Genomic DNA, 286,611 nt, shown 5'->3' on the forward strand with positions numbered 1-286,611 from the left:
GACTGAGGCAGAAATGAACAACAGTATTTTACTGAAATGGGGATCAAATTACAGTGAAATGTAGAATATAATAAGCTCAAAATCCCCTTAAAAACATTACCATTAATAATTTCACATACTAAGCGCTAGCCGAAAATCAATGCACCGATCTCAGAGATCCCAGTATATGTAAATCACATTTGGGACCCGGAACAAATTTACCTACACGTTAAACTTATCAAACTGGAAAGACGATGTAAATTAGGTGAGGGTGGTCTGATGAAACCTCCGAGATGGCGCACTGAGTATAACTTATCACAGATAATAATACAATACACTAAACTAATGATGACTATACACTTATCACAGGGATACCCGGGTATCTCACAACCTATGGTACCATTAAACTCCAATGTAACTTTACACCGGTGTGTTTCCGCGTGGGCTGCAGCAAGTCCAGAAAAATAAAAATAAAAATAAAACTTTGGCGCCAAAAATAAGTACTTATTGCAAAAGAAAAAAAAGAAAACAAAGTTTGGCAGCTATCAGCCAATGCCAGAGTCACCTGTCAAGCACTTTAATTCTGTAGCCTCAGGATGCAGTCTGGGGATCACTCCTTTCCAGGGCTTGTCAGAATCCTTCCAATGGGGATGACACCGGACGCCGTCTCTCTTATCGCAGTCACTCACGGCCTTACTGGACATCAATCACTTGCTCTGTCAGGGAGGGAAACATCTCCTCAGCTTCTCCTCAGATGCTCTTCAGTTGGACCCAGGTCCGCACAACTGGATCGCTTATCACACAGTGATGTGGTATTGTCTTCGCAATTTCTGTTTCCCTTCACTCTCCTCAGATGCTGTCACTGGCTCTGTTCACCAACAAGTCTCTTGGTCACCAACCGGGGCTTACAACCAACTTATTTTAAGGCCCATATTGCTTCACCTACTACGTTTTTAAAACCCGTTGCCATGGACACCAAACTCCCTCCCCGCATTTCCTGGATCTCCACAACTACTTCCTGTTTATTGCTCAGACAGACAGGCAGACTCTGCAGGGTCCTAATGCTCGCCCTGTATTGTCATAGTTCACTCTCTTACATGCCACCCCACTAGAGGTTGGCGTCCTCGACATACCTCCCCACTCAAAATCATCCTGTGCGTAGCGCTGAGGGGGTATTCCTGCCGTAGGTCGAGTGGTTCTCCGAAGGTCCTTCCCAACGGATTCTGTCCCCGAAGGGGCAGGAGTCCCTTCAGAAGTGTCATCAGAGGAAAGGCGTGACGCTGCCCACTCTTGAAGTGCGACACCCCGTGACCCATTATTCATGTCAGGTGGCTGACTCAAACCCTCACCCTCGGAAGGACATACCACCGGCTCAACACTCTTTCCACACAGGTGCAGATCATTCACAGGGGGCAGATAAACAGGCGCAGAGGAGGGCTCATCATCAAACTCAAAAACATCAGGAGTACCTGACCCTTGGGACACAGCCTCTGGTTCCGTAGAAACGGGAGCCACGTCCTCAAACCAGCACCGTTGTAGCATGTTTCGGTCGGTGAAGATTACGAGTGAGCCCTCCTGCCCCCACGGGCTCGACCTCATAAACTGGAATCTCAGGGTTCACTCGTCTCTTTATCAGGTATGGGGTCGCCTCCCATCGATTGGCCAGTTTCCCTGTCGGTCGTTTGACCCTCACCAACACTCTATCCCCTGGGGAGAAAGGTTCCGTCTGCACAGGCCTCGTGTCCCTATGAGACACCTGATTGAGTCTATTACCCACCACCTGATGCACCACTCTCAGTCGCCGCTGGTGTTCCCGAACCCATTCAGATGCAGTCCGAGGGGAATCAGAGGAGGGATCTGGCACGTTCAAATCTTCAATATCCCTCCCGGGTCTCCCAAACATCAACATGTGTGGCGAATAGCCCGTAGTGCTGTGCAATCGATTGTTGTAGGCCCACATTAGTTCAGGGAGGTACTCAGGCCAATGGCCCTGCTGCCCTTCCTCTAATGTTCTCATCATCTGTATCAAGGTACGATTGAAACGCTCACAGGCCCCATTTCCTTGGGGATGGTAAGGTGTCGTTCTTGAATGTGCTATGCCATACAGCCGGCGCAGCTCTTCCATTAGTGTCCCCTGAAAACATGCCCCCTGGTCTGAGTGTATCCTTTGCGGACACCCAAACACTTGGAGAAAATGACGACACACAGCCTTAGCCGCCGACTCCGCTGTCTGATCTCTTGTCGGCACTGCCACAGCATATTTAGTGAAGTGGTCTGTCATTACCAAGCAATAGGAGCACCCAGACGTCGAGTATCCTATCAGGACATAATCAATCATGAGCAATTCCAAGGGGGCAGACGTTTTAATGGTTTGAGTAGGGGCCCGCTGCTCAGGACTCTTACTGAGCCCACAGACCCGACATTGCCGACATGCCTCCGCTACCATCCCTCCCAAGTCAGGGCAATAGAGGATTCGCTGTAACCACTGGAGTGTCTTTTCACTACCAAAGTGGGCTCCTTTCTCATGTGCCTTGCGGGCAACCATCGGACCCATCCCTACAGGGATTACCAGTTGGTACCGGTGTTGCAGCTCAGATGGCAGATACACCTTACGATACAAAAGATCCTGTTCCACACACAACTTATCCCACTGTCGCAATAGTTTAATTCCTTCTGCGGATAGTTGGGCCTTGTCCTCTGCACTCGGCCAAATCCCATTTTGTACCCAGGTGCGCACTCGTGAGATGTCTGGACACTCGTTCTGATCTGTTGCCCAATCTGATGGGGTTTTTCCCAGGACACACGGCATCCCTGATGCCACCCCACTTGAATGTACCACACTGCGGAAGATAGGTACCTGCCCCAAGTCAGGGGTCTCTGTGTCCTCGAGCTGGTCATCAATGCTTTCTCCCCTAAATCCAAGGGGTACCCTCGACAATGCGTCCGCATTACCGTTTTCTCGCCCCGAGCGAAACTTAATCTGATAATTAAAATTAGCAAGGCGAGCGACCCATCGCTGCTCCAACGCTCCCAGTTTCGCATTCTCTAAGTGAGCAAGAGGGTTATTATCGGTCATGACCAACACCTCAGCTCCCGTTAGATACTCAGCAAAGCGCTCCGTCATTGCCCACACCAGGGCTAACAGCTCTAGGCGAAACGAACTATAATTAGCCGGATTGCGCTCAGTGTCCCTTAAAGACCTGCTGCCATAGGCAATGACCCGCTCCCGGCCATCCTGAATTTGGGCCAGTACCGCCCCCAACCCGTGAAGACTACCGTCAGTGTACAACAGGAAAGGGGTATCAAACCTGGCATATGCCAACAAAGGGGCACTCGTTAGGGCGGCTTTCACCTCGTCAAATGCCTTTTGATGCTGAGGCCCCCATTGGATAGGGCGGTTGCGAGGACCCAGCGCCGTCCCTCTTAAAAGTTCATTCAGGGGACCCACTACTTGTGAAAACCTGGGCACAAATCGTCGATAGTACCCTGCCAATCCCAAGAAAGCCCGCACCTCCCGTAGAGTCTGAGGAGGTGCCCACCCCTGTACTGCTAAGATCTTACTGACTGAGGGTAACACCCCGTCGGGAGTCACCACATGGCCTAGATACTCTATGCGACTCTTGAACAGTTGACATTTCTTTGGTTTTATCTTTAAGCCATGGTGACTGATACGTTGGAGCACTTGGCGCAACTTCTCAAGATGGTCTTCAAATGACGTTCCGAACACCACGATGTCATCTAGATATATCAATACCGATTCAAAATTCAGGTCGCCTAAACAGTGTTCCATAAGGTGTTGAAAGGTTCCCGGGGCATTACTGAGTCCGAACGGCATCCGGTTGAATTCATAGAGCCCCATTGGCATAACAAATGCTGTCTTTGCCCGATCTTTCTCAGCCATTGGTACCTGCCAATATCCACTCGCCAAGTCCAACGTTGAAAAGTATTTGGCCCGTCCTAATGTAGACAGGGACTCCTCAATCCGAGGCAACGGGTATGCGTCTCGCACAGTGTGCGCGTTTAATTTCCGATAATCCACACAAAATCGAAGGGTCCCATCCTGCTTTCGGACAAGGACAACGGGGGCAGCCCAGGGACTTTGGCTCTCTCGTATTACTTGATTGTCGAGCATACTGGCGACCATGCCCTTCACCTCTTGATAAAGTGTCGGGAGAATCTGACGATAACGTTCTCTAATGGGAGGGGTGTCCCCCGTGGGAATCTCATGCTCAATCGTCGGTGAGCACCCGAAGTCTTCTGCATGTCGCGAGAAGGTCTCTTCATGTTCCCACACGACCCTCTCCAACTGTTCTAGTTGCACGGAAGTCAGTTTCTCCCGATCTACTCCCATCTGATCCATGATCACACGACCATTCCATTCTTTGGTAGGAGATTCAGGCCCTGCTACTTCGACCGCATATGTCCAGGATGACTGTGGGTCTGGCCGCAATTCAAACACCGCTTTGTCAGGCATCTTCCCCTCTGGCACGAACAGTTCAGCTAGGATGGTCCCAGCAGGAATGGTAATAGCCGCCTCCAACACGTTAATGCATCTGACTGGCACCCGTCCATTCTTCACAATCGTCAGAGACCGGGCCACATGCACCTTGGCACAAGAGGACTTCTCTGGGGCTGGCTCAAGTAATACCTCAAGTCCATTCAGCCTCTGCGCCGCCCCCACTGGCAACATCAAGAGTTCCTCCTGTCGGGGCGCCAGTGAAATCGTGGTCCGTGATGGCACTCGGACAAGGCCCACCCGGCCCCCAGGGATTGCACTTTTCAGCAGATCACAGTTCAGCACTAGGCGGTGTAACATTCTCTGTGTCGGTCGGTGACCTGTAGCACGAGTCCAGTAACGGGGTCCCTCACGGGCATACATCTGATGATTTAGATCTCGCAGAATGTTCATTCCCAGTGTCACTTCCATCCCTCTTCTAGGGGGGTGGTCCACCAGCACTACCCCTTTCTGACCCAGCTCTTGACCAAACATTTTCAGTCTCATCCACACGATCCCTTTCACCGTCAGCTGGCCATTGTTAGCGGCAGTAAGTCTTATCATTCGACCATCTTCGGGAACCACTAGTTGACTGAAGTATTTCTCGAAAACTTCTAGAGGCATAATGGTACATTCAGATCCCGTATCAACCAAGCAATTCATCTTCCGTCCTTCAAATTCTGCTTCTAAGACTGGACTCCATGCAAACAAATCTTGCTCATTCCGTTGGGGGCTTTGTGAGGGGGGGGCCGCTGTGAATTGCCCCCTCAAGGCAGCGGCTGGGAGTTTAACATCGGCGGAGGAGTCTCGGGGACTGTGGACATCCGGCAGTATCGTGAGATGTGTCCCCGGCGCCCACACCTCCAGCAGGTGACTGCTCCCCGGGGACGGGGGCTTGAGTCATTCAAAGAGGGCGGTCCGGCTGTCAGTGGAATCACCATCCCAGAGGGTGTAGCTGGTGACCTCTCCAGGGGAGTAGGGGACGACCCAGCTCTGATTTTAGACACTTCCAGCTTTAGCTCCTTCAACTCAGCACGCAGAGCTTGTACAACATCTACCAGTCCCTCCGCTCCTGACAATTGCATTCCGCCTCCCTCCAGCCGTGTACTGTCCACAGCCCCTTGAACTACCAGAGTGGACTCTGCCTCCCTTTCCACCGCAGCCTGGTAAATCTGCCAGAAAGATATTTCTGGGGTAGCCCGGGCCACCTCATACAGTTTATCCCGAAGGAGCCTGTTAGCTAACCCTGTGATGAATTGGTCCCGGAGCAAGTGGTCTACCTCCCGGAACGCTCCCAGGGCCCCTGGGTCTAGTCGCTGCACTTCATTCAATGTTTCCTGTAGCGTATTAGAGTACTGCATCAGAGACTCACTTTCCTTTTGAGGGCGGTTAAAGAAAAATGATCGAAGCTGGGTCACACGGGCCCGGCCTCCAGAACTCCCCTCTAACAGTACCAAAATTTTCTCTAACGTACTTCTCTCAGCCTCAGGTCTTACCATCACCGTCCGCCTAGCGTCGCCTTCTAGTGCGTTCAATGCCAGTTCTGCTCGTAATGCGGGAGTCAGATTACACATCCGCAGAATACTCTGGACCCTCTCTGCCCAATCCTGCAACGCCATATTACGCCCGTCGTATTTTGGCATGTGCTGGAGTAAAGCTCCTACCGGTACATGCCCTCCCACATTCGCCGCGGCTGCCAAAAGACCCGCACCCAGCGGCGGGGCTGCTGATGCGGTGGGATCATTTCTTCCCTCGCCGCCTCCGTCCATGACAAATACTGGATCCTGCCGACTACGCCAAAATGTAATGACCAGAGGTCCTATTAAGATCCAGTGAGTCACAGACCGAGACTGAGGCAGAAATGAACAACAGTATTTTACTGAAATGGGGATCAAATTACGGTGAAATGTAGAATATAATAAGCTCAAAATCCCCTTAAAAACATTACCATTAATTTCACACACTAAGCGCTAGCCGAAAATCAATGCACCGATCTCAGAGATCCCAGTATATGTAAATCACATTTGGGACCCGGAACAAATTTACCTACACGTTAAACTTATCAAACTGGAAAGACGATGTAAATTAGGTGAGGGTGGTCTGATGGAACCTCTGAGATGGCGCACTGAGTATAACTTATCACAGATAATAATACAATACACTAAATTAATGATGACTATACACTTATCACAGGGATACCCGGGTATCTCACAACCTATGGTACCATTAAACTCCAATGTAACTTTACACCGGTGTGTTTCCGCGTGGGCTGCAGCAAGTCCAGAAAAATAAAAAAATAAAATAAAAATAAAACTTTGGCGCCAAAAATAAGTACTTATTGCAAAAGAAAAAAAAGAAAACAAAGTTTGGCAGCTATCAGCCAATGCCAGAGTCACCTGTCAAGCACTTTAATTCTGTAGCCTCAGGATGCAGTCTGGGGATCACTCCTTTCCAGGGCTTGTCAGAATCCTTCCAATGGGGATGACACCGGACGCCGTCTCTCTTATCGCAGTCACTCACGGCCTTACTGGACATCAATCACTTGCTCTGTCAGGGAGGGAAACATCTCCTCAGCTTCTCCTCAGATGCTCTTTCAGTTGGACCCAGGTCCGCACAACTGGATCGCTTATCACACAGTGATGTGGTATTGTCTTCACAATTTCTGTTTCCCTTCACTCTCCATAGATTCTGTCACTGGCTCTGTTCACCAACAAGTCTCTTGGTCACCAACCGGGGCTCACAACCAACTTATTTTAAGGCCCATATTGCTTCACCTACTACGTTTTTAAAACCCATTGCCATGGACACCAAACTCCCTCCCCGCATTTCCTGGATCTCCACAACTACTTCCTGTTTATTGCTCAGACAGACAGGCAGATTCTGCAGGGTCCTAATGCTCGCCCTGTATTGTCATAGTTCACTCTCTTACAGCCGGGCCTGGTGATGTCGGGTCTGGGGATGTCACGGGTGGCCCTTCTGCCTGGTTTTGTGGCCCTCGAGGTGTACAATAAAGAAGGGAGGTATGATAATGGAGGTTTGTTTCGTGACGCCACCTGTGGTATGTGGCCAGGGATTAGCCGCCGCTGCGGTCACTGTCCTCCGGGGCAGATGGTAGTAGCAGCTAAGATGTTTCTGCTCCCCAAAGGTAGAGCGGGCCCCAGGGAGGATGATGAGGGGAGTGGTAATGACGGGCGCCGAAGCGCGGAGCACCGGCGCCGACAAGGACAGACAGACAGACAGACAGAGTGTCTGCGGGTTGAAAGGTCTCTTTACTCACAGTCCTGGTTTTACCCGGGAGATGTAAGTCACCGCCGTGATGGGCCCCAGTCGATCCTGGATCCGTTGGAGTTCAGAACCGGTACAGTGGACTGTGGGCCCTTCCTCCTTGCGCCTTTTTAGGTGGATCCCCGTGGCCTGAAGCATTTGGGGACTCCGGATTTTGAAAATTGTTTACTCCCATCCCGTATGCAGGTGCCACAGGTCCGTTGAGGGACCTGCCAGGAACACGACCCCGTACCCTATGTAGCACTGTGCTCCGGGAACTGTGGGGGCCTGAGGGACATGCAATATCCTGGCCTGCATATTTTGGTGGACAACCTGAAGTATGATCCACCCTAGGATTCTGCACCCTGCCCTGAGCCGATTCCGAGAGAGCAATGAAGCTCACCCCTCGGCGACCGTATTAACTCCTGCCTCCTACCAGAGCCACTGGTAACACCCGACTGCTCTCTTCTTCTCCTGCTGAAGAACTAACTGTTGTGTTGCTCCTAACTCCCCCTGGTGGCTATTCCTCCCCCGGTTCCCTGTCGCTAGTGGATGTCAGCCTCCATGTTTGGTGACTGTCTTAAGACCCAACCCAACCTGGTTGTGTATATTAGTTGGTGTGTGGTGGAACCGGTACCGACCTCCTCTGGATCAAGGATGAGTACCGCACCTTAAGTGAGGTGCAGTACCCTGAGGCAACTGAAGCCTCAGGGGCGCCACATTCCCCCACAGCAAATGGTAGCACTCCTGGTCTGCAACTAAACAAAGTTAGTACACCACAATTTTTTTTTTAGTATGCAATAAACAGGTAAACATTCCTCCCTTTATGGGAAACACCAGACATTAACGTTGCCAACATGTTAACTCTGCGCAGTTCACCGGTTCAACATGGTAATCAAAGCATTTTTCAATTACTGGTCATTAGCAGCAAAAAGATCACCGACATTATAAAACTTGTTCAAATATCAAAAGCATAAAACATTCTTGTCAGCATTATAAAATGTTCACATATTAAACAGGTAAAACATTCTTATTATGACACGATATAAGGATGTGGAATGACGGAGTCCTTTTGAGCCACCAGTCTGTGCATCGCTCCTGGTTAGCAGACATCCTTTACAGAATCACAGGTCACCCTAATTCTGGTAGGGTGCACAACAGGTGCAACTGTGGCGCCCTGGACTAGCCAGGTCGTCACAGGTACTGCAACATGCACCCCCACCCCGAGATAGGCACATCAGCCAGACACAAAATCCTTGTTGCCTCCCTCCAGGGGCTGATGTCCACACCAGGTGGGGTGGAGCCAGGCGGTTGGCCCCACCCACTGAGGAGTTCACAGTCCTGGAGGCGGGAGAAGGAAGTCAGTGCAGTTAGGGAAGTGAAAGTGAGAGGAGTGAAGTAGAAGTGGAGGAGCAAACTGACAGTGTCCGGGTACGTGGCCCAGGCACCCAGAGCAAGGTTGGCAGACGGTGGTGGCCGTCTGCAGGAGAGGCAGATCAATGCGGAACCGTAGGACCGGGGATGGGCGGTGGCCCGCCGGTACCGAACCGGGGAGTGAAGTGAAGCCAGCACAAACAGGCAGGGTCTGCGGACCCCGACCAGGCTTGGAGTCGCCATTAAATAGGTCAAATCCGTCAGTGACCGGAACCCCAGGGGTTTCCTAACAGCCAAGACCCGATTCAAGGCAATCGTCCAACCAGCAAAAGGAAATACAGCTACTGCCACAGCTAGAGTTCCAAGGGCCAGAGCCTGCGGGCAAAAGGGCTCCTCCGGCACTTATACACGCTGGGGAGCGGGTTACCGGTGGGAATCCATCGGGACCAAACATACACACAGGTGCAGGGAAAGGCAGCCACCACCAACAGTCTGGGAGAAACCACAGCAGCCGGCTGCGGCACCCGTCCATCCAGCCGTTTGGTTTACCAGAGACTTTGCATCCATCTGTGGCTGAGTGAGTACTACCGTGCCATCCGGCACCGCGCTGCGCAGTCCAAGCGACCCTGCACCTTGCCAACCCTGCCTCCCCGTCATCTCACCGGGCCCCGGGACCACCAACCCCTACCCACGGAGGGGAAAACAACATCTCAGCTGCTCCCTGCCATCGCTCCCGGGATCCCCGTCACCAGCAGCGGTGGTGCCCAACCTCACCGCAACCCGTGGGTGGCGTCACGGACCAAATCCCCAAACCAAACTACCCCTTTCACTCACGGGCGAGGAGCTCCGCTCGAGTCCCCGGATCCGGCCCACCGCTCGAGCCACCGAGCAGCAGCAGCGCCGGACCCGAGCGTGGTGAGCGCAGCGCCCTGCCGCCCGCGACACAACTATTTACAGATCAGTTCCGACCACTCACAGTCTTGTTGCTCAGTTGTCCATTAAATGCAAAAAATGAACCGATGAAAAGAAAAAACATTTTACTGGGGGTATGGGAATTCCTGACCAGCCGTTCTCAGGAAGTTCTCTCCCCCGTCTGGGTACATTTGTTCCTCTTTTCTGGTAGAGTAGATGCTTGGCGGGAAGCGAGGACTGGCTCAAGATGTACCTCTGGAGTGGCTTCTGGTGCTCCAGCACTCGCCTCTGGGCGACACCGTTCCACGTCCAGGGCATACCAGCCCCGCTGTCCCTTGTGCCGGATGTAGGTCACCCGTCTCCGGGATGCAGATTCAGTCCAGGGTGACCCTTACGGATGCGGGACTCCACATCTTGGCAGGACACAAAGACCTCCTTGGCCAGTTCTCCTCCGAGATAAAGCACCATCCCCACTCCAAATCAAACCCGGTGACAGTGCCCACCTGTAGCGGTCTCCAGTCCAATGGGTTGGCCTTCCGGAGCCGCTGTTTAGCTGTCAGGTTGCGGATCTCCATCTCCGCCATCCGGGTCTGGCGCAGCCGGTCCTTGGCAGCCAGCTGGGCAATAGTTGCCTGGTCCATTGGTGGTCCACCCCACCACTCAGCATGGCGGAGGAGGACTCAACTCATTGATGTCATGGCACTCCCCCCCAAGGTAAACCCCAGGAGGGCGCCTTCCAGCTCACCCGTCGGTGTCACAGTCCCTGGCTCCAGGTCAAAAGCCGCCTGGTTCAGGGCCGCTGGAGCCTCCACTTTCAGTCCACTGTTGGCTGGTCCTTCAGCTGCCTGGGGGTCGGTAGCCAGGTCTTCGGCTGCCTGGGAGTTGGTAGCCGGGTCTTCGCCTCTGGCTTGGTCTAAGGCCGGGTCAGATGGATCTGCAACCGGGGTTTGCTGACGGTTTGGTAGGGCTTGGAGGGTGTCACCGATGGCGGGGGTGACCAGGATCCCTGCTTCATCTGTCACAGGTTCTTCCTCCTCCCGGATTGGTGGCTCCCGTTGCCATAACAATTAGTCATCATGCAGTGGTCAAAACTCAAGAGCTGAACAAGAAATAACCCATCTGCTCTGATTGGTTGCTATTGGCAAGAGGGTGTGTGGCCACCTGTAAAAAAAAAATAGCTCAAGGAATATGTTTTATGCACATAACCCCTCTGTATAGAATAGGAGGGGCATGTCTAGGGGGATGGGTGTAATGTAGTGGGGAGCGGTAGTCATGGTTAAGGTACTTGTCTCCTATGCCCTGCTACGTGAAAGTAGAGGTCCTGGCTAGGTGTTTGTGCTTACGTTGTTTCCTGGATGATACTCCTCCGCAGACTGCGTGGTGCCATTGAGCTGGGCAGGCCAGGACCAGATGATATGAAGATGAACAAGGGAGACCAAAGTCCAACAATAAACTTCTTTTTCCTACACAGTTCTTTGGTATAAACTATGTACATCAGATATAGGAATAATACTTCACATGGGTTTCACTTGCATTAAAGCATGGGCACTTCTCAGTTACGAAGAACGACACTTCATTTTCCTTGCACTTCATACTCTTTCATCTCATGACAATCCAGCCAACAATTATGGGGAAACATACTCTTCCCCTGTGAGGGCCGCATGGGTCAACGTGTAACACTACGGATGCTCACAGCTACTCTCAGCTTCCAACTGACTAATGAAGATACCGCTCCTTGGGGTACATCGATGTGACTCCTCACTGAAATCTTGAAAGTCCACTGCTCTCCAATATGGTGACCTTAGCTTTCTTTCAATAAGGACTACTGAGCTTCCATCCACCATAGATAACTGGTACTAGCGTCTTGCTGCTACAATTCCTCCTCGGTCAATCCCACTTTACATGGGCATTCTACTTCCCCTGGGTTTAGTTTTGTACAATCTAATTGGCCTCTATAGCTTAGGTTCTAATCTATCAAATGTTCCCTTGGTCCTTAGGATGTATTATCTGTGGTCTTCCCTCCTCACATATAACACCCTGTAAAATGTTAGTCTGTCAATTATCAGACACTAGGTCTTACACCACTTAAAGGGAAGCTGTGACCAGGTTTTTGCCACCACCTTATCTGTGAGCATTATACGGTAGGGTCAGAGATCCTGATTCGAGCAATGTGTTACTTACTGAGCTGCTTAGTGTAGTTTTGATAAAATCCCTATTAATCAGCAGTAGATTATCGTTAGAGGACTACTTGTCCTGCTGCCAGGTAGTCCAGCATGTTCATGGGCTCTGTACATTGCTAGATTTGCAGCAGAGAAAACATTGTTTTTATCAGAATGACAGCAAACAGCTCAGTAAGTGACACACCACTGGAATCAGGGTCTCTGTCTCTACATTATGCTGCTCTCAGATGGGGGAGCAAAAACCTGGTGGCAGATTACCTTTAATTCCGGATCCTGTCATCTTCCAGGAAATAGCCCCCCTATCTGGCCATATAACTCCTCCCATCTTTGGCTAGTCTCAACCATTAACCCTACATTTGCCTAGTCATATATATGACCACATACATGTTAGTCATCAACATATAAAATCACATTTAAAACAGCATATTGCACTCTAACGTCATATTTTCTTCAAGGGTATAAGTGTCGCGGGCGGAGTAGGGGACGCTGCGCTCTCCCACTGCTCGGGTCCGGCCGCTGCTGCTGCCGCTGCTCGGTGGTGGCTCGAGCGGTGGGCCGGATCCCGGGGACTCGAGCGGCGTTCCTCGCCCGTGAGTGAAAAAGGGGGTGGGGTTTGATTGTGGGGATTTGGTTATTGTCCAGGACGCCACCCACGGTTGTGGTGATATTAATGACACCACCGCTGCTCTAGACGGGGATCCCGGGAGCGGTGACAGGGAGCAGCTTTGATGTTAGTTCTCCCCTCCATGGGTAGGGGGTTGGTTGTCCCGGGGCCCGGTGATGGAGCAGGGATGGATGGCAGGCGGGTTACGGGGCCTGGTGAGGTGCAGGGTCGCGGGGGCAGCGCTGTGCCGCACTGCACGATGGTACTCACTCAGCCAATGATGAGGACACAGTTCTCGGTAAAATACACGGCTGGATGGACGGGTCCCACAGACGGCTGCGGTGTTGTTTCTCAGGCAGGTTGATGGTGACTGCCTTTCCCTGCACCTATGTACAGTAAACGGTTCCAATGGGTTCCCACCGGTAACCCGCTCCCCGGCTTGGATATGGGCCGGAGGAGCCCCTTTTGCCCGCAGGCTCTGGCCCTGGGAACGGTAGCCTTGGCGGTGGCTGTATTTCCCTCTCACGATTGGACTGTTGCCTTCTGTCGGGACTTGGCTGCTGGGAAACCCAGGAGGTTCCCTTCGCTGACAGATTTGGCAAATTCACGGCGACTCCTAGCCTTGCCGGGGTCCGTAAGCCCCTGCCAGATGGTGCTGACTTCTCTTTGTGTACCAGTCCGGTACCGCCGGGCCACCGCCCGTCCACGGTCCTTACGGTAGACTCCGATAGGCCACTCCAGAAACAGTCACCACCATCTGCCAACCTTGCTGTCCCGCCCGGGCCACACACCCGGACGCTGTCAGATAGTTGCTCCACTACCACTTTCCTTCCTTCCACTTTCACCTCCAAAACTGATCTGCTTGGTTTTCCCGCCTCCAGGACTGTGAACTTCTCGGTGGGCGGGGCCAACCGCCTGGCCCACCCCCCTGGTGTGGACATCAGCCCCTGGAGGAAGGCAACAAGGGTTTGTGTCTGACTTTGATGTGCCTGACCGGGAGTGTGGGGTGTGGTGGTGTTGTTCTCTGTGGCCCCTGGCTTGTCCAGGGCGCCACAAGCAACATTTCCACTTCCTTACATCAGGGACAGGGACTGATAAGCATTTTTGTTTTTCTTAGGTTGATAGTAGTAGATTACCCTTGCTTGCATTTATTATTTCTCCTTTGTCCTCTTCTGCACATGTTTTAGGTTTCCTCACTTTGGGTACTCCCCATCTATCTCTGCAAGCCTTCCTTGTCTTGGTTTGTAGTGCGTACCAACCTCCCTCTGGAGGTACATGAAACTATTCAATGGACTTTTAGACAGACAGGTCAGAGTTGTGGATTTCTAGTTGTGTGGCTAGGGATTTTCTAGACTGTGTACAAACCATTAGTGTGTTGTGCATAGGGATTTTAGTTTGTACAGGGACCAGTATGATGTTGTGACGCCCTGGCAAAACCAGGTAGTCACAGTTCGGCCCCTGCACAACACCGTCCCTCATTAGGAAACACACAGCCAACCAGAAGACCCTAGTCACCCCACCTTAGGGAAAGATAGACATACCAGTGGGCGTGACCAGGCGGTTGGGACACGCCCACCCAGGGGTCCAGACTGCCCAGGGTGGGAAAACAAGTCAGTTAGGTTTGTAGTTCAGTTTGTCGAGGAATGTGGGCTGGAGCTAGGGGTAGCTCCAGCAGTGAAGTCCAAGTTGAACGGTACCAGGGTAGGAGCCCTGGTGCCACTGGCTAGGAGGCAGACAGTGGTCTCCATCAGCAGGAGACGGGAAGACGGCTCGATGGAACAGAGGTGGACCGGTACAGGGTTGCAGCCCGCCGGTACAGACACGGGGAACAGACTCGGAAACCGTAGCACAAAGGGGGGTACTTGGACCCTGAAGCCAGGACCAGAACCAACTGGAGCTGGTTAATTAATCGATTGAGGCCAGGACTAGAGGTCCTGTCCCACCCAAAGTCCCTCATAGAAGACAACAGCTCACCAATTAGGGATAAGAGGTCACCGCCAGGGCCCATAGATCCCACGGGCCAGCGTCTGCGGGCACAGCTCCTTAGGCCACATCCAGCCGGGAGCGGACTCCTGAGTTTCACACTATTAAAGTGACTCTTACATACAGTAGTGCAGGAAAAGGATACAAACCACCAGCCGGGTGGGGGACCAGAACGCAACCAGCCACGGCACCGGCCACCATCACCTTGGTTTACCAGAGACTTGTGTGTTTTACTAACTGTGAGTACACCAGCACCCCCTGCGGTCGCCATCCCCTGCATGCACCAACCGGGTCCCGGGGCCACCCTCCCTGCCCATGGAGGGGTTAACAACTTGCTGCACAGAATCTCCCCTGGGTGCCCTGTAACAGCAGCGGTGGTGTCCCACCTCACCACACACCGTGGGAGGCGTCACGAACTTAATACGGCCCAGCCTGTACATATATGTCCCCCATTTATTCGGCGTGTCCGCGAGACCCCCGGGTCCGGAGACCCTCGAGCCACCACCCCTGAAGGCCCGGATCTGAGCAGCACCGGCTGCTGGCACGGGGGCGGCACAATGTGGCTCCAGGTGCAGTTTAATAGGCTTTGTTACCCCTTAATCCATGTTTGAATACATACCTGCTTAACAATGATAGTATGGCAACATTGGGAGTGAGGGGGAGCTGTGAGAAGACAGTATTTGGAGCAGTGGGGATCTGTGAAGAGATCATATGGGAAGTGTGGAATAGATGAGGAAACAATATGAAGAGTGAAGCAGGGGAGAATGGGTGCAGAAACAGTATGGGGAGTGGGAATTTATGCGAAGACAGTATGGAAAGGAAGGGTGAGGGGGGAGACTATTGAGGAAAACCGTGTGAGGAGTATGGGGGAAGAAAAATATGAAAGGGCACAGAATAGAGACTGGACAGTATAGAGAGGGGGCAGAATGGCGGACAGTGTGAGGCTACAGCAAGTAGATAACAGCATGCAGAGGAAGGAGAGAATGATGATTGGACCACAGTATAGAGACTGGGCACAATAGTGGGGACATGGTGTGAGAAGTCTGTGTGAGGAGGGGGCCCAGTATTGGAAAAGTGCTGGCACAAGAAAATCCTGAAAGGTGCAGCGTGATCATTCAGAAGTCTGCAGTCACAAAGTGTGACTGCAGACTTCCATCACAAACCTGGACAACCTAATTATAACATTAACACTGTAACTGTATTGTCATGTGACAACTCGTTTCTCTTCCTACTTCTTTCAGTGAAGCAGAAGCTAAAGTTTATCATGGAACATAGAAAGAAACAGGAAAAACAGCTAGTTGTCATGTGACTATGTATACAAATTGCATATAAGCGGTCAAATGACAATAACGCAAAGGTTTGAGCAGGGGCGGGCAAATTGAATTCTTGCCCAGAGTGCCAGAAACCCTAGATCTGCCTCCTAGTATAGCATAGTCCATTATGCAGTTCTTACACACAAAAAATGCATACTGTTTTAAGTAGGGCTAATTTGCATAGAAATACATTTGTTCGTTCTTTTGAGCGTTTTCAATACAAAATAGGCGGATAAGGCTGCTTTCACACATCCGGTTTGAGCTCTGTGGCTCAATCCGGCTGTGAAGCCTATGCAACGGATGCGGTGAAAACACCGCATCCTTTGCATAAGTTTTTTACATGCGGCCGGTCCGGTTTTTGCCGCTTGCGGCATGCTACTGAGCATGCGCAGTGGCAAAAACCGCATGCGGCGGCCGGATGCGGTTTTTGCCGCATCGCGCCGCATCCGGCATCCATAGGGATGCATTGGGAAAAGCGCCGCATCGGCCGGATGCGGCGCGATGCGTTTTTTTTTTGCCGGAGCAAAAAACGTGCCAGGGAACGTTCCATCCGGCCGCCGCATCGGCTAAATCTGCCGCATGCGGCAAAAACCGGACCGAACGCAAGCCCATGCGGCACAATGCGGCACTAATTAAAGTCTATGCAGGAAAAACGCAACCGGCAGCAAAAGAAACCGGTTGCGGTTTTCCTGCAAAGTGCCGGATTGTGCCGCATTGCAAAAGCCGGATGTGTGAAAGCAGCCTAAGTAACACACATTAGCCGCAGCTCCACCTCGAGGAAACTGGTGCTGGTGATCCATAATTTGAGGTTAGGAAACAAATCTCCATGAGATATGGGTGCCACATGGAAAGGTAAGAAATTCAGATGTATCTGGTCTCTTGCCAGGAGCTTGAACATTACTTTATACTGAATTCAGTTGATTTTAGAAGGGTTATTCTACCAGAGGAGGACATGGCTTCTTGTAAAGGGTTGATCCATTGAACACTGAATAGTCCCTGTGATGGTGTCCGCACTAATGCACATTTTGGCTCCTCCGTCTTCCAGTGCCTGGCATGTAATGGTGTGCAGATCCTTTCACTTTCTAGTTATGACGCAGATGTCATGCCCCAGGGCAATGGGATACTCTGTCCCGGGCCTGGTTTAACTGGGGAAGTGTCACAGGTGTAGTGGCCGGTGCCCGGTTCAGTGACCCTGGGGGGGGGGGATGGGGGTCGCTTTTAAAAAGGGATATTTAGAAGGATTATAATAGTTTTTGTCGTGACGCCACTTGCGGGTTGTGGCTATAGAGATGGAGCCGCCGCTACAGTCTCTCTCTAATGGGGTTGATGTTAATGGCAGCCAGGATGTTGCAGCCCTCTGCAAGTAAAGCCTGGTCCCAGGGGATAGATGATGGTGAATATTTATTTAAGTCCGTCAGTAATGCCGGGGCGCGGAAAGAAGGTAGACCACACACAGAGGGGTTGTAGTGTAACTGGTGATCTACTCACAAGGTGTTGCTGGCAACCCGATGGCGGCTGGTCCTCACCACTGGACCCCTTAGTTCCGGTGCCGGTGTGGTGACCTGGTGACTTTCTTCCCCTGCACCTGTCTCTGCTTGGTGGGTCCCGGTGGCTTGGAGCATCTGGGAGTCCCCTCCTGGTCGTCTTTCAGTCTTAGGGCGGCTTTGCACACTAAGACATCGCAGGTGCGATGTCGGTGGGGTCAAATTGAAAGTGACGCACATCCGGCATCGCATGCGATATCGTAGTGTGTAAAGCCTTGATGATACGATTAACAAGCGCAAAATCGTCATAATCGTATCATCGTTGCAGCGTCGGCGTAATTCATAATTACGCTGACGCGACGGTCCGATGTTGTTCCTCGTTCCTGCGGCAGCACACATCGCTGTGTGTGAAGCCGCAGGAGCGAGGAACATCTCCTACCGGCGTCACTGCGGCTTCCGTAGGATATGCAGAAGGAAGGAGCTGGGCAGGATGTTTACATCCTGCTCATCTCCGCTCCTCCGCTCCTATTGGCCGCCTGCCGTGTAACATCGCTATGACGCCGCACGACCCGCCCCCTTAGGAAGGAGGCGGGTCACTGGCCAGAGCGACGGTCGCAGGGCAGGTGAGTGCATGTGAAGCTGGCGTAGCGAGTTTTTCGCTACGCCAGCTATCACGATATCGTACCTGCAACGGGGGCGGGCACTATCGCGTGCGACATCGCAGCATCGGCCTGCGATGTCGCAACGTGCAAAGCCCACCTTAGTCCATGTGACAGCTTGAACCCTGTGGGGTCAGTTCCTCTGTTCCTGTTCCCCGGTTCTCCTGTTGCTACTGTGTCCCGAACTTTACGGTCGGTGAAGTCTTGGATGGTCCCCTCACCATGCAGATTTTATCAGGTCTGCCTGGAGCGTTTTCCTGACCTAGGGCTCTGTACCCCATTCGTGCTATGGTTCCAGGAGTACTCCGCCGTACACCATCGGCAACCACATGCCTGGGCCCACAGGTTACCGCTACACTCCCAGTCAGTACAGTTACATCAGACTCCTTTCACTTCCACTTACTGACTGTCTGGACCCTCTTCTCTGGTCGTCGTCTAGTGGACTGGATCGGTCCACCTCTAAGTGGCCATCCATTGAGTCCAACCCTAGCCCGTCACCAGTTCTGGGGGGTAAACCAGGGATTAACATGAATGTTTTGGTGTTACCAGCACTGGTCTTATGAGTCCCTGGGGGTAGGACCTGCATCTCTGACAGGATACAGTTCCCTGTAGCTCCTGATGGCTTCAGGGGCCCTACACATGCATTTCTCTCTACAGTACCGATGCTTCTCCTCTCTGCCCGTTAGCAGCTGTCAGTATCATTACCAGCATTCTGGCCTCCATTGATGACATGTGATCAATGACATTGGCTACAGCCGTGACCCAGTGAGCCCAGTGGGTGACCCAAGCAGTGGCCGCAAGGGACTTGATATTTATGAGTAAGGTAAGAAATTTGCTATTCGAAAAAATAAATCTACAATTTAAAGAGTAAACAAAATTATTTTTGCTGTTAAAAATTGTCTTTTGCAGCTGATTGTTCTGTGGCAAGATTGAAAAATATTTGTTGATTATGTAAAAAATGTATTTCCCACAGTCACATGTAAAACATCGACATTTTTCGCATACTTGTGAAAGTTCTATAGATATCTCGTAAAAAGGAAATCTGGTTTAGATTACATAGAAAAATGCTGACATGCAGCAAGTTCAGACGTCGCCAGGAAACAGAACTTTTTTCCGGAATTAAGTTACTTGTATAGATTGGGCTTCACCGATATATGGTTTCTTGGATCATACTGGAGAGTTTTTAAGTGATTTCTGTCTGTAAAATAAGTACTCAAGCCAAAAAGTTGAATATACACAAATAAATCACTATTTTCCCCATAAGAAAGCTTCACATGCCTATTGATTGAAGCCATATCTGCATCATTACTTACAGATGAAATTCTTCTAGGGGTGTAACATGAAAATCCAGGGCCTCACCCGGTGCGACTTCTACCTCTGCACCCCTTTAGTTCTCCCAGGCCTCTTAAAAGTTAAATCCAACACCTTTGTGCAATACATACCTACTATTTATACTCTACACAGTGGTGTATCTTGAAGCTCATGGGCCCCAATGCCAAACCTAAAATGGACCCCCCTAATTATTGCAAATTTTTATTAGCATTGGTCTTTTCATGTAGACTAAAAGGATCCTTTTGGACCCCCCAGGCTCCAAGGCCAGGGTGAATTTACTCCCCTGACTGTACCGGGTCTTGTTCTTTCGGGTATACTATTTGACTCAGATGGCCTCTTTGTTACATTGTAGCTCCACTTAGGTGAATGTGTGGAGGCCAGGGGGGCAGGTGGTTCGGTACCTGTTACTTGTCACCAGGCCGGTGTGGAGATCTGGGATGTTACGGGTGGCCTGCCCAGTTTCATGCCCCGAGATGTCCACAATAAAAGTGGGATAGGAGGTTGGGAGTGATATTTGTCGTGACGCCACCTGCAGTACACGACCAGGGACTAGCCGCCACTGCGGTCACTGTCCTCTGGGGCTGATGGTATCGCTCCCCACAGATGGAGCGGGCCCCAGGGAGGATGATGAGGTGAGTAGTAGTGGCTGTGGCCATGGGCGCCGAGCGACGGTAATAAGAGTCCAAGTCTGCTGCCGCTGAATTCTGGCCACCGCTGTGATGGGCCCCGTTGACCTCAGATAAGTTGGAAGAAGCCACCGGTGTTTGGAAAGTGTCCTTTGTAAGAGTTGCCCCTCCAGTAGTGAGGAACCCGGGCTGCGCTTTCTGCTCCAAGCCTAGGCCCCTTGAAGAAGAAAAAGGAAGAAGGTAGTGGTGTCGTGTCACCAGAACTGATGTCCCGGGAAGACTGACTGAAGACTGTGTGAAGTTGCTCCTACTCCTACCCCAAATGGAACCCACCCCCCAGGTGGTTGTCCTAGTAACCGGGAAGTCCCATGCTTCTTGATGGCCAACCCCCATGCCTACCCTAGTCCAGCTCCCCGTGAGAAGGCTCCTAAGCTATATGCAAAGTGTGAATGTAGAACACTGGTGATTAACCCCCTCCTTACCCGAGGTGAATACCACACCTCAATTAAGGTGCAATACTCTGTGGCGACTGGAGCCGCAGGGGCACCACAAATGCGGGAGGTGCAGACACATCTGTCACATCTGAATCTATCCTAACTTGGGCTTTAGGTTTGCATGAAAATTTATGGATTTGCTGCAAATATCATTTCAATATATATGTATGTGGATAAGGCTGTAAGTCCTCTCCAGTGACCCATGGTCAGTCCTCATCTCTACTTAAGGCTGGACCAAAGGAAGGTTTGCAAGGCATTCTTCACACATCCGCGTCTCCAGTACGCGTGACATCCGTTTTCACATGTACCGGAGACACAGACTCACATAGACCCATTAAAATCAATGGGTTTTATCACACATCTGTGTTTTCACATAGACCGTGTGTCTCTGTTGAGCACACATGTGTCCGTTTGTTCCACACGGTGACGTGTACGTTTTCTAACAGCAGCACAGGGGTCACACTCACACTGATGTCACACGAATCACATAACACATACTGGAGAAAACAAAGGTCACATAAAAATAAAAGCATTTTACACTTGCCTGTCTCCAGCCCTGCTGTCTGCCGTTGCTTCCGGGTCCCGCTCATTATTCTCATGCATATTCATTGCACTCACCGCAGACCTGGAAGTAACAGCCGTGCCGGGGACAGGGAAGTATACCAGCTCATACTGTCCGTGTGCTATCTGGATGTCACATGGATAGCACAGGGACAGCACACAGAACACAGACACACGCACCTTCACCACACAGCATGCAAAACATTTGCATTTTGCACAGACGTGTGAAGGAGGCCCAAGGCAGAGTTTTGGGTTTTTTTTTAACAAACTTCAGGTGTGGACAAGAAAACCGCTTTAAAAAGGGAACCAACCACCAGGATTTTGCTGTATAAAGTAAAGGCAGTGCCATACTGGCACTAGGATGCTGAATCCAGGCATACCTGTTGTAGAAAGATCGGATGCTTGATTGCTGAAATATCTGTAATCAAAGTTGCAGAAATGCACTGCACTTTGATTGGCGTGTGCAGCGGTGCTGGCCTTTGTGGGTCACTTTCTCGTCGTTCATTCCTCCTCCTGCATCCTTTATGGCGTAGCCCCTTTTCTTTATTTAAATATCGCGCCGCCATTGCTGCTCTTGACTGTGCGTGCGCATTGCCACGTTAATTAGGTCATTAAAATGGCACCGGAGTCCGCGCATGTGATCTCCAGCACCATTTTATTGAAGACACCGTGGAGAAGACTATGAGCAGCATCGGCGTGTGAGCCTATTTTTTTTTTTTACATGTGCGCACGGTCCCCTGCCGCTCACAGTCTTCTCCTTAGTGTCTTCAATAAAATGGTCCAATGGATAATGCACAGACTCTTGCGCCATTTTAATGAAGACCATTACTGTGCAATGCGTGAACGCTGCCAACAGCAGCAATGACTGTGTGGCACCATATTTAAATAAAGAAAGGGGGCACACCACAGAGGAAGTAAGAGAAGGAATTTACAGAGAGGGCCTGACCCACAAAGGCCCGCACCGGTGCACACGCCAATCAAAGGTGCAGGGCATTTCTGGAACTTTGATTAAAGATATTTCAGCAATCAGGGCGAATACAACTGAAATAACGTTCTGCGTTTCCTATTGAATCACATTTAAGCAATTTCCTATATCATTGGCAATTTTTATGCACAGATTATGCCGTATATATACACAATTATGAAGATAGAGGGGCAGCATAAATAATAAAATGGATCATTTATTAAACACGTGAACAAATTGATATAAACAATGTACTTCCCCAAAAAAAGAGACTACAAAAATACTATATAAGACAAACACATGGAAAAGGACAGAAGGCAAGCGTGGTACATATATACAAACCATGCATGAAAAGTTATAGGAAAACAAGTATTATGGGGTATAAACATGTGTGTGTATACATATACACCATCCATACAATATATACAAGGGCAATATCTATTAAAACGATGTGTTATATGGTTTTCAAAAGGTGCGTAGCTCAGGTCAGCACAAAAAATGACTGTTCGAACAAAGCACAGGTGATTGACATGTTGAGTGCATCTTCCCATCTATCTTTGTCGCTTTCTTCCTAGATTGACAGCTCTAGCCCTACAGGAGCCAAAAAAAGGGCAGAGAAAAATGGAAAACAGGTAAGAAGGAGCACTGAACCAAAGATGCACCAAGCCCCTGTGCTTGGTTTGAACAGTCATTTTCTTCTGACAGTCTTCTTTTAGCTAGGTTGTAGAGGTTTTTGAAGTCAAGTGTCTGTTTTTGTTTGGTAAATGTAGTCACTCCTGTTTTGTGTCTATTATTGCACCATTCATTTAAAGGGGCTGTCTGGGACTTTTGCATTGATGATCTATCCTTGGGATAGGCCATGAGTGTCTGATTGGTGGGGGTGCGACACCCGTCAACCCCGCCGCCTTGTGCCGCTGCCAACTGCAACTCTTCAGCTGTGAAGCAGCACAGCACCATCGACTGTATAGTGGTTGCAGTTGGGTACTACATATCAGCTCCCTATTGATTCGAATAGGGGGAGGATGTGCATTACCCAGCCGCGGCCACTAAACAGTAGACAGAACTATGCTGTGCAACTCCGCAACTGAGTAGTTCCAGCCGGCGGCGGCACCAGGGACAGTTGATCAACAGGAGTGCTGGTTGTTGCACCATCACCAGACATTGATAACCTTTCTTAAGGATAGGTCATAATGTTAAAGTCCCAGAAAACACCTTTAGGCTATGTGCGCACTAGAACTGTGAAGTTTCTCAAGAACATTTCTTGAGAAACTTCTGGGAGTGGAAGATTTCCGGACCTCCGGAAAAAAATCCACACCAAATCTGCGGCAAATCCGCATGCGGATTTGCCGCGATTTTCCCGCAGGTTGTTCCCTGCGGATTTTGCAGGCTGTACTGCCGAAATCTGCAGGGTACCTGCGGAAAAGAATTGACATGCTCATTTTCTCAAGAAATTTTCTCAAGAAATTTTTCTCAAGGAAATTTCTTGAGAAAAATCCGCAGCGTGCGCACAGCTATTTTTTTTTCACATAGGATTTGCTAGGAAATGTCTGCACAAAGATTGCAGACATTTCTCAAGAAATTTCTGCGGCAAATCCGCGGGTAAAACGCACTAGTGCGCACATAGCCTTAAAGCCTATGGACAAAAGAAGCTCTGTTTCTGAGAAAACGACCACAAGCATTTTTCATATCTCGTACCACTTCTTTATAAGCCAGCATCTATAGAGGGTGCTCTTAGAAGTCCAATGGTACGGTATGCGCACTCAATATACTGGCAATGGATTTTCCATCCAGATTTTCCTATCAGAAAAGCGGGTGTATATTACAGTAGCAACATTGTAAATGAGATTATCCGCAGGATAATCCACGTGCCACAGAGAAAATCCACACCATAAACCTACATGCGGATAATGAAATCAAACTGAGTTTAGCGTTTGCATTGCAAATTTACAGCAGTTCCTGCAGGTACTATATCCCATGTGGATGTGCTGTTCACAGTCCGATTGTCAATAGTGAACTTCTTGTAAGGTAGGATGAAGACGACTGTTTTCTCTTAATATAACGGTGCAACTATTCCAATATTTCGCACATAATTAAAATGTGGCGATTTGTACATTGCAGGTAGTACATGTACAATTTTTCAGTTATCAGATTTCTCTGTTATTACTTTTAGAATTGCAGCATTTTATGAATAATATTTAGAACCTGAACAATAATTTCATCTGATGCACCAAGCTCGTTCTACAATTCATCCAACTGCGTGAAAGTTTATGATAAGTGTAATATAACCAGAAAACACGCTCCTTGCCTGTTTAATTCACAATTTGCAACTTAACCAAGTTAGAGAAACTTCATTTTATAATGGTTTTTATTTACTGTTAAGACTCACAAAATTAAAACCATTAATTCAAAAAGATTGAACCATTAAAAAAAAATTATATCATTTTGTAAACTATAGAGGAACATATTGGTTAAAAAAATCAAGTCAAACAGCATAGATAGGTTTCCCTTACACAAAAGGTAAGGAAAGGCATGTCTAAGGTCCTTTTCACACACTCCGTGTTCTCTCCATTTTTTTTTATTTAACAGGAAAAAAAAAAAGTTTCCTGTTTTTTTTGTTAGTTATAACCGTTGTAAGGCATATTTTCGCCGTTCCTCATGTTATTCCTTATAGAAACTGGGAAATAAGTTGATATCTAGGTATCACCACTTCTGATCAGATGGATATGTTCCTACATAATCTGGCAATGATAGGACTGTGTAAGTCTGTAATGGGGTTCACCTCCAACCTGGTTACACGCAGTTATCAATTCATTAAAGGAGTTGTCCATTTCTTTAACACTCCCATCTCATTCACCATATTTGCCCTATGATAAAATAAAAAAAAAAAAAAAAAAAGCTTCTACACACCTCTGATGCTGGCGCTGTTCAAGTGATGTTGGTGCTCGCTCTCCCTTGAGCTCACGTGAGTGTGTTATGTTGCACAAATCCTGGGCCAATTTGGTGCCTTCTTCCCTCTTCCTGCCTTCAGACGAATAAGTTGGAGTCGGAGCTGCAGTTGCTCTTTCACATCCTATTGATGTTTGATACGTCCATAAGGCAAGGACAGTGAAGTTGGCACCAAATGGGGCCAGGGCTCACATGATGTAACAACCTCAAGTGAGCCCCGGAAGAGCAAGCGCCGATATCGCTGGAACAGCGTCAGCACCAGAGGCGAGGATAAGTTTTTTTATGTTAAAGGGAACTTGTCACATGGAAAAATGCTATTAACCTGCAGATATGGGGTTAATCTGCCAGTTAGTAGCCTTAAACCCCATTGGAGTTAGGAAATTAACCTTAATTGCCCCAGCAGCATTCTGGTTTTGGTCATGGGGCAGCGCCGGCGCAAGTTCAGTCACTGCTCTATGTATCAAGAGTGAAGGCTATAAAACCTCCCCATCCACCCTGACTGTCATTCGCACCGTATTAGAGGAAACAGTCAGTCAGATCAGGGGGCGAGGTTACAGCCGTCAATCTCCATACACACAGCAGTGACTGAACTCGCGCCAGCGCCGCCCCCGTGACTGAAACCGGAATGCTGCTGGGAGGATTAAAGTTAATTTCCTCCCAGCAGTGGGGTTCAATGTGCAGGTGCCGGGCAGGTTCAGAATGCCATTAGCTGAAGATTAACTCCCTACCTTCAGATTAATATCCTTTTTCCACGTAAGGAGTTCCTTTTAACGGGGCAAACTTTGGGAATGAAAGGGGGTTGTCCAAGTGTTGAACAACCCCTTTAATACATTTTTAGGAGCAATAACAGGAACTGTTTGATGGAATACAATCATTTATTACTGCAGAAATGTCCGGAGAGGCCGCAGGATCTCCATCAATGGAATTTCCTGGTCAATAGCCGGCATCAGTTACAATCTATTCCATAGACGAAAAAATGATCCTATGTATCAAGATTATTGAGGACCCTCTAAGATTAGTAGACCCTGGTAATTGCCTTTTGGAGAGGACATCTTAATGGTGCTTTAGTTAGAACATTGTTAGGTTTTTTTACAGAAAAAAAATTAAAGCAGCCCTAAAAAGGTTTTGTAGATTGTCAAAGCACAACTTGTCAGTATGACCTATCAACAGATGATTTTAGGTGTGGATCCACTTTAGAAAAAAAATATACCAAAAATGTCCAATGACTACTTAATGCCGTTTACTATCCAAGTAGGGTCTCTGAGGACCCAACTCACATCTTCAGCTACTTCTAAATTGCCAACATCAAATTTAGTCATACTACTAATTAGCCATGAAGTTCCTTCTAGAAGATATTTCCGACCACCAACTTTAATCTCTACATTCCATACAGCGATGACTATTTAGATCTTGCACTTTGCGCAAATCTTTCTTCATATGAAGTGACTTACAATATTGCCCCCATCTGTTTTCATTTACAAGCTGAAAGCAAAGAAAAGTAATCCTACATTATAGATCATCTCCACTGGTCATTTTCATAGAATGAAAATATATTTTCCTCTAAGGCCTTTGGAAGTAAAAAACAAACAAACAATATCAGATACGTTTAAAATAAGAAATACTGTTTTCCTTAAGTCAAGGCCGAGGACATGGATACATACAGAGCAATGATCATTGGCCGAGATTTACTCACAGTCAATAAAAAAAAAAAAAAGACAGAAAATAGACGTATTTATTACTGCTGCACATTCTGGGGCATCTCGCTCCATGCTTTTGCCTTCTTCTTGGCAAGTGAAAACCATGGAGGCTCCTCTGGGTGTTGTGGTTGTGTAGGACGAGTGATCTTCTCAGAATTTGGAGGTGCCTCCTCTGGTGCAGCTATGAGCAAAGAAAAAAAAAATTGTCTGAACTTACATATTTAGTAAGGCAACATAACTACCCCTACAAAAAAACCTATATTGATTATTTTTATATTACTATTCCTCAAAGTGCATCTAGAAGAGACTTCCAGGATTCCACATTAATGGCCACGTTCAGTGGAGACCCCCACCGGAGCACTGCAGGGTCTGACACTGAGGTGTGTGTATGGTACTGTAGCTTGTTCCCTTCACATATATTAGCTGCAGTACCACATATAGCCACATCAGTATTGAGGTCACAGTTTCGAGCACGGCGCTGCGAAGGCGGCGCTGCTGATCTACAGATTGTGAGGTTCTAGACAATAACTAAGCAAAGGTTACAAAGATATATCCAAAACTAAAGTTTTGTTTTTTTTTTGATAGATTTTTTCATAGAAATTACATAAATTTAGAGTAAAAGAATATGTAATTCTGTGTAATTATATTATGACTAGTGATGAGCAAACCCAAACTGTAAAAGGTCGTGGTTTGTACCAAAGGCTATGTGTCCACGTTGCTTTTTACCTGCTTTTTTGCTGCTTTTTCAACTGCAGCGTTTAATGCCAAAATGGATATGTTCTGCTTTTCCCTATTCAAATGATTTTTATTAGGTTTTGTAGTTAACAAATCTTGAAATCATGCGTTACAAAATTTAAGGACATATAGATAGTTATAACAAGGTTAAGAAAATGCACATATTTTGACCCTTCAGATTGTTAGTTTTGATACATCAAGCAGTATATTTTGTTGGTCAAATCAATTGCTTATAAATTAACTTTTTGCAAAACATAACTAAACAAGAAAGCATAGTCTATGGGAATTTGGGTTTCTTGACTGCACTATGCTGTTCAAAATGCTGCCTTTTTGTGGCAGAAATTTGGGCAAAAACTCTGCTTTTCAAAGAAGCAACATGTCAATTGTTTTTGCCATTTGTGTTTTTAACTGCAAAGCAGAGTTTTTGCCCAAATTTCTGCCACAAAAAGGCTGCAGTTTGAACAGCATAGTGCGGTCAAGAAACCCAAATTCCCATAGACTATGCTTGAAAAGCAGAACACATCCATTTTGGCATTAAACGCTGCAGATGAAAAAGCACCAAAGAAGCAGGTAAAAAGCAACGTGGGCACAAAGCCAAACGCTTGGCGTCCAGGGCTCGAACCCGAAAATATATATATAAAAAAAAAACAAAACGCCTGATTTTGGGTGCTATTCGGTGCTCGGCCCAATGAGAGCCGCTTGCAGTCTCTGAATGGCTAACACTGGGGGTTAAAACAATTTTTAGGGAGGTAGTGAGTCCAAAAAAACAAAAAAAAACAAACCACCTTCACTTCCTTGGAAATGTTCTGCTTATGGCTGGCTGTATGTGGGCAGATATCCGAACTACCCAATTATTGACTTCCATTATACTGGTTACTCAAATCGACCCAGTTAGTTCGGGACCCCATTGACTTACAGTGCCTTGCAAAAGTATTCAGCGCCCTTGAATTTTGAAACCTTTTCCCACATTTCATGCTTCAAACATAAATATAAAAATTTTAATGTTCTGGTGAAGAATCAATAGCAAGTGGGACACAATTGAAGTTGAACAAAATTTATTGCTTATTTTAAATTTTTTAAAAAAATAAATAACTGAAAATTGGGGTGTGCAATATTATTCGTCCCCTTTAAGTTAATACTTTGTAGCGCCACCTTTTGCTGCGATTACAGCTGCAGTCGCTTGGGGTATGTGTCTATCAGTTTTGCACATCGAGAGACTGAAATTCTTGCCCATTCTTCCTTTGCAAACAGCTGGAGCTGAGTGAGGTTGGATGGAGGGCGTTTGTGAACAGCAGTTTTCAGCTCTTGCCACAGATTCTCAATTGGATTCAGGTCTGGACTGTGACTTGGCCATTCTAACACCTGGATACGTTTATTTGTGAACCATTTCATTGTAGATTTTGCTTTATGTTTGGGATCATTGTCTTGTTGGAAGACAAATCTCTGTCCCAGTCTCAGGTCTTTTGCAGACTCCAACAGGTTTTCTTCAAGAATGGTCCTGTATTTGGCTCCATCCATCTTCCCATTAATTTTAACCATCTTTTCTGTCCCTGCTAAAGAAAAGCAGGCCCAAACCATATGCTGCCACCACCATGTTTGACAGTGGGGATGGTGTGTTCAGGGTGATGAGCTGTGTTGCTTTTACGCCAAACATATCGTTTGGCATTGTGCCCAAATAGTTCGATTTTGGTTTCGTCTGACCAGAACACCTTCTTCCACATGTTTGGTGTGTCTCCCAGGTGGCTTGTGGCAAACTTTAAATGATACTTTTTCTGGATATCTTTGAGAAATGGCTTTCTTCTTGCCACTCTTCCATAAAGGCCAGATTTGTGCAGTGTATGACTGATTGTTGTCCTATGGACAGACTCTCCCACCTCAGCTGTAGATCTCTGCAGTTCATCCAGAGTTATCATGGGCCTCTTCGCTGCATCTCTGATCAGTTTTCTCCTTGTTTGAGATGAAAGTTTGGATGGATGGTCGGCTCTTGGTAGATTTACAGTGGTATGATACTCCTTCCATTTCAATATAATCGCTGGCACAGTGCATCTTGGGATGTTTAAGGTTTTGGAAATCTTTTTGTAACCAAATCCAGCTTTAAACTTCTCCACAACAGTATCACGGACCTGCCTGTTGTGTTCCTTGGTCTTCATGATGCTATCTGTGCTTTAAACAAAACACAGACTATCACAGAGCAGGTGCATTTATACAGAGACTTGATTACACACAGGTGGATTATATTTATCATCATCAGTCATTTAGGACAACATTGGATCACTCAGATTCTCAATGAACTTCTGGAGTGAGATTGCTGCACTGAAAGTAAAGGGGCTGGATAATATTGCACCCCCCACTTTTCAGTTTTTATTTTTTTAAAAAAAGTTTAAAATAAGCAAAAAATTTCATTCATTCAGCTTCACAATTGTGTCCCACTTGTTGATTTTTCACTAGAACATTAAAATTTTTATCTTTATGTTTGAAGCTTGAAATGTGGGAAATGGTTGAAAAATTCAAGAGAGCTGAATGGGGCTCAGTGGTTAGCACTGCAGTCTTGCAGCGCTGGGGTCCTGGGTTCAAATCCCACCAAGGACACTATCTGCAAGGAGTTTGTATGTTCTCCGCGTGTTTGCGTGGGTTTCCTTTGGGTATTCCAGTTTCCTCCCACACTCTAAAAACATACTCATAGGAAACCTAGATTGTGAGCCCCAATGGGGTCAGTGTTACCATTGTATGTAAAGCACTGTGGAATTAACAGCGCTATATAAATGAATAAATATTATATATTATTATACTTTCGCAAGACACTGTATATGGGGTTTGGGAACAAAACTTTAAAATCTGGCAAACCCAAACATCCACGGGTCCACTCATCTCTAATTATAACTGGTAAATGGGCTTCTCCAAATAATTCTAAAGGTACAGAAATGGAAAAAATGAATGAAGTTGGGTTAGACTTTTACTAAAAATAAATAAATAAATTGCAAAATGTAGCCAACATATTTATATTGTTATTTTAAACATTACAATATTGTATTAATTAGTGCCACTTCCTATTGAGGTATAGAACAAAAACAGAATATGATAGATTAATACCTGGACTATCAGTAGCGGTTTGCTCAGACCTCTCTGCTTCTACTTCCTCCAAGCTTGGGATTGGATTTTTTTGCTGGATACATTCTGTTCCCTATAAAGGACCATAAAGTTGTAGTAACAATTCTTTGTAGCCTTGAAATGGACAGGGTACACTTGGCACCTTCTTGCATGAGACCGGTAAAGACATCGGTGCAGAATTAACAACGTATTTTTGCCAATTTTGCCAAATTTGTTTTCCCTATTTTGAAAAACTACTGTCTCCTGGTTGCAGTTTGCTTTTCTAAAGAAAAAAAAAAAAAAAAAAAAAAAAAACCAAAACCCTGTTCTTTACTCACCCTCCCCGCATTTAGCGCCAAGTCTCCTCTCCACTGCTCCCAGTGTCAGTTTTTGTCTGCAGCGCTAAATGGGTTCAGCATTGTCGAAATGACGACTGAGTTTAGTGGCTCATGTCAGCAACTCAGGCTGAGGCATTATCTCAGTTATTGGCCACGGCACCATCAACGTAACATCTGCACTGGAGACAACAAAGGACATGGAGCAGTGCTGGAGATTCAGATTTGGAACCAGAGAGTGTGAAAAAAGTGCACTTTGTTTTTGCTTTGCTTTTTAAACAAGCTACAGCCAGGGGAAAGGGGTTTTACAACATCGGTAATCCATTTGTGTATATATATTATTAGTATATATATATATATATATATATCATTAGTATATATATATATATATATATATATATATATATATATATATATATATATATATATATATATATATAATTTATTTATTTATTTTAGGCCTCTCAATCTTATTTCCTCATAAATACAAAATGTGAAAAAAAATTCAGAAATTCAGCATTGCACTGAATGGAACACAATTATTAACATTTATTTAGCATGTGAGTGAAGTCACCCTGGGGTGTTGGCACAAAAAGTGTTGAGTCACATGTAAACCATAAGTGGATATAATTTGTAGTAAAAACATAAGCACTAGCAATGACATTGCTTAGCAGATCCATTTTAATGCTCTTAAAGGGATGGTGGCATCACTGGTTATGATTACATAGATTAGGGTTTGCGGTGTAAGGCCATCACAAGAGTCATCCTTATGTTCTGACTCATGGGACCTACTGGAACAAGGGTGGAGCATGGGTGACCAATACCAAAGGCGTAGTTTGTCCCTTCAAAGAAGTCTTAAAGGGTGGAATTGATGGCATCAGGAGGTATGACCACTGGTGTAATTATCAGGGAAGTTATTGGGGACATGTACTGGTTCATTCTATGTAGGGTATCTGTGCAGGAACTGACCCCATATATATACTGTATATCTTATAAGGACCCAGAGTAAGTGGCATCATCACATGCGATTGCCCACTGGGCAGTGACATCACTGACTTGTTCATTCCCTATGAATTGATCTTGATGAAGTCACCTCCGACGTCATAAATAGGAATGGTCATGGATGTGGCGGAACTTATTTAGTTCACCAATACATGTGATGACATCATACAAGCAAAAGATGCCACAAGGATGACTATATATTTTATGCAATTTTACATCTACACCTAAATATATGTAACGGAAATAGTATAGGTGATTTACAATTAAAAAAATAAAATAAAATTGTAAATCAATAATGATCACTAACCTTAGAGGAAACATGCAAAATACAATGCATTCTGCAAACTATCACAACAAAACCTCTTGACTTGCGTACCTCAGCTTTCTCAATCTCAACCGTCATACTCTGCTCTTTTGCAAGTGGATGTTCCTGAAACCCTTTTTGTTTCAATTTTGCCATCGTAATCCATACGGGTTCTAAAAAGATAATTTTGATCATATATATTTATTTTTATTCTATATTTTTATTCTATATTTATTTTTATTCTATACATGACATATGTAGAGGGATGTTATAGTAATGTTGATAAATTATATATTCCCCCAATAGCTGAACCCGTGGTATAAACTACAAAAAATGCTAAACTACCATCCTACTAATGATCGAGCATCATTCCCATGCCATCACTAACCGAACCAGACTTGTGGCTTCAAGGTGACCATATTTATAGACACATCACATTGTGTTTAGCTTTTTGTGCTATGGCAACACACTATTTTATACCCATTTTAATAAACCCCTTATAGTCAAATAGAATGGTTAAAAAAGTACCAGAATGTTCTTGTGGTGAATGATCTTCTGCTCTTGGTTTTGCCTGAATTTTAATTTCTTGAGGGACTTTTTCCTCATTAGCAGAAGGAATTTTTGTCACTTTCACACAGTTAATTTGTGTCTTTTTGGGACTTTGTAGGCTTCTTTCTGGAAGCAGAGATGAATTATCCACAGAAGATAAGTCTTGTTTGGAGGACACTTCTTGATTGTCTTCACTGTACTTTGTAGAAGATGAAGTCCGCCTAAGCCTGACACCAAAATGTCCAGAAGATTCCTCTTTGTTTTTTTTAACATAATTTTTCTTACTATTACTTTGTACTAAAGACTCATCTGCACCATCAAAAGATTCAGACCTGTCAATATTACCTACCATATTCTTGATGAAGGGGCTCTCTTTAACACTAGATCCACTTGAAATTGCTCTTTGCCAAGCTGGGGCTACAGTAAACCTTACTGGTTTGGTAGATCCTTTAACATCACCCTCGGGATTTGGCTCTGCTGCTTTAATTCCTTTGACCATTTCTGTGGACGCTTCACTTTTTGAAAGAAGACCAACATCAGGGACAGTGGTGGAGACATTTGTGTAGCTAGAGTCATTGGCATTCATTATTATAGCAGGAGCCTTGATATTATTTACACTATCAACTTCCGAATGTTCATTATTCCCCTCAGTAATACTTTGATCAAAGGTTTTTGGTTCTTGTTCGGAAGGCTCAATTTTTCCCACATCGGTTTCAACCAGTCGTTCGGACACTTCTACGGCAATTTCTGCATTTTCAGTTATTGTACATTGAGGTTCTTCGTCATTACTTTCATACAATCCAACACATCCAGGAACAAACTGTACCTCCTGGAATTCATCATCACTTATGGACGTAACTGGTTCTAGTGACAAAACACAGTTTTGTAAGGACTCATCTTCATCCAAGTCACTTTCTATCACATTTAATACATTTTTCTCTAAACCTGGTAAGACTTTGCCATGTTCATTGCATTCTTTATCTATAATGTCACTCCCATCAGTGGCTTCTATCTTTTCCAGATTTGGCTGGTAGTCTCCTAATGCATCACAATCCAAAGCTTGGCTGGTGTTTACACTAGGACTTTCTATTTGAACAGTATTGCCTTCACGAGAATCAACATGATTGATTTCAGAAGGGTTAACCATATCTAGAATATCATCAATATTTTCATGGCTAGGTTGGGAATCACAAGTTTGTAATGATGTAATAAATTCCTCCCTTTCTGAATCCTCTGTAGATTCATCTATCTGATTTTCTGTAGACAACCGACTTCCATCCACATCTGTTTCACTACATACTGCTTCATTCTGAAATGACAATATTTGGTTTTCAAACAGAGAGGCCTCCAAAAGCAAAGCCGTACTGGAATTTTTGGAATTCATATACGATATGTCCATTTGTGATTCGGAAACAGACACAATTAGATCTTCCTTTGGTCTTTGCAAGACCGCATCTAAAACAATAAAAAAACAAAAAAAAACAGTTAGTCTTGTCATACCTCATGAAAGAAAACCCAACTAGTGGTCTTTCTGCCTCCCAACCTGCTTCTCTTCTAGTTGATCTTTACTTACTCAATTACCAATCCCCGTAAGTAGTGATGACGGAATACTAAATATTTGGGTTCATATTATTCATACTGAATCCAAAAGTACTATTCCAGTATTAATCCAAATAACAACCCCTAACGCAAGTTAATAGGAAACCTTGAGGAAAAATGCTCTGGTTCTCCATTGACTTGCATTAAGTTGATTATTCATGAGAAATACTGGAATAGTACTGGGTACAAATAATCCGAACCCAAATATTTATTATTTGCTCATCACTATCCGTAAGCCAATGAAGCGGCTCTACCACTCCCTTGGTTATTAAAGATGTACCAAGAGTATCCTACCATAAACCGGTGGCCATACTGTCAAGATCTGTACTTTATTTTCCCTCCAATAAACAGGCAGACAAGACACATTTACATAAATACACAGAATTGTGTGTTTGAAAATTTGTATTTTAACCTCATGTAGTTATGTTTTGGGTTTTTTTTTAGGTACAAATTTTCTTAAACAACTATAAAAAAGTTTTCTAATAATGACTGTTAACATGAGGAACGTAGCAATCTTCTTGAAAAAGTATGTGCATGATACATTTCCATCTGCCGTCCGTCCATTTCCATACATCATCTCAAGTGGGTGCATAATTATACTACTTTGGCTCTTTGAAAGTTGGGCTTAAATCATCCAATCCTTGAAAAATTGAAGAATAATGGTGTTCCGTTCCTCAAAACCTTTGCCTACAGAATCCTACATTTGTACACTATCCATATCCATATAATTTCTAAAATCAGACTTCTCAGACTTATTATTATGGATGATTGACTACCATAAACAGAAATTTTATGTATAGTAACAGAAAATCACAAGACGTTTCTAAGCCAATAGCCAAATACCTTCTATGTTATTGACTTCACTTGATGCATCTAGCTCTACAAAACATTTTTCAGAGTCCAAGATCTTGACTGGTTGCTGCACTTCAATCTTTAAAAGTAAAGAAAACAATTTACAGTTTAATCACATAAAATGTATGGTTTATGGAAGACAATGTATTGGTCTTCCACAGTTAGAGAATACAGTATTGTGTTTAATTGTCATCAAAAACTATTTTAGACCTAGTCTATTTAGACTCAACTTTTCGTGCATCATTTGTAAAAGGTGTATGTATTCTTTACCATGTTACAGCTCTCGTCTTCCTTTTTCATTTTTGCTGGCTTGTTGGTTCCTTCAATATCCTGAAAAAAGTGCCACATTTTAGCACGTACATTACATTTATTGGTGACATTAAGTAGCTAGAATTTTATAAATGTTAATGAATTTATCTAAAACCTTCATGGACCACTACCAATCTTGGGTCCTGGGTCTGTCAATGGAGCTCTGGTGAATTAAAGGGAGCCTGTCAGGTCCGATATTCCCTCCAACCCAGCAGCACTAATACCTGTATGCACAAATTCCCTCCCTAAACAGCCCTCCAGCCCTGTATCATAATATTCAATAATATGAATGTTAAAATAAAAAAAAAACAAAACAAAAAACAACTCACTGTCCCTATGCTCATTAGGACCTTGACAAGTCGATGGGGCATTGTTTCCTCAGGATAGTCGGCTCTCTTTCTATGTTTTCATGCTCTTGTGGGCGTCATAACATGATTTTCATAAGCAGGTGTCAACATCAGCTCCTGGAAATCTTGCGTATGTGTGCAGCTCATTTCGGTCACGTCAGTGTGCCTCAGAAGCTGAGGGTACGCTTCCCAGCTTCATTAGGTGCACTTTGCATCACCAGAAGTCCAGAAGACGGCTCATGTATACACCTCATGAACTTCCGGTCATGCACATCATGCCTAACGAAGCCAGGAAGAGTACACCAGGCTTCAAAGGTGCACTGATGTGGCCAAAATAATTGTGCATGCGTGAGATTTCCAGAAGCTGGCAGTGATGCATAAGGATGTGATAACCTGGAAGGAGGGCCGATGAGTCTGGTGAAACAAAGCCCTGTTCGACTAGTCAAAGTCCTAATTAGCATAGGGACAACGAGGTTTAGAAGTGTTTTTTTCAACATTCATATTAGTGAATAAGGTTATACAGGGCTGGTTGGGGAAGAAATTTGGGTATACAGGTAGGTTTGGAGGACATAGGGAACCTTACAGGTTCCCTTTAAAACAACTGCAATACCCAACAAGGCTCATTGATAAAAGTTCATAGAATTAAGCAATTCTTTGGGTTTTTCCCCACCTTCATTGAACCTCTTCATCTTTGTGTAGTGGGAAACAGGGCATTTGGATCTCTGAGTCAGAAAAAAAATAGAGCTCTAACCTATAAAAGAATGTCTAGATGTACCTGTGTTTTCACATTCATGGTTGGTGCTCTCCGTTTCTTTGGCTTAACTAAGATCTTGTGCTTTGCTGCCGAATTGTCCAGACAGGACACAGAACTCAATGGTAATGAGAAATCTGCTAGAGGGAAATGGCTGACTGGAGACGCAGGACACAAACGGACATTGGACTGCAATGGACTGGTGGGACGTGAAGACAATTCAGAGGATTCCTATATACAAAAGTATAAAAAAAAAAAAAAAAAAAAAAAGCTATTTAATGGGTATACATACTACAAGTAAACATTTTAACATATGGGGGAGTATACAGGAAAAAATAAATTGTACAAAATTTAAAGTATATTAAACCTACAAATGAATAAAAGATGAAATGCAATATAATTGTGGTCTAAAGTAGTACATAAATTGCATGATCCGCTATGCAGAAACAGCAGTGGAGAAGCTTTCTGTTGCAGCAAGCTGCTTCTCAGCCGCCTTGTAATCTGTGTGTACACTTCTCACAATTGTGCTGATTGACGAGATTTAAAAGTGTTATCCAGTCAGTCTTAAGGTGGTGTCACACACCGCGACGTAGCTGCTACGTCACCATTTTCTGCGACGTCCCGTCGCTGTCGCTGTGTGTGACATTCAGCAACGAGCTGGCCCCTGCTGTGAGGTCGCCACTCGTTGCTGAATGTCCTGCTTCATTTTTTGCTCGTCGCTCTCCCGCTGTGAAGCACACATCGCTGTGTGTGACAGAGAGAGAGCGACGAACTGAAGCGAGCAGGGAGCCGGCATCTGGCAGCCTGCGGTAAGCTGTAACCATCGGGTAACCAAGAAGCCCTTTCCTTGGTTACCCGATATTTACATTAGTTACTAGCACCGCCGCTCTCATGCTGCCAGTGCCAGCTCCCTGCACTCCTAGGCAGGGTACATATCGGGTTAATTACCCAATGTGTACTCCAGCTACGTGAGCAGGGAGCCGGCACTGGCAGCGTGAGAGCGCACCGCTTAGCGCTGGCTCACTGCACACGTAGCCGGAGCCGGAGTACACATCAGGTAATTAACCCGATGTGTACCCTGGCTAGGAGAGCAGGGAGCCAGCGCTAAGCGTGTGCGCTGGTAACCAAGGTAAATATCGGGTAATGGTTACCCGATATTTACCTTAGTTACCAAGTGCAGCATGGCTTCCACAGCGACGCGTGTCGTTATGATCGCTACTGCGTCTGCTGTGTTTGAAAGCTAAGCAGCGATCATAACAGCGACTTACAAGGTCGCTGTTGCATCACATAAAATGGTGACGTAACAGCGACGTCGTTGTCGCTATGTGTGAACCCAGCTTTATGCCCCAGTCACATTTAACGACTTACCAGCGATCCCAAAACGATGTGACCTGATAAGGATCGCTGGTAAGTCGCTGGTGAGATGTCACACAGTCAGATCTTACCAACGACGCAGTAACGAACAGCGACCTGTATAACGATCTCAGCGGGCGTTAGGACTGTGTTAGGAGGTTGTTGGTAGGTGTCAAACACAGTGATGAGTCCTGCCCAGCAGAACATAGTCTTTGAAGAAAATGGTCCCAACCATTCAGCAACGACTAGTTATCTCACAGCAGGGGCCTGATCGCTAGTAGGTGTCACACATAAGATCGCTGCTGCGTCATGAAAATAGTGACGTAGCAACGATCTCATTAGCGATCTCGTTGTGTGTGACGGGGACTTTACTGTAGATGAGCTCTGGAGATGAGAGGGGCTACTGATGTGGCATCTGTCAGCTTCAAGCAAGGTAACAGTAGGCATCATGCATCCATCCTGTTCTAATTAATAGGACAACTCTGATGGTCACGCACAAGACCAAGAAGCAGCCGACAGATATCACATCTGAAGTGTCTCCAACCTCTTGTTGAGAAAATAATAAGACCCTTTAATAAATAGCATGAATAAAGGTGGGAGACAAAATATACCTTGGTAATTTTTGGAATAAATTAAGATGTAAAAAGGACAACATTGTGTTGTTTTTTGTTTTTTTTTTATTTTAAAGCGTTGCCCACTTTAGGGTCTTGTCCTCTATTGGCCACCATTGTTTTGAAAATAATAAAATGATATGATACTTGCTGTGCCTTGGTCCAGAGCCACCACTCAACCTAATGAGGGTGAATGCCATCCAATTTTATTTTATTTGGGTTTTGTTTGTTTAACTCATTGTTGCCCTATAGAGACCAAAAATGTAAAACGGGAATAATCCCTTTAAAGAAAAAAGAAAAACTGTCAAATTATTAGGTATCTTACATAATCTCGTGTTCGAGATGGAGCTCTCCTTTTTAGAATATATGGTATTACTTGGATTGTAGAGAACACCACAAGTTTCATAACAAAAAAAATGTGATACATTCTGAACTAAAAAAAAAATAAAATTATACGCTTTCATAAGGTTTATGTAGACTGGACTAGTTCTTCGAAAACTAAATACCAGGTGTTGACCACCATTAGTCTAGCTTCCCCAATGAATGAAGCTTTGCTGCAAGGAAAGTTGCATCCAGGCATATATTTCCCTGTAGACGGGAAATTAGAAATGATAATGATAATATAAAGACGTAAAACAGATTATATTATAATATATATATTATATATATATATATATATATTTGAATTTTATTAGAAACTGTCCAATTAAACTGTGGTTGAAAAGAAAAACAAAAAAAAACACAACCTACTCTAAAAATAAGCCCTAACAGGATTTTTTGGGCTTTTTGGAGTATATATAAAAGTTAGAGTATTATAAAATATAAGCTCTACTCAAAAAATAAGCGCTAGTTGTGGTTCAATAATGAAGTGTCCAAGCAGCTAAAAAAGTTACAGAATACAGCTGAAAGCAAGTGCCAATAGTGGATGGGCTCTCACACAGAGATCGGCGTCGCTGTCAGGTCCCTTGTCATTCCAGCTGCATTGCACTGCAGCTCTCACAAACAGATCGGGTACCAGTATCACTCCATATGAGCGATACTGCTTCAAGTCACCAGGGGGGCCAATTGCTGTAGAATGCAAGGGAGACCAGACAGCTAAGCAGACTTGTATGTGAAAGCCCATTCACTAGCCAAGTCTAATTGTCTGGGGTCTGATAAGTGCGATTCTTTTAGGGGTAAACGTACACCACACGCACACCAGGCTCTCTATAGAGCTTATACATTGACAGTGAGGTGTCAATCACAGCGGGGGTTGCCTGACCGCCCTGCACATGACTTCATAGTCCTGCAATGATAAGGGTCCTGCTGCTTAAACAAGTGTGACACCCTGGCCTATCAGGTCGTCACAGGGTATGGTGCAATCTGCCCTTCTGTACAATATCCACCTCCTCCTTGGTTACGGGTCCCTGACCTTTGGTGTTGCCAAGAACAAGCTAATCAAAATCCTAGGAACACTCTGCACCACACCCACCAGACACACCAGTCGCTAACCTGAAGGGAATAGGGTCACCCACTGGGGGGGTTGGTTAAGGAGTGTCAGGAGTGTCAGGAGACAGACAGTTGAGCAGTGACTCTCGAGAGGAGAGGTCAGGAGCTGGGCTCCTTGAGACTATTAGGTGGCAGACGTTGGTCTTGGCCTGGTAGGAGCTGGACACTGGTCCCAGGGGGATCGTGACAAGGGGCATGGACTGTCGAGGACGACAGCCGGTGGCCTTGTGCAGGGGGGCCAGGGCACGACAGGGTACGTGGACCCTGGGTCAGGAAGGAGCTTCAGGCGTCCTGACAATTTACCCGACGAGGACGGAATCTTCAAGATCCGTTCTCCACCCGCTCCAAAATCGGGGTACTAACGCAACAAGGGGGATAGGACTTTCCCACTACACAGTCCAGAAAATCCCAAGCGTGAACCCTGAGAGCAAGTTCACCCAGTTAGCCATACTGGTGAGCGGGACCCAATTAATTTCAGGCTAAAGGGACCAACTAGAAGATGAGGTGCCAAGGCAAAGGTCACAGACTAACAGGCAACACCAACGGGCACGGGATCCAGGTGTGCTCCCTCTAAGCGGCAGCGGTGTCCAGAACTTTGGTTTACCGCAGTTGTCAGTGTCAGCATTATTGGACTGAGTACACAAGTGACCCTTACCGTCCCAACGGCACCTCCCAGTCACCATTACTGAGTCCCGGGGCATTACTCCTACCCGTGGAGGGGTTAAACACCTAGCTGCCCACACCATCGCCACCGGGTACTTCCAATCGCAGCGGTGGTACTACATCTTACCACGCACCACGGGTGGTGTCACGAACTTCAATCACACCATCCCGTGTAAATATTCCCCCTTTTAATCAGAGTGGCTGCGCGACCCCGACCCCTGGGTCCGGAGACCCCTCGAGCCACTGCGGATCCGGATCAGAGCAGACTGGCTGCTGACACGGGGGTGGCACACAAACATATCAAATAAAGAGGAGCTCAGACTGTTACAAGACAGGCAGCCCTGATTTTTTTTGTTTTAACCCTTGCAGCATGCTGGCTTCAGCTTAAATAGCAAAAACCTACTGACACACAGATTTCCTTTAATGCCGGTTTTGTCAGGATTTTTTGAGACCTGCTTAGAATTGGTTTGGACATTGCTGTAATGACTCATTGTGGATGGAAAGCATGACGCTAATGTGAACAAAGACCTACATATAGTTAGCTTACTAAAACCTGACCACAACGTGGCACATGCAGCATATAATTTATCCAATATTGTATAACCATGCAAGCTCTTCCTACCAAGACAAGACGACTATTTTAGGTGCAAAGTCATATGACAATCCAACCAGAACAAGGGCACTTAATTACTTGTCAAGAAGTGAACAGAACAGAAAAGTGATTATTAGTGTTTTACATTTTGTAAGAATCGACAATCTGCAAAGAACATCTGGCCGATGTGTAACATTTGTGCTGAGTTACTACGTGCTATTAATCTTTCCAGAATTATCCATAAGACAAACTCCGCATGAACCATCTGCCTGATAATTGTGACTAAATGGTGCTTAATCACAAGCTGGGCATCCACTTATGTTTAACTTCATATAACTGGATTCCAGAGCCGAGCCAAAAGGACGTATATAAAACCCATCATAACCCACAATTACGGAGTGGAGTTGCATTACTCACAATGCTATATATTTTTCTTCTCGTATTATAATTATGTTTTGTAGCAGAACAGAACTGTAAATGGTGACTTTGGATATACTCTTCTAAACCATATGACTAAAATAGATCTGTAATTAACACTGTGACCCAACCATGGCTGGCGTGTATTTCACATATCCATCTATGAGCTCTCAGATTTCTGAGCTGAAGACGTCCAGGATTCAACCCAACAATTCGAGTGTTACCATACAGAAAAGATGCTTTATGCTTACCGTAAAATTCTGAAGAAGCAATAAGGCTGTTTAGCGTCAGATAATGTCTGCTGGGTATGGAGGGGGTTCCGCAGCTGTCTGTCTGTCTTTAGAAAGACTTCACAAACCAGGGCTCATCCCATTAAATGCCCAAACTCCTTCTCCGTGCGCATAACACAGGGGGATGGTACCACACTCCGGTAAGAATTTATTTCGTTCCCAACAGTTAATAGCATATATTACATTCCCAGCACAAACACAAAATGGTACAAGTGACAGAATCTCAGCCTTTCACTGGCCCATCAGGGATTAGAATCTTTGTGACTTCAGGGCATCCAGTGCCAACTATCCCAGCCAGCAGCACCCTGCTTTCGTGGGCACCCATTGAGAGGCGTTAGCGGCACGCTTGGAAAGCTGACTGAGCTCAGCAAATTATGTACACAGGTGACTAAACTGTCCCAACTTGGGTTCTCCAATAAAATTTGTGGGCTCAGTGTTAGGCAGTGGAACAGTTCTGTAATCTTCCAGCTGGATCCTTGGACTCTAGGCTGAAGTCCTGTATAATGACACTTCTGACAGGAGCAAGGCCCTTTTTATATCCATTAATACCCATTTCAGGGTATTGTGTCTTACAGGATTGGTGACAGATGGTTCTTCCCTCCTTTGTCGCTAGTTCAATCTGACTGTATAAATACCCTCTGAATGTAGTAGTCTAAAAAGGTACCGTCACACTAAGCAACATCGCTAGCAACATCGCTGCTGAGGCACAACTTGCTAGCGATGTTGCTGTGTGTGACATCCAGCAACAACCCGGCCCCTGCTGTAAGGTCGTTGGTTGTTGCTGAATGTCCTGGACCATTTTTTAGTTGTTGCTCTCCCGCTGTGAAGCACAGATCGCTGTGTGTGACAGCGAGACAGCAACAACTAAATGTGCAGGCAGCAGGAGCCGGCTTCTGCGGACGCTGGTAACCACAATAAACAGCGGGTAACCAAGAAGCCCTTACCTTGGTTACCTGATATTTACCTTCGTTACCAGCGTCCGTAGTTACCCCTCTCCACCCATAGCAGTTTTTAATTGCAATGAGATGACACACAGTTAGGGTCACAGAGCTAGGGACCCCAATATAGAGATATGCCTTGACGAGGCCTTGGGGCTCAGTTACATTGATCAATGCGATTGCTAAATATCTCCTTTTTCCTAATATTCATGGCAGGTATGAAATTCATTATTCACATGTTCAAATTAGCAAGTAGCATTTTTCATTGTATATTCCAATATTTTTCCATATGCTTGAGGCATTATACCATTATCTAAGTTTGATGTACAGCCTTATTCTTATATATGGTATGTATTTTTGGCTTGCACTCATATATATATATATATATATATATATTAGTGCTCACTTCAGTTATCCTATTCAGTTATATGTAGTTTTTTTCTGAATGTGAACACAGCTCCGCCCCTTTCGGCCATGTTTTTTCCATCTCCTATATAAGAAAGTCCTTAGTTACCCCTCTCCACCCATAGCAGTTTTTAATTGCAATGAGATGACACACAGTTAGGGTCACAGAGCTAGGGACCCCAATATAGAGATATGCCTTGACGAGGCCTTGGGGCTCAGTTACATTGATCAATGCGATTGCTAAATATCTCCTTTTTCCTAATATTCATGGCAGGTATGCAATTCATTATTCACATGTTCAAATTAGCAAGTAGCATTTTTCATTGTATATTCCAATATTTTTCCATATGCTTGAGGCATTATACCATTATCTAAGTTTGATGTGCAGCCTTATTCTTATATATGGTATGTATTTTTGGCTTGCACTCATATATATATATATATATTAGTGCTCACTTCAGTTATCCTATTCAGTTATATGTAGTTTTTTTCTGAATGTGAACACAGCTCCGCCCCTTTCGGCCATGTTTTTTCCATCTCCTATATAAGAAAGTCCTTAGTTACCCCTCTCCACCCATAGCAGTTTTTAATTGCAATGAGATGACACACAGTTAGGGTCACAGAGCTAGGGACCCCAATATAGAGATATGCCTTGACGAGGCCTTGGGGCTCAGTTACATTGATCAATGCGATTGCTAAATATCTCCTTTTTCCTAATATTCATGGCAGGTATGCAATTCATTATTCACATGTTCAAATTAGCAAGTAGCATTTTTCATTGTATATTCCAATATTTTTCCATATGCTTGAGGCATTATACCATTATCTAAGTTTGATGTGCAGCCTTATTCTTATATATGGTATGTATTTTTGGCTTGCACTCATATATATATATATATATATATATATATTAGTGCTCACTTCAGTTATCCTATTCAGTTATATGTAGTTTTTTTCTGAATGTGAACACAGCTCCGCCCCTTTCGGCCATGTTTTTTCCATCTCCTATATAAGAAAGTCCTTAGTTACCCCTCTCCACCCATAGCAGTTTTTAATTGCAATGAGATGACACACAGTTAGGGTCACAGAGCTAGGGACCCCAATATAGAGATATGCCTTGACGAGGCCTTGGGGCTCAGTTACATTGATCAATGCGATTGCTAAATATCTCCTTTTTCCTAATATTCATGGCAGGTATGCAATTCATTATTCACATGTTCAAATTAGCAAGTAGCATTTTTCATTGTATATTCCAATATTTTTCCATATGCTTGAGGCATTATACCATTATCTAAGTTTGATGTGCAGCCTTATTCTTATATATGGTATGTATTTTTGGCTTGCACTCATATATATATATATATATATATATATATATATATATATATTAGTGCTCACTTCAGTTATCCTATTCAGTTATATGTAGTTTTTTTCTGAATGTGAACACAGCTCCGCCCCTTTCGGCCATGTTTTTTCCATCTCCTATATAAGAAAGTCCTTAGTTACCCCTCTCCACCCATAGCAGTTTTTAATTGCAATGAGATGACACACAGTTAGGGTCACAGAGCTAGGGACCCCAATATAGAGATATGCCTTGACGAGGCCTTGGGGCTCAGTTACATTGATCAATGCGATTGCTAAATATCTCCTTTTTCCTAATATTCATGGCAGGTATGCAATTCATTATTCACATGTTCAAATTAGCAAGTAGCATTTTTCATTGTATATTCCAATATTTTTCCATATGCTTGAGGCATTATACCATTATCTAAGTTTGATGTGCAGCCTTATTCTTATATATGGTATGTATTTTTGGCTTGCACTCATATATATATATATATATATATATATTAGTGCTCACTTCAGTTATCCTACTCAGTTATATGATGCAGAGTAGTGACATACATCAAAAGAGGTTTAAATATGAGGGGCTGCTAATAAGTCTTTGGCTTTACCCAGAAAGAAACGAGATAAGATGATGAAACGTTATATTTATTCCACATACTCTCCACTGATGTCAACACACTCCTTACATCGGTATTCCAAGTTCTCTAAGCCTACCACAAAGAAGGATTTCAGTTGTGCCTCAAACCAGGCATCCGTAGCAGCCATGGCATCAGAAATGGTGTAAAATTTGGTACCCTTGAGGTGTTTCTTCAGGTTTCGAAACAGATGATAGTTGGAGGGACCTAGATCTGGTGAATAAGGTGGGTGATCAACCAGCTGAAAGCCCAGCTCTGCCAGTTTTGCCATGGTTGCTTGTGCAGTGTAAGCAGAGGCAGGAACAAAATTCTTGCAGGAACAAAATTCCTTTGGACAGCTTGCCGCGCTTTTTGGCCTTCAGAGCTGCCGTCAATTGGTCCAAAAGTTCAATGCCATACCTTGCATTGATGGTGGAACCCTTTTGAAGGTAGTCCACTAGCAGCACGCCCTCCTTATCCCAGAACAGAGACGCCATCACCTTAGTGGCTGATTTTTGCACCCTGAACTTCTTTTGATGAGGAGAACCACTATGCCTCCACTCTTTTTGACTGCTTCTTGTTTCAGGGTCATAAAATCAAATCCATGTCTCATCCATAGTGACAAGTCGATCCAGGAAGTTCTTATCAGTCCGGAAACACCGACAATTGGACTGGGAAGTTTTCACTCGCATATTTCTCTGATTGGTTGTCAAACATTTGGGGACCCACTTTGCAGATAGCTTCCTCATGTCCAAATGTTCATGGATAATGACACAAACACAATCACGGGAAATCACTATGATGTCTGCTATTGCTTTAGTTGAAGCAGGTTGTACACAGCAGCGACGATCTCTGGAACAACAACCACTCTCGGGCGTCCGGGACGTTCCTCATCATTGGTGCTGAAGTGGTCAGTTTTAAATTTGGCAACTCAGTTCTTAACTGTGGAATATTGATTCCCCGATGTCTGCGACATATCACCATGAATATACTTCGCAGACTTTCCTTGCAGAAACAAGAATTTTATCACTCCTCTGCTCTCATTTGCTGTCAATATCGCATTAGACTCCGGCATTTTGTTTTCTCGCGAGCGTAGAACACTGTTGCCATAAACAACAAACACAATTTTGAAAACATATTAGACACCTAGGGCTTTCATGTGATATAATATTCGTTACCACAGAAACAAAAAAAGATCACAAAACCAAAGACTTAGCAGCCCATCGTATAAAATTGTGGTGCAGTTTACGATTAGCATGTGGTGTAAGTGAAAAATTAAAATCTCCACAATTCAAATAACTTTTTTTTTCTAACAGAATGATAAAAGTCTATATAGCTTGCTGATCTTTTCGGAACTTAGGTGAGTTGGTTCTTAGAACGTGGATAAATTCTTATGCCAAATTGCTTCAATAAAAAGCTGAACACGAAAGCGCTCATTGATTATTTACCATTTTAACCGCAAGTCATCAGGACTGGTGATTTGTTAGTCTTGATAAACAATGAACTGTAGTAAGCCTAAGTTCACATGTCCAGTAATCGTCCATTAGAACGTATCCAGAAGCAATCTGTTGCCAAAAAAGTGGTGAAGACACTTTTCTTGTCCATTTTTAAATAACTTATTTCAGCTTTCTCTTGTTAATCATTTTTTTCTTGCACTTGTTAAGGATCCGTTTTTTTTTTGCTTACTTGATCAGTTTCAAATGGTAGATAGCAATCAGTTAACGGATCCATTTGCCATATTCCTCAATGTTAAAGGGAACCTGTCACCACTTTTTTCGACTATAAGCTGCAACCACCACCATCGGGCTCTTATATACAGCATGTTAGAATGTTGTATATAAGAGCTCAGGCCAGGGGTATACCATAAAAAACACTTCATAATACTTACCTAACGGTCGCGCGGTGGGCCTTATGGGCGTCTCTGTTGTCCGGTGCCGCCTCTTTTGGCTATCTTTGTTTTCCTTCTTCTCTAGCCGCAGTGTATGATGGGTCCGACATCATACACACTCGCCGGCATTCAGGTCCTGCGCAGGCGCACTTTGATCTGCCCTGAGCACGGCAGATCAAAGTATTGTTGTGCGCTTGCGCTGGACCGGCGAGTGTGTATGACGTAGCCGCGTCATGCACCCAGGCTTCAGAAAGAGGACGAAGATGGCAGAAAGAGGAGGCGCTGGCACCGGAGAACTGACACGCCCATAAGGCCCACCATGCGACCATTAGGTAAGTAATATAAAGTGTTTTTTATGTTATACCCCCGGCCTGGGTTCTTGTATACAGCATGTTAGAATGTTGTATATAAGAGCCCCGTGGTGGTGGCCGCAGTTTATAGGCCAAAAAAGTAGTGGCGGGTTACCTTTAAGTAAAAAAAAAAAAAAAAATGGATCCAGCTGAACAAGTAAATTAAAAACAGACAAAAAAAGTTGGACTTCTCTGAAGAATCTCCACCCATTTTCTTAAAAAAAAAAAAAAAAAAAAATGGTGCAAACCAGCGTAAAAATGCCAAAGAATTTTAAAGCAAGTACAAAAAGACTTGCAAAATTTTACTCCAGAATTCTACAAAAAACTGTTGAATAGAGGGCGTAAAACTAAAATAGCACACCACAATCAGCAGATGCTCCCCAGGCTCAATACTTTCAGACCTGAAAAATTCTCCCTTAGCTTTCTGATGTTTATTTGACCCCCACCATGGGAAAAATGTAACATTAGCATTGCGGTCATTCCTCTTTCAGATATCAAAATAAACTGAGTCATTTGAGCATTTACTGCAGCAACAAAAGCACTTTCATTTGAACATCATACAATACTCACGTTCTCCCTCACTATTACTATGAGCAAAAAATCCTTAGCATCTTTATATAATTAGTCTGATGTCCCATTATGAATTTTCTTACATCAGAAAAAGAGACCTGTCTGAGAGCTGCACTCGGAGAAGCCGGCGAGGAGGGGGGCAAGAATTGTTTTGTCGCTCCTTATGACATACATACACACATTATATATACATACACACATACATATATGCACACATATACACACATATATACACACACACACACATTTTTTATTATAGATATATTTATATATATATATATATATATATATATATATATAATTGCCTTATTCTGTCTGTCTGTCTGTCTGTCTTGCTCCAAAATTGTGTCCTTACGGTGACACAAAGCTGATTGGCCGCTGGGCTCGCCATGGCCTCGCCCCCCCGCACAGATTAGCCGCTCGCCCAGGCTGCTCCCCCACATGGATTGGCCGGCCGCTCGCACAGGCTCCGCCCCACCACAGATTGGCCTCTCGCCCCGGCACCCTGCAGGCATTGGCAACTCGGCCACGCCCCGCCCCCTCACGCAATGCACGCTAGCTCTGGCCCCGCCCCCCCACACATTCCCCGAACCGACACGGTCACAGAGCCACGACTACCAGATGAGTACTGTACCCCTGGGAGCCCACATCAGCGTACGCCGCCAAACCAGCCGACACATACCCTCGCATTGCTGGGGCTGGCCGGCGTATGCTGGTGTGGGCTCCCGTGCGAGTGGGGGGACGAGATACGCTGGTAACCATGGTAGCATAGTTACCAGCGCATCAAGGTCCTGTAGCGGCGGAACATACACACACGCACACACATAACAGCACACACACACACATACACACATCAGATCACACTCCCTCTCACACACACCTCACACACACATCGCATCGCATCCACACATCAAGGTCCTGCAGCGGCGGAACATACACACACGCACACACATAACAGCACACACACACACATACACACACACACACACACATCAGATCACACTCACTCTCACACACACCTCACACACACATCACATCGCATCCACATACTCACAACATCCTGGGATATCGCTTGCTTCTCGGCCGCGATACTGTGCTGTGAGCTTCCAGGACCTGCCGGAGGATCACATGGCCAGAAGCATGTGATATCTCCGGATGTTGTGAGTATGAGCGCGTATGTGCAATATCGTCAATGTGTGTGTGCGTGAGTGTATGTGATCGGGTGTGTGTGAGTGTATGCGATCGGGGGTGTGTGTGTGTGTGTGTGTGAGTGTATGCGATCGGATCTGTGAGTGTCAGCAGAGGAGCACGGCGTGCTGGAGGAGGCTGGGAGGAGAGAGGCTGATCCTGGGGAAGGCTGGGATGGGGAGGCTGAGAGAAGAGAGGCTGATGCTGGGGGAGGCTGAGGCTGGGGTAGGCTGGGAGGAGAGAGGCTGATGCTGGGAAGAGAGAGGCTGATGCTGGGAAGAGAGAGGCTGATGCTGGGAGGAGAGAGGCTGATGCTGGGAGGAGAGAGGCTGATGCTGGGAGGAGAGAGGCTGATGCTGGGAGGAGAGAGGCTGATGCTGGGAGGAGAGAGGCTGATGCTGGGAAGAGAGAGGCTGATGCTGGGAAGAGAGAGGCTGATGCTGGGGACAGAAAAGGCTGATGCTGGGAGGAGAGAGGCTGATGCTGCGGGTAGAGAGGCTGATGCTGCGGGCAGAGAGGCTGATGCTGCGGGCAGAGAGGCTGATGCTGCGGGCAGAGAGGCTGATGCTGCGGGCAGAGAGGCTGATGCTGCGGGCAGAGAGGCTGATGCTGCGGGCAGAGAGGCTGATGCTGCGGGCAGAGAGGCTGATGCTGCGGGCAGAGAGGCTGATGCTGCGGGCAGAGAGGCTGATGCTGCGGGCAGAGAGGCTGATGCTGCGGGCAGAGAGGCTGATGCTGCGGGCAGAGAGGCTGATGCTGCGGGCAGAGAGGCTGATGCTGCGGGCAGAGAGGCTGATGCTGCGGGCAGAGAGGCTGATGCTGCGGGCAGAGAGGCTGATGCTGCGGGCAGAGAGGCTGATGCTGGTGCAGCATGGGGGATGGAGCACGTTTGGGAGTGCGCAGCATGGCGGATGGAGCACGTTTGGGAGTGCGCAGCATGGCGGATGGAGCACGTTTGGGAGTGCGCAGCATGGCGGATGGAGCAAGTTTGGGAGTGCGCAGCATGGCGGATGGAGCACGTTTGGGAGTGCGCAGCATGGCGGATGGACCACGTTTGGGAGTGCGCAGCATGGCGGATGGATCACGTTTGGGAGTGCGCAGCATGGCGGATGGACCACGTTTGGGAGTGCGCAGCATGGCGGATGGACCACGTTTGGGAGTGCGCAGCATGGCGAATGGAGCACGTTTGGGAGTGCGCAGCATGGCGGATGGAGCACGTTTGGGAGTGCGCAGCATGGCGGATGGAGCACGTTTGGGAGTGCGCAGCATGGCGGATGGAGCACGATGGGGAGTGCGGAGTATGGCGGATGGAGCACGATGGGGAGTGCGCTGCATGGGGGATGGAGCACGATGGGGAGTGCGGAGTATGGCGGATGGAGCACGTTTGGGAGTGCGCAGCATGGCGGATGGAGCATGTTTGGGAGTGCGCAGCATGGCGGATGGAGCACGTTTGGGAGTGCGCAGCATGGGAGATGGAGTACGATGGGGGGTGCGCAGCATAGGGGATGGAGCACGATGGGGAGTGCGCTGCATGGGGGATGGAGCACGATGGGGAGTGCGCTGCATGGGGGATGGAGCATGATGGGAAGTGCACACCTCCCCCCAACACACACACACACACACACGCGCACTGCACAACACACCACACACACACACACACACACTGGGAACCACAAATAACTGCCCTACACAGACACCCACACACACAGACAACGCTGCACACACAAATATACGCACATACCGCACAACACACACATTGCACAAAACATACCTCCCCCCAAAACACACCACACACACACACAAACCGCGCAACACACACACAACGCTACAGACCCACAGCGCTCCACAAACAACACCACTCTCACCCCCCCGCCACACCCAGACAACACCCAGAACATGTACAGCGCCCTACACAAACACTTGGTAACTACACACAACAACATCTATATATCTATCTATATATATATATCTATATATATATATATCTATATCTCTATATCTCTATATCTCTATATCTCTATATCTCTATATCTCTATATCTCTATATCTCTATATCTCTATATCTCTATATCTCTATATCTCTATATCTCTATATCTCTATATCTCTATATCTCTATATCTCTATATCTCTATATCTCTATAACAAAAATCATACATGAACTACACAATACGTAAATTCTAGAATGCCCGATGCGTAGAATCGGGCCACCTTCTAGTATATATATATATCTATATAAATTGCATCTGTCTGTCTGTCTGTCTGTCTCCAAAATTGTGTCACAGTGACAGTGTCGTTACAGTGACAACTGTCGGATTGGCCGCTGGGCTCGGCTTGGCCCCGCCCCCCCACAGATTGGCCGCTCGCCTCGGCCTGGCCCCGCCCGCATCGCCCGCTCCAGCGTACACCGGATCCCGATACACATGTGCAGGGAGCCGGCATACGCTGACACCTAGCTCGGCCCCGCCCCTGGCGGACATAACTTTGCGATGCTGGGATCGTGACGGAGCCGGTGTACGCTGGTAACCATGATACACATCGGGTAACTATAGGAAGCGCTTCCCTTAGTTACCCGATGTGTATCATGGTTACCAGCGTACACCGGCTCCCGATACACATGTGCAGGGAGCCGGCATACGTTGACGCCTCGCCCGCTCAGCCCCGCCCCCGGCACACATTGGCACGCTCGGCCCCGCCCCCGGCGGCCCCAGCATGGAGGATGGAGCACGATGGGGGGTGCGCAGCATGGGGGATGGAGCACGATGGGGGGTGCGCAGCATGGGGGATGGAGCACGATGGGGGGTGCGCAGCATGGGGGATGGAGCACGATGGGGGTGCGCAGCATGGGGGATGGAGTACAAAAGGGGGTGCGCAGCATGGGGGATGGAGCACGATGGGGGTGCGCAGCATGGGGGATGGAGCACGATGGGGGGTGCGCAGCATGGGGGATGGAGTACAAAAGGGGGTGCGCAGCATGGGGGATGGAGCACGATGGGGGGTGCGCAGCATGGGGGATGGAGTACAAAAGGGGGTGCGCAGCATGGGGGATGGAGCACGATGGGGGGTGCGCAGCATGGGGGGATGAAGCACGATGGGGGGTGCGCAGCATGGGGGATGGAACACGATGGGAGGTGCGCAGCATGGGGGATGGAACACGATGGGAGGTGCGCAGCATGGGGGATGGAGCACGATGGGGGGGTGCGCAGCATGGGGGATGGAACACGATGGGGGGGTGCGCAGCATGGGGGATGGAGCACGATGGGGGTGCACACCTCCCCCCAAAACACACACACACGCACCGCACATCACACCACACTGGGAGCCACAAACACCGCCCTACACAGACACCCACACACACACAGACACACAAATATACGTGTGGCCTAGCCAGGTCGTCACAGATAACACTCAAACACCCCCACCCCCATCAGACAGGGACAACAGCCAAACAAAAACCCTTGTTGCCTCCCTCCAGTGTCTGATGTCCACACCAGGTGGGGAGGAGCTAAGCGGTTGGCTCCACCCACCGAGGAGTTCACAGGCCTGGAGGCGGGAAAAGTGACAGTTTAGTTTGGGAGGTTGAAGTGAGCACTTGGGTGTCTGGGTTTGTGGCCCAGTCACTGACAGCAAGGTTGGCAGACGGTGGTGGCCGTCTGCAGGAGTGGTGGAGCAACGCAGAACCGTAGGACCGGGGACAGGCGACGGTCCGCCGGTACCAACCGGGGAGCGAAGTGAAGCCAGCACAACATTATCGGGCCCCGGGACCACCGACCCCTACCTACGGAGGGGGGAAACAACATCCCAGCTGCTCCCTACCATCGCTCCCGGGATCCCCGTCACCAGCAGCAGTGGTGCCCATCTTCACCACGACCCGTGGGTGGCGTCAAGGACTAAATCCCCCAAACCAACCACCCCTTTCACTCACGGGCGAGGAGCGCCGCTCGAGTCCCCGGATCCGGCCCACCGCTCGAGCCACCGAGCAGCAGCCGCAGCAGCGCCGGACCCGAGCGTTAGCGAGCGCAGCACAGTGGCGTCCTCCCCGCCCGCGACATACGCACATACCGCGCAACACACACACTGCACAAAACATACCTCCCCCCAAAACACACACATGCACTCCACACCCACACAAACCGCGCAACACACACAGCACCACACACACACACACACAAACGCTGCAGACACACAGCGCTCCACAAACAACGCAACACACACAACGCAACACACATACAACACCGCTCACACACCCCCACACCCAGACAACACCCAGAACATTTACAGCGCCTTACACAAACACTGGCAACTACACACAACAACATCTATATATAACAAAAATCATACATTAACTACACAATAAATTCTAGAATACCCGATGCGTTAGAATCGGGCCACCTTCTAGTATAAATATAAAATTATATATATATATATCATACTATGAAGAAAAAGACATGGATCGCACATCCCAAAAATACAATGATCTAAAGCCGCTAGGCAAAAAATTAAATAGAACATGAGGTTCTTTTGTTACCATTCTGATCAGATTGTATTAAGCCCACTGCCACGTCACGGCAAACCTCTTGAGTGGGTCCCTAACCTGACCTTTTGTGTGGCACCGTGCACCGACCACCGCCGCAGCGACAAAGCGCCAGCAAGGCGGGCGACCTGGTGCCTCACAGCACCCATGCTGCAAGGCAAAGCCCCCAAGGCTCCAGGCCACGCCGCCCCACCGACACCACACCACAACACAGCACCAGCACACAGTGAGAGGAGCTGTGCACTCACCTCCCACTGGCTCCCATATGTGAACTGGGAGCAAAAAGAAGGCTGACCCCTCTTGCAGTCTCCTGCTGATTAAAATCACCTGTGCCAAATGGGGAGAGTGCAGATCCAAGCAAAAAAAAGAGGGGGATAGACTGATATAAGTACCATACTATGAAGAAAAAGACATGGATCGCACATCCCAAAAATACAATGATCTAAAGCCGCTAGGCAAAAAATTAAAAAAATTTTTTTTGCTTGGATCTGCACTCTCCCCATTTGGCACAGGTGATTTTAATCAGCAGGAGACTGCAAGAGGGGTCAGCCTTCTTTTTGCTCCCAGTTCACATATGGGAGCCAGTGGGAGGTGAGTGCACAGCTCCTCTCACTGTGTGCTGGTGCTGTGTGGTGGCTGCTGTTGTGGTGGTGTGGTGTCAGTGGGGTGGCGCGGCCTGGAGCCTTGGGGGCTTTGCCTTGCAGCATGGGTGCTGTGAGGCACCAGGTCGCCCGCCCTGCTGGCGCTTTGTCGCTGCGGCGGTGGTCAGTGCACAGTGCTGCACAAAAAGGTCAGGTTAAGGACCCACTCAAGAGGTTTGCCGTGACGTGGCAGTGGGCTTAATACAATCTGATCAGAATGGAAACAAAAGAACCTCATGTTCTATTTAATTTTTTGCCTAGCGGCATTAGATCATTGTATTTTTGGGATGTGCGATCCATGTCATTTTCTTCATAGTATGGTATATATATATATATATATATATATATATATATATATATATATATATATATATATATATATATATTTATATTTATTATAATATATCTGGCTGCAATAATGTTACAAGGTTCTGATCATGCTGACCGTGGGTTTGGGCGGCATGATTCAGATGACAGATTCCCTTTATCGAGGTTAGAAACAATCTCTGGCAATAGAATTCTTGACATTGCAATCAAGATCAGAACCATATCGCTAAGGTATCATGCACACGACAGATTTTCTCGTCCGTGGTTTTCACGCATAGCACTCATACACAATCCCATGGAATATCATAGGTCTATGTCTGTTTCGTGTCCGATTTAGATTCCAGTGCAGGATCAAAATGAGCAATGCCAGTCTGTGGGTCCGTGGAAATAATTCGGACCGCACTCTGATAACATCTGAGCACAGTCCAGTTCTCATGCACTAGCATAATTAAGAAGGTGGATAAACTTTTTTTTTCTCACTACAACTTCAATAAAAACTCACCCCACCCTGATCAGAGTCTTAGCAGAATGATGGATTGTTTTTCTCAGATGGAGTGTTGACACTGGACTTTCGTTGACGATTTGTGCAGTTTCCCATCTGAGATATAGGTCTGGAGTATATACCATCTATAAAAGGCTCAGAATATATAGGGTCCCTCGGTAAATAAAGTACAACATAGGATATGCATTTTAAATTGTTATAGCCTACTGTATGGCAACCTATTAATCCATCTGAATCAAAAGAACACTCCATTAGCTTGCATCATGTAAATGTACGGTAAGTGTATGAATATATACAGTCAGACTCCACCAAACCAACAGGCTACCCCCTATCCTATGCTCCGATAAGTTATTTTCACCAGACAACTCCTTTAAGCAACGTGGTGACGAAGAGTGGGTCAATGTTCCTCCTGAACGGTGTGAGACTCGTAGTCATAAAGAAAATTACTCCTTCAAGATATTGCTTTTAAAAGGAGATTCTACTCCACGCGTGTGGCTACCAAGGAGGCTACCGGCCGGAGTGCCCTGGTTTTCCATTATCGGAGGACTTTTTCCAGCTTTACACAAACAGGATTGGAGAATTGTAACCTCTTCATAACGGTACGTGCACAGTGGTGGCAACTAGAGATGAGCCAACCTCTAGAGGCTCGAGTTCGGTTCGGTTCGTGGAACGACGCCCGCGTTCGAGTTCGGTGAACCTCTCTAACCCCATAGAAAACAATGGGAGGCAATCACAAACACATAAAAACACCTTCAAAAGCAGAGTCTCCCTTTTTTCCAAAAATTGGGCCCCACAGACCCCACTTCAGTGGCAGAACTTGTGCCCCAGTTGTACACTTCACAGGTACATTTGCATCAAGCACATTCAAAAATACGCCAGCCTTAACTGTCCCCGGGATGACACCGGGGTAGGTAGCAAAGTCTTTCCTGATCCATGATTTGTTCATCTTGGATCATTTTTAAAAACACAGCACGGGGACTCCAAGCGGAGTCTCCCTTTTTTCCAAAAATTGGGCCACACACACCACTTCAGTGGCATCACTTGGGCCCCAGTTGCAAACTGGACAGGTCGATTTGCATCAAGCACATTCAAAAATACGCCAGCCTTTACTCTCCCCAGGATGACACAGGGGTAGTAAAGTCCTTACGGATCCATGACTTGTTCATCTTTATGAACGTTAGTCTGTCCACATTGTCACTGGCTGGACAGACGCGTGCGCTTATCTGTCAGCACACACCCAGCAGCACTGAAGACACGTTCAGAGACAACGCTGGCTGCGGGACACGACAAGATCTCCAAGGTGCAAGTGGCGAGCTCAGGCCATTTTTCAAGACATCTCCCCCCAACCTCGTTCAACCAAAATTTGACCAAGGTCTCCCTCATCTGCTGAGTCTTCCATGTCCATCGAGAGTTCGTCCTCCATTTCTTCATGGTCTCCTGCACCTTCCTCAACATTTTGGCTGCTACCATGCTCTCTTGTTAATACCCCTCCCCCACCGTCCCATGCGTGCCGCCTTGGTGATGCTGAACGTCTGGACCTTCTAGATGTTGGTATCCCTTGCGCATATGAATCCCCCTGTACTTCCTCCCCGTCCTCTTGCTCCAGCATGTAAATGACTGGAATGGTCATGCTGATAATGGCATTGTCAGAACTAAACATATTCATCGCCATGTCGAAACTGTGCAGAAGGGTTCCTTGATCTGAGACCACTCCAGCAGTGTGATCTTCCCCACCTCTGCATCTCGTTGGCCCAGGCTATACATCATAACGTATTGCACCAGGGCTCGGCGGCGCTGTCACAGTCGCTGTAACATGTGGAGAGTCGAATTCCAGCGTGTCGATACATCGCATTTCAAGCGATGAACCGGCAGGCCGAAAGACTTCTGGAGCGATGCAAGTAGCTCAGCTGCGACAGTTGAACGGCGGAAGTGAGCAGAGAGTGACCGTGCCTTGTGCAGAAGCCCATTCTAGGCCGGGATAGTGGGTTAAAAATTGCTGGATAACAAGGTTCAACACGTGAGCCATACAAGGCACGTGTGTCATCTTGCCCAGGCGAAGGGCCGCACCCAGGTTTGCAGCATTGTCGCACACGGCCTTACCTGGCTGCAGGTTGAGTGGAGACAACCATTTAGTAAACTCGCTCACAAGAGCTGACCAAAACTCCTCCGCTGTGTGACTCTTATTTCCAAGACATTTCAAGGTAAAGACCGCCTGATGCTGTTGAGCTCTGCTGCCAGCATAGTAAGGAGGTGTGCGGGATTCCTTGTGCGCAGTTACAACGCGGGTGGCCTGACCAGGCAGGCTTAGGGCGGAGGACCCAGATGAAGTTGAGGAGGCAGAAGCAGTGGAGGAACTTCTACATAAAGAGGATTGACGCACAAGTCGTGGGGACGGCAAGACTTGTTCAGCAGACCCTTCTCCATCTCTCACCATAGTTACCCAGTGCCCAGTCAGCAACATGTAATGCCCCTGTCCATGCTTACTGGTCCAAATATCGGTGGTGAAATGCACCCGGTCACACACAGAGTTTCTCAAGGAAGCGGTGATGTTGTGTGCAACATGCTGGTGTAGCGCAGGCACACCTTTCTTGGAGAAGTAGTGGCGACTGGGCATCTGGTACTGGGGCACTGCGACTGGCATAAGGTCTCGAAAATCCTGTGTCCACCAGGCAGAAAGGCAGCATTTCGGTAGCCAAAAGCTTACAGAGGGATAAAGTCAACCTCTTAGCTTTGTCATGGCTCGGAGGAAATAGCCTTTTATTTGTCCACATCTGAGGGACAGAGATCTGGCTGCTGTGTGGAGACAGTGGTGAGTAGGGTGTCCCTGGAAAAATGCAGGTCTGTGAGGAAAGTGCAGGCGGAGACATGATGTTGCCTTCATCCAAAGTTTGTGCTCTCGATGTCTGAGAGAGCTGTACACACGCACTTGTTTCCCCTTCCAAACCAACCGACGACCTACCAAGCAAACTGCCTGTTGCGGTTAAAGTAGTGGAAGGTCTGCGTGGAAAACCAGTAGTGACAGCTGTCCCCACAGTCATAAAAGATAAATAGGACGCAGAGGAACTTGAAGGGGCAGACTGTGTTTGACCCGCTCCGCTAGGCTGCATTGCAGCACGGTGAGCTTCCCACTGGGACTTATGCTTGTTATTCATGTGACGATTCATGGAAGAAGTTGTCAAACTGGTGAATTTTTGGCCTCTACTTATAGATTGCCGACAAATTTTACAGATCACATGATTTGGGAGATCCTTTTCAAGGTCAAAAAAGGACCAGGCTAGGCAAGGCTTAGAGCCCATGCGACCTGCAGAGCCACTCCGACTTGTGCCCAGAGGCAGAGTTATGGCTGAGGATGCAGTTGTAGATGTGCTTCCAGTACTCTGACTCTGTCCAGGAAGGCGCAAGGTAACTTCGTCGTCAATTGCAGCCTCCTCCACCGTCTCTGGTGACCTCTTCGAGTGCCTGACTGTGGGTTGACAGTAAGTGGGGTCTAGAACTTCATCATCAAGGGTTGTGTTTGCACTCCCCTCGCCCTCAGACCTAACCTCGTCCTGCCCTGACTGAATAGTTAAGTTGTCATCCCAATCAGGTATCTGCGTCTCATCATCATTAGTATGTTCCTCATTGTCTACACCAACAGGTGTTACAGTTTGGGAATGAGGGTCTACATTATGCTCAGAAACTTGGTCATCAGGGCCAGAATCTGAGTCACAAAGCTTCTGGGCATCACTGCAGACCATTTCCTGGTCTGTACTCACTGCAGCTTGGGAGCAGACCTCTAATTCCCAGGCTATAGTGTAACTGAACAGCTCTGCAGACTCAGCCATCTCTGTTACACCATACTGTGCAGGGCGGGTGGAGACTTGAGAGCTGGGAGAAAGCAAGTGTGATTGGGATGACAACTCAGAGGACTGTTTTTTGGATGTTTAAGTTGAGGTGGAGGAGAGGGCACTTGTTGGAGCAGTTGAGATCCATTCAAGCATGTTCTTTTTTTGTGCATCATTACCTTTGTTACAGTTGTTCGGGTCCATAAAAAAGGGAGCACATTGGATTGTCCACGGAAAGTAGTAGAAATCTTACTTTTGCTGGAAGATGGCCTATCTTCAGCAGATGTTAACGTAGCTTTCCCACCTTCCTCACGGACACAAACTTTTTTTCCTTTTCCAACACGCCTGTTCCCCTTTCCACCAGCATCTGTCCTTTTGCCACTCATTTTGTTAGCGACAAGATTGGCCACTTAAAATGTGGATGCAAAAATTGAGAGGTGGTGTAGATTGCAGAGGTGGTCTAGCTTTATAGACAGCTGAAGAACCAACACTGACCATCACAGACAATTTTTGTATGCCCCTAACAGTGGCAGCATAGTTTGCAAATAAAATAGCATGGCAAAAGTGTGCAGGTGGGTACAGTGCCTGGGTTCTGTGGGTCAGTTGTAAGGAAAGGAACACTAACGTAGTATTCCAGACACTTTTAGGATGGCAGAAAAAGTGTCAGCTCTTTGGGCAAATAAAATAGCATGGCAAAACTGGGCAGGTGGGTACAGTGCCCGGGTTCTGTGGGTATCAGGACAGGAAATGAAGCCTCACTTTCTATTCCTCCTAATGATAAAATGCAGCAAGGAATTCCCTGAGCTGAGGTACACAGTCTCTGTTATCTAAAGCTGTACACAGAGTTTGCACAGACCTGCCTAGCAGCTATGGCTATGAACCCCTGGAAATCAGCCCTGAAAAGGGCTGAAATAACAAGCAGTCCCTAATCTCTACAGCGCTGTGTAGCTTGCACTATGTCTATAGCGCACTCAGCAGGATCGGCGGCAGCAGCGTTAGCGGTGACTGTCACCCACACGCTGAAGGCAGATAATGGCGGCGACAGTATTTATAAGGCAAGGACATGTGACATTCACAGCCTATGACACATGCCCTTGCTTGTCTGGCAAAAATCCACTTAGCAGTGTGTGTGTCTGTGATTGGCTGACATCCTTGCACGCCACTTAGGGGGGGGGGGGGGAAATGGCGATCGGCATTCTATCAGCACCACAGATCTAAACCGCATCCCCCCCACACACTATACGCTGAAATTTGATAATAGCGTGAATTACAGTGACTCACACTATTACAGTGAAAAGCCAGCTAGTAAATAGCTAGGCTTTTGGCTGATTGAACCGTTATCGAACGTAACTCGAGCTATCGAGCTTTTAGCAAAAAGCTTGCGTTCGAGTTCGATCTCGAGAACCCCCCAAAATCACTCGAACATGAAATTGGCGAACCTCGAACCTCGCTCAACTCTAGTGGCAACGTCTTGTATTTATTATTCAGGTCTTTGGTTGAAGTGTTCCATTCTATTCCATTGTACAGTACTTCATCAAATGGGCTGAGTAGCTCACTCTGCTGTGTGACCTTCATCTATTGTCTAGGCAGAAATACGTGGCAGCAGATTGCAGTATTGATAGGTATTTATTGGGTCCCTTAGGCTATGTGCGCACGTGTGCGCTCTGCACTGCACCTAAAAGGTGCGCTTCAGAGCGCAGCTGAAAAGCTCCGTTCTGAAGCGCATGGTGCCGGCAGAGAACGTGCACTCTGCATGCAGCTCCTGCCATAGACAGAGCAGGGTCTGCCGGCAAAGCGCACGGAAGAAGTGACATGTCACTTCTTAGAACGTGCACTTCGGGCAGCAGCCGAAGCGCTGCTCTCTAAGACGCCACGTGCGCACGGCCCCTGCACAATCTCCATAGATTATGCAGGGGACGCAGGACGCATGCAGTTACGCTGCACTACAAAGCGCAGCGTAACTGCATGTAATTACGCAATGTGCGCACATAGCCTTACAGCCTTTTAAATAGTGGTTTCTCGCCAATTTGTGCAGTTGGATCCATCATTTATGGTACAGGTTCTTTACTGGGTATTCACAAACATACGTATCTTCAATTGTGTTGATTACTTTATCCTGTAGTGCGGCAGCACTTTATGCTTTACACATATCTTTATTTTTTACGGGCCAACACAAAGCCCATTTTGCCAGCAGCTTCCAAATTCACTCATTATATATATAACTATATATATATATATATCTATATATATATATATATCTATATATATATATATATCTATATATATATATATCTATATATATATATATATATATATATATATATCTATATATATATATATATATATATATATATATATATATATATATAGATATATATATATATATATATATCTCTATCTATATATATATCTCTATCTATCTATCTATCTATCTATCTATCTATCTATCTATCTATCTATCTATCTATATATATATATATATATATATATATATATATATATATATAATCTCTTGTGAGCACTAATGTTATTTTAGTAGTTTGAGATTGTACAAGATACTGATTCATGGGGTGTACTTTCTTTTCCATGCACTAATTCTGCATTTTAGTTAAATAATGAATGTTGTTCATATGAGATTGTATTTACCCAAGTTTAAGACCTTCTAAGGAACAGATGATTTTTAGTTGTTTTGCCATATATAAAAACAGTTCACCAGGACTGTATTTCATCCAAGTCATCTTAAAAGTGTTATTTCCAACATTGAGAGTTTTCAGTACTCTACAGGATACTTGGACCCTAACCAATATCTAGAATAGGACACAAATGCAGAACAAAAGGGAGCAGTGGTCACGCAGCACCTACTCCATTACCAGACCCCCATCGGTCACAGAGTTATCATCTGTTCTATGGAATAACCCTTTAAAATAAAAATATAACTATATTCTTCATGGCTCTTAAAGGGGTTCTCCACTACTAGGATAACCCCTTCTGATTCCACTTTTCCCCCAGTTAAAATAAAAGACTGTACTTACCTCCCATTCTGATGCTGTCAGTAATTGCGGTTTGGGGCTCACGTGAGTCAGCTTCTCTCTCCCTTGCCTTCGGACCAAATGAGCAATCAACAGGAAGTGACCTTGCGCCTGCCACTCACTTCCTGTTGATTGCTCATTTGGTCGGAAGGTGGGAACAGAAAAGCCGGCGGTAATTGGAAGCGGAGCTTGTTAAACGTCACAATGTCATGTGAACCCTGAACTAACAGCGCTGGAATGGCACCAAAATGGGAGGGAAGTATGAGGTCTTTCATTTTAACTGGGGGAAAAAAGTTGAATCAGAAGGGGTTGTCCTAGTAGCGTACAACCCCTTTAAATTAGTTTCAATCTGAAACTATTTAAAAAGGTAAACCGGCAACGAATCAGTTCATATACAAACAAGTAAAGGTTTGGACAGTAAACGGCCTTGAAGAATCAAGTTGCACAATCCAGTTTTAATATTCTGTTCTAATCAAACGATTAAGTTTAAAGACCTCGTCATAAAATGTTGCCATTAAAAAACAATTATAATTTCTGATCACTCAACGAATTTTACATAAATTGTTTATTTTTATAACATTAATGAACATGATAGAAATTCCAAATAAAGTTTTACCCTAAAGTAACCTCAATTACACAAGTTAAGAAAATAAATAACACGTAACAGGAAGTTCTTAGTTAACTCCAAGTTCAAAGACAAAGGAATACACAAAGACAAAGGAATACACAAAGACAAAGGAATACACTCATGCTAAATTAATAGCAAATTTAGCGTAAAACTAAAAGTATGGGAAACCAAGATATATTCTGTTAGCAGTGAGTACAGGATATACTGTCAGCAGGCAATGTGCAGCCAAAGGTTGCCCCATAATAAGCTTTAGGTGGGCAGGGGACAAAATAATTAGCAATTTACCTCGTAACTCTACAGAAGTTAAAAACAGGAAGGCACCAGCTGAAATTGCTTATTTTTAATAGATACCAGAGGTTACAACAGCCATAAGTCATTCTCCCTAGAGCAGTCATTCCCAACCTTTGTTATGCTGAGAGCCACATTTGACTCAGAAGACAAAACAATCACTGATCTCGGGGAGACCAGCCAGAGAAAACACTGTCGGCAGCCAGCAAAAGTGCTTAACACAGTGAAATCCTAGGTGCATTGCCCCCTGGGATGTATGTCCAGGGGGCAATGCACCTAGGATTTCACTGTGATGAGCGCCTTTACTGGCTGCCGGCAGTGTTTTCTCTGGCTGGTCTCCCCGAGATCAGTGATTGTTTTGTCTTGTTGGTCTACTAGGCATTGCTCCCTCCTGGCCAGAATCCTACTCCACACTGATGAGGGGCAATACCCCAAAACAGCTGTCTGTGGATGGATACCTGGCCTTGGTATTTCCCTTGTCATAGGTTTAAACTCGTCAAGAGTTGGATATTGACTAAAAGGGTTACTTAATATGGTGGTTATGGTGGTCTCCTAAAAAGACCCACTCCTTGGCTAGGTCCTTCTCAAAGGGATATGTGGCTATTTCCCGTGTTGAAACTCCTAAAGGCCCAGTCACACTAAACACCTTACCAGCGATCCCAACAACGATACAACCTGATAGGGATCGCTGGTAAGTTGCTAGGAGGTCGCTGGTGAGATGTCACACTAAGCGACGCTCCAGCGATCCCACCAGCAACCTGACCTGGCAGGGATCGCTGGAGCGTCGCTACACGTGGAAGCATGCTGCGCTTGGTAACTAAGGTAAATATCGGGTAACCAACCCGATATTTACCTCGGTTACCAGCGCACACCACTTAGCGCTGGCTCCCTGCACACCTAGCGACAGTACACATCGGGTTAATTACCCGATTTGTACTCTGCTACGTGTGCAGGCAGCAGGAGCCCGCTTCTGCGGACGCTGGTAACCACAGTATTTACCTTCGCTACCAGCGTCCACCGCTCTCAGCTGTCAGTGCCGGCTCCTGCTCCCTGCATTCCTAGCCACAGTACACATCGGGTTAATTACCCGATGTGTAGTCTGGCTATGTGTGCAAGGAGCAGGAGCCGGCACGGACAGCTGAGAGCGGCGGACGCTGGTAACGAAGGTAAATATCGGGTAACCAAGGTAAGGGCTTCTTGGTTACCCGATATTTACATTGGTTACCAGCGTCCGCAAAAGCCGGCTCCCTGCTCACTGCACATTTAGTTGTTGCTCTGTCGCTGTCACACACAGCGATGTGTGCTTCACAGCGGGAGAGAAACAACTAAAAAATGGCCCAGGACATTTAGTAACAACCAGCGACCTCACAGCAGGGGCCAGGTTGTTGCTGGATGTCACACTAAGCAACATCGCTAGCAAGTTGTGCCTCAGCAGCGATGTTGCTAGCGATGTTGCTTAATGTGACGGTACCTTAACAGAGGCTCCATAGACTATTGATTTCTGATTTACATTTGACTCAGATGGTCGCAAGCCCCATCCAGGCCTCCTCCCCACAGTAGTGACACTCGGAGCCCACCATATAACAATGCTTGTGTAAGAGGGTGTCCAGTGCCCTGCCGCCTCTGAAGTGTGTTATGATCAAGCATATATATTTTAGAGTGATTTATTTATGTGTGTACATTTTCTAGGTAATTTGGCCGGCCGCCACTAGGTGTTACTGGGTCTCTTGTCCAACAGTGTAAGCGAATGTGAGGGAATGACAGGCTGGCATGGGTTAAAAAGGGAGAGGACAGTCCCCAGCACAGAGAAGATATAGGAAAAAGGAGCATCCTGTTTTGGGGAGATAGGGAGTAGTGGCAAGAGTGAGAGGACGAACAGGGTCAGATAAAGCAGAGTGCAGCAGTATGGTGTGGAGGGTCCAGGCAGAGAAAGGAGACAAGAGGACTGAAGGAAAGTGATAACCTCTCAGTTACAAAGGTAAAGCCAGAGGAAAAAAGAGATGTGTACCCACCCTCTTCTTAGGCCGGCTGCCGTTCATAGTATGTACAGGAGACTGGGCCAGTGTTGACTGGCGGGGTCCCAGACACGGCAAGAACAAGAATTCTAGGAGTCCTCTTGTTTGAATTAAGGTGGAATGCTAGTACAGAGGAAGATTGAGTGCCCATCCCTCCCCTCCTTGGTGGTTGTAGCGAAAGAGCCGGGTTCTGTAAAGAAAGCAATGCCTGTGAAAGATCTCTGTGTAAAAACTGCCTTAAAGTAGTGGAAGCTGTGTGTTAAATGATGTTACAGTAAAGTTGTTATGGTTTTAACCGGTGGTGGACTCATTACTGATAGTATGGCATGCGATGCCGGCAAGAGAGAATAGGATCCAAAGGAGCCGGATGGAGACCCAGTTGAGCAGCTCCAAGCAAGTACCACCTCCACACCCACTACCATACACCACTCTGCCCCCCATGTCTGTACTATACCGGGGTGGGTTGTGGGCGAGGGTTACGGTCCTCGACTGCCCCTCCCTGGCACATTTGAAAAACTCTTCAAGACTAGTTCAGGAAATTTAAAACTCCTTAAAAAAAACCAAACCCTCCCTAAAGAGGGTGCATTTGCAAAAGACATTTCCCCTAGAAAATGCAACATTTTTGATATTTGGTAGCTATACTGATGCTTCTTCTACACCCAGATAGGTTCAACCCCACTTGTTTGTATTTTAATCACAGAGGTGAGTTCTGTACCAGAAGTAGAAGCCCCATAGCATGTTCATAAGCAGTGACACCCAGACTCTGGTGCCTGAAGGGTCCAAATGCTCTTCTGCCACCACTCCGGTTCTCTAAATACCACACGGCAAGTAGGGGTCTTTACTTAGGGGCCCAGTAGTCTAAAGTTACTCCACTGCTAAGAAGGTGCGGTGACAAAATGTCTATTGGGGATGTCAGAAAAGAAAGCAGTCAGCTAAAGGAATAATTGTTCGATACCCATCTCATGTGTACAGCCAGCTTAACCCTCTAATATAACAAGCTCCTTTCACGCAATTTTAATTATATACAGATATAGCAAAGATTGTCATGACTCAACACCATATTAACATGTCACTGAAGGTTCTCTCACCTACGACATCCAAGAACTTTCACAAGCCACTACCCAACGTTACGTTTGATGTCAAATTACACGTTTTTGTGCGGTTATCTGAATGAAGGTAACCTTTGCTACATTTCCACAAAGTGCTCAATTAATGTATTTAATAGATCATATCTTTTGCAGATCTATAAACCATTACATGGAAGCATACGTACCGGATCGTCTTCACTGTCTGTCCCTCCTAAACTTATAGAGCTGCGTCTCTGTACACTGATAGAAGACTGAAAAGAGGAAAAAAAAATAAAACAAAAATTAGGACTGCACCTAATTTCAGTTTTCTGCTACACTACATACATAAATACTGTCAGATCAGAGTGTATAGAAGCATAGGTTCAGGATACAGTGCCTACAAGTAGTATTAAACCCCCTGCAGATTTAGCAGGTTTACACATTCGGAATTAACTTGGCATTGTGACATTTGGACTGTAGATCAGCCTGGAAGTGTGAAATGCACTGCAGCAAAAAAGAATGTTATTTCATTTTTTATTTTTTTTTTTAAATTGTGAAAAGTTTATTCAGAGGGTCATTTATTATTCAACCCCTCAAACCACCAGAATTCTGTTTGGTTCCCCTAAAGTATTAAGAAGTATTTCAGCCACAAAGAACAATGAGCTTCACATGTTTGGATTAATTATCTCTTTTTCCAGCCTTTTCTGACTAATTAAGACCCTCCACAAACTTGTGAACAGCCCTCATACTTGGTCAACATGGGAAAGACAAAAGGTGCATTCCAAGGCCATCAGAGACAAGATCGTGGAGGGTCACAAGGCTGGCAAGGGGTACAAAACCCTTTCCAAGGAGTTGGGCCTACTTGTCTCCACTGTTGGGAGCATCATCCGGAAGTGGAAGGCTTATGGAACTACTCTTAGCCTTCCACGGCCTGGACAGCCTTTGAAAGTTTCCACCCGTGCCGAGGCCAGGCTTGTCCGAAGAGTCAAGGCTAACCCAAGGACAACAAGGAAGGAGCTCCGGGAAGATCTCATGGCAGTGGGGACATTGGTTTCAGTCAATACCATAAGTAACGTACTCCACCGCAATGGTCTCCGTTCCAGACGAGCCCGTAAGGTACCTTTACTTTCAAAGCGTCATGTCAAGGCTCGTCTACAGTTTGCTCATGATCACTTGGAGGACTCTGAGACAGACTGGTTCAAGGTTCTCTGGTCTGATGAGACCAAGATCGAGATCTTTGGTGCCAACCACACACGTGACGTTTGGAGACTGGATGACACTGCATACGACCCCAAGAATACCATCCCTACAGTCAAGCATGGTGGTGGCAGCATCATGCTGTGGGGCTGTTTCTTAGCCAAGGGGCCTGGCCATCTGGTCCGCATCCATGGGAAGATGGATAGCACGGCCTACCTGGAGATTTTGGCCAAGAACCTCCGCTCCTCCATCAAGGATCTTAAGATGGGTCATCATTTCATCTTCCAACAAGACAACGACCAAAAGCACACAGCCAAGAAAACCAAGGCCTGGTTCAAGAGGGAAAAAAATCAAGGTGTTGCAGTGGCCTAGTCAGTCTCCTGACCTTAACCCAATTGAAAACTTGTGGAAGGAGCTCAAGATTAAAGTCCACATGAGACACCCAAAGAACCTAGATAACTTGGAGAAGATCTGCATGGAGGAGTGAGCCAAGATAACTCCAGAGACCTGTGCCGGCCTGATCAGGTCTTATAAAAGACGATTATTAGCTGTAATTGCAAACAAGGGTTATTCCACATAATATTAAACCTAGGGGTTGAATAATAATTGACCCACACTTTTATGTTGAAAATTTATTAAAATTTAACTGAGCAACATAACTTGTTGGTTTGTAAGATTTATGCATCTGTTAATAAATCCTGCTCTTGTTTGAAGTTTGCAGGCTCTAACTTATTTGCATCTTATCAAACCTGCTAAATCTGCAGGGGGTTGAATACTACTTGTAGGCACTGTATATGACGGATATGATCTGTGGATATCAATACCTTCTTTCTGCAATGTTATATAAGATACTATTACCTAAGAAAAGTCAATCCATACAGAAATCAGAATGCCACTTTAGTTATATATCATGAATGCTGGGAGAGCCCTGAAAATTCAACCTTTAAAATGGGAATTCTCATCGCCAAGATCCCATCCTAATATGTCGTAGGTGTAATAATAATAGTAAATATCTCAAATTAGAAATGTAGTATAGTTCTCCTGATTAGAAATGTCACTTACCTCATGTGCAGGGCATTGCAGCTTAAGTATCCATGATTACGACCTCATATATAGTGACAATTAGTTGCTAGTAGTTGTAGCTAGAGATGATCAAACCCAATCTGTAGAGCTCGGGGTTTGTACATGAACACAATTTTTTTTTAAAAAAAAAGTCTGTATTCGGGTGCTGTTTGTATACAAACCTCTCAATCGAGCATTTTGGTGCCTGGGTAAGCTAGATCTACTCTCATTTTCTGAATGGCTCTCACTGTGGTGTAAAAACAGTTTCCTGATGCTGTGTGTCCACTCCCTACCCTGGAAGTGCTCTGCTTATGGCTGGCTGTATGTAGGCAGAGAGACAAACTGCCCAATCATTGACTTACATTATACTCATTACTCGAGTTGAGCCCGTTAGTTCGGGCTCCATTGACCAATATGGGGTTCATGGTTTAGGAACAAAGTCAGGTCAAGTTTGGGTCGTGAAATTAATTTTTAACTAAAGTCTGGCCAAATCCGGAGAATCCGAACATACACGGGTCCATTCATCTCTAGTCATAACCATAGATACCTAAGCTCCAATGCCATGCACATGAGGAAAGTGGCATAGCTAATCAGGAGAACTATACTACATTTCTAATTGGAGGTATTTGCTGATATTATTACACCTACTACATATTGGGATAGGATCTTGGAGATGGGAATACCCCTTTAACTGTTGCCAGACTAATTTTGTAATGAAGGTTAGTGCTCAAAGAGGTCCCCAAATTAATTCTGCTTTGGACCCCATGTTATACCCTGGCATTAACCCTACTTTATCTACTATCAAACTAATCCTCAACACTACTACCACTCAGTCACCCACCGGCTTCACTCCTAGTTTACAAAGTAAGCACGTTTTATTACACCAAGTGATTGTATAACCAGGACTATTGTAATAGCTACTGGACAATATTCACTTCAATAGATAGCTATTTGTCTATGTGAACATGAAAAAAAAAAAAAAAAAAAAAAAAAAACACACCTTAAAAATACCTTTTAATGATAATCCACTAAAAAAGGTCCAGAAAAACCTTAAGATTAAAACGGACAAGGACAATAACATATATCAAGAAGTGACCTCAAGTACAGTTTGTCACTATATAGATTAAATGACCTTATAAAAGGGTCACCTGCTGTTCCATTATAATTCCAGTAGAAGGTAAAAAGAAGGGAACGGTCTTACCCCATCTGCCGTAAAAGTCCCTCTTTAATAAATGTGTACCAAATGCTGAGTGATGTGGTCCAGTCAAAATCGGATAGCCTGGTCCTCTTTCCTCATGACTCAGGATCCACCATGTCACATCACAAAAAACGCACCATCTCCCAACGCGTTTCCAAATTCATGAGGGGTAAATATAGTTAATGTTTATGGTCAAACATGACCCCTATGCATGGCACATACTGCAAACAGAGCATATAAACATCATGTCAGAAGCCCGTTCTAACGGGAAATCAGTAATCATCTGGTGAAGGGCACACCAACTTACCCTTCAGGACCGCAGGTATATCCTGGGCAAAGCGCGCCCACCGTATCGCGGAGTGTAGTTTTAAATGTGCCGGTCACCCTGTGTGGCGTCTGACGTCACGTCCGCCCGCCGCGAGGGATCCACCCCTGGGTCACATGATCGCGGTCAGGGCGAGTACGTCATGAGGTAAGGATCTCAGCGTGCGCAGGACAGTGCCAGCGCTAACACTGAAATAACCACCACCAGAACCCTGAATTAAGAATTGCCCTAACGGATTGACACTGACCCCTACCTAGTTGTGGGGGTCGGCACCCTAGAACAGGATGGTGGAAGGTGCCCCCACTCGGGCGGCGACTTTCCCTCCTACATTTTCCTATCCTAAGCTTCCAAAAAGGGTGCAAAGGAAAGGATGTCATTAAGACCCTGAGGTTTAACAGTCTTGAGCCAAAAGATCCACTTGGTCTCTTGTTTCAGGATCCTGTTGTCCCAGTTACCACCTCTAGAGGAGGGTGCGACAATATTCAGGGTTCTGGTGGTGGTCCCCTCTCTATTCTGGACTAATTGCCATATTGTTTAAACATATGGGGATAGGGGTCTTCTCTACTTCTATATGGATACCCTTTCTCCACTTCTCCAGATCCGTCTGTGTTTATGGTACTTTAACGTGATGGTTGATTACCACCATATTTTACCTCTGGGTGTTATTTTACTCTTCTATCCCCTTTCTTTTGGATTGTACTTTTCTGTTTTTTTTAGAACCCATTTCGTTCTGTTGTTGTAGGAAATCATTACCTGTCTAACCCATCTGGACTGCTCACACCTTGTGTGTAGCCCTGATATGGCTTATTATTCTTAATAGGCCGATACAACGGCGCTTTTTGTGCCCAGATTGGCACTGTATGCAGCCTTCTATCCATGGATATTATTTCAGTGTTTGCGCAGGCGCTGTCCTGCGCACGCTGAGATCCTTACCTCATGACGTACTCACCCTGACCGCGATCATGTGACCCAGGGGTGGGTCCCTCGCGGCAAGCAGACGTGACGTCAGACGCCGCATAGGGTGACCGGCACATTTAAAACTACACTCCGCGATACGGTGGGCGCGCTTTGCCCAGGATATACCTGCGGTCCTGAAGGGTAAGTTGGTGTGCCCTTCACCAGATGATTACTGATTTCCCGTTAGAACGGGCTTCTGACATGATGTTTATATGCTTTCTGTTTGCAGAATGTGCCATGCATAGGGGTCATGTTTGACCATAAACATTAACTATATTTCTCCCCTGATGAATTTGGAAACGCGTTGGGAGATGGTGCGTTTTTGGTGATGTGGTTTGGTGGATCCTGAGTCATGAGGAAACAGGACCAGGCTATCCGATTTTGACTGGACCACATCACTCAGCATTTGGTACACATTTATTAAAGAGGGACTTTTACGGCAGATGGGGTAAGACCGTTCCCTTCTTTTTACCTTCTACTGGAACTATAATGGAACAGCAGGTGACCCTTTTATAAGGTCATTTAATCTATATAGTGACAAACTGTACTTGAGGTCACTTCTTGATATATGTTATTGTCCTTGTCCGTTTTAATCTTAAGGTTTTTCTGGACCTTTTTTAGTGGATTATCATTAAAAGGTATTTTTAAGGCGTGTTTTTTTTTTTCATGTTCACATAGCTATTTGCCTATAACCAGGACTAACCCAATCCTTAGAAATCTTAGATGTATAGATTGTGATTGGGCTTCAGTATATGGGTAATGTGCGATTTTCAATAATATACCGTAGTTGTGCATTTTTTAAAGGGGAAAAAAATGGTCAAAGAAATACAACTAGATCACCACGAGACGTAAAAAAAACAGCAACAGACATGATAACCATGGGGTAAATTATTCTATAACGGAATGCATTGCTACTGTAACTATAGACCCCAACACTGGCGGACACTGACATAAGAGGACTCTGTGCAAGAACAGTATATGGGCCCTTTGGCGTCGAAGAGCTGATCACAATACACGATCGTACCTGTTGCGGAGGTGGCAGTGGGTCCCTTACCTCTTGGGTACAGGTTTCACCAATGATCTATCCTCCCCTAGTCCCCAACACACCATATCTAGTGAATGAGGTGCTACCTTCTGTTTGGAGAGTGTTGGGGATATGAAGTAATCTCACTCCTTAAAAAAAGGTCAGTAATCCTTACTAAGGGTTTTCACAAAGCTGAAGGACAATCATATTGGACTAATCAACACAAAATATAATACAGAATAGATAACTATCCCGCACTTACCTTTCCTGAGGACTGGGCAAGGATCTCATGCAATGAGGTTATCTCTGGAGGACTCCTCGGCAAGCCGTCATCTTCTGAAAGCGTCCCCGGATCCTCGAGCTTCTTGGGGACAATTCCCCGCGGTGGAGACCCTATCCGTATGTTCTGCTGAAGCTGCAGCTAACGAATAACACGGCTCATTGTTAGGTCTAGCTCAGATATAAAAGGCAGATCATTAGCTTCTGCTGTCAGGATGAAAGAGAGATATAGACGAGCAGCTTAGTGTCACAAGAGACAAGATAATTTGTAAATAATTGACCTGCACATTTGATGAAAGTCGTAATTATTTATTTAGCAACTACCATTATTTCCCAAAAGTATCAATAGACATGACTATGCTTTAGGAAGACTAGGAGTACACTACATGTAAAGAGATTGAGAAACATGTACAGCCAGGCTGCAAATGTGAAGGCTGCCCTTTATATAAAAAAAATGGGGTTTCAATAGATATTTTAATTCTTTATGCTTGTACCTGTAGTGCCTTTACTTTCCCTGGAGTGCACTCCTGAGAGACATCTTCCTTCACAGAGCTCTCCATCTCCGAAATAAACACACTGTCGTGAGATACGGCCTTGTTCCCCATATTAGCTTTGGCCCTTTAAATATGAACATGTAAAAGGAGATGTGAAAAAACAATTACAAAAACACCCATCAGTTGTGTTGGCTGCCAACATCTTCTAGATCTAGAAGCTAGTTTGATTGCTTTTTGGAAGAAAACATGCCATTTTTGTATTTATGGACATTGGTTGCCATTTTAAAAGGGCATCTGTCTCTACATTTAACTTATTTAAAAATATCAATATGGGCAGACAGGTTGTTGAATGCTGAAAAAAGCCATAGATGTATGCCTCATATCTGGTGCCTTGTGAAGAAATTCACGGCACAAGACAATTGGTTCTGTAAGGCTGGAGTCATACGTATATGGTTCATGATAGCATCACATCGCCCAGACTGGTCGGCGGTTCTACTGACAGGAGGGTGTTGGCTGCACAAAAATACAAAAAGCTGCCCAGCTCCTGTCAGGAGAGCCACTGGTTGGTCAAGGCAGGAGCGGAACAATAGCGGTCGCAGGGATCGCAACTGCAACCGGGCCAGGGAGTGCAAGTGGCCCGCTGGTCCCAGCCCCTGCTTCATCTGGAGGTGCGTACAAGGCTGCACATCCAGCTGAAATGCATCATGGTGCAGAGACCCGTTGGGTCCCTGCACTGCGATACATGCTGCCAGCCAAACCGTGCCCGTGACAGTGTCCCAGTGACTGAGACGGCGCATGACAATGACGTTATGCGTGGCCATAGCACGGATGCCAAAGAACGCTGCCAGCCACTGTGGGCTGGCTATAGAAGATGACACTGTGTGACATGGGAGCTGGGGAGAGCAAGTATAGTCTGTACCAGGAGGGGGACAGTAAGTACCAGGAGAGGAACATATATACCAGGAGGGGCCCAGGAAAGGAACATATATACCAGAAGGGGGACAGTATATACCAGGAGCGGCCCAGGAAGTGGACGGTATATATTAGGAGGGGGGGGACATACCAGGATGGGGGCATATATACCAGGACGGGGGACATTTACCAGGAAAGAGCCCTAGATGGGGGACATTACTACATAATGGGAGGGTGGGGGACAAATCGTATGTCTTTATAGGATTTAGAATGCTAAATGTATACATATATGCAAAAAAAATTGTTTAAAAGAACTTAGAGTTCTCAGTGGTTGATACCTTTTAATGGCTAACTGAAAAGATGGTAATAATTGCAAGCTTTTGAGACTACGCAGGTCTCTTCATCAGGCTCAATATAACACAATCTGAAGAGTCACATTTATACACAACAGGACATAGAATAGTGCAGTAAATAAGACAGTTATGTGAAGCAGAACGATCAGTATGCGAAGAGGACAAACTGTTGTGGCCATAAATATTACACACTGCTATCTATGAACTGCTGTAAGTTTTATTGTCCTCGGATTGGGGTCTGGTCCAGAGCTGGGATTCCCCCAGATGCTCTGAGAAGCACATTTCTTAAGTGATGTAAAAATACATAGATCTGACCAACAAAAGGGGATGGGGGGCCCCATGTCCAAATTTTGCACTGTGACCCATTGAACTCTAGTTACACCACTGGGTCCAGGTGATGCGATCCGATCCTTGAGCGAATGACACGCAAGTGTGACTCCAGCCTAATGTGTGAGTTCCAAAACTCTAGTTCTCAGGAGCCATAAACAGTGCATGTTTTCAGGATTTCCTTTGTATTGTACAGATGATAATTTAATCACCCGCACAGGTGACTATTCTAACAACTGTGCAATACTAAGGTCTGAAGTTGGGGGAACACTGACCTAATGATAATATCCTCCTGATAAAACACTGATCTTTTTGATACTATAAGAAGCCCATGAAGTGACATCACTAGAATCAAGGGCTCTGCGTCTGCATCATGCTGCTCTCATATCAAATAGCAAAAACCTGCTGACAGATTCCCTTTTATTTATAGTGAATATTTTCCACATTTACACAAGACTGTGGAAAAATATGTCCATAAACCATACAATTATTTTCTTACACTTGTTCATGGTCGACATGAAAGGCAGTTGTGTTGGCTCCAGATGCACTGACATCGGTACTGGACTGGCTGGGTTTGAGGTTGCTTTCTCTACTAGTAGTTGCAGGTTCTTTCCTTTTCTTTTTCACAAATAATTTCTTGAAGGCCTGGAATTTTGATTTCTTTTTTCCTGATGAGCAAAAATATTTGTATATAATCTATTCAAATTAGAATTTATAGTTAACAAACATCTCTAGAATAAAGAAGACGAGGAAAAAAATATTCAGGATCTCTCACACATTTGATCTGTTTGACTATGCGCACACAGTTTTTATCTGCCTCAAAAAAACTCTGAATTGTCAAGTGCACTTCAGGAAACGCTCCTTCTTGGACACTTTTGGAAGAGTATTTTGTTTTCTGAACCATTTCCTGGAGTGCTTTGTAAAAAAAAAAAAAAATCCTAAGAGTTTTCTTAAGAACCTCAATGTGCACCTTGAGAGCTCCGGAGTTCAGTGGCATCGTTTCTCCGGTAGCCAGTCCGACACAGAGTACAGTCATGGCCAAAAGTCTTAGCACCCTTGAAATTGTTCCAGAAAATGAAGTATTTGTCCCTGAAAATTATTGCAATAAACATATGTTTTGTTATACACATTTTATTTAATCTGTGTTGTTTAGCACACAAAAAAGCAAACAAAGGAAAAGAAAGGCATATTGGACAGAATTTCAAACAAAACTCAAAAAATTGGCAAAACAAAATTGTTGCCACTCCACTTAATATTTGGTTGCACATCCTTTGGAATAAAATAACTAATCACTTCTTATGACCATCAACAAACGTCTTACACCTCTCACCCGGAATTTCAAATGCCTCTTGTTTTGCAAAGTTCTTCTGGTGTCTCATATGAAGGCGCCTTTTCCCAACAGCAATTTTAAGATCTCTCCACAGGTGTTAAAAGGGATTTTGATGCAGACTCATTTCTGGCCATTTCAGAACTCTTCAGCGCTTTGTTTCCATCCATTTCTGGGGTCTTCTTGAAGTATATTTGGGGTCATCGTCCTGCTGGAAGACCCATGACTAAAGACGTAAATCGAGTTTTCTGGTACTGGGCACTACATTTGCGACTCAAATTCCTTTGGTGATCTTAAGATTTCATGATGCCTTGCACACAGTCAAGGAACCCAGTTTCAGAGGTAGCAAAACAACCCCTACATATCTTAGTACCTATTGTCAAATATGTTGAAGGTTCAATGTCCATTTCCATTGTAGGCCTCATTCAGTTTTCGATAAATAGTAGAATGATGTGCTTTACCAAGAAGCTCTATCTTGGTCTCATCTATCTATAAGACGCATTCCCAGAAAGATTTTGGCTTACTCAAGCACATTTTGACAAACTGAAGTCTGGCTTTTTTAATATTTCTGTGTCAGCAGTGAAGTCCTCCTGGGTCTCCTGCAATAGCATTTGATTTAATTTCATTCAAATGTCACAACACGCACATTGAGCCTGCAGGACAGCTTGATTTTCCTTGGAACTTGATTGGGACTTCTTAAGGCCCCGTCACACTAAGCAACATCGCTAGCAACATCGCTGCTAACGAACAACGTTTGTGACGTTGCTAGCGATGTTGCTGTGTGTGACATCCAGCAACAACCTGGCCCCTGCTGTGAGGTCGTTGGTTGTTGCTGAATGTCCTGGGCCATTTTTTAGTTGTTGCTGTCCCGCTGTGAAGCACAGATCGCTGTGTGTGACAGCGAGACAGCAACAACTAAAATGTGCAGGCAGCAGGAGCCGGCTTCTGCAGAGGCTGGTAACCAATGTAAACATCGGGTAACCAAGAAGCCCTGTCCTTGGTTACCTGATATTTACCTTTGTTACCAGCCTCCGCCGCTCACTGTCAGTGCCGGCTCCTGCTCTGTGCACATGTAGCTGCAGGACACATCGGGTTAATTAACCCGATGTGTGCTGTAGCTAGGAGAGCAAGGAGCCAGCGCTAAGCGGTGTGCGCTGCTCCCTGCTCTGTGCACATGTAGCTGCAGCACACATCGGGTAATTAACCCGATGTGTGCTGTAACTAGAAGAGCAGGGAGCCAGCGCTAAGCAGTGTGCGCTGCTCCCTGCTCTGTGCACATGTAGCTGCAGCACACATCGGGTAATTAACCCGATGTGTGCTGTAACTAGGAGAGCAGGGAGCCAGCGCTCAGTGTGCGCTGCTCCCTGCTCTCTGCACGTGTAGCTCCGTGCGCTGGTAACCAAGGTAAATATCGGGTTGGTTACCCGATATTTACCTTAGTTACCAAGCGCAGCATCTTCCACGCGGCGCTGGGGGCTGGTCACTGGCTGCTAGTGAGCTCACCAGCAACTCGTGTAGTGACGCTCCAGCGATCCCTGCCTGGTCAGGTTGCTGGTGGGATCGCTGGAGCGTCGCAGTGTGACATCTCACCAGCAACCTCCTAGCAACTTACCAGCGATCCCTATCGTTGTTGGGATCGCTGGTAAGTTGCTTAGTGTGACTGGACCTTTATCCACCATCTGCACTATCTTATGTTACAATCTTTCAGAAATTTTTCTCTGCCTTCCACATCCAGGGAGCTTAGCTGCAGTGCCATGGGTTGTAAACTCCTTGATTTTGTTGCGCACCTTAAAAACAAAAGAACATCAAAGATCTCTGGAGATGGTCTTGAAACCTTGAGATTCTTGATATTTTTCAATAATTTTGTTTCTCAAGTTGCCAAGACAGTTCTCTTCTCTTTGTTCGCCATGCTTAGAGTGGAGCACACAAACACAATACAAAGATTGAGACAACTTCTCCCCTTTTTTCTGGTTTCAGGTGTGATTTTCATATTGCCCACACCTGTTACTTGCCACAGGCGAGTTTGAATGAGTATCACATGCCTGACACAAAGTTGCTTAGCCAAAATTTTAGAAAGGTGCCAACAATTTTGTCCTGTCCATTTTTGGGATTGTGTGTGAAATTATGTCCCATTTGCCTTTTTTCCCCTATGTTTTTTTGTGTTATTCCAATACACAAAAAGAAAACAAAATGTTTATGACGATCAAACGTGTAATTGCAATAGTTTTCTGGTAGACATACTTCATTTTCTGAAACAAATTTCAAGGGTGCCAACACATTGAGCCATGACTAATGTTCATGTGAAAGTAACATTACTTCAAAAGACTTTGATGGCGATAACTGGCATTATTTTTGGGGTACTGTGTACAACTATTAGTATTTCTAAGTGTTTCTGACTTTCAAATAAACGGGCCACCACAGAACTGTGCTAATATTTGATACCATGGACCAAAAAGCTAATATATAGTTTCTGCATTACTTATTCACTTTGTACACTCAATAATACTTCCCCCTTTCTCACTTTTTACACAGCTGAATAAATGATGTTCACAATAGGGAAAAGGAAGAGTAAATGCTTCTCATGAGCGAGATTTCCCAAGTTGATCATGTGTCACTGGCGGAGAATCTACAGATTCCAGCTGCAGAGGAGGAATTATTTATTTTTACATCAATCTAACATCTGTATAGATACATAGAATATATTTGTAAGGAACCTGCCAGTCCTGACATGCTGTGTAGCCTATTGGCGTCATGTTTTAGAGCATGAGAAGCTAAAACAATATACTGTATAGGTTAATGGGAAAAGATTCAATGTGCGATTTTAATTAAACCTTGACCATGCCCTTTAAATTTGTAGGCATTCAGCCTGGGAAGGACATATTTGGTTAGGTTCCAATCAAAAAGGTACGCTTTGTCGCGGTTGATGGGCTCTCATGAATTGGCCAATTTGTGCACCTTGTCGTGGCTTATGGGCTCTCATGAATTGGCCAATTTGTGTACCTTGTCGTGGCTGATGGGCTCTCATGAATTGACCGATTTGTACACCAAGTACCTTCATTTTTAAACATTTTCTCTAGCAGTAATGCAGTTCAAAATTCATATATTCTATGTTTGCATATTATAGTATTTACAGAGAGCATCTCTCTTTGCTTGTCTGCAGTCATAAGAACTTATTCATCAAGGCTAGTGTTTTGCATGCCAGTCATAATGATCAGAGAACATTAATAAGATGTGCCAAGTTCATTAACGGGCGCATGAGACTTAAAATGATCCAAACTCATTAGTGGTGTGCACCTCTTCACACCAGAAATGTTCCTCCAAAGAGGGGGAAGAGCATTTCTGGTGTAAGAAATGGCGACTCTTTGGCTGAATCTAACGGGCTGGTTAGCCAAGCACTATCCTGCCTTAGGTCCTCCCCAGCTACATCCATTTTTGGACAGTGCTAACTCAAATCAGTGGGTCAATGACAAAAGTTGCTACATTTTTGTCCAACTCCAAGATGAGCAAAAAATTGTATGACTTTTCAAAAGTATTTTATGCAAGTTTTCTAGAAAAAAAACACTAAATTAATCCCCCGCTGGTCCTCCAAATGTGAATTTATATGTGGTAGGTAAGCAAGAACAGATAAACAAAACTGAATGATCTGACTTTGCAGTGTTTGTTCACAGCTTGATGCGATGGATGCACACAGTTCTGTATAAGAACTGTATATACAGGCAGCATTAGAGCAACAAGAAGAAATGTACAAAAGTGAACCCAAGCGGTTTAGTTATTCAGGAGGTGACCTCCAATCTTAAAAGAGGTTGTCCACTACTTTTACCTTGATGGCTTATCCTTACGATAGGTCATCAATGTCTGATTGGGCAGGATCACGCATCTCGCCGATCAATTGTTTTCGGTCCTGCCGTCAGCAGCCGGAAGTCCTCACTTACAAAGCTGCCCCATCTTCTGATAGAGGTGGTGGCAGGACTGGTTCCTATTGATTTGAACAAGGCAAATGTGCAGTACCGGCTATCAATTGACAAGGCAGCTTCAGAACTGAGCATTTCTAGCCACCTGCTGTCGCCACTGGGATCGAGAACAGCTGATCGGCAGGGATGCCAGGTGTCAGACCCCGGCCGATCAGACATTGATGACCTACTAAGCATAAGCCATCAATGTCAAAGTAGTGGATATCCTCTGAAAAAACAAGATTTCCTTATCAGAACATCCCATTTCAAAAGAACCCCATTATATTAGCCACATGTCAAGGTAGTGAAGTTGAGTTCCCCATCCAAGACCTTAATTAGCTAAAGCAGAAAACAAAATACAATGAGCACATTCCAGTTTCGATGAGCGCTATGTAATGCATTGTTTTTAATGAATCAGCAATGCAGCTAGGATTACACAGCACTCCAATACGAGATAACAGTCACACTGAATGCCTCTTATCTAAAATTAGTTTTGGTTTCTTCCGGGATAAGTGAAATACTTTATATATCCATACCTATTAAAAGGCTATGTATGCATACTCAACACAAAGTAAAATGGACGATCCGGCGAGTTGTCACCTCCTTTGCTTTTGGGTGTTTTTACTAAACAATTCTGACCCTGTAATGAAAACAAAACAATAGTTTTGCTATATTTGTTTGTACCTGATCCTACGGCTGGGTAAGCAGAGCTGTAACAGTGACAGTCACACGGAGGTCGGTAAGTTTTCCTTCCCTAAACAAGTGCAAAGTTAAATTTATTTTTTATTGTGCTTTTTATCTTAACTGTTATCTATTACAGTATATTAATCCAATATTTATCCTTTTTACATCTGCATTGGGTTTTGACACCCCCAAGTGTCAGGGGGCAGTATGTAGTGACACATACAATGCCTTGATGCTTGTGTAGTTGTGCTCAGACGTGAAGAGGAGCGGGGTGGTTATGTATATAAGTTTGCGCTAGGTTTGCAGTCTTAAAGGAGTCAGCTCATCTTCGGCAGGAGTACACTGCTCCCCTACCTCCCATAAGCAAAGTTATTTTTTTTAGAAATTTGATTGGATTCTATGTATCTAATTGTACTTGTGTACTGTATAGTACTTGTGTGAAAATCTGATGTGGCTTTAGCTGAAATTTATGCATAATTATGGACATGTTCACAATCTTCTAAGCATCATTGTAAGTTTGCACTGTATAAGAAGTACACAGTTGTGATAATTATGTCCCATTGTTTAGGTATAACTTGGAAAGCAGGGCTAAAATTTGCCCTTGAGCCCATCGATTTCTAGTTTATACTCGTGTAATTGGATCAACAATTCAGACTGCATCATTAATGTAGAAATGGATTTGAATACTGCTTCAGCAATTGCCCACAAGGGGGCAGTGTCAGACTGTGCAATCACAAATACAGAGGTGGGAAATCCCCTACTGCAGCTTGTGTGTGTAAACCAGGAAGAAAAAGTGCGGGAAGGTGGTTCAGCTCCAGAGCTCAGCCAGAGGAGAGCTGCGTGTGGTCTCCCTGAACAGAGGGCTCTTTTGCCACCGGAGTCTTGGAGAAATCACCCTGTGGAAGTGGTTTCTGCCATTCCCGGTCTGCAGGACTTTGTTTTCACCAAGGATCTAACCGGACTGCAGAGCATCGCACCCAGAGTGCAAGTGCAGGGGCTGTGACCTCCCTTCTTCTGCTCGGCGTGCCCCGGGACTAAAAGACTGATTAGAATCTGTTACCAGCGGGGGAAGAGCAAAGGAAAAGACCGAGGAGCTGCATCCCTTCAGCGTTGCACCGGGACCCATCATCGTGAGACTCCAGGCCTGCGACGTGGGAGAGGCATCTTCTTCCGGGATAGACTGGTACGTGATTGTAGGGAAAGTTAGGGAAAGTTGCCGCCATTTCTTTGTTGTTTTTTTTTCCCTTTCTTCTTGCTGCGCACCCGGAAGGAGTGAAAATCCAGGGACTCCACTATACTCATGTGCGCAGATAGTTCGGTTGATTGTATTATAAATATGTTTCCTAGTAAAGAAATGTTACTACCGGTAAAATCTGAGTATGGGGATTTTGTTGGAATAGAGCATACACACACACCCGCGGCCCTACCACCGGTCGCTTCATGTAGCGTAGTCGGCAGGATGTGTGACCAACAAAATCATCCCCCGGTAGTAACTTATAACCGGACAGCTCCCCCGCCGTCTATTGTCAATCAGGTGAGAAAGTTTGACGGACGGAACTATCCTGTAACTGAATGGACTGAACAACTTAAGATAGTGGGGGAAATGTATAACACTGATCCTAAGACCTTAGCAGAAATGGCCATGCTAACATTAGAAGGGGAAGCGTGGATGACAGTCAGGCTGGAGACGGTTTGGGGCCAGCGTACGTTGGATGACTTGGTGCGGGTGCTGGAGAACACCTATGGGTCGACCACATATGCGGGAACATTGCGCTATATGTTCTTCCGGCGTACTCAACTCGAGTCGGAGGACATTCCTCAATATGCCAATGCCCTTCAAGTGCTACTAGAACACGTCGGTAGAAACGAAGAACAGATAACTAGTACGGGTACCTGTGACCTGGTGTTGAGAGATCAGTTCGTGACCGGATTGAGAGACCCGTACCTTAACCGCTCATTGCAAGATCTACTCCGGATAAATCCGGCCTTTACGTTCGCTGAGGCCAAACAAGAAGCTATAGAACGTTCAAGGGGACCTGTCGTGGAGACACAGACATATACCGCGGCTTGCAGGTCCATATCTGGTATCGGGACTCCGAACAGCAACACGGAAGAACTGAAACAGATGGTGGCAGAGTTGCAGAAACAGGTGTTACAGCTCACCTTAGACCAACAGGCGGGCCGGCAAGCGAGACAACAACCCAGCCGGCCGATGGGAAGATGCTGGACATGCGGCGATCCCCGCCATAGAGCCAACCGTTGCCCCCAGAACTTTCAAGCTCATCCACAGTCCGATCTACCAGAACCAGCAAGTCATGTCCCACAACAGTGGCCGCCTTTAAACTAGACGCCCCTGCCAAAGAGGCTCACTCGGCAGGGGATGCCAAAGAGAGGGGTGTAGGAAAACAGAGCCAGCCACGGAACAAACTTGCATCAAATAGCCCCACCCTGGAAGTATTACTGGAAGGGATCGCCGTACAAGGGTTAATGGATACTGGGTTTCAGGTATCCACCATCTTCGAGCAGTTCTACGAAGAATGTCTAAAGCCGCGGCTTGCCTATGACCCTGATACCGCCATCAAGATCAAAGCAGCCAATAATCTACCCATTCCGGTGACGGGAGTTGCCTGGATGAACACCGAAATCTGTGGCCAAGATCTCGGGAAGAGAGGGATAATCGTGGTCAGGGAAGGCTTTGGATCAGAAACGCCCATGATTATTGGGATAAACATCTTGAAAGACCTGAATCTGGTGTTTACCAAGAAGGGGCCCAAGTACTGGCAAGAAGTGACCACACATAGGGCCACCCGCCGTGCCTTTCAGCAAGTGGTCCGGACCTGCAACCTCCAGCGAATGACAGAAGAACAACTGCCGCTGGCCACGGTCACCGTACCCCGCCATACTAGGATCACCTTACCGGCTGGGAAAGAGACAGTTATCTCACTACCCCTTCGCACCACGAGACAGCTTGAAGGCGTGGAGGTGCTGATTGAGCCGCGCACCCCGAAGGAAGGGAAGCTGAATCCACTAATCGCTCGAACTCTAGCAGTAGTGAGAAAGGGAAGAATTCCTGTCAGGCTGGGCAACACGGCTAACGTGAGCGTTGACCTAGAAGCCGGGACACAGCTCGCCCGAGTCTACGCTCTAACCGAAGAGGTGAACCCTATGAGCCCCCTCCAGTTTGTACCGTCTACAGAGGGAGATTGGACAGTGACGGTCTCTGCCATGGCCGCTGTCGCGGGTGACACCAACGCGGGGCGAGAACTACGAGAGAAGTGTCAGTTGGACGTATCCCAATACTCCAAACGGGAGGTGTCCCAGGTGGAAGAGCTACTTCAAGAGCATCAGGTGTCCTTTGCCCGGCATGACACCGACTTTGGGTGCACCACCAGTATCAAGCACGAAATCCCCACCGGTGACACTGCTCCTATCCGTGAAAGATACCGCCAAATTCCTCCCCAGCAATACCAAGAAGTGAAAAATCTCCTGAATTCCATGTTACACGCGGGAGTGGTACGAGAAAGCCAGAGCCCCTGGGCGGCACCGGTAGTGTTAGTCAAGAAGAAGGACGGATCCCTGAGATTCTGTGTGGACTACCGCCGTTTGAATGCTTGCACCATCCGGGACTCATACCCTTTGCCAAGGATCGAAGAATCCCTGACAGCCCTGAAGAAAGCCAAATACTTCTCTTCGTTGGATCTGGCCAGCGGATATTGGCAGGTACCTATGCATGAGAAAGATAGAGAGAAGACTGCTTTCATCTTACCCATGGGCCTGTACGAGTTCGACCGGATGCCCTTTGGTCTGAACAACGCGCCGGGGACTTTCCAGCGGCTGATGGAGCGCTGCTTGGGAGACTTCAACTTCGACTTCACCCTCATCTACCTGGACGACATTGTAGTCTATTCGGCCACATTTGAAGAACACCTGCAGCAGCTGGGCCGTGTGTTCAGTAGGTTGAGAGAACATGGCCTGAAGTTGAAACCCAGCAAGTGCCGTCTTCTGCAGCCAGAGATCAATTACCTGGGCCACCGGATCTCAGCCGAAGGTGTCCAGCCATCTTCAGAGAAGATGGCCGCCGTACGGGATTGGCCGCAGCCCACAAACGTCAAGGAGGTCAGGGCTTTCCTGGGGTTGGCCGGCTACTACCGCCGGTTCGTCAAAAACTTCGCCGGACTTGCTGCACCCTTGCATGACCTGCTTCGAGGGACCACCAACAGCCCCAGAGGACGACCCATCAGCTGGGGGCCCAGCCAGGAAGAGTCCTTCCAAGCCCTAAAGGGTGTCTTAATATCTCCCCCCATCCTGGCATATGCGGACTACAACCTGCCCTTTCAACTACACACCGATGCCAGTCTACAGGGTCTAGGGGCAGTACTTTCACAGGTACAAGAAGGCAAGGAACGGGTCATAACCTATGCCAGTCGGTCCCTACATGAGGGCGAGAAGAACCCCACCAATTATAGCTAGTTACGGCTGGAGCTGTTGGCCCTAACGTGGGCTATGGCGGAGAAATTTGCAGGGTACCTCACGGGGACCGAAGTACTAGTCCTGACCGATAACAACCCGTTGGCCCACTTAGAAAATGCGAAGCTCGGAGTTATGGAGCAGCGTTGGATGGCTCGGCTCTCCAAGTTCAATTACAAGATCAAATATAGGGCTGGAGCTGAGAATCAAAATGCGGACAGCCTGTCTAGAGTGTCATACCCCTTACTCAACCGAGACCGGGATGAAGAATTAGAAGGGGATGAGACGCCTTACTTTGCAAAGCTCGCCCAACAGATGGTGGATTACCGCTAGTTCGTTGTGGGCGAAGCTGGAACTCCAGTGGGAGTCGCCTTGCCACCCCAGGAGTGGTGCAGGATCCAGGACCAGAACCCTGAATGGGCTCTACTCAAACAATGGGTGAAGCGGCAGCAGAAGCCTCCCGCCGATATACGGGCACGACTGTCTACCGAGACCTTGACCCTGCTCAGTCAGTGGGACCGGCTGATTCTGAGAGAAGGAGTGCTATACCGGAAGGTTCTCTTCTCGCACATGCTGGAGGAATGCACACAAGTTGTGGTGCCTGATCAATTGGCCCGTGTGATGGTGGCCCAAGCCCACAAAAGGAATGGACACTTTGGAATAGACAAGACCTTTCGGTGGATTCAACAGTCCATCTATTGTCCGGGGCTCCGCAAGCTGGCTGAAGACGTCTGCCAGACCTGTCGCACCTGCGAACTACACAAGTCCCCTGAGCAGCGTGCACCTGTTCAGACAATTAAAACATCCAGGCCCCTTGAGCTGTTGATGGTGGACTATCTGCTGATTGGGACGGCGAGCAGTGGCTATCAGTACTGTCTAGTCATGGTGGATCACTTCACAAAATTCGCTGTCGCTACCAAAGACCAGACGGCTGAATCGGCTGCTCGGGCCATCTGTCGACAGTTCATCCACGTCTACGGGTGCCCGGAGAGGTCGCACTCCGACCAGGGGGCCTGTTTCGAAGGCCGAGTCATCGAAGAGCTGCATCGGATGTATGGGATCCAGAAGTCGAGGACCACTCCTTACCACGCACAAGGGAACGGTGCATGTGAACGCTTCAACCGGACCCTACTCCAGCTGATCCGCACCTTGGCCGATGATAAGAAAGACCAATGGCCCCAATTCCTTCCCGATCTAGTATGGGCCTACAACAACCAGGTCCACTCCGTGACTGGCTACACCCCACACACCCTTCTCTTTGGCCGCCCCGGAAAAGGGGTCCATGACCTGAACCTATTCCACCCTGGAGATGATGTCTGCCATAACTACCCCTCCTGGCTAAATGCTCACCAACAGAAGATGGAGACTGTACACCGGCTGGTGAGCCAACAAATCCGGGGCCAGATACATGCTGACCCACTCCCCGTGCAAGAGCAGCCCCTGAAGTTGGGACAGCTAGTCCTGCTCCGTATCAAGAAGCCCCAAGGGAAACTTCGAGCCAAGTGGGAGACTGAGGTCTACCGGGTAATCGAACGCCCCTACCCCAACGGGCATGTATACCGAGTGCGGGGTGAAGACAGTTGCAGCATCCGCACTGTGCACCGAAATATGTTGCGTCCGTGCAAATCCCAGCCTGACTCCCCTACCACAGTACCCGGAGGGGGTGACGCTACCAACACGACTGACGTCACAGACGTTTCCCAGCATAGTGATCACGTTGACTCTGAGATCGGTGACCCACCTACACAACCCAGTTCTTCCCCCGGAGTGCTGACTGAAGTGGAGCGTAAAGACAGTGACAGGGAGGGGAACAACCGACCCTTGAGACGCACTGACCGCACCACTGCTGGGATCCCGCCCGGGCGGTCTTACCGGGACCAGTATGTATGGCCCACTTCTCAACCAACCCCTGTGACATCTGCAGTCATCGCTGCCTGGGAACCGACGGTGGTTGACAGGGACTGCCAACCTTTAAGTGGGGGGGGTATGTAATGGGATCAACAATTCAGACTGCATCATTAATGTAGAAATGGATTTGAATACTGCTTCAGCAATTGCCCACAAGGGGGCAGTGTGCAATCACAAACACAGAGGTGGGAAATCCCCTACTGCAGCTTGTGTGTGTAAACCAGGAAGAAAAAGTGCGGGAAGGTGGTTCAGCTCCAGAGCTCAGCCAGAGGAGAGCTGCGTGTGGTCTCCCTGAACAGAGGGCTCTTTTGCCACCGGAGTCTTGGAGAAATCACCCTGTGGAAGTGGTTTCTGCCATTCCCGGTCTGCAGGACTTTGTTTTCACCAAGGATCTAACCGGACTGCAGAGCATCGCACCCAGAGTGCAAGTGCAGGGGCTGTGACCTCCCTTCTTCTGCTCGGCGTGCCCTGGGACTAAAAGACTGATTAGAATCTGTTACCAGCGGGGGAAGGGCAAAGGAAAAGACCGAGGAGCTGCATCCCTTCAGCGTTGCACCGGGACCCATCATCGTGAGACTCCAGGCCTGCGACGTGGGAGCGGCATCTTCTTCCGGGATAGACTGGTACGTGATTGTAGGGAAAGTTAGGGAAAGTTGCCGCCATTTCTTTGTTGTTGTTTTTTTCCTTTCTTCTTGCTGCGTACCCGGAAGGAGTGAAAATCCAGGGACTCCACTATACTCATGTGCGCAGATAGTTCGGTTGATTGTATTATAAATATGTTTCCTAGTAAAGAAATGTTACTACCGGTAAAATCTGAGTATGGGGATTTTGTTGGAATAGAGCATACACACACACCCGCGGCCCTACCACCGGTCGCTTCTCTCGTACCACTGACTTTCAAAAATTTTCCAATAGTTGGCACCCTATGATGTAGTAACTTATATCAAAAAAGGAAACACATAAGCATATAACAGACGAAGGCATGGCTGGACTGGTCATCTGGCATTTCTGGCAAATATCAGAATGGCTGCTCCCAGTAGTGGGCCACAAGATCTATTGTCACTTCCACTCTTTCTTCTGCAGCATGTGAAGTGATGGCCAAGAGACCACCACTGTGCAGAGTTCAATTACAATAGGCAAGAAGAATTGGCAGAAACAAGAGTGCAGCATTATTTACAGGCAGGTACTGAACGGGGCTGAGTAATCTGGTAACAGTTCAAGTTTACACACTGCAGATTCTAGCTGGAGCGCCCCAATAATACATCACCCCAGCTATTACAAATATCAAGTCAACAGTAAAACTAGGCAAGCTCAAAGTATTCACAACTGCACCGCACCAACAACCTAGCTGTCCTCAGCTTCTCGGGTCGCACAGTTACCGCGCTCTAGCTATTGAGGCCTGCACAATGCCCTATTAAGTGTGCATGTAACATCCACGGGGCAAGGGGTTAACTGTTTACTCGTTGCCGGGCCGGTGATGTTGGGTCAGAGGGATGTCACGGGTGGCCCTGCCCGGCTTTGTGGCCCCAAGGTGTACAATAAAAAGGGGGAGGGATGATGGAATGGAAGTTTGTGTTGTGATGCCACCAGGCAACGTATTAGCCGCCGCTGGGGGTGATGTCCTCCGGGGCTGATTGTGTCGCAACAAGGATGGTTCTGTTGAGGAGAGCCATAAAATGAAATACTTAATTAACCTCTGGACACCGACTGTGTCTGGTGTGGATTCTTTTATGCATGCACTTGGCCCATATCAATTCGGCCAGGCAGTAGGCAACTAGTGATCTCTGGTTATGAGTTCACCTTAACATTATTGGCTCCCAACGTGGCGCCAATAGACGGAGACACCTGAAATCCTGATGAACCGGCAACTGGAATGGCATGACGTGCTGGACACCCCAGGAAACTGATCACTTCCGAACGAGAGTACGGTAGGTCTGCTGATTTTTCATAATCTGTAGTCTTCCCGTGGTCTCGGTGGGGTGTGTGGCACTGATTGCCTGACTGTGTCCGGTTTGTTGGGGTATCTGTTGACGGGCAGACGGGTCTCACGGCTATTGGCCATATTAATCTCGGAAGAACCGTCACATATTCAGTTGCCTGCTGCCTGTTGTGTATTTGTGAAGAGAGCATGTGGGTTTGTGAGTTCTGTTAGTTGTCGCCTGTGATATGGTTTGTGGTTCTAGTGGAAACTTAAGTAGTTAATACGGTTTGGTACAAGACCTAGAGATATAGGGCAGGTTTTAATTGGTCAGGTTAGGCACGTGTTTTTCACGGGCTCTCAAATTTGTTGATATGGTAAAGGATATTGTCTGTGGTATAGTATACGGTTGTCGCCTGTGGTACAGTTTATGGCTCTGTAAGGAAATACGTGGGACTGCTGGTACGTGGTAATCTTGGGGCCTAGCGCAGTGTAGCGTGGAATGGCTGGTACGGATACCATTGGGGCATAGCGTTTAAGTTGCGCATTGTGGCTGGTACGTGGTAGTCTTGGGGCCTAACGCTGGACGTGAAATGGCTGGTACGGATACCATTGGGGCTTAGCGCAAGCTTGGGTGATATAATTGGTATGAGGTGTCTTGGGGTCTAGAAAAAGCGCTGGACGTGAATCGGCTGGTACGGGCACCTTGTAGCCAGGGGTGACACCATTGGTGTCTTTATGAATTATGGACCATGTAGAAACTGGGCAGGGACACCGTGACGAGGCGCCTGCTGCAGACTTAACAAAAACTTTACTTAGTGTTCAAGTTGTGTGTCAGTTGTGAGTCATCTCCTCCTGTGTTTGTTTGTTGGTTTTGTTGGTGTTGTTTATCTTGAGAGAAAGATGGAAAAATTGGTGAAGCGGTGTCTAGTTGTGCCGGAAAGATCCGGATGAGTGGACTGTGTTGAGATGTGGGGACTCTAGGCCGCAATCCTGTGATAAACCATGTGCTAGTCATGGAGGCAGACATTTTAGGTAAGATTTTAAAATGGTGGATGAAGCACATGGCTGAATGGAGTAGTACATACTTAGACAGAAAAATTAGTGTTTTTAACTGTAGTTGGACCAGGACTGTGGATATGTAAATCTGTGTGTATATGTATAGAGTATGGAATATAGGCAGGAAGGATAATTGGTTAAACTTGTAAGTTTAGCAGAAGTAAAATCAGTTTCTCCCTTCCCCCTCTCATGTGGTTCAACCGCCCTTATACAAAGAAGCCATGTGCTATTCTGGCAGTGGCCATTTTGTTAGTAAATCTGTATGGAGCCCTCCAGTGCAGCTGACAAAACTGCTCTCACTGAATAACATGAAGTGTTAGTAAATGTTTATAGCACTAAAAGATGGAATATTGTATGATTGGGTGGTTGTGGAAGACACTTAATATAGATCCAGGGTGCAGGTTGGATTGAGTCAGGACAGTCACAAGGAGCAATATCTTATTAAATTAATAAGCAATAAAAGAATAAGAGAAAAACCTTAAAATAAACGTACCTTTGCGGCAGATGTCATGATAAATAATACATATTCCAATTACGAATATGGCGAATAATCCTGAGAGTTGAATGTTTAAAAAAAAAAAAAAAAATCCAACAGAAGGAGAGAGATATCACTCGTGTCCAGGCAAAATGAACTGTGCTTTTGGGGGAAGTAGCAATTTTTAGAAAAAAAAAAAAAAAAAAAACCTGTGGGGCAGGTTTTTCATCTCACCTTCGATCTATTGTGAGTCAGCTGTGAAGAAAAAAAAAAAAAAACCCAACAGGCCAAACATGGGGGGTTTATCCTGCATTTAATTCATTGCAAATTATATTGGAAAAAGGTTATTGACAGTAGTTTTTTATTTTACTAATTTTATCCCAAAGAAATAAAAGTTAACTGTGGACATGTTTAGATTCATTGATAGCTTTTCAAGCATAGAGGTCTGTTGGATAATCTCCTCAATGATTCAAAAATGAACGCCCCTACATCCAATATCCAGAGGTTGTGCTACGTTATTATAGTTAATAATAATAATAATATAATAATAATTTATTAATATATTTATTAATAATTACAATAATTTGTTTTAAGGAATGTGGATTATTTATGGAATTCTGTGTTTTATATTTAATGTATTGAATAATCTGCTTTCTTTGCAGTGCAGATTTCTGTGGTTTAAGCAAAGGTTATAAAAACCATTGAAAGGGTTTTCCATTATTAAGTTACAGATAAAAACAATATTTCTGCTGTTCCCGATTAGGTACAATCTATACAATGTGACTTTTATACCTAAATGTAGAGCTCCGGGGCCACACACTTTTTGAATCTAATTATGTTTTGGATAATAGATTCAAAAAGGGGGGGAAAGATGATGTGGAAAGTCACACATATTATTTAAGGTTTTAATTTGTTCATCGATTGGGTTTTTCTATTAAGTGTTCTTTATATTTTTATCTGTAAGGAGGATACAGCAGACACACATATATCTCATGATTGCTCTGATGTAACAAGAATTGTCAGGTTTTGAACATGTCTCAGATGAGGCCATTGCTAATGCAGATTTTGAGTTTTTCCGTAGATGGATCCAGATACCAAGATGCTGGTTGATTCTGCACTGGATATGCTGAGGTTACGCAACATGAGGTAATAAAAATCAAACCACTCCTCTCTCATCGAAATAGGAGAATGAGATGAAGATTTGCGATCACTGTGGTTCGTAGAGCGGAAAGGGGTAAGATAGTCAAAATGTGGAGTGTGACGTCATAAATCTATAAAGACCGTAGAGAGTGTATATGAGCCCAGGTGGAGGCGCTCTCCTGTTATCAAAAGAGCCGGTGACTGATGGAGCAGGCAACAAAGAAGCAGTGAATGGGCCTAGAGTTGAGAGTCCTTATACAAAGCAGACCAGTACCTCGGTGGCTCCTGTCACGTCCTCCGTGACATTGGTCACTCCTTGTGTTCTTAAATCCTTACAGGAACAAGCGATTCAGCAAGGAACGGAGTGTGAGACGCAGGGAGCCAGTGACTGAGGAAGGTCTGTGGATAAAGGGCGGTAAGCTTTCTCTGCCATGAGCGCTCTACTCAATAATGGCCCAGGTAACCCATGTGACAAAGGTGTTGGGATGGACAAGATCTGGGCGGCACCACTGCTCAGTATCCAGGTGGCCAGACACATCCAGTCTTGTAAGACGTGTGCCTATTAAGGTAGAAAAAACTGTAAAGACCTCGTAGCAACACCCCCCTCATCCGCTCTACTGCTCCGGTGATTGCAGATTAGTCATATACATCTACCATGAGTAGGTTTATATGAGTTTTGTGCGTGTTGAGTGAATTTCTTTTCAGGTCTGCTCTGAAACATATCCAGTGTGGAAAACATTACTGCTGAAAAACTCATGGTGCTGGTGCTATGTAAAGATGGAGTTCCTAAAAAGCGGTAAAAGTACATATTCTATAGCAGAGGTCACTATAGAGGTCAGTACCTGGGGATGCCCCTGATGAACCCGTCTGCCGTTGTGAAGAGGGGAGAAACGCGTTGCGCTTCTTTCATGCTAAGTGTCTGACAAATATGTGTTTATTTTATTAGCCTGAGTGTGAATTGTACAGGGAGAGTCTGTGATTGGACGAGATCTCCTCATGACTCTACCTGGCCTTATTATTATTATATTGATACAGTGGGTACATGTTATACATGTGAGATATTTAATTTCTTTTAGGGTTTGGTTCTTGAATTTGCTGTATCATATTGATTTAAGCTACAAACAGCTATGTAAATACAGAGTGTGAATATTTCATCTTTGGGAATGAATTGGATATATATAACTGCATATTGACGCCTCTTTATCCCCGGTATCTCACGGTTTCTATATTTCCCTCACTGACATTAGCAACACGTATTAGCTTAGCAGTGTAGGGATAGGGAGGGTGAGCCGTCGGTGAGCGGGGGCGCCAATTCGCCTTATAGGGTGCCGACCTCCGCTGCGAGGTAGGGAGAGTTTTAGGGCTATTGCCCCAATCCCTGCCCCCTCCTTTATTGGAATATCTTATTGTGTCTATAGTCACATGGGTGTATGTTGTTTGGAATTTTAATGATTATAACATAAACATGTAACGATCCACAAGATAATGGTGAACGCTGCAAATCATGTAACAAATGTTCGTTTTCCTTAATAATTCAATCTTTATATAAGGTATTTTTGGTTTAGTACCTAGAACGTGATTATATTTCTCACACATACTGCAGATACAGTGTGATATCCTGACCAGTGATGTATGAGCCGTATACAACTGCCTGTATAGTGTGTTAAACATGTGTATCCTCCAATTCCAGATCCTAAATCAGTGTCAGGAGCACGTGGTCTCCAGCCCGGAGACTGGGTGATCCTAAAAAGACAAGTCAGAATGATCCCTGAGTCAGAATCAGGTGGACCGATCCAGCTTATCCCAACCACAGCATCTTCCATGAAGCTTGAGGGAAAACCCATCTGGAGACAGCAGCCGCTGTAAAGAGTCCATCGTACCAGCAGAATGAGGGTCACAACACACATAGTGCTGGATTATCTCATATAGAACTTTATGGAGAATTTCTAGATTGGGGATGATACATGGGAAATAACCATAAGGGAACAATGGGTACAGGAATATTACACAAATAAGGGCTCATGGTGGGAAAGACATTATCTGACCTGAACCGATCAATTATTTTAAGGGTTTAAGTGACTTAAGGATAACATACACTTATAGGTAACTGGTATTGTTTTATTTGTTGGTATTTGAAGCCGTAAAAGTGCTACTCTGTGTTACTGAAGGTAATCGGATCCATGTGTAAGGGAAATCTTGTTAAAGGCCTCCTGGTGGTAGATTATAGACCAGAGACAAGAAGAGATCCATTAGTGTTGTGATACAATCAGGTATATTCGGGTAGAAAAGTCTCGAAGACGCGGACAGCACTCGGATATTGACTGAGAATCAGCCTTTCAGAAACAGTAACGCTAAAAGCTGCAGCATAACAGTAAGAAGCTTATTCTTACAATTGCCTTACTCTTTCTAATCGATTAATCTCGAAATCTGAGTGAGCTCGTCAGCATTAAATAGTCTGTTCTAGTTACCTGTGCCTCTGTGAACTGTGTGTGCGGGATGTGATCAACTCTCTGATCAGCAGTCTGTACCAGCGGGGGCAAAAGCTTAGTATTGCTTGTATAGCGGATAGCAAAACGGAAAAAGGTTGCAGTTAAAGCATTAGAGCTGATGTGTTAGAGGACCATGGTAGGGTCAGAAGGTTAATAAAGTATTTAGGGGGGACTGTTGAGGAGAGCCATAAAATGAAATACTTAATTAACCTCTGGACATAGAGCATTGTGGGAAATATGTCGATTTGTCTTACATAATTCAGGTTTCAGATCATATGCATGACACAGATATAAAGGTGGCTGCCATTGCCTGTTTCTCCACACCTTGCCTGGAATGCAAGGAATGTCCAGATGAAAGAAGATACCATATAAGGGAAGATCCCTGGTCAAGCTGGAAATCACAGACCAAACCATCAGCATGGATGCACCAGATGACGTCCCTCCCATCGTCATGGTTTCGTCCACTGGAGTCAGACCTGCCCATCAACAGCAACACGGATCTCCCCATTGGCTAGCCCATGAACTGTCCCACTAAATATGCATATCTGAACTTGTGTACGCCCCTAGCCTATATCAAGAGGACGCACGAGTCTCTCTGTCTGTTTGGTGCCATTTTCTACTGTGACCAAGAAGAGATTACACATCCGACTGTGTCTGGTGTGGATTCTTTTATGCATGCACTTGGCCCATATCAATTCGGCCAGGCAGTAGGCAACTAGTGATCTCTGGTTATGAGTTCACCTTAACAGTTCTGCTCCCCACAAGTGGAGCGGACCCCGGTGAGGATGATGGGGATGATAGTCGTCCGCTGGCGCCGGTAATGATAGACTGAGGAAGCAGGTGCGGGTCAAGATCTAACTTACTTACAGTTCTGGTGCTGCACTCAGGGTACCAGTCTCCGCTGTGATGGGTCCCAGCCGATCCCGAGTAAGTTCAAGGTCAACACCGATGCTGCGAACTGAGAGACCTTCTTCCTTGCGTTTGGTGTTGGATCCCTGTGGCCTGAAGCTACTTGGGGGCCCCAGTTCTTGTAACTCCGCTACCGTCTCATATGCAGGTGATACGGGTCCTCGGTGGGGCCTGACCGTAATCCCGACCCCGGGCCGTATGTGCCACTGTGCTCTAGGAAGTGGTGGTGGCCAGAAGGACATACAATCCCCCTGTCCTGCAGATTCTGGTAGTCCAACATGGAGTATGTTCCACCCTAAGACTCTGCACCAGTTCCAAGGGAGCAATGAAGCTCTCCCCTCAGCAACAGTGTTTCTCCTCTGTCTCTCCAGCTCACCCGGTCGTCTCCTGCCTCTTCCAGTAGGGCCGGTCCTAGCTGAAGAGGCTCTTAACCACTGTCTACAGCGACCGTGTTGTTCTGTGTCCCAGACTATTCTGAAGTGATTTTCCTGTGTGTTCTGTAACTTCCCCAGTGCTGCCTCACCTCCCAGGCTGTTACTGGTAACCAGGAATTTCCCAGGATGGCTGACTTCCTGAGTTGTTTAACTGACTGGTTCACTAACGGTGTTTGTGTGAATGTTTTATAAGTGCTAAACACCAGCGATTAACCTCTTCATTACCTGGGATAAGTACTGCACCTTAAGTGAGATGCAGTACCCTGTGGCGACTGAAGCCTCAGGGGCGCCACACGCACATTGGTTAAGTCTCATGGTATGGTCAAGGGGAAACAAGTCTATTCCCAGGAGTTCGGTCCTGTGGTACTTGTCGGTGTGCACTTTTCCTTGCACAGTGGGACGGGGGAAGGGCGGTGGAGGCGGACGGCTTTCACACACGGGCTCAGGATCTACCAACTTGTCCGGGTAACAACTCATCTTCTATTCGGATTCGCCGACATATGAGCATCTCCGTTCGGTACACGCACAACGGTGACCAGGGCTCTCCTTGTTCCAGCTCTTTGTATCTCTTACAGCCGGCACTGTACCGCTTCTCAAACTGCCATTCTTGGACAGAATCTCACTCTCAAACCACCCAACTTCTCTTGTTCATGCCCCAAACTCTTCTCCCACTCTCGCTTCCCCAACTTTTTGGGGCCAGGTTAGCCCAAGTCCACAGTTCAGAGGAAAAGTCCATGGAGTCTCAACACAGAAACCAGCCAGATATCCCTCTGGGAATGACCCAGCCAAGGGGTGGCTCTTTTTAGGAGACCACCATAACCACCATATTAAGTGTCCCTTTTAGTCTATATCCAACTTTTTTTGACAAGTTTAAAGATATGACAAGGGAAATACCAAGGCCAGGTATCCATCCACAGACCGCTGTTTCGGGGTATTGCCCCTCATCAGTGTGGAGTAGGATTCTGGTCAGGTGGGAGCAATGCCTAGTAGACCAACAAGACAAAGCAATCACTGATCTCGGGGAGACCAGCCAGAGAAAACAGTGCCGGCAGCCAGCAAGGGCGCTCAAGACAGTGAAATCCTAGGTACATTGCCCCCTGGGAAATATACAAATGAAAAAAAAGTCCGTGGAGCTTTTTTGATTTGTATATTTCCCAGGGGGCAATGTACCTGGGATTTCACTGTCTTGAGCGCCCTCCCTGGCTGCCGGCACGGTTTTCTCTGGCTGGTCTCCCAGAGATCAGTGATTGCTTTGTCACAGTTCAGAGGGAGAGCGCCAGCTGAGCCGACTAGTCCATACCACACAGAAAACAGGGGAGCACTGCCTTTTAAAGTCATAGCACTCTTAACTGTTTCATAGGGATGGTACCTCTACACATGCACACCAGGCAGCATTAGCTTGCCTTGCACAGACTATTGCGCTGCACGGCTGAAACCAACAAGACCAAGACTGGAAAACCACTTTAAAGGTTTTTTGCCCTGGGCCAGCCAGGGGTCACAGGTCATCACACCACCACACCCTACACCCCAGCTAGGCACATCTAAGCTAACCCAAAAATCCTTGTTGCCTTCCTCCAGGGGCTGATGTTCACACCAGGGGGTGGGCCAGGCGGTTGGCTCCGCCCACCGAGGAGTTCACAGCCCTGGAGGCAGGAAGAACCAGGCAGTCAGCTCAGGGAAGAGCTTGAGATGAGTTTAGGAGGAGGAAGTGAGAGGAGTAAACAAGGAGTCGAGTTAAGGAAGTGAAAGTAGAAAGAAGAGAAGTAGTAGTGGAGCTAAAGTGAAAAGTGACAGAAGTAAAGCCTGAAGTTAGTCCGGGTGTGTGCCCCGGGCTGAGAGACAGCAAGGTCAGCAGACGGCGGTGATTGTCTGGAGGGGTGACTGCTCGGAGGTTGCTGGAAGGACCGCGGACGGGTGGTGGCCCGGTGGTCTGGAGCAGTATACAAAGGACAGTCAGCACCAGGGCAGGGGCCTCTCGGACCCCGGCAAGGCTAGGAGTCGCCATAATTTGCCAAATCCGTCAGTGAAGGGGACGTCTGTCTCCAAACAACCAAGTCCCGATTGAAGGCAACAGTCCAACCATTAAGGAGGAACACCGCCACCGCCAGGGCACCAGTTTCTCAGGGCCAGCGCCTGCGGGCAAAGTAGGGCTCCTCCGGCCCATATCCAAGCCGGGGAGCGGGTTACCGGTGGGAACCCATCGCAACCATCATCAACATAGGTGCAGGACAGAGGGACCGTCACCTACTGGGGAAAGCAAGTGCAGCCGTCCGTGGGGACCGTCTTTCCAGCCGTGTGTTTTACCGAGAACTGTGTCATTGTCTCAGGCTGAGTGAGTACCACAGTGCCGCAAGGCACCGCGCTGCCCCCGCGTCCCTGCGCCCACCAAGCCCTGCATCTCCCACCTCATCACTGGGCCCCGGGGTCACCAACCCCTACCCACGGAGGGGCAACACAACAACTAGCTGCTCACTACCATCATTCCCGGGATCCTCATACAGAGCAGCGGTGGTGCCAACAAATCACCACAACCGTGGGTGGCGTCACGGACAATAAACTATCCCAAATCCCAATCTCCTTTCACTCACGGGCGAGGAGCGCTGCTAGAGTCCCCGGGATCCGGCCCATCGCTCGAGCCACCGAGCAGCAGCAGGCCGCAGCAGCCGCGGCAGCCGGACCCGAGCAGTGGGAGAGCGCGGCGTCCCCTCCTCCGCCCGCGACAACTATATGCATACAAGGTATTTTAAACTCAAGCAAAACCACCAAGTTTTGCAAACAAAAGTTGCTGAAAACCATAGCTTTTTTTCCCTGAACCATTTCTGTGCAGTTTAACAGTCGTTTCCTTGCATTTTTCCTACGATTTTGGCCACTATAGCTGGAGTGCTGCTACTAATCAAGTTCCCTGCTCCTAGCATAATACCAGCCACCATCTCCAGCTCTTCCATGCACCACTCCATTTCTGCGGCGCCATCTAGTGGCAAATTTTGACTGACCATAAGTCGGAGGTAACGATCACAAGTTTTCAGTGTAAGTCTATGGGATTCTTGTAAGGTTCTCATAGACTTACATTGAGTAGTGACCACCGTCTCACCCAGCAAACACTGGATCGATCGGGTAGCTCACAAACTGCTGCAGACCGACTGAAGCCGATAAACAGATGAAAATGGCGGCTAGTAAATATCACACTAGGGTCAGGGATCTTAGATTATTGCAACCACTCTAGTGGTTAAATAAAAATAAATAAATAAAAAAAAAAAAAACACTGGAGCGGTGCTTTAATTTTCATTGGACTACATTCTTTTTTATGCTAACATTAGTTTGGAAATAATAAAAAAAGTTGTTTTCTGGGGTGATTTTGATGCGTTCAATAAATATAATTTAATAAATTACTCTGGCCTTTAAAATGATTATCAAGGACATGAAACTGATCGCCTATCTATAGAATAGGTCATCAATATTAGTTCAGGGGGTATCAGACTGTTGCATCGCTGCTGCAGCACCATGGAGAGAGCAGCATCATCTTCATCATTTATGAGACCCAGCACTGAATGTAAAATAGTATGTATGTCAGGTCCTGCAACTAAGAGCAATAAATAGGACTGAGCTGTAATAATGGATGCAGCGGTGACTACATGTTATATCAGGGGTGGGCAATTAATTTTCCCATGGGGCCGCATGAGAAATTGGGATTGGTTTAGAGGGCCGGACTAATATAATTACCTCAGTTCTACCCAATATACTACATCACTACACCCCGTCCATATACTACACCTGTAATAAACTACACCACTACACCCCTATATACTACACCTGTATTATACTACACTCCCTCCATATACCTGTAATATACTACACCACCATATACACCTGTATTATACTACACCACCATATACACCTGTATTATACTACACCACTATATAATACACCTCCGATATACTACATCATTACACCCCTATATACTACACCTGTAATATACTACATCACTACACCCCATATACTACACCTGTAATATAGTACACCTCCATATAGCCCACCTGTAATATACTACACCTCCATATAGTACACCTGTAATATACTACATCACTACACCACTATATAGCACACCTGTAATATACTACAACTCCATATACTACACCTGTAATATACTACACCGCCATATAGCACACCTGTAATATACGACACCTCCATATAGCACACCTGTAATATACTACACCTCCATATAGCACACCTATAATATACTACATCACTACACCCCATATAGCACACCTGTAATATACTACACCTCCATATAGCACACCTGTAATATACTACACCTCCATAGAGCACACCTGTAATATACTACATCACTACACCCCTATATAGCACACCTGTAATATACTACACCTCCATATAGCACACCTGTAATATACTACACCTCCATATAGCACACCTGTAATATACTACATCACTACACCCCTATATAGCACACCTGTAATATACTACACCTCCATATAGCACACCTGTAATATACTACACCTCCATATAGCACACCTGTAATATACTACATCACTACACCCCTATATAGCACACCTGTAATATACTACACCTCCATATAGCACACCTGTAATATACTACACCTCCATATAGCACACCTGTAATATACTACACCTCCATACAGCACACCTGTAATATACTACACCTCCATAGAGCCCACCTGTAATATACTACACCTCCATATAGCACACCTGTAATATACTACACCTCCATAGAGCCCACCTGTAATATACTACACCTCCATATAGTACACCTGTAATATACTACACCTCCATATAGAACACCTGTAATATACCACACCTCCATATAGTACACCTGTAATATACTACACCTCCATATAGTACACCTGTAATATACTACACCTCCATATAGTACACCTGTAATATACTACACCTCCATATAGCACACCTGTAATATACTACATCACTACACCCCATATACTACACCACTATATACACCTCCATATAGCACACCTGTAATATACTACACCCCCATATGTCACACACCCTGCTCCCCATACAGCCTGCACCCCTATATCACACGCACTACACCCCATACAGCCTGCACCCCCATATCACACGCACTACACCCCATACAGCCTGCACCCCCATATCACACACACTACACCCCCATATGTCACACACCATGCCCACATATCTCACCCTGCCTGTACCCCAACTTACCCCTCTCAAACACTCTGCACCCCTTCACATCCTTCTGTCAGTCTGCAGCCCTCATATGCCACTCACCCTGCAACTCCATCTTCCCACATATGCACTCACCCTGCAGCCCCCTCCCTCTCATGTCCCCTCTTTTTTTATTACCAGTCATCATGTGTCCACATCTCCTTCAGGATTCAGCATGTCTTGCTTTCTGCCCGGCATCCTGTGTCTCCTCCCACACAGTCACATGGGCGTGACATCATCGCAGGTCCTGCAAGATGAATTATTCCATCTGCTGTGCTGCTTCTTCTCCTGCCCGGCGGGAACTTTTGAAATGACACACGCAGCTAAGCACTGATAACGTCAGAGCGCGCGTGTGTCACTGACAATTAGTGCCGGCAGGGAACAGAGGAAAGACTCCTGCATTCCGCTGCCTGCACTGACTGTGCGGACCTGCACAGGATCTCTCCCTGCTCGGCATGCTGCAGCCCGGCTCCACTGCACCGGCTGAAGACGGGCGGGCCGGTCACAGAGAGCAGGCGGGCCGGATGTGGCCCGCGGGCCGCCCCTTGCCCAGGTCTGTGTTATATGGTCATGTTACACTCACCGCACTTTGTAACCTGCAAGTACACAAATATATTACACATTCAGCAAGTGACAAGTGGGCCTGTGCACCTCCAAATGCCAGAGCTGAATGTTAGTCCCAGTCCCTGGCACTGGACGAGGGTTATCTTATGTTTTATCGGATAGCCCTCCGACCAAAGTTATATTATGGAACAGTGATTTTTGCTGCGTATATGGGATGGTGTGAACCCTTTCAAGTCTTTGGGTGTGTCACATCCTCACCAGAGTCCGCTCCTGCGACTTCTGCTTTGGTCACCAGGCCCTGCCGTAGTTCCACCATGGACTGTGCTGGTGATAGGAGAGGAGTCGGTGCCAGTGGCTCTGGTGGGCGCAAGGTCAGCTCATCCACTAAGCTGGGTTTACCTGGGACCTGCAGTACCACTGGCTGACTGTAGGTGGCATGTGTCTTCCAGCTGAAGTTACCATAGTTTAGCTAAAGCCAATGGGAAGACACCACACCCTTCTTATTCATCCTCCTGTCACATGACCACTGGTCCCTGCCAGATATAGTTTTGTTTTCCTGCTAGTGTCTGGTTCCTGTCCTGTTCTGACTATTGATCCCCGTGTTTGACCCCTAATTACTCTCTGACTACTCTCCTGCCTGCTGTTCTTGTACCTCGCTGCCATCACTGGTTTTGACCTGTGCCTGATTTCTTGACTACGCTCCTTCCTGTCGATTTTGTCCCTTTTTGTGCCTCCTGGTTTGGACCCTGCCTGACTACCACTCTTTTCTGGACTGCAGCCTTACATAGGTAGCCATCTCCTGGACCTTGTGAAATTAAAAATCCGTGTACAGGGGTTAAAGGGTTTCAGGGTTCTTGAGATCCTACCAACTTACCAACTTGGTGGCTAGCCCTAGCCTGTCCGCGACTGGCATCCTGAGGTCAAGGGCAGACGTTACAAGGTGCATGTGAACCATCGAACATCCGAGTGCAGTCCAATATGCACCGACACAGGCAATGAAGAAGATGGAGAAATTAAATTCTCCATCTTCTCCACACCCGTGATCAGTTTCTCTCATGCAAGAGAATTGGATTACAGTAAAATGACCCATAATGGACCCGATTCTCTTGCATGAGAGAACATACACCCGTGTGACTCCAGCCTTGGGGAAATCCGACAATGATTAGAAACAGAAGTGGGATTTCAGTGACATCACAAGGATGTTCATGGGCTATATCACATGCACTAACAGAAAGGATGGCTGTTCTGTATATCAGAAATATGCCATGTTATGCACGAGCTCTAGAATACACTCACAAGCTATATACAATCCTCGTCCTTCGCTCCTTGAAGTTCCATGCCTTTCATTTAACTTGTCAGCTTGTAAAGAGCCATAATTGAGGCTCAGCATAAACAAATGCTGTACGCTCAGCTTGGTCTTGTCTCACATCTACCACAATCTGTTCTGCAGACATTTTCCCATGTATTATGTATTCTTCTGGCAGAGTAACATAAAAGAATGAAATACACAAAAATAATGGGGAGTAACACATGGACATTTACAAGGCAGCTGTAGTATTTGAAGTGAGTTTATACTCGGCATTCTTCTAAGTACAGGACTTGGAATAAACAAGGAGCAGTAAATACCATAGCTGACGGATGACAGCAGAGCAGTGTCCTGCTGGACCGGCTTCAGGGGCTGCACTGTTATTTATGCCGGTGAAGTACACTGCGGTGCTGGCATCCATCTCATGTCGGAAAACTCCACACTAAAAAAGGTAACAGACTCATCAACTGTTTACATGAGGCCAGAAGACTTTCAAGTACACGCGGTGCAAATATCCCAACCCTTAGTTTAGTGTCAACTTTATACAAGCACCAAACAACATCAGAGCAGTAAAAGTTCTCAAATCAACCCTGTGCAACCCAGTACCATACCATCACTCCCATATCCATTTTCTCAAAGATTACCAGAAGAGAGATACAATACCGTAATCTGCATTAAAGGGAACCTGTTATGATCTGGTAACTGTGGATGATAACAAAAATCCCATTAATCAGGAAAAACAAAACCACAAGAGTAGTTGGAAACTAAGCTGCCCACAATCCCCTATCTATTGGACAACAATAGAAGTAGCAGTGGGATGTTCCTAACACACCTAGACACCTTGTCACTGCTGGAGAAACTTGGTACACCTCAAAGATAGAAATGAGGAATCCTAACTTGCCTCTGAGCAGTCCCCAAAGAAATAGCAAGCCCCCAACATGTAACGACTGTGATGTAAGAAAATACAATACACAGATAGAAAATATAGATTAGCTAAGGTGAGGCCCGACTTACTAGATACGATAGGACAGGACAGATAACGGATTCCGGCCAGCAAAAACACCTGCAAAAAATACAAAACTCCTGATAGAAAAAATGTCCTAAGAACACATGGTCTTCCCCCGCTATATCAGGTACTCTTATGCCAGACACTTTAAACAGAACTGCAGATATAAATGGGAAGAAACAAATATCACAGAACAAATAATATTCTAAAGTGCAAATAATCCAAACAAACAGGGAGCGAGCTCCCTTTCTTGCTGGAGGAACTGCCCTGCTCACAAAAGCAGAGAGACAGATCCTCAAATACAAGAAACCAAACACAAAATGGAATAGGCACCCTTAAGAGCAATCCGAGCAATTAAGCACAGAAAATAGGAAACTTATCTGGAGTATATTCAGGCACAGAATAAATGGGAGAAACTGAAGGAAAAACTCCCAGCCATCTTCAGAAGCATCAGGAAACATCTATCACCAGCGGCCGCTAGGCAGAAACTGCTCTCCTAAATACACTAGGCTGATCTGCAATAGGACTTCCTGGATTCCTAATTAATTCCAACACCTGTTTGAGTCACAGATTCAGACTCAGCTTCATTACCATTCCTGGCCACCAGAGGGAGCTCCACACCATCACCCACTTGGATGATATTCACAACAGGAACCTGTCACAGGGTTTTTAACAATATAAGTAGTGGCCACCACCAGTGAGCCCTTATATGCGGTGTTCTAGAATTCTGCATACAAGTCCTCAAGTCGATCTGTAGAACATAAAAAATGCTTTATATGATTTATATTATACTCCCTTATGAGGTAGATCAGTACAATTGGGGTCGCAGATCTTGATCCGGCTCCTCCTCTCTGCTTGTGATAGTCGTCCTTCTTCCCTGCTCTATATGGATAACACATCCTACATCATCCATACAATGTCCTCCATTGCGCCCCTGCACTTATCTATCCTGCAGAGGGCAGAGCAAAGTATTGTAGTGTGCACGCGTGGGAGTTCTTTGGCCTTTCACCCACACCTGCACATAACAGTACTTTGCACTGCCTTCAGCAGGGCAAAGACAAGTGCGTTAGCAGGAGCGCAATAGAGGACGCTGTGGATGACGTGAAACACGTCATCCACACAAAGCAAGAAGAGAGGAGGCACCGGATCAAAACCAGTGATGGCTATTGGAACGGACCCCCCTGCAGGTGAATATAATATAATGTTTTCATCTGCAAATGAAATGCAAATCATCTTGATGACATACAAGTGCATATCAATAAATTAGAATAGCATAAAAAGTTACAATTATTTCAGTTGCTCAATACAAAATGGGAAATAAATGTACAATACAGAGTCATTACAGAGTGATCCATTTCAAGTATTCATCTTTATTAATGTTGATGATTATGGCTTACAGCCAATGAAAACCCAAAAGTTAATATCTCAGTAAATTAGACTAATTACCACAAAAAATCTACAAAGGCTTTCTAAGCGTTTAAAATGGTCCCTCAGTCTGGTTCAGTAGGTTACATAATCATGGGGAAGACTGCTGACTTGACAGATGTCCAGAAGGCAGTCATTGACACTCCACAAGGAGGGTAAGCCACAAAAGGTCATTACTAAAGAAGCTGGCTGTTCAGAGGAAAGTGTGGTAGAAACAGGTGCACTAGCAACCGGGATAACTGCAGCCTTGATAGGATTGTTAAGAAAAGACTATTCAAAAATTTGGGGGAGATTCACAAGGAGTGGACTACCTGGGCCAAGGAGAAATACGTAATTACTTACCGGTAATGTGTTTTTTCCAAACCCATGACTGCACCACGAGAGAGGATCCGCCCATTCAGGACAGGAAACCTTCAGGTTAAAAAGGGGCGGTCCTCTCGCCGCCTCAGTTTGATTACAGAGCATGAGAGGACCTCCGAAAAAAACAACAGGTTAGTATAAGGCCACCACCAGAAAAAAAGTGTGGAAGAAGGAAGAAAGGAAGGTGAACCAACTAACAATCCCCAGTGCAGGGTGGGAAATAAGGGTGCAGTCATGGGTTCGGAAAAAACACATTACCGGTAAGTAATTACGTATTTTTCCCTCACCCTATGACGGCACCATGAGAGAATTACAGCGAAGAAAAAATTAGGGAGGGACTACAGCCTGTAGAACACGTCTCCCAAAAGGTGAGGTCGGAGAAGGAAAGATCCAACCTATAATGCTTATAAAAGGTCGAGGGTGAAGACCATGTGGCAGCTTTACAAATTTGAGCAATGGAAACATCCGCCCTTTCTGCCCAAGAAGATGCTACAGCCCGCGTGGAATGTGCCTTAAGACCCACCGGAACAGCAGCACCCCTAGCCGTGTAAGCTAACTCAATGGCGTCCCTAATCCACCTGACCAGCGTGGATTTGGAACACTTAACCCCCTTTTGAGGCCCCTGGAATGATACAAAACAGAGATTTGTCCCTCCTCCAGGAACTGGTGACAAGAAGATACTGGATGAGACAACAACGGACATCCAGACAATGCCAACGTCTTTCCTCCGCATGCGTCGGGTTAGTGCAAAAGGCTTGCAATACAATCTCCTGGGAAGTATGAAACCGAGAAACAACCTTGGGGAGGTATGCAGGGTCAGGACGCAAAACTACCCTATCGTCCAGTATTTGAGTGTAAGGCGGGTCAATAGAAAGGGCCTGAATGTCGCTAATCCTACGGGCCGAGGTCAGGGCTACCAGGAGGACAGTCTTAAGGGAAAGACATTTAACAGATATGGAGTCAAGGGGCTCGAACGGAGGACCTGTCAGGGCCCCCAAAACCAGGTTAAGGTCCCAGGGGGGAAGAGAGACTACCAGTCTAGGACGCTGACGCGAACTAGCCCTGACAAACCGAGCCACCCAAGGGTTCCCCGCGACATCATAATTGTAGAGTGCTGCTAACGCGGAGATCTGGACCTTGAGTGTGCTAACCGCCAACCCCTTGTCCAACCCACACTGCAGGAACTCCAGGATGGGACCGATGGGAACCTCCCCAGTCACACTAGCACCCGAGGAAAATAAGAACTTTTTCCAAGTCCTACAGTAGATCTTGGTTGTCACAGGCTTTCTACAACCTAACAGTGTGGAGACCAAATTGGGGGAAAAACCCTTACTGATCAGTAACGCCCTCTCAAATTCCATGCCGTCAGGCGAAACTTGACAGTCGGAGGATGGCACACAGGTCCCCGGGACAGGAGATTCGGAAGTTCTGGGAGGACCCACGGGTCGGTCAGAGACATCCGAACCAGCCAAAAAAACCACGGTCGCTTTGGCCAGAAGGGAGCAATCAGAATCACCCTGGCCCCGTCGTCCCTGATTTTCTTCAGGACCGAGGGGAGAAGTACCAGCGGGGGGAACGCATACGCCAGAGGAAAGTCCCAGGGGATTGACAGGGCGTCCACAGCATATGGAAGTTCCTTCGGATTGAGAGAGCAGAACTGAGGAACCTTCCTGTTCCGTTTGGTGGAAAAAAGGTCGATGACTGGAACCCCCCACCTGGCCGTGATGAGGGCGAAGACGGACGGGTAGAGTGCCCACTACCCCTCGCGCAGACGAGTGCGACTCAGAAAATCCGCCGCGAGGTTGTCTTTCCCCCTGATGTGAACAGCAGTGAGGGACAGAAGGTGAGTTTCTGCTCGGGACAGAATCCTGTCGGCTATCAACATAAGGGACCTGGACCTTGTGCCCCCCTGATGGTTCAGGTAAGCCACAGTCACCTGATTGTCCGACAACACCTGGGTATGGTGACCGGTCAGTGAAGGGAGGAGTCCAGTCAGTGCCCGTTCCACGGCCAACAGCTCTCTGATATTGGAGGAGGAAGCTGCTTCCCTGGGCGACCAGAGACCCTGAATCGGATGGCCCAGCAGGTGAACCCCCCATCCGGACACACTGGCATCCGTAGTCACAATTCGGGACACTGGGACAGACCACGGGACTCCCCGTTGGAGGTGCACAGGAATTAGCCACCAGTGCAGGGAGGCGATGGGGCTGGAGCTTAGTGTAATCCGATTGCTCAGGTTGTCCCCCAGAAACGACTGATGTTCCAGAATGTCCCACTGGAGGGCCCTGGTATGTCCTTGAGCCCATAAAACTGTGGGGAGAGTAGAGGTCAGGGAGCCCAGAAGAGACATAGCCCGCCGTAGAAACATGTGCGGAACCGCCACCGCCTCCTGCACCAGAGTGCGAATCTTCTCCACTTTGGAAGGAGGGAGACGACATTCCTGTAGGAGAGAGTCCAAAGTAAGTCCCAAAAAGACTTGCACCGAGGCTGGAAGCAACCTTGATTTCTCCCTGTTCAAAATCCAGCCGAGGCCTTCCAGCTTTGAGCAGACAGTCTGAAGGACGGTAGTACAATGTTTCGCCGAATCCCCCACCACGAGGAAGTCGTCGAGATGCAGGATAATGAGAATTCTGTCTTCCCGCAGGTGGGCAGTGATTTCCAGGATGAGCTTCGTGAAGATTCGGGGTGCAATTGCAAGGCCGAATGGTAAGGCCCTGAACTGCAAATGTCGCACTGACCCGTCGACCATCACCGCCACCCTGAGATATTTCTGGAAGGGAGGAGCGATGGGAAAAGGATAATATGCGTCCTTCAGATCCAGGACAGCCATATGACAATTCGGGTAAAGAGACTTGATTGTGGACTTCATCGATTCCATCTTGAAGGACAAGATTTGCATGTGGCTGTTCAGACCCTTGAGGTTTATGATGACCCGATAGGAGCCATCCGGTTTCCCGACCAGAAAAAGAGGGGAGTAGAACCCTTCTCCCATTTCCGCCAATGGGACGTCTGTGAAGGACCGGCAGGCTGCCGCACTTACCTGCCGCCCGATGCGCAGCTCCAGCTCATGGACGCAACCCCCGGGGGTCCGCCATGGCGCTTCCAGGCACCCGAACGGGACGAGGGAGGACCCGTGCCGCCGCCAGAACCGCCCAACGGGACCGGGTAAGCTTGCTAGTAGATCCACGGCCCTCCAGGGCCGCATCCTGAGGTATCCGTCCAGGACAGGAAACCAAACTGAGGCGGCGAGAGGACCGCCCCTTTTTAACCTGAAGGTTTCCTGTCCTGGATGGGCGGATCCTCTCTCGTGGTGCAGTCATAGGGTGAGGGAAAAAAAGAACTGGACTGTTACTCTCTGTTATTTTAAGTTGAAAGAAAATTTTGCATTTCATTTTGAAATCGTGGTCCCAGAGTCTGGAGGAAGAGTGGAGAGGCCATAATCCAAGCTGGTTAAGGTCTAGTGTGACGTTTCCACAATCAGTGATGGTTTGGGGGAGCCATGTCATCCGCTGGTGTAGGTCCATTGTGTTTTATCAAGACCAAAGTCAGCGCAGCCTTCTACAACGAAATTTTAGAGCACTTCATGCTTCCCTCCGCTGACAAGCTTTTTGGAGATGGAAATTTTATTTTCCAGCAGGACTTGGCACCTGCCCACACTGCCAAAAGTACCAATATCTGGTTTACTAACCACAGTATCACTGTGCTTGATTGGCCAGCAAACTCGCCTGACCTAAACCCCATAGAGAATCTATAGAGTATTGTCAAGAGGAAGATGAGACACACCAGACCCAACAATGCAGACGAGCTGAAAGCTGCTATTAAAGCAACCTGGGCTTCCATAACACCTCAGCAGTGCCACAGGCTGATCGCCTCCATGCCACGCCGCATTGATGCAGTAATTCATTCAAAAGGATCCCCGACCAAGTATTGAGGCATTTACTTTACAGACTTTTCAGTAGGTGCCAACATTTGAGTGTAAAATCATTTTACAGTTGGTCTTATATAATATTCTAATTTTATACTTATTCAATAAATATTGCTATAAAAAATATGGTGATCTTCATTTTTTTGCACTTTTTCTTCTTTGCTTGTTCTTGTTAAAAAATAAAATTGTTAAAATGCCATTAAGCCATAGAATAGGAAAATGCCAAAAATGTTCCTTAAAAATACATAAAAAAATGGTTTTCCCATCCAGACTACAACTTAAAGTCCAGCCAATGTTAAACAATTCTCAAACCCTAGGCAATCGGCCATTATACTAACACGTAAATTAAGAACAGCCTTAAAAAAGGAAAAAAGGTCAGAACATTATCTAACTTTTGTTAAAAATATTTTTAAAAGAAAAATTGTCATTTTTTTATACTTTTATATTATAATATTTATTAAAATACAAAATTAGTTTTATTCTTGAAAATATCACACTAGGCACTGGAGCTATTATGGACTCTACTTCTGGCCCTTTCAGGAAGAGTTTTTATCAGACTCCTTATCATTAAAGGCAGGTTATAATGATCGGTAACATCGCTCTATACACAGCTGATAACACCGGATACATCATTTGCAATAGGCAATATCACAGCTGACACTGCTCTCCTGCCGTCACAATGACTCTTGCTCATGAGGCACTTTAATACAAAAGATAGGTCCAGGAGCCAACCATTAGCTTTGTACATGTGCAGTTTCGGAAACTACAGTAATTTAGAGTTTTTAAAAAAGCAAGAGCGACAGTCTCAGGCCATAGGTAGTTCTGCAGAAAATGCTCGAGTTTCCCATTGACTTTCATTATACTCGTTATTCAAGTCGAGCCTGTTCGAGCATCTGACCCACTTGATTTGAGTAACGAGAATTTTAGTGCTCGCTCATCACTACTGGTAAGGCTACGTTCACACATAAGTCACTGTCTAATAAGATAGCTTTGAGATGCTCCAACTTTATAGGCTTCTGTGTCTATATAATGCTATGTGAAGACTTTCAGAACATTAGCCAAGAAAGCCCCCATTCACAATAGGGACCATCGCTTTTATTTCTAATAGCTTGGACATAGTGTGTACTTTTAGGAGTTTACTCACCAGGAAGAACACCAGCGTAAAATGCAATATACATTACTATTAAGTTGTACGGGCAATTTGTATTTTATAGATATTTTAATGCTGTTCTGCATTTCTATAACATTTTATGGACTGTATGACCACCCTAAAGTGGCAATATTAATAAATTAGAGTATGTCAGGACATTGAAAGGGCTGTAGATGAATAAACATGACCTCAAGTAAAGACATTTCACAATGGATATAAAAAGGTTTAATGGTCAAAAAGCTACAAGAATCTACGTCACAATAAAAACTTAAAAAATTATCACTTACCAGAACATTCTTCATGGGTCTCTTCTCCTTCTACAGTCCGTGTTCCTTCTGAAGTATTTGTAGCCATAATTGCATCACTATCAAGAAGAAGAAAAAGACAGTGGAGGCATTAACACATTTACTAACGTAGTCTAATGTTTAAAATAGTTTTTATTTTGAAAATTTGTGGGGGGGGGGGGGGGGGGGAGTACAAATTTGAAGGAGTTGTATTGTCATTGCATTAATCATTCTTATGTTCTATAATCTTACCATTTAAGTACTATAAAAATGGGAAAGGGAGTAAGGATAGGAAGAGGAGTATGGGGTTGAGGAGAGTAGTGACATTTTTATTGGGGAAACGTAGTCTAATATGGACAGAGCGAAACACGCAAACATGGCAGTGGCATGATCTGCTGATCACAGCAGTGCACCCAGCTTTAAAGTTTGACATTTAGGTCAACGCTTAGCGAACTTTAGGCTATTAGTTTGCACCTAAAAACTGGCATGGAACAATAACAATTTTAGACTCCTAAAAGCCACATTTCCTGTTCTAGAGGCCTCTTTTTGCACAAATTAATATATTATAGTCTAAATCGATTTATGCCAAAAAGGAAGGTATAACTTGCACCAGATAGGTAAAACCATGCTAGTAAGCGTGGGTTATTGTTTTCCCAAATTGAAACAAAAAAAAAAAGAAGAAGTAGTACCTCCAGACTATGTAGGATTTGACCACATCTGAGCACCATGAGACCAGTACTATCAAAGTCACATGAAAGTTGAAGCCCTGATATAGATTTGAAGCCCAGGATAATTCAAGTGCCCATGTTTAAATATTTGAATAGTTTACGTTACTCTGGAATGTCCGAATTCTTAAAAAAATAAAATGGGAAAAAAAAAAAAAGGAGGGAGATTCAAAAAGGAGTTGTGGCTGATTTTCAAGTCAACACCATTTACTCAAACAAACACTGTAAAACTAAAGTCTTTTTTGTTTTACCTTCCAAATAATGGGTAATAATAAATACGAACATTATAGTAGTGGCATGCAAAAGTTTGGACATACTTGGTCAAAATTACTGTTATTGTGGACAGTTAAGCAAGTTGAAGATGAATTGATCTTTAAAAGGGATACCATTAAAGAGAACATACTGTACTTTCTTTGTATTTTAGACCATACAAAAATTATATATAAGTATATAATATAGTTTTTTTCATCGGTTACATTTTAATAATAACAAAATATGAAGATGTACTGATGCAAAAGTTTGGATACCCTTGGAGATTTGTGTGCTTGGATAACTTCTACCATGTTTTCAGACCTTAATTAGCCTGTTCGGGTTATAGCTTGTTCACCATCATTGTTAGGAAAGGCCAGGTGATGTAAATTTAACAGCTTTATAAAAAGCCAGCCTCATCTAACCTTGTGCCAAAGAACCCAGCAGCCATTGGGTCCTCTAAGCAGCTGCCTAGCACTCTGAAAATGAAAATGGTGAAGGCCCACAAAGCAGGTGAAGGCTATAAGAAGATGGCAAAGTTTCCCTTTCTTCTGTTTGTAATTAATATATGGCAGTTACCAGGAACAGTGGAGGTCAAGATAAGGTCTGGAAGCCCAAGAAAAATTTCTGTGACAGCTGCTCATAGGTTTGCTACAGGGGCAAGTCAGAACCACCAACTGCAAAAGACCTTCATGAACATTTAGCAGACTCTGGACAGTTGAACAATGTACCACAACTCCAGAAACACCTGCACAAATATAGCCTGTATGGAAGACTACCACAAGAAAACCTCTCCTGTGTCCTCACCATAAAATCCAGTGTCAGAAGTTTGCAAAAGAACATCTAAACAAGCTAATGCATTTTGGAAGGAAGTCCTATGGATCGATGAGGTTAAAATAGAATTCTTTAGCCACAACAATCAAAAGGTATGTGTGAGGTTAAACAGGTACAGAATTTCAGGAAAAGAGTGTATTACCAACCATAGGCCATCAAAAGGGTAGTCCTGGACAACTTTTATAAATTTAACAGTAGAGTTAAAAAAAAACAAAAAAAAAAAAAACCTCCAAAATACATTGTTACATAAGGGTTTATCTTAAACTAACATTTCCAGGTATTCAATATTTTCTAAAATATTTCACAAAAAATAAGGATTAAGTTTAAGTTCTCTACAATAACTGTTTGCGCACTAGTGCTTGCACTGCAAATAAAAAAAAACAAAAAACTGTTCTACAGCCAAATTGGTTCAGATTTGAAAGCAGTTGAACTTTAATTCTGAGGTGCTGAAAATGAATAAACTGCTTACATTTGCTGATTGGCTCCAATTTTCAAGATCCAGGGAAGGTTGTAATTACTTATTACAACTTTCACGCAGGCTTATAGAAAAATGGACTATCATTTTATCATCATTGCATTGTTAGTAGCTAGTCTATTACATCATCTATTTAGTCTATTGAGCCTTCAGTATGCTATCCTCTTAAGGTCCAGTCACACTAAGCAACTTACCAGCGATCCCAACAACGATAGGGATCGCTGGTAAGTTGCTAGGAGGTTGCTGTCACACTGCGACGCTCCAGCGATCCCACCAGCAACCTGACCTGGCAGGGATCGCTGGAGCGTGGCTACACGAGTTGCTGGTGAGCTCACCAGCAACCAGTGACCAGACCCCAGTCTCCTAGTTACAGCACACATCAGGTTAATTAACCCGATGTGTGCTGCAGCTAAATGTGCACAGAGCAGGGAGCAGCGCACAATGCTTAGCGCTGGCTCCTTGCTCTCCTAGTTACAGCACACATCGGGTTAATTACCTGATGTGTGCTGCAGCTACATGTGCACAGAGCAGGAGCCGGCACTGATAGTGAGAGCAGCGGAGGCTGGTATCAAAGGTAAATATCGGGTAACCAAGGACAGGGCTTCTTGGTTACCCGATGTTTACATTGGTTACCAGCCTCAGCAGAAGCTGGCTCCCTGCTCACTGCACATTAGTTGTTGCTGTCTCGCTGTCACACACAGCGATCTGTGCTTCACAGCGGGACAGCAACAACTAAAAAATGGCCCAGGACATTCAGCAACAACCAACGACCTCACAGCAGGGGCCAGGTTGTTGCTGGATGTCACACACAGCAACATCGCTAGCAACGTCACAAAAGTTGTTCGTTACCAGCGATGTTGCTAGCGATGTTGCTTAGTGTGACGGGGCCTTTAGGGCGACCAAAGAGTGCCAGCTCAGCTCCAATGATATCCTAATCACCGTTGCATCACTTACTTTTATAAATGCTCTCTGTGTAAGGTATACAGCTTTAGTATTTCTTAGTATATTGACATGTTTCTGTATATTTTTTTCAGAGATGCCTCGTTATTTGTTTAAGGGGATAGTTTATACTACATGTCAATTTTGAGTCACAAAAGCAAAAAACTATTATGATAAGGAAAGCCTACAACCTGTATTTTGGCTACAGAATGGGAGATTAGGACAAGAGTTGGGCTCCACACATACGATACAATAGATTTACATCACATCTTACCCAGTGGTTGCATGAGAAGAGGCAATCTACCCCTTTTACAGTCCAGTGCTCTAGAGATAGCCAACAGATCACACTATTAATTGCTATTTATGCATGATTCCACCATTACGAAAGGAGTTTCAATGAAGAAGTGGACTTTACAGTATCCACACATTAAATATGCAATACGTCCAGTACCACGTACAGAAGAAATGTCGGTTCCAAAAGCACCAGAAATATATTCAGTAAAGTCAAGTGAAGAGCAAGAGGGGACCTTGCTGTCATGAAGCATTTTCCTCTCACGACCCAGACTCTGTCCTCAACTTCAATGTAACCGCACCTTATAACACAAAGTGAACTGAACGATCTTGCTAAAGATTTGGATTTGTCCAAGAGTAATGAGGAGTGTCACAGGGTTCTTCTGCGATAGCACACAAATCAACAGAGTGAGAGATGAGTGAATAATCTAAAGATCCTTTATTCCAAGCAAATCAAAAAGTCCATAAAATAATCCACCACACAGAGGGTAAAGTAGTCCAGGAAATTGGATACAGTCCAGTAAGCGATAAATATCCAGGTCTCTCTGGGGAGCCTCAGATTCTCCCACAAAGGATTAATCAGTCACAATCCTCCAGCAGTCCTTTTCCAGGGAAATCAGGGTTTCTCACAGTCTCTCTGGGGTGTCAGCTTCTCCCTCAGATAATCAACCTTACTCCTCATCTTTCTCAGCCAGAATGAATAATCCCCCAGGTAAGCAGAGAGTTTAGGTGAATCTCAGGCCCCCCTCACTCAGAATTAGAGACAAAAGTCCATCAGGGGGTGATTAACCTCCAAACAGGACAATATACACACAAGGAATACACAGACTGAACAGAGCACCATGCCTAGAATACGAACCAACACAAAATAATACACAACCCCCTATAATTCACCATCACAATGAGGTCTTAGGTTCCAGGCTACAGCAGAGGAATCTCCTATCTGGCACTGTGCAGATTCCTTTGTTCCGCAACTGTGATAAAGATCTTGTCCAATAAAAAAATGCATAGAGAGCGAACTAGTTACATGCAACAACAACAATAGTTTAATGGTAGCTCTGAAGATAAGTCATAATCCTGTGGAATGGAGGTTCTTCATCGATTCGTCCAAAACAAGCCTAAAAGCTGTTTTGCTGCAGAATGGCCACGTGCTATTTTCAATTCCAGTTGGTTATTCAGTTTATATAAAAGAAACCTATGACAACACAAAACAGCTGATGGGGTGACTGAATTATGACCAACAGTTGTGACCCCTCTGTGGTGACATAAAGGTGGTTGCTCTTTTACTTGGTCTTTAGGGTAGATGCACAACTTATTGCTGCTTTCTGTGTGAGTGGGATAATTGTGCAGGAGAATATCACGACAATCAAAGAGACTGGCCTTTCCAATATTCACCTCAGCTAGGGAGAAACTGTGTCTTGCATACAGAACTTATTGACCCCCATAAGATTTTGTTACCACCAATGCATATATCACTTTAGACCTAATAAAGAAGTTTGTAAAAGCAATGGATAAAAATTTTAAAGCAATCAAGTATCTCCTTGATACATTTCCAAAGTTGAGTGAAGGAAAGATAAAGAAATGAGTCTTTGATTAGATCTCAAATTCATAAACGTCTTCAAGATTAGGAGGTTCTCCATTTGTTGCAGGGCAAGGAAAAGGCTGTATGGGTAACATTCGCATTAGTAGTAACTCATTTTTTGGGAAACTCAAGAGCAGATAACTATGAAGAATTGGTGGAAAATCTCCTTAAGACAAATAAGGATCTTGAATGTAATATGTCCTTAAAGATTAATTTCTTACATTCGCATCTAGACTTTTTGGTCACCAAACAGCGGAGCAGTGAGATATGAGCATAGTGAGAGATTTCACCAAAATTTTGCAGCTATGGAGAAAAGAAAATCAAGGAAAATGGAATCCATCAATGCTTGCAGATTACTGTTTGACAATTGTGAGCCATGACGCAATGCGGAAGTACAAGAGACAAAAAAAAAAAGAAAAAAAGTTTTCACTGAATGAGGAACACCTTGTAGAGCAAATTTCAGTAACTGTTTATAACTGAGAATAGTGTTTAGACAGGTTCTAGTTATTTGAATTGTTGCCAAGTTTCCTCTAAATATCAGAAAACTGGCATAAAATATTCTGCATCTTTATATTTGCAAAAAATAATAATGTTTCAAAGTACTAAAACTTTTATACAATAAGTATATATGTAGCAGTTAAAGAAAAATAAAAACTCTTTGCTATATCATAGAAACAAGAGCCAACTAAAAATGTTTGTCAGATTTGATTTCAGGAGGTCAAAATAATTAAGAAATGGCTCACTTCAGAACTGAACCTGACAAACGTTTGAAAATATATAGAGCAGTGTTATCAGCCGTAATATGTAACATTTAATGTGTCAACGCTCCCAAAAAACAATACATGAAAGTTTGCAATCCCTGTAGATTTTAATGGGACTGGGAAATTATCTGATGTGTATGAGGCCCTTGTGACTTTGTCCCAGACAGACTGAGAGAACATAAGGAAGCTGAAATTTCCATACCTGATCCACACATTTGGATTCTCACTGATGCTGGGGATATTCTGCCTCAAACACCATAATGGGTAAGGGATAAAACTAATATTTCAGAAGGTAGGTGCAGGTGCAATCATACAGGAGCATGGTGTCTCACATACGAACCATGCAAAATGTCTCCTCAGGGAGGAAGACGGCGAACTGTGGTGCCACCAATTGGAAGTGGCAATCCTAAATGTCAAATGTGACTCTTTAAATGAGCCTGGTCACATGACTTAGGATTTATGCCAGATCCGAACCTCAATTTGCAGACACTGTTTTGGGGCGATTGCCCCACACCAGTGCAAAGTACGACATCTGATCTGGCTGTATGAGAAGCGAAGACGGGGTCTTAAGGGGGCTTTACACACTACAACATCGCTAATGCTAAGTCGTTGGGGTCACGGAATTCGTGACGCACATCCGGCCGCATTAGCGATGCCGTTGCGTGTGACACCTAGGAGCGATTTTGCATCGTCTCAAAAACGTTCAAAATCACTCATCGGTGACATGGGGGTCCATTCTCGATTATCGTTACTGCAGCAGTAACGAAGTTGTTCCTCGTTCCTGCGGCAGCACACATCGCTCTGTGTGACACCGCAGTAACGAGGAAGTTCTCCTTACCTGCCTCCCGGCCACAATGCGGAAGGAAGGAGGTGGGCGGGATGTTACGTCCCGCTCATCTCCGCCCCTCCGCTGCTATTGGGCGGCGGTTCAGTGACGCTGCTGTGACGCCGCACGGACCGCCCCCTTAGAAAGGAGGCGGATCGCCGGTCACAGCAACGTCGCTAGGCAGGTAAGTATGTGTGACGGGTCTGGGCGATGTTGTGCGCCACGGGCAGCGATTTGCCCGTGTCGCACAACAGATGGGGCAGGTACCCACACTAGTGATATCGGTACCGATATCGCAGTGTGTAAAGTGGCCTTAAGGGTCAAATGTTTCTCCTTGCGGAGAATGACAAACCAATCTGGCTGCCAGTGAGAAGACTTATAGGTGCAATGCTCCTCTGGGAAATATGAACATATGAACCAGTTACACTGCCAATTATTTACACAATGGCAGGTTGGTCAACACTTGGTAGTTGAATACGTACACTAAAGTTGGGTGGTGGGCTGGTGTGGATTGAACCAAAGATCTGAGCTTTTGCTGCCACAGCAGGGAGTACATGAGGTTGGAGTAGCCAGTTTGTAAAACTTTGAAGGGTTATAAAGGTGACCCTGGCTCCAGGCCTTGAGAAAGTGCTGCTACATTTTAGTCCCTATACCGAGGAAGGAAGGAAAAACAAGTATGAAGCACAGACATCAGAGCTTCAGCTCTCAGTACAGTAACCTATAATATGTAGACTGTTGTAATGTTCAAGGGACGGCATCCTCTCATACTGAGAAATGTTCTGTTTAAAGAGCAAATGTTATTTTAATAAATCCATAAAAATAAGAAGCTTTGGTAAAAAAAAAAAAAAACAGTTTCTTTCTAAGTCAGGACTGGGTAAGATTCACTCATTTTTTAAATTCTCAATTTCCAGGTAACATCTGTGAAGGCAGATTTCTATATAATGGAGATAGGAGAGGGCAGTTGATAGAGCGGGAGAAGGATAGAGGCGCTATAAGCAGAGATCCTCCATTGTTCTTCCTTTTCCAATCTACATAGAATCTTCTAATAACTAATGGCCGTCTCCTATGTCAATGATGTAAAAATCTGTCTTCACAGATGTTACCTGGGAATTAAGAATTAAAAAAAAAAGGAATTAATCAGTTCTGGCTTTGAAAGAAGCAAATTTCTATAATAAGATATTATAAAAAAAATTTCTGATTTTCATATGTACTATTGATTTATGTAGTAAAAATTAAAATGGTTAGGCCATGTTCACACAGGGCGTTTTTAGTGGGTTTTTTGGCAACAAAACCTGATCACTTGGCAGTAAAGAAGCTCCTTTTTATTAGCATGGATTTCCATAAAACCAATGAGAAAAAAAAAAAGTGCAAAAGAAAATGCACCAAAAACACCCTATATGAACATAGCCTTACACTTTAGGCTCCCTTTTTTCCATGTTTTCTAAGGTTAAGGCTATGTGCGCACAGTGCGTTTTTCGCGGCGTTTTTGGCCTCAAAACTGCAGGACTTTGCTTCCCCAGCAAAGTCTATGAGTTTTCATTTTTGCTGTCCGCACACATCTGTTTTTTTTACCTGCGTTTTTGAGTTAAAAAAAAAAATGGACATGTCAGTTCTTTCCTGCGTTTTTCTGCGTTTTCCCCCCATGCAATGCATTGGAAAAACGCAGCAAAACGCAGAGATCAAAAACGCAGCAAAACGCAGCCAAAAACGGACCAAATCGCGGCAAAAACGCATGCGTTTTTTGATGCGTTTTTTCGACGCAGGTGCGTTTGTGCGTTTTTAGCGGCCAAAAACGCACAAAAACGCAGCGTCAAAAAGACGCAGTGTGCGAACCTAGCCTTAGAATTGTTCCTGGAATCTTATTTGTCTAAGTCTACACACACACAACCTGCCACCTCCACTTACAAATGGACACATGCTGTAGTAAATCAATGATTGTCTCCTGGCAAATCTCCAGACCTTCAAATAAAACAGAACATTCGCTGAAGATTATCATCAGAACATTGCTAAAGCTATAGAGTCTCTAGATAAAAGCACCATATTGGGATTTATTTGTTCCTTTTCCTAAAGTGTTTTCTAAAATGGTTCGCAATGTACAACTTCATGATGAGCAATCAAAGATATTTTGCTTATTGTTTGGAGTAGATCAGTAGGAAGCCCTCTATATAGACGCTGGATACTGTACACACTTGAAACCAGAAGTTTACATATCTGTCGTGAAATCAGAATAAACCTTTCCCGTTTTAGGAGAGAGAGGAGAGATGAGAGAGAAAAATGTTTTAAGGCATTTTTATTACTTTCTGCAAAGTTCCATACATTTCATTAGTATTTGATAGCATTGCCCTTAAACTGTATGACTTGGGTCAGAGGTTTTGGAGCCATGTTTGTGTGTCGCCTTGCTCACACCTGCCTTTTCAGCTTTAACCATACATTTTGAATAGGACTGAGATCAGGGCTATGTGATGGGCACTCCAAAATATTGACTTTGTTATCCTTAAGCCACTTTATAACCAGTTTGGCAGTATGCTTCAGGTCATTGTCCATTTGGAAGACCCATTTCTGCCCGAACTTTAAGTTCTTGGCTGATGTCTTGAGATGTTGCTTCAATATTGCTACATTATCTTCTTTCCTCATGATGCCATCTATTTTGTGAAGTGCACCAGTCCCTCCTGCAGCAAAACAACCCCACATGATGCTGCCACGCCTGTGTTTCACAGTTGGTATTGTGTTCTTAGGCTTTAAAACGTCTCCCTTTTTCCTCCAAACGTAATGATGGTCATTATGGCCAAACAGTTCAATTTTAGTTTCGTCGGACCACAGGACAGGTCTCCAAAAATTAAAGGTATTTGTTCCTGTGTGCTATTGCAAACATTAATCTGGCTTTTGTATCTTTTTTTGGAGTAAAGGCCTCTTCCTAGCAGAGTGGCCTTTCAGCTCATGTTGATACAGTACTCGTTTCACTGTGGATAATGACACAATCTTACCAGCTTCCTCCAGCATCTTCACAAGGTCTTTTGCTTTTGTTCTTGGGTTGATATGCACATGTCTGACCAAAGCACGTTCATCTCTGGTACACAGAACCAGTCTCCTTCTGGAGCGGTATGATGGCTGGACATTCCCATCTTGTTTCATGAACAAGGCACCTTTAGGTATATGGATATTTCCCCCAAGGATGAACCAGACTTGTGCAAGTCCACAATTCTCTTCCTGAGATCTTAGCTGATTTCTTTTGACTTTCCCATGATGCTCCACAAAGAAGCAGTGTATTTCATGTGTGCATTAAAATACATCCACTGGTGTGTCTCTAACTCAGATGTTGCCAATAAACAGCAGCTTCCAAAGAAATTGCAAATCATATGGGCTGTCACATATTGTTTAAAGACATAGTACTCTTAGTGTATATAAAGTTTTGACTCTGCAGTAAGTAATAAAAAGGTCTGAAAACATTCTCTCTCTCTCTCTCTCTCTCTCTCTCTCTCTCATTATACTGGCATTTGGCAAATATAAATAATTTTGGTTCCTAATTGACCAAAAATGGGAAAGGTTTATTCTGATTTCATGTCCCATAGTGAGAAAAATATGCATACGTGTCTTTTTAGATAGTGTATGTAAACATCTGGTTACAACTGTACATGCCGGGGCATGACAATCACAGTCGCAGAGATCGCGACCGTGGCCAGACTCATGCTGCAGAAGGACCCACTGAGACCAGAGTTTAATTCAGCTGGATGTGCATCCAAAAGATGCACATTCAGCTAAAAACTGTATTGCAGCACAGAGACCCACCAGGTCCTTGCACTGCAATACTGTTACGTCACCGCCGGAGTCTGCTCCAGCGACTTCTGCTCCGATCGCCAGGTGACGCAGTGTTCCTCCCGTGGATGGTGCTGGTGATGGGAGAGGAGTCGATGCCAGCGGCAGCAGTGGGCGCAGGCTCCGATCATCCACTGGGCTGGGTAATCTTGGGATCTGCAGTACCGCTGGCTGACTGTGGGTGGCATGTGTCTTCCAGCTGAAGTTACCAGCGTTCAGCTACAGCCAATGGGAAGACACCACACCCTTCTTATTCCCCCTCCTGTCACATGACCACTGCCAGAGATAGTTCTGATTTTCCTGGCTTCTGTTAAGTCCTATTCTGTTTGGTTATTCCTGTGTGCTGACTTCTGCGTGTTTCTGACTACCCTCCTGCCTACTGTTTTGTACCTCGCTGCCCGATCCGGATTTGACCTCTGCTACGTTTGCTGACTACGTCATTGCCTGCCGATTCTGTCCCTGTTCCGCAATTCCTGGTTTGACCCTGCCTGACTACTACTCTCATCGGACTGCAGCCTTCCAAAGGTAGTGATCTCCAGGGCTCTGTGTAATTCCAAATCCCTGTATAGGGGTTAAAGGGTTTCAGGGTTCTGGGGGTCCTGCTTGGTGAGTGGCTTCCCTCTAGCCTCCCCATTACAGCCCATCTGAGTCTGTGGATCCAGGCAGGCGTTACAAATACACGCTGCTAGTCAGCCAATAAGAGACCGGCAGCTGACATCGCAAGACTGTGGCTTCATGCGTTACCATAGCAGGCTCACCAAGGTCAGCTGCCAGCTTCTACACTCATTACAGAGGAGGGTACCGCATGTCATGGGAGCAGAGGAAGGTGAGAAAATTTGTTTGTTTTTTTTTTATTTCCTTGGGGGTTTGTTTTCAAAAGGGGTGCATATATAACAAGAAGGAACCGAAGACGGAGGACATTCCTACATAATGGGAGAGGGAGGACAATACATGTTTTATGGGATTTAGAATGCTACAAGAGACCATACATCTGACCAACATGTTGGCGCTGGGGGGGGACCAAGGTCCAAATCTTGCACCAGGGCCCATTGAACTCTAGTTACGCCACTTTTACATGTATACGATATTCAGCTGTTATAACAGAGAATGTCGACTTGGCAAATCCATAAAGTCTGTACTCCTCCTGATCACATGTGGGCAGATATAGAACTGTCACTAGAGCTGATCGGTCACATCTGTTCTGTGCTTACGGCAGAAAATTTGCAGCTACAGTCCAGTTTCAGAGGTGTTCCATAATGAATCCTGATCTGTAGCAAAAAATGTTTCACATTCCGTTTATTCAACCATATTATCCTGCTTTTTAGGAAGAACATAAAAATGATATTCTAATTATCTCTATAAACGGCAATGCAAACATCCTCAACGCTACAATTCACATAAGAATGTAAAGATGTGGGGAAGCCTAGCACAGTCTTGTCGTGTCTTGTCAAGACACGACACCAATGTAACAGAAGTTTCTTAAAATAATTTACTTAGAGTCGCCTAATGTTTGTTGCAGTTGCCACACATCATACCCAGTGGCAGTGTTGCCAAGTGCGAACCATACAGAAATTCAAGGATGGTCGGTAAGATAGAGCATTATTTGGCCCTGTCCGTAAGAAAAATGTATGGTGTCCATTATTTTTTTCAGCTGTAGAAACTTCGAAAGATTATTTTGACTGTAATTATAATTTTACAGTTTACAGTGAATGCAGCCGATGTCTTTATATCAGAATTATGGTCTTAGACATGCATCACATACTTAATGATTTCTTATGCGTTTCTGTAAACATTTTTGTCTGTCCATGATTTTTTCATAAGCCGTCCAGAAAAAAAATTAAAAAAGTCAAGTTGGCAACTCTGCCCAGTGGGGACTCTTTCACGGTCATCATGGCAGACTCACAATACAGGCCTAATACTTTCCAGGACCGCAACAGCCCTAATAGGTAAACTGCCCACACGTCTTGATTGCTGGGGGTCCTAGCCTGGCTTCTGCCCCACGGGCACTTGTGATGCCCCTGACAATCAGGGTGTTACAGGGAACTGCACTCTCGTTTCTTATAGTACAGAACCCACCCTCCATGGTTCTGGGTTCCTACACACTGGTATTGCTCCCATCAGCACTCAAATCCTAACCACACCTCACACCACACCCTGTCAGACACAATAGTGTCCTAGCAGGAATAGGGCCACCCACCTAGGGGGCAGGCAGACTGATGGGAGGGATCTAGTTAGTTCAGTAGAAGCCCTCAAAGAGTGAGGAGCTGAGGGAGTTGTAGCTCCCTGTGTGACCTTGGTTGGGTCGCAGACGGTGGTCTGGGACCAGAGGAGTCGGAGACCAGGTTGCACGGTATTGGAAAGGGTGTACGGACTTAGTTTTGGAGAATGGTCGGCACCAGAAAGTCCAGTAACCGGACTGGTACAGAGCATGGCGGGGTACAGGACTCTAGATCGGTGAGTAGCTTCATGCAACCTGATAATTAACCTGTGGAGGATAGTCTCTTTATGAACTTTCCCCAAGAGCTCAGAGATCGAAGGCACCAACACAACGAGGGGGATAGGGCTTTCCAGCTTATGCAACCCACTGAAACCCCAAGTGTTAGCCATTGAGAGCACAGCTCCACTAACTATAGGGAGCGGGACCCTGACAGCTTCAGGCCGACGGGTCACCTAGGAAAATCTACACAATTGTGCATTGAGGCAGGCTCTGGACCACTAAGCAACACCAGTGGGGACGGACACCCGGACGGGCGCCCCAAAGTGGCAGTGATACCTAGAGACTTGGTTTACTTCTGTGTCAGAGTCTGCTTATTGGTCGCATCAACATCCGCACGTTCTGAGTGAGTACACTGCCCTCCCTGCTTCCTGCCTGCCCAGCCAGCCTGCGCAACACCCTGCACCATCCTCCAGAGTACTGGGGCCTCCCCAACCCATGGAGGGATTAGCATCTGGCTACCCCACTCCATCTCCCCTGGGTACTCCCATCGGCAGTGGCGGTACTCCCCTTAAAGCGAACCACGGGTGGCGTCACGAACTATCCCTTGTAAATATTTCCCCCCCTTTTTAATTTGAGTGGCCGCTGAGCCCCGGGTCTGGGGACCCTCGAGCCACAACAAACCCCGGATCCGAGCAGTCCGACTGCTGCAGGGGCGGCACAAACTAGCATTGTTTCTCTCATAAGTGCCAATCAGTCTTTTGTCACACCGCTGCCATCACTAGTACAGTACCTGCTATCCAGCATTTAAGGGAACCAGATTTAGCGAGTATAAGCTGCGGCCATCACCAGTCAGCCCTTATACAGTATATACAGTACTCTAGAATGATGATGAGGCTGGGCAGAAGGAGGACTGCCATCGCCGCATAGAGAAGGAGCCAGATGGGAGAGCAGCGACACCCATCGGACCGGACCACCCCCTAGGGGAGTATAATAAAATACTTATTTTTTATGTTCTACAGCGCGGCTCGGGCTGTTATATACAGTATTCTGAAATGCTGTATATAAGAGCTCACTAGTGGTGGCCAGAGCTTATAGTCCCAAATCTGGTGACAGCTTACCTTTAAGCCAACTTTCTAGGGGCTAAAGCCATCGAAGCTGCTATTTCTATAATCTCCAGTAATCTTATACCTCCAAAAATGGTGCACATCAGAGCACACGGTGACTCAGTTTGCATCATTATAGTCAATGGCCCTGTCGGTGCATGCGTCCAAAACCCATTTTAGGGTTGGTTCGGAGGGAAGCTCCGACAGGACCGCTGAACGTAAGTAATAACGATGTGTGAAAGGGCCCTTAAAAGATGAACGTTCACTCAATGGTTGTCCAAACTACTTTTCTCTATGGTGAATGGCCACCATTTCCATTACCCTGTGGATGGCATGCACATTGTTCCTCTTACAAATTAATACAGAAAGTCAATGACCCACTCTGTGTACCAGTAGCCAACTCATTGGCATTTCGGATCAGAAGTCCTAATGTCATTGCAAGTCTTTGTGCTCAATGTGAAACATAAGGCTGCAACATGATTGTGAACATCATGTGGAGATTGTGGAGATTGTGGAGATCTGGCATTACCAATCTGTAAATGCCGGTTAGTGAATATTGTAGGTAAAAAAAATTCTATAATAATTACAGTGAAAATTATGAATTTAGTAGTTTTATTTTGTATAGAAAAATCTTTATAAAAGACACATCACAAGTATGGATGTCTTCTACGTCTCACTATATTTAGATGTTTGCCCAATCCTACAAGAAAGTGTTAACAAGTTACAATAGTTTCTCAAGATCTTCTGTCTGGTTATAATGGAGAGCAGCTGGTCGGGAAGAATTGTTTTTAAAAAATGTAAGAGGAAATGCCTTTGGTGCAAAGGGTCACAGTCTGTAATTACACAGAAAAGGAAAAATACACATACTTACAAGAGACAAGGGACTGCGCCGGTCCAAAACATAGTTTAAAACAGGTCAGCGTATATAGAAAACTAAGCTCTAACATCTTGGAACTCAAGAAAAACAGATACTACGACAACCACAAATCCAAAGCAGACCTGACTGAGCAGCTCCTCATACCCATCACTTGTGGAGGCAAAAAAAAAAGAGGTTTCGTTGCAACAAGGGCATCAGGTAAAGGCAGCTAATGGCAGGATTCCATAGCTCTGCAGATCTCAGAGATGTCCAATCATACACATACAGCACTTCTTCAATTAGTACATCGTGACTGGAGGTGTAGTTATCCTGAGTAGAGTTGAGCGGACCTGTTGAAGTTTGGGTTTGGCCAGACTTCAGATAAAGTTCTGTTCTGAACCCAGACTTGACCTGAACCCCAATGGAAGTCAATGATTGGGCAGTTCAGGTCTCCACCCACATAGTGTCAGTCAAAAACAGAGCACTTTCAAGGGCAGGAGGACCGTTTTTTTCATTATGTTTAAACACACCACATTCGATAGCACCAATTTTACCCAAAGTGTGAACCGTTCCAACAACACAAATAACTTGCACTGGGTCCAGCACAGAGCATAGCCAAGCACAGCGATGCTTGATTAACTGGTCAGCATAGGTAATACACCCAAACTCCAAATTCAAACATTGATTTTTTTGTAAAGTCCCTGTTCAAAACGAACCCCAAACTTTACAATTCTGGTCGGTTCAGCTCTAATCTGGAGAACAGATATTTAAAACTATGGCTTATCCTCCTTCAAATATCACTCCTAAACTTCTACTCTACAACAGAATCCATCTGTGACAAAAATCGCAGCCTCCAGCTTGATTTTAAAGGTAACCTCTCATCTTGAAAATGGTCTCCGACTGCGGCAGGAGGAACGGAGCAGATTGATGGATATTTTTGTGGGAAAAGTTTTAATAAACAGTGCATTTTATTTAAATCTCTGATCAGGAGTTTAGAAGTTGATACCATTTAGTGATTGCCCAACTTCCCTGTAAGGGCATGTGCCCACAATCAGGACTCACTGCGTCCCGGACGCAGCGGGTTCTGACGTGCGGGGCCACGAGTCTCCTCTGCAGGATACCGCAGCTGCTAGTACCCACAATCAGGGTTCAGTGCGCTGCGATCTCCTCGCTTTGTTCTCCCTACAGAGGGCGCAGGCGAATTTGCAACAAAACAATTGACATGCTGCGGTCTGGAAAGACGCACCACAGGTCAGTGTTTGCTGCAGAAAAAACAAGCACAGTGGGCAGGAGATTTCAAGAAATCCCATCCACTATGCTTGTACTGTACAACGCAGCATATTGGACGCAGTGAAAACACAATACATCCAAAACGCTGCAAACACTGATCATGGGCATGCACCCTAAGGCTATGTGCCCACGGGGAGAGTGTCCTGCGGTTATATCCGCAGGAGCTCCCAGAAATCCGCAGCACAACTTTGTCCGTTTCAATGCTGCGGATGTGCTGCGGGCATTCTGCATTGAGGATACAGTACCATGGCTTCGGCACTGCATCTTCAATGCAGAACAAGTGCTGCAGTGATTGGGGCGTTCATACTTACCTCCATCACGCAGCACTTCACTCTCCAGCCGTGTCTGTCAGCGTCTGCACTGTGCAAAAGAAGGTGGGCGGGCCTGAACTAGCTCTGGCTGTCACATGACCGAAGCTCGTGCAGGCCCCGCCCACCTTCTTCCTGCTCCTGGCTCCACTGCCGTCCTCTGCACCGGAGGAAAGCGACTCGGGTGTCTGCCTCTATCTCCATAGTGGAGAGACGGGATTTCCGCAGGTAAATCCACAGGAATAATTGACATGCAGTTATGTGCAGCTGCAGGACATCCGCAGCATGTTCCGCAGCCGCACATTCCTCAGCATGGACACAGACACTCCCTATGTCCCATAGGATAACATGGGGAGTGTCTGTACTTGCTGAAACCTGCGGATTTATCTGGAAAATTCAGATAAATCCGCAAGTTTTCCACGGCAAAATGCGCAGGAGCAAGCTCCCGTGGGCACATAGCCTAAGACTGAGCATGCATAGATAGCAGTCACTGGTAGAGTTTCTATTGTGCTGTCCACAGATTTGACTGCATGCACAAGGGACAGGTTCCATTTAAGGCCACGTGCACATGTTGAGTATTTGGTCAGTCTTTATCTCCGTATTTGTAAGCCAAAACCAGGAGTGGAAAAAGGTGTAAAACTTCCCAAACACTGAATGTGTGCTCATTGCATATATTGGGATTACAATGCATTTTTGGCCTCAGTTTATTTTCTATGTTGTGATGCATGCCCAACAGTGTATATGTCACAGGCAATGTATGAAAACCCGGCATTCTATAGAATACCTAAGCATAGTATACAATCCCTGTCGTTTTCAGGCAAGGTATGAAATATCTGCGTTGTTCTATACTTTTCCTAGGCATTACATAAAATGTCTAGGTATTATAAAGAATGGCAAGAACTGCTCAGGCAAAGTCTGATATAATGCCCAGATTGGAGAAGTCTTTAGTAACAAACAGTCAAAAAACTAATGAAAGTAGTAAACAGTTAAATATCTAAATGAAAGAAGAAATCCTATATGGACAACAGCATATCTTTACTGGGAAAAACACAAAGAAACAAGTGTCATTCCTGACTATTAGTCTTTAGTAACAAACAGTCAAAAACATGAAAGAAGAAATGCAAAATTAACAACAGGATATCTTTGCTGGGAAAAAAAAAAAAGGAATCAGAAGTGTAATTCCTGACACCTACTTTTGGACGGACCACCCCTGTATTCTACACTCCGCCTATTTGTCATTTAGGTATTCTATAGAATGACTAGGAAATGTATGAACATCTGATGTATTTCATACTTTGACAACCCATTTCCGGCATTGTATACATTGCCTAGATATTCTATAGAATGTCTGTTTTTACACATTGCTGGTAACATATACACTAATATGGGATCCATTTATCAGGTAAGCTGAAAGCCATTTCACTATGTATCTATTAGACAGAAGCTGTTATAAGCTATGAGCAACAGATGTCACGGTTAGGCATCCATTTAATGCACCTATTTTCCATATGCTCGAACAGAATCAGATTGAGGCTGGGGTCACACAAGCATCAAAAAAAAAAAAAAAATAAAATAAAAAAGCCCCATACTCATCCAGAAAAGTGTTTCTCAGCAGATATTAATCTTTTACTGGACCATTTACAGTTTCCCATCGTACAGAATTGTAATGTATCCGCAGAAATCAGATGCTAGACTGATTGTCCGTACGGAATCAGAGTTTTTCCTCGCACTGTACAGATTCTGTGGTCAAATCGCAGCATGCTGAAAACTTTTCCTCATGCCAAATACAGTTGAAAAAACAAAAAACGCATATCTGCACTACCTCATTGAATAACATTGGTCCGAGGGCAATTCCTTTTTTATTGGATTGTACTCCTCTGATTCATATGCTCGTGTGAGTGAGCCCTAAGGGACACATTATAAAAAGCCAGAGATGGAGACCCCATACAGTGGCATCCTTCACCCATTGGCTTTTAAGAGAAAAAAGCCTTATATCCAGTACATTGATGCAGTGTAAGAAACAAGTGCTCAGAGGACTAATCAGACTTGACACAATGTGAACAAATGCCATAACTTAATATGTACAATAAAAAAGTTGCTATTCAAACAGATCAAGATAGTGGAGGATTTTTAAAGGGAACCTGTCACCAGGTTTTTCAGTTCTAATCTGAGGCCACCACCAATGGGCCCCTATATACACCATTCCAGAATACTGTATATAAGAGAGTCCAAGCCGCACTGTATAAAAGAAAGTGGGAAAAAAAGCAGCTTTTATTATACTCACCTGGGGGGCGGTCGGGTCTGGCGAGTGTTGTTGGTCTTGGTCCGTTGCCTCCTCTCTTCCTTTTATCACTGTCCTCCTGCCCAGCTTCATTTGGATGACGTGTCCTACGTCATTCACAGAGAGGCCTCCATTGTGCTCCTGCGTGGGCCCACTTTGATCTGCCCAGCTGAAGGCAGAGCAAAGTACTGCAATGCGCAGGCACAGAGAAGATCAAAGAGGAAGATCTGAGGGAAGATCACAGTATTGTAGTGCACATGCGCAGGGGGCGCATGTGCACTACAATACTGTGATCTTCCCTCAGATGGCCAGATCAAAAAGTGTGCTTGCGCAAGAGCGCAATGGAGGCCTCTGTGTGGATGACGGAGGACGCGAATATATACTTTGTCAGTGAAATATCCTTCTTTATCCCCATTTGAGCTACTTCTCCCTGCCTCCTGAACTCCTCATGCACTCTGGGGAAAAGAGAAAGAGGCTCGTATTCATCTCAGTCATAGCAAGACAGGTAGGCAAAATAGCCAACCAGAACCCTACTGTGTACTGATGAGAAACATAAAACTAGGTACTCATCTGCAGGTGATAGACGCTTGGCGTGTTATTATTATAGAAGAGCTCTTTAACATTCACTGATAAACAGAGAAAATGGTGAGCAATTGAAGCAGACATAACATGAATAGCAAGAACACGGCCGTAACATTTCTCCCGAGACCCCGTATGATAATTTTTGGGACAGTGCACCCGGGCGGTAGATTTTCATCCGCGAGAATGAGGCCAATTATACAAATGACACTCGGATTAAAATCTGATCATAGTGTCATCATAGTGTGATCCAATTCTCTCGGATTAAAGATGGAGAAAAAAAAATCTTCTTCATCTTCTCAATTGAGTAAATGTGCAGAAATTGGATTGCACTCAAATGTCCTTAGAGCGTAGTCCGATGATCTCCGCTCACTCACTGATTTGTATTGCCAAGTGCGATCCAAAAAGCTGATCAAACTCTGGCAGTGTTTTTTGTTTTTTTCAGAACGCCACTGTCCGAGGAAAACATTTTGACATGTGAGCAGCCCCACAAAATGATCCGAGCACGATCCGATGTTTTGTTGGATCGCACCCAGACTGAAAATACTGTCGCATGCACCTGTCCTAACACAGAGTTATCCATTCTTCAATCAATCATAAAAACAACTATTTGGACGAGACCTTGCCTAATACAAAAGGAAATTAAACGCGGGAAAAAAGTGTATGTTCTTAATTTAGGATTGTTATAATTGTCCCATAAGTCATATAAGAAAATTTTATTACATAAAGCACCAGAACTGGTGGAGGAAGGTTGAACTAGATGGACCTAGGCCTTTTTTCAACCTAAGTAACTATGTAACATGTCGGCGACTGTCAGTATCACAATCTTGTGTAATGTGAATAGCAGCGACAAATCAATGTTCGTTTAAAGATGATAACAATGGATATTGAGATCTTTAAAGAACAGGGGGGAAAAAATAAACAAGAAGTGACGTAGATAAATATCAGAGAAAACACAATGACAGCAAAAGAAAATCTGCCAAGTACAGGAAACCTTGCATAAGGTTTGTAACTCAGCAGGTAACAGTCAACTTTGTTTATTCAACATCAAAAGCCTGAGTGAAATGCAGAACGTTATCACTTATTTTCCAGTGATCAGGGCCACCATCAGGGCATTACAACCATTACTACTGTACGGGGCCCGGTGAAGAGGGGGGCCCCGTGGTAATTACTTTACACTTAATTATTGTTCGCCCCGCCCCCCCACCTCTTCACCAGGCCCCACTATGCCCAACTCTGTCCTACTCCACCTCCCCGGGCCCCCCCTCCCACATCTTCTCCGGGCCCCACTGCAGTTACCTCCGCGGCAGCTGAAGCAGGGGGGCCGCCGAATCGGACATCTTCAGTAACATCAGACACTCCTGGCCAGCCCCCTTTACCCCATGAGGTTTGTACTGTGCATGCGCTAAATAGGCCATCATGCGCAGTACAAACAAGAGCTCACTGAAAGAAGAGGATCCTCCAATCACCGCCATGGCTGCTAGGATGGTGAGTATGATCTGTTTGTGTCTGTCTTCCTGTTCCTGGCTCATACACCTCACCATACTGTATATACAGGTCCACACTATATCCTGTATTACAGTGTGTCTGTATATAGTCTTGATCTGTGTATACAGAATGGTGCTGTCTGTGCACACTATATACATCAGACAGCCTCTATCGTATATGCAGCCTCTATTGTATATGCAAGCCCACAGCCTTTGTTGTGTAGTGTATACAGCCTCTATTGTATATGGAGACCACAGCCTCTGTTATGTATACAGCCTCTATTGTACATGCAGACCACAGCCTCTGTTGTGTATACAGCCTCTATTGTATATTCAGCCAACAGCCTCTGTTGTTTATGCAGCCTCTATTGTATATGCAGCCCACAGCCTCTTGTGTATACAGCCTCTATTATATATGCAGACAGATTTTGTTGTGTATGTAGCCCCCTGTTGTGTATGCAGCTCCTGTTGTGTATGCAGCCCACAGCTTTTATTGAATATATAGCCCACAGCCTCTATTGTGCATACAGCCGGCAGACTCCTGTGTATGCAACCTCTATTGTGTACAAAGCCTTTGAGTATATAAACCACAGCCTCTATTGTACATGCAGCCTGCAGACTCTTCTATATAGCCCACAGCCTCTACTCTGTATACAGCCAGCAACAGCTTCTATTGAGCATACAGCCCGGCCCCCATTGCATTTACCACTGTGGCCGCCAAAGCAGTGGGGCTGGCCGAGTCTGATAGTGACAGCAGACGCTGCCGGCCGGCCCTCTTTACCCAATTAGGTTTGAACTGTGCATGCATTAAATAGGCTGCCATGCGCAGTACAAACAAGAGCTCACCGGAAGAAGAGGATCCTCCAATCACCGCCAAGCACGCCAGGATGGTGAGTATGATCCGTGTGTCTGTCTTCCTGTTCCAGGCTCACATATACATCACCATACTGTGTCCTATATTACAGTGTTACTAAGTGGACCCGTGGAAGCGCCTAGTCGGCATGAAACGGCCATCGTCCGTTGAGCTCTCCCTCACCTCTCCCCCTCCCTTGCTGTTACTTGTTCATGCTACTTCATTTTGAACAATAAATCTTGGACTGAAGGTTCAGTGCCCCATGACTTCTACCTTTTTGGAACCTATATTACAGTGTGTGTGAATATAATGTGGATCTATGTACAAAGTATGGTGCTGTGTATACACTATATACACCAACAGCCTCTATGTGTATACAGCCTCGATTGTGTAATACAGCCCCGCAGTAGCCTCTAATATATACAGCCTGTGTACTCACATATGCAAGAGTTTATGCAAGAGTTTTTCCAAGAGTGGCGGTGGGACTGTAGAATGCTCGAGGGAGCGAGGAAGAACTGGGGCGGAGCCTCAAGGGGGTCCAATAAATTCGTCAGTATGGGGCCCTGAAATTCCTAGTGGCGGCCCTGCCCATGACCCACCTGTGCCTAAAGCTTTCTGAAAATTTATGATTTTTAATGTTAGTACTTGAGACCACTCATATTTAGAAAGTTTCTGAAGGTTTATTTACACAGGCAGCGATCAAGTTCTTGTTGTCGATCTAACCAGTTGATCCACGCTCTGTTTGAACTATTGCACATGTGCTGATATAATCTGCATGTGATCGAAAAATCATTAAAAAGGTTGTCCAGTCTGAATATGTAGATTAGAACTTTAGATAAAGTCCAGCTGAACCGTCCAAACCAAAAACCAACGGGTCCGCTCATCTCTACTTGTAACATCTGACCGTTGTGGGTGCCAGGTGTTGAAGCTCACCAATCTCATATTGATGACATCTTAAGGATGAGCCACCATTAAATTAACAGGGGATAAACTCTTTAATACCATCATACAGTACCTTAAAACTTGCTTATACTCAGTAGCACGATCTTTTTGCACAAGTGCTGCTGACAATGATGATTTCGAGTCCACATAGATTAAAGCATCAGCCAGTAGATAAGGTTTAGCTCATTTGTTGGGCTGATCACTGCCATGCTTGCATTGCCTAGTGATCATGAGTGAACAGTCTCGCTAATCCTCTTTGGACCCATGTAAAAAGGGCATAAAGTCATAATCTCAAGTCAAGCAAATGGAGATTGACATTTTTTGGTTACACTATGGTACTGCTTAAACAGTACTTGACTCCGGAATGTCTGACTGAAGGCCTTTGACCTTCCCCAAGAACCCCCTACCCCCTAGGGTTCTTATCTAAAATAAACACAAACACTGCGTGACGTTGGATATAAAGGCCACAGCAGCCCCATTTATTCGTAACAGAAACATAAGCCATGTAACAATACAATTCTTCATTGAAGAACCCCCCGAAAAGGAAGGGGGGGTACCTGAAGGTTAACCAAAATGTTCTTTGCAACATCAGCCCATCTCCTGACCCTCAGCCGCAACACACCGACTCGAGAGCCCAAGCCAGATGTTGCCCACACTATGTCCCGCTGAGACTCAACCCAGCAAGGACCCGTTTACCAAACAATTGCACCGCTAGAGGTAACCTGCTCCGGCACTGGGTTCCGTCCTCTCCTCTGTGCAAACCCCCACCTTCAGACACCCCCCTCCTTTCCGCCGCTGCGACAAATACGATCTTCCTTCTTTTCTTCATTGATGTCGAATCCACAATCAGGGCGGGCGGGCGGGAACAATTACAGTCACCGTCCAGGTAGGAATGGCCCACCCCCCCTCTGACCTGCCCTATATACTACCCCCTATAGCACCACCCCCTGACCAATCACACTGACCCCTTATCCTAACTGCCCGTTAGCACCACCCCCAAATTTCGCGCCCAAACTGACTTCTCCATTAACCCCTTATTAACCCTATGGCCTGGCATCCCTCCTAGTCATGTAGCCCTCCCTTGAGCCCCTTTGGGTCAGCAGTCCGGGCTCTTCCTTGACTCCGGAATGTCTGACTGAAGGCCTTAGACCTTCCCCAACAACCCCCTACCCCCTAGGGTTCTTATCTAAAATAAACACAAACACTGCGTGACGTTGGATATAAAGGCCACAGCAGCCCCATTTATTCGTAACAGAAACATAAGCCATGTAACAATACAATTCTTCATTGAAGAACCCCCCGAAAAGGAAGGGGGGGGGTACCTGAAGGTTAACCAAAATGTTCTTTGCAACATCAGCCCATCTCCTGACCCTCAGCCGCAACACACCGACTCGAGAGCCCAAGCCAGATGTTGCCCACACTATGTCCCGCTGAGACTCAACCCAGCAAGGACCCGTTTACCAAACAATTGCACCGCTAGAGGTAACCCGCTCCGGCACTGGGTTCCGTCCTCTCCTCTGTGCAAACCCCCACCTTCAGACACCCCCCTCCTTTCCGCCACCGCGAGCGCGCATGACCCCTTGTGCGCGCGAGTCCTCCCACACCAACAAAGCCTTCTCAACCCCCTCCATCAGCCCTAAGGCCCAAATATCATTTCCCACCGAATTTAAATGGACCCCGTCCCGGCGCAACAAGTCGGCGGACGCCGCTTCCAACTCCGGGTGCCGAACAGAGACACCCCCAACCCGGGAAATGAACCGCCCAATCTCCCGATTCACTTTACTTCGCACCCTGTTTACTGCCTCCACCGACCTGGCGTGCCGCCATGCCAGCCGCGCAACCATATCAGACCAGACAATTATTAGACCCGGGTGGGAAGACAGGAGCCGCAGGCAGTCACATTTTATGTCTTGTATCAGGTCCCTGGAAGCCCGGAGACCCAGGTCATTCCCACCCGCGTGTAGTACTACCACGTCCGGTGCTCTGTCCAACTGCGAATGGTGGCGCCAGGTAGGCAACACCTCACTCCACAGCATGCCCCTGACCCCGATCCATCGCACAGTAGCCTTTTCCCTGGGAACCCCCAACTGGCGGCCGTCCGGTCGTATTCCCGCACGAAACGCCCCCCAATACACGTATGAGTGGCCGAGCACCCACACCAACAATGGTAAACCTACAAAACAAAAGGTGACAACACAGAGGAGGGGGGGGGGCACGAGGAAGAAAAAGATGGGTAATGAATACCAAACAAATACCGCCCCCGACCCCCCCCCCCCCCACCAATATCTCACAACAAGTTCGGCCGGACGTAAGATCTAAACCTGGCCGAGTCCCATCGTCCAATCTTACGGAGAGCCTGCGCGCCCAGACCCCAACGAGCCGCCTGAGTCGCAGCCCCAATCCGAAAGGAATGCGACGCGAACTCAGCCTCGTTGAGACCGCAACACTGCAGGCACCTCCGAAAGATGCAGACAAATTGGTAACTAGACAAGGCTGACCCGTCCTGGTGGGACAAAAGGGACCCCGGGCGAGCTCCCCTCACTTCTAAAAACGCCGACAGCCATCTGACTGGGCACTCCGCTAAACCAGGTACACCCCATAGTTCCACCATCCGACCTCTACCCAGCTGGTCCGTCTTTGACCGTCTCAAGCAACACCGTACCACATCCATACCGCATTCCACGTCCTCCAACAACAAACCTCCGTGACTCCTCGTGTTTCTGCTCACCAGTTCACTAATTCTAAACGCCCCAAAGAAGGCCAAAACAAAAGCGGTCCCGAACAACTGGCATTCATACTCCGAAAAGCACACCCGAGGCAAAACCGACAACAGCTTGCCCAGCAGCTCAAAAGATACCGGGCGCCGAAGGTCTCGGCGCGCCCCCGCCCTCCGGTAACCCTTCAGCGCCTGGCGCACCCAGAAATCCTTCGTAACATCCTTCCAGCCCAGTAACTTGAAAAAGAAAGCAATGCCCGCCAACCTGCCCGCCACGGCCGACCACGAAAGGCCTTCTTCCTTAGCCCTGCCCATCATGAACAAAACTAAATAAACTCTGTCACCTTCAGATACATGACCTCCCACCTCATCAACCAACTCGAGCCAACGGTCCCACGCTGAATTATAGCTGCGCCACGTACTGGGTGCCACCGAATGTCTGATCAATTCCCAGGCCGGCTGCAAACCAGGTCCCACAACCAGACGGGCCACACGGTCTCCTGCTGCTCCGCGTCCGGCGCCAGCATTCGAAAGCGGTCTCACTGGAAGCGAGATAAAGCATCAGCCACAGAATTCAGCACCCCCGGCACATGTACAGCGCAGACCCACAAGTTCAACTCCAGACATTTCAGCACCAAATGACGCAAGAGATCCACCACCGGGGGGAATCAGCTGTCAACTTGTTAACACACTGAACGACCCCCAGGTTGTCACACATGAAACGCACCTTCCTGTCTTTCAAATCCTGTCCCCAAACCTCTATGGCCACGACAATAGGAAAAAGTTCCAACAGGGCCAAATTCCTAGTCAAACCGCAAACCCGCCACGAATCAGGCCACCTGCCGACACACCATCTCCCCCCAAAATAGGCGCCAAAACCACTGGATCCCGCCGCGTCCGTATACAGTACCAACTCCTCATTTGACACCACCTCGCGAAGCCACAATGACCGTCCATTATACAGCTGCAAAAAACGGGACCACACTCAGGTCCGCCTTGTGCTCCACCTTCAAACGCACAAAATGCAAAGGGTGCAACACACCGGTAGTGGCTTGAGCCAAGCGACGGGAAAAAACTCTCCCCATCGGCAAAATCCTACATGCAAAATTCAACTTCCCCAACAGGGACTGCAAGTCCCGTAAACGAATCTTCTTGGCCTCAATGGCCCCTTGAACGCAACGCCTCAAATCCGCCAGCTTGTCCTCCGGCAAGCGGCACTCCATGGCAACCGTATCCAGCTCGATACCCAGGAATTTCAAAACAGTAACCGGACCCTCCGTCTTCTCCGGCGCCAACGGAACGCCAAAGCGGCGAGCAACCTGCTCCACTGTCCAAAGCAAAAGGGAACACTGCGAGGATCCAGCAGGTCCCATGCACAAAAAGTCGTCCAAGTAATGCAACACTGAATCTAGGCCCGCCTCCTCCTTAATTACCCATTCCAAAAAACAACTAAACTTCTCAAAATAGGAACATGAAATTGAACAGCCCATAGGCAAACAACAATCTACATAAAACTTGTCCTCCCACCAACACCCCAACAGGTGAAAACTGTCCGGGTGCACCGGCAACAGGCGGAAGGCAGCTTCTATATCCGTTTTCGCCAAAAGCGAACCACAACCCAACTTCCTTAACCATTCCACAGCCTTATCAAAACGGACATACGATACTGAAACCAGCTCAGGATCAATACCGTTGTTCACCGACCGGCCAGTAGGATAGGACAAATGGTGGATAAGCCGAAACTTGTTAGGTTCCTTTTTCGGGACCAACCCCAACGGGGACACAACCAAGTCCGGCAATGGAGGGGCATCAAAAGGCCCCGCCATCCGTCCTAGTTCCACCTCCTTCTGTAACTTATCCGCAACAATCTCACCATGTAGGCGAGTCGACTGTAAATTTTTCAAACGAATCTCTCCCGTCTTAACCACTGACGGTATCTTGAAACCAAAACTAAAACCTTCACTCAACAATTCCGCCGACCCCCGATCCGGGTATCTACTTAGAAACGGCGCCATCCGATCTACCCTCACCGGGGTCCTCCCTTTTTGACGAAGACTCAGCGGCCTTCCCTTTTCCCTTCCGGAAGCACTTAAGGTGACTGTGGGCGCCACCACAGCCCGAACACTCGTGCTTGAATTGGCAGGAGGAACCAAACCGGCATTCCTTTTCATTGAACTGCCAGCAAACGCCCTTTTTGGGCCCCGGCGAGGTGCCAAATGATCCCCCGCCGGTGCCCCCTGGAAAGGACTGCGATGCCGACCTCGGCGCAGCCATCAGCCGCATCCATAGACTAATTTCTTTGTGGTCCCACCGTAAACTGGGTCTGACCGCCTTCCTCTGGCGAAACTGCTCGTCATATCTTAGCCAAGCAGTCCCCCCATAGGTCCTATACGCCTCACAGATAGAATCCAGATAACAAAAAAGCGCCGAACAGTTATCCGGAGCCTTTTCCCCCACCACACTGGCCAGTATCACAAAGGCCTGCAACCAATTCTGAAAAGTGCGAGGAATAAGGCGATAACGCCGCCGTTCTTCCTCGTCCTTCTTGCTCTCATCCGGTTTAACCCGATCCAGATTAAACTTTTCCAACGGAAGCAATGAGAATATTTCAACATATTCATCCTTCCATATTTTTTCCCTGGTCTCCTGCTTCAGATGCGCCCCCAACGGTCCATCAAAGCAGACATACACTTCCCCTCTCGCCTTGTCATCTAATCGAACAATGTCCACTGCAGCCGCAGCGGCGGCAGCGAGAGCCGCAGCTGCGGCCGCGGGAGCCGCCACCACCGGCTCACCAACCACATTGCCACTAGCAACCCCTCCAACCGCAGGAGTCGCAACCTCCTGCCCCGGCACTCCCTGCCACACCAAGCTAGGGCCCCCCACAGGGGCAAACAAACCCCTGACCAACCTCAACAACTCAGCTGCCACACTGCCGTCACCCGTCACCGCATTCATGACCTGCCCTCCAACCGGGCCACCAAGCAAACCACCTGTACCACCAACCACATTCACGCCCTGCACGCCATCCATATCACCAGACACGCCATCCATAGCCAAACCAGGTGCACGAGAAATAGGAAAAACCGTGGTCTTACCAGGCTGACTCCGAGAAGATCCCGAAACAGCCGTCACATGTCCTCCGCGTCGCACTCCAGCCGCTTCGCCGACCTCCACGATCTGGTCCCCGGTGTCGTCCTCCGCGGCGTCCTCCTCCAAGGTGGCCTCATCTTCCTCACTGGACCCAGGCCCAGGGAGCCCACCGTCCGGCAGACTCGACCTTAGGCCCCGTCCGCCCGCAGCACCATCCATCCTCCGCGCCGTCTGCGACGATCCAGACGCTGGCGCCGCCACGTAATCACCGCCTGGGGCATGCCGTCCGGCATCCCCGCGTGCTCCAGCTGATCCCGACGCCGTCCCATCGCTGTCCATCCGCTGTGATCCCAGGCCGGGCCCCGCTGATCCGGGCCGTCTCCGTACTGACTCCCCCGCCGACACTGGGACCCCATGCTCCTGCATGGGCCCCGCTCTGCTCCTGGCCCTTGCTGCCGCTGCCACTGCGGCCTCATCTGTGCCCTGCGATCCCGCTGGCCCGCGCAACCCAGCTGGCCCCCGTGACCCCGCTGGCTCATGCGACCCCGCCGGCCCACGCGACCCTGCCGACCCACGCGACCGCGCCGGCCCACGCGACCGCGGCGGGTCAGGTGACCACACCGGGTCAGGCGAGCCTGCCGGATCGCGGGGACGCGCCGGGACGGGTGAGTACGCGGGGTCACATGACCGCGCCTGGTCAGGTGACCGCGCCCGGTCAGGTGACCGCGCCGCCCCACGTGACCGCGCCGCCCCACGTGACCGCGCCGCCCTACGTGACCGCGCCGGGTCAGGTGAGCGTGCTCGGTCAGGTGAGGCCGCCGGAGCACAAGGGGACGCCGGGCCATGCGAGCGCAGCGGGCCACGTGACCGCGCCGGGTCAGGTGACCGCGCCGGGTCACACGGCCGCGACGCGCGCGTCACTGCCGTGCGCCGCGAACCGGAAGAGGAGGGGAGGCCGGCCATGTCGCTCACCGCCCCGTTGCCTTGGTGCCCGCGGCCCGACTTCCGGCCGGGGCCTCGCGACGTCCCGGATCCACCGCCGCACGTCCACTTGGGCTCCATCTCCGCTGCCTGCTCCTCGGCGTCATCTCAGGGCTAAGGCGCTCCGGGGGCCGCGTTCTTCGCTGCCGCTTCGGAGGCAGGGGGGTCCCATCTTCCTCGCCGACGCCGGACCATCGCTAGAGCTGTTCGTCCATCCAACGCTGTCCACGCTGCTCCGCCATCCTCTTCATCTGTGCCATGAAGTCCTCCATCTTCGGGATCCGGCCACAACGATTACAGTCACCGTCCAGGTAGGAATGGCCCACCCCCCCTCTGACCTGCCCTATATACTACCCCCTATAGCACCACCCCTGACCAATCACACTGACCCCTGATCCTAACTGCCCCTTAGCACCACCCCCAAATTTCGCGCCCAAACTGACTTCTCCATTAACCCCTTATTAACCCTATGGCCTGGCATCCCTCCTAGTCATGTAGCCCTCCCTTGAGCCCCTTCGGGTCAGCAGTCCGGGCTCTTCCTTTAACAGATGTTAGAAAAAAAATCCAGTAAACAGTTAGGGGTACTTCACACACAGCGAGATCGCTACTGAGATCGCTGCTGAGTCACGTTTTTTGTGACCTCATTAGCGATCTCGCTGTGTGTGACTCTGAGCAGCGATCTGGCCCCTGCTGTGAGATCGCTGCTCGTTTCACACAGTGCTGGTTCGTTTTATAATTGTTGCTCTCCCGCTGATAAGCACACATCGCTGTGTGTGACAGCGAGAGAGCAACAATCCTAAATGTGAAGGGAGCAGGAGCCGGCGTCTGACAGCCTGAGGTAAGCTGTAACTAAGGTAAACATCGGGTAACCATACCCGATGTTTACCTTAGTTACCAGTGTCCGCAGCTTCCAGACGCCGGCTCCGTGCAAGCGCAGCGTCGCTTGCACGTCGCTGCTGGCTGGGGGCTGGTCACTGGTAAGATCTGCCTGTTTGACAGCTCACCAGCGACCATGTAGCGATGCAGCAGCGATCCTGACCAGGTCAGATCGCTGGTCGGATAGCTGTTGCATCGCTAAAGTGTGAAGGTACCCTTAGAATGCCATATTCAATAGCTAGGAGCCGAACATATCTCTAACTTAAAGATGTTGGTCACTACTTTAACATTAATGGGCTATTCATGAATAGGTCATCAATGTCTGATCTGCTGGAGTCTGACACCTAACACTCCCGTTGATCTGCTGTTCTCAGCGCCGGTGTCAGCAACTGGCGTCCAGAGATGCTCAGATACAGAGCTGCTCCGTCTATTAGCAGTCGCATCCGGGTACCTGCACATCCACCTACTATTGATTTGAATAAAAGGCGGATGTGTAGAACCCGGGTGCTATCAGAAGACGGGACAGCTCTCAAACTGAGCATTTGCGGCCACCTGTCACCGCTGCAGGAACTAAGAACAGCTGATCGGCGGGGGTGCGGGATTTCAGACTCTGGCAGATCAGCTATTGATGACCTATCCTAAGGAAAGGCCATCAGTGTAAAGGCCCCGTCACACTAAGCAACATCGCTAGCAACATCGCTGCTAACGAACAACTTTTGTGACGTAGCAGCGATGTTGCTAGCGATGTTGCTTAGTGTGACATCCAGCAACAACCTGGCCCCTGCTGTGAGGTCGTTGGTTGTTGCTGAATGTCCTGGGCCATTTTTTAGTTGTTGCTGTCCCGCTGTGAAGCACAGATCGCTGTGTGTGACAGCGAGACAGCAACAACTAAATGTGCAGGCAGCAGGAGCCGGCTTCTGCGGACACTGGTAACCACGGTAAACATCGGGTAACCAAGAAGCCCTGTCCTTGGTTACCCGATATTTACCTTCGTTACCAGCCTCCTCCGCTCTCACTGTCAGTGCCGGCTCCTGCTTCTTGCACGTGTAGCAGAGTACACATCGGGTAATTAACCCCATGTGTACTGTAGCTAGGAGAGCAGGGAGCCAGCGCTAAGCATTGTGCGCTGCTCCCTGCTCTGTGCACATGTAGCTGCAGCACACATCGGGTTATTAACCCGATGTGTGCTGTAATTAGGAGAGCAGGGAGCCAGCGCTAAGCGGTGTGCGCTGCTCCCTGCTCTCTGCACGTGTAGCTGCGTGCGCTGGTAACCAAGGTAAATATCGGGTTGGTTACCTGATATTTACCTTAGTTACCAAGCGCAGCATCTTCCACGCGGTGCTGCTGGCTGGGGGCTGGGACACTGGTTGCTGGTGAGCTCACCAGCAACTCGTGTAGCCATGCTCCAGCGATCCCTGCCAGGTCAGGTTGCTGGTGGGATCGCTGGAGCGTCGCAGTGTGACATCTCACCAGCAACCTCCTAGCAACTTACCAGCGATCCCTATCAGGTTGGATCGTTGTTTGGATCGCTGGTAAGTTGTTTAGTGTGACTGGGCCTTTAAAGTAGTGGCTAACCCCTTTAACTCAAACCTACTCAGATTGGTTAGTATGCATCAATAAGCCACTTTCCCCAGAACCAGTTTAAGGTTATGTTGACAGTTTTTGGAGATATCAAATTCTCTCTGGAGGATTTTTTTTCCCCTGACGTTTTGAAAAGTTTTTTTCCCCCCTATGAAGCATTCTTTGTAGCCTTTAATTTGACAATGTCCAGATTGGACTCCTCATGTGAAAAACAAAATGTAGCGCCCCTGAAGCCATCAGGGAGCTACAAGGTAGTGAATCCCCACCAGGATGCAGGGCCCACCCCCAGGGACCCAGAATACCAGTTGCTGGTAACAACAAAAACATTCCAGTTAATCCCCGTTTTTCCCCAAAGACTGGTGCTAGACTAGGGTTGGACCTAATGGATGGCCTCCTAGAGGTGGAGCCGATCCAGTCCACTAGACGACCGAGGTGGTCGGTGACCGAGAGAGAGAGAGCGAGTGGAAGCACTGACAGGAGTATGACTGTGACCTGAGGGCTCAGGCGGTTAGTTGCCGGTGGAGTACTCCTGGAACTGTCGCGGGCGGAGGAGGGGACGCTGCGCTCTCCCACTGCTCGGGTCCGGCTGCCGCTGCTGCTGCAGCCTGCTGCTGCTCGGTGGCTCGAGCGATGGGCCGGATCCCGGGGACTCGAGCGGCGCTCCTCGCCCGTGAGTGAAAGGGGATTGGTTTTTGGGATTGTTTATTGTCCGTGACGCCACCCACGGTTGTGGTGATTGTATGGACACCACCGCTGCTCTGTATGGGGATCCCAGGAGCGATGACAGGGAGCAGCAAAGTTGTTGGTTCTCCCCTCCGTGGGTAGGGGGTGGTCGTCCCGGGCCCCAGTGATGAGTTGGGGGAGGAGGGATGGCGGGGCTGGTGCAGGGCTTGGTGGGGTGCAGGGACGCGGGGGCAGCGCTGTGCCTCACGGCACTGTGGTACTCACTCAGCCTGAGACGGGGACACAGTTCTCGGTCAAACACACGGCTGGAAAGACGGTTCCCACGGACGGCTGCTGTTGCTTTTCCCCAGTAGTTGACGGTGACGGTCCCTTTTCCTGCACCTAAGTCTATGCTGGTAGCGATGGGTTCCCACCGGTAACCCGCTCCCCGGCTTGGATATTTGCCGGAGGAGCCCCTCTTTGCCCGAAGGCGCTGGCCCTGAGAAACTGGTGCCTTGGCGGTGGCGGTGTCTCTCTCTAACGGTTGGACTGTTGCCTTCAATCGGGACTTGGTTGCTGGGAGACCCAGAGATCCCCTTCACTGACGGATTTGGCAAATTCACGGCGACTCCTAGCCTTGCCGGGATCCGAAAGGCCCCTGCCAATGGTGCTGGCTTCTCTTCGTATACCGCTACGGTACCGCCGGGCCACCACCCGTCCACGGTCCTTTCGGCAACCTCCAAGCAGCCTCTCCTGCAGACGGTCACCGCCGTCTGCTAACCTTGCTGTTCTCAGTCCGGGGCACACACCCGGACTAACTTCAGGCTTTCTCAACTGTCACTTTCTCTTCCACTTTAACTCCTCTCACTCTCCCTAAACTGATCTCTTCACTCCTTCACTTCCCTAGCTTAACTGCCTGGTTTTCCCACCTCTAGGGCTGTGAACTCCTCGGTGGGCGGAGCCAACCGCCTGGCCCACCCCCTGGTGTGGACATCAGCCCCTGGAGGAAGGCAACTAGGATTTTTGGTGTAGCTTCGGTGTACCTATCCGGGGTGTAGGGTGTGGTGGTGTCATGACCTGTGACCCCTGGCTTGCCCAGGGCGTCACAGAACCATAGCATTGACGGGGTACAGAATCCTAGGTCAGGCAAACGCTCCAGGCAGACCTGATAAAATCTACACAGTGAGGAGACCATGAAGGACCTCACTGACCTTGAAGTTCGGGACACAGTAGCAACGGGAGAACCGGGGAACAGGACCAGGGACTCCAACCCCACAGGGTTCAGGCTACCGTCATATGGACTACCGTTGAGAGACTACCAGGAGAGGAACTCCAGACACTCCGAGCCACGGGGACCCAACAACCAAAGACAGGTGCAGGGGAAAGAAGCCACTAGATCACTAGAAACCGGCACTGGGACTAAGGAAACCAGGGTCAAGACCAGCCTTCCTCGGTTGACCAATTTGCAACAGACTAAGTAAAGGAACCAGTTGTGTGGCCTACCTTCTTTCTGCACCCATCAAAATCACCTATCCTCTGAGGCCTGGCCCTGATTGCGGAGGGACTAACATCCAGGCTGCCACCAACACCAGCCCCAGTAGTGAGAACTGTGCAGCGGTGGCTCCATCCACATAGCCACAACACCGCAAGTGGTATCACGTTATAAAAACTTTCATTTAATTTCCCCTGCAAATATACCCCTTTTAAAAAGCGTCCCCTGGACACGGAACCGGGCAACGGCCACCAAGTGACATCTCCTCAGCAGTACACCGCCCGGGACAGAGTACCCCATAGCTCTGAGCGACACACAAAAAATAGGAAGAGTTTAAGAACCTAGCCCAGAACTTTCTTTGAACCAGTTTAATACATAAAGCCCAAAGTACACAACATTCACAAGGAGAAATGACAACTTGTCCAATAAAGAACAGCCAAGACATCCTGATTTAATAGATTACATAGTGAAACGTGTCACCTAAGGCTAAACATGATGGACTGCAGAACTGGAAACTCTGAATTTTTTTGTAAGTCAATTTATATTCACTTATTAAACCTCAGTGAAAAGCTAGACTGTAGCCTGAAAATCGGCACCGGCGATGGAAATACTTGGACCAAGTTGCATTTGTGTAAAAGAATTGAATTAGAAATCTTGAGGAAAAAAACGGAGTGGAAAAACAAATGCGTAGAGAACAAGCGGTATACAAACATTAGGTAAAAAAAAATAAAGTACGGAGACCTGGTGCTAGTGTCAAATGTGCCCCCTGGTCGCTCCATAAACAAGCCGTCCTTACAAGTAAAGCTGGCCAGATTTCCTGGATAAGCTCCCTTTTCTGGAATGTAACATACCACGGACTAACAAAGAACAGCATTTCTAAGTCCATTACGCTGTTTGCAGAGAAAACTAAAAATGTGCCCTGCAGCCAAAGCCGGTATGGAGCTCCATGGTGTGTAATAGAAGCGGAATATATTCTATATGGAAGACCATCTACAACAACATGAAATGTTACAATAATGTTACATTTCAACAATGTGTAAAATGGATTTAAGAATTAATAAAAGGACATTTTTTGAACCGTCCCATATTGTGAAACCATTATTTATATTCCTTTTTTTTTGGAGTTTTTTGTTCTGCATCAATATTATTTGCACTACTCTCTACACCAGTGGTGCACAACCTATGGCCCTGGAGCGACACGCGCCAGTGATGCCATTTAGCGTCAGCCTATAACTTTTTGGACACAGACATACTTGTCTGCATCTGGTGGCAGCTCATATGTATTTTCCATGCCAGAGAGTAGAGGAGTAGCAGAAAACACTGGAGAAGGAATGGGTACTGGCACTAACTGTGCACGGTTTGGCCATCTCGGAGATCCCCTAAAGACCCTGTTACACGCAACGACGTATCTAACGATGTATCGCTGGGGTCACAGATTCCGTGACGCACATCCGGCACAGTTAGCGACGTCATTGCGTGTGATACCAACAATCGGCCGTTAACGATGGAAAATGCTCACCAAATCGTCCATCGTTGACACGTCGTTTATTTTCAAAAAATCGTTGATTGTTGAGGATGCAGGTTGTTCGCCGTTCTTGAGGCAGAACACATCACTACGTGTGACACCTCGGGAATGACAAACTACAGCTTACCTGCGGCCGCCGGCAATGAGGAAGGAAGGAGGTGTGCGAGATGTTACAGCCACTCATCTCCGCCCCTCCGCTTCTATTGGGCAGCCGCTTAGTGACGCCGCATGAACCGCCCTCTTAGAAAGGAGGCGGTGCGCCGGCACAGCTACGTCGCTAGACAGGTAAGTCCGTGTGACGGATTTGAATTATATTGTGCACCACAGGCAGCGATTTGCCCATGACGCACAAACGACGGGGGCGGGTACGCTCGCTAGCGATATCGCTGTGTGTAAAGCCCCCTTTATATTTAAAGGATGGTGCACTTTGGAGACTCATGCTTGGCTACCTTATCTACTCCTTTCCAATGTAGTTTATGGAAGTAATAAACTTGGCTGCTTCACCAAAGCATTTATACAGAATATCACAAAGGTAAGTACATCCCTCATATTATAGTATTTTTTTTTATTATGTCTTTTCATGGGACAACACTGAAGATATACAAGATGTACACTGACTACTTTACATCGTATCAGAGTTCTAAAACAGTGTAAATTTGGTGTGCCCTCTAAATAACTCCCCGCCACACTGTGCATTGCCCAATACAGTCAATGCAAATGCCCCCTTTGGTACCGAAACCACAGATTGAGAACGTAGCTTCTCCGCAGAAAAAACTTGGAAGAAACTTCGAAAGCAAGTCACAGTATTGTCTCCATATTCTTCCCAGTACCAAAATGCCAGAACTGTGCATGCATAATGCTAGAGATGGGACAATCGATTTGCAAGACTTCGGTCCATCAGCTAGATCACTAATCGGTGACCACAGGACTGACATGCAAATCTCCTTACCCCCTTCACCATTCTTTGCTCTTTAACTAGTTAGTGTTGGCACAACATTATTTCAGTGTGATGCACACACGACAGGCACCAGCTGGCTGACGAAGAGAAGAGCTGGGACTACCGGAAGGTAAGGCAATTCATAGATCTCCATCCATTGGTCACAGATTACTGCCCTGGCCGATGGACCAGCGTCCTGCAAATCCATTCCCTCAGCTCTAGTTAATGCATATACCTGTAGCTAGCTTTAGGTATCCAGATATGACAATGTCCCAGTTCAACATAAATACAGAAGATTCAACATGTTTAGGAAACTGAATGTTCAAAAGGGAACCTGTCCGGTCCCTTATGCCATCCAAGCCAGCAGCATTCACATTTGCACATCAAAACTCCCTTCCTAACCAGCCCTATATAACATCATTCTCTAAAATCAATGTATAAAATATAAGCATTACCTCCATCTTTCGTATGCAAATCTGGTCAGCAGTAGGGATGAGCGATCCCAAATTGTAAAATTCAGGGTTTGTACCGAGTAACTTGTGTCCGGTGCTGACTTCCAAACATGGACTTTTTACTGTACGTCCAGTTCGTGTTCAGGTTTATCATCAGAATACGTGTTTGTTGAAAGGTTGCAGAGCAGCCAATCAGCAAGCTTTTCTAGTATGGGCACTTTCTGCTCCATCAGTGGCTGGTTATCAAAAATGGAGCGAATCACATCATTTAAAAAAAGAAAAAAAATTATAATATATGAGGTGGGGTCCCCCCCATTTTTGATAACCAGCCACAATAAAAGCTGACAGGTGGGGCTGGTATTATCAATGTAGGAAGAGCCATGGAAATTGACCCTTCCCAGCCTAAAAATACTAGCACGTAACTTCCCCAGGAGTGGCGTATTCATTAGATGCGACAATTCTGGTGCTTTACCAGACTCATCCTGATTACCCTGATGTGGTGGCAATCTGGGTAATTAATGGGGTTGATGGCAGCTGTGATTTATCAAAAATCATAACTGTCATCAAGCTCTATGTTAGTGTGATGCCCTGGCCGAGCAAAGGTAGTCACAGATAGGCCCCTGCACTACACCTTTCCCTCACAGGTGACATCAGCCAACCTTCAAAACCCTAGTCACCCCACTGAGGGCCTGATAGATACACCAGGGGGCAGAACCAGGCGGTTGGAAGACGCCCACCAAGGAGTCTAGACAGCCCGGGGTGGGAAAGAGTTCAGTCAGATCTGTTTAGAGTTCAAGTTGGAGAGGAGTGTGGGCTGGAGCTATGTGCAGGTCCAGCAGAGGCGAATACCCCAAATTGAGCGGCGCCAGGATAGGAGCCCTGATGCCATTGGCTAGGAGGCAGACTGCGGTCTGAGTCTGCAGGAGCCGGGAAGATGGCTCGGTGGAACCGAGGCGGACCGGGACAGGGTAGTGACCCGCCGGTACCGACCCGGGGAACCGACTCAGGAACAGGAGCACACAGGGGGGTACTCAGACCCTGAAGCCAAATCCAGAAGCTACTGGAATTGGTTAATTCACAGATTGAGGCCAGGACTAGAGGTCCTATCCCACCCAAAGTCCCTATTAGAAGACAACAGCCCACCGAGGTGGATAGAAGGCCACTGCCAGGGCTCAGAGATCCCACGTGCCAGCATCTGCGGGCAAGGGCTTCTTAGGCCACATCCAGCCGGGAGCGGACTCCTGAAGTTGCAAGCACAGGCAGTCCACCATTTCCCAAAGGTGCAGGAGAAAGACAGAGACCACCAACCGGGTGGGGGACCAGAACGCAGCCGGCTGCGGGCACTGACCATCACCTTGGTTTACCAGAGACTCATGTGTTTCCTTCAATAGCGAGTACACCAGCACCCTGCGGTCGCCCATCTCCCTGCATCAAAGCCCCAACGGGTCCCGGGGCCACCATCCCTGCCCACGGAGGGGTTAACAATTTTCTGCATAACATCTCCCCCGGGTGCCCCATCACTGCAGCGGTGGTGTCCAACCTCACCACATACCGTGGGTGGCGTCACGAACTTAGTACGGCTCAGCCCATACATATACATCCTACATCCACTACTACAATCCCCTTTTTGATCGAAGTGACCACGAGACCCCCGGGTCCGGAGACCCTCGGGCCACCCACAGAAGGGCCTGATCCGAGCAGCTCAGCTGCTGCGAGCGGGGCGGCACATTAGTAATGAGTAGGGGGTCTATAAGACCCCTCATTACTAACCCTGCAAGCCAAAAGAAAAAACACACCAAAAATGCTTTATTTGAAATAAAAAAAACAAACAATCACCCTCTTTCATTCCTTTATTAAACCCCTACAGATCTGAAGTAATCCACATGACGTCTCATGATGATTCCTGCTCTGCTAAATCCAGAGTCTGCAGTGACAGGAAACACATCTGCTCAATGCAGCCTTCAGGAAACACCGATAGCTGCGGGGGAGCCAACTGTGAGAAGCATTGACGTCACTCAGTACACCAGAGGTCACAGCTGGGTTCCCATAGTACCAACTGATCACTGGTAAACCTGCTGCAAGATTGCTGGACACAGCGCCACAGCAGTTGGAGAACAGTTGGGAGCCCCCAGTGTGACCTCACTGCCCTAAGTCAAAGTTGAACCCGCAGCCGTACTGTCTGATTGCGGGACACAGCAATCCGGCAGCAGGTTTAACTTTCACTGAGGGCAGCGGGGAGCCCCCAGTGTGACCTCTGGTGACCTGACTGATGGATTGCTAGACATGGCGCCATAGTAATCAGAAAATCTGGAAGTTAGGTCACCGAAGGTCACACTAGGGGCTCCCCGTTGCCCCAGCGAGAGTTGAGCCCGCTGCCGGATTGCTGTGCCACTATGTCCAGTAATCTGGCAATCCAGCAGCAGATTCAACGGAATTCACTGAGAACAGAGAGTAAGTCCTCAATTATGAACTCCAGTGAACTCAGTGTGAAATCACCACTTCTCATAGCAGGGTTCACTATGTTTCCTAGAAGCTACAATGAGTGGACGTGTTTTCCATCACTGCAGACTCTCCCAGCTCTGCTACATTCAGAGTCATAGGACATTGTGTGGATTTTGTCGAACCTGCAGGAGTTTGAGGGTTAATAAAAGGGGTGAAAAAGGGTGTGGGTGTTGTTTAGTTCTAACAAAAGAATTTCAATAAGGTGGGGGCTGGTGTCTCATACCCCTACTCATTGCTAACCTACGGCTTGATAACCACTATTATTGTTGACAAAATCACAACTGACATCAACTTAATATTACCCCAATTGCCACCGAATCAGGGCAAATTAGGATGTGCCAGGTAAAACGCCTGATTTGGCATATCTATTGGGGGGCGACTGAAGGCTGGTATTTTTAGGCTGGGAAGGGCCAATATCCATGGCTCTTCACACCCTGATAAAACCAGCCCCCCACCTGTCAGCTTTACCATGACTGGTTATAAAAAAACACGTCTTTTTAAAATTCTGGGAACCCCTCTATTTTTTTTATTTTTTTTTAACAGCCACGGTAAAGCAGAGCACTGGGTGTTGCAGCCTGAAGCCATCTGTTTTACTTACCCTAACTTATCAAAAATATGGCGAGAGTCCAAGCCATATTTTATTTATTACGTTTTACACTACTATACTGCAAACTGATCTGCAACCAATCACAGATGCTGACACAGAGGATGTGGGGGGTGGGGGGGGGTGTATAGCAGTCTGCAGGCAATCACAGATGCTGGAGCACTGGATGGGTGGGGAAAGCAGTGAATATTCATGAAGCTTAATAAGCGAGCCTGGAAAGTGTGACTGCAGTGCTTTCTTCAAAAAAAACAAACAAACAAACAGTATGTGTAACTGTCCTGCTGTTACCCTGATTTAGCCATTTGCTTTACTTTTGTAGCGCCAAGCACTTACTACGGCCATTTTACAGCACATCTTCTCATCCCCATTGACTTGTATGACGTTCTTTTAAACTTGGGTCAAGTTTGGTTTCCCGAACCCAACTTTATTTTTAGTGCGTGCGGATTTGGCGAACCTGAACATCTGTAGGTCTACTCATCACTAGTCAGCAGCTGTATAATTTCAAAATTTCTAGCACAAACCCACCAACTGCCTTATCACCTGTGATCAGTTAATACACAGATTGGTTTACAGCCCGTATTCATGTCAATATGGGCCATAAAGCAATCTAGGTTCAAGCAAAATATATAAGATTGACATACGAGGCAGCACGAGGAATGTAGAGTATGTGCACCTATGACCATATTGTGCCATACCATGGAAACATGTGAAGACAAACACATTCGTAGTGCCACTTTGCCAGAGCACGCACATTTCCATACAGCATAGGTTAATTAAATTAACCAAGAAATCAAAAGAAGTGTAATGGAAATGACTGTGCCATTAAAACTGACTGCAGCTAGGGAGAATATGCAAAACAAGAATGTCGCGGAGACACCATCACATGTTTCTCAACGCTGGCAGGAAAGTAGCCAGATCTTTCACCGGGAAGGAACAACTACGGGAAGGGCAGTCTCCACTCAAGGAAACCACCTATATAAAACATGGTATCCATCCGCAGACAGCTGTTTCGGGGTATTTGCCCCTCATCAGTGTGGAGTAGGAAACTGGCTAGTGGGAGCAATGCCTAGTAGAAGACTACATAGGTAAGGATCTCCCAGAGGTCAACCATCCTTACCTATGCAGCTAGGGAAAGACCTGTAAAAGAAAAAGAAAAAAAAAAAAACTAAACAACAAGAACCACATACCCAAGTATGATTGAAAAAAATGGTATGTAGTCCATAGAGTTCAACTAATAATTACTAAATGATGGCTTTGTTAATATCTGCGTTATGGTTTATGTTTAGAACAAAACCCACAATACAATGTTGGATTCTTTATATGATCGACCCAATTGATTTATAATAGAATCCATAAGATTCCGCCTGGTTTTAACTGGAAAAACAGTGCAACTCTATTTTACCTATAAAACATGATGGAATTTGTAGGACGTTTAGACTTTACGATCACTATAAAACAACAAGCTCATAAGAAAACACAACCATCCACAACTGGCTCTTTATTCTAAGTCATAAATGAATAAGATCTCAGCTACAGTCAACATTTGCCACACTGCCCACGTCAGAAAATATTCTACCTTTACTGTCAGCTTCTTTCATCTTGGCACATTTAATAAGACACCTACAGGAACCCTCCCTTCTTGAAGCAAGGTTTACATACTTTCACTAGGGCAGAAATTAATCTCCCCAGCCAATCCCTGAAGACCTGGAGTGGATCTGTTCCAAATTATCAGACCGCAGATGTTTCCTGCCAACATTTTTTTGGTTAATAGGATTCAGCCTATAAAGGTAAGGTGTGCAAAGTGTTTTATTCTGCAATTCTACATTCAGGTGAAGAACTACATGAGTTCAAGAGAGTAGGGTGCAAACCTCTAAAGGCTCAGGAGTCACTCATGTAACATGCTACACAGAGTAATCATGAAAGACCATGGAGGGAACATGATCCATGGACTTTGAGAAGTCAGAGGCAGTAGAATAAGGAATTGTTTGCAAACATGAAGACAGGACCATTTATCACCATAGAACCTTTCAGCTAGCGCCACACTCTAATAAACCCCTTAATGGCCCACGCACACATTAGCCTTTATTAGGGCCAAGACTTTCTAAACATCAAAATTGAAAATGCTTATGTTAACCACTACTGTGCTGCTTCATAAACTTAGTTATGTGAACCATGTATAGCATTAGGTTTCCCTTGTGCACGCCATTATCAGCAAAGGAAAACATTTTGGGAATTAAATCGTAATGCCAGGGGAAAAGAAAAACAACTAGCCACATCTATAAACAAGATCTACTAGCTTATGGGTACAAATGTAGATTTTGCAAAAATAAACTTACAACAAATGGAAGTAGATGGGCACCAAATACAGCTGGTGCAATAATACAATAGCGCCTCCCATCGGTAGTGGTTATATCACAATCAATATGCATTATTGATTTCTAAAATAAAAAAAGATAAAACCTATGGAAACACACAGACACATATATATATAATATTATATTAATATATATATATATATATATATACACACACATATACATACACATATACACACACATACATACACACACAGTATATATTAATATATGTATATTACACCTATATATGTATATTACACACACACACACACACTCACAATACATACTTGCACACAATACATACACACAATACATAATACATATACACGTACAATACGTAATACATACACACAATGCATATACACACACAATGCATATACACATAATACAAACATACACACATTTCATATAGATATAATATACGCACACGCACACACACACACACACACACACACACACACACACACACACACACACACACACACCTCCATGTCACCAACAATAAGTACTTTTTGGGAATAATATACTTGGTCAGCACAGTGATTCATTGGCGAATGATCAATCACAACACTTATCACTAACAGGAGCCGTACAGATACTTAACAATAAATTACACTACATATGCATGCTTGAAAGAAAGTAATTGACAAAAAACTGCTGCGCTCCACAGTCCCTGTTAAGCAATACACTGTACAATATACATCTATTTCTCCTATAGAAGGTGGGTAAAACGTAGGTCACTTGATCCTATTGTTTAAATGTTAACAGCTGAGGGAAAAAACTGCTTTTCTTCCTCCAGCCTCAGTTTTGTGGAAGGCAACATCTATAGAGAGAAGCAACAAAGGAACAAAGAATGCAGGGATGACTTACTTTTTACCTTTCAGACAACTATACAATGCAGACATTGTCTGACTGCTACAATCCCCTTATTGCATGGCCTTCCCTGCGGTGTCCTGAGCTCTGGCTGACAAACTGAGCAAGTCCTCACAATCCAATGCTGTAAATACCCACACATACAGCACCTAGTATGTGCAGAGGCACCAGTCCCAGCCAGCAGACAGACCATGATCTCTCCGGCTGGGAGTAAGGAGGCTGTGCTTATTCCATAAATGGATCATCCGAGGCCTCCCCTTCCCATTCTCATTCCCTCTCATTCTGCTGGGAATACAGGATCCCTAGTGCACAACACCGGGAACAGCTTGACAGCTTTGCCTCAAGGCAAGTATCCTATAGGTAATCTGAAAAAAAAAAGGCATTTCTACAGCAATGCTCATAGGACACATCTTAGGGCAATGGGATTTTAACAAAGATTTTGCAAACACTTGATTTTAATTGTCTACAAAGCAATCTAATGGCAAATTACAAAAACGCAAAGCCCCGGTTAGAATGATCTCCAAATTCCACATAAGATATGGAAGTAACTTCTATATTGATCATGCTTATTTCTTTTTTCAATCTTCATTCATTTAGGAGATGCTCTAATTAATGAAAAAGGTAGATGTATCTGCCATCACTAGATAGCCCCCTGGATTTGGGAAGGGGGGTGGGGGTAAGGAAGGATTGACAGGCACATTGCAGTGTTCATTCTGCCAATCACTACCAATTGGCTTCAAAGTGTCAGCTTCTTACTGATGCCTACCTCAAAAACTTAGAAGATAACTTATAAGCACTTCTAAATCACATACAACAGCTCAGGAGTTAGAGGTAGTCCACTACTTTTACATTGATGGCCTATGCTTAGGATTGGTCAGCAATGTCTGATCGGCGGGGGTGCCGCCTCCGCCGGCAGCAGGCAGCCAGACATGCTCAGTTTCGGAGCTGCCCTGTCTTCGGATAGCGGCTGCAACCGGGTACTGCACATCCGCCTCCTATTGATTTGTACTGCACATCCGCCTCCTATTGATTTGAATGGGAGGCGGATGTGCATTACCTGGCTCTGATCAGTCCTAAAAAGACATTCACATCTCAGTCAGTCAATCATATCAGCAACAAAGTTCCAACCAAAGTAGTTGCAGCCCCGGAAGCAGCTGATCTCTGCCATTTCAGTAGCCCCCTTACAGACGATATTAGTTTTAGAAACTAATTTTTTTCTTCTGCACTCAAATGAAGCAGTGTTATACAATGTAACAGCCAAACATTTTCATTCCAGAGGTAAGAAGTAATTATTTATATAAAATTGGCAAGATATCCAGTTTCCACTTTGTCACAGCAAGTAATTTGACCAAGGAAGGACCAAGTCATCTGGCTCAAGTACTTCACTACAACCAGTAGAGTTACTTTTCTCACATTTTCTTGGTGTGAAGCTATAGGAGGGCACCTGAAGAGGGTCTGGTTATGGTCAGTCTAGATACATCCAAACATTAAATTCTCAGATTTTGGTGGGATAAGCTGGCCATCTATCTAATGCACATGGAGGTGTTCCGACTCTTGTCTGATGGCAAATGGTTGAATAGAATTAGGCATGCTGGTTTTAAAAATTCCAGAATTCAGTTCCATGAGTTGGATATGGGTGAGTGACAGCAACATATTCACTTAGATTTGGGACTAATCAAAAAGAAAGTGTGCATAGATTGTGTAGTTTTAAAAGACATATGCCTCATTTAAGCATGGAAGTTTGGGGAGGAGTGGGTAACAAAATAAAAGGTAACCTAGACTTACTCCCTTATTTGCTAGAGTTTGTTAAGCGCTGGTGGACAATAGAACATGGTAATGCAACCATAGCGTGTTAGTTGGAGCCAGGAATAAGGGTACTGTCTCACTAAACGACGTACCAGCGATTCCAACCATGATACGATCTGGTCAGCAACGCTGTTACGTCGCTACAGGGTCGCTAGTGAGCTGTCAATCAGGCAGATCTCACCAGCGACCAGTGAACAGCCACCAGTGACTCGTGTAAGGATGCTGCGCTTTGTAACCAGGGTAAATATTGGGTAACTAAGCAAAGCGCTTTGCTTGGTTACCCGATATTTACCCTGGTTACCAGCGTACGCTGCTTACACAGAGTCTGTGCACGTTGGTCTCCCGCTGTCAAACAAGCCGATGTGTGCTGCACAGCTGGAGACCAACGAGCAAAAACTGAACCAGAACAGTGTGTAACGATCAACAAATTTCACAGCATGGGCCAGGTCGCTGCTTAGTGTCACACACAGCGAGATTACTGATTAGGTCACTGGTACGTCACAAAACCTGTGACTCAGCAGCAATCTCACTAGCGATATCGCTATGTGAGAAGTACCTGTGACACCCTGGCAAAACCAGGTAGTCACAGAGGTTGTACAAATCTGTCAGGTACAAAGCTCCATCCTCTTTGGCATACCAACACAAAACCCACACCCAGGTGCCCAACACCAGCCAGTAAAGCCTAGTCATCCCCATGACAATAGGGACACACCAGTGGGCAGGACCAGGCGGATGGGAGCGCCCACCTAGGGATGCTGAGGTCTCAGGGGCGGGAGCATAAGAGTTGAGTTCTGACAGTTGAAGTGGAGGAGTGTGAGGTGACAGCGGAGTCAGGGGTTGGAGCCCCTGGACTACCCGACTAGTTGGCAGACGGTAAGCAGGATCACAGGCAACGTAGATCCAGTCGCGGGAGACCTTAAGTGGACCGGCGCAGGGTTGTAGCCCGCCGGTGCCGACAGCGGGAATCCAGTCCAAAGGCAGTGCACCGTCTGGGTGCCTGGACCCTAAGGCGAGGAAGGTTTCAAGCCCCTCGTCAGTTGACCTGCCGGGGACAAGGTTCCAGGCCTTGTTCCACAGTAAGCCCAGAGTGCGAAATGGAAGCCCAACGCGGGGGATAGGGTGTCCGCCAGAACCCACAGAGATCCCAAGGGTCAGATTTCGCGGGCCACAGCTCCCAACATTCAAAGTACCGGGACTGGACTTCCCCGTTGCAAGCGGAGTTGTCCCATTGAAGACACAAACACTGAGTGCAGGAGGAAGGGACCCCTGTTTGCTACACCAGGGTGTGGGACCCAAATACACCCGCCGGAGGCAACCGGTCACTGACAATTTGGTTTACCACTGTGTGCAATTCTTTTGAACTGGGAGTACACCATTCATCCCCGGTCCAACCCTGCATGACACTCTCCGCAGCCACCACTCCTGTTCATCTGGGCCCCGGGACTATACCTCCCCTACCCGTGGAGGGGATTAAATTCTGCTGCCCCGCTCCATCAGCCTCGGGCGTCCCATCACCAGGCAGCGGAGATGCTAGCAACTCTCACCGCAACCCACTGACAAACCAATCCCCTGTAAATACCCCATTCCTACGGTTGTGAGGACAGACGGCTGTATGAGCCCGGGTCCGGCTACCACTCGAGGCACAGTAACGAACCCGGATCCGAGCAGCCTCTGCAGCGGCCCGGTCCCCGTCCGAAACATACCCCTAAGGCTGCCCGGATGCCAGCATGCAGTAAAGCTGGGGTCACACTAAAACGACAGCGACAACGACGTCGCTGTTACGTCACCATTTTCTGTGACGTAGCAGCGACCTTGTAAGTCGCTGTTATGATCGCTGCTTAGCTGTCAAACACAGCAGCCGAAGCAGCGATCATAACGACACGCGTCGCTGTGCTGCAACATGTGCAGAGAGCAGGGAGCCGGACACACTGAGCGCTGGCTCCCTGCTCTCCTAGCTACAGTACACATCGGGTTAATTACACGATGTGTACTGCAGCTACATGTGCAGAGAGCAGGAGCCGCGCACACTGCTTAGCGCTGGCTCCTTGCTCTCCTAGCTACAGTACACATCGGGTTAATTACACGATGTGTACTGCAGCTACATGTGCAGAGAGCAGGAGCCGGCGCTGGCATCGTGAGAGCGGCGGAGGCTGGTAGCGAAGGTAAATATCAAGTAACCACCTTGGTTACCCGATGTTTACCTTGGTTACAGCTTACCGCAGCTGCCAGATGCCGGCTCCTGCTCCCTGCTCGCTTCATTTCGTCGCTCTCTCGCTGTCACACACAGCGATCTGTGCGTCACAGCGGGAGAGTGACGACCAAAAAAATGAAGCTGGACATTCAGCAACGAGCGGCGACCTCACAGCAGGGGCCAGCTCGTTGCTGGATGTCACACACAGCGACGGGACATCGCTGCAACGTCACAGAAAATGGTGACGTAGCAGCGACGTCGTTGTCGCTGTGTGCGACACCACCTTAAGAGGTTAAGGTGTCGGTCACTAGAGGGCCATTGTTTGCTAATGTGACTGTAAGCATTGTGATACAGGCAGATGTGCATTTATAAGAGCGAGTGTTAAAATGAGCTCAGGGGTGGCCAAATTCAGTCACAATGGAGGGAGCCAGTGGACAGAGACACCGGTGAATGGTCCAAAGAGTCTGCAGTGTGTGGGTGCAGTACTGTGGGCAGTGTAAAAAAAAGATGTATTATGGACGGATTGCCTGGAGACCCGAGAGACTGCTTTTACAGACTGTTTGGCCAGTACTCAAGGAGTATAGGGATGTGTATACTGATTATTCGCCTGTGGATCTTATCCCTAGAACATGCAACTGACACAAATTGTGCTTTATAGCAGAGAGAAAAATTAAATTTCTGTGTTAAGTGATGTCAAAAATTGTTGCAGTTCAAGTTGGATATTGTAAGCAGTGATGGGCGAACCAAACTATAGAGTTCGGGGACAGTACCGGAAACCTAGTGTCCGTGCATAGACCCTGAACACGGAGTTCCCCGGGAACTCTTACTGTTTGTGTTCGGCCACCTAGAAATTTAAAAAATTGTGATAGGAGATGCAAATTTGGTAAAGAAATATAGTGCAGACATTTCAACACCAAATTTGCATCTCCTGGCAGAAAAAAGCACCGAAACGGCGTCAAAAGAGTTTTTGTACGACTTTTGCCAAATATTGCAGATTTGGTGCTGAAATTTACCATATTTTTTGGACCATAAGACGCATTTTTTCCCCCCAAATGTTAGGGGACAGTAGGGGGTGTGTCTTATGGTCTGAATATAGGGCTGTGGCCGGGAATGAGGGTGCTGCGGTGGAGCGGGTCATTGGCGGCACGAGCAGGCTGAAGCAGCCTGCCGTGACCACGTGGGCACGCTCATTACATATGCACGCCCATCATCTCTCAGCACTGAAGCCAGCGCTGACAGGTGGGCGGAATGATGGGCGGGGGATGTGCGCATACTAAACAGCCTGCCCGCATGATCAACCCTGGCAACTACAGCCTGGAGTGATCATGTGCGGCTGTATTCACTGCCCCCCGCGCATCATCATCAGCGCGGGGGGCAGTGAATAAGTACGGTACACTCACCCGTCACAGTTCCCCTGCAGCACCGCAATCTCCTCCTGTCTGCCGGCCAGCTGATGGGTGTAGCGAGCAGCAAGCACAGAGATGACGTCATCCCTGTGCGTGCTCTCCACACAGATCAGCCGGCAGACAGGAGGACATTGCGATGCTGCAGGGGAACGGCTCCACACAGGTCAGCGCCGGGGGCAGTGAATCAGTACACTCACCCGTCACCGTTCCCCTGCAGCACCGCAATGTCCTCCCGTCTGCCGGCCAGCTGATCTGTGTATCGAGCGATTACGTCATCGCTGTGCGGGCCGCTAGTCACGCAAGTCAGCTGACCGGCAGACAGAAGGATGAGCGATGCTGCAGGGGAACTGTGACGGCTCCACACAGGTCAGCAGTGCTGCTGCCGCCACAGACAGGGGGAAGAGCGATGCTGCATGGAGCAAGGAAAGGGGAGTATAAACATTTATTGTTTTGTGTGATACAGGATACATGCCATATAGCAGGATGGGGCCATATAGCAGGATGGATGGGGTATATAGCAGGATGGATGGGGGTATATAGCAGGATAAGGGCATATAGCAGGATGGGGGTATATAGCAGGATAAGAGCATATAGCAGGATGGCAGTATATAGCAGGATGCCAATATATAGCAGGATAAGGGCATATACCAGGATGGGGTACATATACAAGGCAGGAGGATCATTACCAGGATGGGGTACCTTAGAGAATTTGGGGACATTACCCCCATAACAGTGTAGGCAGCAGATCCTCGCCCCATAACAGTGTGTCATGACCACATTTTTTGCTTCAAATTTTATTTTCCTCCTCTCAATCCAGGGTGCATCTTATGTTCCAGTGCGTCTTATAGTCCGAAAAATACGGTATACACCAAATTGCTGCATCAAATCTGCATATTCTGACAAATAAGCCATCAATATCGCATCAAAACTGCACCACATTTTGATATTTTTTTTTTGCCAGGAGATGCGGTATTGGTTCAGTAATTTGGTGTAAAAATTTCAGCAACATATCTGCATCTCTTGACAAAAAAAACCCGTGGTTTTCTGCCAGGAGATGCAGGTTTTATTGAACTGATTGAGTTCACTTGTGGTGAAGTCACAGAATTTAATGAGGTCAGTTTATCTGTAGTCACAGGTGGGGTATTTTGGGAACCTCCAGCTGTGACTGCAGATAAACTGAATGACGTCACCGCTCACAGCTGCGGCTCAGTCAGTCTCTGTCTGAAGCCACAGCGTGTGGTCATGTTCTGTAATGTGCCTCCGTGCTGCGACTTCAGTATGTAAGAGCCAGGATTGTCATGGGATCTCGTGTGGATTATGTCGGAACTGTGTGTTTGGGTTAATAAATTGGAGAAAGGGTGTTTTTTTGTATTTTATGTCAAATAAAGGATTTTTTTTGATATTTGTGTTTATTTCTTTTCACTTACAGAATTAATAAATGGGGAAGGGTCTCATACATGCCTTCCATTACTAATCTAAGGCTTAGTGGCAGCTGTGAGCTGTCATTAAACCCTTATATTACCCAGATTGCCACCGCATCAGAGCAACTGGGATGAGCAGGCTAAAGTGCCAGAATTGTCACATCTAATGAATACGACAATTCTGGGCAGCTGCAGGCTGCTATTTTTAAACTGGGGGGGCAATAACCATGGGCCTCCCCAGCCTGAGCATACCAAACCCCAGCTGTCTGCTTTATCAGTTAAAATTAGGGGGGTCCACGCCACTTTTTTTATAAAAAAAAAAAAAAATTACATTTGGTCCCTGGTATTTTGATTCATAGCCAAGATAAGCAGACAGCTGGGAGCTGCAGCTGACTGCTTTATCTATGCTATGTATCCCAATATGGTGGGACCCTATGCCAATTTATTTATTTCTTACACTACTATAGGGGCGTAGACAGCGTTTGATTCCAACCCATCACAAACTGTCACACCGCATGGGGTTGCAATCTAACTGCAACCAATCAGACACTGGGACTGCCTGTATGTGGGGGAAGCAGTGAATATGTAAAAGGCTATGTTCACAGAGGTTTTTTTGGTACGTTTTTTCCTGACCAAAACTTGATCTTGTGGCAGGAAACCTCCTTTGAGCAATCTGTTTTTTTGTGGCGTTTTTGCTGCGTCTTTGCTACAAAATGGGTTGTATCAATCAAAAAGTGTTGCAAAAATGCTGAAAAAAAAATTGACATGCTCATTCTTTGAAATCTGCACCAAAAAACGCAGGTATTTGACAAAACCGTCAGGAAAAAATCTGCAGGGGTGTGTGTGTGCATGTGTGTGTGTGTGTATGAGATTTCAGAAATCTCAGACTTTGCTGGGACTGTAAAAAGCAGAGTTTTATTAGCATGAATTTGTATAAAACCAAGGCTAATCCGTATGTCATGTAAAACTCTTGTAGGGTCCTTATCCCCCTCCCCACCATCAGCCACAGGTCATCATGACGATTATCTGATCGGCCTGAAAGTTTAGGAATTTACGACTCGGGGATAGTAGAGCTGCAGCCACAAGATGCACAGAAAAGACAATCCTTTGTTCTGTTAGAGGGAAAACTCCTAAAACAGTTTTTTAAGTGGCCCGTTAATGCTGGAAAAATGAAAAACATACTGCCAGAAACCCCGTTTAGCTTGACTGGGAGATTGCTGGTATCACGACAAATTAGTATTGGCCAGTAAAATCATGCTAGATGCGTTGTGTTTTGTATCTATGTAAAATCGAGATATAAAATATGACGCTAATATCTTTCACCTGTGTGGCCCAGGGACAAAGATATGTGAAAAGCTAGAATTAAAGAACTTTGTGATAATCTCGGCACAGCCCACAAACCAACCGTAAAATGAGGTCACGGAGAGGGGGGGTTACCTGAGGGCATAAGAGCGATTAGCTCCTTGCTGGGGGTGTCAGTATTGGAAGGCACAGTAAGGGGTGATGCTGGCCGTCTACCATCTTCTTCTCTTGGAGACCTTCCCTCCCTAAATTCGGACGTCACATCTATGGCACGAGTTTAGTAAGTTTCACAGTTATACCTTTTATTTTATGTAACTGTCTATACTGTATTTGTATTGTTCCCTTATGTAAATTCTTGTATATTTTTTAAATACTGCCTATTTTCGGATTAAATATAAAAAATGTAATAGTTTGTTTCCTTCAGTTCTATATATGAACCCAAACCCGTCCGAAAAGCCTTCTGCTATCTGAAACGGGTCCCCAGCTACCTGTAGAAAGTTGGGTGGTGGCAACGCAATTATTATTGCATAGAATTATTGGAGTGCTATCATTAAGGGTACCAAGGTATTATATAATATAATATAATATAATATATATATATATATATATATATATATATATATATTCCAATAGCAGGAATCGGTGATATATACATTTACCCTTGCTGTGAGACCTCCACTATTTGGCATTATTAGCTCAGCAGCCTCATTTTATGCATTGTCCTGCAGTACCAAAAGTGGCCTGCCGACAAGAGGGGCGCTAGAGAGTAGTCGTGTTCGTGACAAATTAGTAAACAGCTGCGGGATATCAGAGTGACTCCCCCGGCTGTTCGTGACACCGTAGCTAAAAACGCACCAAAAAAAGCCCTGTGTGAACACACCCTAAGGGTTAGTGAGCGAACCCGGAAGTAGTGCAACAGCTGCGTGGGAGACACGGTAAGTACAGTATAAGGTCTCTTTTCCATCTGCGATTTTTATGGGCGAGTGCAATCCAATAAAAAAAAATAAAATAAAAAAAAAAAAAAAAAAAAATCGTATTGCACTCGCGACTGTGTTAATCAATGAGACAGTTTCCTCTATCGTGTTTTTTCTCCACACGAATAGTGCTCTGGGTGAAATCAAAGCATGCTGCGTTTTGCACACAGTCTCGGCTCACGTTTGTGTGTAAAATCGCACTGTACTTGCATCTTATGCGACTGCAGTGTGGTGCACGCAGAGACAGCGGAGGAGATGGGAGAAAGTGTTCCTTCCATATTCTCAGTAGCTGTGATGTGATTGCATCACAGTCGCACGTCCCTCGGCTGACACCCGCAGCAGGGGGCCATTAGTATACCGCTTCCAATGCTCCCACATCGGAAGCGGTACGGAAGTGGAAAAGAGCCCTAACTGTCCTGCTCTAATCCCTCTAGCCCGTTCTACCACCATTTTACAGCACAATGTTTGGGTCTCCATAGACTTATATTTTGTTTGGTGTCCAGGTAGATGTTCGGGTTCAAGTCCACTCCTGATCCGGATTATTATTTTTTATTTATTTCTTCCTGAAAATCTGCAAGGAAATCCTTATGCAAAGTCTATGAGAACTCTGAAGGGCTGTGCACAAGTTGAGGATTTTTCTGGCAGATTTTGTTGCAGAAAAAATATGCAGCATATCAATTATTTCTGCGCTTTCACCATTGAAGGGGATGAAAAAAAAAATCCATGAAAAAAAAAAAAAAAAAAAAAAAAAAAAAAACACACCACGGCAAATAAACACTTTTTTCCGCAATAATTTTTCCTGCCAGAATACACAGATTTGGGTGCAGATTGTCTGCAACGTGTGCACATAGCCTTAAAAGAGATGGTGATGATGATCAGAGACTTGGAGTTTAACGGTTTGGCCCTCCTGGTTGTCAGGGTCTATACTCTGGAGGTACAAAGTGCTGGGGAGTGTACACTTTGGTACCTTCACAAAGAAGGGTTAATAAAAAAAAAAAAAATGTAAGAACAATGTAATGGTCTCCAGGTTGCAGTAGCCCACATAAGCGCTGGGGCAGAGTAGGCAAAAGGGTTGGTGCAGCCCCACAAGTAATACCAAGGCCGAGTAGATAATGGCAGGAGGATAGGAACTGTCATTTTATTTTTTATAAATCAAGTTTACACGTAAAAATGACTGGCTTTATAATATATTATAAAATCTGCTTCTTTCACTTCCTGGACTGATTTTTCACTCTTACTACTTTGGTAAAATCTGTCTCCAGTGAAAACAGATGTTCCCATTAATGAGATAGATGAGAGTTGGTGCTTTTAAAAATTATTTGCAAATGGGAGGAGCTGGAGGCGGAAACAGACAATCTGCTGCAAGTTCTCCTGAAAAGGCAGTTACAGCTCTCCATAGAACTTTATAAGCACCAACTGCCATCTCCTCTCAGTAATGGAAAAATCTGGGTTCACTGAAGACAGCATTTAACCATGAATTGAGAATTTTGAGAATGAACAATCAGTCCAGGAGGAGAAAGAAGCAGTCTCCAATAATAATGTAGTTTCGTATTTTCATGTGTACCATTCAAAATAAAAAATGGCAATTACTCTTTAAACTTAACTCTCTGAGGAATGTATTATATTTCTCACGGACCTCCACATCTGCTATATTCAAGGCAGAGTTAGAGTTCTGCTCAAAATGCGATATCCCAAAGATGCATGTAACCAATAAGCATTGTGCGCCCCTTACATGACTTTGAAAAAAAAAAAAAGATTAAAAGCATTTGTGAAATTCTAGTGGCGCACACCCAAACTTACACCACCCACATATCCATGATTCCAGCACTTGAGTGTAAGAGGGTGGCCAGTGCCCTGCCGCCCCTGTAGAGGTTATGATCTGAATGTATAAGTTTTAGAGTATGTCTTTTTTTAAGTGTGTTTTTCCTCTGTAATTTGGCCAGTCACCACTATGTGTCTCTGGGTCCCCGGACCCTCAGTGTAAGTGAATGTAGAGGGAGTGACAGGATGGCATGGGTTAGTAGGGGAAGGATAATCCCCAGCACAGGAGACTATAAGAAAAAGAGTGCTTCCTGGTTAAGGCAGATAGGGAAGGAGTCACGTGAGATAAGTGAAAGGACCAACTGGGTCATATGTAGCGGAGTGGAGCAGTGCGGTGTGGGGGGGTACAGGCAGAGAAAGGAGACAGAGAAATGATCAAGTGGACTGAAGCAAATTGATAACCCCTTAGTTATGGAAGGTAAAGCCAGAGGGAAAAAGAGAAGTGCACCCCCTTCCTAGGCCGGCGGCCATTTGTAGTGCGGACAGGAGACGGGGTCAATGTTGACTGGCAGGGTCCATGACATGGAAGGAACAAGGATTCTAGGAGTCCCCTCTTTTATACGGAGCCACAATGTTAGTGAAGAGGAAGATAGAGTGCCTATCCCTCCCCTCCTTGTCGCCATAGCGAAAGAGCCGGGTTCTATGAATAAAGCAGTGCTTGTGAAACATTTGGTGTAAAAACCACCTTTAAGAAGCTTTGTGTTAAACGATTTTGCAGTAAATTTGTTACGGTTTTAACCGGTGATGGACTTGTCATCACATGCCGCGCTGAGTGATTGGGATCCAGAGAAACCGGATGAAAACCCAGATGAGCAGCTTCAAGCAGGTAGCAGCTCCACACCCACTCCATACACCACTCGGCCCCCCGTGTCTATAGGGTGCTGGGCTGGCTTGAGGACTACAATCCTTGCCCATGACTGCCCCTCCCTGGTACATTAGACTGGTAGGGAGAAGGGTTGGCACCAACATGGCACTTAGCCAGGGTTAGAACATTGAGTCACATGGAACTTTTTGAAGGTGCTCAGAAATGACAGGTTTTCTAGTGGACACAACAACTTTTTAGACTAGATTTTTCCCTATTTTAAAAAAAAAAAAAAAAAAAGTTTTTGAAAAATGTTTTTTTATTCCCTGAAGTGTTTGATAGCACACAGTGCTTGGTTTGGGTTACTTTATAAGATGCCTTCCAGACAAAAAATAAAATAAACTGCTTGTCACTTTTGTGAAGATCTGAAGCGCAAAACATTAAAATCACTGAGAACAGGTAAGTAGTTTACATTAGGAATGATTTAGGAAGAGTCTTCAAAAAACTGCCTGTATAATATCAAAATGACTTGAAAGTGTACCTGTAACAAAAAAAAAAAAAAATAATTCTCCATGCACATACCCTAAGAGACAGGACTGGGCAGCAAACTGGACCTTTGGTGTGACAGCAAGAAAAAACCTTTATGATGTAATACGGTCACATGACTGGATAAGAAAAAAAAATTGTCCTTGAATTTTAGAATTTTCTCTGGTTTTCATCGCATACTAGAGATTTCATGGAATTAATTAGGTTGTCTCGATTGTTTGCTTTGTGGTCACTACAATGTGATACAAAATCCCAGTGACTGTCTGTGGCGTATATCAGAGAGAAAACAAAAAAAAAAAAAAAAAAGAAGGTTACTGTCTGGAAAGATGAAGCGAACATTAAAGTCATCAGAAAACACAACGAAAGCCTCGATTAAGTGTCATTTCCATTTCACTAGTAGATCTCTAGTCAATATCTATCAGGACTGACCGGCGACATGGAGCGAGACACCAGAAATTTTTAGCACTCACAAAATACGCCTTTGAAGAGGTAAATGTAACACTAGGAGCTTGGACTAGAAACCGGCAGCGACATAGACTGTTTATTTTATTCTAACAACTTTCAATTTCTTCCAAAACCAATGAATGGCAGATGATGGTTCACCCACCCATTGCTTTCCTTAGAAACAGACAACCTTCACTTTACAGAAAAGGGGAAATAAGATTCTGAAATATTTTTCATTCCAACCAACTTACATCTGTAAATGGCCAATTTCATAAAGGCCAGAACTAGTCGATAGTAGAAAATCCAACATGTGGTCGGAATCCACAAAGTTCTGTGCACACCCCAATAGGCTATAGACATGATGGACATACACAAACAGAGCTGCTGCAGTAGTGGTGGGCCTAGAGATTCTCATCTCAGGGGGAATTTATAGAAGACCTACATAACCAGAGTGAAAGTGATATATAATATAATATAATATAATTATATATATATATATAATCTCTCTCTATATATATATATATATATATATATATATATATATATATATATATATATATATATATATATATATATATATATATATATATATATATATATATATATATATATAATCTCTCTATATATATATATATATATATATATAATCTCTCTCTATATATATATATATATATAATCTCTCTCTATATATATATATATATATAATCTCTCTCTCTATATATATATATATATATATATATATATATATATATATATATATATATATATATATATATATATATATATATATATATATATATATATATACATATACACACACACACACACACTCTCACTCTAATATATATATACACACACACACAGTTTTTTTTTTGTAAAAAAAATATTTGCCGATACGCATCTCTGAGACGAGGAGCAGGGGAGGTGCTGGCGGCCGAGATTGAGGAGTGGGTGCTGTTGTGCGGTCAGGCAGCCAGGAGATCCTGTGAACGGTTTACCTGTTGAGGCACTGGGCGGTGGAAGATGGCAGTACCCATACAGCTCCGCCTCCCCGACCGCATTGCCACCCCCCTGAACATAGTGCCGCCTGAGCAAACTGCTCAACTTGTCCAATAGACGGTGCGGCTCGGTTTCTCATTCAGTTTTGTAGTCTGTACGCTAATTTCAATCAAAAACTATGTAATTCAGATTTCAAAATAAAAATAAAAAGTGACTAATACTGTATAATCGTTTTTTTTTTACTTGCAAAATATGGTTTTCGACTTACCTAGGCTGTATTCTATAAGAAACGCCAAATTTCTACCAAATTCATTAGGATCATTAACACTAACTGATGCAGGTTCGATAGTTGAAGAACCGGTGACCACATTCTGCTCTATCATCTGATTTGTTTCTGTCTCCACGTCTGCTCGGGGTCTTTTGCATGCCGGAGCCGCACCGACCGAGAAATAGAGCGTTATTTTATCCATCTAAGACAAGTTTGACGAAACAAAACTCAATGAATCCTATTCCCTCCATTCTCCATCCCCCTGCTCCTTCCATCCTCGATCCCCCTGATCTCTCAATTCTCCATACCCTTGATCTCACTATCCCCCTGCATCCTTCTTCCCCCTGCACAGCCTGACGCCCTCTGCAGCCCTCTCTCACATACCCTGCACTCCTCAATCTTCTCCACCTTCTTTCCCGCTGGGCAAAACTCCATGGCTCCGCCCACCCGAGTCACATGTATGTGACATCGACGTAGGTCCTGCAGCTAAAGTAGCTGCTCTGCTTGTGCCTCTGCTCCACACATGGCTAATTTGAAAAGTTTACAAATGATCCATATGAGCCAAAAGGTGCTGGCCCTCAGCGCTCTTCAGATTTTACGGTAAGCCGTATCGGCATGTACCACCGCAAAAAAAGCACTGCATACACATACATACACTCTGCTAGAAGACCTCACTATTCAGCCTCAGACATCCGTCTTGCACATGTACCTGCTGTATGTTATTTTTTACGGATACAACACAAACTTTATAATTTATGGTGCTATTCACATGTATGCTTTTTTCGCAGACCGTGCGACAATGAAAAAATACAGCCAGATCACACCTCATACTTTGCATTGACAAGGGACAACCATCCCAAAACACCATGTCTGTAAATTAAGGGTCTGCTCTGGCATAAATCCCAAGTCATATGACAAGGCTTGTTTAAAGGGTCACTTGACTTTTAGGGTTGCTACATCCAATAGGTGGCACTAGAGTTCATCTACTTCCTCATTGAAGAGACAACACAGACATGATTGGATTTTTTTTCCAGTATCTCAGATGAAAAGGTCTCATAAGTCTATGGGTCTTTGAGGAACACATACTTCACACGGAGAGCATCTGTGTGTCATACTTGTGCCATATATTTTAACATTGCAAAGTATAGGAGAAGATTTGTAATATAGTTAGCTCGTTATCTAATTATATATATATATTATATATTATTATACAGTCAGGGCCAGAAAAATTTGGACAATGACACAAGTTTTGTTATTTTAGCTGTTTACAAAAACATGTTCTGAAATACAATACATATTATATATATATATATATATATATATATATATATATATATATATATATATATATATATATATATATATATATATATATATATATATATATATATATATATAGGCTGAAAGTGCACACTCCCAGCTGCAATATGAGAGTTTTCACATCCAAATCTGAGAAAGGGTTTAGGAATCATAGCTCTGTAATGCATAGCCTCCTCTTTTTCAAGGGACCAAAAGTAATTGGACAAGGGACTCTAAGGGCTGCAATTTACTCTGAAGGCGTCTCCCTCGTTAACCTGTAATCAATGAAGTAGTTAAAAGCTCTGGGGTTGATTACAGGTGTGTGGTTTTGCATTTGGAAGCTGTTGCTGTGACCAGACAACATGCGGTCTAAGGAACTCTCAATTGAGGTGAAGCAGAACATCCTGAGGCTGAAAAAAAAAGAAAAAATCCATCAGAGAGATAGCAGACATGCTTGGAGTAGCAAAATCAACAGTCGGGTACATTCTGAGAAAAAAGGAATTGACTGGTGAGCTTGGGAACTCAAAAAGGCCTGGGTGTCCACGGATGACAACAGTGGTGGATGATCGCCGCATACTTTCTTTGGTGAAGAAGAACCCGTTCACAACATCAACTGAAGTCCAGAACACTCTCAGTGAAGCAGGTGTATCTGTCTCTAAGTCAACAGTAAAGAGAAGACTCCATGAAAGTAAATACAAAGGGTTCACATCTAGATGCAAACCATTCATCAATTCCAAAAATAGACAGGCCAGAGTTAAATTTGCTGAAAAACACCTCATGAAGCCAGCTCAGTTCTGGAAAAGTATTCTATGGACAGATGAGACAAAGATCAACCTGTACCAGAATGATGGGAAGAAAAAAGTTTGGAGAAGAAAGGGAACGGCACATGATCCAAGGCACACCACATCCTCTGTAAAACATGGTGGAGGCAACGTGATGGCATGGGCATGCATGGCTTTCAATGGCACTGGGTCACTTGTGTTTATTGATGACATAACAGCAGACAAGAGTAGCCGGATGAATTCTGAAGTGTACCGGGATATACTTTCAGCCCAGATTCAGCCAAATGCCGCAAAGTTGATCGGACGGCGCTTCATAGTACAGATGGACAATGACCCCAAGCATACAGCCAAAGCTACCCAGGAGTTCATGAGTGCAAAAAAGTGGAACATTCTGCAATGGCCAAGTCAATCACCAGATCTTAACCCAATTGAGCATGCATTTCACTTGCTCAAATCCAGACTTAAGACGGAAAGACCCACAAACAAGCAAGACCTGAAGGCTGCGCCTGTAAAGGCCTGGCAAAGCATTAAGAACGAGGAAACCCAGCGTTTGGTGATGTCCATGGGTTCCAGACTTAAGGCAGTGATTGCCTCCAAAGGATTCGCAACAAAATATTGAAAATAAAAATATTTTTTTTGGGTTTGGTTTACTTGTCCAATTACTTTTGACCTCCTAAAATGTGGAGTGTTTGTAAAGAAATGTGTACAATTCCTACAATTTCTATCAGATATTTTTGTTCAAACCTTCAAATTAAACGTTACAATCTGCACTTGAATTCTGTTGTAGAGGTTTCATTTCAAATCCAATGTGGTGGCATGCAGAGCCCAACTCGCGAAAATTGTGTCACTGTCCAAATACTTCTGGACCTAACTGTGTGTATATATATATATATATATATATATATATATATATATATATATATATATATATATATATATATATATATATATACACACACATATACATACACACACACACACACAGCCTACAAGTAGTATTCAACCCCCTGCAGATTTAGCAGGTTTACACATTCAGAATTAACTTGGCATTGTGACATTTGGACTGTAGATCAGCCTGGAAGTGTGAAATGCACTGCAGAAAAAAAGAATGTTATTTCTTTTTTTTTTTTTTTAAATTGTGAAAAGTTTATTCAGAGGGTCATTTATTATTCAACCCCTCAAACCACCAGAATTCTGTTTGGTTCCCCTAAAGTATTAAGAAGTATTTCAGGCACAAAGAACAATGAGCTTCACATGTTTGGATTAATTATCTCTTTTTCCAGCCTTTTCTGACTAATTAAGACCCTCCCCAAACTTGTGAACAGCACTCATACATGGTCAACATGGGAAAGACAAAAGGAGCATTCCAAGGCCATCAGAGACAAGATCGTGGAGGGTCACAAGGCTGGCAAGGGGTACAAAACCCTTTCCAAGGAGTTGGGCCTACCTGTCTCCACTGTTGGGAGCATCATCCGGAAGTGGAAGGCTTATGGAACTACTGTTAGCCTTCCACGGCCTGGACAGACTTTGAAAGTTTCCACCCATGCCGAGGCCAGGCTTGTCCGAAGAGTCAAGGCTAACCCAAGGACAACAAGGAAGGAGCTCCGGGAAAATCTCATGGCAGTGGGGACATTGGTTTCAGTCAATACCATAAGTAACGTACGCCACCGCAATGGTCTCCGTTCCAGACGAGCCCGTAAGGTACCTTTACTTTCAAAGCGTCATGTCAAAGCTCGTCTACAGTTTGCTCATGATCACTTGGAGGACTCTGAGACAGACTGGTTCAAGGTTCTCTGGTCTGAGACCAAGATCGAGATCTTTGGTGCCAACCACACACGTGACGTTTGGAGACTGGATGGCACTGCATACGACCCCAAGAATACCATCCCTACAGTCAAGCATGGTGGTGGCAGCATCATGCTGTGGGGCTGTTTCTCAGTCAAGGGGCCTGGCCATCTGGTCCGCAACCATGGGAAGATGGATAGCACGGCCTACCTGGAGATTTTGGCCAAGAACCTCCGCTCCTCCATCAAGGATCTTAAGATGGGTCGTCATTTCATCTTCCAACAAGACAACGACCCAAAGCACACAGCCAAGAAAACCAAGGCCTGGTTCAAGAAGGAAAAAATCAAGGTGTTGCAGTGGCCTAGTCAGTCTCCTGACCTTAACCCGATTGAAAACTTGTGGAAGGAGCTCAAGATTAAAGTCCACATGAGACACCCAAAGAACCTAGATAACTTGGAGAAGATCTGCATGGAGGAGTGGGCCAAGATAACTCCAGAGACCTGTGCCGGCCTGATCAGGTCTTCTAAAAGACGATTATTAGCTGTAATTGCAAACAAGTGTTATTCCACAAAATATTAAACCTAGGGGTTGAATAATAATTGACCCACACTTTTATGTTGAAAATTTATTAAAATTTAACTGAGCAACATAACTTGTTGGTTTGTAAGATTAATGCATCTGTTAATAAATCCTGCTCTTGTCTTGTTTGAAGTTTGCAGGCTCTAACTTATTTGCATCTTATCAAACCTGCTAAATCTGCAGGGGGTTGAATACTACTTGTAGGCACTATATATTATATATATATATATATATATATATATATATATACACATATATATACACATATATATACACATATATATACACATACATACATACATACATACATACATACATACATACATACATACACACACATATATACATACACACACACACACACACACATATACACACACACGCACACACATATATACACACACACGCACGTGTAAACACTTTCTAGTGATCATCAGAAAGGTGATGAAGCCAAGAACACATTTTTTACACATACCAAACTAGCCTTCCTGGTAACCCACCCCACAGATCAATCTCAAAATCAACTCTATCTTGGATTCTTACCTACAGTCAGGCATTATTGATACTAAGGTACATACAGTCATATGAAAAAGTTTGGGCACCCCTATTAATGTTAACCTTTTTTCTTTATAACAATTTGGGTTTTTACAACAGCTATTTCAGTTTCATATATCTAATAACTGATGGACTGAGTAATATTTCTGGATTGAAATGAGGTTTATTGTACTAACAGAAAATGTGCCATCCGCATTTAAACAAAATTTGACCGGTGCTAAAGTATGGGCACCCTTATCAATTTCTTGATTTGAACACTCCTAACTACTTTTTACTGACTTACTAAAGAACTAAATTGGTTTTGTAACCTCATTGAGCTTTGAACTTCATATACAGGTTTATCCAATCATGAGAAAAGGTATTTAAGGTGGCCACTTGCAAGTTGTTCTCCTATTTGAATCTCCTATGAAGAGTGGCATCATGGGCTCCTCAAAACAACTCTCAAATGATCTGAAAACAAAGATTATTCAACATAGTTGTTCAGGGGAAGGATACAAAAAGTTGCCTCAGAGATTTAAACTGTTAGTTTCCACTGTGAGGAACATAGTAAGGAATGGAAGAACACAGGTACAGTTCTTGTTAAGCCCAGAAGTGGCAGGCCAAGAAAAATATCAGAAAGGCAGAGAAGAAGAATAGTGAGAACAGTCAAGGACAATCCACAGACCACCTCCAAAGACCTGCAGCATCATCTTGCTGCAGATGGTGTCAATGTGCATCGGTCAACAATACAGCGCACATTGCACAAGGAGAAGCTGTATGGAAGAGTGATGCGAAAGATGTAATTTCTTCAAGACCGCCACAAACAGTCGCCTGAGGTATGCAAAGGCACATTTGGACAAGCCAGTTACATTTTGGAAGAAGGTTCTGTGGACTGATGAAACAAAGATCGAGTTGTTTGGTCATACAAAAAGGCGTTATGCATGGAGGCAAAAAAAACACGGCATTCCAAGAAAAGCACTTGCTACCCACAGTAAAATTTGGTGGAGGTTCCATCATGCTTTGGGGCTGTGTGGCCAATGCCAGCACCGGGAATCTTGTTAAAGTTGAGGGTCGCATGGATTCAACTCAGTATCAGCAGATTCTTGACAATAATGTGCAAGAATCAGTGACAAAGTTGAAGTTACGCAGGGGATGGATATTTCAGCAAGACAATGATCCAAAACACCGCTCCAAAATCTACTCAGGAATTCATGCAGAGGGACAATTACAATGTTCTGGAATGGCCATCCCAGTCCCCAGACCTGAATATTATTGAAAATCTGTGGGATGATTTGAAGCGTGCTGTCCATGCTCGGCGACCATCAAACTTCACTGAACTGGAATTGTTTTGTAAACAGGAATGGTCAAATATACCTTCATCCAGGAACTCATTAAAAGCTACAGGAAGCGACTAGAGGCTGTTATTTTTGCAAAAAGAGGATCTACAAAATATTAATGTCCCTTTTATGTTGAGGTGCCCATACTTTTGCACTGGTCAAATTTTGTTTAAAAATGCGGATTGTACATTTTCTGTTAGAACAATAAACCTCATTTCAATCCAGAAATATTACTCAGTCCATCAGTTATTAGATATATGAAACTGAAATAGCTGTTGCAAAAACCCAAATTGTTAAAAATAAAAAAAGGTTAACCTTAATAGGGGTGCCCAAACTTTTTCATATGACTGTAAATGCGTCGGAAAAAAAAAAATGAATACTATTGTTCCAGCCTTTAATGTACTAGCCAAGATGCATAAAAGACTGGACAATCACCAGGAGTAGACCAATCATTGTTGCCACTTATTCTATGCTGTCCTCTATTGCCATCTAGTTGGCAGAGATTTTCACACCTATGATCAAAACTACAAGATCTTCTCTCCTTAACACTTTCTGAAAATGATCTGGGATTTGGGGAAAATACCCTAAAGTGCCCTATTAGCCACCTGAGATGTGGGAAGTTTGTATATATCAATTATTCATGTCAAAGGCCTCAAGTCGATAGCGAAATTACTCACTGACAATAGCTGTATTCAAGAGGTAAAAAAAAAATAAATCTGCTGGATCTCCATAACGCTCTTAGAGAGACTTTTTATTCCATGAAGTCTTTTACCTCTAAACTCAGGGTACACCTATGGAGCTCAATGTCGCCCCCTCCCCTAACTGCTACAGGTCACCCTTTGAAGACGAGTTTGTAAATTCTCACCAACTGTTTCAATCTCACTTCATCTGTTGGTGCCGCTATATAGATGACATTTTCTGTATATGGGGGTCCATTGGATTCCGAAATAGAGTTTCACAACTACTTGAAATATTATTGAATGTTCTCAGAGGAACAAAATTATAATCTTGTGATACCTTTTAATGGCAAACTAAAATAAAATAAAGTGATGTTACAAAGCAAGCTTTCGAGTTTGAATGTTCCCATTTCAAGTTTATGGTAGGATGAAATGCATTGAATTTTTCATCAAGTTTTAGAAGCTCTTGTTCAGATTCGTTCCAGATTATTAAGATGTCATCGATGAAACGGAAATAGGCCAATGGTTTGAGGTTGCAGGATGCTAAAAAGTCATTTTCCAGTTTAGCCATGAAAAGGTTGGCATACTGTAGTGCCATTTTGCTTCCCATAGCAGTTCCTGTGCGTTGTAAGTATAGCTCCTCGCCAAAAGAGAAACAGTTGTGTGTGAGGATGAATTTGGTGAGTCTTAATACAGACTCAGGACTGATCCAATTAGCTACAAGAAACATTTGGCAGGCGGTTAGTCCATCTTCATGTGGGATATTAGAGTATAAGGATTCCACATCCATGGTAGCCAAGATGGTACTCTCGGGTAGGGGACCTATTGTAGATAGCTTTTTTCAAAAGGTCAGTGGTGTCCTGTATATAGCTGGCTGTGCTTTTCACCAATGGCTTAAGGACATTTTCTACCCGCCCAGAGAGTTTTTCAGTGAGCGTTCCCACCCCTGAGATGATTGGCCTTCCTGGGTTACTTGGTTTATGAATCTTTGGTAGCATATAGAAAACTCCCATCCTTGGATTCTCACGTATTAGGTCCAGAAGGTTTGAGAAGTCTGAACCCAGACATCTGATGACTTTTTTTCCAACTCCCTCATATTTTGGGGTTGGGTCATCATCCAGTCTGGTGTAGTACTGTATATCCATCAGTTGTCTGTTTGATTTTTCACTTGTAACAACTACTTGAATAACATCTGGCTGAAATTTCAGCTTACCATGCACTTTGATTAACTCAATTCAATTTTCTTTACCCCCTGGTTATCAAGAGGGCCGGAGGCAAACTACATACCGATCTCTACATCAAAAAGTACTGGCAAAAAAACAATTTACTCAATTTTTCAAGCAGTCATCCACAAGCCACAAAGAAATCCATTCCCAAGTTACAATTCTTACAAGTAAATAAAAAAATTGTTAGCCAAATGAACACTAAAAATCAACAGGCTGGATGAAATGCACTCTAAATTTGAGGTTAAATTTGAAAAACAGTAGAACCCTAACTTTACACGACCATAAACTAAAGTTTGACCAGCGTGTTGCTTTAATTCATACCCATCACCCTTAGGCTTTTAGCATACATAAACTAATACGCAGCCACTGGTCAATTTTGAAGTCGAGGATACCCTAGAATTATGGAATTTCAGAATTTATTACTTCCCTGTTTCCATAATGCCTCCAACCTGAGCACCAAATTAGTGAGGGCCGACATTGGCAGAGCAAGCCACTAGACCTTCTCAATCTCATTTTGTTAGTCTGAAAAAGGGCACATTCCCATGCAATAATGTATCCAATGGGGACACGCTATACTACCCACACCCAGGTACTGGAATTCCAATTAAAGGGTTCTGTACGTGTGAATTCTCATTTATTATTTATACTATCAAGTTCCCCTGAGGCCTATCATATAACGGGGAAAACAACACACAATAGGTACGAGACAGAATCTCCTAACATAAAAGTCGACGATCCGCTTAGAACGACTTTCTCTCCACCTCCCCCTTCCATTTTCACACAACGGGTCATAAACAATCTCAACTTAGAGTCCAAGTTCTGTGACAGAATCCCCACATTTGAGAGGCATTAATCAAACCACACAGTTCAAAAGAAGAGAGGTATTTTGCATACTTACCTTGCAGACCGTAGAATCGAAGGGTCTGAACAGAGAGATTGATGTTGGCAGCTTTATTTAAACATTAAATGTACCTACTCAGCAATTTTTCCCAGATACTAATTTTTGGCAAAAGCCAGAAAGTAATGGCGGAATAGTGTTTCTTCATTGAAGGCTTATCACATTGTGATGAGGAGCGCCATTCCAAATTTCGCCCCACGCAGCAGAAAACCTAGAATCCGCACTGCCTGGATTCACTACTTACTGTGAGCTGCCTCTCATCTGGGTATCAGATTTGGACAGAATGAGGAGAGCTTACCACTCAGGTCCTGATTGACAGCGCAAACAGATGTGTATTGTTATGGCAAACACATCGCAGCACTCGTCAATTAAATGGGCTACTGCTCCAAAACATTGGCTGGATTCGTGGAGACTGCTCTGGACGTGTGTGCCCCAACATGCTGTCAATCATTAAAAGGCAATTCTCTGCACCATCAAGAGAACTGGGACATGCTCTTCTCATACCGCCCAGAAGAGGCGCGGTTCAGACATAATAGGAGGTAGTGCGGGCATATTAAAGAATTACATGACCCACATCGAGCAGAAAAAAAAAAACAAGCAATGAAAATATATTACAAAAAGTGATTGTTATGTGGAGTTAGTACGTATGAAAGAAGTTGTTACCCTGATTGCTTGTAATCAGTATATCGACCTCACAGGATTACTCATGGGTAGGCGATATCTAGAGATTTAGCCAAGCAAAGGGATACTTCTACCAAGGTTTTTTTTTTGTTATTAAAAGGGAACCTGTCAGGTTGCATATGTCTTGTAACCTACAAGCAGGGTGATGTGTGGCCTAAAAACTCCTTCCTACCCATCCCTGTGTTGTAATATTGTGTAAAATTAATGTATATATAAAAAAAAACAAAAAAAAAAACAAAAACGTACACGTTCCCTATGTAAATAAGCAGAGGGTTTAGTCCCAAGGCCGTCACTTCACCCAGTATAGTTTGCCTTCTTTCCGTGGTGTCACACCCCTGTGGGCGGGATACCGTGGATTGACATGAGTGACGTCACTGTCAGCTCCTGGAGATCCCGCGCTTCTCCTTCGGACAGCCTTCTTATCCGGGTGTTTACTTGCCAGCATTAGATGCGTATGGTCACAAGTGCAGGAGCCTTCAGATCATGCGCAGTGCGCTTGAGAAGCCTACAAGTGTACACCCGGATAAGAAGGCTGCGCGAATGAGAAGCGCGGGATCTCCAGGAGCTGACTGACATCGCTCATGTAAATCCACGATAAACACACACACACACACACACAAAGAAGGCAAACTAGACGGGGCGGGGCGACGCCCAGGGAACTAGACCCACTACTCATTTACATAGGGAACACGTAAGTTGTAAAACTTTTATAAAATTCATTTTACACAATATTACAAACACAGGGATGGGTAGGAAGGGGTTTCTAGGCCACACATGACCCTGCTTGTAGGTTAGAGCGGATAAAGGACCTGACAGGTTCCCTTTAAGAATAAGCGATACTTAGATTTATTGATCAAGAGAATATTTTAACAAATTGATCTAGATTACCTTTAAGCTCATATTGGACTACATTCTATTACCCCAAGTGGAGATCCATTGGTAAAGCATCGCTACCTCTGAAAAACACAGTCTCTCCACATCATTTACTGCAACTGATTGCAAGGGGGTCAAAAAAAAGCAAAGTTCCCACCACCACATTCCCAGCTGTTTAAAGGGAATCTTTTTTTGCTACCTAATCTGAGAGCAGAATAATGTAGGGGCAGAGACCCCAATTCCAACAATGTGTCACTTACTAGGCTGATTAGTGTAGTTTTGATAAAATAATCACTGTTTAACCAGCAGTAGATTATCATTAGAGGACTACTTGTTGTGCTGCCATGTAGTCCAGCATATTCATGAGCTCTGTATAACTGCTAGATCTGCAGCAGAGAAAACATTGATTTTATCAAAATTACAGCAAGCAGCTCAGTAAGTGACACATCGCTGGAATCAGGGTCTCTGTCTCTACATTATGCTGCTCTCAGATTGGGGAGCAAAAACCTGGTGACAGATTCCCTCTAAATGGGTGCAACAGTAAAACAATTAAATAGATTAAAATATATGGATACAAAGCCAATTAATTTGAGTCTTTGATTGCATCAAGTCAGATGTCAAAAGTCAAATGTAGACAGCATTTTAAAGGGCAACAAAGTGCAGAGAAGAGTCCGCTCAGCTACAGAAATGTGCAATTTGAGTAAAATACAGGTAGCCATCAAAAAAAAAATATATATATATTTGACTCTTACGTATAAAGGTTTAAAAGCTTTTTGCATTGAATGCCTCAAAAAACAAATAAAATAAAAATAAATAAAATATTGCTGAACATGTCTTAAGGCAGTAATCATTTGCATTTTTTTTTTACAGTTCCTTCTCGGTCTTGATACACTGACTTTTCAGTGTCAACATTTTTCAAAATGGTACATGTATTGGTCAAAGAGGGTTTTTTTGTATTTTATTGCAAATAAAGGATTTTTTTAGGGTTTGTGTTTCTTTCTAGTTAAAGATTAATGATGAGGGGTGTCAGACACCTCCCATTACTAATCTAGGGCTTAGTGGCAGCTGTGTGCTTTTATTAACCCCTCATTACCCTGACTGCTACCACACCAGGGCAAATAGAGAAGAACCAGGTAAAGTGCTGGGCTTGTCGTATTTAATGGATGCAACAATCCTGGGCAGCTGCAAGTTGCCATTTTTAGGCTGGGGGGAGGCGGTCCAATAAGCATGGGTCTCCTCAGTCTAGGATTACCAGCCACCAGCTGTCGGGCTGGGTATCAAAATTAGGGGGACCGGATGTCAATTTTAAAAAATTATTTAAATAATAAAAAAAAAAAACCCACATACAGTTCCTCCTAGTTTGATACACAGCCAAGATAAGCGCACAGCTGAGGGCTGCAGCCGTATGCTCTGTGCTGGGTATCATAATATGAGTGTACCCTACACCAAATATTTTAATTTATTTTTACTCTATGATAGACCCGCAAACCAAGCCTGTGACTGGAAGCGTCAGACATGCTGTCACTGAGGGTGGGGGAGTATTTGACTGCAACCAATCACAGATGTCAGTGGGTGAGGGAAGCAGTGAATATGCATGAGCCTAGTGTGCGGCCCCAGAACTGAATGGGTGGCCACAGGAGCAGTGTACAGCTGCGAGGGAGCCTCGGTAAGTACAGGGTTCCTGCTCCTATCCCTTCTGCCACCATGTTTAAACACCGGATTCTGGTCTCCATAGACTTTTATAGACCAGTCCGAAACCAGATTTTAAAAACCAGACAATAGGGGTCCGCCCATCATGAATTATGAGCTGTTTTAAGCCTTCTACATACTTTCTTCTTACCAAAGTAGTCCAAAGTATTTTCCAGAACTGGGTGGCTTCTTTAGATGTTATTTGTTTGTTTTTTTTTGCAAAGTCTAATCTGGCCTTCCTATTTTTAAAGACTGATTAATTGTTTACACCTTGTAGTGAACCCTCTGTATTTGCTCTCATCATGAGGTCTTCTCTTTATGGTAGAGAGATACTGAAGCACGTTCTTTCTCTTGGCTGGATGTTGTGAAGGGATTTTCTTCACCATGGAAAGGATCCTGAGATCATCCACCACTGTTGTCGTCTGTGGATGTCCAGTCCAGTCTTTGTGAATTTCCAAGCTCCCCAGTTCGCTTTTTTTTCCCCCAGAATGTACCAAAGTGTTGATTTTGCCCCTAATAATATTTCTGGGTTTGTGTTTTTTTCCCCCAGCCTAACGATGGTCTGTTTCTCTTCCACTGAGTGTTCATTTAACCCCATGTTGTAGGTTTACAGCAACAGATTGCAAATGCCACACCTGGAATCAGCTCCAGACCTTTTACTTGCTTAACTGACGATGGATTAAATAGGGAATAGTCCACGCCACCTATTAAGGAGCTTTTGAGATACATGTCCAGTGACAAAAAGGTAGCTACATGTTAAAGAGCTGTAATTCCTAAACCCTTACTCAAATTAGGATATGAATGCTCTCAAATTAAGGCTGAAAGTCGGTACTTTAAACCCATATTGGATTATAGAACTGCATCTGGAATATGTTTTGGTAATCAACTAAAATACCAAAACTTACTTCCGGCTCCTGCGCTGATCATGTAGGACACAGGACGCCTGAGCTCTGTCATTCCCTGCAGCTCTGACATATATACCGGACAACCCACCAGCCTCCCCCGCTCCATTCCACCGGTGAGTGAAGTTGCTACATGCAGGGAAGTTCATGGGGAGCCGTGGAGATAATCACTTGAAACAGCACAGTGAACTTCGCTCTCCCCCTCCCTCTCAAGATCTGGCAGCGTGATAAAGATGGCGCCGGAGCCTTCCCTGCACTAACATCAGATCTGTACACAGAGAGCAGGACGCAGCTTACCTTGCACTCACTCCCCCAGCACTAAACAGTTAACCGGCAGCAGAATAATAAATCTCCTGGAGTCCTGATAAGATATCGGCAGCAAACAACGCTACTGACAAGTTCTGCAAAGAGCAGAGTTAAAAAGCAGGGAATCCCTGGGCCCTTCCCCCATCCTGCCCAGACCTGTGCATAAGCAGGTGCTGAATCTCTAGGCATACAGAATCAGCGCAAAGCTCTGGAGAAAGTGAAAGAAGCTGAAGGAGGGAAGTTTAAACATACATCCCTGCAAAGTTACAGGACAGTGAGAATTCATATAACTCTGGCAGGGGGGTGAAAGGGGTGAAAGTGAGAATAAACAAAAGGGGGAGCAGAATCAAGATTTGTCTGACAACCCACACTAAATCAGTGTCAAAACTTACGTCCCTTCACTCACTATTTGATGGAAAGATACCTGCTGCGCAGCAGCTCCAAAACACAAAATCCTCATACATCCAGCGTACAGTGTGAAAAAAAGATTGTGACTGCCCATACAGAATTAAGTGTCCCTCGGTCACCTGAAAATACTCATCAGATGGAGATGGAGGATTCCCAGGGGACCCCGGATGTATTCAAAACAATGGAGGGTATGGATTATAAGCGTCTGGCTGATGAAGTCGCCAATCGTTTGCTACCTGACATCTCCGCTACAATTAAAGCATCAATAGCAACAGCTCTCAGTGCCATACAGAACCAACTTGATGAGACGGTGGAACAGGTTGCGGCTATGGAAACCAGAATGTCGACGCTAGAGGAGGACTTCGGCTCTGACCACACTACAGTCATGCGTCTGGCCAGGGAGAATCTGATCCTGAGGGACCGTGTGGACGATCTGGAGAACCGCTCCAGAAGAAGCAATTTGCGCATTGTCGGCCTGCCTGAAACATACCCAGTTGGTGAGCTACGTACATTGTGTGAATCCACTATTCCTACAACCCTGGGAGTAGCAGGAAGGAGAAAAGTGGAAAGGGTGCACCGCATTGGTCCGCCAAGGAGAGGTGATGAGAGTGAAAATAACAGACGCCCAAGACAAGTCATAATGAAATACTTGGACTTCTCCGATAAACAGGAAATATTACAGGCATACAAGAAATTGAAACATCCCTTGGAGGTGAAAGGCTCACGCATCTTGCTCTTCGAGGATTTTTCTGCGGAGGTCACACGGCAGCGGAGGGCATTCTCATACATATGCTCTGACTTATTTAAGAGAAATATACGCTTCCAGTTAAAGTACCCGGCAACGTTGATTATCAGACATCAGGATGGATCCTACAATTCTTTCTCAAGTCCAAAGGAGGCAGAGGCCTTTATTGAGCGGATCAGCAGTCCTCGTGACCTCAGGAATTCTTCAGGACAAGGGCGCAACGACTCACCGAACCAGAGAGTGACCAAAGGGAGCTCTGTGAAGCTCGCTACAGCTTCCCCAAAGGACCGGAGACAGCAAAACAAGGAACTTAAGGGAACCTAAGACAAATAGACAAATGTCGGATGTGTAAAGTTCAAGGTGGGACACCTGTTTTTGATTTAGGTTGGAGAAGCCGCAGTGGAAAAAGTTTAAAGGGAACCTGTCATCAGAAATTTCGCCCAAAAGCTAAAAGATTCCCCCTCTGCAGCTCCTGGGCTGCATTCTAGGAAGGTCCCTGTTATTATTGTGCCCCATGTGAGACCAAAATAAAGCCTTTATAAAGTTCTACCTTTTTGTATGCAGCTTCTGTAAATTCGTCCCGGGGGCGGGCTCTCTGCCGTCCGTTATTCTGCCTCCTGGTCCTGTATGCCGCCCCCATCGCTCCTTTCCATATCTGATGCACCGCCCACTGCTCCAGCCATCCCCGTGCATGCCCAGTGCCAGTCTCACAGGACTGAGCACTGTGACTGCTGGTGACATGTGCGCAGGCAAGTGATTATGGACGGGGCTGTGACTGTTATCAGCAAGTACCCGGCCATAATCTCTTGAGCGCGCAAACCTCTCCAGCGTCACACTGTGCTCAGGATTTATGCTAGACTGTATGGGCTGCTTTCAGGGATGACGTCCCTTTGTCATGTGATAGTATTTCGAACACGCCCCTATCACATGACAAAGGGACGTCATCCCTGAAAGCAGCCCATACAGTCTAGCATAAATCCTGAGCACAGTGTGACGCTGGAGAGGTTTGCGCGCTCAAGAGATTATGGCCGGGTACTTGCTGATAACAGTCACAGCCCCGTCCATAATCACTTGCCTGCGCACATGTCACCAGCAGTCACAGTGCTCAGTCCTGTGAGACTGGCACTGGGCATGCACGGGGATGGCTGGAGCAGTGGGCGGTGCATCAGATATGGAAAGGAGCGATGGGGGCGGCATACAGGACCAGGAGGCAGAATAACGGACGGCAGAGAGCCCGCCCCCGGGACGAATTTACAGAAGCTGCATACAAAAAGGTAGAACTTTATAAAGGCTTTATTTTGGTCTCACATGGGGCACAATAATAACAGGGACCTTCCTAGAATGCAGCCCAGGAGCTGCAGAGGGGGAAGCTTTTAGCTTTTGGGCGAAATTTCTGATGACAGGTTCCCTTTAAGAAATCTGAGGCGGAGGAAAAGAAAGAGAACTTTTTTTTTTTTTTTTTTCCTTCTCTCTTTCTTTGTAGGTGGGGCAGTCCTTTATATTGGTTAAATGCTATATAAATATAAGGTTGACTGAGCTTGGAAAGTGATCAGAAAAAAGTGAAGTCTGAGTATTTTGGTATAGTTGGGGGGGGGAGGGGAGGGAGATGTTTGAAATGTTTGGGGATTTTGGATTCAAGTGAAGTAGCAAAGATTTTACACAGAGTTATTATTATTACTACTACTCTCATTATTGCAAGTGAGCACTATGTTCAATTGTCTAATTGGTTGAATTTTTTTTTGGCAAGGGAGGGCAGCAAAAACATGGTAAACGAAAGTCAGGATTTCCATTTATTACATGTGCTTTATGAGAATAGTCACCTGGAATGTTAAGGGGTTACGTTCCCCCCAAAAAAGAATTAAGATATTACGCCACCTTAATCGCCTCAAACCGGACATTGCACTCCTTCAGGAAACTCATCTGGAAGGTTCAGACATGCAGAGGATGGGGAAATTGTGGGTTGGAGGAGTCTATGGGTCATCTTCAGTTAAAAGGAAAGCAGGGGTTATTACATTAGTCAGTAGGAGATTACAACATCAAGTCCTGGAAACATATGCGGACACGGAAGGTAGGGTTCAGATGGTCTCAGTGGAGATACCTGGAGGAATTTATAAAATCTTTAATATTTATGCCCCGAACGAAAACAACAAATCATTCTTTCAACGACTTGAGGCCAAAATTTTAGAACATGCCCATTTTAATCTAATAATTGGGGGGGGATTTCAACTCGGTGGTATCTGTGCTAGAGGACAGGAAAAATGCTAAAGGCCCCCCAAATGTACCGCGTGGCCATGATAAAGTTATGCGTCCTCTGTTAAATGCCACGGCCTTATGGGATGCGTGGAGACTATTGCACCCTCAGGATAGGGAATTTACGCACTATTCACATGCTAATAGCTCCTGGTCTCGCATTGACTACTTCCTTATTTCAGGGAACCTGGTACGTGCGCTCCACTCAGCTACTATCCAGGATTTGGTGATTTCTGACCATGCCCCGGTGGTGCTAGACCTAGCAAACATTTATCCCAGAGGAACGGACTATCTGTGGAGATATCCTTCCTTCCTTAAAGATAACGAAGATTTTTCCTTGAAATTAAAGGAATGGTGGACGGAATTTATGGTACATAATGATCAACATAAAGACACACCTATGTTATTATGGGACACGGCGAAGGCAGTATTACGGGGCAGAACGATAGCACATGTTTCCTATTTGAAGAAAAAGGCTCATCTTAAATTTACTGAAACCTCCCATAAATTGAGGGAAGCATATACTTCTTTTCAAAAGCATCCTGATAGGGACCATAGAGATAGATGGGTAATAGCCCAAAGAGCTTTTAATGAGTGGGCGGAAAAACGGGAACAAATGGCTAGGTCAATGCAAGAAGCTACATTACATCGCTTTGGAAATAAAGCAGGGAAAATACTGGCCAACTTAGCGAAAAATAGGATTATAACTCAGGGACCCATGCAAATAAAAAATCAAAAGGGGGAGATACACAAAAACCCTAAGACAATAATTGAGACTTTAGGCACGTATTATAGAAACCTTTATTCGTCGGAAAAGCGAGACAAATTTCCCGATAATAATCTTTTATCTAAAGTGACACTACCTCGACTCACAGAAGAGCATCGCACTTTTCTGAATGCTAAAATTACGGGGGAAGAAGTATTGGGGACAATCAACTCCATGCATAATTATAAAGCCCCTGGCCCTGACGGATTTACGGGAGAATTCTATAAAACAGTAAAGGAAGAGATCTTACCTACATTACTAGAGCTGTATAATAGCATACTAGACGGTAATGCGTCTTTCCAAAATAATAACCGGGCATATATAAAATTGATCCCTAAACAGGGGAAGGACCCGAAGGATCCGGGTTCGTATAGGCCCATATCACTTATCAACCTAGATATGAAGATAATGTCAAAGATTATGGCAAATCGTCTAGCTATAATTCTTCCCCAACTGATTTCCCCAGCACAGGCCGGTTTCATTCAGAAAAGATCAGGGACACTAAATATTAGAAAAGTTCTTCTTGTCCTGGATAGGGTTAACCTTCAGCCTCTGAAAGGAGAATCTCCCGCTTTGCTTACAATAGATGCCGAGAAAGCCTTTGACAATATTGAGTGGTCATGGCTTTATAGAGTTCTAGATGAAATGCGTTTTTCGGGGTCATTTTATACCTACATTAGAGAAATTTACACAAATCCGAAGGCTCAAGTTTACATTCCAGGATATCTGTCAGCCCCTTTTCCGTTACTGAAAGGAACCAGACAGGGTTGCCCCCTTTCCCCATTACTTTTTAATCTGGCTCTGGAACCATTGGTACGATTGTTATCTACACATAGCACCTTCCAGGGTATTTCTGTAAATAATAGACAAATTCAGTCAGCTTTTTTTGCGGATGACATTTTGCTTTTCCTTTCGAATCCAGCTCAGCAGGTCCCCGAGATTTTACAAATTTTGCGAGAGTTTGGAGCGTACTCAGGCTTCAAGATTAATGCGTCAAAATGCGAGCTCCTATACCTGGGAGGGACAAATGTTCAAACACGGGAGCAGAACCCTTTTGGAGGAATTACAGTGGCTAAGTCATATATCACATACTTGGGAGTTAAAATAGGTAAGGTTCCGGCAACCCTTTATAGTCTAAACTATCCACCCCTTCTGAGCCAAATAGAGCAAGATCTTAAAAGATGGCACGACCTTCCATTGAACCTAATCGGTAGAGTCCACCTAATTAAGATGATGTCGATATCAAAATTAATGTATCATCTTCAAACACTTCCCCTGCTTCTCAAGCATAAAGATATTGTCCAGCTAAATAGAGCTTTTTCACACTTCATTTGGAGGGGGAAACGCCCTCGTATAGGGCTTAAGAAGTTGATGGCATCTAAGGTTCATGGAGGTCTGAGTTTGCCGAACATTCGGGGTTACAATATAGCCTGTTTGACTAGATATATATTGGATTGGATTAAAGGCTCTAGGCATTATTCAGCGTTAGAGCTTGAGAGAGACTATGCACAGCCTTGGGATCTGGTGGCGTTACTTCATACTAGGCAGGCTAATCTCCCAGTGAAAGTCAAGCACTCTTCCTTATTTAAAGACACGATTGCAGCGTGGAAGGCGTTGAGGAAAAATTACAAACTTCCCCATAAAATATCCAAATACTTGCCTATATGGGGGAATCCAGAGTTTGTGCAGGGGACAAGCAATAAGCTGTTTGAAGAGTGGAAGGTGAGGGGTATAAGGACTGTTGCTCATCTCCTGCACACCTCAGAGCCTAGATGGTTGAGTAGAGACGAAATTATAGCGCAGTATGGCCTGCGGCCTAACCAAGAAATCCAATATGACCAAGTGAGATATAGTATTATGACTCAGCTGCATGATGTGACCCAGGAGGTAGTATTTAACTCTTTTGATTGTCTGGTAAAGAACTCAATAACTTCATCATCTATCTCTTTTCTTTATGGAGCCATGCGTGATCTATTAACAGGACAGCACCCGGAAGGTTTATTTAAATCTTGGGAAAAACAATTTGAGGACCCGTCTATGGGGGTAAAAATTAGGGGAGGGTGGAATGCTCTTCGTAAATCAATTTTAAATGAGAATTGGCGAGAAACCCAATTTAGAATTATGCACAAGGCAATTTATGGTTTCAATCTCCCTCCATCAGCAACAAAGCCAGACAGGCTTACGTATTGCCCTAAGTGTAAGAGTAGTGGAACTGATCTCCTTCACGGGTTGTGGTCCTGCCCCCATTTGAGTCCATTATGGTCACAGATCAAAAGTTGTATACAAAAGGTGTGGGGTCTTGAAGTTCGGCTCTCACCTGGGTTCGCTATTTTTCACCATTGGGAGGAGGGGAACGATACCAAAGGGAAGATGACTACCCCACCCAGACTTATGCATGTGATACTTCTGGCAGCCAAGAGAGCGATACTAAAAAATTGGTTGGAGTCTAGGGTCCCCGCGATTGAAGAGATCTTGGGTCAGCTCATGCATCTTCTTGAAATAGAAGGATTGGATGCAGAGAGAAGGGCGGATAGAATACGACAGCACTTTACCAAATGGAAGAAATTCATACTGGCCTATTGTACTCGGGAGGAGATAGTCAGGATTATGTCACCTTTCAAAGACACAGTCTGGTATCATACTGAAAAATTGAAGGGTACATTGGATGGCTTGGAGGTGGGGGAGGAAAGGCTGAAAGCTGACTAAAAGGAGAGGGGGAAATAACCGATTTGAGTGGGACTTCTTTATTGTATGTCATTACCATGTTCACAAGGGTTCAATGGGGGGAATGATAAGAATGATGGGTTAAGGGGTCGCTGCTTTCCTTTGCTTTATCTTGCCATGTTACGGTTATTGATTTTAAAAATTGGTATGGAATTTGGGATGATCAAACATGACAATGTAATGTTGAATTTGCAATGCTGAATTCGCTTATGCCAGTGTTATGTTATTGAAAAATTTGAATAAAAATATAGTTAAAAAAAAAAATACCAAAACTTGTGTCACTGTCCAAATATTGCTGGACCTAACTGTGAATGTTATATATGTTAATAGTTAATACAAGTCAATAGAAATAAATATTTATTTCTGCTGTAGATAAAAGATAGAAGAAAACAGCAGAATAACTACCGTATAGAACACATGAATAGCAGAGACTGCAAAATTTGGTGTCAGAGTCAGGGATACTTTAATTTACAAACCAAATGCTGAAAAGCTGGACATTTTTGTGGGCTGAAGTGGGATGTAAATGAATATTGGACAGTGTAAAGTCTGGTATTTCCTGTGGAGTAGCAGCAGCCAAACATTAAATATATCATTAAACTATGGCTCCCTTGTTAGAATACATGGAGTAGGTTGCAGATAAAGATAGCATTCATGCCGACTAGGAAATCTTCAGTGGTCGGACATGTGACATCTTTAGTTTACCAACTTTTGGAGGATTCAAAAGTGTTTTACGCCATTTGCGAAATTTGGTGCTTTTTTAGACCATCTAGTCCAAGTTTACACCACCTAATATTTGGCTTACTTTAAAGGCAAAAATTTGTACCACATTTTTAGGTAATAGCATCATGTTTAGGTCATGCACCCTCATCAAACAAGGCACAAAAAGTGTCCATTTGTAAAACACAAAAGAAATATAGGAGTGCAAAAGGCAGCATTTTGGCATAAAATTGAAAAAGAAGTTTAAGGCATTTAATAGAATATCCTTCAGCACGGAAGACTTATGCTATGTGTGCCAGAATAAAGAACAGTCTTTCTAGATTACATTTATTTATGTACTTAATATGTTTTAAAAGTGTCTTGTTCCACAAGCAGGCATGACTTAAATTAGATACTATGTGCCAACGAACAAGCAGGTGGAGGAATCCTCCTAAATCCAGCTCACCATGTGCACTTGGAAGTCCTTTTAGATTGTGCACGGAAAATCTCCAGCCAAGAGGTTAGCATAAAAATTCAGGAATCCGGCTCAGCATCTTCATAAAAAAAAAAGCTAATTTTATCGATCAATTAAAATCCAATAAAACGAACAAGACGCGTTTCGGGGACACCCTTGTTCACAAATTCACAGGGATGCAGGGCCTACCTTCTTAGTTACCCAGAACCCCAGTGCCAACAAGAACCCAGGTAATCCCAGCTTTCCCCAACATTCCCCCATGCAATGGTGCTTGACTAGGGTGGGACCGATGGATGGCTGCCTAGAAGTGGAGCCAATCCAGTCCCCTATTTGACCAGGTGGGAGGGGCAGACTGTGGAGAATAGTCAGAACACAGGAAGACAGAAGTGAGAAGGAAGTCTGCAGTGAAAGTGAGCAGACACAGTTAGTTGAAAGTTGACAGTGGAAGTGTAAGGTGTGACAGAGCAACGTCTTGACTTGGGTTGACGATGACCTGGTACCCAGGAGAGGTGGTTGCCGGTGGAGTACAGTGGAGTGTTCCTGGAAATACGGGGTGCAGGACCCTAGAACAGGAGAGAGCTTCAAGTCGACCTGTTAACACCTACACAGCAGAGGGGACCATCAGGGACCTTGCTGACCCTAAAGAATCTGAAGACTCAGTAGCAAAGGGAGAGCCGGGGACAGGACAAGAGCCTCCAACCCCACAGGGTTCACGCTACTGTCAGGCGGACAGAAGTGGACAAACCACAGACCGGTGACCCCCAGTGTTCCATACCACGGGAACCCACTTACCAAAGAGACAGGTGCAGGGGAAGAAGGTACCAAAGAACCAGACTGGCACTGGGATAAAAAGGGACCCAGACGGCCTCGGGCAGCCAGTGAACACCCCAAAAGTGAGTAAACCAGTTGCACTGAATAACTGTCTGGACTACTCCTTCCGACGCCCAGTGCACCATACACCCGCTGGGGCAATACTCTACTTGCGGAGGGACTACCATACTAGCTGCCAATACCATCAGCCCCAGTAGAGACATTCTGCAGCAGTGGCTCCATATACATAGTCGCAACACCGCAAGTGGCGTCACGAATAAACTCTATTCACAAATCCCCTGTAAATATCCCCATTACAAAAAGGGCCTAGGGCACGAACCGGGTAACGGCCACCATCGTGACATTCCCAGGACGTACACTACCTGGAACCGAGTACCCCATATCCTTAAGTGCTACACCATGATTTCTGAAAAAGTGTTGGCACCCTTTAAATTGTTCCAGAAAAAAAGTATTTCTCCCTGAAAATTATTTTAATTGCACATGTTTATCTCCTTTGTGTGTATAGGAACAACACAAAAAAGGCAAATTGTGCAGAATTTACCACAAAACCCCCAAAATGGGCCAGACAAAATTGTTGCCACATTTCTAAAATTGTGGGTAAACAACTTTGTTTTAAGCATGCTTGTTCAAACTCACCTGTGACAAGTAACAGGTGTGGGCAATATGAAAATCACACCTGAAATAAAACAAATAAAATTTGAGAAGTTGACTCAGTTTTTGCATTGTGTTTCTGTGTGGGCCACACTAAGCATGGAGAACAAAAACAGAAAATGATAACTGTCTGAAGACTTGTGAATCCAAAATTGTTGAAAAATATAAAAAATATTTAAGGTTCATCTCCAGAGATCTTGATGTTCCGTTGTCCATGGTGTGCAACATAACAAGAAGTTTACAACCCATGGCACTGTAGCTAGTCTCCTTGGACATGAAAGGCAAAGAAAAATTGATGAAAGTTTGCAAAGCAGGATAGTCCAGATAGTGAATAAGCAGCTCTAATCAAGTTCTAAAGAAATTCAAGCTGTCTTGTAGGCTCACGGTGCATCAGGGTCAATGCCAACAATCCGTCCACATTTGAAGTGAAATTAAATGCTATAGCAGGAGACCCAGGAGTACCACACTGCTGACAAAGAGAAATAAAAAAAGCTAGACTGCAATTTGCCAAAATGTAGGCGAGTAACCCAAAATTCTCTTGGGAAAAAATCTTGTGGGCAGATGAGACCAAGATAGAGGTTTTTTTTAGCAAAGCACATCATTCTGCAGGTCACCGAAACCATGATTAGGTATACAAAGAAAAGAACAGTACCTACCGTCAACAATGGTGGAGATTCAAAGATGTTTTGGGGATGTTCTGCTGCTTCTGGCACTGGGTGTCTTGACTACGTCCAATGCATCATGAAATCTGAAGATTACCAAATGTTTTGGGGTCACAATGTAGTGTACAGTGTCAAAGCTAGGTTTGCATTCTAGGTCATGGGTCCTCCAGTAGGACAATGACCCCAAACACTTCAAGAAGCCCCCAGAAATGGATGGAAACAAAAGAGCTGGAGAGTTCTGAAATAGCAGTAATGAGTCTGGATCTAAAACCCATTTAACACCTGTGGAGCAATCTTAAAATTGCGGTTGGGAGAAGGCGCCCTACTCATATGAGAGACCTGGAGCAGTTTGCAGAAGAAGAGTGGTCCAAAATTCCAGTTGAAAAAAGGTGGAAGACGCTTATTGACAGTTCTAGGAAACAACTGATTGTAGTTACTTATTCCAAAGGGTACAAACCAAATATTAAATTAGAGGGTGCCAATTTTTTTCGACCCATTTTTGGAGTTTTGTATTTAATTATAATCAAATGTATCCAAATACACAAGAAAAAAAAAAAACTTGTATATAACAGAAGGTGTAATTCCATTAATTTTCTGGGAAAAACACTTCATTTTCCAGAATAATATCAAGGGTGCCAACACTTTCAGCTGTGACTGTATAGTCATTTAGTTTGGGTCAGGAGACCAGCCACTGGTCTGTATAGTGCAATCTGTACAAGGCCCATGAATATGGGATGTGTGAAACCAGCCTAATAGATTATACTGAAATATAGTATTGCTAGTGCTACAGACTAGCATCCATTATAAGTAGGTATTGCACAAAATAGCATCAAAACATTTGATGTTGTGAATTGATAAGACATCTGACACCCATTTTCCCCAAGTGATTTGATGCTGTAAGAAACATTGACTATACACATGTGCAGAGGTTAAACAATCACTGTTGCAGGGGTTGCAACTGTGAAAAATGGGTCTGGGGGTGGAGGCGGCCTGCCAACCTCTACGCCTGCTTCAGCTGGATGTGAATCTGAGGGCGCACATCCAGCTGAAATGCATTGCGGCACAGAGACCTGGGTGTCCCTGCAGTGTAAATTGCGGGGTTACAGCAGGCAGCAGCCAGCTTCTGGAGCAAATGTGACGCCCCTGGACTACTCAGGTCACAAGGTACTGCACGTTCTCTCTCTTTAGTGCAGTATTCAAATCCCTCATGGTTCTGGATCCCCATCTTGCAGTACTGCCTCCAACAGCAAATCAAATCCTAGATACACCTTGCACCACACCCACCAGGCACACCAGTGGTCGGCTGAAGTGGAAAAGGGCCGCCCACCTAGGGGTCAGGCAGGGGAGGTGGAAGGTGTTAGGACAGAACAGCAGTAGCTCCCAGTGAGTGAGGACCTGGGAGTAGCAGCTCCCCAGAATAGAAGTAGCCCTCGAGCTGAGAGGAGCTCTGAGGAAGCTGGGAGTAGTGGCTCCCAGGGGAAGCAGACTAGGTTGCAGATGGTGGTCTGGGCCTAGAGGAGTCGGACCCCCGGTCGCAGGGGATTGAGGCTAGGTGCCTGGGACCTGTCAAAGAGGACGGTCAGCAGCCTGGCACTATCATCGGTCCGGGACCTAAAGCACGGCGGGGTACACGGACCCTAGGTCGGGGAGAAGCTTCAGGCAACCCGGCAATTTACCTGAGGAGAACAGGGCTTTTATGGACTGTTCCCACAAGCTCAGAGATCGGGGCACAAGCGCAACGAGGGGGATAGGGCTTTCCACACAAGCGGCCCACTGAAATCCCAAGCGTGAGCCCCTGAGAGCAGGCTCCTTCACTTAGCCACAGTGGGGAGCGGGGCTTGGCAAGTTTCAAGCTACCGGGCCACTACGGAGAACTCAAACTTTGTGCCAGGAGGCAGGTCACAGATTATCAGGCAGTGCTGCAGGGGACAGGACCCGGACGAGCTCCCCTCAAGCGACAGCGGCAGTCAGAGACTTTGTTTACCAAGTTGTCAGCATCTGCTTATTGACTGAGTGAATACCTGAGTGACCCCTGCATCCCACAGAGTCCCGGGGCCAACCCCTACCCATGGAGGGCAATGACACCTTGCTGCCCCACTCCATCACGCCGCTGCACAGTCTCTCACCGCTGGGGCTGATGGGAATGGCAGCCTGGATGATGGGCCCTCCACAAGTAGGGCCGGGGCCCCAGGGAGTAGGTGATTGAGTTAGGCCCAAAAAGAAAGTAGGTCACACAAGGGATTGCAGTGTAACTGGCTTCTTTACTCTCAGCAGTTTGATGTCTGGTACCCGGAGGAAAGCTAGTCCTCACCACTGGTTCCTTTAGTCCCAGTGCCGGTTTGGTGACCTGGTGGCTTCTTTCCCCTGCACCCTTCTCTAGTTGGTGGGTCCTCGTGACTTGAAGTCCAATTGGTGGGCAGTTTGAACCCTGTAGGGTCTGTGTTCTGTTCAGGTCCCTGGTTCTCCCGTCACTGCTGGTGCCCCCGGACTTTACGGTCAGTGAGGTCCTGGATGATCCCCTCACTGTGCAGATTTTATCAGGTCTGCCTGGAGCGTTTGCCTGACCTATGGATCTGTACCCAGTCAGTGCTATAATTCCAAGAGTACTCCACCATACTCCTTCGGCAAACACACGCCTGCATCCGACAGGTCACGGTTACACACTCCCGGCAGTACAGGTATGTCCGTCTCCTCTCACTTCCACTTGCCGACTCCTCCTCCCTGGTTGTCGTCTACTGGACTGGATTGGCTCCATCCCTAAGTGGCCATCAATTGGGTCCAACCCTAGTCTGTCACCAGTCCTTGGGGAAGGGAAAAACAGGGATCATATATGTGTTTTGGCGTTTCCGACACTGGTCTTCTGGGTTCCTGGGGGTAGGCCCTGTATCTTTGACAGGATGTAGTACCTTGTAGCTCCTGATCGCTTCAGGGGTGCTACAAATACTGGAAGTACAGAAGAAAAAAAAACCTTACTTAAAAATGCCAAAAGTCATGTACCATTAAAAAAAAAAAAAAAAAAAAAAACACCATTTTTATATGCAAAATTAAGAAATCTATCATGTCATCAAGCACAGCAACAACAAAAAAGAAAATAAAAAATGGATGCAGCTATACACCAGGATGGGGGACAAATATACAAGAATGGGATGGGAAAGCTGGGTGCTGAGCGAAAGAGGCTCTTTCCCTCAGCACCCAGCTTTCCCATGTTCCGTTATACATCTGTGTCATTATCCTGTACCCAAAAGGAGGGGGGGGGGGGGTCCAAATTTTACATCGGGGCCCATCGAAGTCTAGTTATGCCACTGGGCATGTGCTTACAAACATACACAGTATAAATAATACAAATAACCAGTGCACAGGATCCTCGATTGTTTAGGTCACTGCTAAATCTAAACTTTGCAGAAGGGCATTTATCCATATGGATTACAGAACTCCACCTTCAGCTTTTACTGTAGGGTGGACCAACAAATCCTTTAGTCTCACATGTAATCGTCATGCATGCTTAGCAATAAAGACAGGTTGTGTGTTTTAGTGTCCGTATCCCCATAAATACTAGCAGATAATAAAGGTTAGGGAGTGTGACACAGTGCGCACCTTCTGATCACCCTTCCTATAAACTATTCACATATATTCATTTCACCGCCCCTATTGACACAGTAATAGGATCTCCAGAGTCGCTGTTTTTCTTGTGTAGACCTTTAACCTCCTCCAGGCTGTATGTCAGGAAGTGGATGTTATGGTCCTAGATGTCTGCTGATAAACCGCGTTAACCTCATGCTGAGAACTAAGCAATAAATGTCCCATCGCCCAGATAACTGTCCACCTAAGGGCTGGTTCACACTTAGCGATGCAGCAGCGATCCGACCAGCGATCTGACCTGGTCAGGATCGCTGCTGCATCGCTACATGGTCGCTGGTGAGCTGTCAAACAGGCAGATCTCACCAGCGACCAGTGAACAGCCCCCAGCCAGCAGCGACGTGCAAGCGACGCTGCGCTTGCACGGAGCCGCTGTCTGGAAGCTGCGGAGACTGGTAACTAAGGTAAACATCGGGTATGGTTACCCGATGTTTACATTAGTTACCAGTGTGAGCAGGGAGCAGGGAGCCGCGCACACTGAGCGCTGGCTCCTTGCTCTCCTAGCTACAGTACACATCGGGTTAATTAACCCGATGTGTAATGCAGCTACATGTGCAGAGAGCAGGGAGCCGCGCACACTGCTTAGCGCTGGCTCCTTGCTCTCCTAGCTGCTGTACACATCGGGTTAATTAACCCGATGTGTACAGCAGCTACATGTGCAGAGAGCCGGAGCCGGCAGCACAGGCAGCGTGAGAGCTGCAGAGGCTGGTAACTAAGGTAAATATCGGGTAACCACCTTGGTTACCCGATGTTTATCTTGGATACAGCTTACCTCAGCTGTCAGACGCCGGCTCCTGCTCCCTGCTCGCTTCATTTGTCGCTCTCTTGCTGTCACACACAGCGATCTGTGTGTCACAGCAGGAGAGCGGCTTTGAAGAAAACGAACCAGGGCTGTGTGTAACGAGCAGCGATCTCGCAGCAGGGGCCAGATCGCTGCTCATTGTCACACACAGCGAGATCGCTAATGAGGTCACTGCTGCGTCACAAAAAGCGTGACTCAGCAGCGATCTCGGCAGTGAGCTCGCTATGTGTGAAGCACCCCTAAACGGTCACTTCAGCCCCACACAGACTGCAGCATTTGGCTTGTCTCTACAGCCATGGAGGAAAAAAAAGTGTTGGCACCCTTGAAATTCTTTCAGAAAATATAGTATCTTTCCCAGAAAATTACATTTTGTTATACACATTTATTTCCTGTGTCGATTAGATTAAAGCAAAAAAAAGCTAAAATTGACATAATTTTCACACAAAACCCCAAAACGTTGTCAGACAAAATTCTTGGCACCCTCAACTTAATATTTGGTTGCACGTTCTTTGGAATAAATTACTGAAATCAATTGCTTCCTATAACCATCAAAGAATTTCTTACATCTCTCAACTGGAATTTTGGACTCTTCTTTTGCAAACTGCTCCAGGTCTCATATTTGAAGGCATCTTCTTCCAAAAGCAATTTTAAGATCTCTCCACAGGTGGTCAAAGGGATTTAGATCCGGACTGATTGTTGCCTCTTCAGACTTTCCAGTACTTTGTTGCCATCCATTTCTGGGGCTTGTTGAAGTTTGTTTGGGATCATTCTCCTGCTGAATGACACATTACCTAGGACGCAAACCTAATTTTCTGACATTGGGTACCGAAATTATTTGGTAATCTTCAGGTTTCATGATGTCTTCTACACAGTCAAGGCACCCAGTGTCAGAGGCAGCAAAACAACCATAAAACATCTTTGAACCTCCACCATATTTGACTGTAGGTACTGTGTTCTTTTCTTTGTAGGCCTCATTCCATTTCCAGTAAACAGTAGAATGAAGTGGTTTTCCAAAAATGCTGGAAAGCTTACTGGTAGCGGCCGCAGCTTATAAAAAGGGACAAATCTGGTGACCGGTTTCCTTTAAATTCACAACTCATAACAGAAAAAAAACAGTTATTCCAGCATCACGTCTCATAAATAAAACTTATTTTGTCGTATTAAAAACCAACAAACATGTTGGTAGGACATCCAAGAACTTTTAAAATCCGCGTCTTACTCGTTTCAAACTCCTGTAGTGGTTCTTAATCATAGACAATCCTTTAGCCCTCAGTACTCTTGGTATCTTAATTTTGTATTGTCTCATATTGTCTGTACATGTCCCCTCAGAATTGTAAAGCGCTGCGAAATATCTTCTGTGGGTGAGCTGACATTTTTTATTTTTCGCAGCTCATCAGTATACACTGCAGAAATTTTACACAGTATGCAAAATCTTAAAATCTCATGCACAATACAGGCGGATTTTAACCATCAGAAAATCCACTGTTTTCACTCGTTAGGAATTTAAAGGGGTATTCCCATCTCCAAGATCCTATCTCAATATGTAGTAGGTGTAATAATAATATTAGCAAATAGCTCCAATTAGAATTGTAGTCTAGTTTTCCTTATAAACTATGTCACTTATCTCATGTGCAGGCATGGCAAGAGCTTCAGTATCCATGGTTATGACCACTAGCAACCAACTGTCCCTATATGCGTGGTCGTACCCTTAAATACCTAAGCTACTGCAATGCCCTGCACATAAGGTAAGTGACATAGCTTATCAGAAGAACTATATTACATTTCTAATTTGAGATATTTGCTAATTTTCTTATTGTTGCATCTACTACATATTGGGATAGGATCTTGCAGATGGGAATACAACTTTAACCTTAAATGAAATGTACCAGAAGAGATTTTTCTACATTAGGTTTGAAATAATTTTGCATAAAAATAGCAGGACCTAAATTAGGGGAGATATTTCAAAATCATTAAAAGAAATCTGGATGTACACACAGTCATGGAAAGATGTTCATTTCACATACTAAAAAAAAACGCAAAAATGTGATCATAAAAAAAAAAACTCCAGACAAGTAAAATAAAGCACTAGACAGTGAGTGGATATAACTCGACTAATTATTGCTATGATCTATTGATAGATGGTGGAACATATGAGAACTGCAAGGTGTATATTCAGTCTTCCCACGGAATGTAAAAAAAAAAACAAAAAAAAAAACAAACACATCTCTGCCAAACTGGTTACAAAGTGGCATAAGGATAACAGCCCTTGGAGTGGCCATCACAAGTCCCTGATCTCAATCCTATGTGGTTATCATTTTTTTTCCCTCTTCTATACTTTTAGGAGGAGAAGGCCAAGTGGAAATGATGTTGCAAACATACCGTATGTAACTCCGATCTTACCAGATCTGTTCAACTAAATATGGGCAGTAACCACTACAGATAATACAGATCCACATTAATATATAGGCTTAATTACATTAGTAAATGCGGTTGCAAAGTTAGAATGAATTTCCAAATTTTACAGCTGGCTTTTTCTCCTACTATGGATTTGGCTCCACATGTGATGAGTTTTTGATGTTGCAGAATTTTTTCATCTTATGTAAATTAGGTTACTTGCAGTTTTTACATGTGTTTTTATCACGTGTTTGACACTGTGGTTTTTGTCTCTTTTTGGCATGTCATGATTTAAATAAGGTCAGTCTGTTTTTGGCATTTATAGAACATTAATGATACACTTATGTGTAGATGACATACATTTTTTATTTGTTTCCACATGTATTGCATAGAGAAAAAACGCACAAGTTAAAAAAAAAAAAAAAAAACGCTGAAAATTGACAAGCTCATTCTTTCAAGAATGCTGGTGTGTAATATTAGATATAGATCTATCTATCAGGAATCTCAGTCCTTCTTGGGACTGTGAAGACAGCGTTTTATTAGCATGGATTTGCAAAAACCATGCTAAAAAAAACCCAAAAAAAACCGCAAAAATGCCTTGTGTGAACAGTCTTAGACTTACCACTAATTCATTTTCTGGGAATTCTCCACGACAACCGCAGGAGGTTGACTACCCACACTAATAGGGTCAGGGATGTTATCCCAGTGCAGTGCGATATACGCAGAGGCTGACAATGGAGGAGATGGTGAGATTAACCCCTTACTCTCCTCCGCAGTGCCCGCCCTCAGCTTCACAGCTGTGACCCGATCATAAGATCGGGTCAGTTGCATAACGCTCGGCTCACACTAGCAGCAGATCCTGAGCCAAGGGTCATTAGCATATCGCATCTGATGTTCTCGCATCAGATGCCATATGCACTCTGTCGCCCACCTGCAGTGGTCGCCCCAGGGACACCTCTCCATCTTCGGGGACGCCACAGGGTCTTCACCTTGGATATACCTGGCTACAGGTATGTCAGGTCTATTTATATAGGAGTCGTGACGCCACTCACGGTTTGCGGTCAGGGTTATGGGTGACCTCCACTGCAGGTTTAAAGAGCGTTTGGGGCTGATGGGGTCTGCAGTCGGATGGTGTGGCCTCCCGTGAGTGAGGCTGGCCCCAGGGGCTCGGGTGTGTGGAACAACAGGTCCCAGAATAACTCAGTCGCAGTCCAGGAAGTCTTTCAACTTGTTTACTAACTTTCAAATGTTTTTGTGAGGTAACCCGGGCGATGCTGAGCTAAACCAGGAGGAACCAGGTATCCTTTAGGCCGGTCTAAGGGTAACCGTTCACTCGCCTTCCTAGCACTTCTTGTTTCGGATAACCCCTGACTTGAAGTACCGTGGGATTCATCCAGGGAAGTCGCTACTGCCTTTTCTCCCCTTTTCGGCCCGTTAGCCGGCAGCGTGGACCAAGGCAGATGGCTCCAGGCTCGATCCTCCTTATGGGCCCCCTCATTGCTGCTGAGGCTCGGACTCTAGTTGGATGGTGTGGGACTTGTGGTTCCCCCCACCGGCATGTTTAGCAGATCAGGAATTGGACGTCTACTCTAGGGACCTGTTCCCAGTGCGTGCCTAGCCACCAGGAGTCTCCGTACTCGACCAGCTGACTTCCTCAGCGTCTTACTGACTGACTTGCTGGTAACCGTTCTCCCCCGCTAACGGCTACTACACGTGCAGGGTCTGACTAGCGTGTCAGCGCGCATCTCTCCTCCAGCAACCCTCCTTTTGTGCCTTCTGCTACCAGACTGACTAACTCCTCCTACTTTCCTTACAGCCACTGCCACCTTAGCTCCCAGCCCCTCCCCTACACTCCTAGATGAGATGTGGAGGAAAGCCCCCTCTTGGGTCTGCCGAAGGGTCCCCTCTAAGGTGTGAGAGACCTGGTTGCTGTGTGTGTGCGTACACACCCTATTTCGGCCTTTGGAATTACCTGAAAGCACTGTCCCAGCATGGGTGCAGTACTCTGTGGTGCCTGACCAGGTGAGGGGCGCCACAACTCCAGCCTAAACCATATATACTGGAACTCATTCATATAGACTGTGATGCTATTGTCAGCCTCAGATTCTTTGAAAAATACATATCTGATTTTCTTATAGAATTAGTCACAATATTGTAACACATTCATTCTCTCCTGGAAGGATCATGTGTTCCAGAAAACAATACTTTATTTTATGAGACATGAAAGGGGTATTTTGTAATAATAAGTAACAAAAAGGAAGCACACCCAAAGCAAAGTCCGGAAATGCAACACTTGATACCTAACCGTGCAACTGTGGAAATATGAGACGTATAACTTCTTACAGAATAAGAGAAATGAGGCTGGGGAAATATTTATATAATTTTCATTGAACTTGGTACAAGATTACACCAAACAAGACATCGTTAGTACAGCCTAACGACCAGTGAGGAGGTTATAAATAGGGGTGGGATTCAGCTGGTTCTGTACGGTTCGGGCAATCCGGTTGTTAAAATAGCAGCCGGTTCCCCAAACCAGCAAGAAACTGCTCCGACGATCTGGTTCACTGTATTCACTTCTGTTAGTGTCTTAAAGACACTAAGGCTAGTTTCACACTTGCGTTGAACGGCATCCGTTGCACTGCGTTGTGTGACGGATGCAACGGATGTGTTGCATATAGTGGCACAACGGATGCAACGGATGCTGCAAAACAACGGAATCCGTTTTGTTGGGTTTTTTTTTTAACACAGTTTTATCGGCGGCAGACTATTGTGAACGATCAGCTGATCGCTCACAGTAGCCGGCCGCCGGGTGATCAGCTGATCGCTCCCAGCGCCAGGTGATCAGCTGATAGCTCGGCCGCCGAGAATGTGTGCGGGGGGGCGGAGTGCGGAGTGGGTGGAGCCATGGCGCTGAGGACAGGTGTGTGTGCGCATATATATATATATATATATATATATATATATATATATATATATATATATATATATATATATATATATATATATATATATATATATATATATATATATATATATATATATATATATATATATATATATATATATATATATATATATATATATATATATATATATATATATATATATATATATATATATATATATATATATATATATATATATATATATATTATATATATATATATATAGTGAGGTAGCGTGGTCGGCTGCGCAGCAGAAGACACGGGATCCAGGCATTAAGGTTCACAGCACACGGTTTAATGTCCAAACAAAAGTCCACAACAATATACATGTGCCTCTCCAGCAGAGAGCTCAGGGAGTTCTGTTCACTCCCTCACACCCGGCACACCTGCCCTTGTTCCTGTTTCCATTTAACCCTTCCTTCAGCCTGTAGGGAAACAGCATTAACCCTAGAGTGGATTTACTTTCTATCATGGAGTGAGCACAACCGGGGCGAGACATACCGGCCTTCATAGATAACCCCGGTCACTGTCTCACATACCCCCCCCTCAGTTCAAGCGTGCGGGGTTGAACTCCCGCCATCAAACACGGGCCGCGGGACAAGGCATCGGCGTTGCCCTGCAACCTACCGGCCCGGTGTTCAACCGTAAACCGGAAGTTCTGCAGAGAAAGGAACCACCGGGTAACCCGGGCATTCCGTTCCTTGGCGGACCTCATCCAGACCAGCGGAGAGTGATCAGTCACCAAGCGAAACTGCCGTCCCAGCAGGTAATAGCGTAGGGACTCCAAGGCCCATTTAATCGCCAGGCACTCCTTCTCCACTATGTTATAATTCCGCTCAGGAGGGGTGAGCTTCCTACTCAAGAAGGTGACGGGGTGTTCCTCCCCCTGAACCACCTGAGACAGCACTGCCCCCAGGCCGACCTCTGAGGCGTCAGTCTGCACTATGAACTCCTTCCGGAAATCAGGGTTGACCAGAACGGGTTGTCCGCACAGGACCCCCTTCAGGGCCCGGAAGGAGTCCTCGGCCTGCGGAGTCCAGCGCACCATGACAGACTTCTTGCCTTTGAGAAGGTCCGTCAAGGGGGCTGATAGTCCCGCAAAATCTCTTACAAACCTCCTGTAGTACCCCACGATACCCAGGAAGGCCCTAACCTGCTTTGTGGTCAGGGGTCTAGGCCACTTCTGGATCGCCTCAACCTTGTTAATTTGGGGCTTTATCACTCCTTGGCCTATCACGTAGCCCAAGTAGCGGGCTTCCGTGAGTCCCAACGCACATTTCTTGGGATTGGCTGTCAATCCGGCTGTTCGAAGCGCGTCCACCACCGCTTGTACCTGTTCCAAGTGGGTCTGCCAATCGGAGCTGTAAATAATGATGTCATCAAGGTACGCTGATGCATACGCCTGGTGGGGTTCCAGCACTAAGTCCATCAACCTCTGGAACGTGGCCGGAGCGCCATGTAACCCAAAAGGCAAGACAACATAGTGGAAGAGACCCTCCGGCGTAACAAAAGCGGTTTTCTCCTTGGCGGACTCAGTCAGTGGCACCTGCCAGTACCCCTTGGTCAGGTCGAGCGTGGTAAAATATCGCGCCTGTCCCAGCCTATCAATCAGCTCATCCACCCGGGGCATGGGGTAGAGATCGAACTTGGATATTTCGTTCAATCTCCTAAAGTCATTGCAGAACCTTAAAGGAGCCATCGGGTTTTGGTATTAGGACAATCGGACTAGCCCATTCACTCCGGCATTTTTCGATGACCCCCAGGCGTAACATTGTCTTTACTTCCTCCGATATGGCTTGTCGTCGAGCCTCCGGTAAATGCTCCTTCACAATTGGCATGACCGCGCTTATGCGGTTCTGCATACCCAAAATGTGTTCAATCACACTTTTATGGGGGGTGGGCTCTTGCTCCCATGTTTCCTTTGCCAGGTCCAACAATCCCCGGGGATGTCGCCCGGCGAAAACCCCGTGGATGCCTGTGGCACCTCACGGATGGCAAACATCAAATAGGGAAGCATCATATCCCAGTCTTTCCCGTCTTTTGAAATCACCCTTTTGAGCATGGTTTTCAGGGTTTTATTGAAACGCTCGACTAAACCGTCCGTTTGAGGATGATACACAGACGTACGCAACTGCTTGATCTGGAGTAGCCGGCATAGCTCTTTGGTCACTTTAGACATGAATGGGGTCCCCTGATCCGTAAAGATCTCCTTGGGCAACCCCACCCGGCAGAACACAGCAAACACCTCCCGAGCTATTAGCTTTGCTGCAGTATGTCTGAGAGGTATCGCCTCGGGATACCGGGTGGCATAGTCAACGATCACTAGGATGTGTTGGTGCCCTCGAGCGGACTTTACGAGGGGCCCCACCAGATCCATCCCTATCCGTTCAAAAGGGACTTCTATAATGGGTAACGGTACCAACGGACTGCGAAAATGGGTCAGGGGTGCGGTAAGCTGACACTCCGGGCAGGTTTCGCAGAACCGTTTTACCTCCCCAAAAACCCCGGGCCAATAGAACCTTTGCAATATTCGCTCCTGCGTTTTCTTGACCCCTAGGTGGCCACTCATCAGGTGTTTATGAGCCAAGTCGAGGACCCGCCGGCGATATGACTGGGGCACCACCAACTGTTCTACCCCCACGCCCCGTATTTCATCTACCCGGTAGAGTAAATCTTGCTTAAGAGCGAAATGGGGGTACCTTACCTGGGCACCGGGCAGCTGTGCCACCCCGTCAACTACTGTCACCCGACTCCGGGCATGTATTAACGTAGGGTCCTGGAGTTGGGCTGTCCCAAACGTATACGGGGACGCCTCCAACTCCGGGATGGGCTCGACCATTTCAGCTTCTCCTGCCAATACCTCTAGGGGTGACCTATCGGGTTCACACTCTGTCCCTATCATGGTGACCCCTACGGCAGGCGTCCCAGATTCAGGATTGTAGGGCTCAGGTCCCGGACTGACCAATATCTGAGGGGACTTAGGGGGTCCCCTCCATAAAGTCCAAAAATAGGGCAGATCCCTTCCTAGGATCACATCATAAGGAAGAGTGTTAAGAGGTCCCACCTCATGTTGCACCTGACCGCAAGGTGCTGTGATGGTGACAATCCCCGTGGGATAGTCTCGGCGGTCCCCATGTATGCAAACCACCCCCACGGTACGTCCTGTGGCCTTTACTTTAGCCCTTAGGGTTGATCGCACAAGGGTCACTAAGCTCCCGGAATCCAACAATCCTGTAACCGGACATCCATTCACCTGTATTTGGCACAAGTGGGGCTCCGTCTTTGGGGAGACCAGGTCAGCGGTACACACCACCTGAGCATACATTGAACCCCGCCGGGTAACCCCACAATCCATGGGCTCCGTGGTGAGTGGACACTGGGCTTCCATATGTCCCACCCGCTGGCACCGCCAACATCTAATGGGGACGGAAACCCCCTTGACGGGTTGTCGTTTAGGGTACAGAACCTTCCGGACCTCAGGAATGGCGGGTGTGGCCTCTGACGGGACGGTAGGGGACTCCTGCACCATTGTCAGCGGTGGGTCCTTGGCCCTAGGCTTGGAGGGGCCGGACCGAAGGGCGGTACGCAAAGTCTCAGTGTCCTGTATCAAGTCCTGCGTAGCCACATGCCGCTCTACCAGGGACACTAATTGGTCCAGGGTACTCGGGTCACCCTGTCCTACCCACCGTTGAACGGTGACGGGTAAAGTGCGCACAAAACTATCCACTACTACCCTTTCCACCATTTGCGCCGGGCTCAGAGTGTCAGGCTGCAACCACTTTTTTACAAGATGCAATAAGTCATAGGCCTGGGAGCGTACGGGTTTGGCTTCCTCATAGAACCACTGATTTACCCGCTGAGCCCGTACATAGGTATTCACCCCCAACCGAGCCAGTATTTCGGCTTTCAGGGTCACATAGTCAATGGCGTCCTCGGTACCGAGGTCCAGGTACGCTTTTTGGGGTTCCCCCGTCAGATAGGGCGACAATACCTCAGCCCACTGGGGGGTCGGCAGCTTTTCCCGCTCGGCCACCCGCTCAAACACCGCCAGGAACGCTTCCACATCATCCCCCGGGGTCATCTTTTGCAACGCTTGTCTCACCGCTTTCCGGACGCTGCCGTCGTCACCCGGTCCCGGGGTTGTTGCTGCCGGTCCGGCACGGATCGACTTGGCCAGGAGGACCATCTGTTCTTGGTGCCTCTGTTCCTGCAATTTCAAGGATTGCTGGTGCTGTTGCTGCTGCTGATCCAACGTCCGGAGCAGGTGTGTATTCATCTCTTGTTGCTGTGCAGTAGCCTGAGCCAGCTGCTTTAGTATGTCCTCCATGGCATTTCCGGGTTTGGGCTGTAGTATAGCCGCTTGAATCCAGGACATGTGCTACCGGGTCACCAGAAATGGAAGCTACACCTCACCGGGCTGGCATGCCCGCCGATTCTCCACCATATGTGAGGTAGCGTGGTCGGCTGCGCAGCAGAAGACACGGGATCCAGGCATTAAGGTTCACAGCACACGGTTTAATGTCCAAACAAAAGTCCACAACAATATACATGTGCCTCTCCAGCAGAGAACTCAGGGAGTTCTGTTCACTCCCTCACACCCGGCACACCTGCCCTTGTTCCTGTTTCCATTTAACCCTTCCTTCAGCCTGTAGGGAAACAGCATTAACCCTAGAGTGGATTTACTTTCTATCATGGAGTGAGCACAACCGGGGCGAGACATACCGGCCGTCATAGATAACCCCGGTCACAGTCTCAATATTTATTTATATATATATATATATATATATATATATATATACACATACATACACACACGCGGAGTGGAGTGCGGGAGGGGGCGGAGCCAAGCGGGGAAGTGTCGGGCTTACCTTGGTAATGGGTGCAGGGAGCCAGAGAGCATGCGCAGTGAAATCCTAAGGATTCCGCTTCTCAAAACAACGTTGCATGCTGCGTTCCTCCCGCTGGGCGGAAGCAACGGAGCGTCGCCCACTGAAGCAACACAGGTCCTTTTGGCACAATCAGTCATCCATACAAGTCTATGGGAAACAGCGGAATCCGTTAACGGATTCCGCTGTTTCCCAAAAGGGCGGATTGTGACGGAAGGAAAACAACGCAAGTGTGAAAGTACCCTAACACAAATGAATCCCCGTACCTCCATATGCGCCGAACCTCCGGGTTCAGTGGAGCCTGTCTGCTCCCTGACCTGGCGTGCAGTGACGCGCTGACGCTGCAGAGGACACAGCAGTGTGGTGAGGGTTACTCATCCCACCGCCGCCTGCCAGCGTCAGTGTGCCAGAGTGCCACGGAGGAGGACGGAAGACAGAGGAGAGGCTTTTGGTGCTTGGAGCAGGTAAGCACTCAGTGAGCTGAAGATGCAGGGAGACAAGAATCTGCAGGGAAGAGAAGCCACATAGGATCGGAACTATATGGGAAAAGGAGCCACATGGGACGAGATCTGCAGGGGAGAGGAGCTGCATAAGATGGGAACTATATGGGAAAAGGAACCACATGGGACGAGATCTGCAGGGGAGAGGAGCCGCATAAGGCTATGTGCGTACTAGAAAGTGCCATTTTCTTAAGAAAAAAAACTGACCCTCTGAAAGAATACTGCACCCACGGTAAAACCGCACCTGCGTTTTTGCCGCAAGTTGGTCCCCGCAGTTTTTACCATTATCTATGGCAAAAACCGCAGGTACCAGCGGAAAAGAAGTGACATGCTCATTAATTTTGCAGCGGAAAATCCATGGGCAAATCCGCGGTTATAAAAAAAACAAAAAACAAAACGCAGTGTGCGCACAGCATTTTTTTTTTTTTAAACCCATAGGATTTGCTGGGGAATGACTGCAGCAATGTTAGACACATTTTCTGCAGCAATTCCGCGTCTAAATCCGCAGTGTGCGCACAGGGCCTTAGATGGGAATGTATCGCCCAGGGTTATGGGGTACTCGGTCCCAGGCGGTGTATAACTGGGAAATGTCACTTTGGTGGCTGTTGCCCGGTCCCGTGCCCTGGGTGCTTTTTAAAAGGGAAATATCTACAGGGGATTTTTGAATAAAGTTCACACGTGACGCCACTTGCAGTTTTGCGGCTATGTGGATGGAGCCGCGGCTGCACAGTTCTCACTACTGGGGCTGGTGTTTTTGGCAGCCTGGATGTTAGGCCCTCTGCAAGCAGGGCCAGGCCCCAGAGGATAGGTGAAGTAGATGTGTGGCGCCCCTGACCTGGTCAGGCACCACTGAGTACTGCACTCAGACGGAGTGAGTACAAAACAGGTAATCCCAAAGGCTAACTAGGGTGTGGACACACAGACACTTAGAACCAGGAACACACACAAAGCTTAGAGGGGACCCCTGGGCAGATCCAGGGAGAGGGCGTGGCCCTCGCATCCCAGCTAGTGGTGGGTGGTGGGACTGGAGACAGGGAGTTGTGCAGAGGCAGCCAGAGGAGAAGAAGGAGTGGAGGAGCAGTGTCTGGAGGGCAGAGCAGAGGAGCAGGGCCTTGCCAGACACTGTACCAGTCAGTGGCTGCTGGCGGGGGAGAAAGGCTACCCTGTGGTGCCGCCTGAAAACCACCTAGGGCAGTAGGAAGAGGTGGCTGAGTAAGGGGACCGCTGGTAGTCCAAGCCTGCACGGGGAAACAGGTCCCCAGAGCAGGAACCCATTTACTTGGCCTGCTAAACCTGCTGGTGAGGGTACTGTATGTGCCTCACCAACCTACACAGAGTCCGCAGCTACAGCAGCAACGAGGGGGCCCATAAGTGACACAAGGCAAGCAGCCAGAATTACTTGGTCCACGCTGCCGGCAAACAGGCCAGAAAGGGGAGAACGGCAGTTGCAACTTCCCTGGGTGATCCCCGCAAGACTCCAAGTCGGGGTCACCTCAAAACAAGAAGGGCTAGGAAGGAGAGTCAGCAGTCACCCCTACATCAGCCGAAGGGATATCTGGTTCCTCCTGGTTCATCATAGCATCGCCCGGGTTGACTCACAGCTACCATCTGAAAGTGAATAAAACCCTGAAAAGACATTGCTGCCTGTGTGTGAGTTCTTCTGCGACCTGTGGTACTACACACTTACACTGAGCCCTTGGGCCAGCCTCACTCTCGGGAGGCCACAACAACTGACTGCATTTACCATCAGCCCCAGGCGCTCCCTAACCTGCAGTGGCGGTCACCCCCTGACCGCAATTACCGAGAGTGGCGTCACGATTCCCATAGAAGTTAACCTGACCTACCTGCGGCCAGAAGATTCCCATCCCGTGGAGTCCCTGAAGACCCTGAGGCGACCTGAAGGTAATGCGGGGCTCCACATCTGGCGTCACGAACAGGATCAGGACTAGACCTGTTAAGACAGGTGACCATGTGCCTTGGCGGTCCATGCACCTGTCTTTGGTTGGTGGGTCCCCGTGGCTTGGAGCAGCTGGGGGTCCCCCCTGGTTGTCTTTTACAGCAGTCCGTATGACGGTAGCGCGAACTCTGTGGGGTTGGAGTCTCTGGTCCTGTCCCCGGTTCTCCCCTGGCTACTGTGTCCCGAACCTCAAGGTCAGTGAGGTCCTTGATGGTCCCCTCACTGTGCAGATTTTATCAGGTCTGCCTGGGGCATTTGCCTGACCTAGGATTCTGTACCCTGTTGGTGCGCAGTTCCGGGAACTAACCTCCTGGGCCCTCAGGTCACTGTTACACTCTTGACAGTCCTTCCTTTCTCCTTTACTGTCACCAACTCACTGCCTACTCTGTGTCACTGTCCACAGTCTGCCTCTCCCACCTGGTCGTCTAGTACAGAGGTTTCCAACTCCAGTCCTCAAGGCACACCAACAGTGCATGTTTTCAGGATTTCTTTAGCATTGCATGGGTGTTGGATTCAGCACCTTTGCAGGTGATCAAATTAACACCTGTGCAATACTAAGGAAATCCTGAAAACATGCACTGTTGGTGTGCCTTGAGGACTGGAGTTGGGAACCTCTGGTCTAGTGGACTGGAGTGTCTCCACCTCTAGGCGGCCATCCATTGGTCCAACCCTAGCCTGGTACCATTCTATGGGGGAATCTGGGGAAAACAGGGATTATCTAGAATGTTTGTGTTGTTACCAACACTAGTCTTCTGGGTCCCTAGGGGGTAGGCCCTCCATCCTGGTGGGGATGCAGTACCTTGTAGCTCCCTGATGGCTTCAGGGGCGCTACAGGAACTATATGGGAAAAGGAGCCACATGGGACGAGATCTGTATGGGGAAGGTCGTCCGTTCCAATGTTAGCAGGGCTCCTTTAGTAATCATTTTTAAAAATTGTAGAAAAACCATTTAATACAATATGACTGACAGTGACTGGAACTAGTACTGGACAGGAGAATGAAGGTATAGGAGAGGGAAGAAGGGGAAAGAGATTTTACTTTAAAATTACTTGTATTTTTTGGTTGAGGAAAGGGCATGAAAATGGGTGTGGCTAACAAAATGGGTGTGGTTTTCAAATGGGTGGGGTTTACAGAGAACCTGTTAAAAATTTAAATCCCACCCCTCTTATCTCCATAGCGGAGGGCCGGGACATCCGCAGGTAATTCCGCATGAATAATTGACATGCAATTATACATGCGGATGCCTACATCCGCAGCATGGTCGGCAGCCGCACTTTCCGCAGCGTGGACACAGCACTCCCCATGTCCCATAGGATAACATGGGGAATGACTGTACATGCTAAAACCTGCGGATTTATCTGGAAAATACAAAAAAATCCGCAGGTTTTCCGCGGCAAAATCCGCAGAAACAAGGTCCCGTGGGCACATAGCCTTAGGCCCTCAGCTAGATCTATACTCACCCTGCCTAGTGCGTAGGCCGACGAGTTCACTAGACTCGCCACTACAATACAGAAACACAAAAAGGTAGGAATACAAAAACATTCCAAGCGGATTCAGTGCAAACACCACAGCTACACAAAACACAAACTTCTTCCAGCGCAGGCTCCTTCCAAATTGGACCACATAGAAATGAGGGATTCAGTTTCTATCACAGGCATAATGTGATCATATCACACAATAAATAGGGAAGGGGAGTGATCCCAAATAGCTGCACCCAAGATAGGAAGCTACAGCCAGCAGCCAGGCAGGAAAAGGTGCTTAACCCTTACAATTCCACAAGCAAGATGTTGTTATCAAATAACAGTAGGGAAAATACCAATGGCAAGGCACTATGACTTAACACCAAATTCACCCGGGGTCTTCCCCAAGCGAGATACACTCATGACACTCTTCAAGAGGCTGGTATATTGGCCTAATAACCCAATGTGGAAACGCATTAAGGCAGTCTGAATAAGATGGATAAGAACCCTGACAAATACCTTCTCTAATGTCGTATGTAGCTGCCCTTTGATATTATAAATTATTAGCCTTCTAGTCTAGACTCTTTGTTAGCACTATTTGCATCTTGATTTTTCATTTTGGCACACTTGCACCTTTATGATTGTTTTATAGGATCAAATAGGATAGTTTAAGGGTCAGCTGACATGGAGTGGGAGCACCATAAAAAGTAGGGTGTTTAACATCCGCTATCCGGTTGTGCACAAGTACAGGGTGAAGTATAAGGCTATGTGCCCACAGGACAACGTACCCGCAGATTTTGCCACAGAAAACCTGCAAATTTATCTGGTTTTCCAGATAAAGCCACAGGTTTGCGCAAGTACAGACACTCCCCATGGTATCCTATTGGATTTGGAGAGTGCTGTATCAATTCTGCGGTATGTTCGGATGCGGAAAATGCTGCGGATTCCTCGCAGCCGCATGTAACTGCATGTCAATTATTCATGCAGAAATATCTGCGGATGTCCCGCCTTTCCAGTATGGAGATAGAGGGTGGGACGCCCACAGGTATTTCCGCACTTGTCCCGCAGGTTTACCTTAACAAAAAAGCTTGAATCCCGCAGCAATGGATAGCTGCGGATTCCGGGCAGCAGCTGCGGTAAACCTGCGGACAAAACTACGACAAAATCCGCAGGTACGTTGTCCCGTGGGCACATAACCAGTCCCTAAGGCTATCTATCATTTGCGCAAGTGCACCTTAGGTACTTTATTTTATATAATAAGTTTTGTATATTTTTAATGCATATCTATTAAAAATATAAATTTAATGGGCATTTATAAGTCCTGAATGAACCCTTTACTACATTGTATTTTGACTGAATTCATAGATACCCCATATGTGGTGAAAAACTACTGTTTGGGCACACGACAGGGCTCAGAAGGGAAGGAGCACTATTCAAGCGCATAGTTGGCAGGAATAGCCTTTTGTAGGTGCCATGTCACATTTGAAGAGCCACTATGGTGCCAAAACAAAAAACACCCACAAGTGACCATTTTAGAAAGTACACCTCTTGAGAAATTTGTCTAGCAGTGAAGTGAGTATTTTTAAACCACAGAATTGTGTAACATCTTGCGTCGGAAATTAAAAATTAAGTTTTTCCCACCAAAACGTTGTTTTAACACCAAACTTTTAATTTTAAAAAAGGGCTATTAGTAGGAATTGGACCACAATTTGTTACGTAATTTCTCTTGAGTTTGCCAATATCCTATATGTGCTTAGAGACTATTTTTCAGTCACTATACAAAGCTTAGAATGGAAGGAGTGCCATATTGAAATGCAGATTTTGCTGGAATGGTCAGGTCACATTGGGAGAGTCCCTGAGGAGCCAGAATAGCAGAACCTCCTATAAAAGTGAGCACATTTTATACACTTCACCCCTCAGTGAATATACCTAGTGATGCAGTGAGGCTATGGATACCATAGGTGCATTCCAGAATTTTATACTACTCTGTGGGGAAGAGCTAATAATTGCATTTTTACCAATAAAATACTAATTTGGCCACACATTTTTTATTTTCACAAGGGGAAATGGCTAAAATAAGGCCCCATAATTTGTTATACAATTCCTGCTGAACATAGCAATGCAGTACTGTTTGGCCACACATCAGGGCTCGAGAGGCAAGGAGCGTTATTTGACTGCTGCAGAGCAGATTTTTTTTAGAATAGTTTGTGGATTCCATTTGCAGAGCACCTGATGTGTCTAAACAATGGAAACCTCTGTCAAGTGACCACTTTTTAAAATTTACACCCCTTTGGGAATTCATCGATGGGTGTAGTGACTATTTTTACGCTTTGGGAGTTTTCCAGAAACAAAACACGCAGAGGAAGTTGCTGAGGGAAAATTTCAAATATACCACTGTAGTGCCCAATATATTGTAGTGCCCCTGTACATTGTACCAAACTTGAGCTTCTGGAACCATGCACTTGTAAAATAAGTGGGTTCCCCTCACTACATTAATGTCAAGCATGTGGATGATAACTGTTGTTTAGGCACATTGTGGGGCTCAGACGGGAGGGGGGCATTTGGATTTAGGAACACAGACCTCACAAGATGTCTTTTGGTGGGAGCCATGTTGCTTTCCAGAGCCTTTGTGCTACCAGTAACTTGAACACCCCCTATACGTCTGTTAACAGATGGTGTTTTTTTGGGTTTAGTTGAAGCTTTTATTGTTGGCATTTTTGAGTACAGAACATTTTGGATCAGTTTACATATATCAGGTGCTATACGATGAGCACTTCATAGAATGGCAGAGTTGGAAGGGACCTCAAGGGCCATCGGGTCCAACCCCCTGCGAGTGCAGGCTTTCCTAAATCATTCCAGCTATAAGCTTGGGCCATTCTGCGCTGCGGATTCCAATCCCCAGCTGCCTAGTTGTACCTTGTTGGACACAAAATATGGGCAAAGCCCACGTTTGGTTTTTTTTTTTTTAATTATTTCATGAAATAATTAAAAAAAAAAAAAATTTTTGTTCCCAGCCAGTACAAATAGGCAGCTGGGGGCAGCCCGTACCTGCCTGCTGTACCTGGCTAGCATACAAAAAAAAAATATGGCGAAGCCCACATTATTTTTCTTGTTATAGTTTGTTAGGCAAAAAAAACTTTATAAAAAAAAAAAAGTCTTCCCCGGATTTTCCATTGCCAGTGAAGGTAACACCAAGGCGTTGGGGTTAGCAGCCTACTGGCTGCTTGGGTTACCCTTAGCAATAGAAAATGCAGCGGCAGTCCACGCATTTTTTTTTTTTTTTAAGGGTTATGTGTTTGGGTTTTTTTTTTTTAAATGAATTAAAATAAAAATAAATAAAAATAAATAAATCGACATGGGCTTCGCCCATCAAGCGCCAGAACATTTTGCTGCTCACTCTTCCCTACTCCTGACCACACAGCCAGCAGAACAAGTAATCAGATAACTCCAGTGTCTGCCGATTACTTGTTCTGTGTCCCCGTCTCTCTGCATTCATCGCAGCGTGTGCGGGCTGTGAGGTCAGCGAGGTCAGCTGAGTTCAGTCCGGCACTGAACTCAGCTGAACTCCAGCCTGCACACGCTGCGATGGATGCAGAGGGCCATAAAACAAGTAATCGGCCGACAATGGAGTCAGCTGATCTGAACTCAGCTGAATTCCTGACCATACAGCCTGCACACGGTCACACATGATCGACAGCAGGCAGTGACTGCTGTTAACCTGTATCCATCGCAGCGTGTGCGGGCCGTGAGATCAGGAGTCAGCTGACTCCAGTGCCGACTGATAAAATCTGTGTCCCGCTGCAGAAGGATCCGGTAAAATAACAATTGCGGTTGCATGCGCTGCACATTTAATCCACAGGATCCGGTCATATGCAGTTTGCAATTTTTTGCCTACAGGCAAATAAACGCTGATGTGAAAGTAGCCTGCAAAATGCATGCCACACGGATGATACGAACGACACACAGAGACTAGGCAAGAGGGGAAAAAGCAATCTCATGACCCCTTCAATTTTTTTTTCCCCCAATTATTTATTTTTTTCACATGTTGCGCTGTCTAAGGCCGCTTTCATACAACAGTTTTTTGCCATCAGGCACAATCCGAAGAAAAGCAGAAAAACCCGGATCCGTTTTTTTCCGCATTGAATTGTATTAGCGCCAGATTGTGCCTGATGCCCTTGTGTTGCATCCGTTGTGCACGGATCAAGTGAAATTTATGTGTCCAGCTGCCGGAAAGGACGCAGCATGCCATGTTTTTAGGCAGCGGCAAAAAAAACGGACCGCACCAACTGGCGTCATGAACAATGAAAGCCTATGGGCGCCGGATCCGTCGTAAAGCGTCATACAACGCATTACAGCAACTGATTCCGTTTTTCTCTACAGAGCATGCTCAGTAGCACAACGGATCCGTCCAAAAACTATAGGAACGCATGGAAAAAAAAAACTGATACATTTTTTTCGCCTGATCCGTTGCATCAGTTTTTACACTGGATTGTGTCGGATGCCAAAAAACTACACAACTATATGAGAACAAGCAGAAGATAGCCGCTTTCTTCCCCTGGTTGTGCAGAGCTGGGAGCTTCTGCTGTCTGTGTGATTTCTCTCAGTGCTTCTGTCGGGGGCGGGGGCCAGCTTCTCCGTCGGTGGCTGCTCGGGGAGATTGCGCTCGGATCCGGTGCTTTCTCCTCGGTGACTCGAGTGGGCCGGACCCGGGGCTCGAGCAGCGCTCCTCGCCAACGAGTGAAAAGGGGAGTTGGAGTTTTGGGATATATAGATATAGATATAGTTCGTGACGCCACCCACGGGTTGTGGTGATGGTGGGCACCACCGCTGCTGGTGACGGGATTCCCGGGAGCGATGGCGGGGAGCAGCTAGGTGTTGACCCCTCCGTGGGTAGGGGCTGTTGGTCCTGGGGCCCAGTAGGAGGGAAAGTTCCGCAGGCTGGGTTTTGGCAGGGTGCAAGGTTGCGGTGCAGCACAGCGCGGTGCCGGATGGCACTGGTGTACTCACTCAGACACAGATGGACAGAGTCTCTGGTAAACCAAACGGCTGGATGGACGGGGCCCCGCAGCTGGCTGCGGTGTTCTCCCTGGATTGGTTGATGGTGGCTGTCGTTTCCCTGCACCTGTGTTTTGTATCTTGACTCCAATGCCTGGGCACCGGTAGTCCGCTCCCCGGCAGACGCTGGCCCTGTGGATCTCTAGCCCTTGGCGGTGGCGCTTATCCGGAGCGGTTGGGCTGTTGCCTTCAAATCGGGACTTGGGTGGGAATGAACCCCTGAGGTCCAGACCGCAATCAGTAAATTTGACTAAAGGTTGTCTTCAAGCCTAGTCGGGGTCTGAGTACCCTGCCTGGTGCTTGGCTCCAATCGGCTCCCCAGTTTGGTACTGGCGTGCCACCGCCCGACCTCAGTCCTACGGTTCTGCTGACCTTCACCAACTCCTGCAGACTGCCACCACCATCTGACTACCTTGCTGGAAGTGCCTGGGCTCCAACCCAGACATCAACAATTTCACTCCTCACTCTATACTGCCCACGACTGGACTCACTACTGTGTTTTCCCGCCTCCAGGCCTGTGAACTCATCGGTGGGCGGGGTCAACCACCTGGCTCCGCCCCACCTGGTGTGGACATCAACCCTGGAGGGTGGCAACAAGGATTTAATGTGTGACTGGTGTGACCTGTCCAGGGAAGGGGGGTGTATGTTGTGTCTGTGACTACCTGGCTAGGCCAGGGCGTCACACTTCTACACAGTGAAGAGGCAGGGAGGAGTCTTAAGGTGGTGTCACACATAGCAACGACGACAACGACGTTGCTGCTAAGTCACCATTTTCTGTGACGTAGCAGCGACGTCCCGTCGCTGTCGCTGTGTGTGACATCCAGCAACGACCTGGCCCCTGCTGTGAGGTCGCCGGTCGTTGCTGAATGTCCTGGTCCATTTTTTTATGTTGCTCTCCCGCTGTGAAGCACACATCGCTGTGTGTGACAGCGAGATAGCGACGTACTGAAGCGAGCAGGGAGCCGGCGTCTGGCAGCCTGCGGTAAGCTGTAACCACGGTAACCAAGAAGCTATTTCCTTGGTTACCCGATATTTACCTTAGTTACTAGCATCCGCCGCTCTCACGCTGCCAGTGCCGGCTCCCTGCATACGTAGCTGGTGTACACATCGGGTAATTAACCCGATGTGTACTCTGGCTAGGAGTGCAGGGAACCAGCGCTAAGCGGTGTGCTCTAACGCTGCCAGTGCTGGCTCCCTGCTCCCTGCACACGTAGCTGGAGTACACATCAGGTAATTAACCCAATGTGTACTCTGGCTAGGACTGCAGGGAACAGGGAGCCGGCACTGGCAGCGTGAGAGTGGCGGACGCTAGTAACTAAGGTAAATATCGGGTAACCAAGAGAAGTGCTTTCCTTGGTTACCCAATATTTACCTTAGTTACGCTTCCACGCGTCGCTGCTGGCTGGGGGCTGGTCACTGGTTGCTGGTGAGATCTGCCTGTTTGACAACTCACCAGCGACCATGTAACGATGCACCAGCGATCCTGATAAGGTCAGATCGCTGGTCGTGATCGCTGCTGCGTCGCTATGTGTGACACCACCTTTAGAGAGAAGAGCTGAGTGGGTGTGTTAGATACGATAGATACAGTCCTACAGCCACAAAGAATTATGGGAGTTGTAGGAACTGAACCCAGGAAGTCAGAAGAGAGATTAACGCCATCAGAGCTGGAGCCAGAAATGAGGATGTGCTGCTAGAGCACGAAAAAAGGTAATATTGCTGAAATAACACAATAGATGTGTGGAGAGGCACATATTAGCAAGATTTATGAGAGAAAAATTAAAAATTAAAAAAAAAAAAAAAAAAATCAGTTTTGGTAACTGCACAACTTCTTTAAGCTACATTCCTACAATGAGCTTTTGGTATGTTTTTGACAAAAATGCAGCGTCCTATAGATCCAGCAAGGTGGATGGGAGTTATAGTAATCTCATGGCCACTTGTGCTTCTATTCTATGCGCCCCCCTTACTCCCCTCCCCCCCGGTGAGACAAACCCTTTTTTTTCTTCTAAATTTGGAGTGTGTTTTATAATCCAGTGTGTCTTATAAACCGAAAAATCCGGTATGTGTGTATATTGTTGAGGTTGTAATTCTATGGTCAAGAATTGCGAGGATGACCAATATAAAAGTCTACATACAAAACATGGCTATCTTGGACATATTCAGTGGTATCCGACTGGGACTATCATAATTTTTTTTTATTATTATTATTAAGTCTTGGAACTATTTATAGACTCACTAGTCGTATTAACGGGATTGATGTCACGGTTTAAGAATATACTAAATGTATGTAATAATGTTATAAAGTTTGGTTATTGTATATTTAAAAGTTTTCAATAAAAATACTTTATGATGTTGCTGTATTTTTTTTTTTTTTTTTTTTTTTATAAACTCACTCAAAGCTCATTGTGGAAACGTAGACTTAGGCCACATGCATATGGCGATTTTCCCAGGCAAAGCCACTTCAGTAAGACGCCGGTGGCTTTGCCGTCATTCATGCGGCGGCTCCGCTGCTGGTATCTTTCACTCTATACTGTGAAGAAAATAAGCATGTCCCTTCTTTTTAACTGCTTCATGGTTTCTGAACTCTGGAGCGGTTATGGCTGTAGATAGAGGGCCTGGGAACCTCCAAATAGCGCATACATCGCTCTCAGAGCTGGCATACCTTCTGAATGACCTGTGTTGAAGATTAGGTATGCCTGCTTATTATTTTAAAACAATTCATGCTGCAAAAAAAAAAAAAAAAAAATTCATTGCAAAGTGAAAATTTAGGAGTTTGAATAATATTTACAAAACTTATTTTTGTAAAGCTGGGAAAAAAATAAAAGTATGTTTGCACAGCTGAAAACAGTTTTGCTGATTAGAGAAGCTATAAAACTGACCTTCCTTTGAGCTAGTTGATGATCTGGAGCATTACATTTGTTGGATCCATTAAACTCTCAAAATGGCCATAAAACAAGAAAAAAAAAACTTTCATGTGAAACTCGACAGTCTATTCTTGTTCTTAGAAATGAAGGATATTCCATGCAAGACATTGCCAAGAAACTGAAGATTTCCTACAACGGTGTGTACGACTCCCTTCAGAGGAGAGCACAAACAGGCTCTAACCAGAGTAGAAAGAAGTGGGAGGCCGCGCTGCACAACTGAGCAACAAGACAAGTACATTAGAGTCTCTAGTTTGAGAAATTGACGCCTCACAGGTCCTCAACTGGCAGCTTCATTAAATAGTACCTGCAAAACACCAGTGTCTACGTCAACAGTGAAGAGGAGACTCTGGGAAGCGGCCTTCAGGGCAGATGGGCAAAGAAAAAGCCATATCTAAGACTGGCTAATAAAAAGGAAAAGATTAATATGGGCAAAAGAACACAGACATTGGACAGAGGCAGATTGGAAAAAAGGGTTATGGAAAGATGAATCGAAGTTTGAGGTGTTTGGATCACACAGAAGAACATTTGTGAGATGAAGAACTACTGAAAAGATGCTGGAAGAGTGCCTGACGCCATCTGTCAAGCATGGTGGAGGTAATGTGATGGTCTGGGGTTGCTTTGGTGCTGGTAAAGTGGGAGATTTGTACAATGGAAAAGTCCAGTCACCAGATCTCAACCCTATTGAACTGTTGTGGGAGCAGCTTGACCGTATGGTGGGCAAAAAGTGCCCATCAAGCCAATCCAACTTGTGGGAGGGGGGGGGGGCATGGGGTGAAATCTCTTTAGATTACCTCTGCAAATTAGCAGCTAGAATGCCAAAGGTCTAAATTTTCTATTCATTATGCAACTGATTTGATAAATAAAAGTATGATTCTTCATGGAAAAGACAATTATCCCAAACGTTTGAAGTGTGTGTGTGTGTGTGTATTATATATATATATATATACACACACACACACATACACATACACACACAGTATATTAGTGTCTGGCTTGGTCAATTAGTTCAGCTGCCATACTTGCTACAACAAACCCCTAAAGCTATAAAGTGCAGTAAAACAAAATAACAACTCCGTGGTAATTATCACAATGTGTGTGGTCTCTGGTAAAACAATATATTCCATGCGAGTCCGAGACTGCTCCCTAAGTAACTCCAGATCAACAATTTCCACATAGTCCCTATAATGCAGGAACAAATGATTGTAAAGGATCAAGCACCCCGAAACACCGTGTCTGCAAATTGGGATTCTGATCTGGCTTATATATCCTGAGTCATATTGCAAAGGATTGTCAAAAATCCACTTGTGACTTTTAGGATCGCTACTTCCAATAGGTGGCGCTGTGCTAGAGTTTGTCTCCTTTACTGGAGAGACAATTTGAATATTTCCCAGAGGGGCATTGCAGCTATAAGTCCCCTTACCTGGCAGCCAGACTGGCTTGCAAAGTCTCCTTAAGGAGAATAGTGTTCCCCCGTGGAATTTTAGGGGCATTGCAGCTATAAGTCCCCTTACCTGGCAGCCAGACTGGCTTGCAAAGTCTCCTTAAGGAGAATAGTGTTCCCCCGTGGTCCCCACATAGCTTTCTCATGAGCCAGATCAGACACCCCCATACTTTGCACTGACGAGGGGCAAGCACCCCGAAACACCGTGTCTGCAAATTGGGATTCTGATCTGGCTTATATATCCTGAGTCATATTGCAAAGGATTGTCAAAAATCCACTTGTGACTTTTAGGATCGCTACTTCCAATAGGTGGCGCTGTGCTAGAGTTTGTCTCCTTTACTGGAGAGACAATTTGAATATTTCCCAGAGGGGCATTGCAGCTATAAGTCCCCTTACCTGGCAGCCAGACTGGCTTGCAAAGTCTCCTTAAGGAGAATAGTGTTCCCCCGTGGAATTTTAGGGGCATTGCAGCTATAAGTCCCCTTACCTGGCAGCCAGACTGGCTTGCAAAGTCTCCTTAAGGAGAATAGTGTTCCCCCGTGGTCCCCACATAGCTTTCTCATGAGCCAGATCAGACACCCCCATACTTTGCACTGACGAGGGGCAAGCACCCCGAAACACCGTGTCTGCAAATTGGGATTCTGATCTGGCTTATATATCCTGAGTCATATTGCAAAGGATTGTCAAAAATCCACTTGTGACTTTTAGGATCGCTACTTCCAATAGGTGGCGCTGTGCTAGAGTTTGTCTCCTTTACTGGAGAGACAATTTGAATATTTCCCAGAGGGGCATTGCAGCTATAAGTCCCCTTACCTGGCAGCCAGACTGGCTTGCAAAGTCTCCTTAAGGAGAATAGTGTTCCCCCGTGGAATTTTAGGGGCATTGCAGCTATAAGTCCCCTTACCTGGCAGCCAGACTGGCTTGCAAAGTCTCCTTAAGGAGAATAGTGTTCCCCCGTGGTCCCCACATAGCTTTCTCATGAGCCAGATCAGACACCCCCATACTTTGCACTGACGAGGGGCAAGCACCCCGAAACACCGTGTCTGCAAATTGGGATTCTGATCTGGCTTATATATCCTGAGTCATATTGCAAAGGATTGTCAAAAATCCACTTGTGACTTTTAGGATCGCTACTTCCAATAGGTGGCGCTGTGCTAGAGTTTGTCTCCTTTACTGGAGAGACAATTTGAATATTTCCCAGAGGGGCATTGCAGCTATAAGTCCCCTTACCTGGCAGCCAGACTGGCTTGCAAAGTCTCCTTAAGGAGAATAGTGTTCCCCCGTGGAATTTTAGGGGCATTGCAGCTATAAGTCCCCTTACCTGGCAGCCAGACTGGCTTGCAAAGTCTCCTTAAGGAGAATAGTGTTCCCCCGTGGTCCCCACATAGCTTTCTCATGAGCCAGATCAGACACCCCCATACTTTGCACTGACGAGGGGCAAGCACCCCGAAACACCGTGTCTGCAAATTGGGATTCTGATCTGGCTTATATATCCTGAGTCATATTGCAAAGGATTGTCAAAAATCCACTTGTGACTTTTAGGATCGCTACTTCCAATAGGTGGCGCTGTGCTAGAGTTTGTCTCCTTTACTGGAGAGACAATTTGAATATTTCCCAGAGGGGCATTGCAGCTATAAGTCCCCTTACCTGGCAGCCAGACTGGCTTGCAAAGTCTCCTTAAGGAGAATAGTGTTCCCCCGTGGAATTTTAGGGGCATTGCAGCTATAAGTCCCCTTACCTGGCAGCCAGACTGGCTTGCAAAGTCTCCTTAAGGAGAATAGTGTTCCCCCGTGGTCCCCACATAGCTTTCTCATGAGCCAGATCAGACACCCCCATACTTTGCACTGACGAGGGGCAAGCACCCCGAAACACCGTGTCTGCAAATTGGGATTCTGATCTGGCTTATATATCCTGAGTCATATTGCAAAGGATTGTCAAAAATCCACTTGTGACTTTTAGGATCGCTACTTCCAATAGGTGGCGCTGTGCTAGAGTTTGTCTCCTTTACTGGAGAGACAATTTGAATATTTCCCAGAGGGGCATTGCAGCTATAAGTCCCCTTACCTGGCAGCCAGACTGGCTTGCAAAGTCTCCTTAAGGAGAATAGTGTTCCCCCGTGGAATTTTAGGGGCATTGCAGCTATAAGTCCCCTTACCTGGCAGCCAGACTGGCTTGCAAAGTCTCCTTAAGGAGAATAGTGTTCCCCCGTGGTCCCCACATAGCTTTCTCATGAGCCAGATCAGACACCCCCATACTTTGCACTGACGAGGGGCAAGCACCCCGAAACACCGTGTCTGCAAATTGGGATTCTGATCTGGCTTATATATCCTGAGTCATATTGCAAAGGATTGTCAAAAATCCACTTGTGACTTTTAGGATCGCTACTTCCAATAGGTGGCGCTGTGCTAGAGTTTGTCTCCTTTACTGGAGAGACAATTTGAATATTTCCCAGAGGGGCATTGCAGCTATAAGTCCCCTTACCTGGCAGCCAGACTGGCTTGCAAAGTCTCCTTAAGGAGAATAGTGTTCCCCCGTGGAATTTTAGGGGCATTGCAGCTATAAGTCCCCTTACCTGGCAGCCAGACTGGCTTGCAAAGTCTCCTTAAGGAGAATAGTGTTCCCCCGTGGTCCCCACATAGCTTTCTCATGAGCCAGATCAGACACCCCCATACTTTGCACTGACGAGGGGCAAGCACCCCGAAACACCGTGTCTGCAAATTGGGATTCTGATCTGGCTTATATATCCTGAGTCATATTGCAAAGGATTGTCAAAAATCCACTTGTGACTTTTAGGATCGCTACTTCCAATAGGTGGCGCTGTGCTAGAGTTTGTCTCCTTTACTGGAGAGACAATTTGAATATTTCCCAGAGGGGCATTGCAGCTATAAGTCCCCTTACCTGGCAGCCAGACTGGCTTGCAAAGTCTCCTTAAGGAGAATAGTGTTCCCCCGTGGAATTTTAGGGGCATTGCAGCTATAAGTCCCCTTACCTGGCAGCCAGACTGGCTTGCAAAGTCTCCTTAAGGAGAATAGTGTTCCCCCGTGGTCCCCACATAGCTTTCTCATGAGCCAGATCAGACACCCCCATACTTTGCACTGACGAGGGGCAAGCACCCCGAAACACCGTGTCTGCAAATTGGGATTCTGATCTGGCTTATATATCCTGAGTCATATTGCAAAGGATTGTCAAAAATCCACTTGTGACTTTTAGGATCGCTACTTCCAATAGGTGGCGCTGTGCTAGAGTTTGTCTCCTTTACTGGAGAGACAATTTGAATATTTCCCAGAGGGGCATTGCAGCTATAAGTCCCCTTACCTGGCAGCCAGACTGGCTTGCAAAGTCTCCTTAAGGAGAATAGTGTTCCCCCGTGGAATTTTAGGGGCATTGCAGCTATAAGTCCCCTTACCTGGCAGCCAGACTGGCTTGCAAAGTCTCCTTAAGGAGAATAGTGTTCCCCCGTGGTCCCCACATAGCTTTCTCATGAGCCAGATCAGACACCCCCATACTTTGCACTGACGAGGGGCAAGCACCCCGAAACACCGTGTCTGCAAATTGGGATTCTGATCTGGCTTATATATCCTGAGTCATATTGCAAAGGATTGTCAAAAATCCACTTGTGACTTTTAGGATCGCTACTTCCAATAGGTGGCGCTGTGCTAGAGTTTGTCTCCTTTACTGGAGAGACAATTTGAATATTTCCCAGAGGGGCATTGCAGCTATAAGTCCCCTTACCTGGCAGCCAGACTGGCTTGCAAAGTCTCCTTAAGGAGAATAGTGTTCCCCCGTGGAATTTTAGGGGCATTGCAGCTATAAGTCCCCTTACCTGGCAGCCAGACTGGCTTGCAAAGTCTCCTTAAGGAGAATAGTGTTCCCCCGTGGTCCCCACATAGCTTTCTCATGAGCCAGATCAGACACCCCCATACTTTGCACTGACGAGGGGCAAGCACCCCGAAACACCGTGTCTGCAAATTGGGATTCTGATCTGGCTTATATATCCTGAGTCATATTGCAAAGGATTGTCAAAAATCCACTTGTGACTTTTAGGATCGCTACTTCCAATAGGTGGCGCTGTGCTAGAGTTTGTCTCCTTTACTGGAGAGACAATTTGAATATTTCCCAGAGGGGCATTGCAGCTATAAGTCCCCTTACCTGGCAGCCAGACTGGCTTGCAAAGTCTCCTTAAGGAGAATAGTGTTCCCCCGTGGAATTTTAGGGGCATTGCAGCTATAAGTCCCCTTACCTGGCAGCCAGACTGGCTTGCAAAGTCTCCTTAAGGAGAATAGTGTTCCCCCGTGGTCCCCACATAGCTTTCTCATGAGCCAGATCAGACACCCCCATACTTTGCACTGACGAGGGGCAAGCACCCCGAAACACCGTGTCTGCAAATTGGGATTCTGATCTGGCTTATATATCCTGAGTCATATTGCAAAGGATTGTCAAAAATCCACTTGTGACTTTTAGGATCGCTACTTCCAATAGGTGGCGCTGTGCTAGAGTTTGTCTCCTTTACTGGAGAGACAATTTGAATATTTCCCAGAGGGGCATTGCAGCTATAAGTCCCCTTACCTGGCAGCCAGACTGGCTTGCAAAGTCTCCTTAAGGAGAATAGTGTTCCCCCGTGGAATTTTAGGGGCATTGCAGCTATAAGTCCCCTTACCTGGCAGCCAGACTGGCTTGCAAAGTCTCCTTAAGGAGAATAGTGTTCCCCCGTGGTCCCCACATAGCTTTCTCATGAGCCAGATCAGACACCCCCATACTTTGCACTGACGAGGGGCAAGCACCCCGAAACACCGTGTCTGCAAATTGGGATTCTGATCTGGCTTATATATCCTGAGTCATATTGCAAAGGATTGTCAAAAATCCACTTGTGACTTTTAGGATCGCTACTTCCAATAGGTGGCGCTGTGCTAGAGTTTGTCTCCTTTACTGGAGAGACAATTTGAATATTTCCCAGAGGGGCATTGCAGCTATAAGTCCCCTTACCTGGCAGCCAGACTGGCTTGCAAAGTCTCCTTAAGGAGAATAGTGTTCCCCCGTGGAATTTTAGGGGCATTGCAGCTATAAGTCCCCTTACCTGGCAGCCAGACTGGCTTGCAAAGTCTCCTTAAGGAGAATAGTGTTCCCCCGTGGTCCCCACATAGCTTTCTCATGAGCCAGATCAGACACCCCCATACTTTGCACTGACGAGGGGCAAGCACCCCGAAACACCGTGTCTGCAAATTGGGATTCTGATCTGGCTTATATATCCTGAGTCATATTGCAAAGGATTGTCAAAAATCCACTTGTGACTTTTAGGATCGCTACTTCCAATAGGTGGCGCTGTGCTAGAGTTTGTCTCCTTTACTGGAGAGACAATTTGAATATTTCCCAGAGGGGCATTGCAGCTATAAGTCCCCTTACCTGGCAGCCAGACTGGCTTGCAAAGTCTCCTTAAGGAGAATAGTGTTCCCCCGTGGAATTTTAGGGGCATTGCAGCTATAAGTCCCCTTACCTGGCAGCCAGACTGGCTTGCAAAGTCTCCTTAAGGAGAATAGTGTTCCCCCGTGGTCCCCACATAGCTTTCTCATGAGCCAGATCAGACACCCCCATACTTTGCACTGACGAGGGGCAAGCACCCCGAAACACCGTGTCTGCAAATTGGGATTCTGATCTGGCTTATATATCCTGAGTCATATTGCAAAGGATTGTCAAAAATCCACTTGTGACTTTTAGGATCGCTACTTCCAATAGGTGGCGCTGTGCTAGAGTTTGTCTCCTTTACTGGAGAGACAATTTGAATATTTCCCAGAGGGGCATTGCAGCTATAAGTCCCCTTACCTGGCAGCCAGACTGGCTTGCAAAGTCTCCTTAAGGAGAATAGTGTTCCCCCGTGGAATTTTAGGGGCATTGCAGCTATAAGTCCCCTTACCTGGCAGCCAGACTGGCTTGCAAAGTCTCCTTAAGGAGAATAGTGTTCCCCCGTGGTCCCCACATAGCTTTCTCATGAGCCAGATCAGACACCCCCATACTTTGCACTGACGAGGGGCAAGCACCCCGAAACACCGTGTCTGCAAATTGGGATTCTGATCTGGCTTATATATCCTGAGTCATATTGCAAAGGATTGTCAAAAATCCACTTGTGACTTTTAGGATCGCTACTTCCAATAGGTGGCGCTGTGCTAGAGTTTGTCTCCTTTACTGGAGAGACAATTTGAATATTTCCCAGAGGGGCATTGCAGCTATAAGTCCCCTTACCTGGCAGCCAGACTGGCTTGCAAAGTCTCCTTAAGGAGAATAGTGTTCCCCCGTGGAATTTTAGGGGCATTGCAGCTATAAGTCCCCTTACCTGGCAGCCAGACTGGCTTGCAAAGTCTCCTTAAGGAGAATAGTGTTCCCCCGTGGTCCCCACATAGCTTTCTCATGAGCCAGATCAGACACCCCCATACTTTGCACTGACGAGGGGCAAGCACCCCGAAACACCGTGTCTGCAAATTGGGATTCTGATCTGGCTTATATATCCTGAGTCATATTGCAAAGGATTGTCAAAAATCCACTTGTGACTTTTAGGATCGCTACTTCCAATAGGTGGCGCTGTGCTAGAGTTTGTCTCCTTTACTGGAGAGACAATTTGAATATTTCCCAGAGGGGCATTGCAGCTATAAGTCCCCTTACCTGGCAGCCAGACTGGCTTGCAAAGTCTCCTTAAGGAGAATAGTGTTCCCCCGTGGAATTTTAGGGGCATTGCAGCTATAAGTCCCCTTACCTGGCAGCCAGACTGGCTTGCAAAGTCTCCTTAAGGAGAATAGTGTTCCCCCGTGGTCCCCACATAGCTTTCTCATGAGCCAGATCAGACACCCCCATACTTTGCACTGACGAGGGGCAAGCACCCCGAAACACCGTGTCTGCAAATTGGGATTCTGATCTGGCTTATATATCCTGAGTCATATTGCAAAGGATTGTCAAAAATCCACTTGTGACTTTTAGGATCGCTACTTCCAATAGGTGGCGCTGTGCTAGAGTTTGTCTCCTTTACTGGAGAGACAATTTGTAAAGGATCAGTAAGATTGTGAGGACACCTACTGGACACAAGAATAAGGAATATGTAGAGAGACGTACATTTTACTGGAGCTGATGACAAACCTTTTAACCGGAAATTAGGAAAAGGAAAAAAAATAAATAAATAAATAAATAAATAAATAGTGAATACATTCTCGCTTTTAAATTGCATTCAGCAAAAAAAGAAGCAGCACTGGAGGTTTATGCTTACCGCTAATGACAATCAGAACTTACCGCCACATAATAGAAAAGAAAAAAAAAAAAAAAAACCTGAAAAGATATTAATAAAATAAAACTTATTAAAAAAAATGTAATAATTAAAATCTCACGTTAAATAAGTGGTGTTATAGTCACAACCAATCAAATATAGCGTGGGGCGCACAAGAAATACTATACCCTGTGTAAGTAGATATATACTTTTATTAAAGGAAAAAAAACAAAACAACGTAGGGAAATTGCGGTGTGGGCACAGTCTGTGTCAATTCTCACTACACACCACATCAATAATACAACCCCATTGAAAACAATATACTGAATACAATTAAAAAAAAAATAAAAAAAAAATAAATAAATAATATGGTGGGATATGTTTGACAATATAATCCTATATAGACATATACATTGCACATAAGGCAGGTCAGTATCCACTAAGAAGGGTTCATAGGAGTATCTAAAAATCGTGATCCGAGTATAATAGTATGAGACTCCCACAAAATTGCCTATTAGTACACAAAAATTCTCACTATGCCCTTGATACATATCAAGGCAGTGTTAACTTAGTGATTAGCACTGCAGTCTTGCAGCGCTGGGGTCCTGGGTTCAAGTCCCACTAAGGACAACATCTGCAAGGAGTTTGTATGCTCTCCACGTGTTTGCGTGGGTTTCCTTCCACACTCCAAAAACAGACTGATAGGGAATTTAGATTGTGAGCCCCAATAGGGACAGTGTTGCCAATGTATGTAAAGCGCTGTAGAATGAATAGCGCTATATAAATATTAATAATAATAATGAAACCTATGGGTCATGTTCTGCAGAAAAACCATATATAGACAACCATCATCCCATAAGTTACACAGGTACCTGCTAGAAAGGGTTCAGTGGTGGTGTTATTGGTGAAATGATAGCCAGACCTCGTGCCACAGACCCTTAGGTCACCACTAACACCACCATTGAACCCTTTCTAGCAGGTACCTGTATAACTTATGGGATGATGGTTGTCTATTTGGGATATTTCTAGGACCTGACCCATAGACTTCATACTTATTAACACTGCATTGATATAGGGTGTTCTGACCTGCATTACATGGGTAGAGATTTTCTGACTAGTATTGCACTAATATGTGCTGTGTTATAGCGGAATGCATGTTTTATTTAAGAGGCTTTCCGCTACTTTGATATTGACGGCCTATCTTTAGGATAAGTTATCAATGTCTGACCAGCTGGGATCCGACACCCCGCACCACCATCCATCAGCTGTACTCCGTTTTGGTGGCAGCAGCAGGCAGCCAGAAATGCTCAGTGCAGGAGCTGCTCCATCTGACCGCGGCTGCGTACTGCACATCCGCCTCCTATTGATTTGAATGTGAGGCAGATGTTCAGTACCCGGCTACTCAGAAGACTGAGAAGCTCTGGAATGGAGCATTTCCAGCCACATGCGCCACCACTGGGACCGAGAACAGCTGATCCACAGGTGTGCCGGGTGTCGGACCTCGTTCAATCAAACATTGATGACCAATCCTAAGGAAAGGCCATCAATGTCAAAGTAGTGAGTGCATAGTTAAAGTGAACCTGTCAGGTGCACTATGCACTCAGAACCATGACCAGTTCCGGGTGCATACTGCTAATCCCTGCCTAACTGTCCCTGTATACACTAGTGTAGCACCCAGTGATATGGGATACTCAGTTCCAGGTAGTATACGTCCAGGGAATGTCACGATGGTGGCCGTTACCCGGTTCCGTGCCCTGGGCCCTTTTTGTAATATGGATATTTACAGAGGATTTGTGAATAGAGTTTATTCGCCACTTGCGATTATGTATATGGAGCCGCCGCTAAAGAATGTCTCTACTGGGGCTGATGGTATTAGCAGCTAGTATGATAGTCCCTCCACAAGTAGGGTATTGCCCCAGCGGGTGTATGGTTCGGTGGGCGTCGGAAGGAGTCCAGATAGGTATTCAGTGCAACTGGTTTACTCACTTTTAGGGTGTTAACTAGTTGCCCGAGGCCGGCTGGTTTTGCCTTCAGCTCCCCTTCGTCCCAGTTCCAGTCTGGTTCTCTGGTACCTTCTTCCCCTGCACCTGTCTCTGGTAAGAGGTTCTGGTGATATAGAACACTGGGGGTCCCCGGTCTGTGGTTTGTCCACTTCTGTCTGCCTGACGGTAGCATGAACCCTGTGGGGTTGGAGTCTCTGGTCCTGTCCCCGACTCTCCCTTTGCTACTGAGTCTTCGGATTCTTTAAGGTCAGCAAGGTCCTTGATGGTCCCCTCTGCTGTGCAGGTGTTAACAGGTCGGCTTGAAGCTCTTTCCTGTCCTAGGGTCCTGTACCCAGTCGGTGCATAGTTCTGGGAGTACTCCACCGGCAACCACCTCTCCTGGGTACCAGGTCACAGTTAACCCGAGTCAGGATGTTGCTCAGTCATACCTTCACTGTCAACTCTGTTCTGACTGTGTCTGATCCCTTTTACTGCAGACTTTCTTCTCTCTCTGGGTACGCTCACACGAGCGACAAAAACGGACGAGAGCAATGCGAGAAATTCTCGCATTGCACTCGGACCAATAATAGTCAATGAGGGAGAGCTGTTGGTCAGCTTTTCTTGCATCCAGATTCTGGATGCGAGAAAAGCGGCAGCATGCTGCGATTTGATCCAGAATACGTCCGAGGCTCGCCAATACAAGTCAATGGGTGCGAGGAAAAATCGGATGTCACACGGACGGCACACGGACCATCCTAGTGACATCCGTTTTTCTAAATACAATCCTATCATGTAGCACAGAACACTGTAAATTCTCCTGTACATGACTGTAAATGAGTAACAGCTGCTGTGCAAAAAAACGGATTGCATACTGACAGCACACTGAGTGCACACTGATGACAAGTGAGAAAAATTCGTCCGACTCTCGCAAACGAGAATGGGACCGTTTTTTAATACGTTCGTGTGAGTCCAGCCTCCGTCTACTATACTGACTACTCTCCACAGTCTGCCCCTCTCACCTGGTCAACTAGTGGACTGGAGTGGCTCCACCTCTAGGCACCCATCCATTGGTATCCAGCTAGGGTGGGACCATTGTATGGGGGAAATGTTGGGGAAAACTGGAATTATCTGGGTTTTTGGTATCATTGACACTGGGGTTCTGGGTCCCTAAGGGGGTAGGCCCTGCATCCTGGTGGGGATGCAGAACCTTGTAGCACCCTGATGGCTTCAGGGGCGCTACATTAGCATAGATAAAGAGATCTTTAGAAAAAGTATTTCTAAAGACCTTTTTATGATATATACTGATTTAGCATGAGGAAAAAAATAAAATAAAATTGGATAATAAAATCGGATAATATGCACCCATACACACATATGCACCGAGATCAGGTCATAGGATGTTATCTGGGCGCAGTTCGATACACTCAGACAATGGAGAAATTACACTTTCCATCTTCTCACTTGTGCTCGGATTCTCGCATGTGATAGTATCACAGTATATCACACTCCGCTTACACTCGCCGCAGTTTGAGCCGAGTGTCATTTAAGTGGTGGTTCACTACTCATTAGTAGTGGCCACATCCCTGTAAATCTCAGGAAAGGCTTTTGTCAAATTTGTGTAGTACATTCTGCCTCTGAGCGGCGTTATCGCGGTTCACCAATTCCCATCATATGACCTCCGGGCTCTGTGACCTCTGAGATCAGGTGATGTCAGGTCACCTTCCAGATGACCTAACATCACCGAGGCGGCTCCAGTCTTCCTGAGTGACTGGGCTGTGGGCAGCGTTTCACCACTCGTCACAGCGCAGTGTCACGCTCTCTCCTTCACTGCAGAGCGCCACAAGCAGGAGACTGAGGCCGCCTCAGTGATCTCAGGTCAACTGGAAGTTGACGTGACATCACCAGATCTCATGAAGCCCCAATGTCATGTGATGGGGATGAGCGGACTGCAATAACGCTGCTCAGAGGCAGAATATACTACACAAGGTATTTGCCAAAAGCGTTCCCTATGTGATTTACAGGGATGTAGCCACTAATGGTGAGTAGTGAACCACCCCTTTAACATAATCTGGCCAATTCTCTCACATGAGAAAATATAAGACCATATAAGCGAGCCCTAAGGGTATGTGCGCACGTTGCGTTCTGGAGTGACAAAAAGCAGCGTTTTGTCACTGCATGTGCGTTTCAAAACGCATCCAAAACGCTGCATTTTGGATGCATTTTGAATGCAGAATGGATGCGTTCTGGATGCTTGCTCTCCCACAGAGAGGAAAAAGCATCCGAAATACACATAATAAGTGACATGTTGCTTTTTAGAACGCATCGATTTTGTCAAATTTGGCATCAAAACGCAATGTGCGTATTGAATTTGCTTAATTGTCATAGACTTTGCTGGGGACACAGAACGCATGCGTTTACGCTGCAGTTTAAAACTGTGCTTAAACGCATGAGAAAAAAAAAATGCAACATGCGCACACAGCCTTACAGTTCTAGCAAAGTGGAGGGGATTTATATAAATCTCCTGCCCACTGAGCTCTTTTTACGCAGCGTACACTGACCTGCGGTGCAGGTTTCAAATCCGCTGCATGTCAAGCTCTTTTGCAGGTACTCAGATTTATGTGCAGATTTTTCCCATAGGCTATGTGCGCACTGCACCGCACCGAAAAGGTGCGCTTCAGAGCGCAGCTGAAAACTGCGTTCTGAAGCGCATGGTGCCAGCAGAGAACGTGCGCACTGCATGCTGCCTCTCCCTATAGACAGCATGCAAACCGCACGAAAGAAGTGACATGTCACTTATTAGAACACAGCGATTCGGGCAGCAGCCGAATCGCTGCGTTCTAATAGGCCACATGCGCACGGCTCCTGCACAATCTCCATAGATTGTGCAGGGGACGCAGGACGCATGCAGTTACGCTGCGGTGCAGAACGCAGCGTAACTGCATGCAATACGCACGCACATACCCATAGACTTCCATTAGAGAAGAAAAAGAAAAAAAAAAAAAAAACAACAACAAAACACATGCAGTTTTTGCACATTATTGTAGCAATAAAATTTTGGCAAAGCCAAATACCAGAAAGTATCAAAAAGAAAGCAGCTTTATTTCAAATGTGACGTACCAACAAGAAACAAAAAAAAACTGCAGCATAAATACTGCATGTAACCTAATAGGTGCAGAAATGCTGTAATATCAAAAACTCACCAAAAGCAAATGTTTTGCAGCCTATCAACACAATATGTCAAATTTAGAGCCAATTACATGGAGGAGTTTGCCTTGAAGAAATGACACGCACTTTTTCCCCCCTACCAGATTTTTTCAAAATCCAAAGAGGAAAATAAAAAGCAAAAAAAAAAAAAAAAAAAAAACCATGAACACACGCACAGCATAGTGTATTCACATTTAACTGAAAAGGAACAGTATTTCAAGCATTTTAAGGCTTTTTTTGGAGCAGATCCGCATAATAAAACACTGTCTAAAAATCAAAGGGTATGTGCATACTGAGTTTTTCAAAGGAGTTTTGAAGCAGGAACTCTCCAAATCCGTCGCAAAAACTTTTCTTTATTACAATTCTGCTCTGAAAACTCAGCAAAAGGACTCTGTGTGCTGATAGCCTAAGACTGCTCCAAAAAGTGGTTTGTTTTTTGTCATGCTTTAGTTTTGTGGTAGTTTTTTTACGCAGTTTCTTCAGCCAAAACTAGAAGTAAATTTAGGCTATGTGCGCACGCTGCATCTTTGTGGTGACCAAAAAGATGCACGTTTTTTGGTCCCAAAAATACGTAACGTTGGCATGCATTTTATACCGCTTTTTTTTTTTTAAATGTTTTTATTAATTTAAACACAAAGTAATATGAATATAACCAGACATTTTATGAAAATATACATTGCTGACTTTAGTAAACAACTCACATGTGAATAATCTAGGTTATAGAATGTTACTTTTAAATTTAACCACTACATACTAAACTACTATAACAATAAAATACATCAACTTTTAATCTGTCTTCTTTACTCATTGGAGTGGAAATCACCAAATTACAACATATCGATCAATCATAACCACAAGGATATTTTAGAAACATAAATTATTAAATATATAACTGGAATAGGGAAAAAAAAAAAACAGGTTTAAATAGAGTTGTTTATCATTAGGTTATTCCATCTTTCCCAAATTTTTTGGGTATCGATTTTATACCGCTTTTTTGCCCAGTGCATTTTTGTTAAATCTATTGACTGGAAGGGCTCAAAAACACAAAGAATTGACATGCTGCATCTTTGTGGTCATCACAAAGAGGCAGCCAAAAAAAAAAAAAAGCTTCAATGTGAGAACAGAAAAACTGAAATCTCAGACTTTGCTGGGAAAGGAAACGCATGCAGTTTTAGGACCAAAACTGCACCCAAAAAAACTCAGTGTGCGCACAAGACCTTAGGCATGCTTTTTGGTGCGTTTTTCTGTCTCAAGGTGCAGAAAATTTCTGCACTAAATACTCAGCGTGCGCACATAACCTTATAGGGAACCTGTCACCAGTTTTTTCACTATTAGGCTATGTGCGCACGTTGCGTACTAGCCCTGCAGAAATTTCTGCAGCGATCTGAAGAGCACACGTGCGCTTCAAATCGCTGCAGAAAATGTCCGTAGAGAAAAAAAAAAAAGCCGATTCCATGCGCTCTGCCTGCAGCTCCTGCCACAGACCGAGCACTAGCTGCCGGCAAAGTGCACGGAAGAAGTGACATGTCCCTTCTTAGAACGCAGCGCTTCGGGCAGCAGCCGAAGCGCTGCGCTCTAAGACGCCACGTGCGCACGGCCCCTGCACAATCTCCATAGACTGTGCAGGGGACGCAGGACGCATGCAGTTACGCTGCGCTACAAAGCGCAGCGTAACTGCATGTATTTACGCAACGTGCGCACATAGCCTTAAACTAAAAGTATCCTCTTCAGCAGCTTCTGTGCTGCTTTGTATGAAGATGCACCTTGTTCCCTGACTCCCCTTGCAGACCTCAAAAAGCCTTCATAAAAGCTGACCGCCATGTATACTAATTACCTGTGTGGCTCAGATGGGCATCCTCTTTTTCGGCTCCTGTCCCCCCCCTTCTGCCACGGTTCACCGTCCTCCTTTCTTGATTGACGGGATAACGCCCTCCGTCATCCTCCTCGTTGCTCTTTCAAATCTCGTGCCTGTGCAGTTATGTCTGCTTGTGCAGGCGCAGTTCGCTCTGCCATACCGCGGGCAGAGCAGAAAACATAGCTGGTGCGCTGAATGTGCAGACACAAGGATTAGGTCGCGTACGAGGATGACGCAGTGACGCCATGCACAGCGCCGCCAACGACTATAATCTCGCACCTGCGCAAATAGCTCACCGGCACGCACGAGGGCAGCTATGTTTTCTGCTCTTCCTGCGATATGGCAGAGCGAACTGCGCCTGTGCAAGCCGACATAACTGCACAGGCGTGAGATTTGAAAGAGCAACGAGGAGGATGACGAAGGTGTCATTACGTCAATCATGAAAGGAGGATTACGAACAGTGGCAGGAGGGGGGACAGGAGCCGAAAAAGAGGACGCCCATCTGAGATCCACAGGTAATTAGCATACCTAAAAGGCATGTTTTATAAAGTTATTTTTGGGGCTCTGCAAGGGAAGTCAGGGAACAAGTTGCACCTTCATAGAATGCAGCCCAGGAGCTGCAGAAGGTGACACTTTTGGTTTAACCCCTTCACGACCGCGGGCAGTAAAATTACGTCCTATTTTAACGTGACTTAACGACCAGGGACGTAATTTTACTGCCTAAACTTCATTTGATTGCCGTGGCCATAGCAACGGCTTTCAAATGATGTCCCCTGCTGTTTCTTACAGCAGGGGACCTTTGCTTGACCCTAGGGGGGGCGGCATCGCCACCCCCTATCGACGATCGATGTGATTGGCTGTTCAAATCTGAACCGCCAACCACATCGATCGCACTAATTTCGGCAAAAATAATGCCCGAATTAGTGCGATCCTGTGAGATCCAGCTATGAGATGCCGCAGCTGCTGCAGCATATCATAGGTGGACCTCAAACATGTCTCCCCCAGCCCCTGCAGCACTGATTGGAGCGATCGTGCTATGACGCGCAATCGCTCCAATCAGTGTGCAGTGGGGCGGTGTGATTTGCCGGTGGCCGCCCTCCCCAGGCCTGTGCTGGCCTGCGAGCCCTCCCCCAACATGTCTGCAGCGTGCAGTGGCTGGTACTTGTGGTACCACGCCACCGCCGCTGCTGCCGCCGCCGCCGCCCTAGCTGTCACCGCTGCTGCACGTGAGTACTGTGCTCACTTTGCAGCCAGCCCGTGCGCGCTCCCGTGGTGCCCCTGCGCGCTCCCGTGGTGCCCCTGCGCGCTGCCATGGTAGCCCCTGCCGTGCCCCCCCCGCGATCTGCTCCCCCCAACCCCCCCCCCCCCGACATCCCGATCTGCTCCCCCCGCGATCTGACTGCCTCCCCCATTATCTCTGTTCTGCAGCTCCCTCTCCGGTCTCCCCCTCTGCTCTACCCCCTCCCCCTCTGCTTCCCCCCCCCCTCTCTGCTCTCACTCCCCCCCCCTCTCCCCCTCTGCTCTCCCCCGACGTCCTCTTACCTGTCTTCACCGGCCTGATCACATCTGCGTCCATCGCTGGGTCCTTCCTGGGCATTCTGCTGATCTGCCTGCTGCTCCTGTAAAGCTGTCCATCTCTCTGCCATCTATTCCTCTGCAGCTCTTCTGGTCAGTGTTCCTCCTGCTAGTCCTCTGGGTACTGTGAGTATAACTTTTTTTTTTTTTTTTCCCGTATCCCCTGTCCATTTTTACACCTCATCTGTCCGTGCGTCCCGCCAAGCGCTGATCAGGGATGCAGATAACGGATCGGCATCCCTGCTCAATTTTTGGCGTGACTTTTTTTTTTTTTTCCGTATCCCCGACGCTTTTTGTATCGCATCCGTCCGTGCGTCCTGCCAAGCGCTGATCAGGGATGCAGATAACGGATCGGCATCCCTGCTCAATTTTTGGCGTGACTTTTTTTTCCGTATCCCCGACGCTTTTTGTATCGCATCCGTCTGTGCGTCCCGCCAAGCGCTGATCAGGGATGCAGATAACGGATCGGCATCCCTGCTCAATTTTTGGCGTGACTTTTTTTTTTCCGTATCCCCGACGCTTTTTGTATCACATCCATCCGTGCGTCCCGCCAAGCGCTGATCAGGGATGCACATAACGGATCGGCATCCATGGTCAATTTTTGGCGTGACTTTTTTCCATATTTGCGACGCTTTTTGTATCGCATCCGTCCGTGCGTCCCACCAAGCGCTGATCAGGGATGCACATAACGGATCTGCATCCATGGTCAATTTTTGGCGTGACTTTTTTTTTTTTTACGTATCCCCGACGCTTTTTTGTATCGCATCCGACAGTGCGTCCTGCAGCGGCCGATCAGTGCACTGCGTCTGTGCGTTTGAAAAGTCAAATGGCGCTCCTTCTCTTCTGAGCCCCGCCATGCGCTCAAACAATTTATTTCCACCACATATGAGGTATCTGCGTACTCAGGAGAAAATGCACAATACATTTTATGGTGCATTTTTTCCTGTTACCCTTGTGAAAAAAAAAGCTACCTAGTTGAAGCAACCGTTTTGTGGAAAAAAAAAAAAATTTTCTTTTCACGGCTCAACGCTATAAACTTCTGTGAAGCCCCCAGGTGTTCAAAGTGCACATCAAACATCTAGAAAAATTATTTGAGGGCTCTAGTTTCCAAAATGGTGTCACTTGTGGGGGAGCTCCACTGTTTAGGCACCATAGGGGGTCTCCAAACGTGACATGGCGTCCGCTAATGATTCAAACCAATTTTGCTGTCAAATGGCGCTCCTTCTCTTCTGAGCCCCGCCATGCGCCCAAACAATTACTTTCCACCACATATGAGGTATCTGCGTACTCAGGAGAAATTGCACAATACATTTTATGGTGCATTTTTTCCTGATAGCCTTGTGAAAAAAAAAGCTACCTAGTTGAAGCAACCGTTTTGTGGTAAAAAAAATTTTTTTTCTTTTCACGGCTCAACGCTATAAACTTCTGTGAAGCCCCCAAGTGTTCAAAGTGCTCACCAAACATCTAGAAAAATTATTTGAGGGCTCTAGTTTCCAAAATGGGGTGACTTGTGGGGGAGCTCCATTGTTTAGGCACCTCAGGGGGTCTTCATACCCCACATGGCGTCCGCTAATGAGTGCAGCTAATTTTGCATTCAAAAATTCAAATGGCGCTCCTTGCCTTCCGAGCACTGCCGTGTGTCCAAAGATTTGATTTCCACCACATATGAGGTATCTGCGTATTCAGGAGAAAATGCACAATACATTTTATGGTGCATTTTTTCCTGTTACCCTTGTGAAAAAAAAAGCTACCTAGTTGAAGCAACCGTTTTGTTGTAAAAAAAATTTTTTTTCTTTTCACGGCTCAACGCTATAAACTTCTGTGAAGCCCCCAGGTGTTCAAAGTGCTCACCAAACATCTAGAACAATTATTTGAGGGCTCTAGTTTCCAAAATGGGGTCACTTGTGGGGGAGCTCCATTGTTTAGGCACCTCAGGGGGTCTTCAAACCCGACATGGCGTCCGCTAACAGGTGCAGCTAATTTTGCACTCAAAAATTCAAATGGCGCTCCTTGCCTTCCGAGCACTGCTGTGTGTCCAAACATTTGATTTCCACCACATATGAGGTATCTGCGTACTCAGGAGAAAATGCACAATACATTTTATGGTGCATTTTTTCCTGTTACCCTTGTGAAAAAAAAAGCTACCTAGTTGAAGCAACCGTTTTGTGGTAAAAAAAATTTTTTTTCTTTTCACGGCTCAACGCTATAAACTTATGTGAAGCCCCCAGGGGTTCAAAGTGCTCACCAAACATCTAGAAAAATTATTTGAGGGCTCTAGTTTCCAAAATGGGGTCACTTGTGGGGGAGCTCCATTGGTTAGGCACCTCAGGGGGTCTTCAAACCCGACATGGCGTCTGCTAATGAGTGCAGCTAATTTTGCGTTCAAAAATTCAAATGGCGCTCCTTCCCTTCCGAGCTCTGCCGTGCGCCCAAACAATTGATTTTTACCACATATGGGGTATCAGCGTACTCAGGAGAACATGCACAATAAATTGTATTGTGTACTTTCTCTTTTCTCCCTTGTAAAAATGAAAATTTTATGGCTAAAGTAACATTTTTGTGTTAAAAAGTAAAATTTTCATTTTTTCCTTCCACATTGCTTTGGTTCCTGTGAAGCACCTAAAGGGTTAATAAACTTATTGGATGTGGTTTTGAGCAGTGTGAGGGGTGTAGTTTTTAGAATGGGGTCACTTTTGGGTATTTTCTGTCACCTAGGCCTCTCAAAGTCACCTCAAATGTAATGTGGTCCCTAAAAAAATTATTTTGTAAATTTTGTTGGAAAAATGAGAATTTGCTGATGACCTTTGACCCCTTCTAACTTCCTAACGGAAAAAAAATTTGTTTCGAAAATTGCGCTGATGTAAAGTACACAAGTGGGAAATGTTATTTAGTAACTATTTTGTGTGACATATCTCACAGATTTATGGGCATAAATTTTCAAAGTTTGAAAATTGCGAAATTTTCAAAATTTTCGCCAAATTTCCTAAATTTTCACAAATAAACGCAAAAAATATCGGCCTAAATTTACCACTGACATGAAGTACAATATGTCACGAGAAAACAATCTCAGAATCGCCAGGATCCGTTGAAGCGTTCCAGAGTTATAACCTGTCAAAGTGACACTGGTCAGAATTGCAAAAAATGGCCCGGTCATTAGGGTGTTTTAGTGGCCGGGGGTGAAGGGGTTAATAGTGAAAAACCTGGTGACAGGTTCCCTTTAAAAACAATAGGAAATATAACAGAATTCCTCTGCTGGATCCATTTCTGACTTTGGGTCAAAAAAACAAACAAAAAAAAAAAAAACAAACTGCATCTTCCCAAGAACCCCTGCGCATGAAATCGCCTAAAAGCAAACTTCCCCTTTAACAACGAGCAACAGTTGTGCACAGTGTTGAAATACACAAGTAACTTTTTTTTTAGCATGAAAGTGGGAAAATAGAGAAGTAATGAAGGGACTTTTTGCGCCATTAATCAAAACTCACTGACACTCAAAAATAAATTATACAAAAAAATAAACTATTTAAAGACACAATGACTCAATTGTAACAATATACAGATAAATAAGTAGGGAATATATGACACATGTGGGTGTAACCACCCTGCCTGTGTAGACATGGATACATATATACTCCATTTTTGCTGTTTATTAGTAGACTTCTAACTTAGGGGGTAATTAACCGGCATTAATGGGTGTGAGCAATAGTTAAAGACTTAAATCATAATTAACAACATGCAGATCTCCATGTAATATGAAGTTCCCATTAAGACCTGAGCTAGATAATAACATCACAGCAATCAATGACTATTGCCTACCATCACTAGCCCCCCCAAATATGATGGGATCCCCCCAAATATGATGGGAGCCCCAGGAGTAGTGGGATGGGGGATGATTACTTACAAGCTGCAGCCCAGGTCTCCTCTTTCCTTCCTCCTCCTTCAGCTGACGAGCTCCTTCTCCATCCAGTTTCCTCTCCAGCCCAATAAACCCTGCAGCCAACTCCAGCCAGAGTCACCGCCCAGACCGAGCAGCTCGCACTGTAATGTATAGCAATGGAGCTCTGCCTGCAGCACCCAATAAAGTGTGGGTGGAAATCCACTCACATCCACAGATCCTGCACTTTATGACAATTAACCGCTTCTTCACTGTCTGGACATATTTATTTCTACTTCTTTTTAGGCTGTGTGCACACTGTGCATTTTTATAAAAACAATTTTTATGCTGCAAGCAAATCCTGATGCCAGCAGAATGAGAATCCTGCGTTTTTACCTGCGTTTTTTTGTGGTTTTGCTGCAGAAATTTCTTGAGAAAATGGTTGTAACCTTTCTGCAGACATTCCCCAGCAAAAGCTATGGAAAAAAAAATTAGCTGTGCGCACACTGCATTTTTCTCAAGAACATTCTTTCTGTAGAATTTCTTGAGAATATGCGCACAGTGCGTTTTTCGCGGCGTTTTTGCGCGTTTTTCGGGTGCGTTTTTGGCCTCAAAACTGCATGACTTTGCTTCCCCAGCAAAGTGTATGAGTTTTCAATTTTGCTGTCGGCGCACAACTGTTTTTTTAGGCTAGGTTCACACACTGCGTGTTTTTGACGCTGCGTTTTTGTGCGTTTTTGGCCGCTAAAAACGCACAAAAACGCACCTGCGTCGAAAAAAACGCATTTGAAAAAAAACGCGATTTGGTGCGTTTTTGGCTGCGTTTTGCTGCGTTTTTGATCTCTGCGTTTTGCTGCGTTTTTCCAATGCATTGCATGGGGGGAAAACGCAGAAAAACGCAGGAAAGAACTGACATGTCCATTTTTTTTTTTTAACTCAAAAACGCAGGTAAAAAAAACAGATGTGTGCGGACAGCAAAAATGAAAACTCAGACTTTGCTGGGGAAGCAAAGTCATGCAGTTTTGAGGCCAAAAACGCACCCGAAAAACGCTGCGAAAAACGCACTGTGCGCACATAGCCTTAAGCTGCGTTTTTGAGCTTAAAAAAAATGGACATGTCAATTCTTTCCTGCGTTTTTCTGCGTTTTCCGCCCATGCAATGCATTGGAAAACCGCAGAAAAACGCAGAGATCAAAACGCAGCAAAACGCAGCCAAAAATGCACCAAATCGCGGAACGTATGCGTTTTTTGCCGCATTTGTTTGACGCGGGTGCGTTTTTATGCGTTTTTAGCGGCCAAGAACGCACAAAAACGCAGCGTCAAAAAAACGCAGTGTGTGAACTTAGCCTTAGAATGTGCATGTCACTTCTTTTCTGCAGATACCTGCGTTTTTTGCCATTGATAATGGTAATAATAATAATAATTTTATTCATTTATATAGCGCTATTAATTCCACAGTGCTTTACATACATTGCAATACTGTCCCCATTGGGGCTCACAATCTAGAGTCCCTATCTGTATGTTTTTGGAGTGTGGGAGGAAACCGGAGTACCCGGAGGAAACCCACGCAAACACGGGGAGAACATACAAACTCCTTGCAGATAGTGTCGTTGGTAAAAAACCGCAGGGACCAACCTGCAGAAAAAATGCACCAAAAACACATAGAAAAACGCGGTAAAAATGCATACGGTTCTTGGTGCGTTATTGGTGCGGTTTTTGACCTCAAGTGCGCTAATCTTTCAGACTCTCAAGACATTTCTTGAGAAAAATCCTTTTTCTTGTGTGAACAGAGCCTTAGAGCACATGTTGAGTATTTTCTCCTTGCAGATTTGGTGCAGAAGATAATCTACATTATGATAATTATTTCAGCATTTTTTGCAGCATTTTTTTTTCATCCATTTCAATTTGAAAAACACATGTAATTAGGGTATATGCACGTGTTTAGTATTTGGTTGCAGAAATTTCTGCTTGCAGGTTTTTTTACACATCTACGCTAAAAAAAAAATAGAACTAAAGAGTCGGCCCCATTAGCACGTAAACACTCCCCTGTGGGTGTGGTATCATGCTAATGAATAGACGAGGTCACTCACCTTTCAGCTGCCCCCGACGCTGGACTTCAGCTCAGTGCGCATGACCCCAGAGTTTCAGTCATCCACACTATGAAGCCAGGTGTATGCGTCCTGGCTTCAAACTGAAGTAGTGCGCATGAAGTCCAGGTGAGTGAGCTCATCCTCTGACACTGCACATTCATTAGCATGATAGCACACCCACAGAGGCGTACTAACATGCTAATGAGTACAACTAGCAAGGGAAGCAACGCCCAGGGGACTAGTCCCCTCGCTCATTAGCATACGGTATAAGATCTTTAGAAATACTTTTTCTAAAGATCTCTTTATCTATGCTAGTGTATACAGGGACAGTTAGGCAGGGATTAGCAATATGCACCCAGAACTGCCCATGGTTCTCGGTGCATATTGCACCTGACAGGTTTCCTTTAACCTCACTTGCCTAGGGACCTGATGGTACGTTGTTTCGGAAAAAAAATTTGGTTGTGAGCCAAGTTTATGTCAACTGTTATTCACAAATTGGCTGATGCCCTATCTCGCTGCTATTGTCAGACGCTTTATCAAATGCATCCACCAGCTTCTCTGTTGGGCAGTCCATGCGCACATTTCCTTTCAGAATTGGTGACAACTAGGGATGATCGAATACCAAAATATCCGACTTCGCGAATACCCGACGAATAGGTCACCACTTTTCGACTATTCGCAAATATTCGATGCGCAATGGAAGTCTATGGGAAACCAGAATAATTTCACGTTGGACCTAACGGCGAGCTGTGGTCACTAAGGAAAAGGCCGAAATGGATGGGAAAAAGCAGAATCTCTCGCTCTCTTTCTCTCTCTCTACCGAATAGTGGCGAATACATTCGCTCAGACCTAGTGACAACCTAATAACCTCACTAGAGGGGAATTTGTGGCCTCTGCTGGTCTAAAGTGTAGCACAAAAAGAAGAAAAGACCTCGCACCACCACACCGCGCTCCGCAATAATGCCGGAAAGAAGGAGGTCAGATCAGGTTGTTTTCCCATATAGCACTGGTTAGGGGTGCACGTTGATGTAGAAATCAAAGACCCATAGAAGTGCTGTATAGCACGAAACGGCCATCGTCCTGAGGAGACCTGCACCCATCTCTCCTCTTGCCTTTTATGTGCACTTTTGGAACCAATAAAAGAATCTCTCTTCTGGAACCGGATGGTATGTGCCGTTGATTCCCTACTTTCCTCATGGTTTTATGGTCTAAAGTGCAGTCCAAAGCCATTAATATCAGCAGGCCTGGTCATTTTGCTCATTGATGTTGGTACCAAGAACCAATATTTTCTCAGATGGTGACACTCACGAGATCTTTACAAATACTTTTTCTAAAGATCCTTTTATCTATGCTAGTGTATACAGGGACGGTTAGGCAGGGATTAGCAATATGCACCCAGAACTGCTCGTGGTTCTGGGTGCATATTGGGCCTGACAGGTTCCCTTTAATTTATAAATAATTATTTATAAATAATTATAATTATTTATTCAGTGCACAACACCCAAATTATCAGTCCAAAAATAGCCCCTTCGATTACTGAACTGATCACCCCGTACCTTAACTGCAACAACGACAGGAGCACCAGTTATTATTCAGTACGGCACTGAAACTGCTGACCCGTCTGAATCAGTGAAAAGGGAAATTTCAGAGTTACTAACCATTGCTGACTAGTACGTCATGCCTTCGTAATGGCAAAGACATTCTCTCCAAACTTCCAAATCTGCCTTCAAAGGAAAGGTTAATCTACTTCTATGCTTAGGCATTTTTACTCTGCCCAAACATAGCACATAACAGACTCGGTGAAAAACTGTCCCATCGACATCAACCGGCAAGCAAACACCAAAAGCCTAGAAGTGATTGCATTTGCACTGAAGTTACCTTGAGAGCAGAAGAGAAAGCTTCCCCAATTTGTAACAAGCGTCACAGAAGAAAAAAACATTGCTTTGAATCAAGTTCAATTCCCAAAAAAGGACAACGTTGAGAAGAAAAGGCCCTCTGTGTTGTCTGACGAAAGGGGAACTCCAAAGTGATTCATGAAATATTGAAATGTATGCAACAAGAACTGGCAGCTATTTGTATCCCTTGGGGAAATAAATAAGAAATCAGCAAAGTAATGGATGGTAGAAATTACATGTCTTATACCGGACTACCCATTCCCGAAAAAAAAACTAGAAACCTCAAAATAGCGGTATGAGATGGAGCAACCTATCGGCAGGAATACCTCAAAATAGTACTCACGTCACGATCCATACAAATATCCAACAATCCAACAAGTGCTAATAACCTCGGTGTACGGGCAAAGACCAAAGAGCGATTCAATATCCGACCCCTGCCCTCAACAATGGGACCACTCTGTCAAAGGAAGTATAATATAAGGATACATCTACCACCATCATTACTGATGACCCCATGGGGATGGAAAGGTCTATATTTTCCTATTATATTTTAGGAATTATACCAAACAAATTGGGACATGTAGGGGAAGAAAAGAGGCCTACCATTCTACCCAAAGACGCTTTTTCCCCAGTTTTTTTTATATAAAAAGTCCTGAGCAGATTATAAATCATCGGACATGACTGGATTCTTAGAAAGCATGAAGGAGATAAAGAAACCAAACATGGACCCAAAAAGTAAAATAACTCATTACCAGTGGTATCAGTGTTCCCCTATAAAAAGTGCCAGGACGGAGTTTAATCTGACCTGCTAGGTAAAAAGATAAAAGTGCCTGTGCTCAGAGGTATTACCCATTTTCACAGTTTCCACTACAAGCACAGTAGTTCTTCCACAATGGTGGGAACTAGGTAAGTACAACTTTTGGGCTGGGACGGGTGCCTTCTCTCATGAAAAGAAAAATTGCAAGAGGGTCACTTTTTCACTTTTTTTGGGGGGGATAAGAGTATACCGTGCCATTCATAGCTACTACACAATCTACAGAGCTGTGCCAGTTCCAGTTTTGAGTGGCCTTTCAATCAGGAGATCAGAGGGGATACGTCGTTAGTAGTAGACTGGGCTCACACAATGGTATGGCATCTGATGCGAGTGTATCGGATGCGATATGCTAATGACCCTCGGCTCCCTATCTTCTGCCAGTGTGAACCGAGTTTCATGCAGCTGTGATCTGACCCTGTGATCGGATAACAGCTGTGGAAGAAGGGGAAGGATTAATCTCCCCATATCCTCCTTTGTCAGCTGATGCAATTATCACACTGCACTCGGATATCATCTGAGTGCAGTCTGATATTTCTCTCGCACCCGTAGACTTGTATGGGTGCAGGTTTCACGGGTCTAGCTGACAATCGCAGCATGCTGCAACTTTTCTCTTATCCAGAATCTGGATGAGAAAAAAAGATGACCATCTGTTCTCCCTCACTGAATAACATTGGTCCCAATGCAATGTGAGATTTTATCGCATTGCACTCATCTCGTGTGAGCTTACCCATAAAGTCCTAGAAATCTCCTGAATGATAAAATTCTGACTGCAACAACCAAGGAGTAAAGGTACCGTCACACTAAGCGACGCTCCAGCGATCCCACCAGCAACCTGACCTGGCAGGGAGCGTCGCAGGCATATCTCACCAGCAACCAGTGACCAGCCCCCAGCCAGCAGCGACGCGTGGAAGCGATGCTGCGCTTGGTAACTAAGGTAAATATTGGGTAACCAACCAGATATTTACCTTGGTTACCAGCGCACACCGCTTAGCGCTGGCTCCCTGCACTCCTAGCCAGAGTACACATCGGGTTAATTACCCGATGTGTAGTCTGGCTATGTGTGCAGGGAGCAGGAGCCGGCACTGGCAGCGTGAGAGCGGCGGACGCTGGTAACGAAGGTAAATATCGGGTAACCAAGGTAAGGGCTTTTTGGTTACCCGATGTTTACCGTGGTTACCAGCGTCCGCAGAAGTCGGCTCCTGCTGCCTGCACATTTAGTTGTTGCTGTCTCGCTGTCACACACAGCGATCTGTGCTTCACAGCGGGAGAGCAACAACTAAAAAATGGCCCAGGACATTCAGCAACAACCAGCGACCTCACAGCAGGGGCCAGGTTGTTGCTGGATGTCACACACAGCGACATCACTAGCAACATCGCTGCTACGTCACAAAAGTCGTGCCTCAGCAGCGATGTTGCTAGCGATGTTGCTTAGTGAGACGTGGCCTTAAGACTTGGAACCTTGGGAAAGGGCAAAATGTCACGTTAGCTGATAAGAGAACAGTACTGTTGAAGACGCATGGTGTTGGGGGCCATGTTGGAGACTTTACCCAAGAACAACTAGCAAACATCACACCTGGGAACTGCATACATATTTACACAGTTCCTACTTGATGCTCAATCAATACAGCAGGAATGGCTATACCTGGTTATACCTGAGAGACAGTGAGGGACATTCAGCAGATGCCCAAGACAGACTGCAGGGCGTAAACCCAAATCCAGGAGTGTCCATTGTATCCAAGACAGTTTGCACTAGAGATGAGCGGATCAATTCATAGTACTCTGGTCCAGAGTCCAGGTCAGTGGACGGGAAGCCACAATTCTCTTACCTTCTAGCATCCCCAGCGCGACTTTTGATATTCCAGGACTGACGCGACATCATCTGTGTATCCTGCTCATCTCCAGTTGGGTCCTATGGTTTTATTTTTTATTCATTTATTCATAGTTGTGGCAGGCAAAACTTTTTCATCTTGATGTAGCTTCACAATATGACATCTGGCTTTTTTTGCGTTTGTAAGGCCATGTTTGCACTTTGCATAGATAATGTATTTTTTGTTTTCTGCAAGTGTCCCAACCAAACTACACAATAACAACCTCCTCTGATTATTACATGTTTGCTTCATTTTTATGCCTTTTTCTCCTTATTTGATGTGTTTTTTTTATGCACTTGAAGCCACGTTTTAAGTGCTTTTTATAGTACAGAAAAGCTTTGATTGTGTAATTGCAGTTCTCTAGGATTTTTTGGGCTCCATATAGAAGCTTTAAGAGAAAAATAGCACCAAATCGAAGGCTTCAGTGGCTTCTCTAGATGCACAATGGGTGACGTTTCATTAAATCACATCCACTTTGCTTGGCCAGTTAAATGCAGCAGAATTTCCGTGCAGAAAAAGCAGCAGAAAAAAACGCAGCATTTATGCTACATGTGAATATGTCCTAAATATACAAGCAAAATGGATGTCATTTCATGAAATCTCCGCCAGCTGTGCGAAACTGCAAAAACACTTAAGGATGCTTTACACGCTGCGATATCGCTAAGGAGATATCGTCGGGGTCACGGTGGTTGTGACGCACATCCGGCCTCATTAGCGAGATCGCAGCGTGTGACTCCTCTGAGCGACCAAAAACGATTGCAATAGAGGGAAAAATCGGTGATCATGGAGAGGTCGTCCTAAAACAAAATATCGTTTTCTGCTCAGTAGCGATGTGGTTCGTCGCTTCAGCAGCACCACACATCGCTGTGTGTGATACCGCATGAGCGACAACCATCTCCTTACCTCTGTCCACCGGAAAAGGAGGAAGGAAGGAGGTGGGCGGCATGTTCTGGCCGCTCATCTCCTCCCCTCCTTTTCTATTGGGCGGCGGTTCAGTGACGCTGCTGTGACGTCGCTGTGACGCTGAACGAACCGCCCCCTTAGAAAGGAGGCGGTTCGCTGGTAACAGCGACGTCGCAGAGCAGGTATGTGCGTGTGACGCTGCCGTAGCGATAATGTTCGCTACGGCAGCGATAACCACATATCGGCCGTATGACGGGGGCGGGTGCTATTGCGCTCGACATCGCTAGCAATTGCTAGCGATGTTGCAGCATGTAAAGCCCGCGTTACTTTCACTGTCATTCATTCTCGTCTAGACTACTGCAACTCTTTACTGACTGGTCTCCCTCTACACAAACTTTCTCCAATTCCTCCACCTTGTGTCATTCGCTACATAATACAATCTAAACTTACCTCTCTCAACCACAAAGCACTTCACAGTCCTGCACCACCTTATAACTAATTCTTCATTTTTATCTATTACCCTACCTTTGCACTCTCTTCTGCATCTGATCTAAGACTAAAATTCTCCATAATCCGAACCTCACACCTCCATCTCTAAGACTTCTCTTGTGCTGCACCAGATTACTGGAATGCACTACCCCAGATAATCCAACTAATATCTACAGTCATGGCCAAAAGTTTTGAGAATGACACCAAAATTATATTTTCACATGATCTGTTGCCCTCTGGTTTTAATTGTGTTTGTCTGATGTTTACATCACATACAGAAATATAATTGCAATCATATTATGAGTACCAAAAGGTTATATTGACAGTTAGAATGAGTTAATGCAGCAAGTCAATATTTGCAGCGTTGACCCTTCTTCTTCAGGACCTCTGCAATTCTCCCTGGCATGCTATCAATCAACTTTTGGACCAAATCCTGACTGATAGCTGTCCATTCTTGCATACGCAATGCTTGCATGTTGCCAAAATTTGTTGGTTTTTGTTTGTCCACTCGTCTCTTGATGATTGCCCACAAGTTCTCAATGGGATTAAGATCTGGGGAGTTTCCAGGCCATGGACCCAAAATCTCTATGTTTTGTTCCATGAGCCATTTAGTGATCACCTTTGCTTTATGGCAAGGTGCTCCATCATGCTGGAAAAGGCATTGTTGAGCGCAAAACTGCTCTTGGACAGTTGGGAGAAGTTGCTCTTGGAGGACATTCTGGTACCATTCTTTATTCATGGCTGTGTTTTTAGGCAAGACTGTGAGAGAGCCGATTCCCTTGGCTGAGAAGCAACCCCACACATGAATCATTTCAGGATGCTTAACAGTTGGCATGAGACAAGACTGGTGGTAGTGCTCACCTCTTCTTCTCCTAATAAGCTGTTTTCCAGATGTCCCAAACAATCGAAAAGGGGATTCATCTGAGAAAATGACTTTACCCCAGTCCTCAGCAGTCCACTCCCTGTACCTTTTGCAGAATATCAGTCGGTCCCTGATGTTTTTTCTGGAGAGAAGTGGCTTCTTTGCTGCCCTCCTTGAAACCAGGCCTTGCTCAAGCAGTCTCCGCCTCACAGTGCGTGCAGAAGCACTCACACCGGCCTGCTGCCATTGCTGAGCTAGCTCGGTACTGCTGGTAGTCCGATCCCGCAGCTGAAACAGTTTTTAGATACGGTCCTGGCGTTTGCTGGTCCTTCTTGGGCGCCCTGGAGCCTTTTTGGCAACAATGGAAGCTCTCTCCTTGAAGTTCTTGATGATGCGATAGATTGTTGACTGAGGTGCAATCTTTGTAGCTGCGATACTCTTCCCTGTCAGGCCATTTTTGGGCAGAGCAATGATGGCTGCACGTGTTTCTTTAGAGATAACCATGGTTAACTGAAGAGAAACAATGATACCAAGCACCAGCCTCCTTTTAAAGTGTCCAGTGGTGTCATTCTTACTTAATCATGACTGATTGATCGCCAGCCCTGTCCTCATCAACACCCACACCTGTGTTAATGGAACAATCACTAACACAATGTTAGCTGCTCCTTTTAAGGCAGGAATGCAATGATGTTGAAATGTGTTTTGGGGATTAAAGTTCATTTTCTTAGCCAATATTGACTTTGCAAGTAATTGCTGTTAAACTGATCACTCTTTATGACATTCTGGAGTATATGCAAATTGCCATTAGAAAAACTTAAGCAGTAGACTTTGTAAAAATTAATATTTGTAGCATTCTCAAAACTTTTGGCCATGACTGTACGCATGCTTTAAAAACCACACCTCTTGAGACAGGCCTATCATCTCAACTCACTAACCTAACTGTTCCTCAGGGCTATACTAAATGTTAATCAGAATCCTAATTCTGTCTCCATGCACCCAATAGCACACAAGAACTGTACTTAGACAAATCCTGGCTGATGACCGGATCATGCAGCATTTTAAGAAAACCCTTATTTATAATAATGATGGCTGGACCGTACATTATGAGCACGTTGTATCTATTGTGTCCCCCCATTTCCTTAGTGATTGCAACTTGCAAGCAGGGCCTTCTCAAGAGAATTAGTTGGAATATTTAGGTTTTAGGCTCTGTGCGCACTGGGAAATGGAATTTTCTTGTGAAAATTCCGCATCCTCTCAAAGATTACCGCACCCGCGGTAAAAAACCGCGGGAAACCGCACCCGAAAACCGCATGCGGTTTGCCGCGGTTTTACCGCGGTATTATTCGCGGTATTGCCGCGTGCGGGTTGGGATGTGCTTTATTGCATTCAATGCAATAAAGCACATTGAAAAAAAAAAAAAAAAAAAAAATCATTTAATTCTGAGATAGTAGATAGACAGAAGAATAGATAGAGGGATAGATAGATAGACAGAGGGATAGATAGAGGGATAGATAGAGGGATAGATAGATAGAGGACAGATCGCTGCATTTCCCACGGTCGGCAGTGAGTTCACATTACAGGCCGTGGGAAATGACCGGTAATTACCTCTGCTGTCTGCTGCATTCAGCCTGTGTCTGTGACAGTCACGGCTGGATGTCAGCAGTGCAGGACGCTGGAGCCGGAGCTGTGGATTATGTCGGACCTATGGATTACGCCGGAGCTTTGTTTGGGGGGGTTAATAAAATGGTGAACGAGGCTTGTTTGTTTTATTTAAAATAAAGGATTTTTCTGTGTGTTTTATTCACTTTACTTACGGGTTGATCATGTCAGCTGTCACATAGACGCTGCCATGATCAAGCCTGGGGTTAATGGCGGTGGTCCCCCATCACCATTAACCCCTTGTATTACCTTGCCACCACTGCTACACGGTGGCAAGAAGAGCCGAGGACACGCCGGTATTGTCGCATAATGGATGCGACAGTGCCGGGGCAGCTGCGGCTGATATTCTCGGCTGCCGGAGGGGGAGTGAGGCGGGGGACATTAACCCTGCCCCTCTCCCTCCCCAGCCTGAGAATACCGGGCCGCCGCTGTGTGCTTACCTCGGCTGGAAGGTAAATATGCAGCGGAGCCCACGTTCTTTTTTTTCTATATTTTTGTTTTCTTTCTATGTGTGTTCTATGTGTCTGTGTCTATGTGATCTATGTCTGTGATGTCTGTGTGTGTGTGATCTGTGTGTGTTTACTCTCTGCACGGCTTCCTCTTCCTGTAATGACATCACTTCCCTGCAAAACCGCAGACAGGCGATGCACATTACCGGAGGTAAACAGCGAAATACCGCAGGGAATAACGCAGGAAAACGCAGTGAACCGCACAGAATTTGCTGCCTGCGTTATTCCCTGCGGGATTTCATGATTAACATTGAGTCAATGGAGTGAAATCCCGCAGCGATGTGCGGAAAAGAAGTGACATGCACTTGTTTTTGCTGCGGGATTCCCGCAGCAAAACATGCAGCTGTCAAATTCCGCCCAGTGCGCACAGGATTTTTTTTCTCCATAGGATTTGCTGGTGATTCACTGCAGAGATGTTATGAACATTTTCTGCAGCGAAACATGCAGCAAATCCGCGGAAAATCCGAGGCAAAATCCGGTAAGTGCGCACATAGCCTAAATGTTTTCTTTTAGGATTACTTCCTTTATTTAGAATTAGATGATACAGATTTGTGCAATAATACCTCACTGTTATGATTCATTTGTATAGAACAAATACTTTCCTGTTTATTCTGCTTAGATTATATAAAAAAAAATGAAATTCAAAGCAAAAATTGTGTTTAAAAATTGTGAGTTAAGTGTCTGTAATCAAATGACAGTCAAGAACTCGCCTAACGAATATAGTACTACCATAATGATGAACTTGGAGATCCTACGTTGGGCCCGGAGATCTAACATTTGGCCTGGAGTTTTCACATTGGGCCTGGAGTTTTCACATTGGGCCTGGAGTTTTCACATTGGGCCTGGAGTTTTCACATTAGGCCTGGAATTTTCACATTGGGCCTGGAATTTTCACATTGGGCCTGGAATTTTCACATTGGGCCTGGAATTTTCACATTGGGCCTGGAATTTTCACATTGGGCCCGGAGATTTCACATTGAGCCTGGAGATCTCAAATTACTAAGCCTGGAGACGTCGCATTGGGCCTGGAGACATCGCATTGGGACCGGAGACCTTACATTGGGACCGGAGACCTTACATTGGGACCAGAGACCTTACATTGGACCCGGAGACCTCACATTGGGCCCAGGGATCTCACATTGGGCCCAGGAATCTCACATTGGGCCAGAAGATCTCACATTGACCCTGGAGATCTCACACTGGGCCTGCAGAAAAGTCATAATTATAGACAAACACAATTTAATTAAACTAGTAATTTATGCATTTTACTGTGCACATTGGGTACATATCCACACTACTGAGAGAAAAGTAAGTGAACCCAAAAATTCAGTAACCTGCAGATTCAATTTTCACCTCTGTCATATTTCCTGTATTTCCAAATAACATTTATAAAATTTTAAGCAGGAATTTTGCACTATTCCTTCCTCCAAATGGATTTCAGTTCATTGATATTCTGGGAGGCATTGAATGCCTCATTAGGTCATAATACAGCATCTTGATTAGAGTCAAGATCAGGACTCTGACTTGGAACTGGACATATTTGAAAACACAAATCTTTTCATTTTTTCTTAAGCCATTCTTTAGTTTATTTACTTTGTGCTTTCAGTCATTGCCTTGATGCATCACTAAACATCTATTCGGCTTGAGGTCAAAAACTGCGATGCTCATATTCTCTTGTAAAATGATGTGATATACCTTTGAATTCAAAGCAAAGATTTTACTCCCAGAAGTAGCAAAACAGTGCCAAGGCTTGAAGCTCCACCATGCTTCACAGTAGGAATGAGTTTATGCTGTTGATCTGCAGTGTTCTTTTTCTTTCAGACATAGGGACCTGATTCATCATTGCATTTGCGCTTCTTTTTTGTATAGTTTTTCGTATTTTATGCCTGTTTTGTTTGCACCATAATCATCTTTGCATTTGTGCTTTTTTTAAGTCTCTTTTGCACTGGTTGTCCTGTATTTTATTTAGTTCACCACTGTGGGGGAAGATTAGGGTTCCCAGATAATTTTAGATTTATCAAATACATTGAGATTACATCAGTAGAATCAGTTTTTAGAATTGTGTCTCAACCAACAGTGAGTTCTTGGCAATCAATGTCATACTGCATCCATTTTTTCACATAACTTTACTGAGTATTTTGTCAGGATTGTCTCTCAGAACAAACTGGTTGTATGGTTTGTGTTAAAGGTTAACTCCAGGACATTATTGCATACTCATTTTATTGCACTATCCAGAACTTTTGTTTTATCATATTTACCCAGCTTGCTATTCTCAAGGCCCAGTCACACACAACGACTTACCAGCGATCCCAAAAACGATGCGACCTGATAGGGATCGCAGGTAAGTCGCTGGGAGGTCGAAGGTGAGATGTCACACAGCCAGATCTTACCAGCGATGCAGGAACAATACAGGTCGCAGTAGCGACCTGTATAACGATCTCGGCAGTCACTGTCACCCTGTCACACAGTGTCAAACACAGCGATGTGTCCTGCCCAGCAGGACATCGCCTTTGAAGAAAATGACCTGGACCATTCTGCAACGACTAGAGATCTCACAGCAGGGGCCTGATCTCTGGTAGATGTCACACATAACGAGATCGCTAACGGGATCGCTACTGCGTCACCAAACCGGTGACTCAGCTGCGATCTCACTAGCGATCTCGTTATGTGTGACAGTACCTTTAGACCGGACAACCCCTTTTAAAAGAAATCTATCAGCACAGTATGACTGTTCACACCAAGTACAGGCGCTCATGCATCATGGCAGGACTAATCATTTATATACACCTTCCCACCTGCTGGTTTCCTATCTTCTCCCTTCTCTGCTTTATGAAGCCAGAGCTGGTAATCTTCCCCCCTCTTCTGTGATTAAAAGGAAGGTATCGCGTTTTTTTATTTTTGTATTAAAAATAGTGATTATGAAATCAAGTATTTTTAATACAAAATGAAAATCGCTGCTTATTTAGTTTTTATTTAATTCAAATTTTACTAGAGGCACTGGGGGCTGCCATGCTGGAATTGCTGTGTGTGTAACGACAGTAACTCACTCCTTTATGGCAGCCCCTGTAGATAGAGAACAGTGGTCGGGATCCGACCCCATCAGTAGCATTAGAGTAGGCGTCTGCTGTGACCTGGACGCACCTCCTGGGCTGTCCAGATCACAGCAGGGGGAGGAGATCGGCGCCATCATTGTGGAGCTCACAGCGCATGCTGTTTGCTCCACTATACCCCTGTCAATCGCCAGGATGTGTGAGTACGCGCCACCTCCCCTCCCGTCCCCCCGTTACCGTCTCTGATGACACCCCCTCCCTCCGCTCTCCCCAGCCCCCGCTCTGCCCCGCTACTGCTACCGCCGTCCCTCCCCCTCGCCGTTACCGTCTCCGATGACACCCCCTCCCTCCGCTCTCCCCAGCCCCCGATCTGCCCCCGCTAATGCTACCGCCGCCCCTCCCCCCGCAGTTACTGTCTCTAATGACACCCCCTCCCTCCGCTCTACCCAGCCCCCGCTCTGCCCGCCGCTGCTGTGTGTGTGTGTTTGTGTGTCACTGCATGGGAGTACCGCCGCTGCTACCGTCTCCAAAAACACCCCCCGCTCAACTCCCCCCCTTCCGCCTGCCACCTGTCAGCCTGTGTGTGTTCCGGTGATACTGTCTGCAGGGTTGTGTATCTAATTCTATCCTGTGTGAAACTGCTGAGCCGTGTATCTAATCCTATCCTGTGTGATACTGTCTGCTGTGCCGTGTATCTAATCCTATCCTGTGTAATACTGTCTGCTGAGCCGTGTATCTAATCCTCTCCTGTGTGATACTGTCTGCTGAGCCGTGTATCTAATCCTATCCTGTGATACTGTCTGCAGGGCTGTGTATCTAATCCTCCTGTGTGAAACTGCTGAGCCGTGTATCTAATCCTATCCTGTGTGATACTGTCTGCTGAGCCATGTATCTAATCCTAACCTGTGTAATACTGTCTGCTGAGCCATGTATCTAATCCTATCGTGTGATACTGTCTGCAGGGCTGTGTATCTAATCCTCTCCTGTGTAATACTGTCTGCAGGGCTGAGGATCTAATCCTCTCCTGTGTGATACTGTCTGCAGGGCTGTGTATCTAATCCTCTCCTGTGTGATACTGTCTGCACGGCTGTGTATCTAATCCTATTGTGTGATACTGTCTGCAGGGCTGTGTATCTAATCCTATCTTGTGTGATACTGTCTGCACGGCTGTGTATCTAATCCTTTCCTGTGTGATACTGTCTGCACGGCTGTGTATCTAATCCTATTGCGTGATACTGTCTGCAGAGCTGTGTATCTAATCCTATCCTGTGTGATACTGTCTGCAGGGCTGTGTATCTAATCCTCCTGTGTGAAACTGCTGAGCCGTGTATCTAATCCTATCCTGTGTGATACTGTCTGCTGTGCCGTGTATCTAATCCTATCCTGTGTAATACTGTCTACTGAGCCGTGTATCTAATCCTCTCCTGTGTGATACTGTCTGCTGAGCCGTGTATCTAATCCTATCTTGTGATACTGTCTGCAGGGCTGTGTATCTAATCCTCTCCTGTGTGATACTGTCTGCAGGGCTGAGGATCTAATCCTCTCCTGTGTTATACTGTCTGCAGGGCTGTGTATCTAATCCTCTCCTGTGTGATACTGTCTGCACGGCTGTGTATCTAATCCTATCTTGTGTGATACTGTCTGCAGGGCTGTGTATCTAATCCTATCTTGTGTGATACTGTCTGCACGGCTGTGTATCTAATCCTCTCTTGTGTGATACTGTCTAAACGGCTGTGTATCTAATCCTATCGTGTGATACTCTCTGCAGGGCTATGTATCTAATCCTATCTTGTGTGATACTGTCTGCTGAGCCGTGTATCTAATCCTCTCCTGTGTGATACTGTCTGCTGAGCCGTGTATCTAATCCTATCCTGTGTGATACTGTCTGCTGAGCCGTGTATCTAATCCTATCCTGTGTGATACTGTCTGCAGGGCTGTGTATCTAATCCTCCTGTGTGATACTGTCTGCTGAGCCGTTAATCTAATTCTATCCTGTGAGATACTGTCTGCTGAACCATGTATCTAATCCTATCCTGTGTGATACTGTCTGCTGAGCCATGTATCTAATCCTATCCTGTGTGATACTGTCTGCACAGCTGTGTATCTAATCCTATCCTGTGTGATACTGTCTGCTGAGCCGTGTATCGAATCCTATCCTGTGTGATACTGTCTGCTGAGCCATGTATCTAATCCTCTCCTGTGTGATACTGTCTGCTGAGCCATATATCTAATCCTATCCTGTGTGATACTGTCTGCTGAGCCGTGTATCGAATCCTATCCTGTGTGATACTGTCTGCTGAGCCATGTATCTAATCCTCTCCTGTGTGATACTGTCTGCTGAGCCATGCATCTAATCGTATCCTGTGTGATACTGTTTGTAGGGCTGTGTATCTAATCCTCTCCTGTGTGATACTGTCTGCAGGGCTGTGTATCTAATCCTATCCTGTGTGATACTGTCTGCAGGGCTGTGTATCTAATCCTCTCCTGTGTGATACTGTCTGCAGGGCTGTGTATCTAATCCTATCGTGTGATACTGTCTGCAGGGCTGTGTATCTAATCCTCCTGTGTGATACTGTCTGCAGGGCTGTGTAACTAATCCTCCTGTGTGAAACTGCTGAGCCGTGTATCTAATCCTATCCTGTGTGATACTGTCTGCTGTGCCGTGTATCTAATCCTATCCTGTGTAATACTGTCTACTGAGCCGTGTATCTAATCCTCTCCTGTGTGATACTGTCTGCTGAGCCGTGTATCTAATCCTATCCTGTGTGATACTGTCTGCTGAGCCGTGTATCTAATCCTATCCTGTGTGATACTGTCTGCTGAGCCGTGTATCTAATCCTATCCTGTGTGATACTGTCTGCAGGGCGGTGTATCTAATCCTCCTGTGTGATACTGTCTGCTAAAGCCGTGTATCTAATCCTATCCTGTGTGATACTGTCCGCACAGCTGTGTATCTAATCCTATCCTGTGTGATACTGTCTGCTGAGCCGTGTATCTAATCCATCCTTTGTGATACTGTCTGCAGGGCTGTGTATCTAATCCTCTCCTGTGTGATACTGTCAGCAGGGCTGTTTATCTAACTTTACCCTGTGTGATACTGTCTGCTGAGCTGTGTATCTAATCCTATTCTGTGTGACACTCCTGCTGTCCTTGGTGACACTTTAGACATTTCTGGTCACCAACAAAATGGCTGTGCACTATGTCCCTACATGTCATTCTCTGTTATCTGTTGTAAACACTCAGATTAGGAGGGGAGCTGTGACATCACACACAGGAGAGCAGACTCCGCCCACTTTACTGCAGCTGTAATGTGAGCTTTTTCTACAGTGGGATTTCTGTAGTATTTCAGAAGTTGCTCCCCCTAGTGTTTAACAGTGGAAAATATCAAACGTTAATATTTAAACAAAACATTAAAACATTATTACTTTACATTTTTTCAGTTATTGAATTTTTTTTTTTACGACACCTTCCCTTTTAAAAAGGTGAGTTTGATTTTAGTTATTACCCTTTCTTTATTGGGGTAAGACCCTATTTGCGCTATTCTTCCATCGCTTTACATATTAAGGAAAAACAAGCAGTTGGGAAAGTAAATTTAAAGAGGACCAATCACCAGGATTTTCATATACATATATATCTATATATATAATTGCCTTATTCTGTCTGTCTGTCTGTCTTGCTCCAAAATTCTGTCGTTACCGCGACAAGCTTCTCATTAGCCGCTCGCCTCGGCTCCGCCCCCCCGCACGGATTGGCCGCTCACCCAGGCTCCGCCCCCACACGAATTGGCCTCTCGCTCCGGCCCCCTGCATGCATTGGCAACTCGGCCACGCCCCGCCTCCCTCACACATTGCACTACCGCCCTGGCCCCGCCCCCCGCACGCATTCCCCGAACCGACACGGAGCCCCGACTCCCAGGTGAGTGCTGTACCCCCAGGAGCCCACACCAGCGTACGCCAGCAACCCAGCCGACACATACCCTCGCATTGCTGGGGTTGCCGGCGTACGCTGGTGTGGGCTCCCGTGCGTGCGGGGGGCGGGGTACGCTGGTAACCATGGAACACATCGGGTAATATTGTGTAGCATGGTTACCAGCGTACACCGGCTCCTGGTACACATGTGCAGAAGAGAGAAGACCCCCGATCATACTCACCAGAAGCCGACTGGGAGCAGGTGAGCGCATCAAGGTCCTGCAGCGGCGGAACACACACACACGGACACACATAAGAACAGACACACACACACACACATCAGATCACTCTCACACACACCTCACACACACATCAGATCGCATCCACACACTCACAACATCCAGTGATATCGCTTGCTTCTCGGCGGCGATACTGTGCGTGCAGTGACCTTCCAGGACCTGCCGGAGGATCACATGGCTGGAAGCATGTGGTATCTCCGGATGTTGTGAGTTTGTCAGCTCGTATGTGCGATATCGTCAATGTGTGTGTTCGTTTATGCGATCGTGTGTGTGCGTGTATGCGATCGTGTGTGTGCGTGTATGCGATCGTGTGTGTGCGTGTATGCGATCGTGTGTGTGCGTGTATGCGATCATGTGTGTGCGTGTATGCGATCGGGTGTGTGCGTGTATGCCATCGGATGTGTGCGTGTATGCGATCGGATGTGTGCGTGTATGCGATCGGATGTGTGCGTGTCGGTAGAAGGCAGAGGAGCACGGCGTGCAGCACAGCTGCTGGGACCGCCCACCGGAGGGCACAGGCAGAAGTGGGGTGTGAGTGTATGCGATCAGATGTCTGCGTGTATACTGTCTGATGTGTGACTGTGCAGCACGATGGGGGGTGCGCAGCATGGGGGATGGAGCATGATGGGGAGTGTGCAGCATGGGGGATGGAGCACGATGGGGAGTGCGCAGCATGGGGGATGGAGCACGATGGGGAGTGCGCAGCCATGGGGGATGGAGCACGATGGGGAGTGCGCAGCATGGGGGATGGAGCACTATGGGGAGTGCGCAGCATGGGGGATGGAGCACGATGGGGGGTGCGGAGCATGGAGGATGGAGCACGATGGGGAGTGCGCAGCATGGGGGATGGAGCACGATGGGGGTGCACACCTCCCCCCAAAACACACACACACACACTGCCACACGCGCACTGCACAACACACCACACACACACTGGGAACCACAAACACCGCCCTACACAGACACCCACACGCACAGACAACGCCGCACACACACAACACCCAACACACAAACACCGCAGCATACACAAATATACGCACATACCGTGCAACACACACACATTGCACAAAACATACCTCCCCCAAAACACACACACGCACCCCACACCCACACAAACCGCGCAACACACACAGCACCACACACAGACAACACTGCAGACACACAGCGCTCCACAAACAACGCAACACATACACAGTGATCCACACAAACAACACCGCTCTCACACACCCCCACATCCAGACAACACCCAGAACATTTACAGCCCCTACACAAACACTTGGCAACTACACACAACAACATCTATATATATATAACAAAAATCATACATTAACTACACAATAAATTCTAGAATACCCGATGCGTTAGAATCGGGCCACCTTCTAGTATATATATATATATATATATATATATATATATATACACAGTACAGACCAAACGTTTGGACACACCTTCTCATTTAAAGAGTTTTCTTTATTTTCATGCCTCTGAAAATTGTAGATTCACATTGAAGGCATCAAAACTATGAATTAACACATGTGGAGTGAAATACTTAAAAAAGTGTGAAACAGCTGAAAATATATCTTATATTCTAGGTTCTTCAAAGTAACCACCTTTTGGTTTGATTACTGCTTTGCACACTCTTGGCATTCTTTTGATGAGCTTCAAGAGGTAGTCACCGGAAATGGTCTTCCAACAGTCTTGAAGGAGTTCCCAGAGATGCTTAGCACTTGTTGTCCCTTTTGCCTTCACTCTGCGGTCCAGCTCACCCCAAACCATCTCGATTAGGTTCAGGTCTGGTGACTGTGGAGGCCAGGTCATCTGGCGTAGCACCCCATAACTCTCCTTCTTAGTCAAATAGCCCTTATACAGCCTGGAGGTGTGTTTGGGGTCATTGTCCTGTTGAAAGATAAATGATGGTTCAACTAAACGCAAACCGGATGGAATAGCATGCCGCTGCAAGATGCTGTGGTAGGCATGCTGGTTCTGTATGCCTTCAGTTTTGAATAAATCCCCAACAGTGTCACCAGCAAAATACCCCCACACCATCACACCTCCTCCTCCATGCTTCACGGTGGGAACCAGGCATGTAGAGTCCATCCGTTCACCTTTTCTACAAAGACACGGTGGTTGGATCCAAAGATCTCAAATTTGGACTCATCAGACCAAAGCACAGATTTCCACTGGTCTAATGTCCATTCCTTGTGTTCTTTAGCCCAAACAAGTCTCTTCTCCTTGTTGCCTGTCCTTTGTAGTGGTTTTCTTGCAGCTATTTTACCATGAAGGCCTGCTGCACAAAGTCTCCTCTTAAAGGCCCTGTCACACACACAGATAAATCTGCAGCGGATCTGTGGTTGCAGTGAAATTGTGGACAATCAGTGCCAGGTTTGTGGCTGTGTACAAATGGAACAATATGTCCATGATGTCACTGCAACCACAGATCTGCCAAAGATTTATCTCTGTGTGTGGCGGGGCCTTTACAGTTGTTCTAGAGATAAGAAGGTGTGTCCAAACTGTACTGTGTGTGTATATATATATATATATATATATATATATAAATATATATATATATATATATATATATAAACTAAAGCCAGTGCTATACTGTCGCTATCAGGCTGATTCTATACATACATTTAGTTGTATACTTTATTAAATTTTAAGGGGTTTATAATAACAGGGGTAATTGAAGTATTTAAAATGCATTCTTAAAAATATTGTTGAAATAACAAAGAAGGGGAAGAGGAAGGGAAGAAAGGGTAGGCTAAAAGTGGATGGGAAGGGGTATTGGAGGGGTAGTGGGAATGGAAGGAGTTAGGGAATATAAAGGGGGAGGAGAAAGGGAAGGAGGAAGACGTTGAGGTAATTCGTTAAGTTTCAAAGACAAGCAAGATTATAAACTCATATTCATTTAGCACAGTAAATAAACACATTCGGAAATAACATATTACACTTATATTATTTAGATAATGTCAAGGAACTAATTCAAAACAAGGTTTGGCATGTATTTCTGGGACCAAAGAGACCAATCTTATTTTATATCTTTGATAGTTTTTTTCTTTTAACGCAATATTATACTCATATAAATTATGAGCTGAAACCCTGTCCGTAACTTCTGAAATAGATGGGATTCTTTCTTCTCTCCAGTTGGCTGCTAATAAATTCTTAATAACTAAGAAAATGTGACAGACAATGTATCTATACGTTTTCTCATATTCTTCTAACCCTATGGAAAGAATAACCAATTCTGGAGTAAGATTTATATCTTTTGTAGTCAATTGCTTTAAGAGGTCTTTGTCTTTCTTCCATAAGGGTTTAAGTAAAGGACATCCCCAGAAAATGTGGATAAAGGATCCATTTTTCCCGCAACCTCTCCAACATAGTGGTGAGTTTTCAGCAGAAAACTTGCACAACTTTAGAGGGGTATAGTACCATCTGGAATACACTTTATAATATGTATCCTGAAGAGAAGCACAGGTTGCAGTTGCATGAGTTGTTTCCAGAGCTTGTTTCCATGTACTTATAGGGAATTCCTTGTGCAAATCTTTCTCCCAATTATTTAGGTTTAGCTTTTTCTCAAATTCATAATCTTCATTTAGCAAGGAATATATATTACTGGTTTTCCAAATAATTTGGTTTAATGGATTATTCAATAAATTTATTAGGGGTTTAGGAAGCTGAAATCTAGGTTTTTTGTTTGTAAGAAAATTTTCTATACGGTACCAAATTTTTTTCTCTTTATTTGGGATGTTGAATTTACTTTGTATGTTTTTGAAGGGCAAGATTTTGTTAATTTCTATTAGGTCGAGAAAATTGTTTATGTTGTATTGTTTCCATTTTATTATGTTCATTTTGGGACTCAGAATTTGTATTGTTTCAATTGGGCAACATTTAATATCCTCCAAAGGTACATTATCTTTCATCAATGTTTTTAATAGGGATTTCCATGCCCATAGTTCTGCTTTACTTGTTTGAAATTTAGTTAATGTTTTTTGTGTGTTTAAAAGTTGGGCCAAAATGATATCTGATTTGGGAATTTTTTGATTATAATGTTTTTCTATATGTACCCAACTATTTTTAAATTTGATAATTAGACTATTTTGGGTCTGTTTAATGAGACTAGTTAAATAATAAGCGTAAATATTCGGTAAACCTAGGCCTCCATTCCTCTTATGTTTACATAAAATGTTTTGGGAAATTCTAGGTTTCTTATTTTGCCAGATGAATAGTGATAACTGAGATTGTAGTTTCTGGATCCAGTGCTTAGGAATTGCTGTTGTTAAACATCGGAATAGGTATAGAATTTTCGGCAAAATAATAGATTTATATGATATGACCTTTCCCATCCATGAAACTTCAGTTATCTTTAAATTTTTCAATTCATTTTGGATGTTGTTTAATAATGGGGTAATGTTCATAGATACAATTTTTTTGGTTGGGTTTGTAATGTATATCCCTAAATATTTCAATTTTTCAGTTTCCCACTTGAAGGCAAATTCCTTCTGAATACAATCTTTTAAATCAGGGTCTATGTTATAACCCAAAATTTGGGACTTAGAATAATTGATTTTATAATATGATACGGCTGAGAAATCATCCAGAATATTAATTGTATTTCTAAGTGACTCTAGTGGGTCGGTTATACTAAGAATTACATCGTCAGCATATAGTGTGATTTTATACTGTTTGTGATTTGTGGAAATACCTTTTATATTTTCTCTTACTCTAATTTTTTCAGCTAGGGGTTCCATCATTATGGCAAATAATAAAGGAGAGAGTGGGCAGCCCTGTCTGGTTCCATTGCTTATAGGAAAATTACTAGAGAGGAAGTTATTGACATAGATTTTTGCAGTGGGTTGGGAATAAATTTCTAATATTAATTTTAATATCTGACCATTAAATCCAAATTTTTTCAAGGTTGCAATCATGTAACCCCAATGGATCCTATCGAAAGCCTTCTCTGCATCCAATGAAAGGAGCAGAGAAGGCTCCTGATTTTTCTCAACCAGATCCACAAGGTTCAAAATTTTACGCGTCGCATCAGATGACTGCCTGTCTTTAATGAACCCCACCTGATCCAAGTGGATCAAATTAGGGAGAATTTTCTGAAGCCGGTTTGCAATAAGCTTAGAGATTAACTTCATATCTGTGTCAATCAAGGATATTGGCCTATAATTTGACATGTCTAGAGGATCACCTTTATTTTTAGGAATAATAGTAATATTAGCTGTAAGCATCTCTTTTGGGATATGTCCTTCTGTAGATAAGTAGTTAATTAATCTGGTCAGATATGGGGATAATATATCTCCAAATGTTTTATAATATTCATTATTTAGCCCGTCGGGACCTGGTGATTTCTCTAATTTAAGCTGTTTGATGACTAATAAAACTTCTTCTTTTGTGTATGGCTTATTTAAAGTTTTCAAATCATTATTTGAAATTTTGGGAAGGTCAATTTTATCTAGAAAATCCTTTATTGATTTTTCAGTGGGTTGTATTAGGTTATCGTTATCTTTCAAGTTATATAAATCGTGGTAGTATCTGGCGAAGGAATTTGCAATATCTTTAGGATGTTTACAAAGGATACTGTCTTAATTTTTAATTACTGGTATTCTACTTTTAACTCTTTGTTGCCTAATTCTTTTCATCATTAATTTTGTGGGTCTATTATTAGAATGGTAAAAATTTGTTTTGTTTATTAACGTCACTTTGTTGTACTCTTGGGTTAGTAAAGAATTTAGTTCTCATTTCAGATTCAGAATGTGGGAGTGATTTGCATCCGATGGGTTTATTATTTGTATGTGTTCAGCTTCCCTAATTTTGTCTGAAATTTCTTTGAATTTCTTCAATTTTTGCTTCTTATCTTTACTGTTAATTTGTATCATTATCCCTCTTATGACCGCTTTATGTGCGTTCCAAAGAGAGCTAATTGAGATGTCGTTTGTGTCATTTTCCTTGAAATACTTTTTAAGGGCTTCTTCAATTACTGCAGTATGTTTTGGGTTTCTAAGCAAATATGAATTGCACCTCCATATTCTATCACTATTATCTAATTTTCCAGAACCTATCTGAAAATTTACATACCTTTAGTTGTGAGATCAGATGTATAGTTTCTGAAATACAGGCAAGTAAAGTTTGTGCAATGTACTGTTATTTGATTGATAGCAGCTACAGAATATCTAATATGTGGGTTGGGTTTTGCTAGTTATTCCTGCCCCTGTCTGCCTGCCTGTCCTTTCTCCCCCTTTCCTTCCTCCTCCTGTAATAACAGGGGGAGGAAGGACAGCCAGACAGACAGGGGCAGGAATAACTAGCAAAACCCGACCCACCTATTAGATATTATGTAGCTGCTATCAATCAAATAACAGTGCATTTCAAAAACTTTACTTGCCTGTGTAGCGCCCCACGGGGCAGGTGCATTTAACCCACTCGTTGCCGGGCCGTCGACTGTTGCGGTCATGAGCGGCCTAGCCCGGCTCCATTGACCCGAGACGTACAGAAGATGGCAGGGGAGAGATGTTGGGGATTAGTAGTGAGGTGTTTGTTGTGATGCCACCTGTGGTATGTGGCCAGGGAATGGGCCGCCGTTGCTGTCGCTGTCCTTCGGGGCAGATGGTAATAGCAGCCAGGGATGGTATCGCTCTCCACAGGTAGAGCGGGCCCCGGGAAGGATGATGAGGGGAGTAGTAATAGTGGCGGGGAGCGGCAGTACGGGTAATAAAGAGTCAGAGTCTATAGCTGCGATTCCAGGTTGTTTTACTCACTTTTGTATGATGCCGCTCACCCAGGTAATACTGGTCACTTACAATAATGGGCTCCGTCGAACCCAAATCCCTTTAGAGATCAGTCCGGTTTGGTGTTCGGTGGGTTTCTCCTTGTAACGCCTGTCTGTGGATCCCCTGGCTTGAAGCTACGAGGGGACCCTGGGTTTCACGAGATGTACTCTTGTCCCTATCTGCAGGTGCTGTGGTTCCGATGTGGGGTCTGGCTTGAAGCGAGGCTCTGAATCCTATATGGCACTGTGCTGTCGGGCGCTGTGTGGACAGGAAAGCTTGAAACTCCCCGTCCAGGCAGATTCTGGAAAACCAAAGTGAAGTATGATCTTCCCTGGGGTCCTGCCGCCCTGTGTGGCGTCGGTTCTGAGGGGAGCAGGTTCACTCTCCCCACGGCAACTTTGTGAACTTTCTCCTCCTTCCCACTGGAGCACCCGTGAGGCACATCTGCTCCGCTGCTCTCCTGCTGGAGAACTCTCTAACTATTGTGTTGGCTCCTGACTCCCCCTGCTGGCTGCTGCTCCCCCCTCCCAGGTTCTAAGCTAGTGGGACTAGGGCCCCTGTTGAGGGCATCCTGTAAATGCCTCTCTGTCGGCGACCCCTTGATTACCCAACCCTAGCCCAGTCCCCAGTGGGAACAAAGTAATCTGATATGTATTGAGTGTGTAATGTGGTGAAACCAGGACTGACCTCCTCAGGAAGCGGGTTTAGCATTACACCCAATGTTGTGTGCAATACTCTGTGGTGACTGAAGCCTCAGGGGCGCCACACCTGTATTTCAGAAAGTAAATATCCGATCTCACAACTAAAGGTATGTATAGAATCAGCATGATAGCGCCAGTATAGCACTGGCTTTAGTTTATATAGGAAAATCTTGGTAGTTGGTCCTCTTTAAAGGATTAGCCCTACCATTATGCACGAATGCCTGTACTTGGTGTGAATATAAAGTAAAGGCAGTGTCATACTGGCACTAGCATGGTGAATAAAATCATACCTTCACTTTTCAGATTGGATCTTTGATTGCAGAAATAAACATTGATAAAGGTCGAGAAATTGGTGCATGCTTTGATTGGCGTGTGCAGCGGCGCGGGCCCTTGTGTGTTGGGTCTCTGTAGATATGAATCCTGCATTCTCCTGGCTTGTCCTCATTCTTTATTCAAATTTTTGGAGCGCACATGTCTTCATTAAAATGGCGCTAGGTTCAGCACTTGCGCGTACTGCAATCTCTGGCGCCATTTTATTGAAGACACTGTGGAGATATCTGTGTGGTATCAGCGCATGCGCAGGTGAAAAGATAAAAATCAAATCTGCCACTCATAGTAGTCTTCAGTAAAATGGTGCTGGAGATCACGGTACACACATGCTCTTACTCCAGCACCATTTTAAAGAAGACACCATTACTCTAGTTACGTGGACGCGCTGCCAACAGTGGCAATGGTGGCGCAGCACAAATTTTTAATAAAGAACAGGGGTAAGCCAGGAGGATGTCGGAGGAGGAATATATACCGAGGAACTGACCGACAAAATCCGGCCCCACTGCACACGTCAATCAAAGAGTGTACTAATTTCTGGACCTTCATCAACTTTTTTTCTGCAATCAAAGATCCAATCTGTAAAGTGCAGGTATGATTTTATTCACCACCCTAGCGCCAATATGGCACTGCCTTTACTTTATATGGGAAAATCCTGCTGGTTGGTTCCCTTTAGGTCTGTGCACCATTCTGCTTGAGCAAAATCTCATCACTTCTACGTCTAGGATTGAGTAATCAATGGGGATCTCAAGACTGAGTTGCAATCTGATAACACCAATTTGTGCTTAACTAATGTTAACTTATTAAGTGCCAAATACTTTATATGCTAATATCTCTGCAGAGGACAGACGAGATATATATATATATATATATTATTGTTAGGTTGACCTAACGGTCACAGCTGTTGCCAGCGATGTCCGAATGCAGAGAGGGTACCGGTGACCCCCCTCTGCCCTCCCTTTAGCCTTCAATGAAAACAGGCAGACACCGTTATACACGTAAAGGCTAGGAGACGTGCGGCTCCGAATAGAAAGTGTATTGGTATTGTTTACATTACAAAGTTATACAAAGTTGATTAGGGCGTAACTATGCAACATACATATTCATTAATCTACATTCATTAAGGCGTGGATTGCATATTCCCAGCAAGAGAAATTAATATAATGACTTATACTCCCATAATAGTCTATTCCGCCTCTCATTCTCATAACAAGATGTTTGTCAGTCATTTCTAAGTCAAAACATTCTGCGTCCTTGAAGTTGGTCTCACAGTTTATTACGCAAATAAGTCTGGTTTGGTCTTGCCAGGGAGAATGAATTTCTATTATTTTTCTAAGTCAGTGAAAAAGGTTAACTCTTTCCTCACATTATATATAAAAAAAATATTCCGATCTACAAACCACAATTACATCCTGTGTCTAATTCAACATGTAAAATTTGATAAAAGGACATCTTGAAATGCCACAGACACCATATATAGTGCCAAGCAGTGCAAACGCAGTTATGCTGTTGCATGTTGCATTAGTAACAATATCCATAGAGGCCTGCTGTGCTCACCCATAGTCCCGGCTCAGAGCTGCATGTACTCAGTAATTAGCATTAGGATGGAGACACCCAGGCATGTGTGCCCTCCCCGTGTCAGCAGCCGGGCTGCTCGGATCCGGATCCGCGGTGGCTTGAGGGGCGTCCGGACCCAGGGATCGTGCGGCCACTCAAACGAAGGGGGTATTTACAGGGGATTGTATATTTAGAGTTTGTGATGCCACCCGTGGTGTGTGGTAATGTGGAGTACCACTGCTGCAGTTAGGAGTACTCGGGGGCGATGGAGTGGGGCAGAAGATGTTAGAACCCTCCACGGGTATAGGGGATGCCACGGGACTCGTTGATGGGAGCTGGAGGGGTACTGTGGGGAGCGAAGAGGGACACTATCGTACTCACACAGTCCGTAAAGCTGACACCGACAACTGGATAAACCAAAGTTCTGGACACCGCTGCGGCTGAGGGGAGCTAGGTTGGGTCCCGTCCCCGATGGTGCTGCCTGGTGATCTGTAACCTTCCTCCTGGCACTTAGTTTCCTTACTGGTTGGCCCCTGTAGTATAAAACTAGTCGGGTCCCGCTCCCCAGTGTGGCTAACTGTGGGAACTTGCTCTCAGGGTTCACGCTTGGTATTTTCTGGACCGTTTTGGTGAAAAGTCCTATCCCCCTCGTTGCGCCAGTACCCCGATTTTGGAGCGTTTGGAGAGTGGATCTTGAAGGCTCCGTTCTCGTCGGGTAAATTGTCAGGTTGTCTGAAGCTACTCCCTGACCTAGGGTCCACGTACCCCATCGTGCCCTGGTCCCAGCCCGGTGATGGTACAAGGCTGCCGGCTGTCCTCCTCGACAGTTCCGTGCCCCTTGTCACGATCCCCTGTGACCGGGGGGTCCAGCTCCTACTACCTACCACTGTCTGCCACCTAATTGCTTCCAAGGAGCTTGGCTCCTGACTTCCTCTCTCCTTCACTCTCCACTCTCCAACTGACCTACTCCTGACACTCCTGACCTCCCCTTAACCAACTCCCCAAGTGGGCGACCCTATACCACTCAGGCCGTCCACTGGTGTGTCTGGTGGGTGTGGTGTAGAGTGTACCTAGGATTTTATTGACTGATGTAGGCAACACCTTATAGCTGGGGACCTATAACCAAGAAGGAGGTGGATATTGCACAGAATGGCAGATTGCACAATACCCTGTGACGGCCTGATAGTCCAGGGCGTCACATATGTACTCAGACAGCTTTCGGATGGAGGCACCCAGGTAAGGGCATGTACTCAGTAGCCAAAATTAGGATTAAGGCACCCAGGCCCAGGCATACACTCACTAGCCAGCATTAGGATGGAGGCACCTAGGCCGAGGCATGTACTCGACAGCATTAGGATGGAGACAATCGGGCCCAGACATGTAATCAGTAGCCAACATTAGGATGGAGCAGACCTGGGCAAGGGGCAGCCCGCGGGCCACATCCGGCCCGCCTACTGCCTGTGACTGGCCCACCTGGTTCAAGTCGCCCTTGCTCGCCAGTCAGTGATGAGGACAATCTGACCTGTTGTCCAGAGCTCCAGGCTCCGGGGAGGCCCCTGGTCAGATCGCCCTCATCACACGCTGCGTGCCAGGCAGAGAGTGATCCTGCAGCTCCTCACAGTGTAGGCAGCGGAACGCAGGAATCTCTCCTCTGTTCCCTGCCCGACACCTTTCTCTGTGACACACACATGCGCCCTGGTGTCGTCAGTACGGCGAGTGTGTGTGTCATTTGAAAAGTTCCCGCCTGGCATAAGAAGAAGCAGCACCAGCCGGGGCTTGTACGGAGAGAAGCAGCGGTGGGGGCTCCTAGGAGAACAGCAGCGATGCATTTAGGGCACATAAAAGAGCAGAAGCAGCTCAGCGGGGGTCTTGTACGGATGTGTTGTGAATGTTAGTTATGTTTTGGCTGCTGGGAGGCTCCCTCTGGTGGCCAGGAATGGTTTGGACTTGGACCAGGTGTGTTGTGCAATGGGCGTTTCCTTTGCTAACTCTCTGCTTATTTAAATCCTGTATCACAAAAAGCACCCTTAGGTAAACTACCTGGGTATTTTGAAGCAACGCTAAGAAATAATGAAAATATCATAGAATAAATTCAAAATATTTTTTTATTCCATCATTTTTTATTTTTTATTCAAACAAAAACCACACCACAAAGGAGATCATGTTACATCCAAAAGACTACCTCAGGTTAGAAAGGTTTGGCAATACATATCTTGTTGTGCAGTAACCATCTATTTTTTAAAAAAAAAATAAAAAAAAAAAAAAATTTTATTATTTTTTTTATAATTTTTTATATATAATATATGATTTGATTCATACAGTGCAGCGGCTCATCATATTGGCAAAGAAGTATTAGAAAATATCAATCTTATCAATAAAGTTAATATCTACCAATTAATCTTGTTTCAAAATCTTTAAAACCAGCTGAATTTCACATATGGAAAGCAGTAATTGGGGGCCTGAAATATCGGCCTCTATTTTAAAGACATATGTCAAGAAATAACACCAAACGACTAGGGGAGGAATTTCCATGCCACATAGTCTAATATTATATTCAAACAGTGACACACTTCTGCCTATCAGTCCGCAAATGCAGCCGTAACCAGCCTTTTGCCACACAAAGCTATAATAAGTGTGGCCTTTCTTGAGAAAGCTGGCGCGAAACGTGCGTACGTCGGGGAAAGGAGAGAGTCATCCACTGCTCAGGTATTATTAGAGTCAGGTTAACGCTTACATGTATAATGATGATAAAGTGGTAAAAGCAATGTGGTATATGTGATTCGTGCGGTGCTGTGTGATACCATCGGGCATATACTGTGAATTTACATTAGTTATGGCCACACTTATAGCTTTGTGTGGCAAAAGGCTGGTTACGGCTGCATTTGCGGACTGATAGGCAGAAGTGTGTCACTGTTTCATATGCCTAAGCCAAGGTGCGGTGCTGTGTGATATTGTCGGGCATATATTGGTAATAGTGTGTCACTGTTTCTATGCCTAAATCTAGGCGAAATCACAAATATTATCTATCTATCGGCTGGCAGTAGGATTTATTTTTTTTGGCAGAGAGGCACTTTGAATATAATATTAGACTATGTGGCATGGAAATTCCTCCCCTAGTCGTTTGGTGTTATTTCTTGACATATGTCTTTAAAATAGAGGCCGATATTTCAGGCCCCCAATTACTGCTTTCCATATGTGAAATTCAGCTGGTTTTAAAGATTTTGAAACAAGATTAATTGGTAGATATTAACTTTATTGATAAGATTGATATTTTCTAATACTTCTTTGCCAATATGATGAGCCGCTGCACTGTATGAATCAAATCATATATTATATATAAAAAATTATAAAAAAAATAATAAATTTTTTTTTTTTTTTTTTTTTTTTTTTAAAAATAGATGGTTACTGCACAACAAGATATGTATTGCCAAACCTTTCTAACCTGAGGTAGTCTTTTGGATGTAACATGATCTCCTTTGTGGTGTGGTTTTTGTTTGAATAAAAAATAAAAAATGATGGAATAAAAAAATATTTTGAATTTATTCTATGATATTTTCATTATTTCTTAGCGTTGCTTCAAAATACCCAGGTAGTTTACCTAAGGGTGCTTTTTGTGATATAGTTGCTTCTTTGAAGGCTAATTTAATATGTTCTTGGACTTTGTGTGTTTCTAATTATTTAAATCCTGGTCTGATAACAGGCTATGCCGGATGTTAGTTGTTCTTTGTTTCACCAGCCTGCTTCATTCTGCTCCACACCACATCTACCCCAGATAAGTGCTTGCTCTTTATTTATTGTTTGGTTCTTTTGCTCTTATCTGGGTTTGTCATTTGCTGTGGCTGTTTTCAGTTTATTTGCATGCAGGGATTTTCCCCCTCAGTTGCTTGGCTGGGGAACTCCCTGCTGTTCTGTTTGGAGTATGGCTCCTTTGGGTCCATGTGTTTGTGGCTTGTTGAATTTGATGATTCTTGTTTTCTGTTCATTGGTATGACAAGAGCACCTGGTATAGGACAGAGTTCAGATCGTGCGATCTGAGGGCCTTTTTGTACTATCAGGAATTTGGAATTTTGCAGGGTTTTACTCTGGCCACCATCAGTCCCTTTCCTGTCCTTTCCTATGTTAGTCAGTGGGGGCCTCACTTTTTGCAAATCCTGTCATCTATCTGTGTATTGTGTTTTTGCTATATCACCGCAGTTTTTGAATGTGGGGGGCTTGCCATTCTTGTCTATTTTCTGAGGCAGAGAGTTATTCATCTTTCCTTCCTTTAGGATAGCTAGTTCTCCGGCTGGGTTCGCGGTGCACAGGATGTTAGTTCACCCCTCGGCTACTTCTAGTTGTGATGGTTAGTAAGGGGATGGCGGCCAGATTAGTTGCAAATGCTCTTGTCACCTTTTACCAATGATTTGTGGTGGTCTTCCATGGTTCCGGATCATAACACGGATGTGCCTGAGGATGGGACAATAAGGAGGGAGAGGTGAGTGGTGACTAGAAACCTGAGGGGACAATGGGGGGAGGGGGGTAACTGGTGACTAATATTTGGGGTGTAGTGTTGTAGTATATGGGAATGCAGTTTGCCATAACACAATTTCTAACAGTCTATTCAGTAGGACTATCAACTGTGTATCCACCAGACATCTGCACAATACAACTGATGGTCCCAACCCCATTTATAAGGCAAGAAATCCCACTTATTAAACTTGACAGGGCACACCTGTGACGTGAAAACCATTTCCGGTGACTACCTCTTGAAGCTCATCAAGAGAATGCCAAGAGTGTGCAAAGCAATAATCAAAGCAAAAGGTGGCTACTTTGAAGAACCTAGAATATAAAACATATTTTCAGTTGTTTCACAATTTTTTGTTAAGTATTTCAGTCTACATGTGTTAATTCATAGTTTTGATGCCTTCGATGTGAATCTACAATTTTCAGAGTCATGAAAATAAAGAAAACTCTTTGAATGAGAAGGTGTGTCCAAACTTTTGGTCTGTACTGATATATATATATATATATATATATATATATATATATGTGTGTATTAATATTAAATGCAGCTTTGTCGCCATAGAAGGGGGGGCCAGGTACAATTTCTTGCACAGGGGCCCCAAGCTGACAGTGTCCGCCCCTGCTGCTGAGAGCAGACACTTGATTGTTGCTCCCGGCATCGGCTTTGTGCGGAGCGCAAACATAACTTGAGCTGGTCTGGTACCTAGAATCAGCGCAGAGAAAAGTCCTTAACTGCGAGTTGTACCGGAGTTAAGCCTGCTTTACACGTTACGATTAAGCATACGATATCGTATGCGATCATAACCGCCCCATCATATGTGCGGCACGTTTAATTTGTTGAACGTGTTGCACAAACGATTATTTGCTGTCACACATACTTACCCTTCCATACGACCTCGATGTGGGCGGTGAACGTCCACTTCCTGGAGTGGGAGGGACGTTTGGCGTCACAGCGACGTCACGCGGCAGCCGGCCAATAGAAGCGGAGGGGCGGAGATGAGCGTGACGTAAACATCCCGCCCACCTCCTTCCTTCCGCATTACCGGCGGGAGCCGCGGGACGCAGGTAAGATCTGTTCATCGTTCCCGGGATGTCACACACTGCAATGTGCGCTGCCTCGGGAACATTGAACAACCTCACGTTCAGTTTTTAGGAATTGAACGACGTGCGTGCAATGAACGTTTTAAGGTTCAATCGCAATCGCACGTAGCTGTCACACGTTACAATATAACTTACGATGCCGGATGTGCGTCACTTACAACGTGACCCCGCCAACACATCGTAAGATATATTGCAGCGTGTAAAGCCCGCCTAACTTCGGGTAACATGCGCTCCCTTCCTTGGCCCCTGCAGCCGCGTGCCACCATTAGGCTATGTGCGCACTTACCGGATTTTGCCGCGGATTTTCCGCGGATTTTCTGCATGTTTCGCTGCAGAAAATGTTCATAACATCTCTGCAGTGAATCACCAGTAAATCCTATGGAGAAAAAAAATCCTGTGCGCACTGGGCGGAATTTGACAGCTGCATGTTTTTCTGCGGGATTCCCGCAGCAAAAACAAGTGCATGTCAATTCTTTTCCGCACATCGCTCCGGGATTTCACTCCATTGACTCCAATGTTAATCATGAAATCCCGCAGGGAATAACGCAGGCAGCAAATTCTGTGCGGTTCACTGCGTTTTCCTGCGTTATTCCCTGCGGTATTTCGCGGTTTACCTCCGGTAATGTACATCGCCTGTCTGCGGTTTTGCAGGGAAGTGATGTCATTACAGGAAGAGGAAGCCGTGCAGAGTAAACACACACACATCACAGACACAGAACACATCACAGACATAGAACACACAGACACAGACACATAGAACACACATAGAAAGAAAACGGAAATATAGAAAACAAAGAACGTGGGCTCCGCTGCATATTTACCTTCCAGCCGAGGTAAGCACACAGCGGCGGCCCGGTATTCTCAGGCTGGGGAGGGAGAGGGGCAGGGTTAATGTCCCCCGCCTCACTCTCCCTCCCGCAGCCGAGAATATCAGCCGCAGCTGCCCCGGCACTGTCGCATTCATTATGCGGAAGCACCGGCGTGTCCCCGGCTCTTCTTGCTGCCGTGTAGCAGTGGCAGCAAGGTAATACAAGGGGTTAATGATGGTGGGGGACCACCGCCATTAACTCCAGGCTTGATCATGGCAGCGTCTATGTGACAGCTGACATGATCAACCCGTAAGTAAAGTGAATAAAACACACAGAAAAATCCTTTATTTTAAATAAAACAAACAAGCCTCGTTCACCATTTTATTAACCCCTCCCGCACCAAAGCTCCGGCGTAATCCACCGCTCCGGCGTAATCCACAGGTCCTGCGCTGCTTACATCCAGCCGCGACTGTCACAGACACAGCGCTGAATGAAAGCAGCAGACAGCAGAGGTAATTACCGGTCATTTCCCACGCCCGGTAATCAGGGCCGTATTTGGGGTTTTTGCTGCCCTAGGCACTGTCAGTGGTAGCGCCCCCTTCTGATCAGTCAGATTACGGGTATGTGCACACAGCTTTTTTTTTTTTTTTTTTTTCAGACAGATCCGCCCTGTAACCCGCCCAAAAAACCCAAACTCTAAATATTAAAGAAATGAACTCATACACTGCAGTGTAAAACGACTTGCTGTCCATATGTTCAGTCTTTGGAGTTTTTTAAGCGCGTCAGGTTTCCTCAGACATGAAGCGGCTGACAGTGACCGGTCCTTTATATGGCGCCTGCTGCTTGGATGCCGCTTACTAGTTCATTTAAAAAATAAGTAAAATCCAGTAGCTAAAAGATGTTGGAAAAAAGAACCAAGAAGCCACAGCAAAAAAAAATAAATATTTGCTTCAGGATAAAATGATGACTGTCCTAAAGTGTTTTCTGTCTGAATAATTCCGGGGGTTCACAGACCACTACAAGACGTGTGCACATTCCCTGATAGAGCCCAGAGCCTTCAGATAGTAGTTAAGACCTCCATACACATTAACCTAAAGTTGTCTAAACCCGCCAATACGACAGGTTCTGCTGATAGCCCAATGTGAACAGGGGCTCTCAATTCTGATTGTCAGGGGAATAAGGATCCAGAATGTCCAATTACGGAGTGTAGATCCTATTATCCTCTAAATGATAAGCTGCTGTCGGAGATGTCCAGCAGCGGCTCTAATAAAGAACACAGAAACACTTGGCAGAATGAGTGCTCCTGTATATGGGAGAGCCGAGCAAGATAGCTGCCGGCCTAAAAATCAGACTATAGTGTATGGGGGCTTTAGTCTATTACTTATTCGGCTGACAGACATGCAGATAGCTGTATTTTTAGGGTGCCTTCACACTTTAGCGATGCAGCAGCGATCCGACCAGCGATCTGACCTGGTCAGGATCGCTGCTGCATCGCTACATGGTCGCTGGTGAGCTGTCAAACAGGCAGATCTCACCAGCAACCAGTGACTAGCCCCCAGCCAGCAGCGACGTGCAAGCGACCCTGCGCTTGCACGGAGCCGGCGTCTGGAAGCTGCGGACACTGGTAACTAAGGTAAATATCGGGTATGGTTACCCGATGTTTACATTAGTTACCAGCGCACACCGCTTAGCTTTGCTCTCCTAGCTACAGTACACATCGGGTTAATTAACCCGATGTGTAATGCAGCTACATGTGCAGAGAGCAGGGAGCCGCGCACACTGCTTAGCGCTGGCTCCTTGCTCTCCTAGCTACAGTACACATCGGGTTAATTAACCCGATGTGTAATGCAGCTACATGTGCAGAGAGCCGGAGCCGGCAGCACAGGCAGCGTGAGAGCTGCGGAGGCTGGTAACTAAGGTAAATATCGGGTAACCACCTTGGTTACCCGATGTTTATCTTGGATACAGCTTACCGCAGCTGCCAGACGCCGGCTCCTGCTCCCTGCTCGCTTCATTCGTCGCTCTCTCGCTGTCACACACAGCGATCTGTGTGTCACAGTGGGAGAGCGCCTTTGAAGAAAACGAACCAGGGCTGTGTGTAACGAGCAGCGATCTCGCAGCAGGGGCCAGATCGCTGCTCAGTGTCACACACAGCGAGATCGCTAATGAGGTCACTGCTGCGTCACAAAAAGCGTGACTCAGCAGCGATCTCGGCAGCGAGCTCGCTGTGTGTGAAGCACCCCTTAGTCCAGCACGCTGACCCTATGTTTTAGGATCAAGACTGATAAGGTAAAGATTACAACAGCCACATGACTATCACCAGAACCACCATCAGTACAGTAATACATAACTAAAACCACACTACATACTATAATACGTAACCAAAACCACAGTTAGTACAGTAATACATCAACAGAACTACTGTCAATACAGTAATATCACCAAAACCACCCTAAACACAATAGCACATCACCAAACCCACCCTGAAGACAATACATCGCCAAAACCACCATCAGTACATGAATACATTGCCAACTTCACACAGCAATCAAGTGCAGTGTCAGGTTAGACCCATATACATCTATGTATTGCATTAACGTACAACTCTCAGTATGTCCTTAACAATGGTAAGGAGATGCTGGTAGTTGTTACCAGCCATCATTAGACTGTGGACCATATAAGAACCACAATACTGATTAGTCCCAGGCAGTAGACTTAACTTTTGGACGAGATCTTATAGGTTTAGGTCCATTAATTCTGAGGAGATTAGTAGGGCAGAGGTGGGCTCAGTAGGGAGAAGGGGCATCATGGGGTGGGACTTGAGACCCCCACCAATTGCTCAAAAGACCTCTTAAGTGCACAGCTCAGGAGACAGGACTATGAAATTTTACTCCCGGAATCCATTCTGTCTGCATGTTCTGGGAAACACTCGGGGCCACGGTAGTCGGACCCCCAGCGATTGGAAAGTTATTCCCCATCCCAAGGATAGGGGGTAAGTTCCCAATGTGAGAAAACCCCTTTAAAAGCAGCATTCACACTGCAGCCAAAGATGGGAAACTGATTTATCTACACAGTGTCCATCACCCGATGCACGAGCAAAAAACTTTCATTCGTCAGGTGAGATGATTTTTAAGCTGACTGAAAGGGAATCTGTCACCCCAAAATGACACCTAGACTGCAGAAATATTTATATGGGGGACATGATCTGTGGAGAAATAATCCCACCCATATATAGTTCAGCTTAAAAGGAACTGGTCACGACCTTTAATATTAAACTGCTGCATTGTCTTGTTAGTCAGAAAATGTGCATCACTTACATTGCGTCACTAACAAGACATTGGGGGCAGTTTAAAATTGAAAAAGGGTGTAACAGGTTCCCTTTAATGTTCACTGAAAAAGCCACGTTTGATATGAAAATGAGGACATTTCTGCGCGGCCTAAGCCTGGGTGCACCATTACCACCTAATATAGGAAAATACTAGCCAGGCCTTTGTCTTGATTAATAGTGATCCATTGGTGAGAGTGAGCACCGTAACACCAGATCTCCTGCTGCACCGCACCCAACACTGCGGCACACTCCAAGCGTCAGTGCATGTGTGCATCCAACACAGGAGGAGCACAGCGGCACACTCCAAGCGTCAGTGCGGGTGTGCACACAACACAGGAGGAGCACAGCGGCACACACCAAGCGTCAGTGCGGGTGTGCACACAACACAGGAGGAGCACAGCGGCACACTCCAAGCGTCAGTGCGGGTGTGCACACAACACAGGAGGAGCACAGCGGCACACTCCAAGCGTCAGTGCGGGTGTGCACACAACACAGGAGGAGCACAGCGGCACACTCCAAGCGTCAGTGCGGGTGTGCACACAACACAGGAGGAGCACAGTGAGGAGGGGGACACGGCGCTGTGATGTGCTGTCTGCTCACTTCAACAACCTTCCTCATTGAATCGGCAGTCAAATACAGGCAGCAACCAGGTGTCAGAACGTACCTGCATCACATTGCATGCGCACCCACGCGGACACTGCAGTCACATTGCAGGCGCACCCACGCGGACACTGCAGTCACATTGCAGGCGCACCCACGCGGACACTGCAGTCACATTGCAGGCGCACCCACGCGGACACTGCAGTCACATTGCAGGCGCACCCACGCAGACACTGCAGTCACATTGCAGGCGCACCCACGCGGACACTGCAGTCACATTGCATGCGCACCCACGCGGACACTGCAGTCACACTGCAGGCGCACCCATGCGGACACTGCAGTCACACTGCAGGCGCACCCACGCGGACACTGCAGTCACACTGCAGGCGCACCCACACTGACACTGCAGTCACACTGCAGGCGCACCCACACTGACACTGCAGTCACACTGCAGGCGCACCCACACTGACACTTGGAGTGCTACTCTGCTCCTCCAGTGTCAGGACACGTGCAGAAATGCTAAGTGATTTTAGACAGCACTGACTCTCACCTAAGGACGAGGGACTGTCTTTAATATGCAAATAGGAGGGTGCACATCTGCACCAAGACATCGGCCGCACCAGGGAAGACAGAACAGTTTGCATATATATAATAAAATATTAAGGTAAAACTGTACATGCCAGAGCGACGTCCCCTGTATAAATGTGTATGCAGATTAATTGGCATTTTGGGAGTAAAAGTAAAATATCGCTCTTAGCAACACATTGTCCTGCGTCTCCCAAGACTCCCCTCTTATTTGGTCTGCTGCAGCACATACTGCAATGGTGCCCGTATAGGGAATCTGTCACCAGGTTTTGCTCCCCCATCTGAGAGCAGCATAATGTAGAGACAGAGCCCCTGATTCCAGCCATGTGTCACTTACTGAGCTGTTTGCTGTCATTTTCTCTGCTGCAGATCTCGCAGTTATACAGAGCTCATGAATATGCTGGACTACCTGCAGCACACCAAGTAGTCCTGTAATGATAAGTACTGCTGATTAAACAGTGATGTTATCAAAACTACACTAAGCAGCCCAGTAAGTGACAACACTGGAATCAGGATCTCTGCCCCTACATTATGCTGCTCTCAAATTAGGTGGCAAAAACCTGGTGACAGACTCATAATTCTCACTAAAGAGTAACCACCCTAAGTAAGCCCAAGACTGTGCCCAAGAATAAATAATTGCCCATCACTGAGCTCACAGCACAAAAAATGACCTCACACCATCTCACTCACAGCATACAGCCTCCACATTCTCTCCTATAACATTTCCACTACACTGCCCCCTCAAATGAAAACCCCCACTGTCCTCACCACTGAATTATACCCTCCAGACCTTCCTCACTTATGAACTATGACCTCCACTGTCCCCACCTCTCCATGCAGCCCCCACTTCACTGCCCCCCTCATGATGTCCCCACTCTATAATGAGCCTTATGCTTCGCATTCTGTATACCGAGCCCTCCCAGGCTCCTAACTGAGCGCTCCCCATGTTGCCCCTTCTCCATATCAAGCCCCCTCCATACCAAGCCCACCATGGTTCCCCTTCCATACAGAGTACCCCCCATGCTTTCCCATTCTCCATACCATGCCTCCCCCTGTGCTACCCCATTCACCATACCATGCCTCCCCCCGTGCTACCCCATTCTCCATACCATGCCTCCCCCCGTGCTACCCCATTCTCCATACCATGCCTCTCATTCTCCATACCATGCCCCCCCCCGTGCTACCCCATTCTCCATACCATGCCTCTCATTCTCCATACCATGCCCCCCCCGTGCTACCCCATTCTCCATACCATGCCTCTCATTTTCCATACCATGCCCCCCCCCCGTGCTACCCCATTCTCCATACCATGCCTCTCATTCTCCATACTGTAACTCCCATTTGCTATACTGTCCACCACCCTCCCTCATTTTCCCTCCCCCCCCCATTTTCCCATTCTGCTCCATCCCCCATGCTGCGCCCCCACATCATGCTCCATCCCCATGTTGCGCCCCCCCATCCTCCATGTTGCGCCCCCACATCATGCTTCATCCCCCCCATCCTCCATGTTGCGCCCCCACATCATGCTTCATACCCCCCATCCTCCATGCTGCGCCCCCACATCATGCTTCATCCCCCCCATCCTCCATGCTGCGCCCCCACATCATGCTTCATCCCCCCCATCCTCCATGCTGCGCCCCCACATCATGCTTCATCCCCCCCATCCTCCATGCTGCGCCCCCACATCATGCTTCATCCCCCCCATCCTCCATGCTGCGCCCCCACATCATGCTTCATCCCCCCCATCCTCCATGCTGCACCCCCACATCATGCTTCATCCCCCCCATCCTCCATGTTGCGCCCCCACATCATGCTTCATCCCCCCATCCTCCATGCTGCGCCCCCACATCATGCTTCATCCCCCCCATCCTCCATGCTGCGCCCCCACATCATGCTTCATCCCCCCCATCCTCCATGCTGCACCCCCACATCATGCTTCATACCCCCCATCCTCCATGCTGCGCCCCCACATCATGCTTCATACCCCCCATCCTCCATGCTGCGCCCCCACATCATGCTGCATCCCCCCCCCATCCTCCATGTTGCGCCCCCACATCATGTTCCATCCCCCATGTTGCGCCCCCATATCATGTTCCATCCCCCCATCCTCCATGTTGCGCCCCCACATCCTCCATGTTGCGTCCCCACATCATGCTGCATCCCCCCCATCCTCCATGTTGCGCCCCCACATCATGCGGCATCCCCCCATCCTCCATGCTGCGCCCCCACATCATGCTGCATCCCCCCCATCCTCTATGTTGCGCCCCCATATCATGTTCCATCCCCCCATCCTCCATGTTGCGCCCCCATATCATGTTCCATCCCCCATCCTCCATGTTGCGCCCCCATATCATGTTCCATCCCCACATCCTCCATGTTGCGCCCCCACATCATGCTGCATCCCCCCCATCCTCCATGTTGCACCCCCACATCATGCTGCATCCCCCCCCATCCTCCATGTTGCGCCCCCATATCATGTTCCATCCCCCCCCATCTTCCATGTTGCACCCCCACATCATGCTGCATCCCCCCCATCCTCCATGTTGCGCCCCCATATCATGTTCCATCCCCCCCATCTTCCATGTTGCGCCCCCATATCATGTTCCATCCCCCCATCCTCCATGTTGCGCCCCCATATCATGTTCCATCCCCCCATCCTCCATGTTGCGCCCCCATATCATGTTCCATCCCCCCATCCTCCATGTTGCGCCCCCATATCATGTTCCATCCCCCCATCCTCCATGTTGCGCCCCCATATCATGTTCCATCCCCCCATCCTCCATGTTGCGCGCCCATATCATGTTCCATCCCCCCATCCTCCATGTTACGCGCCCCCCCCCCGGGTTGCTTGTTCGGCGCTGTCTTCGGCTGTAAAGCGCTTACCTGCTCCACCCTCCCTCATTTTCCCTCCCCCCCCCCCATTTTCCCATTCTGCTCCATCCCCCATGCTGCGCCCCCACATCATGCTCCATCCCCATGTTGCGCCCCCCCATCCTCCATGTTGCGCCCCCACATCATGCTTCATCCCCCCCATCCTCCATGTTGCGCCCCCACATCATGCTTCATACCCCCCATCCTCCATGCTGCGCCCCCACATCATGCTTCATCCCCCCCATCCTCCATGCTGCGCCCCCACATCATGCTTCATCCCCCCATCCTCCATGCTGCGCCCCCACATCATGCTTCATCCCCCCCATCCTCCATGCTGCGCCCCCACATCATGCTTCATCCCCCCCATCCTCCATGCTGCGCCCCCACATCATGCTTCATCCCCCCCATCCTCCATGCTGCACCCCCACATCATGCTTCATCCCCCCCATCCTCCATGTTGCGCCCCCACATCATGCTTCATCCCCCCATCCTCCATGCTGCGCCCCCACATCATGCTTCATCCCCCCCATCCTCCATGCTGCGCCCCCACATCATGCTTCATCCCCCCATCCGCCATGCTGCACCCCCACATCATGCTTCATACCCCCCATCCTCCATGCTGCGCCCCCACATCATGCTTCATACCCCCCATCCTCCATGCTGCGCCCCCACATCATGCTGCATCCCCCCCCCATCCTCCATGTTGCGCCCCCACATCATGTTCCATCCCCCATGTTGCGCCCCCATATCATGTTCCATCCCCCCATCCTCCATGTTGCGCCCCCACATCCTCCATGTTGCGTCCCCACATCATGCTGCATCCCCCCCCATCCTCCATGTTGCGCCCCCACATCATGCGGCATCCCCCCATCCTCCATGCTGCGCCCCCACATCATGCTGCATCCCCCCCCATCCTCCATGTTGCGCCCTTATATCATGTTCCATCCCCCCATCCTCCATGTTGCGCCCCCATATCATGTTCCATCCTCCATGTTGCGCCCCCATATCATGTTCCATCCCCACATCCTCCATGTTGCGCCCCCACATCATGCTGCATCCCCCCCCATCCTCCATGTTGCACCCCCACATCATGCTGCATCCCCCCCCATCCTCCATGTTGCGCCCCCATATCATGTTCCATCCCCCCCCATCCTCCATGTTGCACCCCCACATCATGCTGCATCCCCCCCATCCTCCATGTTGCGCCCCCATATCATGTTCCATCCCCCCCCATCTTCCATGTTGCGCCCCCATATCATGTTCCATCCCCCCATCCTCCATGTTGCGCCCCCATATCATGTTCCATCCCCCCATCCTCCATGTTGCGCCCCCATATCATGTTCCATCCCCCCATCCTCCATGTTGCGCCCCCATATCATGTTCCATCCCCCCATCCTCCATGTTGCGCCCCCATATCATGTTCCATCCCCCCATCCTCCATGTTGCGCGCCCATATCATGTTCCATCCCCCCATCCTCCATGTTACGCGCCCCCCCCCCCGGGTTGCTTGTTCGGCGCTGTCTTCGGCTGTAAAGCGCTTACCTGCTCCAGGCGGCATCTCCGGCGGCTGCACCTCCAGTTCTCCGCGGTGGTGGTGGCGGTGGCAGGATCATCATTTCACATCTTCCTCGGCGGCGGCTCCATGTCCCGTCCTCCTCTGCGCGGCGCTGCCTCACGCTCCTGTGACCTCTGCACAGTGAGCGCACGGCAGCACGTCGGGGCGGGGAGCTGATTACAGCTCCTCTGACCCCGGAAGTAAGTGCCGGCACGCTCAGAGTGTCATTTATATTCGCGTGTTATAGACGCGACTATAAATGACTGTGCGCTCCCTCCCTCCTCCAAAAAGGCGCCGGATTTAATAAAGAGTTTGGAGGAGGGAGGAAGATTTAAAAATTTTTTTTTTTTTTTTTTTAATTTTAAATTTTGGTTTGGGCGCCGCCCCCCTGGAGGGCGCCGCCCCAGGCACGTGCCCTCAAGTGCCTAATGGCAAATACGGCCCTGCTCCTAGGAACACAGCATCGGCGCAGCCTGGGCATGCAAAAGAGAAGCAGCCGAGCGGGGGGCACATACGGAGGTGCCTGAGGAGGGACAGTAAGAAGAGAGGTGAGTGGTTACTAGTAACCTGCGGGGACAATGGGGGGCCGCCCGACTACCTCTCTCATTGGTGTGTGCGGCCGCTCCAGTCCTGAAGCTCCCTGTCTGCAGTGACAGGAGGCCGGCAGCTGCATTCAGCCTCTGACACGGAGCAATAAGGAATAACGTTTGGAACACCATTCTAAGTCTGAACTAGGTGCAAAAACCTAAAAAAACATCACTATGGGGAGATAAGGTATGCCCACCAGTGACTATGTAAGGGGAATACATGGAATAGCAGAAACTGCTGTGTGAATACTGACTTGAAAAATCCAATAGCCATATGTAAGAGTGAAAATGTGAAAAATGGAATCTGCATTACTGCCATGAACATATGAATCGAGAAATTTAGCTACTGAATTGATCAATGCAATAGAGCCCCAACACTACGCCAAAGTATTTCTCTACGTTGGGGTCCCTAGCTTGTGTGTGTCCTCTCATGCAGTTAAAAAACTTACCGTGTATGGGAAGCTGAGACCCAGGCTATTTATGCGTATGATATGGATTGGCAATAGGTGTGGTTGGGGAGGGTTCCCAAACGAAAAACTACTAACAATAAGGAATAACGTTTGGAACACCATTCTAAGTCTGAACTAGGTGCAAAAACCTAAAAAAAACATCACTATGGGGAGATAAGGTATGCACGCGATAGTCCCCGCCCCCGTCGCAACAGTGATATCTTGTGAACATTATCGCTACGGCAGCGTCACATGCACTCGCATGCCCTGCGACGTCACTCTGGGTGGTGAACCGTCTCCTTCCTAAGGACTATGGGGAGATAAGGTATGCACACCAGTGACTATGTAAGGGGAATACATGAAATAGCAGAAACTGCTGTGTGAATACTGACTTGAAAAATCCAATAGCTATATGTAAGAGTGAAAATGTGAAAAATGGAATCTGCATTACTGCCATGAACATATGAATCAAGAGAAATTTAGCTACTGAATTGATCAATGCAATAGAGCCCCAACACTACGCCAAAGTATTTCTCTACGTTGGGGTCCCTAGCCTGTGTGTATCCTCTCATGCAGTTAAAAAACTGTAGTAGTTTTTCGTTTGTGAACCCTCCCCACCACACCTATTGCCAATCCATATAATACGCATAAATAGCTTGGGTCTCAGCTTCCCATACACGCAGTGGCGTAACTACCGCGGTCGCAGCGGTCGCGATCGCGACCGGGCCCGGGCGGTTTGGGGCCCGCGGGGACCCGGCAGATCAGCAGCCAGCTCCTCTCAGTGAGAGAGAAGCTGCGCTGATCTATCACAGTGCACGCGCCCACTATATGACCCGCTGCCGCCCCCGACACCGGGCCCTCCTGCCCGATGTCAGCGGCGGCACCGGGGCCCCCCTCCCCCGTCACCGCGCACAGTAATAATGAAGCAAAGAGCGGCCGGCGCCGCTCTGCATCATCATTCTGCCCCTGTGCCTGTGCGGTGACGTCACTCCTGTGCGACTGCTGTGCTGAGTGCACAGAGCGCAGGGAGGGAGGACGCCGACCGCAGCACCGGGAGGACGAGCAGCAGTGGAAGAAGGAGAGCAGGGACTCGGGAGTACAGCATCAGTGGAACAAGGAGACGTCAGGACAGAGCAGCAGTGGAAGGAGGAGAGCGGTGAGTACTTGGTTTTTTTTTTTATATATATATATGAGTACACGGTGGTCAGAGGCCTGGAGTGGGGAGGCTGCATTATACTGTACATGGAGGCCTGGGGTGGGAAGGCTGGATGATACTGTACATGGAGGCCTGGGGTGGGGAGGCTGCATCTGTACATGGAGGCCTGGGGTGGGGAGGCTGCCTGATACTGTACAAGGAGGCCTGGAGTGGGGAGGCTGCATTATACTGTACATGGAGGCCTGGGGTGGGAAGGCTGGATGATACTGTACATGGAGGCCTGGGGTGAGGAGGCTGCATCTGTACATGGAGGCCTGGGGTGGGTAGGCTGCCTGATACTGTACAAGGAGGCCTGGAGTGGGGAGGCTGCATTATACTGTACATGGAGGCCTGGGGTGGGAAGGCTGGATGATACTGTACATGGAGGCCTGGGGTGGGGAGGCTGCATCTGTACATGGAGGCCTGGGGTGGGGAGGCTGCCTGATACTGTACAAGGAGGCCTGGGGTGGGGAGGCTGCCTGATACTGTACATGGAGGCCTGGGGTGGGAAGGCTGGATGATACTGTACATGGAGGCCTGGGGTGGGGAGGCTGCATCTGTACATGGAGGCCTGGGGTGGGGAGGCTGCCTGATACTGTACAAGGAGGCCTGGGGTGGGGAGGCTGCCTGATACTGTACAAGGAGGCCTGGGGTGGGGAGGCTGCATGATACTGTACATGGAGGCCTGGGGTGGGGAGGCTGCATGATACTGTGCATGGAGGCCTGGGGAGGCTGCATTATACTGTACATGGAGGCCTGGGGAGACTCCATTATACTGTACATGGAGGCCTGGGGAGGCTGGCAGCATTATTATACATGGAGGCCTGGGGAGGCTGGCTGCATTATTATACATGGAGGCCTGGGGAGGCTGGCTGCATTATTATACATGGAGGTCTGGGGAGGCTGGCTGCATTATTATACATGGAGGCCTGGGGAGGCTGGCTGCATTATTATACATGGAGGCCTGGGGAGGCTGGCTGCATTATTATACATGGAGGCCTGGGGAGGCTGGCTGCATTATTATACATGGAGGCCTGGGGAGGCTGGCTGCATTATTATACATGGAGGCCTGGGGAGGCTGGCTGCATTATTATACATGGAGGCCTGGGGAGGCTGGCTGCATTATTATACATGGAGGCCTGGGGAGGCTGGCTGCATTATTATACATGGAGGCCTGGGGAGGCTGGCTGCATTATTATACATGGAGGCCTGGGGAGGCTGGCTGCATTATTATACATGGAGGCCTGGGGAGGCTGGCTGCATTATTATACATGGAGGCCTGGGGAGGCTGGCTGCATTATTATACATGGAGGCCTGGGGAGGCTGGCTGCTATATTATACATGGAGGCCTGGGAGGCTGGCTGCTATATTATACATGGAGGCCTGGAGAGGTTGGCTGCATTATTATATATGGAGGCCTGGTGAGGCTGCATAATAAACATGAAGGACACCTTATACATTGAATATAGAGGTGTAATATACATAGAGGTCTATGAGGCTGCATTATACTGGAGGTCTATAGGGCTGCATTAAAATGGAGGTCGGGGGGGGGCTGTATAATACAAAATGAAGGGACACCTTATACATGGAATATAGGGGTGAATTATACATGGAGGAGTATGGGGCTGCATAATACCATCTGAAGTTTTATGGGGTTGTGTTATAATACATATAGGACTATGGGGGCTGCATTATAATATATGGAGGACTATGGAGGCTACCTTATACATGGACTATGGAAGTGCATTATAAAACATGGAGGACTATGTGGTGCAGTATAATATATGGAGAACTATGGGGTGAATTTTAATACATGGAGAACTATGGGAAATGCATTATAATTGAAGGGCTACTTTATACATGGAGGATTATGGGGGTGCATTATAATATATGGAGGGCTATGTATCTGCATTCTAATATATGAAGGGTTATGTGAGACCCTTTATACAATTATTTGGAAGGCTATGTGGGGGCTGTTATAGTATTTTGAGAACTTTATACAGGGGGGACAAAGATACAAGTATGGGATGGAAATGTTTTGTGCTGAGGGAAAAAGGCTCTTTCCCTCAGCAGCCAACTTTCCCATGCTCTGCTATACATCTCTCAGCATCCAGCTTTCCCATGTTCTG

At 46.1% G+C, this 286,611-nt stretch overlaps 1 protein-coding gene across 3 annotated transcripts; it reads right to left on the bottom strand.

Moving 5' to 3' along the window:
- Positions 1 to 22,425: 22,425 nt before the first annotated feature.
- KIAA1210 (KIAA1210 ortholog) lies at positions 22,426 to 239,297 on the bottom strand. Of its 3 annotated transcripts, none has more exons than XM_075323825.1 (13): positions 239,224 to 239,297; positions 110,435 to 110,511; positions 74,932 to 75,100; positions 72,841 to 72,964; positions 72,330 to 72,488; positions 66,511 to 66,576; positions 36,762 to 36,968; positions 35,601 to 35,660; positions 35,322 to 35,409; positions 32,859 to 34,334; positions 32,403 to 32,503; positions 30,693 to 30,783; positions 22,426 to 27,048 (listed from the first exon to the last, which is right to left on the bottom strand). In XM_075323825.1, the coding sequence occupies exons 2-13, from the start codon at positions 110,499 to 110,501 to the stop codon at positions 26,906 to 26,908; spliced, it is 2,751 nt and encodes a 916-aa protein (XP_075179940.1). In that variant the 5' UTR covers positions 110,502 to 110,511; positions 239,224 to 239,297; the 3' UTR covers positions 22,426 to 26,905. The 3 variants fall into 3 exon arrangements, with proteins under 3 accessions (XP_075179940.1, XP_075179941.1, XP_075179939.1); XM_075323826.1 differs by lacking the exon at positions 239,224 to 239,297 and adding an exon at positions 153,719 to 153,933; XM_075323824.1 differs by lacking the exon at positions 239,224 to 239,297 and adding an exon at positions 153,712 to 153,933.
- Positions 239,298 to 286,611: the final 47,314 nt, after the last annotated feature.

The sequence above is a fragment of the Anomaloglossus baeobatrachus genome, chromosome 9 (genome assembly GCF_048569485.1).
Source record: "Anomaloglossus baeobatrachus isolate aAnoBae1 chromosome 9, aAnoBae1.hap1, whole genome shotgun sequence".
Taxonomy (NCBI): Eukaryota; Metazoa; Chordata; class Amphibia; order Anura; family Aromobatidae; genus Anomaloglossus; species Anomaloglossus baeobatrachus.

Excerpts from the sequence above, each read along its gene's own strand:
- KIAA1210 (XM_075323824.1), bottom strand. The coding sequence starts at position 153,746 with ATGTCTGCATTGTATAGTTGTCTGAAAGGTAAAAA. Across the intron at positions 72,965-74,931 it reads CATGTCGACCATGAACAAGT|GGCCAAAGCTAATATGGGGA; the intron begins GTAAGAAAATAA and ends TCATATTTAAAG. Across the intron at positions 35,661-36,761 it reads CCATGAATGTGAAAACACAG|GATATTGAAGGAACCAACAA; the intron begins GTACATCTAGAC and ends CACTTTTTTCAG.